The sequence below is a fragment of the Patagioenas fasciata genome, chromosome 9 (genome assembly GCF_037038585.1).
Source record: "Patagioenas fasciata isolate bPatFas1 chromosome 9, bPatFas1.hap1, whole genome shotgun sequence".
Lineage (NCBI taxonomy): Eukaryota > Metazoa > Chordata > Aves > Columbiformes > Columbidae > Patagioenas > Patagioenas fasciata.
Window position 1 is genome coordinate 11,657,820 of NC_092528.1, and position 288,358 is coordinate 11,946,177.

At 40.1% G+C, this 288,358-nt stretch overlaps 3 protein-coding genes and 2 long non-coding RNA genes across 6 annotated transcripts; 2 read left to right on the plus strand and 3 right to left on the minus strand.

Annotated features, from left to right (window-relative positions):
• Window positions 1-369: 369 nt before the first annotated feature.
• On the minus strand, window positions 370-48,881 carry LOC139828616 (uncharacterized). Its single transcript, XR_011740425.1, has 3 exons — window positions 48,801-48,881; window positions 24,719-24,854; window positions 370-466 (listed from the first exon to the last, which is right to left on the minus strand). It is a non-coding gene; the product is annotated as an uncharacterized lncRNA (long non-coding RNA).
• A 681-nt stretch (window positions 48,882-49,562) lies between these two features.
• On the minus strand, window positions 49,563-132,163 carry SPSB4 (splA/ryanodine receptor domain and SOCS box containing 4). The gene is made up of 3 exons (XM_065845136.2): window positions 131,653-132,163; window positions 108,903-109,758; window positions 49,563-50,875 (listed from the first exon to the last, which is right to left on the minus strand). Exons 2-3 carry the CDS (start codon window positions 109,594-109,596, stop codon window positions 50,748-50,750), a joined length of 822 nt encoding a protein of 273 aa, XP_065701208.1. The 5' UTR covers window positions 109,597-109,758; window positions 131,653-132,163; the 3' UTR covers window positions 49,563-50,747.
• Window positions 132,164-175,107: 42,944 nt separating this feature from the next.
• Window positions 175,108-179,942, plus strand: LOC136105145 (PHD finger protein 7-like). Its single transcript, XM_065844729.1, has 10 exons — window positions 175,108-175,118; window positions 176,644-176,680; window positions 177,549-177,644; window positions 177,735-177,836; window positions 178,115-178,239; window positions 178,322-178,484; window positions 178,570-178,676; window positions 178,894-179,004; window positions 179,157-179,275; window positions 179,452-179,942. The coding sequence occupies exons 1-10, from the start codon at window positions 175,108-175,110 to the stop codon at window positions 179,940-179,942; spliced, it is 1,362 nt and encodes a 453-aa protein (XP_065700801.1).
• Window positions 179,943-221,045: 41,103 nt separating this feature from the next.
• LOC139828624 (uncharacterized) lies at window positions 221,046-232,256 on the plus strand. The gene is made up of 2 exons (XR_011740471.1): window positions 221,046-229,993; window positions 231,267-232,256. It is a non-coding gene; the product is annotated as an uncharacterized lncRNA (long non-coding RNA).
• An 18,591-nt stretch (window positions 232,257-250,847) lies between these two features.
• SLC25A36 (solute carrier family 25 member 36) lies at window positions 250,848-282,739 on the minus strand. 2 transcript variants are annotated; one of them, XM_071812445.1, is made up of 8 exons: window positions 282,600-282,739; window positions 272,425-272,595; window positions 268,587-268,664; window positions 265,945-266,045; window positions 259,383-259,427; window positions 258,506-258,572; window positions 255,705-255,994; window positions 250,848-254,959 (listed from the first exon to the last, which is right to left on the minus strand). In XM_071812445.1, exons 1-8 carry the CDS (start codon window positions 282,638-282,640, stop codon window positions 254,766-254,768), a joined length of 987 nt encoding a protein of 328 aa, XP_071668546.1. In that variant the 5' UTR covers window positions 282,641-282,739; the 3' UTR covers window positions 250,848-254,765. The 2 variants fall into 2 exon arrangements, with proteins under 2 accessions (XP_071668546.1, XP_065700252.1); XM_065844180.2 differs by lacking the exon at window positions 259,383-259,427.
• Between the last annotated feature and the right edge of the window lie 5,619 nt (window positions 282,740-288,358).

Sequence of the window (288,358 nt, forward strand, 5' to 3'; positions counted from 1 at the left end):
GTACCCCCCCCCAAAAAACAAAACAAAACAAAACAAAACAAAACAAAAAAAAAAAAAAAAAAAAAAAAAACACCAAACCACACCAAAACAACTATGTGACTATGTGTGTATTAATACCTCTACTAATGACCTGTACAATAACATGGCTTTTCTAGCAACAACCTCTTTGAAATTACTTACATTTCACAATACTTTGTAAAAGTCATAGAATGACACAATAAAAGTTATACTGCTCCTTTTACTGAAATCATCTTGTTTAAAGGGAGCTCAGCTAGCTCTTTGTTGTGTGTAGAGATACCCTTGGGGCACTTAAAGGAACCGGAAAGATATAGATTTAAAGATGACTGACCACATTCTTCTTGATTCCACCATCTCTTCCATCCTTGTCTTAAGCAACCTCAGGCTATCAGCTAGGAGCCAGCAACTCAATCATGCTTTTCTCCTCATTCCAGTCACAATAAACAGCCTAGAGAAGAAAAATTAAATATTTCACACCAGTGAGATGGCAAGGTACATGGCAAGCCTTCTACTGTTTTATGCAGGCTGGTCCTAGTAGTTCTCCTTCATAATCCCTCTTCTTCACAAGAAGCTCATCTGTCCCTGTCTCTTCTGTGAGCTGCTACTAATTCTGACTTCATGTCTGCTGTGGTTTGCAGGTGAGATCAGGTTAATATTTTAGTCCAAATCCCAGAAGCAATTGAAATAAACTAGGTACGAATTATCAGATTAATTTAATTTTTAATCAGGTAAGTGTACAAGTAATGGGAATACAGGAAGGTAACTCAGTTTTCTTTCACATGCTAAAAGTCTGTAATTTAGGCTCAAATGAACTACCATCCCAGGGACTTGGAAAAAGGTATTGAAAGAATCTGCGTTTTATCACCATCATTATCTACAGTAATTTTGGAAAATTTTGCTGAAACAATGGTAAAATATTAGGAAATTGCAGGCATTATGTCAGAGGGACATAAGGCATTTTATTTCTTGAATATACTTTTATTTTAACACATTCGCAGAAATCCATGGCTCATTTGATATAGCCCAATTAACATACATTCAAGGTGTTCTAGCTATAAAATGAAATGGATTCAGTTCAGAACTATCATAATAAACCTCTAGCCAACAAGAACTTTGTAAAGAAAATATCTGAGCATTTCAAGTCAATGCCAATCTAGTCATTCATCTGTGGCAAACTTATCCCGTGATCTACAGTGAAATAGTATTCTTGCTGTGGGGATGAACAGTAAGAGTAACTCTGAAGTTAAACTTCAAATAATTTCTAATAGGATATTATTTCTATGGTGAGATGGAAATTGAAGGCAAATACAATCACTGAGGACAGTGTTTTTCACCCTTCCTGACAAACCATGTCAGTGGGCAAATATTACAATAAAAATTTCAAGTCATACCCAAAATCTTGTTTGTAGTATGCTAATGCCTTTGATCAGCCACTATAATCCTTGGTCAAATGTTATAAAATGTTGTGAGTTAAAGATTCTTAGCTTTCTAGTGTATTTTCTGCATCATTCTTTTTCAATCTCTAGCTGTGAAAAAAGTGTTACAAAGAGCAGAACACTGAGTTTGTTACAGCAGCTTATTTTATTACAGTATTATTTTATTAACCATTTAAAAACATAGAGGATTAAAAAAAGTTGGAATCAGTAGTAATTACTACTCTATGTACAGGAGAACTAGTCTTGGCACTTGACGGATTCCCTTTGTATTCCTTCCTTTGACTATGTCCCTGGAAGATTTCCACAACTGAACAATCCCTTCCCTTACAAGGTCCTGTAAAAGAAGCTGCATTAGAGACAGTGCTGCTGCTTTCAGGACTCAGGAAAGTTCTTTGTACTCTGCCTCACACAAGATGTTTACTGCACCTTGCACCTGCACTTGAGACTCCTGATGCTGCAGAACTCCTTATGGAAATAAACCTCTGGGTACTTTGTTTGCAACAATCTACCTGCCACAGAGACACCTGTGTTTAGAACTTTCCTGTGCTAAGACTGCATGGGCTAGAGCTGCAAATCTGGTGAAGCAATGGAGTTCTAGTATAACTCCTGTTTCTACACACTTTTTTCTCAGACAAGGGTTCAGTTCCTGCAGTGTTAAACAAAGAGTAGCACAGAAAATGTAAATATGGTGGTGATGCCCAGAGTAGATGAAAGTCCATAAAATTAGTCCCCTTGGCACTCATCCCAGATGGGAACAGCCACAGTGTCACAAACAGGAGAGTTTTACTTTATAACTAACACATCTATCAAAAATTACACTGCCCATCAAACCATTTGATCTACTCAGGATACATTTAACCATAATCAACTGTGATTCACTATCTTAAAACCAGGAATTGACAGAAAATGTACTTGATTCAGTGGGGAATTATCTGGTAAGGGGATATAGCACATCAAATGGACTTAGCAGTAATCCAGGAGAGGTGCACAGTGCATTAACTCAGCATATAACCCTCTTATCAACAACATCAACTATGTAAAATGCATTATACAACTAACTCCTTTCAATATGCCACATCCTTTGTGCCCAGTTTGTTTTGTTCATTCTTGTGAAAAGTGCCAGACTGGAGATATTGGAATCAAAGTCCCTCTGTTATGAGTAGAACAGCAAAGAGCAACAGCAGCTCCTGTGTACAGCTGTTCTTCAGTCCAGCTCTGGAGTGGCTGCTTCCAGGGGTGGGAATAGCTTTTTATCCACCATACCAATTCATATCTAATTAAATATGACACTCTCATTACCACCTTATTTCATATTAACTTGTTGCAATCACCTTGCTGCTAAAACAGTGGTTATGACTAATGACCAAGATTTTTGGATATTTACCACTGGAAACCATTTTATTCATACTGCAGAGACCAAGGAGCAGATATGAAAGAACTTCAGCTATTTCTAAATTGAGGCAAATTCAGGTCTGTAATCTATGTGGAATACCATTATCAGCATCTCGAGATGTCCAGGCCCTACAGGGGTGTAAGAACCATCATATGCTAGTAATTTTGTGAAATTATTTTAACACCACATTTAAAACAGATTCTTCTTACATGTCTGCCTCAACTGAGCAGTCCCAGTGACTACTAAGTATTATTCCTCTGAAAGAGCTGATAGATCTTCAGTCACACAGCTCAGTTACTGCAATGCTTATTCTTTGAGAATCCATTGGAGTGGTTTAAGGTAGAAGGTCTGCAAGTGTCTCTGACCTCAGGTGAGGAGAATGTCTCTTAAGCAAAACAAAATATATGGAAGATACGTAGAAGATGCAAAAATAGTGAATGTCAGGTATAAAGCTTGCCATGAAGTGATGCAAGGAGAAATGTTTTATTTAAAAGATGCCATTTGCTAGAGTGCTTCTTTCTTATTGGCAAGGCTGGTAAGAATTTTAACAAGAGCTTCTTGAAAGAAATGAAGATTAAACGGGACATTGTACAGCTATAATTCATAAAGCCATGTAAATGGAAGAAACTGCCATAGCCTCAGCTTCAAGTATTTCAAATCCTATAATGTGAGCTTCTCAGCCAAATTATGATCTCAGTGTGGTCCAGGCTACACACACTTCCTATGTGTGTACACAATAACATGCATGCAAATAGCAGAACAGTACTTGGACCTTCTTGTTTCAGTCTTTCAAGAAAGGAACAAAATTGGTTATGTTTAGTTCACACATGATTTTTTTAAGACCCAGCGTGTGTTTGATAGTTTAACAGTTTATTCGCAGGAGAAATAGAAGGCTGTAAAACAGCAATACCTACAAAACATAGGTGCCTGTTTCTTACAATTTATTCTCAAATAATGCTTGTGGTTGTGATCAGCATTTCAGTCACAGCAGTGATTTTTAAGCACTTCATTCCAGTTTCACTCCCAGTTTGCCATAACAGATCCATGGAGTCAGTGGAGCAGCACAGGGGTAACCAAGGGAAGCATTTACTCGTTAGCAGTTAAGGCCAGAGCCACAAGAGATTTTAAGTCCTACAGCATATCACAAATCATAATCATATTGCACTGCTCATAGCACCTTCTTCTCCATTTTAATTTCCAAGAATAAATGAAGCAGTAGCCATTCACAGTTCCCAGAGCACCTCCTTGAACACAGGCAGTTTTTCTAGCATACTTCTAAGGGTAAGAATTCTAGCTTCATCTGCCCATTTGTCAGCTTCTCATGTATGCATGCCTTCCTTTCAGCCAAGCTGCCACTTGCACAGACAACAACCTCTGCATTGACCGATTTTTCACAAGCCAGTCTATGGATTTCTTTCTGTTACAATGGCTTAGGAGAAAAAACAAACAAACTACCCCCCCACCCCCAAACAAACAAACAAACACACACACACATAAAAACAAACACCAAAAAAACCCAAATTCCAAAATTTAGTCTCTGACGAGCTGAGGGAAAAAGGTAGCATTTAGATATAAAAATTAATGTAAATATTAGCAAATACCATCCTTATTAGATTATGTTTTCTTGCTCTGCATAATGTGACTTGTCCCCAGGTATGAGCATGTGAGGTGACACTATCAGCCAGATTCTCATATGCAGTAAGGTTTTTTCATCCCAATCTGGCAGTGTAAAGAAACTTGAAGAATATTTATTTCAACTTTAAAACATCGAGGACTGAGGAAGCTTTGATGCAGGTGTGAATAAAGCCCTTTGCTTTTTATGTAACTGTGATAGTGTCACTGATTGCATTTACAGGTGAGCCAGCCCACGCATGTCTGTGTTATTCAACAAATGTGATTACAAAGGAAAACAAGAACTTTGCCTAGGAAGACACTGCATGCAAAAATCTCAGCACTTTGATCTTCTGCACATATCTCCCTAGCCATCAGGTACTCCACAGGACACAGATAACTCATCTAAAGGCTGCTGTCTTACCACTAGTGGTTCACCCATTCTTTGCCCTGTCTGCTCACCTTTCATATAATAGGAGAAATAAATGCCAGACCTTTTTTTTCATAACTCTGCTGTCTTTGCTCATTTTCCTGCTCTTTTCCTTGGAAGTGCAGAGTGAGCACGCTGAACTGAGCACATCCTGACAAAGAGATGGGATTATGTGCTTTTCCTTTACTTTGTCTGTGGATGAGACACTCTAGCACAATTCACCAGACACTTCAGATAAGAATAGGCTGAGAAGCGAGAGAAGAAGATAAATGAAATGAAGAATAGAAGCTGGAGTATTACATTTCTGCTAGCATTAACATACTCCCAGTCTGACCGGATTTCACAGGGTAAAACCCTTGATCCACAGCAGTTCAGGATTTGACATTTCTGAAGTATGTATCTATTTTCCTCTAACTAATATAGTTTTTCTTTTTTAAATGACTAGACTCATTCTCAAACATGCAAATGGTGTTGTTTACATTGAAAGTCAACCAGTACTTTACTGCATTAATTTGCCAGATAAATTCTGGCTCCATTTCAAAATTAATATTTTAGCAATAGCTGAGAATAACTGGTTCATCCAACTTTGAAGAAAAAATTAGACAAAAATACATTGTTTTGCTTATGTTGAAAAATTATTATAATTTTCCACCACAATAATTTAGGCTTTGAAAGAAGGATTCAAATTCGATATAGGAATATAACTTTTTATAAAGAAAATGCTTCTCATTTTTCTTCCAGAAAACTACTTCCGCCTGACTAGCATAAATTTTATCTAAAAAAAAAAAAATCTAAGAACTTGAACATAATAAAAAAACTGATATATAAATTCTTGGACAACTCAATTTTTATTCAGCAAGAATGGGCTTTGTCCACACACAAACTTAATTATACAGTGAAAGAAGCTAAAATAATAAATTACTTTTCCAGTTCTCTTATCTGGTGATAGAAAAGACCTGCAGCCTGCTCCTGGACACTGTGTCACCCTGGGAGACACAATGACATGGCAAGGAAAGGGCCAGGAGCCAGGGAAAGACATCAGGGCATATATTGGTAGTCATAAGATGAAATCCTAGTATTCTGAATATGTGACACCAGATACAAGAGAAGAACTGGGTACTCGACGCTGCAACTGAAGCCAAGGGAAGTTGTTCCCTACAATGCTAAGGAACAGGTATTTTCAGTTCTGTGTTCTTTTAATTGATGTTAAATATAATATGCACTTTTGATTGTAATGTTTCCAGACATCAATTTCCCATTTGCATAACTGGAGTAATAATGGAATCTCCTGTCTTTGGAAAGAAAATTCTACAGGGTTTGTATCAAATGCAGATGCTAGGGCAGCTCATATTGTCAAGATCATTTTCACCAGGGGCCACATCAACCTCGCAGTTGCCTTCAAAGGGCCAAATGTAATTTTCGGACTGTGTAAATGCAGGAGTACTTGATTTATGCAGTCCTAAAATTAACCATGAGGCCGATGTGGCCCCCCGGTGAAAATGAGTTTGACACTCCTGTGCTAGGGTAAAGAGTGCCACAAAAAATGATCAGGACTTGAACATCCTATGTTGAGAACAGATATTCTGCAGAAAAAACAGATACCATGTACTTTCAGCTAATGCAGGAGTGTTGTACCACTAGTTCTAATGGAATTTATTACTGCGTGAAGTACATTTAGTCAAAACGTGTCTGAAAGCAAAACCTAAATAGACCATGTTGGGAACCAGAAAAAGCCATTAGTCTTTGGCAGCCTTATTGTGGAAAATATTTTCCACACATAAAAATTATGGTTGGTTAATGTTTCACATTGATCTGATCTCAGAAGAGCTTCAATGACCATTTCAGTCCTACCATGATAAGACGGAAAGTATAATACCTGCACAACTGCAAAATCCAGGTAAGCTTAAAGAGATTTAGCCCTAGATTTATGACACAATTTGGGACATAAGGAAAAAAAAAAAAATTGTTATTCAAAATTTCTGATGAGTTGGCACCTGTTTAATGTAGAAAATGCCTTGGAGCTCACTGAAACCTTGGCGAACGTCTTCCTAGGAAAGTCATGTTTGCTCTTGTTCACTGCCTTCTTTCTGAAATCAATATTCCATCCCAGAAATTAAAAATCTTTCATGTTCTAAGAACTAAGCCACTGAGTAAAAGAGAACAACATAGCATCACATATCTTTAAGGAAAAGGCCTAAAACTCCCTTGGTTCATGAAGAAGCGAGAGTATTTGGAGCTGCGAAAATTAAATTAAGTGCAGGCGGCTCTGTCATACTGAACAAAGCACACAGAAATAAGAAGAAAGGTAATGGTAATATGTATGTGGCATTCCCTACTGGTTAGTTTAAATAGCTGCTTCTCTGTGTATATGTGACAAGAAGAGAGACAATAGAGACAAGAAGGAGTTTCCACAGAATGATGCTGCAAAGCAGAAAATGCATCTAGTGATGACAGAGATGATAATCCTCAACCACCTGAAGGCAAACCCACCCTGTCTGTGAGGATGTTAGTTTTAAATATTGTCTGTCCTTCATCTAGACATCTTACAGCTCTGTTACCCCCAAAGCAGAAGGCATGCAACTGCATCAGAGCTGTTGCAGTTTTGATCCCTCTCATAGCCCGAGCATTCCTCTTCACCCACATACACCCAGGTTCCTTCTTTGGAAACTGGGTCTTTTCTATCGTATGTACAAAAACTTGTCAGCTTGTGGCTTACAAATTCATCAGCCAGTTTCCTTGGAATCCAACCACATCACAGGAGTCTTAAAAATATTCCATGCTAGATGCCAGAGAACCCACACAAAAGAAAGCTCTTAATGTACATCTTTACTCTGGCGTAGACCTCAGTCAGGGCTTTTTTAACATTACGGGCAGTCAGCTACAATGCACAAATCCAGAAGAAATGAGGCTCCCTCAATCACAGCTCAAAAAAAGAAAAAATCCTCTTCAGCATTGATATGAATCTTCAGCTTTTGAACCTGCAGCAGAAGCTTCAGTAGGACTCGTAAGTTTGCAGGGATCTTGGTGGCTACAGCGATTGAAACCTGAGCTGTGCAAATCGTATGGATGGGCTGCTACTCACATGCAGGCTACTCCATCCTCAGAGCCAACGACACTGTTCACACCAACGACACCAGGATTGCACTGTCAGCCCCTAATTCTAACTGTTTGGGAAGCTAGCAAGTGCCTTTAATGGTTTTAAACTCAAGTAATAACTAATTATGAAATAATTCAATTTAAAAGAGAAGAGATTTCCACTTGAGGAAGAAATTCAAAATACGAATTCCCAGATGATGTTATCTGCATAATTTCAATGCATTCAACAGAACTACAGCATTCTAAAGTAACACAAATGCTAGATTCAAAATACAGCCCTTTACTTTGATTAACTACCTGGCAAGCACTTCATTCATGCTCGATTTATACAGGGTAAAAAATCCTTGCTGTTCTCCAGTATTAGCTGAAGCTTTACTCTCTTAATTATTTAAGGTAGTAAAATGAGGTGGTCACTGACCTGGTTGAATAATGAGAAAGGCAGTCACTGAGCTTTAGATTATACTTCAAGCAAGCTCAATTGACAATTTTTTGTGAAGATACAGCTCCAGTAATTTATTCAACACTGCCACCTGTATTTCTCAAAATGCATTTCTTCACACTAAAACATGAAACGGTAGTGAGAGATAAGTAAAGCCTAATCTTTTGCTTAAATTTGCATCAGGGAGCATAAAGCATAATATTTTACCAACAGTGTTAACTTTCCGATTGGAGATTCTTACCTTCTGCTTTGCAATACTGCAACTTCTTCACACTTCTGTCTTTTTGGAAGGATTGTCATTAGAAGCAATGACTATATTAAACAATTCACTTCAAAATCACTCCCAGAAGATAAAAGCAAAACCTCCAAGAGTAGTTGGATAGACAGAAACTGTAGTTGAAGTATGAAGGAACCATAGTTGAAGTATGTAAGCCTTACATACGACTCCTTTGGTGCACTTTACTATAGATTTTTATTACAGAAATGATTTTTTTCTCAGAATTCTTGTTCATAAAATAGGTAGAACAAATTAGGTTTCTAAAAAAGTTGTAAGTTCTACTGCATTTGTAACTCAACCGCATCTTGTTAATGCAAGCGTGACTTTTCACCAAGCGGATGAGGCTGTGTGCCATACAGACTGTCCGTGTGAAAAATATGAGTTTAGAGCTGTAGAAAATCATTATAGAGAAGGCAGCTGCTGTATAGGGCATTTCCTGTTATCCATATGAATTACCAGCCAAAACAAAACCCAACTGCCATTTATTCAAATATCTGACTCCTAAATGATGCAAGCAGAAAGTTACAGGTAAATCTACTTTCAATTATCAGCCAGAGATCCTAGCCAGAAAAATAACAGAATTTGTATGAGCTGCCACAGTAGTTCTTTCTCAATGACAGCACTAGTACGAGATACCAGTCTTAGGACCCTTTCCTTGAATCATAGCTGAAGACACATGGTTTGTATCTTGGCCTCAATTTTATCTTAAATAGTTTATGAATTCCAAACAAAATCTGGAAGCACAAGTATGCTCCATCATAACCCACAAACGTATGGTGTTCGTATCAGCCCTTAGAACTAACCAAAATGTTCTCATGTATAAATACAGATTTTTCTCAAAAGTAAAAATTCAGACACCATTCACACGCTTTTACTATGTTTTTCACCATATTATGCAGACTTCTTTAAATTCTTTAGAACCTGTTTGTCATCTAAACCCTAGTTAATAAATTGTTTTCATAAAACTGTAAAAGTATATTAAAATATTATGGAAAATGTTGATTAAAATGAGCTCGTTTGGGATAGGTGGGCGTTGTGTTGCCACTTCTAATTACACTGTATTTCCATTTCTCAATCAGCTTTGTTTTTAGGGAAAATCTGTCCCCTTCTTACAAAACCAAATAAACCCTTAAATCCAAGTCCAAGTAAATTGGCTCAATAGAAAACAAACAATCAAATTATTATTTGTGTCTCTAAATTTCTTTGTCAAAAGCAGTGATGTGACTCACTGAGCCATCCCTGTCTGTACTGTTAAAAGTTGTAGCTTTTATCTCTCCTTTCCAAGCATATTTTGGGCCACAGGCAAATTGAGAGTGGTTCTAGGGTTTGATGATTACTTCAGCTGGAAACACACTCGAAGAAATGTTTGATTTTTTACATAAACTCTTAACAAGATGATGGGGAAGGACTGAGAACTGAGATTATTTCCAGAACATTCTCTGCATCAGACATTAGAAAGGACATTGTCAGAAGAAGCTGCAGATCCACACTCAGTTCCTCACTCCAAAGTAGTGAAAGGCAGGACTGTTCCCATCTGTTTTCCAGATGTGCTCCTGTATATGAGGTGGGAATTGCACCACCTTTATGAAAAGCCTCTGGATATGGATACGAGGTTGCTGATAAATTCTGCCCTGTCTCAGCTATGGACTTTGGCAGTCGCAACAGGTAATTACACATCTATCCAGTAGAAGAAAATTTATAGGGGCTTCACCAGCAAAAACATCACTGCTGAGACAGCTGGTCAGTCAAGAGCTGAGTAGAGATTTCTGTGAATACTAGTGACATCTAAATACTGGCATCTACAAGATGATTTAGTGCCTATATGTTCCTGCAAATCAATCCTAAAGAGACTTTTCCCATCCTGAATATGGGAAAATTCCCATCTTAATATGAGTAAAAACTTTACTTTGAGGGTGCCAGAACACTGGAACAGGCTGCCCAGAACATTCGTGGAGTCTCCTCTGGAGACATTCAAAGCCTCCTGGACACGACCCTGTGCGATCTGCTCTGGTGAACCTACTTTAGCAGGTGGATTGGACTAGATGATCTCCAGAGGTCCCTTCCAACCCCAACCAGTCTGTGATTCTGTGATCCTAGGCTTTCAAAAAGAAAAGATTAATTGGTCATCAATAACGTTCTTTATCTTCCTGGCAAGCTCTTGCTGGATACAAAATGTACCTAATCATGTCGATCCATTTTCTTCTATTGTTGACATTAAATATCATATACCTCCAGGTTGGAAAAGTTTCCTCATTTTTGATATTGGGATAGTTTCAGGCAGCTGAAGTAACCTCCAGACAGTTGAGTGAAATTGCCAAGGGAAGGATGCAAGAGTACAAGTGCCATTTTGCACACAATTCATCATTACTCTTTGCTCTCCAGAAATTTTGCCCTTCTACAGTCTACCCTTGAATTTTATCTTTTGTTCCTTCAGAGAGAAATGAGTCAGAAAGTTTAATAGTTTGGCAGCAAATCTTTGAAAGACACTGACCTTAGGAAAAAAAAGAAACCCAAGGCACTATCAGAGAGAAAAAGTGAATAGACAATATTCTGCTTATTGCAAAACCACTCTTGAAAAGCTGCTGGAAGATAATCTAGAATTATGTCATTTAAAATACAGCCACTCTCTAATCATCCTCTTCAGTTTAAATCTTACAAGATCAGTACTCCTGAAAATGAACTGGTAAATCTGCATTTCTGCATCATTACTTCATTACTTCTGGTAGGCTTTATATGTATGTATATATATATATATACATATACATATAAAACAAAAAAACACAGAGACATTTATCTATAATTTTGCTGTCAAAGTTAGCAGGGTTTTGGTAATTGTGCAAAGCCATCTGACAAGAAATTCACCCGCCATAGTTCACAGATCACTGAAAGTACAATGGCTCTAAAGAGCATTCTCTGACTCGCAGACTGTTGTCAGGACCAACCAGCAAATAGGTCAGCACTGAGCTCCTGCTGTGGAACACCCAACTAGCTTCCCACCTGCCATTAGGAAAAGAATAGCAGGATTCTGTCAAAAAGGCATCAAGACAACTGTCACCTGAAGATAAAAAATTGGTATATTCCATCAAACACTGTCAAAAGTGTCCTATGGGGAAGGGCAGTCCCCAAATATTCTTACAGAGATTTAATCTTAGGTACAGGTGTTAAATAAATTGCTACCTTGCATTGGTACACCAAGCACCTCTATGTAACTTTCCTGAGAAGAAAGTAAAGGAGTTTCCTTACACATTGTTGGTTTTGGATTCTGTTGTCCCGCTCCTTCTTAGATTCTGGAAAGTGTCAAGTCTCAACCTGAGTATTTATTCATAACATAGCAACGACTTGACTACTTTGTCAGATACAGCATGCTCAAGTAGACTGGAAGCAGAAATAATATCAACTTATACTCAGCACGCTAACTTAAACCACCTTAAACAAACTTCTATTAGTACTCCCTCAAAGTCATTTTCCTGATGAATGCTGCTATAAAAAGTGTAATCCCATATGAAAAGCATAACTTTGTGCCCCTGATTTATTTATAGTTCAGTACAGAATGCTTTGATTTGAAAGTTACGTGAAATAACTCTTTGCAACACACTGATAAAAGAAGTATAAGAATGCCTTGGAATAGAAATCTGATCGCAGACAGTATAAAACACCCATTGAGGTTTCCCTGCCTTCTCATGGAAAACACTTTCCCTGACGTGGATATCCAGGTTTGGCACCTATAGTGCAGAAATACCACAGTAGTTGAAGGAAAGGTTTCTGCTAACAAATGTAGTCTAGGTAAGTTAAAAACTTGCCTTCTGTTCCTCCATCTATAGGATATCACACCAACACAGAAGAATGTGAGTCTCTACCTGTGCCAGATGCAATGTCATCAAGCATTCACTCACCTGTGCCACTCAGGCTCGGGAGGCACAGAGTGAGCGCAGGAGCTGGAGTAAGAGCTCCCACCCTCTCTGGTGACAGCACTAGAGAACCTCCGCGTGCCTACTGGGAGAGTGGCAAAGCACAGGCAGCATGGGAGGCAGGAATCCCACCTCTGGCCAGCGCTGCAGCAACATGCAGTAAAGTATTGGTCAAATGCACTGAAAAGGGTGTGTTGGGTTCTGTGCCAGACCAACCTTTTGAATCACACATCAACAGATATTCTACTCTGCAAACTAAGAATATGGATTGTGTTCTTTTTTCTTTTGCACATTACAAACTTCCAGAAGTTTGTCATTTAACTAATTTGATTTCAAAGAACACAGAAAGGGTGCGTCAGAACAGACAACTGGAGAGCACATGTTCATAAGAGCAGTATTTTGCTGCGGTGTTGCAAACTGCTTTCCTCCAAGGTGACCAGGAAACCCTTGCAGTTCTCTTTGAAACACTGCAGCCTCTTCCCAAGCCAGGCACTGCCCAGTTTTACAGTTTGCCCTTGAAGACAGGATCAAGTAATAAAGCTAAATGTGATCCCATTTCATAAAAACTCAAATAGCTGGCATAGAATTAATCTTCCAAAAATGAGGTAGGTGATAAGTCAGATAAGAGCCAACCCTCTTTACTCTTACTTAGGACACTCAAGCCTCAGCTGGAGAACTGGAAATCTCTGAAAGGGCTCCTTGCTTAGCTGCAATGGACTATATCTGAAAGAAGAAGATTAAGCCACAAGATAGGCAAACCTTGATGGATTTATTCCATTAGTCTGCAGAAAAGAGGGACATTAATGTGAAGAAATTCTAGCTTAAATCACTGAGCCAATTTTATTTTGGCTGTAACAAAGTTAGATGCCAATAGATCTACAAGTAGAATAAATTTGTCCTCTGGGATTGATATTTTGATTGTGTGGTTTAAATATTTTATTATTTACCTAATAAGTTAGTTTTCTATTACACTACCTTTCTGGTGTAAAGTAGACTAATCTCCATTCTTGTGGTCAAAACCATTATCTCCAAAGCATTTATTCAGATGGTACGTTTCACTTTAAATTTGATTCTAGCTTAAACTGTGTTGTTTTCTAATTACATTTCTGGTGGAGCTTTCACCCTTGTATCTGTATGAGCTGAGTTATTCACAGCTAGAATTTTATTGCACCTAAATTACCAAGTTTGGAACGTTGCTTCACATGTGATTAATTTGAGTAATTGTCAAGAGTCTGCCAAATAGCCCGTGTTCACTGAGATGAGGCTTTATAAATTAGACAGGCAGTGGGTCTACCAGGAGAGCTTGTGCAGTAGATAAAGACTCTGCAATAGCCAGTGGTGTTTTCATGTGTAATTAGAAAATGCATTGTTCTCCAATTAAGGAAATTAATTAAAATCAAGCAGATGGTAATAAAGGCATATTGCAATATAATTTTCTCTACCACATGCATTACTCTCAGGTGCTATCAATGTACAGTATTGGTTTAACACTGTAAATTTAGCTCCAGGATACATTATCCTGACTGTTTCTTAATATATTCTTCTCACTCATTTTTCAATGTGCTTTTCATCTAAGTGTACAATTAGTCCTGTGCCACACATAAAAGGCAGTGGCTACAAAGTACAGAATTTATTATGGGATATTTTTCCTCTTTTCCACAATAGTTCTGGCCAAAGAAAAAGCTAGATTAGCAAATATCTCATCAATGGAAACTCCAAATTAACTTCATTGTTCTGTGTGGTGTGGTGTCATTGATCATGTAATACAATGAGAATGATCCTCATATTATCACTTGGAAACTGAAAGTATCGCTCAGTTTATCGGACATTTAACATTCTCTGTAGAAATGCTTGACTCAGAAATTGCATCATTTGTTATTTCCTTTCTAAACAGCTCGGGGTTTCCAAGGGAAGGTAGATAATAGACCAGGAAGCCTCTGGAATGAAAAACACCTGACAAAAACTAAAAATCAAACACTCAAAACAACCTGGCCACATTTCCTTCATTTATCAACAAACGCTTAAGAAAAACAGAGACACTTGGAAAACTCAGGATCAGTTTCCCTAGTTGTAAGGGCTGAAATTTCAAAAAACACAAGTCACAACAGCTAGAGTAGCCCTTCCACCTTCAGTAATTCAAAAAGGTTTTCTTATGTTACACAGTAAAGGTATACATGCATGCTCCATGTGTTTCTACAATGGAGGTGATGCAGAATTCTCATGTCTTCAGACTTTAATGCAAACAGATGCTCTGTTTTTGATTTGCTATGTCTAAGAAATCAGTTGTAGCCTAAATTCATTCCTTTCATCACAATTCACCTTCCTCACCAACAACATCACCTTCTATTTTCTGTGTCACCTGACGCCAATACTCCTGCATATTATCTATATTCTTACAATACGCCCTCATGGGTCAATGCTCCTGCCTTAACCCAGATCAGTGGCTTAAAGAGCCTCAACAAGGTGGCAGTTTGAAGGAAATCTTACTCATATTTTTTCCCAACAAAGATACTACGTTGGTGTTGTATAAATAAGCACGTATGTATTTTGAGCATTACAACCCTGAATTGTTCTTAACTAACATATTCTAGTGCAAACAGAGGAATCGGTAAGAAACATATTGAGGAAAACCTGAAGTTTTTCAAAATGTCAAAAGGTTCATCTTCCTTCACCTATTTGTATGGTAAATTGTGCTGCTACAGAGGCAAGCAATTAGCATTGTCACACCTTATAGAAATCTGTCATTATCTACTTGGAACACTCAACATATGTGCTGTTAATATAATACGTTTACATCTTGGAAAACAATTTTTCATTTTAACTGGTTAAACTGTAATAATGCTCTCCTCAAGGAATAAAAAAAAAAAAATAAACAGGGTTTCCTTTTAGCTTTCTTTTTCATTGATGACTAATTCAAATATATCCTGTATGTTTTATATCCCTTTACAGATTTTTCTATAGATATTTAAATGGACAAGAGAAGATCATATTTATACACTTTTCAGTTAGAAATACTGCTGACCCTCACTCCACTTTTTGGTACCATTTTCTAATGGCTTTAAGGAAGCAAAATCCAGTGTATAAGCTGCAAGTGCCAGATGTACTTCACCTGCTAGAACAGTCTAGAAAAATTAACATCAGGAAGAAAATCAAGAACAATGAACATAGATCAGTTTCCATGCAAAACAATTAAGGAACAGTTGATTTTTAAAAATATAAGGGGCTATCCCCCTCTAGTTTGAGTATTCCTTATGCGCTAAAACTGACTGTTTAACACAGTGCAAAGGAAAGGCTCTCCAGAGATCAGAAGTTGGGTGCTTTCAGCCTCTGGGTAAACAGGATATTCAGTATAACAGAAAGGAAAGAAAAGGATTTCACTGTCTCACTATAGCAATGCAGTTAAGTAGCAGTACAGGTAGTAAAAGAGACATTCGAGTCCCTACAGTTTGCGGTTAGTCCAGAAAAAGAGCTTTGTGAAGAGTGGAGATTGTCACACATAAAATATACACCAAGTAGCTCAATACAGAGTTTGCCTTGTTATTTGCTGCTGAATATTATTGTTGTGGCATATTGAAAAATGTCTTCTCTATGGTACCCTAGGGAGTATATCACCTAGTCTTATTGCAATCAAATGAGCTTTCAGACCTCTACCAAGGTCTTCCAGATTATTAGAGGAAACAAAATGGGTTATAAGCATTTTAATTCAGTCTTAGTCTTTTACAGCTTTCTATCTGCCATCTGTTAACCAAACCACCGATCTTAAATGCTGCCATAGATTCAAGGTAACTTTCTACTGCACCCAGATGTCTCCTTTGAAAAGATGTTACCAATTAAGTTGCTACCAGTTCTACATTAACACATTATAGACTGAAGACTTTTTCACATTACTTACTACTGCATCATTACTGTCCACATAGAGATGTGTATGGGTGTGCTTAATTCTACACATACAAACACACACAGCAATGTATGACCACATCTGTCAAAAAATATTGTACTGATCCATGGTCAAAGTTCAGCATGATTAAAACCTTTATTATGCTCTTAGCTCATGTGCCTCTGAGCTACCTTGTTACTTTTTCAATATTAAACACAGTAACAGGCTAATCTTTATCCTGGCTGTGATTAAAACTTGCAGCTGCAACACATTTTGATACACAGAAAGACTTTACATTTCATGACTCTCAGTTTGAAATCCCCCACAGGTCTCTGCAGAGGAAAAATCATTTTAGCTGAGACAAAAATTAAATGAGGTTGTCAACCTCTTTTGCACTTCTTCAAGTAAAACAACAAGGAAGTATGCCTTGCAATCACAAATGAAAAGAACAATATTGAATGAGAAAATGGTTTTCAACTGGATGGTGAGAATAATTCAGCAAGTGTCACTTTGGTGTTTTCAGACTTTCACAGGCAGAAAAGATCTTGCTGACTGAAGATGAATCTAATTATTTCAGATGGCTGCTAGAGCCACCAGACTCCCCTAGCAGAAGCACACAAAAACATCTCATGAAGGAGCCAACGCAGTAGAGTTAACCTCCATTCTACTGGTTCAGAACAAAACAACAATTGGCACTTTTTAAAAATAGATTTTCTTTCGAAAACTAACCCCGAGGCTCTCCTGAGGAGAGGCTTCAACACGGCATGAAAACAGTTGCACTTGGAAGCCCACTTCCAGAACTGTATGCTCCTTGCTGGAGCCACCACCTCTCATCTTTGTGAACTTTATGCCACTTTGGATTCCAGACAGTAGGCCACATTCACTTAGAACTGCAGATTTAAACCAAATCTCAGTTACAAACTTGCCTTCTTACTGTGATTTTAATCTCTGTGGTCTTTAGCAAGCTCACACTTTCTACACAAGAAGCTTTTCTAGGTTACGATTGTGACTTGAGTAATGCTAGAGACGGGTATGCCTGTGCTCCTTGGATTGCAAGATTCTTTGCACAGCAGTTTTGCTTGAGCATCTCTGCAAAACATCATCAGTATCTTGGGCTGATGAGGCAACTCCTTTTCTTCATCACTGGGTACACCTACAGGACAACCAGAAACATACTAGTGAAACCAGTGGTGCTCCCAGCCTGCCATCTGTTGCCTCCACAACCCATCACGGGTCCCTTCACACACGGTGCCGCTTCCCTGCGCAGCCCAGGCAGCGCCAGCTGAGGCAGCTCCTCGCTGCACTCCCGTGAGCAGAGCGGACATGCTCGCCCTTCTTTCATGTTGTCCTGAGACCGGGCTGACAAGAAAGGGCTGGAGGCTTCCACTGGTATTAATACAGCTACTAATGTCTTACAAAGTTTATTTTTGCATCTTCAGAATTAAACAAACTGACATCTGAGGCAATTTCTAATTTATGTCTTCTTAAAACCTACTATCCATTAAATCCTGGGCCTTCCTCAATAGAAAATCATGTTTCATTGGGTAGAATATCTATTCCTACTAAGCAATATTTTCAGGAGAATCTCTGTTCCTACTAAGCAATATTTTGAAACAGGGTGAAAGCAGTTTTATTGTACTTCATTTTCTCATTACACTGAATTAAAAGCGGAATAGCACTGAAATGTTTCCAATGTCCTTCTATTGCCATCTGGTGCTCATATCATGGAACCACATGTATTTATTATTCGTTTAAACCTGCAGTTCTCAATCCAAGCTCCCACATGTCTGTAGAGCCATGGTCAGTTTCTCAGAGGACTGCAAAATATAACTACAAACTACATTCACTCTCAGCACACTAACATTTTCTATTCAGTGGTCCGCTCATCTGGGAAAACTTTACAGGTCAAAACATCAAAGAACACTGATAATCACTATATACATATCCATATGCATATATATAGTGACATACATACACAGTGTCAGTATATGTGTAGTAAGTTACTATATATCTAAGATTCACCTGCAACCTGAAGACAAAAAACAAGAATGCAACTTCTATGCAATCAGAAAACAAGGTGTAACACAGATTATTTCTTCTACTTCCCTCAGTACGCATCGCAACCTCCCCCCTGTATTCCAAGAACATTAATCCAGCAACAAAAATCATTAAATTGTCTTAAATACAATGAGATATTTTGGCATGTATTTCAGATATCTTCTGAGTTCTAAATATATGAAATACGTATTTTTAAAGGTCTTTCTACTACCCTGAAAACTTAATGTAAAATTAAAAAATACATTTATGATTCTGATTCAAGCTATTGATGTATGAAGTTGAAACATTGAGAAAGTTGGTTTGGGAGAGCTATTTTAAACTCATCAATTTTGTAAACAGTCATGTCGTATTTCTCAAGTGTAGTGTTTTAGGGATGGCTCCAAAATCAGAGGTATTTAATGAATCTTTCAACTTAAAAAAAACCTACGGATTAATGCAGACTATGTTCAATAAATTGAATGCTCTTATAATTAAGCTGCATCCCAAATTTCAACCAGTTTTGTCCCTGGCATTCAATCCATGCTTCACTTGTTCTTAAGAAGCATGCTAGAATAAGGACCAGGGAGTATTTTATTGCATTATCATTTACTCTGACATTTTTCCTTGTCACTACGTTAGCAGGAATAGAAGCGACAACAGAGGTCCTTGAATCACAACTCCGTCAGCTACCAGGTGATGAGATTCTGCCCATGCAGAAACAGCTCTGTCTGTGAACTCTCCCTTCATATTTGTTTGTTTGCAAATTCAGTCTGACTTGGGAATCCTTAACCTATGGCATCCAAGCTGTCTGTCCTTGGTAAGCAGTTCCTTTCAGTGTGCTAATACCCTCTCCACTTACTTTCAATGCCCTTATTTGGACAAATATCAAGACTTTCCTGAAAAAGAACATTATCACATTTTCACCTCTTCCCCAGAACATAACATTTCACTTAAGAAAACCCCAAATATTCTGAAACATTATGTTTTAATGATATGGTTCTGTTTTGGTCCGATCTAAAACAATACAAGTTGCTTTCACATGTTTTTTCAACCTTTTCTTTACATGCTTAATGTATCTGAAGATTTCCCCCAGATTTGCTCTAGAGTAGAAAATACATTATTCTAGAGCACTAGCTATCATAGTAAAGGTAACAATAGCACCTGATCTACCACTAGTGTCCCTAGAAAATTTGAATTTCACTGCTCCCATTAAATTCCAAACTTAAGTCGATGTATACTCTTCACTATTACTCAGATGACATCTATAGCATCTTTCCTGCATCCAGTTCTCAAAATGTTCTATTTCATTTCTTTCTAGCCCTTGTTTATTTTGTTGGAATTCTTTTAACGACCCATAGGACATCAGTCAGTTTGTTTCATCTGTTTGTCTCCAGAGCCAAATTCTTGCCACACATGAAAAAATGGTTCTCTAAAGCCTTAGAGCTTATTTCAACTTTAAAAGATGTTAGTTCACTGAGGAATTCTTCTAAGGCTGCCCTAGCTATTAGCCAGTTCTTTATTTATGAGCCTTTGATTTCTTCAGAACATGCTTTACTTTATTAACAAAACAGATTACTTCTGGACAGATCCAAAATTCTCAGCGGAGTTACTAAAAATGTTTCCTAGACTCCAGTGGGCTTTACATCAAATTATTGATAATTATTGTTATGCAGGTGTTTGGTCTCCAGAGACTGCAATTTAAAATTCTGCTACATATTAAACATTAAGATTCAAAAGACATTAGGCAGGCTAAATGCTGCTCCCTCCTTCTTCCAGGTGAACATCAAATTTAATTCTGTCATTTTCCCAGTGGGGATAACTGCATGTCACTTTCACTATACCATATCTAGGTAAGCTCCCTTAGAGCAGTCACCAGCACCTACTTGATACATAAGCAGAGAGATTTTACATCTAAAGTTTCTAGTAAGATAAGATGACTTTAAGTACCCTGCAACTCCCAGGATCATTCACACAACCTACTGGTCCTGTCAGCAGAACATTGCCTGCTTTCCATGATAACACGATAAATAGCTCTCACCCACATCAGTGAGGCTCTTTGAACCTCTGGGATAGAGGAAATCCAATGGCAAGTCTTTCTTAGTAATCTCTGCTGAAACTCTTAGACTCTGTACGAAGTGCTTTGTTGGAACATGTATAAAACACTCATTGCAGCAGCGGAGGGAGCTCAGGCATCCCTTTGTGCAGTCCTAACCACAGCACATGAGCTGTAAGGAAAGAAGCATCCCCTTTCTGTAGATAGTCCTGCTCATTTTCATCCCACCAAAACTTAGGCTTTCTTCTGAACTGCACAAGTTAGGGGGACTAATAATCTGCAGTTAGCTGTTGCCAAAGAAGCCAGGCTACCCTAGAGTCTTGGTATAAACAGTCACTCTGCTGAATGCTCCATGACGAGTGAATGGGTTTAGATTCAAGCCTAAACAATAAAATACACAAACCAGAAGAAACAAAATGGCTTTAACATTGCCCCAAGAAGAAGCATACTTAGGAAAAAAAAATTCCAGGCATCCTGCCTGCTGAATGAAGTCATTTCTCTCCTACATTCTATGTGAAGTATAGCCACTTTACAAGCATCTAGGCCACAAAGAAATCTTTCTGTCCTGTATGCCTGATTGGAATGCAAGAAGTCAAAAATACATGATGGTGAGAGATGATTCAAAGCATTCTGGAAGGACCCTAGAGTGAACTTCTTAATCAGAGTGCCAAGGAAATCTCTTTATTGTAGTAGTCATCATAGAAACATAGAACAGTTTGAGTAGGAATGGACCTTCAAAGGTCATCTAGTCCAACCCCCTGCCATGAGCAGGGACATCTTCAACCAGATCAGGTTGCTCAGAGCCCCGTCCAGCCTGGCCTTGAATATTTCCAAGGACAGGGCATCCACCACCTCTCTGGGCAAACTGTTCTAGTGCTTCACCACCCTCACTGTAAAAAAGTTCTTCCTTACATCTAATCTGAATCTCCCCTCTTTTAGTTTAAAACCACTGCCCCCTTGTTGTATTGTAACCTTGCCCAAATCCCTGTGGATGGTATCCTGTCCCTCAGGTGTGTCAGCTGCATCACTCAGCTCGGTGTCATCTGCAAACCTGCTGAGGGGGCGGTCGATCCCACCGTCTCTGTCACTGATGAAGATATTGAACAATACTGGTCCCATTACGGACCCCTGAGGGACACCACTTGTCACCGATCTCCATTTGGACCTTGAGCCATAGACCACTACCTTCTGGAAGTGAACATCCAGCCAATTCCTCATTCACTGAACAGCCCATCCATCAAATCCATATCTCTGCAATTTAGAGAGAAGGATGTTGCAGGAGATTGTGTCAAAGGATTTAGAGAAGTCCAGATTGAAGACATCCATCACTGTGACTTGGGCACCCAGCATCATTTCTCCTTTTGAGACTTTTTGCTTATTTTACTGTGAAGTCCTAAGTTCTTTCTTTGGTTGGTTGATTTTTTGTTTGTTTGGGGTTTTTTGTTTGCTTGTTAACTTCATTGTTCTTTACATTTTCAGCCAAACTTTTAAAAATTAACACTAGATGGTGCTTTCTGATGAGAAAACCCTAGGCTCCTTTTCCTTTAAGACATTCTCCTGCTACAGCACTGGAACAAAATACAAGTGAATATTTGCAATTATGTCAGTCTTTGAAGAACCATGACATCAGATTCCCAACACTTGCTTTTTTTCTGAGAAGAACAAACTCATTGCAGAGTCATCAAAGTGGAAACTGTAGAATAAAAATTAAGTTCCCTAATACTACTTTTTTCAATGTATGAAACTCCAGTGTTACAAAGTTAATACGTTTTTGCATATTAAGTGCATCAAAATACCAATTGTATGGTATGCGTTAAGATATTTTGTTTCTATAAATATTTAAGGGTTTTATTTAACTAAGTATAGATCTTCTGTTTATATATAAAGTACTCAATATTAGTAAATATAAATAAACTTTCTTAATGGCAAGTAACAGTAAATTCTGATACTACATGAGAAATAAGAGGGGAAAATGCTATTCTTCTAAATTAAAGGCTTATCTATCTTTAAATATATATTTAAAACAAAAACAAAACAAAACAACCAACCAACCAAACCCTAAACTAGTAGACTACAACAGAGATAGACTGCATGAGTATTCAGTAAAACACATATATACTGGATTTTTTGAACAAATAGCAAGCAAAGCATGACCAAACTGATTGCTGTGGCAGCCAAGATGTTTCAGCCAGTGCAGTACAACCTCAGGAGGCTGTGAGGAGTCCTTCCTAATGCAATAAATTCCAACCACAACTAGGTTGTCACTTCTGAGAAATCACACTTACAAGACAACAGCAAACACAGAACTGATGGAGAACAGCTAAGGGAACATTGCCGGGTAAAATGACATCTTTCCCTACCAGTTGAGATGGACTGGGGTCTTCGCAATTTAACTGCCCTGCCTTAAAATGAACAAGGTGTGCAAGAATATAAAATAATCCCTATTAAATGATATTCCCACTATTAACTATGCCAGTTGTGGTTTTATGCTAAGAATTTGTATCTGTAAAAGGTATCACATCTGAAAACACACACCAGCTTCAGGCTGAGAATTTGGGATTTTTTATGGAAGAGATTCATGGCGTTTGCTTCCTATGGCTTTAAGCCATACTTTCCCGCATTCATACTTTCCATGTTTATTAAACTTGAAAACTAATACAATATTAGCTGTACTATACATTAAGACAGTCCACTGTGTCCATCCCAGAAAAATAAAAAATGAGGGTTTGAGTGAGTCACTCTTTCCTTCTTTACTGCTCTGCTGAGGCAACAGTTCTAGCACTTTCATTCACTGTTCATTAGCCCTTCCCCCTTTTCACAGACATACATTGTGCTATCAGACCGCATATTGGACGAACTGATTATTTTGTACATTCAGTTTCTCAATTAAACTATTTTCCAGTTTATTGATTTCATTTCTGAGAAGGTGACCACATTTCTAGATGCCAAAGCTGTTCCCTGGGTTATGACAGACTAAATGAGGTAGGAGAAAACAACAGTTTCGTAAGGACAACAACAACTTGCTGCATAAATGTATTACAGGAAGAAAGGAGTCAGGAACTTACAAGTGCATTGAAAGGCACATTAAATGAGTACTACGAGTCTTAGTCACGTTTTTAGCTATTCACCAGGACTATCATGCAAAATAGTCTCATATGAAGAAAATTCACAACCCCTACCTTGAAGTAACTGAAAGAAAAAGATGGTACAAAATAAGATATTTCAGAAAAGCACATACCAATCATTTGTATAATGGCATAATATTTATTGTTCTCCTTCTTCCCTTTTTAATGCTGCACAGATACTACAATTTTTGTTAAAAACTTCATTTCTCTCCCCCAATGCCACTGCAGATGAGGGTGGTGAGATGAGGTTTGTCCTGAGTTCTTTATAGGTATTCCCACAATGCCTCTGTTGTGCACTTGAGTACATCCCTAGTGGTTCAAAAATCTTTGTTTTACTTTGAAACTAAATAATGTACTGAATAGCAGCTGCTATTTCATGCCTATTATGACTTATTGCAAAATGAAGCGCTATGTTTGTTGTCTGGAAAACCACAGGTAAGTCACACAGCTGTGAACTCATCTGTATCATAAAAGGGTAAAATAACAAATCAGACAGCAAGCAGTTCAGTCATCACGGACAACAGTTGTAAGCACAAGTGGGAATCTGTCACAGACAAACTCAGGAGAGAAAGTCTGGCTGCACAGGAGTTCATTACAAACAAGAACTCTTCACCTTCAGAAAGAGCTGAGCCTACACCATGTCCATGTGATCCAGAAATATTGAAATGCGCAGCATGTTAGCCTGACAGCAGCAAACACTGGCATGAGGAAAGAAGCAACGCTGGTGACAGAGCTGGTTGTCTAACACTGCCAACCAGCAATGTTCAGCAGTCAACACAGTAGTTTTTTACTTGTTCATATTTGATAGAAAAAGTATAATGCAGGAAAGAGAAGGTACAGAAATAATGTTTTAGCTAACCTGCCACTTTTATAAACAAAACCTCAGTGCAGCTAATGTTTTAGTCATTTCCTGCAAACAGGTCAGAGATCTCAGGCACTTAAATTAGAGTGCCTGACTTTTTGTTCTCCTGCAACCATATTACACTGACATGATTTATCTGTATGTTAAGACAAGTACCTGTAGCATTGGAACCTGGAGTCCAGTCCACAACTGTTTTACTTTCATGGCAAGAGTGCAAAATGTGACTGATGCAGCGTTGATTCATTTCCAACTTCCATTTTTGAAGTTCCTCCAGAGAACATCAGATCTAATTCTGTCACAGAAAAAGAAAAATGAAGCACATTACTATGGAAATTAACATATTGCCAAAACCCCATGAGCACGACTCTCAGATAACCTCAGATAGTTTTTACCACATTAGATGAAAATAGTAATGACAGGCAAATGGAAGTAATGAAGTGAATGAAAGAGAAAATTTTTAAACTTATCAATGTTTTCTACCTGCTTCAACTCCTGTTGATTTGCCCCTTGTTTTCTTACAACACTCTATCCCTTTGGATTATAATTATTAGGCCTGTAGGAGACAGTTATTTACTTGTGTTTAGCAAGTGTTTCCATGCTCAGCCTTCTAAAGGATGGGGCTTGTAACCGTTTTACTCATGACTGTAAATGGATAAAGCAGAACACAACAACCACGTTGATAACTGTAACTTTAATAGGGAAAGTTTTGCTTAATTCACTTCAGTATTCACTTCAAATTATCATTCATTTTCTTGTACCAGAAAACATTTGCAGTAAAGAGTGCCTATTTATTACTACTCTATTTTGTTCAGATGTATAGTGTTCTCAAAAGCTCCTGAATTTTTATACCTGGCTTGATTTACAACACTCTTTGACACAGAAGAGGCACTTGCTTGGGGTAACATTTGAACCATCATTGAAATTCATGAACTCAAGAACATGGTACAAAAACAAGCATGTACCCTTCTACTCAATAACAAATACCTGATACACCTGGCAGCTTGGGCAAAGGGTACCATTGTCTTGAATGCCACCTCTGCATCACCATGTTGAAACACAGTAAGCGAGATAGTGGCTTGTGTAGATTATGCACTAAATCCATCAGCAGGTGGGTAGATTGTTGCTAATAGCCAGTGTGCTTTTTTTGGATGTGAGGAAAATGGCATTTTGCTAATGTCAATAAGAGCTCGCATAGCTTGTGATGCTGCTACAGCTGAAGAATGTCCCTGAATTTTAAATAATGATGCAGAGTGCTCTGCATTACAGGAGCCTCCTTAGCTACGCACCGTGACACTGTAAGGTGGATTGTTGAGGACTGTGTGAAGGACTGTCTAGAAAGAAACTACAATTTCACTGTCTCAAGTACTCTTGTAATTCCCCTCACAGTAATATATCACAAAGCCTTCATTTTGTTTATTTATCTTCAGAACCTACTTGAAATAAATGGGAAAGACAGGGAAGTGAAGTAGAACATGACTGATCTTAATTTGCTCATGTGCCCACAAGTCCCTTTGGACATCTCAGATGTACTTCACTCAAGGCCACATTGAAGACCTTTGATAAAGTAAGAAATCTAAGCTGGGTATCCTGAATCCAACTTTGTCTTCTAGCAGTCACTCATCTCTCTGAAAGTAAAAGCTACCATAAACTGAGGATTCAAATAATAGCCCAGGTACAATAAGAGGGAAGAGTGGCAACAATGGATTTATACAGAAACATTGGATCACATAGGCTTTCTACCTCAACTTCTTCCACCAAATTGTGTTCATAAAGAATTGTAGGGATTGGAAGGAACCTCGAAAGATCATCCAGTCCAACCCCCCTGCCGGAGCAGGAACACCCAGATGAGGTTACACAGGAATGTGTCCAGGTGGGTTTTGAATATCTCCAGAGAAGGAGACTCCACAGCCCCCCTGGGCAGCCTGGTCCAGTGTCTGTCACCCTCACCGTGAAGAAGTTTCTTCTCAAATTTAAATAGAACCTCTTGTGTTCCAGTTTATACCCATTACCTCTTGTCCTATCATTGGTTGTCACCGAGAAGAGCCTGGCTCCATCCTCGTGACACTCACCCTTTACATACTTATAAACATTAATGAGGTCCCCCCTCAGTCTCCTCTAAGCTAAAGAGACCCAGCTCCTTCACCCTTTCCTCATAAGGGAGATGCTCCACTCCCTTAATCAAATGTATTTAGCTCTGAACACCAAAAATGTCAAAAAGCCTACCTTCGAGCCCATCAAATACAATGCCTCAGATTTTCCTTCACAGTCTATTAATATGGGTCAGACAATGCAAAATAATCTAACATTCATATGTGAAGATAGGTATCTAGGGTGTGTGAAGGAGGTCATCGTTTAGACTGTCTTTTTCCATTGGTTAAAGAGGAGTCTAGAGGACTGAAACTGAACAGATGACTATATTTTGGAGAGTCAAATTGACACTGTTGATCATACTGATGGGGACCTTCATATTTTCAGCTTTTTACAAACAGGCAGCACTCTCAAACTAACAAGGCAAAGAGCTTCAACAGTTTCACACACACAGAAAAAAAAAAGACAAAGAAAATAACACAGGTTTGTGAAGGAATGGAACAACATATAAATAGATGAATAAGGGCTGGTTTATACAGAGATATATATTCCACCTATGAAAGGATAACACAAAAATCTGCTACGTCATACTGCCACTGCTATTTCTCTGCTTGTATCAAACATTTATTCTATGGGCATAGTATGAACACTACAACTCATAATTTATTTGGATGTAAATAGATGTCTAGTAAGACAAGAAGGTTACTATATCTGCATCAAATATTGTATATATTTATATTCTGGTTTGCACAGCCATAAGCAAACACCAGTCTAAATTTTTTAAGGCAATCTCCTGAGTCATGAACATTCTAAACTTATTAATATGTACTAAAACTTTAAATTAATTCAAAGCTTGCCTATTTGCATAGCTTTTAAAAAATGTTTTCTTATGTGCTCTTTTATATGCAATTCACTTCAATTTTCTTCTGAGTGCAGTGCAGCTCTCACTCATTTTAAATGCCAAAGATTTTATGTGAATAAACGATAAGTGAGGAATGGAAATTAACTTAAACCTGCCTATCAACTACATTATGTTGGAGTTCTTTGTCTCTTCTTGTTTTACTGCTATGGCTATAAAATATTTTTTTAAAAGAACATGAATATGCTCAGTTGTTCATGAAACATCCCTTTCAGGCACAGAGATCTGTGCCCTGCGCAGCTATAAGGACAGCACGGAAACAGGTACCTACCAAGAGATTTTTGTTCTGTGTTGGCCCTGCTGCTGTGACCCTGGGGAAGCCAATTAGCCTCAGTATCCCCAACCACATTATATAAAGGTGACTACCCTGAAAAGTACTTCCAGTTCCACAGATGAAAAATTAGTACATCAGAAAGAGCACTAGTATTCATCACTCCTTCACATTAATCTACCTGTCTGAAAGATCAGTACTCTCTACTGGCAGCATTTTGATGGTGGGTTGCAGAGCATATAGTAATGGGATAATACTGCTCAAGTTTCAATCTACAAAGGAATTGATACTGGTAAGTAGAACAACATTCTTCATAAAACACAGGAGTAAATGATTTTAAAAGAACAACAATTACAGTGTATAATTTGTTCTCATTGATTTAAACAACTTCTTGTCGAAGCAAATTTCATGTAACAGCTCCCATGCATCTATCCCTTTTGCAGACGTAAGCCATGAGCACTGAGCACAGCTCATACACAGCACTAGGAGGGCTGAAAGAATCCTGCCCAATTCCTTGCAGGCAAGTTTTAATTCATCCTACGGAGTATTTGAGTAATAGTAGCAAAACATTTTAATAATGTATGTGTTTGCGTGTGGCTCCATGCAACCCTGTTTTAGCTCAGTTCCTTACTACTAAAAATATGCAATTATCTCCAGTTTAGTATTTGACTAATCCCCGAAATGATTATGTTTATTTTTGTCCTGAAAACTTAAGAGTGGGTTTTTTTGATGAATTCCTTTTAAACTTTGTTCTTTCAGAAACATAATCTAACAAGAGAGTTTTGTACATCTGTATCATGCTCATCTTTTATTTTTCCAGACTCATTGTTTGACAAGCTGGATCATTCTTATCCAGAGAAAGACTCTGAAAATGCAGACACTGTCTGGCGCCAGGTGCACTGCGGTTACCAAGTCCCAGAATCACTGGGATGGCACGTAGGACATGCAATTATTCTAATGTGATCTCTTGCTGTTCTTGGATTCCAGTTGGAGACATCTAGCAGGCTCGTTTGAGCAATGCTCACACACTGCTTTCTTACTTTAACATCTTCCATTTTCCTGGTCTTTGAAATAAGCTGGAAAAATTTATCATGTTCAATTATCAACAATTAAGAATATAACCAGGAACTGCAGGTTAATGGCCTGTATTAGAATAAAAAATGATGTTTCTAGTTTGAATATATTTAATGTCAATTACAGTACAGAACAATTTACCACATCGCCAGCACGTCATCAGGGTATTTTATTGTTCTTATCTCACTGGCACCTTAGCTATTTATTTACAGCAAACACCAAAATGTGTTTGTCTAGCAAGAGCCAACCAGTTCTTAATGGGAGACACTGTGCTTCCAAAATCACGAGATGATACTTAGAATTCAGCTTTCTGAAGAGAAACTGTGAGTAAAATATGTCCCACTGAATGCTTGCTCATTCTGTTCATCACCAACCCGCTAGCTCATATCTGTTGAAAATTCAGTCTACCTCAATAGATAGCCTTCGTGAATACATTCCAAAAAGTATATGCTTCCATGAAATAAACATCAGAATTCACACAGGTAGAAAGCTCAAATTTCAGAACAGTTGGATGTAGCTCTGCCATCTCTAGTCATGGGTGTACCACATCAATCAGCAGTTTCTCAGGAAAAAAAAAAAAAGCTGTTCATCTTTACTAATGTAGAATTCAGTAGAGTAGCCTGCCAAGTGGTGACCTCTGCATCTTCAGAGATCAGCTATCTGCAAAATTATAAATTGTTCCAGACCAAGTTAACTTTGGTACAAGAGGACTCGGGGTTCTCAGCCTGATCTCATACTGCTTAGTTCTGGAGTCATTCCCACAAAATGAGTGGCACTTGCAAGATCAGAATGAGGAGCTCACAGCAATAAAAATAATGAATTTTCCGTATTTTAAATGGAAACTAAAATTTATGTTAATACACAGGGAGAAATCACTGACCTGCTGGAAAATGCTTCCACAAAGCAAAGGCTGCTGCTCCATTCAAGACACCTTTCTTCACATGGTGGCCCTTGCCACTCAGACTTTAGTGTTCTATTGACTGACAGCGACACAGCTACAGGTAGGGGAAGAGGCAGAAGAAAAACCTCCTCCTGGAGCAAATTTGCTAAAGCCAGAGGCTAATTTGGACTACGGAATTTTTGCTAACAGATTATTTCCTTCTGTCATAAATAAACTCTTTATTTGCTTCCCTTTGCTTAAAGAAAACAAAAAACAAATGAAATAAAAATAAATTGCAATTTCTGTTATTTTTGGCATGTCTGTGAACTTAGAAAAGCTCAACTGGTAACCCAGGAGACAGACAGCAGACATCTGCTAAATGCATTCAGTTGATATAAGGTAAGCAGTGACAATGTATGCTTCTTACTGCTCCAGACCTCCTTAGGGACCCTTCAGTCCTCACACACTTCAGGCCTGGGGTTACTACCACGTACAACACAAAGAACCAGTCGTGTAGGGTTTGAGATGCCAACTGCCACACAAAGACCTGGTTTCACACAGGGACTGAACAGCCATCAGAAGGCACAGTGATGGGGCTGGAATTTAATGAAAGCCCCCACTCAAAAGGCTCATAGTTTCCTTGCTTGTGGTCAGGGATTTTTGCGAGCTGATTGCTTTGTCAGGAAGACAAATTTGTTACAAATAATTGTTGATTTGTTTGTTTCGGCTTTTTAATAGGAACAGGCTTTTCATTTGAGAAAGAGAGACTGTGAAGCGTATGCAAAGGTCTGGAAAAATCAGGTTTTACCCTGAGAGTGATTAATGCTATGCAGCTGTTCTCCTGGACTATTTTCAAATGTGTTCAATAAACCTTAAAGATTTGTTACAGAGTGGTGACAGAATTATTTTGCTTGACTAACTTCACATTTTCATGAACTGTGAAAGTCTAAAATTTGAGAGAAGATAGCTTGTACTGATTTGGATGATTAATAGGCAAGCAAGTTTTAAATGGAGAGCACCACCGGCATTGTAACACACTAAACATCACCCCTCTGTTACTCACTCATCTCTGTTAGTTATTCCTGCCTCAGGAGGCTTATTTTCCAATGACTGCTGTACAGTGCTCCCTGTCCTCAGGACTTGGGCATTTCCTGTCTCATAGGTGCAAAATCGGGGGGGGGGGGGGGGGGGGGGGGGGGGCGGTTTACAGCTATTTATGAGACATGAGAGAAGGTAACAAAAAAAGGTTGAATTAGCACGTTTTCTGGATATCACAATCTTTTTCAGCTTAGTTTAAACTCATCTTCTTGATTTTCAGTCATGTTTCACCCAAAACAATTTCTAGATGTTTTCAATTAATTTATCACACTTGCTTCAGCTGTTTCCTTCTGCTAAGTTAGGTTCTAATTCAAGAGACCATTTAATTGTCTTTAAATTTAAACATGTTCTTAAGCTTTGTCAAAATCTGTTTGTCATGGAAGCAACATTAACAGTCCTAATTCAGAAATGGACATAAACCCTTGTTTAAACTCTTTCCTCACTAGGGATGTCTTCCTGAATCAGTACTTCCATCTTATGGTGTGACATTTTCAAGAGCAGTCCAGTAATTTAGCAGACTAAGTGTTGTTCACTCGTAGGATGGCATTTTTGAAAAATTACGCTGTTGCTGAATAAGACTGGATTTCAAGACGGGTTTGAAAAGCTTTTGCTGAACTGCAGTCTTATTCAGTTAATTTATTTCAGCATATAAATACATAGTCCAAGCTTTTTATTTAATTCCGGCTCTCACGTTTCTATTGGTAACCACCATAAGCCACCTGCTTCCACCTGCTTCGTCCCCTCCTTCCAAAATATACAACTTCAGTTTATCCCTGAAGAATATTGCATAGTGGGGGATAAAAAAAGAAGCATTTATTTTAAACATTGTTTTAAATCAATGTCTTGGGACTGGTTTTCTTCCTACCTGTTGAACATCACAGCCTCTCGCTGATAATGTCCTCCCTGTTGGGAAGCAGCCAGCACTGCCCAGCAGCAGCCCCAGGCAGTTCTCAGCAGTGCTCACCCTGCCAAGTGCTGCCTCCTCTGCTCTGCACTCTGCATCTCTGCCAGCACAATTCAATGGCCCATCCTTTCTTCTTCCTTTCATTCCCTGTCTGCTGATGACCCTGTATATAAGGCTAACAACATCAAATTTTTCTGTATTCTCTTCCAGGTGAGAGTCAATGGTCGTTGTTCTTCATGTCTATTGCTTTTACTATGGTTTTCCAAACATGTCTCTCCTTTCAGAAGGGAGAGAAATTTACCTTAGTTTTGTGCTGCTTTCCTTGCTTCAGATGCTTGTAGATGTCAGGACACAGGCAGAAAGTTACCTTCTGATTTCACCCCAAGTATCTGTCTATTGAGTCTGATATCCCTACCCTGCAAACTCCATGAGGAAAATGCAGCTGGCAAAAGACATGTAGTGAGAAGGAAGCATTAAAACTGCCCCTTAAGCTCTGGAGAGAACAGTTTTGGCATTCCTGCACCTTTTATCATAAGAAGATTAAACTTTCACATTTCCAAGCACCTATAAACTTTCCTAATTGAAAAAATACTGGCAAAATGATGGTCCTGGCACAATTCACTGGTAGCTATGCATGCTGGATGCCTGTGCCCATCTGATGAGTCTCCTGCACTTACAAGTGCTTATTTTCAAAAGTATCCTTAATTGCAGGAACACATGATAACAACGTATCTTTGATCTCCAAGTTATCTACCTAATAATTTCTAAACTGGAAGATGTGCCCCCTATTATGCAGAGATTAGAAAATTATTTCATGAGATGTAGCTAACCAAAGAACAGGAATTCAAATGACAAGATGCAGCTCTTTCAATAAGCTTAGAGCTTGAAAAATAACCATAGAAAAGTACAAGAGAACACACAGGTATGTTCAGCTCAAAAACTGAGCACAGACAGGTCCTGCTAATCTCTTCACCCATCCCCAGAAAAGGATGAACAATGCCTCAGCTGGGATTTTTCCCTTAGAGCTGAATTGCTATGTCTGTTTTGCAGCACCCTGTGCAAAAGACCCCTACATACCAAATGCACACAGAAGATGAAATGGTTTGGAAAACAAAGAGAAGCAAAATCTTCCAGATGGTTACTTGATCAAAACCATTCACCATTTTGCAATGGAATTAATAAAAAAATTAAAACATTTTAAAAAGCATTACAATTGAAATAATTAGATTATCTGTAAAAAAAATTTCTAATTTAAATGCATTCAATTCTATAAATGTAATTAAAATACCTTTAAATTTTAAAATATCACAATCCTAAATTACATAACTATATTTTTGAACATGAAAAATGTTTTGTTGCCTTTGGAGTGATGAATCTTCTAAGTTAGACAAGATCTCAAGACACATATACAACATGAATAGGAAGAGAACTTAAAAAAAAAAAAAAATAAAGCAAAACTTTTCTCTAAATGGAAATGCAGTCTTTTTTGTGTATGGCCAAATAGCAAGTTCTTGGCAAAGGATCCAGCTGTATTGCTTGAAAACTTTGTGGTGAAACAACATTTCATCTGGTGATGTAGCAAGGCTCATTCTGAATGCTGAGATTTAGCTCTCCTGTGATCCCACCATGAAATAAGAACTCCAAAACCAAAGAGCGGAACGTTTGGGATAGCAACTTTTCAGCTATCAGAAGCTAGAGTCTCCAGACAACATGACTGACCGCTGAGTGGCAGTGTAAGGAAAACAAAGCCAAAAATAAACACTCAAAATCCATGTAGTCTTTCACTGAATCTACCTGGACATTCAAACAAAATATCCCCATTAGGAGAGAGATGCTTTGTCAGAGAACACTCACTAATGAGCAATACTGCATCCTGTCAGCTGTTTACAGTATTTAATGTATGAAGCATTTAGTAAGGATTCTGCATCTGTATCTCAAATACACACTATGTTTAAGAGAGGATTTGAAAATCCTTAGTCTCCTCTACAAAAATTCAGAGAAAGGTTGTGGTATTTTGTTAGATCATACAGGACTTTGCCACAAAAGCAGAAGGACTATAAATCAATGTCAGTAAGACAGATACTGTTCAAAAAAAAAACACACCAGTGCATTTAATATCAAGTGCATATTCACAAAATAATGAAAATAAACCTACCTAAGGAAGGTCCTGGAATTGAAGAAAATTAACAAAATGTATTGTGACCTACACAGCTCTAATAAGAATAATGCCTAACTGATAACCTTGAGTTGCTTCCCAATAACATCATAAAAAAAACCCACCAACAAACCAAACCAAACCAACCAACAACAAACCAAACCAAACAAATAAAGGCTTTCTAAAACAGAAAACTCTAGAAATACCTGAAACACAGAGCAAACTTCAAGGAAAAATAAAAGGTCAAAAGAAAACTTTGACCAAGCTAATAGCTAAGTAAGTACTTGCAGTAATATTGACTTATGAAAGCCCCGAAAGACATAATAGGCTACCAATCATAATCTAGTAACAGCTGTCTGCCTACCTTCTAAGATGAACTGGAGTCAGAAAGAAAACAAAACCACAGTGAGATGAAAAACTAGGATTTCATATACAACCTCCTGATTCCTCAGCTAGTGCACTTCCCTCTGCTCAGTAAATACTCTGCTGTTTTTAGGAATATGGGGTAAACAGCAAAAGAGGAAGCTTCAAAAATTGCACACGAAAACTGAGAAAGTGTTTCTTACTTGCAAATAATGAATTTGGAAAAAAAATAAAATGGAAGAGCGAGGAGGAGAACCTGCACTGCATTGCACTGCATGCAGAAAGGTGATAATGGATGGCTGGGTGCAACAGTCCATAGACTAGAAAGATGAAAGCAACACAGAAATCTCTTTCAAGACACAGTACATCTGCACGAAAGATAAATGCTTCCTCCCTTATGCTGCTTTTTAAGATGTGGTTTCATCTTCAACTTAAATCCATCTGAACCCACACTCACATCTGTATTCTCCTGCCCTTTTTCTTGTCACCACCAGCAATCACTGGTACATGGCAAGTCAGATCAACTTGCTGATACAGCTGAAAGTTAATTTGTTTTCTTCCTTTTCTGCTGCCTGTGGGGCCACACAACCATGAGTGCCAACACATGGAAGGCAGCGCACAATCATCTCTGAGAGAAAAAAGATTGCATTGCCCTTGTCAGCAGCAGCTACAGGCCTTTAGGGGGATTCACGCCAGTAAACCTGGGAAAGATCACAGAATAACCACATTTTTCTAATCTCTTCTATTACTTCAAATTGTAAGAAACCTGAAACACCTAGCTACAAGAGCTGTAATGAAGTACCCCACAAGCTGCCCAGCATCAGGAGGCAGTCTTCCAAGACAGGCAGCTCAATGCATTCACAAACTTTCTGTGCAAAAACGAATACATACTGTATTTCACTCTTTAGAGTTAATTAAGCAGCAGACATAACAGGACATGAATCATGATGTAATAATTTATGAATAGGGTGTGGTAAAACATGAACCTAAATAGAGAATATTAATGCAATTAGGCCAAAGTTAGTAACACACAATTACCACAGCATAACCTTTTAAGTGAAATTGGAAAAGGACACCATAAGAAAAAAAGGAAAAGAAGAAAAACTCAAATATTTGTCAGTCTGCCTGAATGGGCTGTGCTAGGTTATAAGAATCGCTGACAGCTGACACTGTGCATCAGCACCAGGTTGCTCCTCTCTAGTAGCTGATGAGCTCTTGGACTATTGCCACTTCGAATGATCTCTTCAGGTCTTATACTCTAAAATGGATCAATGTGAATAAGGTTTGAATTATTTAACACCAACTCATTATTTCACCCAGTAAAATAAAGCCTGAAGATGACATAACCAACCACAATCCAAGCTGGATTCTTGACTTTACATGTGTACATAAAGACACACCAGAATAAATACAGAAATAACATGAAGTATACCAAAACAATTGCCCCATTTCCCACCCCCCTACACTGTAGTTAGGGCCATAAGATGCTGGGCAGAGAAGTTAAATACAGCTGTGGAAAAGGACAGATGAAAATGGTGCCTGGCCTGAGCTGAGGGGTACAGAATGACTTTCCAATTTCCTCTTCGGTTTTGACTTACATCCAACAAGGATGACCAGAAAAGGGATGAATTACACCCAAAACTCTCAAGTGGCTTATGCTGCTCAAGCCATTGCTCAGCCAAATTGTCCCTCTGGTCCAGGTCAGACTGTCAAACCCAAACAGTTATCCAGGGAGGCCAAACATCACTAAGCACATCAGAGGGGCATCTGCATGCCCCCAACTCAGCCTTTTGGGTTTGAGGAGCGGCCTCTCACCCCACTGGCACCACGACCCCTGAGGAGAGGCCTGGCCCATTCCACCTCAGGAATATCTGGTGTGGTACTCCTCACTGGGAAAGCAGTCCGTTCTCTTCTTCACCTTAAAAGCTACATTTCCCTCCCTGGCACCTGTGTTACACTCATACTGCTCATCTGGTGTCATTTGTGGTGCATTTCATGGGAACTCCCCAAAATTCGGGGTTTGTGTTTTGTTGTTTTTAAGTCACTATCTGGGCTGCCTCCCTCTGGCCCCACACACACCTGAATCAAATCCCGCTCTTCCTTCTGCCCTGCCTTTCATATCCACCAGCTTTCCCTCCTCTGGAGAAAACAACAAAAACAAAACCAAAACCAAACCAAACCAAAACAAAAAAAAATACCCCACACTCTTCAAGGACAGACAAAATACATTTGACCTGGCCCGTGGCCCTGCGGCTCACAAACACATTTCCCCTCCCAGTCACTGCTGCCCTGCGGGCTGTGAGGGGAATGGCGGGTGTTCCCACAGCAGCTGGGGCCGTGCCGGCAGGTGGGAGCTGCTGGGCAGATGACCCATTAAGTCCTCTTCCTAAATCTGAGTATCTACACACTGAATCTATACTGCCTTGCTTTCACCTTGCTGCAGTGTTAAACTCTACTGCGATGTGGTCAGTACCACAGAGCCAGCCCCACACTAATACCTCTGAAGATGAGTTGCTGGGAAGTTTCCAGCATGGCTTTCCTCAGTCACAGCCACACCAGAGATGGCTCCAGTGGGCAGCGAACAACGCTGCTGCGGGTTTGGCTTCTCCAGGCCATGTTGCTCTGCACCACCATCCTGGCATCTTTGTCCCCCTGGCGCCTTCAGGGGCCCTGATCTCCTCATAATCTTTGACATTTTGAACCAAAAGACACACAAAGACATGGCTGCTGTGCAGTTTGACCTTGGCCAGTCTGTGTTGCTCCACCTTAGAGATACAGACTAGTCCTTGACTCTGTATTTTGTAGTCTAGAAATACACCCAAAGGGAAAGGGGCGCAAGGGACAGCTCGCATTTGTGATCATGAGTTGCCAACACAACAGCCCTGTGAATAGGGCGAGTACAATCTAAAAACAGACATAGATATGGAGTTGCACGGAGCCATCACAGGCCTACACCCGGAGCCCTGTCAACAGCTGTGGGGGGAACAGGGCCCTCATGCAGAGAGGACGCCTGGACAACATCGCCTGGGAGCAGGACTGCAGAGGGGCAAAGGGATGCTGGTGCTGTCTGTAACCACACCACGGGAAAACAATAACAGCAACCACTCTTCAGCCTAGAGACAAAGGGAGCGTAGACTGAATATGAATGCATTTTGTAAGCTTTAAACCAGGTATAGTTTTTAGTTTTTATAGATCAGCATTTTGCTCTATGACATGGAAGCAGGAACCAAAAATTCACCTGAGATGGTAAATTTATGGGGTTGGTGTCAAGATAGCTGTGGGCTTTACCTAGTGACCTGCCACACTTCAGCGATTTTTTGCTATTGTCAAGTGAAAGGAACAATATATAAAACGCAGAACTAAGCAGAAACTTAATGGCAGAAAAGACAGATGTCATTTTTAAGTTTATCCCCAAAGAGCCAAAGAACAGTTTCCTAAGAAGGAAGTAAGGATAATGATGACTTGTGTTTGGTTTTGCATTTCCTGATCTATTTTGGATAGTGGTTCTATCTGGCCGGAAAAAAAAATTCAATCATACCATGCAAGTGCTAATAGAGACCAGCAGGGAGCAACCAGGACCTTTCAGAGGCAAGCTTTCCTTGTGGAGAGGTGTTCCATCACCAGCCCACCTTGATCTCCTGCCTCCCACCGCAGTACGCAGCCATACCCAGAGCACTGCTCCTGAGCCCTCCCTCTGTCCGAGCATATTTTCAATTTGTGCTGCTAACAAAGCATTGGGTGACCCCGCCAATGTGCTAAAACATATAACCTTCCTTCCTGAACAGATATGTGAGGCTGCCAAGCTGTAAGAACAAGGCATCTCTTGAGAACTTGTGTGCACAGAAGTCAGTCACAGCATTCTACCATTAACTCATATAGTATCTTGATACAGTGTCATGACTGTAAATCCATTAGCATGGATCAGCCTCTGTAGGAACAAGAAACTGATGCTTAATGGAAGCCACCCCAGCAGTGCTCTGTAATCAAGCACCTCATTATCACGTTCACCAGCCATCCTTGTTTCTTTCAAAGTGTTTTTTGTGGCACCAAATGTTGCTACACCTTTAAGAAAAAGTACTTTCACCTATTAATTCCTTGGAAATAGTGACTGAGTATAAACACCTCCAAATGCAGGAGTGGTCAAGGTACAGGCTTGAGCGGGTACAAAAAGTCTGTGCCAAAACTAGAAAAAGAATTTGTCTCATCATATTTTTAGCAAGCCATTATGTTTTCTATATGAAATGTATTACAGCAACCATTTGTAAAGCGTTAACTCTTTACAATCATCCAACCTGCAACACCCTCTACAGATTTGAAAATATGAGAGACAAGAAAGATATGACACAACTAGAATACTAATATTAGCTTTCTGCTGTAGTGTTTGCAAATATATTCACAAAATATAATCAAATATAAGTGAATTGACAATGCCTCAACATCTGGGGCAGAAAACACACAAACAAATAGAAATAAATCAATGCAGTTGACAACTGGAGAGTGTACAGTAACAGCAAGATCATAATGGAAATAAAAACAAAATTTGTAAAAACCAAACTGTTAGGAAAACACTGGTTTAAATTTGCCATTTAGCCTTAGATAATCTGCATGATATTTTTCAGAGATTATCATAATGATTGCACTAAATCATTGGCCAGCAGGAGACTTTACTATGTTTCTAGTTAGTAAAAAAGCTCTTGTCTTTTCTCCCCCATTACTTTCTCTCTTTTGGTTCCCTTCCTCAACTATGTACTTTTGTCTCCTAGTCTTCTCCACCACTCCCTCACATAATTCTTTTGAACTTCGTTTCAAGCTGCAAAAGAGAAAGAACTATTTTTACTTGGGTGAATAATTTGACCTAGTATCCAATGCTTTACTTCAGAAAATGATGGCACCCTCAGCAAATCGCACGTTGAGTGTATAGCGCTGGCTGGTTGACAGCCCTCAAAGAGGTTATCCAGAGGCCATCATTACTGAAAATATTTCCACTTGAGTTCAGTGCTGTTTGAAGTTTACTTGGTGATTTGGTTGCAACTATCAAATCATGGTTTATCAAATTTACAGGCTACAGAAGAGCTGATGGGGTGATAGATAACGAGGAAAAACAAGGCAGTTGTACACAAAAATTGGGATCACTTGAAGAATTAGACCCATTCAAAAACAATGCTGATGGAAAGCCAAGCAAAGTTAGGTATCAAAGAATAAGGCATCAGGTTTTGATTATGAGAGGAGGGACTATGCCAGGAAGTAGTAGCTGAAAAACATAAGGGTCACAATAGACATGCAGCTAAAATATGAGTTTTCAAAGCAGTGCCATGGCAAATGAAACAAAGAAGGAACGAAAGCGAGAAGGATAATCTGTTCCTCCTCTCAGTAATTCAGTGGGGGATAGAGCCAGAAATTTTTTACCTGGCTATAGACCATTGATTGACAAATACAGTTTTAAGAGAAGGTAGAACCTGGCACATAGGAAGAAACATGTCTTTCGTCAACAGTTAGAAATGTTTCCTTACAATTTAAGATTTAACTGTACGGTTAGATTGCCAAAAGATGATCAAGTTGTGGTTCATTTACAATACTAATGTATCAGCCTGGGAAGACAATAGTGAGTGCTACATCCTTCCTTAATTTCATACAGAAAGAACCACCAGTGGCCAGCAGCTCAAAATAGATAATTTTAGGTCAAGGAAAAAGCCTTAATTCTCAGCAGTAATTGTTGTTGTCATACACAAATGGAACACGCTATATTAAATGGTGAATCAGAAACACATTTATTGTTATCTAGCTAAGCATCATAGTCCAACAGAAGGGTTTTGACTTGCTAAAGTGAGATGTTGTGACCTTTTTTATGAAACTATTAAATTAAATGAGGTAACAGTTTCTTCTGGACTTAAAAAGCTGTGAAAACATCTGATTTCTCTCCCTCTTCTATTCCCATGTGGGTGCTATGCAAAAAAACCTGTTCTCCAGAAAACCTTCCTTCATCATTTTCCCTCCTTTCACTAGCAAGGGCAAGCAGCACAACTTTTAACAGCTTGCCAAAGAAACACATATTTTCTTTGCATTGCTTAATACGTATTGCAGATAACGATGTTCTGGGACCTCCTTGCTCTGCTTGTGCAGCAGAGACAGAGCAAACATCTGGCATAGGGACCTTGGGAGAGCCACAGGTGGCCAAAAGCAGCTTCACTTGCCTAGAATTTCTTGAATTAGGAACCACTGACAGCTGAAAATCTGCTTTGAGTTTGACAGAGGAACTCAGAGACACGTGCTGGAGCCATGTTTCCCATGCATTGCTGAACAGTTCCTATTTAGAGTGAAATTGGACTTTGGATCCAACTTAGCCTGCCAAGACATGTAGGTTTTGTGATTTGAAGAACCCATCTCTGCGATTTATAAAATCTGGTTTATTTGCATTCTCCTTACCATTCCACATCTCTTCTGCTAACAGAAGGAGTAGCACTTCCAGGGAAGCCTGGAGGCAACACTTTTGTACTGATTTCTTGCAGAAGAGGATTAGAGCAAAGGAGAAACCCTAGTTTAACTCATGGAAAGGCTGCTTTCAGTATTGCATGGTCTAAAGAACAACCATAAAGCTAGAAGTACCTACCAGGTGAACTTCTAGAACAGGTTCTGGGGGCTCCAAGGGGTTAGGAATCACCTCTAGTCACAAGGACCTGTAGGCAGAGGGTTCCCATTCCCAGTGTAGATCAACAGAAAGAGCTTTCAGACAAGAAACACAGTCATAGGTTGATGGCGTTGGCTATGCACGCCAAGGGAAGCCAAGGCCTCAGGCTGTGACTGCTATGGAGAAAAGTGCCTCTAACTGACCGTGTTTGAATCTGTGCACAAACTGGGGAGCTGTGTGACACGTAAACTGAAGTCTTTGGATAAGATGGGTGACAGAACAGAAAATAAAACTGTTGCACTCAAATTGTAAGTTCACAATTAGCCTTCTAACTGGTAAAAACAGAAGGGGAGCAATTCTGCTTTGTCTGCTTTTTCCTCATCTATCCTGTATTCAAAAGTGAGTTTAAGAAGTCTCTTTTCTTTTTACTCCATTGTAGAAATTCATAACAAGCTCCTATCATGTTTTCCCATGAGAGCAGAGCATGTGTGGACCTAAGAAAACCTTCTAAAGGGAACTCTGTGCAAACAGCAGAGAACTGAAATTCTCAGAACTCATTTATCCTTGCTTTCTTTAAACAGGAAAATCATGAAAGGGAAAGATCTTGATTATATATATATATGACACCTGGTCTTTTTAGTTGCCTTCTCTGTAGAAGCGATGGTGTGAATATAAGCATGATTACTGTAGGATATAAACAGGAGTGAATTTACAAAGATAATATCTTTCATGAGAGTAATGCTAAACTCTAAAAACCCGGCTGGCTTTCAGGATATGCAGGCTGAAGCTTTGATCCTCAAAGCAAAATACATCTTGAAGTAGTGATACAATTTCAACCTACCAAGTCAATCAATTCGATCATCAAAGAAGTTTGTACCTGCAACTATGAAGTGGGCAGAATATTAAAAAGAAGAAACTCAGTAAGTCATTAGTTCCTCTTAGAAAGAAGAAACAGAGGAATTGCTGGTGGTTCAGGGATATGAAAAACTATAACAGGACACAGAACTTACACATTTATTGACACTAAAATTCCTGTGTAGCAGAATCAAGTTTAAGTAGTTCTTAATCTGAATTTAACTTCGAAAATTGGCATTTGTATTTCAGTGGAGAAGAAGAATTTATGTGCCTGACAGTGTCTCTTCCTTTGCATTTCCATCGATTGGTCTCATAAAAGACGTCATTTCTCCATCTGGATTCCTTCATTATAGCAAGACCACAAAAACATACAGGCTCAGTAAGGAAACTTACGAAAGAAGTAAGAGTTATTTTTATATTTATAAAAGCAAATTGCAAAACCAGAAAGCAAACAAAACTTTAAAACGTTAATTAAAAATCAAATAAATAATAAGAGGGCATGACCTAATGTGTCCTTCCTTTTTCCAAGTCAAAAAGTTCCCTGATCGAAAAGGCTAGTATTTCAAAATGCTGAGGAGCACCTTCTCATGCTCAATGAGGTGCGCACGTTTAGAAGATAAATGATCAGGAAATCTTTCTGGAGAGATAAAGTTTTTGAAAAAAAAAGAAAAAAAAATCATTTTATCTTCAATGCAGAAGACACAATAATATCCTAGGACAGCTTTCTATTACTGCTGCCCATTTATCAGCCGTTATTTGACAACTAAAAACCATTTTGTTCCCACTTCTGTGGGGGTAGGAACACCAAGTAATGAAAGAAAAGAGACTCTCCAGGTCTCTATTTTGTAACTCAGGTTCAGCAGGAAGCTGGGGGCCGTGGATCTCAGACAGAAGGAAGTTTCTGAATGACAACTACAGATTTATTTATTTAATTTTTATTTCAGAGGGATCATTGACAGTAAAGTTCTGTATAACATTCCTTAGTGAAGGTGGGTTAAAGATGTGAGAGAAACTGAAGAGTGGTGTTTTAAACCTCCACAATAAGCTGCGCTATTATTGAAAAATCATATCATTCCAGTCCTTGGCAATACTTCTGTGACAGCTTGAAGAACTTAGATCTAAAACAAATTCTTACTTGCAATACTGTTGATCTTTCTGAGAAGACAAATTAAACTAAGGTCACTTAAAGTTAAAGTACCCACAGTGGTTTTCCCATAGTGAGGTCCCAGCAGAAGGGCCAGGAGAAGTCATATGTAAAAACAAGATGCACAAGATGAAAGGAATGTTAGTTGCAAACTGTAAACTAGCAGCAGTCTCTTGTGTATTTGGGTATATATGCAGAATGAGGCCATTTGGGGGCACTGGACTTAGTAACTGGACAGTTACTAAATTAAAAACAAATGAGGTCGGTTCAACAGAAAGTCACTAACACGACGTGTGTTTCAACATGCTTTTGCTTAGGCTCTTGGGGTCATGAACAGTTACATTCAACAGTAAAGATGCTCTCCGCAATGTGAATGGTGAGGAATGAAATTACAACGTAGAGAGATCAAAACAAACAAAAAGAAACACTTTCCTTCAGACATGGCATGGCACACACTTCCACTGGATAATATCAAACATTTTACAAGAAATTGTATTTTCATGAAGCTTGCCTTGGGAAACAGTCTGATTCCCAAACACCAGTGAGGTAAAAAACACAGTAACATTAAAAACAATGAATAAATGAACTAGATGTATTTATTTGCATCATGAAAATTTAGTGATGAAGAAAAACTGGAAGAACTATGAAGCCATGTTTCAGGGCTTACATCAGTCTTTAATACAGACTAGGAGGCAGCTGGTGGATTAAATTGCACCTGTCTACAAGAGATCCAGCTCTTCTACCTAAAGGGCAACATACTGGCTGTTATCAGAGCTCCTGCATTAGACCCACAGTAACTAAACTGGGTCGTGGGCAACGTTTGTTTCTTGCAGACAAAGCCACTTACACTCTGGTGCAAGTTTTCTGAAAGAGCTAAGTATGATGTCCATAGTTCAGTTCTGCTACCCATGACTGGCAATGAGGCTGCTTCTATGCAACAACTGCCATGGAAGGAGAGTCCTTGTTCTGCTGCGCCAGCCACAAATAAACCAGCAAGTTCAGTGAATACGCAATGGGAGATGTTTGCCACAACATGTTTCTGTGGAAATAGAGCAGCACTGCAGAAGACTACAAAAGTAATTAGAGCACTAGTTATAAAACAATAGTCCTACAAAGGAACTGGAACCCAGAGAGACACTAGCTATAAAGACGGAAGAAAAATGACTGCTGGTTTGGATGTACACAAGGAAACGACTAAAAAACCAAATCAAAACAAAAAAACACACACACACACAAAAAACCCCAAACAAAACAAAAACCAAAACCAACCCAACCCACAAACAAACAAAACAAACAAAAAAACCTCCCCCAAACCAACCAGAAACCAAAACCAACCAAACAGCAAATCATCAAGGTGATTTAGTTTTCTGGTTGAACCTGGATTTCAACTTAGGTCTTCTGGAAGCCAGTTGAATACTCAAAACATCCTTTCTTTTTTTAGAAGGCTCTTTCCAATGGAGGTTGGTTTATACAATTAGATGGTTGAATTTGGGAAACATTTTAGTAGCAGCAGCACCTGATGCCAGGCTATGTTTACCCAGGTAGCTTAATCTGTGAGAGAATTTGATTTTGCTTTGTACCATCTCTAAACAAGCCCTGATATAATACTTTGCTCAGGAGGATCCATATCCTATTAATTGCCAAGAATGTTATGCAGTTAAAATTCATCTATAAATACGGTAAAACTCCAGTCCTCAAAATAATGCCACAGGCACCTTTACTATGTTTGAGAAGTCACTTCCAAATGTGTGTATTGAAATTCTGGCCTCGTGCCTTAAAGCTGTTCACATTTTGCTACATGAGAAGCAATGCACTTGCCAAACTGATTTTCTTTGTGAAGAGAGAGAGAAAAAAGCTGAAGTATTTTGCCATTAAAAACATTAGTTTCCCAGTTATGTGAGCCAAACTCAACTTTGTCTCTCTTAATAAAGTCTTAAGTGTAATATGAATATTTTATTTGTTAAAAGACTGCATTTTCAAGAGAAGCTTGCCATTTGAATAACCTTATTTAATACCACCTGCTTATAAAAAATAAATAAATGCAGAGGAAACTGATGCAGGTACACAGAACAGATAGCGACCTCAAGCACGTACCTCTGTAGCGATGGCTTAGGACTGGTATTTGAAACTGCCAGTAGAATTTGTTGTACAGAAGGGCTGTCAGAAGTATCAGTTCATTTCTGTGTTTTGTTTGCTTTTCCTTAGAAGTCTGAAGACACCTGTCTTTTGTGCTGCAGCTTTCACAAGCCAAAGAAACAATCTATTAAAATCCAAGAACACAGCTGTCTCAACTGTAAGTAACCCCTACTATACTGAAGTTATTACAAACATGAGCTCTACTTTTACATCTACAATCACCTGGAGAGATGAGAGGCTTTGAAATTTTCACAGCTACACAATTGAAACTAGAAATATCTGATCCTGACACCTCTTTTAAACAGGATTTGCAGAGACACCTCCAATTGAACTCTTTTAAGTTCAACCATTTATTAATGGCCTCAGAGACGCTGACACTGCTGTCTCACTGCTGCTTGGCACAGGAAACTACCCCATACTGAGCTCTGTTCTGCTAGTTCCTGGGCTCCTATTCGGCCGGTATTTAAGCTAGTTTGGGTACCCCTATATTACTACAGTCACAGCAGTAATGATAGAGCGGTTGCACTCTTTGCCTAGAAGTTAATTCATTAAGGTTCTAACAGGACAATATGTGGAACAGGATGATACTTGATAGGACAGCAGAGCGCGGAGGCTGTTGAAGCACGTGCAGCCAGCGGCAGCGCTTTGGGATATTAAGGCTGTGCAACAAGAGTTTAGTGGGGACAAAGATGCTGTTGCGTAAACTTTAAACATTAACACTACACACACGGTTGTGATGGAAGCAAGAACAACTTTTTTATTTCCTTCCTTATTTGTACTCTAGGGTGGGGCTAAAAAGCCCTTAAGGAAATGCTGTTCTCTAGAACTCATGTGTCCTTTGTTCTGGGCCCCCACCACATACATTCAAATTTGCTTCAGTGTACCCTCAGTAGGGTGTTCCTTTTCAAAACATTTTTGACACTGCCCGCAGAACACACTGCAGCTCTTCTCTAAAGGAAGAGTTGCCATCTCAAGAGAAATAAAAAAAATGGAGCGGGGGCAGGAATTCAGGCTGATGAATGTTGTATATTTCCCATGGCTCTGTGTCCAGAGACAGCATTTCCCAAGGAGGAAGGAGGTTTTTTGGTGTCTTTCTGAATCAAGCAAACAAAGGATTTCCACCTCATGATCACCATTCTTTTCTGAGATAAACAGGAATGAATGAAGATCCTACATTCCTTTAAGTATACAGAATAAAAAGCACCGTGAGATTTTAAAGGTTTATAAAGTAAAAAGCTTTTGAAAATCACCATCAAGGAGCCAAAAAGTCTAGCTTCCACTTTGAATATTGCTTTCAGCCTCAACTAGATGCATTTTTTCGTTCAACTTTCTCACATTTACCTAACTGCACTTGCCAGCATGTTTTGCCAAATTAGAAAAACTCCTGCAGAAACCATCTGCTTGACATTGCTTACATATAATAAAGTATCGCTCAATACAATGTATTGGAAATGTTTGGAGATCTTTACATGGGAACCAAGAGCAGCAGTGCTGACTCAGGCAGATCTCCCGCTGGTGTCAGTGGGAATTGTACCTGAGTGAGCACTGCTGGATCCCATACAAAGCTTGCTGTGCAGTGATCGCTGCTGACTGACATGAGAACATATGGTTATAGTTTAACAATACCAACTGTAATGGAGATGAGAAGGAAATTTTATAGCAGTTCTGGCTTGTTGCTCTTATAACCATCAGAAACACTCAAATGATTCGTACATATCTGCTGCTGTAACAGTTTTTCCCAGCTTCAAGTGAACACTGAGAAACTTGCAGTTAGATCCTGCTTCAACAGGAAGAGTTTGAGTCAATCTGTTGAGACAGAAACTTGAACACCAGAAGACTACATACAAAGCCTAAAATAGGACTTCACCATTTCTCTGCAGATAGTATTACGTTACCTCTGGATAAGAATGCAGATGTTTCAATACATTTCCCTTGGTCCAATGTGAAGCAGAATTAAAGCCTTCATAGTGCTGACTTTGTCAGCCTAGTGGCAGGGACACATGTGTGACAGCTGCTATACCAGAGGACAAGGGCTTCTCGAATTTGACTCCAAATTTAGGTGTTATAATATTACAGCTTTGGTAAGCCTAAAAGCTAAGAGTGGCCCAAAACATCACTGAGGTTACAGCACTCGTGAATTGTGGTCCCAAAAGGAGGACCTCTAGGTGGATAAATCAAGTCTCCTCCCTCTCAAAGGTTGCAGAAGAACCACAATACTGAGCCAACAATGAAGAAAAGGTATGATGCATGCTTCCACAAGTCTTAACCACAGTTTGAACAGAAGGGATTCTGCACCTTCAATACTTCCTAGGAAGGGGCCATATTAGAGATCCAAATCCTGAAGAGTAGGTGAAATAGTTCCTATGAGAACCCAGTAATTAGCACACACCCATCACAAAGGTTGAAATGTGGCTGCAGCTCCCATGCGCCCTTTTCCTTGAAATACAATAGAGACTCGTGTTTTGCTCTCAAGAGTTTCCACTTGCCTTAGTTTACCAGCCATGGGAACACGTCCAGATCGCGTCAAGAAAAGCTATACTCCTTTTGCTCAGACACACGGACACAAAAGCTAAAAACCGTCACATTTATTGTCTACATTTCTTTGTGTGTTGAAAGCCAAAAGTGGCTGGAAGATAAAAACAGAGATGCAAGAGAGATCTTACTGCAATCTCAGCATAGAACAGCTTTGTAGTAAGCAATTATCCTCTCTGTTAGACATGCCCAAGAGTGGACACTTGGGTAGGTATCTTGCTGCATTTAGGCCTCCAGGATAGAGTGCCTGAGAAGTTTCAACTTGGTTGGTTGAAGAATGATTGTAACTTAGTGTTTGACCTCTGTTTTGGGCAAAAGCCAATGCATTGCCACCCTATAAATTATTGCTCAAGTCACTCCTGAAGCAGACATTAAACAATGCATTCCAGTAAACTCAGCCTTGAGAATCAATGTGAGGAACGTACCACCCAGGCTGGAATTCAGCAACAGAGACTCCTTTTTTGATACATTCTATGAGGAGATACTCAGACTACTTGCTTAGCCTCAGTGCTTGACTCATTCCTAGCAATACAGATGGGCACTCTGCTTGCCCTATAAGGCCTCTTGGAAGCGAATCTGTTTGCAAAGGGATGGTTAACAGGAACACTGAAGTGTTGTTAATATTCTCCATGGTACATCCTCCTTACAAGACTTCCATAGACCAAGAAAACTGTATCAAAAAACTTTGATTCCTAAAACAGGCCGCTAATCCCACATGAAGGGGTGCATCTACCATCCACAGCATCAAAATACGTAATTAGTGAAGAGTAAAAGAATAAAACTATCCTTCCCGTAAAACAAGCGCTCCTGGAAGAAAGCTAAGTGTTAGAAAAAATGTCCAGAAGTTAACATATTTGGTTTAGAGGCATCATCACAGAAGGGGCACTAACTGAAATTCCAATCCAACTGTAAAATAATTAGATTAATTAACATACAGAAGCATAATTAATTTGTCTCATGATATCGGTTCCCACTTTACTGTCACATTAAAAAGCTGTCAACCTGAGTCAGGTGAAAGAACAGAGAAGACAACACTTAACAGTTGTCTTTCAATAACTATGGTTATTCAAAGGAACACGAAGTCTAGTTACACACAGTAAAACACTAATTTCAGGAAATGTTTCCCTAAAATGGACTTCAGCGGTGTAAAATAAGGTCTACCAGGATTACTGTGCCTTTCGTACAGCTGCTTACCTTGCTTATGAAAGATCACTTGACACAGCTATATTTCTCCTTTTGAGTGAGTTATTATACCTTTCTAGCTCCTTCTTCCTATGTACCTATTGAGACAAAAGATTGAAATTAGACAAAGCAAGTCGGAGAAGTAAGAAACACAGATCACAGCTGTAATTTCTTCCCCTTTGCAAGACTAAGGTAAGGAATACAGTGTGCAGCTCTTGCCTTAAGGGAAAGCAAGTCCAAAAGCAGGTTGATGCTGAAGCAAGCATCAACTTATGCAGTTAAGCCCAGAGAAGCAAACACTTGTTATTTAATTTTTGGCGTCCCCATGTCATGTTGCCCCTGTTGCTTCCACTATTACTTGTGCTGTTTTATCTTATGTTTCTCTTTTCCGACTGAAACTCTAATTCTGTTCCTTGGGGCATCTGAGAGAAGCACAACCATCCGCGGTTCGATGGTTTTGCCTGAATCATCGGTGCACCGTGGTTAAATTTCAACTACCTCAAAAGCACGGAGTTTTGAAGTGCAACTTCACATAAAACTGTTCAGAGGAATCTGGCCAGAATTGTGCTAAAAGCAAGAGCACAGCTATATTCAGAGTGAGTGGCCTAAATCAGGAACAGGACACAACACTGTCTGCAATGTCAGTCGCATGTGAAGACAAAGCAGCAATTTCAAAGGAGTGATGAACAGAAACATTTCCAAAGCTGGAAGAGGAACTGAACAACTCTGTACACACTGCTATGTTATTTAACACTTCATTGAATGAGACAGGAGTTTTACTTTGGACAGTAGACTTTATTAGAAATTTTCTCCTCATTCATCAGTAAATTCACATTAAAATACGCTGAAGGCAGCTCAGTCTAAACATTTGACAACCTGCCGTAACAACAACTTCCAGTTTAAAAACTAGATAACTGATCAGGCAGATAACTTGAAACATATAAGAAATGCAAATAGAAAGCAGCATCTTAAAAAATGGGATGAGCCTGAAAAATTCATACATTTCAGGTGGAGTTGGGGGAAAAACACCAAAATCAGTCACCCCAAGATGGGAAACAGATGAGAACTCCACAGACTCTAAACAGATAAATAAACATTATAACCACACATACATTAAAAAGAGAACCAAGTACTTAGAGTTCATACCACATAAAAATTATAAATTTGTTCAAATAAAAAAGTGACAAGCTCTCTAAAATACAAATAACCTAAATTCTTGGGAAAGTGAACACTTTGTTACAAACTGCAGAACTTTGGAGGGACTAGATTTGGTCTTGAAAACAATGGACTGCATCTCACTGTTACCACATCCAAAAATTGATCTTTCTGACACATAGACCAGTTTTCTAACTCTTGTGTTTTTAGATCACACACTTTTCTTCTAGACAATAATCTGATTTTTTTTATTATTAGAACTTTTAGATATTATAGGCCTGATTCTGTTGAGTGCTGAATACTGAAAGCTCTCAACAACTGCGGACACCAAAGGCAAGATTTAAATATTTTTCAAAAGCTACTGTCAAGATTATTCCTTTGCTAAATTATTTTCACCTATTGGGGTGAGGTGTAGGAGAGAAAAATGAAAAAAAAACATCATCACATTAGTGAAGAAAGCTCTGTCCTGCATGACAGTGGATCTTGCAGGTCAGATTTTCTATTGGTATTTACCAGAGGCAACAAAGATAAACCAGTATGTGAGAGATGAGATGAGATTAATGGCCTTCAGGACTGTAAACACAACAGGCAACAGATAATACACAAATCTTGATCAAATCAATGTTTTCACATTCTTTAGTAGTCCCCCACAGTGATCTGCTTTCACTGGTTCAGAAAAAAAATATATATTAAAAATTAAATAACACTTAAGTGTCCATCACGAAGATTTATATTTTGCTGTAAACAATTTTCTGCCATTTGCATTGATCTAGTCCAACGTGAGGCCAGAGGGTTCTAGACGACTTATTGGTACTGTAAATAATTTTTCAGAGACAGAGGCAAAGGTAGAACTTCTATGTCATGCAGGCGGTCTCTGCCAAGAGCAAAACGAATTGATCTTCGGCACAAGTCCATTAAAGGCAGGGGTTCCGCTGAAAAAACACAAGAAAATAAAGAGTTAATTTTTCAGCAGCTCCATTAACAGGCAATGTTTTATTTATTAACATAGATTCTGTATTGTATTAAACAGTCATAAAGATAGTAACGGTATTGTGAAAAACTGACAGCCATGAGGTAATTAAGATAATCAATAGAAGCAAGACAGAATTCTACACTTTTCACCCACAAGTGACTGCAAAGTTTCAGACTGAGCTTCCTTATCTGAAAGGCTTAAAATAATAATCCAAACCCCCTCATCAGGCTTGCCAAGTTGCAGCATAAGAAGTTCTTACATTTCCAGATTTCTAACAAGACAAAGAGCTTCTACTCTGTTTGTAACACAACATCTGTCATGTCATGTTAACGCGAACTACACTGGCAACTTCTGACCTTTACATACCAGTTCCTTCTGCGTCTTAGGAACTGGAAGGTACTTAGGGTAACCAAACTTCTCACCAAATACTGCTTTTCCTGCAACACTCTCTTAGTCTTTCTTTCTAGGAAGTTCACAGGAAGCAAAAAGCTAAACAAAACACCCTCAAAAATCTAGAGGAAACTTAACCTTTTCCTTCATCAATAAATTAGGGGAGGAGGATTCCGCTGACTAGAAGGCAGGGTGTGTGTTCTCATACATATATACACAAACGTCCCCCAAATATACAAACAACGTCTGTAGATGCTCTTAATTTAACTCTATTAATTTAAACTAAGTATCAGTCAGAAACACCTGGCTGACAGCACTTAAGACTGGACACACAAACACAGTGAGATCTGCAGCATCTCAAACCATTGCAGCCCCGTATCCCATCCTGGCCTGCAAGACTCACACAGAATTGCAGGAACATCATAAAATTTCCATCTAATAGTAACATGAATGACCTCTGTGACTGCAGAGTCTGTAACGGAAATCTTTTTGCAGCAGGAACTGGAATAAAGCTGTAGTTACAGGTATCTTCAACCAGATGGATTTGGTTGCACATGTTGGTTTAAAATGGTAAGAGCCTAAAAGACCACAGGAAACTCTTTCTCTCTCTGTGATAAAACAGTGGTAGCCTTTAAAACCTTACTAGTACTTCCGAATGGAGAAAAAAAACAGTCATATGCCTCTGTCATAGTGATAACCTTTAATAAACCTGACGGATTACTTACAAGTGCTGAACCTTGTACAGCATTCAGTGGTTTTATCAAGAGCTCTTTTATGTTCCACATGCAGCATTAGACAAACTACACTAATCTACCAATCCTTTAGCTAATAGTATTTTAAAACCTACCTGAAAAAAAAAATCATTACAAAGCACAAAATATTTGATTTAAGGATTGGTTTTATAGGCTATAATTGTCTGCTCTGGTGACACACCACTTACTTAATGGATTTTCCACCATTTATCCCGGCATCACATTTGATTTGTATAGACCACAGTTCACTATGGTGTTTCCCAAAAGTGCCTGGGGAAAAAGCTTAGAAAGCATTCTGTTGTATTCTGAAAGACTAAAAAGCTTATTTAACTTCATAACCACTTCAGTGAGTTGGATACGGAGCCTACTTCTGCTTAGAAATTCCACTTCATCTAAAATTTTGGCTATTAAAATATTAAAAAATAAGAGCCCTCACATTCCGGTAATAAAGTAACATTTTCTACAGATCAGTGATCTCAGTTTTTATTTTTATGCACCAGAATTATGAACATTGAATGAACATTATGAACATTATGAATCTTAAGGGATGAAGCTGTAAAATTCATTAACCAGGATTAATAAGTAGGAGCAAAAATAGCTGAGGAGTTCCAGGACACAGAATACAGCACATCTCACAAGCCTTACACCATAAACAACTTTCTAAGTATCTTCCCAGAATCTCTAAAGTCCCATTAAGAAGATGCAAAATAAAAACTAAGAGTGTTTAAAGCCATTAACTGACCATGTGGTCTCTTTTTTTTTCCTAGACAAAGGAATATGTAAAATGTAGCCATCTGTGCAGTCAAGCACAGAGCTAATCCTAAACTTCAAAACACAATTTAAGGAAAGGTTAAAATATTTTTCAAGCCTGAAATGCTAAATTGATGTCTCCTGTCTCACTTCTACAGGGAATTTTCAAATGCTACAGAAAATGCCCCCAGGTGTTTGCAACAGCTGCTAAATTACACATACTGAAGTGTGGGTTTGCAACTTAAAAATGTAACTATACCCTTTTTATTCTCCTTTGTATCCAACAGCAGTTCAAACCTACAACAAAATTAGAATAGGTTTGTCCTACAATACTAAATAAAAGTTACATTTTCTAGGGTGTCGGCTGTTAAGAACTTGAGGAAAAATTATAACAATTGCATTTGAAGTAAAAAATTTTTGCGGTTGTGAATAGCCCTAAATGATCTAAAATGAAATTCAGAAGAACAAATGATCTTACTTTTCAAAATAGTTGATAGTATAAATGTAAAGCTGCTTAAAATTACAGACCAACAATTTCTGGGCAGTCTAACTCAACAGAACCATTATTAAACATTTGGTATGTATTGCAGTGCAAGTACCCTCCCATCCATCACATCTCACATTTTTACTACGTATTTTACAAAGGAGGACCACTTCGCAAAGAGTGGTTTAACAACCACTAGTAAGTTTCTGAAAACTGTGCAAGTTCCAGCGGGAGGGAAGAGGCAGCAGAAGTCCTGTGTAAGTGCTGTGCGGGGCTCTGGTCCTGCGCAGGGCTCAGCTCTGTGCGGGTGCACCCCAGCACCCTGTCCTCTGGCTGAGAACACGGGCTCTGCCGGGCGCCCTTGCCGCCTCACCAGACAGATGTGACTGGTCATTTCAGAGATGCTTTAACATTCCCCAGATGCCAATATCTGGTGTCCAGCCTGGCTGCCAACACAGGTGCCCAGGCTGGGCGCCAAGCCCAGGTTCTGCAGTGCCCCCACAGCAGCTCCGGTGATCCAGCAGCTGTGGGGCTTTCCCTGTGCCAGGGGAGAGGGAGTTAGGTGATGGTAGCACAGCACTGCAGCAAGGAAATGGGCCTCTGCAAATGGGTTGCTCATCATCTGCTGTAACAGCTGAACTGTCTCTTTCACACACATGCAAACACCGAAGCTCCTTCAGGTTGTCAGGGAAACTCAGTGAGAAATAAAAGTATCGCAAGTAACACAGTCTTTTCAGAGAAAAGTTCAACCAACCTGAGAATATATTACTATTGCACCCCACCTAAAACACACACAGAGACTTAATGTATCCCAAACACTCAATGGCACATTCAAATGTTCAAAACAGTATTTCCAAAATGATATTTCTATTTGAGATCATACAAATAGTGCTGAGAAGAGAATATTCTAATAATGCAAGAGATGGAAAGATGAATATTGTGAAGCCACGTGGTTAGCTGTAAGTTTGGCTACTGGAAAAGTCTGTCTTTCACAACATTAAATGTTTGCCTTTGAAAAATATTTAAATTCATGTATATTAACTGATTGTCACAACATCTCACTACTTAATGTACCTAATATGCGTTACGAGTGGTGTATTTTTAGAATAACCCGCAACGGAATGGAACTGGAATATTTGAGCCCCCAGAAGAATATTGAGCCAGCCCCTTTGCTGAAGTTCTGTGAAATCCAGTAACGCTCTTGCCATTAGAAAAAGGAGGTATGAATTGCTGAGCTGGAATGCAAAATTCTAAAGAAAACATGACTCACAAGAATGGTTCTTTGTATTAAATTCCCAACCAGGCTAAGACATCCAAAGCGAGACGCTCCTGGGTGAGGGCACCAGCCCCGCACAGGAAACCAGCGCTTCCTCCCAGCTGCGGCAGAGCTTGGGACGTGCACCCGCGCCTGGCTGGGTAGCACACGTACTGGACCCGACACCTTCCCCAACGTACTTCAAGAAATTGCCTTCTTTAAAGTTTAGTATGAAACCTTGTCACAATACAGAAAACTATTTTTCAGGAGAGAGAAAAAAAAAAACACAAAACAAAAACAACAAACCCACAGTTAAAAAATAATACTGCTTAATTTACGTGTCAGAGTTTAATTCCCACATCTCCCAATTTTGTACCAGTAGTTTACAAGAAGGCTCATTACAAACAAACAAATCACAAACAGACTTTTGCTTTTTTGCTTCCACTGTTTCTCAGGAAGGCTCCCACGGGTCCCAGTACAGGGGCTGTGGCAAACCTGCCTTTCCCAGCACTCCAGTTCCACACACAACACCTGAGCAGCCGGGAGCTGGGGGTGAGGCCACCAGCAGCCGCTCCTCTCGCACAAAGCTGCGTTTCACCAAGTGTACGAAACAGCTTAAATAACTATTTAACATCAGAGCTAATAGCTTAAAAATAGCTTAAATAGCTATTCAATTAATTAAACAAAAACAGCTATTAGCAGCTATTAATAACACAAAATAGCTGTGTTTGTACATCTAGATATATTTGTTCTAATGGTATCACTGATGGTTTAAGGACAAAGGCAAAGAAATGTTTATAACCAGAAACAACTATGTTCTTGTGAGCTTTTGTCCAATAAATATGTATCTGTGATAGCAATTCGCACATCATTACCAGCTTAAAAGTTCATTTAGTTTTGGCAACCTGTAGTTATTTAACAGTCTGGCACTCCAACAAGACTGCCTCAGCTTTGTAAACAGCCTTTTATAGTTAAGATACTAAAGTCATTTAGCAGCCAATAACACTACATGTTATTAACTGCAATGTTACATAAGGCTCATACAAAAGAGCAGCTTTTAGCACACAACAGCTATTTGCCAAATGACAATACTCATTTATTAAAGAAATTTTTAAAGCTCTAACAGCACATAATGAGCACAGCTTTCACTAATCTATGAAGAACATATTTTCATCACATTTTATAAAATCAAGTGTTCCCTTGGGGAAAAAAAAAATCAAAGCAAGATTACAGCTGGTTGAGAAGCAAAGGAAGTTTTTGTAAGAATCATCATCACCATTTTTTTTCTAATTATTTTATAGGCCTACCTAAGACACCAAGTTACATTATATTTTTGGCCTTCGACTTACTAAAAAGCACTTATATTCGGTGATGCGTGTTACTCTTTCCAACTGCTGTAATGCAGCTTTAAACTCAGATTTAAAGAAAAAATAACAGTGTTACAAGACAGAGATGCAGTTGCACATCATTAAATAAGCAGATGACATTCCACAGTCAGAACTTTGCTGCACTGACAATGGCGCCAGCAGCAGCGGAACCCTCCTTGTGTCAGAGGAGCGAGGAGAAGCAGCATTGCCCCAGGAACGGCAGCGAAAGGAACCTCTTGCACAAGTAACACACGCCTGGCACAGAGAGGGGTCTGGGCAGCCAGGGCAATGCACGATGCCCCTGTTCTGTCCCTCTTGGGCATGTGGTTTCCTATACACATTAAATACTTGGTGCCTATTGCCTGGTTCCCCTCTCTACCCTCCCCTCCCTGCCACCAGTAAGTCAGCATCACACAGGTTCCTGCCCTGCACTTCTTTTCAGCACTCAATTTTCACCTCATACTTTGCCAACATCAGTGATGAAGACCGCCATTAGACGGCTGATGGTCCAAAAGGCCTTGGCAAGGGGATCCAATACAGACAAGAGATGATGTTTACACTGTCCCTGTTCTGGTGCGACATCCATAACTCAAGCAGGAAGGGAAAGCTCTCCCCAGACCTTGTCACCGCTCTGCTACCCAACCCTGGCTGTTCTGATGGACAGTCCTCTGCGTTCCCCATCAGTGGGGGACACCTGAGTGCCCACCACACTCCACACTGCAGCACTCTATTACTCCTTTGTCTTGAAATTTCCCTCTTCCTCCAGGTATTAAAACACCTGCTAAGGGTGGTCTAAGAGTTGCCATTAGGTTGATATAAGGTATACAGAAATTCGTAACTACCATTTAATTATGACATACAATAAACATACAAATATTTGTAAGCCAGGGGTTTTCCTTTCAACCTTTCTGCCAAAGATTAATTATTGTTTTAACTTTACACAGTACAGGCCAAACTCTTTCTCCCACATAATAAGGCACATAAATACACCCCCTGTGACATATTTATGGCTTCCCTGATGCAACTGATGGAAAATTTGAGTCGTGTTCCTTAAATGGCACAATCTAGGGAAAGGAAATTGCAAATAATATATTAAAGAACACAGGCTATGACCAGTAATAAAAAATGCTAATAAATCTCTTAACAGCAATGAAAATTCAGTCAAAGGATAACAAGACAAAAGAAACCACTTATCTTTTTTTCCCACAGATGTCTTTAAGCTCAGCAGCCTAGCCCAGCAAACCATACAGATGAAGCAACTTCGAACACCACATTTTAATTAAGGCTCAGGCAATCCAGAGGAATCACCACTCTCATAAATTCTGAAATTCAAAAGGGGAACGTGGTGGTTTCTCAGAAGAGCGTTGCCATTTTTCCTCGGACTCCCATGTTTATCTATCCAAGAGTGCCAGGCTCCGGCAGACTAGTACCTAGCTTAGGCCGAGGCTTTGCCGAAGTCTCGTGCTACAAAGCCCTGACCTTTGTAGGGGATGCTGTTAGGTAGGCACAGCACTGGCTCAGCCTCCCTCAGCCCCTCCGCCACCCCTCCCACCCAGGCAGCTTCTCCACGTGCAGCTGGAAGCCATCACGCTCACTGCTTCAAAAGCGGAGCGGGTGGCAGATGGTGGGATTTTTTTGTTATCGGTCAAGGCTGATAAACAGCCGCTGTCTCCAGCAGTTGTCTACTAGGACAAATAAAGCTTTATGCAGCATCACATCAGTACCTTGGTTTTAGCAGACAGGTTGAGGAAGAAAAAACACAAAAACAACAAAAGCACCCTCCTGTATCTGAGCTAATCCACATCCCACCAAAATCTGATACTTGAAATCAAGTATGTTAAAGGCAAAAGGAAGGCAAGGAAGCTGGGACAGAAGGAAGAACTCAGGGGCGAACCTCCCTCCTCCTTCTCTGATTGTCTTGTGCTGGGGTAGTGTGGGGCACGGGGATTGTTTTACCAATACCTTTGTTTTTACCTGTTAAATGCAGTTAAGCACAGTTTAAAACTTCAATCAGGCATCATTTAGCAGAATTCAGCTGAAAAAGCAGCAATGAACAAGCAGATATTCTGCAGTATCATTTGTTTTCAGTTAATGCTCTCCAGCTGTGCTTTCCTGAGAGGAGAAGAGTTGAAAAGCAAAACAGCATGAAAACAAACCAAAACCAATCCCAAAAGCCAGTGGCCTCCTGTTAGGGGTTTGATAAAGAATCTGTCATTTGAACACAAGTACATATCTCCTTGCAATTTCTTTTTTTGTATTTCAGTGTTTGCAGCCTCCTATGAAGAAGGCGCAAGACTTAGACAACTGGTCCTGACTCACGAGCACCAGAGCACATGCCTAAATCCAAATAATTCCAGGCAGGCTTAAAATTCATTCCTAAAGGTTTCAATTTAGTAGACTTAAGCATATACCTAAATGCTTTTTTGAGTCATACTGGTTATAGGACTGTTTTTCCTTGAAAAGTAATTTGTCTTTCTGTACATTTCCAGGCAGGCTGTATATATAGAGTCATATACATACGTATCTGTGGAAACCTTCTTTTGAGGGGCTGAAAGTGCCCTACAGTTCAGGGCTCTAGATCAAGTCCATTTAATATGTGGAACAGAAGCAATAGAAAGTCCAGCCCAGGCCAAAACTTGAAGTACACTTCACTGTAGCAACTTTCCTGAAAACCACCATTTTTTGAATTACAACAGCTATTTTAAATGCACATATGCATCATAACAATTTGATTTCCAGTAACAACAAACCCCCCCATATTTGAAAACATTTAAAATCACTGTTTTTCCCATCTACGGATTACTCAAATGTACTGCTCTAATGATTCACAAGTTGCAAAACAGAGACAGATAAAAGTGAATTTCACCACCAAACATGTGGCTTTTTAAAAAAGGCACAAAGCCACGTAGTAAGCGGGGTTTTGTTACAGCTTGATACATTTGCATGCTGCCAGAGAGTGAGAGGGGGAACGGCAGCCACTTCCCTTCTGAAAGAGGAAGCGCACGTAGGATTCCATGCCCTGTGTGCATCGGGAAATTGCAAACAGGAAGGATGAGCTGGAAAGATTTGCCTTCTGGTCTTGATTTGTTTGTTCATCTCCTCCTCTCAAATACTTCCACAAAACACCTCTTATCTTTGGTCTTGAACGCAGTGTGAAGGTAAATCGAGACATTTATTTCAGTGATGACCTAAATCTTCTTTAGTAGAAAAGACACATGAATACATACTGGTTTAAATTTTTCAAAGTGCTTTATGTTGGAAGATGAACCTAATCTACAACTATTGGCTCCTTAGCTCCTCCCAGCTCAAACCTCTCCAAATTTAACACGTTGGGAATGAGGACTTGGCTTAGATTAATCTCTTATGTACACTTTATAGCTTTTACTCTTAGAAACACATTTATCACCATTAAATTCAGCTTGTGTGCCAGGCCGTAAAGAGGGAAGTTAAAATATATCAAGGTGAGAGAAGATTAAAGTCTGGATGAGAATTTCACTGAGTAGATGCACTGGAGTTCAAAGACAATGTTGTTCTGGGGTATGTACAGATTTATAGGCAAAGTAATAACTGAGAAAGTTGAAGGCAAGTTCAGGTTTCAAGGGCAAACCACTGCAGACAATTATTGCAACAGAAGTTCACATGCTGTATGCAATATGCAACATGATGACTGAAATATGGTGAAACAGTTTCTTGTGTTTTATCACTTCATGTAATGTGCTTCAGAAACGGGCAAATAAACCATCCGTGCACAGGTACACACCTAATAACAACCTTTATGGCTGTGAACAAGCCTTTATTGTTCTAGGGTGGGAGGAATTGGAAGGAGATTTTAGGTTAATCTTTTCCTATCCCTCAGTTCACTGGCACACTTCTGCCTTAATAGTATTACAGCAGATGATGAGATTTCTTGGTGGGAAACCTAACTGTACTGATTAAAATATTCTAAAATTCAAAATCATTTAGTTTTCACAGCTGTTCTTAAGCACATTTTTTATTTTGGGTTAAGTTAATCAACTACACTTTTTTTTAGAGAGAGACCAAGAGAGAATGAATGAATAAATGAATGAGTGACTGAGAGACACATGTAAATAGCGAAAATGTTAGAGAACCGTGTGGGTACCTGGTTGCCTGGCTGCCCCATCTGCCCTTCTCTCACTGGCCTGTTTTATCTACCTGTTGTATTTTGTATGACATACTCATTGTGTGGGATGATCAACGCTCTGGCATCTTTTCTTGTACTATGCCCAGCATGCTGGAGCCTCACAAGAATTTCTAAATGCTACCATACGACAATAACCCACGCTCATGCAAGACTTCCATTGCTTACAATGGATGCATTCTCAGCTGGAACCTATCACAGTAGTTTTCTGTATGAGTGTTTATTATTATACTAAAGTTATTTACTCTAGTTAGCAATTAAATTGATTCAAAGCATCTTCTGCATCACATTGTGCCACATCGCAGCTTTCTCCAAAGTTTCACCATATTGACAGGGCAACAGAACTGATGACTTTCCCACTTAAATTAATACAAATTGTGCTGAGCTGTTTAAGACAATAAATACTTGACTAGATTCCTCATATCATTGTTAGATGACATTTTCTCAACTGCTTCAATTTCAATTACCCGGAGGCTGCAACATATGCAGATTTCCTCAAATCAAGCAAAAAAATGGCAGCAGCATGTCATTTAAATTTTAATGCAATTGTATACAAGCTAATGATCTCTAGGGGAGATCCACAGACAACAGACATGACTCATCACTTTGTAACTCAAGTTTTGATATTAATAGAATTACACTAGAATAAATCTGCAGCAACGCAGTTGCAAATAGGCTCAATATAATGCATTTGATCCCATTAGTTTAGTGCCATTTATATTTTCAATTTCTTGAAAGTGATTTTTTTCTTAAGCACTGTAATATTTATCAGCAGAAAATGGGTACTGGAGGCAATCGGAATTATTTTCATACTGAATTTTGGTTTCATTCCTGGTACACAAACACAGCAGATGCTCTCTGAAGACATTTCTAAAGCATTAACTTCAACACGAATGCACCCTTACATCACAGGTAGAACACATGAGGCTGCCTTTACTCACCATTGCTCGGGTCTTCACAGGCTCTTGTTACCATCTTTCAACTCTGGCAAAGCTCTGTCTGAAATTCCACATCGCTATGCCAATGCCTACAACCGGCACTCCTGGCACGTTGTCTCACAAATGGTCTGGTCATTTTGTGAGAAATAGAGTGTAGAAAGATGATTTCCATGTTATGCATTCCTAGAGCCATTGCATGCGATGTGCGATCGTAGCCTGAGCCTCTGAAGCGCCAGCATAAAACCCACTAAAGGTGGGAGGGCCAAGGAGAGTGGTTTGCCACCAAAAGTGACTTTTCCTGTTCCTGAGCATGTGAGTGGGATCCAGCATGACAACAAACACTAAAGCTCTCAAAGTTCTGGAATTTCACATAGGATTACTAGAATCTAATGGCTAACTCAAGTTTTGCTTGCATTTAATTTCTTCACTTCCAGGACAGCATCACTGGGCAAAACCTTTCTGTGCTTGGTCCTGCTGAATACCCGGACAGCTAGAGCCCTGCCTGAGCTGTCTTCTCTGGCCCAAACGGCAAAAGTGAGGGGTGGTAGTTGTGGTAGAACCTGGTGCCATGTGCCATCCATCATACTACTCCTCACCACACTGTTTAAAACACTCGGAGAACTCGGCCTGCAGCAGCGTATCACTCACGGCTTCTGCCCTTCCTCCTCCAGCTCACCAGACCTGGCTCACACATTTTCTCTGCACCTCCCAAACCACACACAATGACTCTTCCCCTCGATGGCACTCACTTGCTGTTCCAATGAATTCAGACACAAAGGGGAGGACAGCAAGAAGTGACAGGGGGTTTACCCCAGCCCTCTCCTCCTCACACACCTCCCAGCTTCACACTTGGTCCTTCTGTCCTCATGCTTCACGTTGTCCACTCGCAGGTGTGTGACCATCTGCATGGGACAGTGATGTGAAACAAGATGAGAACAACAAGGACAGCTGAACTACCGAGCAGTGTGGCTGTGCTCTGGGAGGAACTATAAAACACCACAAAGGGTCAGGGCTTATTGCTTCTCACTGATTCATTATCAAATACGTTTTGTCCATAAACAGCCTTTTGCTGCTTCCCCCCCCAGCTGCCAGCTGGCTCATGCAGTTGCACAGGTGTAAATGAAAGCATTATTTGGCCTGCAAAAAAGCTATTATGAACACAGATTTATCTAGATTTTCAGATCCTAAAGTCAATCTGTAAGGCTGGCAATTAAAAAATTGCCTCTGGGAACAACAAAGCAAAGCTGAGCAATTCGCTCACCTCTTTAACGTACTTACACACCTTATTTCTGTAGGAAAGGGAATCCCATTAACCCACCAATACATCTGATTTCAAATAAACTAGAATGAAAGAAACTGAATATGCACTAAAACCCCTATAACAATTTCTATGTGTTCATGTTCTCAGATTCCTGAGGAGATTCAGGTAGTAGCTTGAGGCATTCAGCACACTATATAAGTGTGTGTGTATACATGTATATTTATAAAACACATACACAGGCACAAGAACATAAAAAGATATGAATAAGAGGGAAACATTTGAACCACCCTCTCCCTGCATACATACATTACCTATTTAGTTTAGTGGCAGTAACACACTGTGGAGTTTGGTGACACAAACCAGCTTTTACTATTTGATTTTAGATTTCAACAAAGGGAAATAGACAAAAGAGATGAGGCTATGAGCTGGAATTAATATTATTCTGCTTATATTAAGAAAAATACTGTGTTTCAGGGAGCAGAAAAAAATCCTTCTAGAGTTCTATAATTTGGGCAGATGTACAGTAATTTCTTAGTACAAAATATAAACTAATTTCAACGTGGTTTTAGCTACAAGAGGATACATTTTCTTATGTGGGCATTGGTAAATACGCAGGTTAAGGTTTTCCAGAATAAGTGAGTTTATGCAAGCCCATATTTAGATACCACAATAAATGACTTGATTCATTACAGTGTCAAGCAGGCAGCAGAGCTTAGTGAAGACAATAAGGTCATTTCTAGCCCAAAAAAGGGGATGGCATTTTTTGTCAACTTTTTCTTTGATGTTTTATGGACAGTTTGGGATATGACAATTTCAAAATCACATACTCTCTTCTTTAATGGGAAGAATTGTGGGCCTTTTAAAAAAAAAAAAAAATAGTAGAATATCAGTTTGATGCTCAATTTCCATTATGTTTTAACAGATTCTGGACAGACGACTATCAGCGTCATATTTATAACTCTATCTTTTATCTTTTTCTTAATGTGATGACAAAAATGAAAACAAAAAAAGTGAAAGAGAAATATCAATCCCACTTTATGCTTGTGTGGCATGTATAAAAATATTTTTATTCTTACTTACATATATATATATATAAAACTCTACTGTGAGTGTTTTCAACCAAATCTTCTGACTTATTAAACCATGTAAGTCTGTCTTGTTTTCTCCTCTTATCAGTCACCTCCTTCCCTTTCTTCTGTGCTCCTGCTCTCAAAGCCAACGGTGTCCCTCAGCGACCTGCCATTTAAAATGAAAAGCCCTTCTACCTGTGGGTCTGTAAACAGCGGGCACAGTATATTTTGCCTTTTTTAAAACACAAAATCTAGGTGACATTGGTGCTCCAGACTAAATGCTAAATTTTCAAAACAAATTCTCTACCTCAGTACTTAAGCCAAAGTACAAAGCCCCAAAATATTAAAAGCACATTCAGAAATACAGCACAAAAGAATGCTTCCCACTGAATTCCTTCTGCTCCCTGTCGACTCAGCCTTTTGCACTCCACCAGCATTGTCAGCAAAGCCAAGGGGAATTTTGCCAGGGTAAATACCGCTAAATGGAGTCTCCCATCCACAGATATTTCACTTTTCCCCTGTTGCAAAGTCATTTCTGATGTCAACCTGACCTGTAAGATGAAATTGATTACTTTTTTTCCAAGCACTCATAGTTTCAAGATAAACACTGATTCCTGGGGCAGAAGAATATGCTCATGTCATTTTGATGTCTTGGATATTTCTTAACTAATTAAGTTAATCAGGTAAACAATGACCGAGTAAAAAGCTACACACAGCTTTCCAAAATCATCCTTTGCATGGGTGGGAAGAGCCACCCAGACCAGACTTCCAAGGGAATGTTCAATTTAACCCATCCTCTAAACCCACCACATTAGTCAGTTGCTTACTTTGGTTATGCTTTTACTCCCCTGTCCAAGAGGAAAGATCAAGACCTCCCTGCGGTTGTTTTAGATCTTATTCAGCCATTCATAGAACCAAAACCTCAACCCCAAAGCAGCACTGAAGTCAAGGACAAGCACTTGGGGCAAGAAAACTTATGAGTTTAGGGTGACCTGACCCACTCATGTATCCCATTTCCCAAAGTAGTGATCCTCGTTTTACATCTCTTGTCTTTTCAAAAAAATCAAACAAACTTCTTCAAAAAAGCAGAGTTAATAAATCAGGAAGATGCTTTCCTTCAGAGTTGTGAGCCAGAAGCAGTCAGACAACACCAAAGCAGAGACACAAACACCCAGGACATCGCAGCGAGAAGTGAAGTGGCTTTATCCTTTCAAAGCATCTCCCGGCTCAGGAGACAAGGAAGAGAGAGGGGCAGGGACCATCTGCAGCACTTCCCCGGGAGCTTGCAAGTGCAGCTCTTGGCTGTGCAGCTCACTCGTACATCCCTGCTGCTGGCGATGGAGCCCGGACCGGGAGCCTGTTCCAAAGCCGTCTGTTCCTATTCTGTGCTCAGTAGTTACAGCAGGGCTGAGTCCTTGCTTTCTAATATGTAACACTCAATTAATTTTACGTGCATTTTTCCTTATGGGCTTTTTGGCCAATTTTGATGAAAGATCCAGCTTGGTCTGTTCAAACATGGATGTCTTACAAAAACTTACTTCCTTTGAGGCTATTTAGAATATCTGAATTAAATCTCTCTTGCTTTTGGGAAGTACTTATGGACATCCTGGTTGCAGAATTTTCTTAACGGAAAACCATTTTCAGGGAGTCCTGAAATGAGAACAGGATCCCAAATAATAATACACAGATTAAAAAAACCCACAAATCTAGAAAGTTCAAAAGGTTGAGTTACCTGTTAATCATAAAACAAGAATATAGAACAGACCAAAGTTGTCTTCATGTACAACTGCCACCCTTTGGCAACTACCATATCTCTTTTAAAGGTCTGCTCTGAAATTTTCTCTCTGCAAATTGTTCCTAAAAGCTACGCACCTAACTTTAAAAAATAATTGCTTGCTTCATAATAGCAAGGTATTTCCAATTGTTCACACGAAGATACTAATATGCATGGACTTTTTCCTCTTTCCCAGTTTCACTGTGCTCTTGGTAGCAGTGACATAGCTCTTCCCAAGCCACTTCCCACCAGAATTTGGACCAAGCCTGAGACTCGCAGTTCTTCTTAGGACAAGTCACCAGAAGGGCAAAGAAGGACAGTAGGGGATTCATCAGTAGTAAAATACATTCAGAGAAAATGACTTTAGAGCAAGCCTGCATGCATTTCTATCTTTGTAAGTCCCTAGTGCCCAGTGACCCCTTGGCTACTGATGGCTCTCAACAGACTTCTGCATTTCAGTGATGTTCTTCCAAATAGCTGCTGCCTGTCTCGCTCCTGAAAACCCATTTCAGAGTCAAGAGTTTTGGTTTTCTGCATCTGTTTTCCACTGCCTATCCTGGCCAAAGCTGAGCTTCAGCAAAAATGGAGGCAAACATCATCACACAGAAAGTCCTTAGAGGGCAATGCCAAATTGCGTTTTGGTTGAAAGATAGCCATGCTGACATCTGCCATGGTTTTGGCTTTCCCATTTTTCCAAACACTCCTCTTGTGCAACATGGTACATAAAGTATACAATAATTACAACGAGAGCCACAAATACATGACTACTATACAGGTAAACCCACTGCCACACCTGTTAAACACAGCCACAATAAATTGACAATCCATCACTGAGAACTTGAGTATTGATGTCCAATCCAATTATATTTGCATGCACAAAGTAATTTAGAGCTGACAAAGCAGGGAAGTTGAAGGAACAGCACAATACAAAAAGCAGAGCAAACCAGATGCTCTCTGATGCCTCGACTCCTTTTGGGATCCCTGAAAGCTGCCCCCCACTCTGTGCAAGTTGCACTCTGCAGATGTAACGCAGTGTGTGACCCTAATCCTGTACAGCCTCAGTAAAGCTCTACCTGCCATAGCTTTAAAGCAGATCTTCGTGAAACTCTGCTCTAAACAAGGTAAAACCAAGAGCTGTTATCAGAAATTCAAATAATAATGATTCCCCCAAATGCCATAAACAATTTGTGATGCTGGAAATTCAATATATTTTGGAAAACATAACTATGATGCACCCTCTTCATCTACCATTTGCAAAAACTGAAAACACCTGAAGGTCATCTGATAAGAGCAAAACAGCACCGTTTGTGCCATGTCAGAACACTAAGTCTTACGCGAGTCTTTAATCTTGACTTTCAGGGAGCAGAACAGCAAGGTTCCAGTTGCACCTACATGATTGCATTCCCTCCAACAGAAAAAGGTTGTTTATCACTGCCCAACCAGGAGCATTGGGCAGCGCGGGCTGCCATTCGGGCTGCCATTCGGGCAGCGGTGCCAGCGCCGTGCTCAGGCAGCGGTGGCTCCGTTCCCAGGAGCAGCAGCCAAGCTCCGCAGGTTCAGAGCACAGGCTGCATTTTTCACTGGGATGTGCAATGCAAATGAGGTTGCTCCCTAAGCTTGCCTTCAGAAAGCACCCTCAGGAACCCACATCAGCTATTTCCTCCTCGAAATCTCCCACTCCCAGAAGGAAAGAGAAAAAAAACTAAGCTTCCCTAGCAGCAAGCATCTGCCAAGAAATTTTAAGTATTCTCATCCAAACCCTCCTCCCTTTTCTTAAGCTTTCCATTTCTTGCTGTATTATTAATCACTCTGGGGAAATACCGTGGGCTCTGAACATTTAAGTCACATTCTTAAGTGGTAAACTACCATGTTTTACTAGCCTCTTTAAAATAAAATAGTGTGGTCTATCTACAGAAGCAAGTTATATATTGCTTTTTCTATATCAATTTTATATTAGACGGATTAAGACAGCAGATACACTTTATCCACCAGAAGAGCTTGTCCTACACATACATCCTCCAGTTTTTGCCTGTGAATACTTTTATTAACAATCATCTCCTAAACAAATCTTTTGTTCCAGGAAGGTCACTGTAGGTTAAGAATAATGCATTAAAATGCTTTCAAAGTATTTACAGAAAGATGTTGTAGAAAGGAAGGAATAGCTTAAGTACAACTGAGACCGTGCATCACTAATGGAAGGTTCTGCAGACGTTGAGCGTTTTGATAGGACACGAGCTTGGGAGCAGAGTTCCAAACCAGCAGAGGCACCAAGAGAAGTACCTGCCAGCAGTGAATGCTTTCACCTGGCACCAACTGATGGACTGGTTTTCTTTAACACTAAACAATGATTTACCTGTCTAAGGAGCATTATGGTTTCCTGTAAGTGGTGACAGAAATTAGGAAAATAACAAGTAAGGCACAGTGCAGAGCGCACCATGTTCACTGAGGTCTAGTGATCGTTTTATTTGCACTTCAGTAAATTTTCAGGTGTCTAGCTTTGGATAGTAAATGCATAATGAAACAGTACTGAGAGGTTATTGCTTACATCTGTAGGGAGAATAAAATACAGTGTCATGAACGTAAAACTATACCAACATCAGAGAAAGAAATTACCATCTTGCCTCACTTTAAGATTGCGGGCATCTGGTATAAATGCACATAGAATAGTTTGGGTTGGAAGGGACCTTTAAAGCTCATCTAGTCCTACCCCCTGCTATGGGCAGGGACATCTTCACCCAGATAAGATTGCTCAGAACACCGTCCAGCTTGGCCTCGTCAGGGTTGGTCAGCCAGAGCCTATGAAACACTACAAAAACCATCATTTCAACACTGTCCAAAGAACCACAGTGTTGTTGAGGAATCTGGACACTTTGTGAATACTAAACCACCACACATGTGAAAACATGGCAGTCACAGAGGACTTACTCCTAGCTCTGACACATTTCCTACACTACTTTGGCCAAACCACTTCGGTTACTGTACCCAAGTTGTCCCTACTGCACGTTCGTATGAAGAAGAGCAGAGCAACATCGAGTCACTTCTGAGCTGACACGCTGGTGTTGCACTTGGACCTGACATGCCCCTGGGGACCTTCTGCTTTGGAATTTAGAGGAGTGCTACATCACTTTGCTGAGTCCTAAAAGCATTTTGTAAGAGAACATTTATGTGTAGGCTTCTGTCTATGTCCTTTATTTCAGACCCAGCTTGAGAGGCTGAGCTAGGTGCAATGTTGGTCTTGCCATGGCTCACATTTGGAATGCAATGGACAGGAGATGTACTAAAAACTGGCAGATGACCCTGCCAAATCCTGTGTGTACATAATGCAGGCCTCAGTAGCTGAGAAATCCCCGTGTGCCTGAAAGGTCACAAGTACATATTACCACAATAACCTCAGCTGGCATGAAATGGGTCCAGAGTCTTGTCCAGAGGCAAACACTCTCATGGAACCATGCAAGGACTTTGGTGGATCTTTCACCCAACACGTGCACCAGAGAAGCCACTCCAATCCAAAGGGAAAGGGGCATTTTGCCTTTAGCACTGGCAGCCTGTTTGGTCCAGGCCACCCAACAGCCACAAGCCCAGGAGGCAGAAGCCGGCGCTGCCCCAGGGCTCTGTGAGGCTCCTCTGGCTGAGAAATGGCAACAGAGATGAGATGGACACATGGAAACAGGTGAGCTGTACTAGTCTTTACACACCTGATTATTTTTTTAAACAAAAATTTTACTTCACAAAGCCACATTTTAATGAATGAAATCTTGTACTTTCGATTTTAGAGGTTTGTTGGTGGTTTTTTGTGGTTTTTTTTTTTTTTCCCCGAAAATTCACACTGCGGTACAGTAACATAGAATAACAGATTCTGGCAGGAGACAAGCACAGCTTGGAGTGGACCCCTGTCCTCTTAGCAACATTTGACAATGTATCGCCATTATCTGCCTTCCTCACTCCAAAAGAAAAAAAAATGCCTTTGCAAAGCACATTTGGTAATGACCAATATCCAAAGACTTTCAGGTTCTCCTACTACTGAGCAAGGAAAGTAAAAACCAAGTCATTTACAGGAGGTGACCTTTCTGCCAGACTGGCTTCCATTACAGCCATTTTCACACAGTGAGGAGAATCTCTAAAGATATTAACAGAACTGGCACTTGCAGCGCCTCCTCCATGAAATTAAGTTTGCTCAGCTAAAAACAATACCAAGGAAAGAAATTCTGAAAAGAAACCAGCTGGGCCACTTGGGAGAAACAAGGAGGGGGGCACTTAATGCATTAAGTTGCATGCTTGTTTCTTTCTGTTTACCAATTTAAATGAGTGATTGAGACCCAAATACTACTTTATTTTTCAAGAATACAGAAGAGATGCTATAATATCTAAGCTGGGCAAATGAACTGTAACATCTGATTGCCTCTTGAAGAGGTACCAAGTTTTGCATTTACTGTGTGCATAACGTGCCCACAGCGAGCAGCTGTGGAACCACTTTGTTCTGTACCGTGGGAGGGAGGGCTTCGGGGATGTCCAGGGGTGCAAACCCCAGAACATCCCACTCCCCATCTCCTTGGGTGACAGCAGTGCCCTGCCAGCCATCCTGCTGGGAGCCGTGTGGGACAGCAGGAACAGCCACTGCCAGCCACTCGGCTTGACTCACTGCACAGCCCTCTCTCATCTCAAATAAAGCTTTACCTTCACTTACACTCAATCACTGCTCATTAAAGGTAAAATATGAAGGCAGTGTTCAACAAACCAGTGGTAACTACAGTCTAAAATATTTACCAACAGCGCTTCATTGCTCCGTCAGCATCCCTGCCTTTGAAGCATAACCACCAAATTAAAAAGAAAAGAAGAGACTGCCTTTGGAGCATTATTCTGAAGTAGATTAAAAGAAAAGGGCTCACCTAAGTGCCAGTAGTTCCTGCAAATAAACCCAGAGACCGCCTTACTCACTTGGCAGCATCAAGAGCTAGCCTGACTACTGCTGGCAACGTTTTTAGTGCTAACTTAGTTGCAAAAATGCCTGTCAAATTAACTTTTGGTATAATGAATACTGTCATCTTAGTTTGGTTTATCGTGACAAGCTGGAAAGAATCACAGTGGCTCTTCGTGCAGGCAGGAGCAACATTGGAGCGCTCCTGTTTGGATGTGCCCAGCCTAATTCCGTTATTAAATAGTTCAGTCCTGAGCGAAGCTCAACATCACTCATTCCACTTAGTCAGAACTAAGTGCCTGAAAAAAAAATCTCTTCCTTCAGCAGCTTTCAGCATATTTGAATAAAAGTGGCTGTGAAACATACTGAGAGCTTAACAGATGGCTTGCTCTGAAAATGGACAGCAAAACTTGTCAAGGAGATGGACACAGAAAGCATCTTTCAGCAGTGAATTATGGAACATGAGTCAAAGGCAAAGCTCAGATCTACCTGTAGCTCCTTCCAGTTTATAACAAGAAGAAAAAATAGCCTTCAGTTTCTCAGATTTAGTGCAAAATGAAATCCTTAATCCAGTTTCCTAATGCAGAATCATTAAACTGTGGTATATGGCATAGGAATGGATTACATTAGTACACTTCTAACGCGCCAACATTTGTATGCAATAATTTAACATTTATGCCTGAATTACAGTTGACTAAATTAAGTTTGGAAGGAGAGATTAAAAGAACCCACACCACAGAATTTGTTAAAATGAAAGCAGAAATGAGGAGATGATGGGACAGACTAAAATGAAAAGTCACAGCTCTTAGCACGAAGAGCAACTACTGCCTAGGAAATCGTACCACTTTGGAAACAAAAGTGGTCTAAGACGAATAACAGAAATGAGCTGTAGAATAACCTCCCAAGCCAGAGAATGGGAGTTTCGTCATTTGATGCTTTTAGAATAGGAAGGGTGTGTGGGGGAAGATGCTAAAGCCATTCAGCCCAGAACAACTAAGTCCTCTGGCAGATGAACAGAAGCCATTTAAAACAAAACAAAAACCAACAAACAAAAAACTGGGTCACTGAGTTTACTACCTTGATACTGTAAATAATATAATATAGACTATTTCTTTTATTGCTTGAGCCTTATCTTAGAGCAGCCTATGTTTATTTCCCTTGTAACAAGTATTAGAAAGAATAGCAAACGGTCAACCTTAACATTTATAATCACATTGGGTAAACTGGAAAAGAGATAAGCAAAAGTTTTTATTTTCTATCCTCTTATCACTCAAACAGGCACCAGAAAATTAAACATCAAATATACAGCTATCATCTAAAGAGAAATACTGTCTGATGTACAGAAAGTTACACTGCATTTCTTAAGTAAACTTCTGACTGGCTTCTGTTCAAAGTCCATTTCAATTAACCTGTTTTTGAAAAGATTGCTGATGAACAGTGGAACCTAAGAAAATACACCTTCTTTTTTTTTTCCTTTCTTTTAAATTTAATCCCGCTGTGAAGTGTACCCACTTACACAGACCAATGCAAAATGTGCCTTTAAAACAGGTTTCTCATTTTTGTCCTCCTGCGAGGCTTTCACGCAGTAAGAAAGCAAGAGGAAAAAGCCCCTGTCCTCTATACACACACATGGGCATCCTTAGAGTCATCTCAAGGGCCCAAGTAACTGGTACTTATGATGTTTCAGAAACGGCTTGATTTCAGGTTGATAATATGCTTATAGCTATCAGCTTCTTCCATTACCAGATGGGCTGTATAATGTGGAGAAAAAAAATTACAAAACACTTCCCAGTATTGCTTAAATGGCTGATTTGTAGCTGCGGGCATCCAGCAAGTTGTGAATGACTATTGATGGAAAAGAGCAACTCTAGTGGGGACGACAGTAATTAGTCTTTTAAAAATTCAGTGCAACATCGTCAGGGAGAAGAACAAGAAACATGAGTAATTTATGCACCACAATTAAACAATTGGTAGGACTTGCGAAAATTTAACCCAGACAAATATGGAATATAACACGCGGCACCTGCAGATTTATAGCCTTGTCTAACAATACCACTTTTCTTCTGTAAGAAAATACCAATTAAGCACAGCAAATAACACAGAATTTTGTCAGCCTAGATTCTCTCTTCTACCACCATCAAATGTCTTTCTCCCACGTTTCTTCTGTGCTTTGAAATAATGTAAGTAGTCTCCCTTTCTCAATTTACCTATGACAATGCTTAATAAAGGGAGCCAGAAATCCAATGAATAAACCAGGTAGGAACTATTAAATTAGCTGGTGCCATGATTTCTTACCATTTACATCCTTTTAGCATGACAGTGATGAATATTACCATGTGACTGAATTATATGCCACATTTCAAAACTTAATTTGATAGCTATAAATGACATTCTTATATATGCATGTATATAAATGCACATATAGAAAAACAGACAAACGCCTGGATGATTCTCAGCTTCTGAGTGAGAAAGAGAGCAGTATTTTTGAAGCTCTGGAAGAAGTATGACTGTGTCCAATCTGAAAAACAATGAACCAAGGAATCCACCAGAGCAGCCCCATTTCAGCTGGTTATTTTTCCTGCTTTCTGCAGGGCAGTTCAGGCAGCACAGCACCCTCGATGCCAGTTCATCCCATCCAGTGCTCCTTATAAAAACTCCTGGGGCTGCGTGGCCTTTCTGCACGGAGTGATGTCTAAAACTTCTCAACTTAAGTGCAAACAGTGGAAATGAAGGATTTGATTTCGGAGGTAACAGAAATGCAGCAGTGGAAGGGAAGGTGGCAGCGATGCAGGCAGAACAATTTCTTAGGCAGAAAACTGTTCATACTGACTGGATGCAACCGAGAGGCTCTGACTGCATGGCACAAACTCCTTAGTTTTACTGCCTAAGCTTTTGCTGTAGCAATGGGATCAGGCCAGAGCCGGACTACTGCCCACCAGCAGAATCCAGTCCTCCACCTCCAGCCTGCCAATAACAGTAATAACAATAAATTGATGCAATACAGTATACAATGAATAAAAACTAAGATCCAACGTTGAGCTGTTAGCATGTTACACCAAGAAATCTCACCTATTCTTGACTGTTTCAGGACTGTATGTAAATGTCTCTAGATACTACAGAAGAATTTTAATGTTCCGGTCCAGCTACAGCTTTTCATGAATCAAAAATCATTTTGTTAGGGTTCAGTTACTCTTGATGGGGGTCAGCCAATCAAGTTAACTAGCTGAAAAATTGTTCAGTATAGCACCTTGAGAAAAAGCATAATGTGTCACAACCTGGATCTACCTCCTGCTATCCAGTTAGGCTTAGGCTTACTCAGTTACCATCACACACTATATAGCCTGCCAACCAAAGTATTTCCTTTTAAAATAAACATTTGAATTACAGATTATAAAGAGCAGCCTGTTTTAGCAGGTGCACTGTCAATCCTTGCCATTCTCAAGTTTTGACTTACCTACTCAACATCGAGAGAAAATGTTGCTAAAATTAACAGAGCATGCCAAAAATCTCTCCACAGCTGTGCTGGTTAAAACAGAGAAGAACAGATTTAAGCTTTTATTAAGACATTCAAAAAGATATTCCATCTAGATAAAGAAAGGCAAGTCTCTATTCCCTAGCCATCCTAGGAAGGGTGCATCAGTATTTCAACCGTCTTCTGACCTTCAGGAATTCTATAAAACATAATGCAAAATGCAAATACAAAAACTACTGCAAACACAACCCTGCCCATACCTCCGTGCCGTGCTAACTCACAGAGTCCGGCCCGAGTGGGAGCACATGTGGAATCACCTGCAGATGTTTCCCCAGATGCCAGCTGCCCCAAAGCTGCCCCTGCCAACTGCACCAGGCTCTCCCCTCCCTCATACAGCAATGCCAGAGGGTTTCACTGAGATCTAGTAAAGCTCTACAGACAAAATTATCTGAATATTGATATGCCAACAATGTCCATGGCACAAGAGACACATTTACTAAGGCTGAAGAGACCTCTGCTGAAGACCTTGAACACTGGAGCTGCTTTATCCATGTCATGTGATTGTCTCCTAAATTCACCAGCATTTGTAGACCTGTGGTTAATTCATTCCCTTCAAACAGGATGGCAGCTAAGTAATAACAGGAGGAGAAAAACCCTTAAAGGCCAAGAGAATTAACTGTGTCTTACTAAAGCTAGCAAGGTCATGCATTATTCATGCATGGAGGACAGGAGAACACTCATCAGCTTAGAGGGCTACAGGGAGCTCTGAATCTGAAGCTCTCATAATCTGTAGCCATTAACAAGGCCAGCTGCATTATTTTATCTGAAAGTAAGCGATAGTTAACTGCTGCATTTCTCAGAGAGCCACACGGAGCCCAGGGATCGCTTCCAGTTCGCACAGGCACTGCTGGAGCTCCTGCGGCAGAGCTGGATGGTTCTCCCCTGGACGCAGCAAGAGAACACCCAGCAGTATTTGAGCTAACTGATATCCCTAAACGCAAGAAAGAATTCTTGTGTTACTAGAAGATGTCAGAGCATGTGGCTATTATACAGCATACTTTCATGGGCCCTAATGAGACCATCAGCATTTAATGCCAGCCAATACACAATCTTTCAAATCAATAAAACCACAGAAAATAGCTACTTTGTACTAAAAGTAGCCCTTTTCACTTAAACTATTTACATCCACTATGGAGCACGAGTCCAAACTAATACTGCATGTTTGCAACTTTTCTAAAAATATACCTTTATAGTAGCTATTATTTCTCTACAGCATAATCATGGAAACTGCATGACTACATTACTTCTATCCCATATGTGTTAAATAAGTGAGCTCATTTTGTAGAAAATTTCACACTCAAGTCTGAATTCTGGCTGTTATAACACAGTATTTACTTTTCACTTGGGCTGTAAACTATTAAAACCACAACGCCTAATCTTGCAGACAAAACTCACATTCACTGAAATCCTAATTGAAAACTGCAGAATTTTAAGCAATGCTGTTATGCTGAAGACAATGTTGGTAAAAGGAGGGCTGGAGAACCTCAAAGAATTATTTCATATGTCAACAAGATCTCTTTAAGGGAGTACCTTCCCCTAAACTAGGCTTTGTGAGCTGACTACCCTTCATTTCTACTTCTCCTTTATTCTTTCACATATAATGATATCAACTGTTAGATGATATGCACTAGTTAAAACATGGAACATGAACAATGATTCCACTAAAGCATTATTGTGTTAACCAACCACATCTCACAAGCCAAGACTCCAGATTTGATGAACTATCGATCCTTTTTCTCCTTCTGCTGCTCTACAAATATAATGAACTATTGATTCTTTCCCCTCCCTCCATTTTCTGCTTTGGCTATGCATGCCCCTCCTCCACTGTCTAAATCTCCTTTTCTGTACAGCCTTAGGCAGGGCACAAGCTCACCCAGAATTTACAACATATAGCTTAAAATTTCAGCAAATTTAGCTTACTGATTAACTGGAAGCAGACACTATATTAAATATCACATGATCTTATCATTCCAATTGATTTATTCTATTTAATAGGCATTTACTTAAGCTAAGTGATTGTTTTCTTCATTTCAGCCATGCCTTTCTGCAGCTGAATGGCTGCTGGCCTGCCCCACCATGGGCATCTGACAGCAAAACCCCCAGCCAGAAATCCAGAATTGCACATTGAGCTGTGCTCAGCAGAAGAGCATTGCAAAGGAGCTGGTTCTCCACCCCACTGCCCGTTGTCCTCCTGTGCTCTGGAGCTGCTGCAGCATGTCCCTGTCACCTCCTGCGCTCCACAGGGCCCGATCCTGCAGCCATGAAGCCACCACACTGCCCTGGGGGCCAGTGAAGTGAGGGGGGAGAGAGACGCCTGCTCACTCCATCCTCCTCAACCCTTCCCCTCAGTTCAACAGGAGAGCACTCTCCCTGCTTTTGGAGGGGACTGGCACAACGCAGGTACCCCAGTGAAAAGCCCAGCTGCTGTCAATATTTCCGCCCAGGTCTTGATTGTTTTGTAAGTCAATAGTAGTATTTACTGCGCTCTGCAAATAAACTCCAAGTGATAACTCCAGCTCCTTAAAAAGGAAAATTATGAGCCCAAGGCCTTTTCCCATGAGGAAAATATTTAATGTTCCTTGAGACTGCCCTAACCTCTTTGCTTGTTCATCCTTCCATCTGTAACAGCTTCCTTCACCTTGGCTACAAAGGCTGCCCAGGTGCTATGAGTTCCCCCCGCACCGTCCTGCCCGAGCAGAACACGGCCACCCATGCCGGGTACAGCTCTAACCACCAGAACCTCAGGACAAAGACAGAGGTATTTGTAGTTTCACTGTTTACAAGAGATTTAGCTGTACTTTCCCCCACTGTTGACAGCTCCTCCCCAGGCAGGGCAAGTGAGGAGAGTGTCCCTGCAGCCCCATGGCGCTGAGGTGGGGCCAGAAGAGGGCAATGTCCCTGGTTGCTCCAGACAGAGCTGCCATCATGAAAGTTTAACCAAGACTATAAAAGTAAGGAGTTATTTTTCAGGTGAATTTTTCTATTATTCTCTAAATTTAGAGAAAGGCTGCCCTTCCCATCTGTCAAACATCACTTCAGCCAAGAGCTTCCCCACCCCCACCTCTTTGCTGGCCACCAGGCTGATGAATTAGTACCTCATTACAGCACCACCACAGCCTGTTTCATCACCCTGTGCAGCCAACTTTCTTTTCACAAATCCCTGCCCTCCGCTCTGGAGGATACAGACATTAAACCCCATGACAAAGCTCTGCTTTGAACTCATTAGTAAGTGTGACCTCAGTCAAATACCTTATTTGCAGCATCTTCTGTAATATTCACCATAAAGCAGCTGAAGCCAACTGCTTCATCATATACACACACCAGCTCTGCAGATCTCAAATATTTGGAGTATATCTCTTCTCTTTGGCTTGTTATTCTTTTTATGGAAATAATAGAGTTTAAAAATGAAACAAGAAGTTGCTAAGCTTGGTGATACTTACAAAAGCATTCTTTTCCCAATTGCATTCTAGTTTTTGAAAGAATACTTTTTAAGGAAGGAATATATTCCACACAACCTCTAAGGAATACCTATATGCCCAAATATTGGCAAGGAAGTATGAAAAAACCAACCTTTTCTTTTTGGAGGAATGAAAATACTAGCTGGGTCCTCACTAGAAGTTTTTCTTTAAAAAATCAAAACAAAACACTGTCAGAAGAACAGAAGTAGAAACACCAGTCATTCCTAAATTGTGTTTGTTACTTATTGTGAAATATTTTTAAAGTGTGTGTTTGATGTTTGCATTTTTTTGTTGTTGTTTTGTTTGTTTGTTTGTTTTAAGCTCTGCTTTTAACATATGATAAATACTATGTTCTACCATGATCCCACAGGAGTGGTAATGGAGCCCAAATGTAAAATGGAGTAAAATTAACCACAGGTACATTGCTGTCATCTTTACCTGCAGATAAAACTTAACACTCATACATTCTATAGACTGGAAGGCAGAATAACCTCATCCTTCCTTTATCACATCCTTTATCCTTTATTCAGTTTATCACAGGAAAAGGCACTTGCACTACTGAAGTACTTTACTGTGTAAGAATGCAGTAAAATATGCAGCATGTGAAAGACAAAAAAAGTCTTTTAATTAAAAAAGAAAAAAAAAAAAGAGGGCTAATTATAGTCCCAAAATAACTCTCACAGAGCTTAACAGTAGGAGAACTTTACCAGGCACTTTCCAGATAGAACCCAGAAGGTCCCCCTCCACTAGGAACATTAACATCAGAACTAAATGGACAAAACTCTTGGACAGGTACACCAGAATAGGTCTGGTCATCCACAGAAAAGGATGAGCAGGTCAGCAAATATTTTGGGAAAAATCTTCTCAAACCGGAAAGAATGAACTTGGCTTTCTAACACAGTTATGGGATACATTACTATCAATAATATAGAAATGTTAACAACAACAAGCAATAAACTTGACATGTAGAGTTTGTTTCCAAACCACCTCCCTTTTTCCAATTCTGAGAAATCTTTAAGATCTCATGTTATTATGAATCATCTATTCAATGTATTATTTCCCACCTGGAAGAGCATTTGATTTCTTTATTATTCTTGTAAATTTGTAGAGGAGTGCTTCAGACCTATTACTACGAAACAATTTAATCATCATGTGTTTCCAAACCTGACTGCAGTAGACCAAATGAGATAAGTGAATGCAAAAACCAGTAGTTGAATCATAAGCTACGAGAGATGAGAGGCAGGAAGAGTTTCACTTCATCAGCCCTGTTTCTATAGTTTGCCCAAGTCCAGACTCCCGCTCATTAAGGAGACCACAAGCAGCTCCAGAGAATTATTTCCTCTACACAGTTTAATTTCCATTGTGAAAAAGTCTCTCACATTTTCCTTACCAGGCAACGTATCGCTGCATCAGCAGCATCAACCAAAGGGTGACAGGAAACATGTTAACACTGATGAGCTAGTACCCAAAATTAACTTTCACACAGCCTCCTCCTCTCCCAAAATACTTGATGCAACAAAAGCCTCATTGTTGTGGCTCCAACCCAAAGAGCGCAGATGCTTACCAGATGCTGCCAGACTGAGAAGTGAAGTAGAAAAAGGAGCTTCAGCTGTTACGAATGTGACGGGGCTTGATCTGCTGCCATTGAAGTCAGCAGAAGGACCGCACTGCGTTTCGTGACAGTAGGCACTGACAAAGGCTTATCCTCTGCAGGCAAACATCCAGAATGCCCTAAAAAAAAAAGCTCTCTGAAAAGTGGCCTCCTCTTCTAATCCCTTCTCAGGCTCAGGAGATGCACCATCCACCAGCTTACCTTGCTCTGTCCAACAGGAGATGTCCTCTCTGTCAAGGCCAGGTGTTCTTGTACTGGGCAATATGAGACACAGATCACTCCTGAAAGGCCGTGTAATGGGTACTCCCTTTTCTGAACTACATGCCTTATTTTCTGCTGATAAAATCTGAGCATCACCTGCAATTATCCATCTGTGCACATTCCAAAGCCTATTGTTTCAGTCAGTGGGGATGATACTGTGATAAATGTTTTATCTTGGAAAAAACAACAAATACATTATATCCCAAGTTACAGAAACACCAGAATTTCTGAAAGGAGGGATAATGGAAAATTTAGACCGAAAAAACAGTGTATTTATTTCTAACAATATTTAGATACCTTCTGCTTATGCTTCAGGTAATAACTGACCTCGGACAAAAGAAAATCCCCCTGTAAAACACCTTTCTCCTCAAGACACATCAGTGGTAGAGATAATTCCAGAGTCTACGGCACTCAGCTGTGCTAGGACACGTCCCGTCCTATGGGATAGACCTGGGCAGGCAACAGCTTTCAGCTCATGTTTTACAAAAAGAGGAACCTTCCGAGTCAACATCACTGACGTGTTCCAGTGTGGAAGGAAACGCTGCCGGGCACTCTGCAGGAAAGCCACACACTGCTCTGGTTATTTTGAATGCTGATCCCTGTTCTTCCAGTGGAACAGTCACAATGTTCATTAAAAGCTGAGGACTAATAAGTGATCATCCTCTGATCCACACAAGGCCTGCATGTCAGAAGCTCATCACATGAAACATACCAAATGAAAACTGACATTTGAAACTACAAGTGATGTGTATTTATTTCTGGAACTGCTATGTATTCCTTAGATATCTAAATAGCACTTACACAGTTTTATTTATGGTGCCTGATGCTTACTAACCAAATCACTGAGCAGATTGTTGATCACTCAATTTCCAAAGCAATATAAGGAATTCAGACACACATCAATTTTAAATTGTGCCCTGAAAGCCCTATTTACACTGCTGTGCAACGTAGCACAATTTCTTCTGAGAGTTTGCAAATAAAACCCCAAACAAGTCAATGCAACATAATAAAATTAGTACAACTGGTAATGCATGCCTAGAAATACCATAATTACATGATCTACCATAAACATATTTAATGCTTTGGCAAATACAGAAAGCTGACCCGGTATCCACTGCGCTATCAAGATATATCAGTTGGTGGGGACTGGCCCCGTGCCCGGCCTGGTGCAGGACTCGGCCTCCAGGCACCACACAGCGGCCCAGGACCAACTCTGCCAGCGGATCCACCACGCTCCCTTCACCTTGACAAACGATACCTTCCCAATGACAACAGCAGCCAGAGCAAAAAGAATTAGAAAAAATGTCTTCTGTATTTTAACCAGAAAGAAGTTGAATAACTGTTTGGTCATTTTAAGAGCTAGTTGTGTGCCACAGGCTGTAACCAGCTAACAGGCAACTCTTGTTCCTCTTGTCTTGTCCTTCTCCCAGCTTTCAAGAAACACTGCAAAAAACATGACTTGTTTCAGAAGCATTCTCCCTATGATTACAAAAAAATAACTCCATGCTTTTATTAGATTTTATAAAAGCTTAAAATGTTGTGGGTTTGGTTTTTTCCTCATTTTGTTATCATTGCGCAAACAAAACAAGCCATTGTGTTGGCTTAAAGAGAAAGATGGGAAAAGATTCACCCCAAAAAGACTACAGCACTGGTCTTTCCTCAGTATTTCTAGCCTAAAAATAGGTTTTAAAGGGTTTATCAGTGTCACCAGGCTTACAAGCCCCTATTAAATCCGGACCTGCTGAAGTCCTCTCTTCCTGCCACTGCCAGTTCAGCCCACGGGAGAAGCAGCACAACCTGCAACATGAAGCCTTTCACAATTTGGCCATTTTCTATGCTGTGACATTTTAAAAATCAGATTCAAAAAATGGAAATGTACATATTTATTTACTTTAGAACACTGTGGGACTTTTTGTTCTCTGAAGAGGCTGGAAGGGACAGACAGAAGTAGGCAGCATTTAGGGCAGCAGGGGAGAGCTGCTGCACCCTGCAGCATCAAGGAAAAGCCAGCACGGACCCACGGCATCTGACACTTGTGGGTGACTAATGCTGCCTCTTGAAGTGGGCAAAGAAACATAAGCCAAGCTGCAACAAGGAGCTCTCTGTAACTTTCCATTTGTCAGTCCTCGCAGTCCAAGTACCGCCTGTGTTTATCATAAAGCAGATCAGTGAGTCCACACACGGGGTCTTAAACATGTTGTGCTAACAGCGGGGCCCAAGAGCTGATACTTCCAGTCCTAACCAGCAGCTGCTCCAGGATTATCACTTCCATGAAAAGCAACAGGTGCTTGTTCATAAAAAATAGATTTATTCTCTGAGATGGTCTTCCTGAGGACCATTGTACACAGACACACATGTGGCCTGGATCGGATTCATTCTCCTCATACTGTCATTCCCAGGATTTTAAGTAAAATATCTGATAATCTGCAACCACATGCCAATGGGCTTTCATCATCTTGGATCATGGGTATCCAGGGATGGACCCAGTATCACAGAACGCCACTGTTCCTGGAAACCAGCACTTCTCTGCACAGGCTGTCCCTGCTTCTTCATCTGTTGCATTTTCCTGACTTTCCTCAAACTTGCTGCAAAAGTATCCTGAATCATTATTAGACCATGCTGATGCAATAATAAGAAAAAGCACAACACAAATTGTGTGTCTATCATTCTGTATCACATTATCTATACAAAAGCATTTTGTAAGGCATAGAAGAATCACAGACCTGTTTTGGATGGAAAAGATCTTTAAGATCATCAAGTCCAAACATTAACCTGGCACTGTCAAGTCCACCACTAAACCGTGTCCCTAAGCACCGCATCTACACATCTTTTGAACATGTCTGGGGATGGTGACTCCATCACTTCCCGGGCAGCCTGTTCCAATGCCTGACAACCCTTTCTGTGAAGAAATTTTTCCTAATATCCAATCTAAACCTCCCCTGGCACAACTTTAAGCCATTTTGTCTTCTATCACTTGTTACCTGGGAAAAGAGACCCACACCACTGTTGAAGCAAACATTATTTTGCAATACTAAAAATCCAAACCCAGTACTAAATATATACCACCCATATTGCATGCACACAATTGCACATTGACACCAAACTGAACACTAGATTTTTTACTGCAAGAAGTCTAACCATAAATTTCAAAATGTACAACAACTAAATGCAAAGTTATCAATAAAAACCTTATGGTGATAACTTGGTTTTTAAGAAATAAGAAATAAAGCAGAAAGAAACATGTTTCAAAAAAATGCTTTAAATCCTAATCTGATAATTTATCTTTTTTTCCTTTTTTTTTTTTTTTTTAAATTGCAGTGTGATAGATTTCAAGTTTCAGAACTTGTTTCCTTGGTTATGAGAAGGATGAAAGTTATCCACAGCTAAGGCAACACAGCTGGAGAGCTAGAATACAACCACTACTCCAAATACATGGAGCTACAATACATCAGCTGAATCTTAAAGGTTGAGGGGTTGGAAACATTAAGAAAAAGGGCAATGTACGCTCGAGGAAGAGGAGATGCTAGGCCCAGAGCTGGGGAAATAACTAATGGAAGTAGCTTTCAAACAAGTCCACAGCACCTATTGCAAATCCCACTGACATCAAAGAGAGTAGAATTACCTCCCACATTACATCTCCAGGAATCAAAACCAGACAAGTTTTGCTGTGCTTTTGACTGAAACTCATATCCAGGTTTTTAAAACAATAAGTGGACCACAATACAGGAAAACAGTCATCTCAGCCCCAGAAAAGAAATAACTAAATGTTTCAAATTGCATGCAATTGTTTCCCATAACTTCTTGCATATTCTCCATTATATTCAATAAACTCAACACCAGTCAAGTCAAAGTTTTTTCCAAAATAAAATGAGACATCGATACAAGAATACTGATTCTATCTACAGCCCCAAGAGGCACATGCCACGACACCACCTGTTGATCTGACAGCTCAAGCTGATGTATGAATTACTGGAAAACACACACAAATACTAAGCTCTTAATCTCCACCCAGTTATGACCTTTCTTAGCATTAACACTCACCACACACCCTACTGAAATTTCCCAATTCTAAGTATATTAAATATATTTCTATTTTGTTTGATTGATTTTACATGAAAAGCGAGAGCACTGCTCTCTAACGAGTATTCCGCACGGGCTTCACAGACTCTGCCCTATAAACATTGCATTGATTCATTCAGACCAAAGACACAGCTATCTCCGCAGCAGAGTGAGAACACTATCAGCTTGTTCTGAATCAGCAGAGAAGCTGGCAGCCTTTCCAGCCATCTGAAAAAGATTAGGTGGATGCACAGAGAATAAACTTCAAAGTGCTCGTCCAGAATTCCCCCTGGAAAAGAGCATGCATTTTTCACATGCTAATTCCAGCAATTAACTGGTAGATGCTGCTTATTTATAAACTTCTAAATATTTTTTTTAAGAGAATAACAAAATTCATGTTAAATACTAAGCCCTTAGAGAAGGATACCATATCTACGCGACTGTGCACAGGAAAAGTACGTATACTTCTTTTCAGCCACATTAAAGTCCAAAGGATCCCCAGGAGGATGATTCAGCAGTTAATGCACATCGCTCAATATTAAACTGGTGAATCTCTTTCCTCAGACCACACACAGTCACCACCCTCCTCTTATTTTTAAATTTTTAATGCATGAAAAATATTCAGTCAGGAGTCAGAAGAGCAAACTTTTCATTATTAGTACTTTATGTAGGAGACAGGACTGACGCTCTGGCCAGTTCAAGTCCTGCTTTTCACTAACAGCATCGTGTTGGCTCCTGTCACCTGTACTTCTACCCCAGCAAGTACTGCAAGGCCCTGTCAGACCTGCTCTGCTGCAAGGAGGAATGCACACACTAAAGTATCCGAAATTATATTTTAGAATATTACATTCCAAAAGCTTGGAGAAAACTGCGGGAAAAAAAAAACAAAAACAAAAACAAAAAACAAAACGATAGTAGCACTCATTAGCTCACAGATGCTCCCATAGAGACCCTAATTATTTCCAGGACATTAAGCATCTTAAAACCCCAGATTAGGAGCTCACTTTCCTGTTTGTCTGGAACCACACACAGCACTTGAGGCGCAGGACTGGCAGTACTTGTACACTGACTTCAGGGGCTAGGGAAGGCACAGGAGCCTTGGGAGCCGCAAGCCAGGCAGGGTTTTCAGGCTGCCCAATGCCAGACCCACGAGTGTGGATCCTACTGCACATACATTCGATGTGAACATTTTAAACATTTGTTCAACAGAATTACAGACTTTATGTTAAATTGAGAAGTTTCTGACAGAAGCAACAACTCTTTGAACATGGACTACATACAGCTAGGTTGAAAGGAAAAAAGGATTTAATGGTTTTGTTATTTTAATGTCTAACACTTCATTCCTGCTTCCTGTAGCAGCACTAGCAAGACTATCAGAGACCCATACAAAACCAACATCTTTGTTTTGCAACCTATTTCCATTTCAAAGCAGCAAATCTAGACATCACTGTTTGAATGATTTCTTAAATCTCATTTCCATATGCCAAGCAGAGAAGTAACCTGCTTCTTCTGTACTGTGAAAGCTTCCAACCTACAGATCCATTTGATACAGGCATGAAAATAAGTCTACGTACGCTCCCTGAGGCTTTCTGCTACAGAGTTGATTTGCATGAGGCATTACAAATCACTCTTCTTAAAAGAATGCAAAATCCCTAATTTACTCTGTACACATATTTAACAGATTATGGAATTCCTAATATTGGATAAAAGAAAATATATCAATTGTAACAGGCTGTTTTGGACAGGGTTATTATGGAGTGATCCTAACCATACTAGTAGCTTCAGAAATAAAAAGGGGCTTTAACACTCATACTGGTAAACTACTATTCCTGAAGGAAAGCTACAGCTGGTCATAGGTACATTGCGAGAATGCAACCTCTTCCTCTCTCTCTCCCGGATATGTGTTGTCTGTATGGCTGTTGTGCAGCCAGACAGAAAATAACGTCAAACCTTCAGGCTATTCCTCACTTTTGACCATGTTTCTAATCTGCCTTTGGAAGCAGCTATAGTGCTTTAACGCCTCAGTAGATTTAAGCACTCCAAATAAACAAACGCAAGGTATGCAGGGGAAACTGGTTCACTTCACACACTTCCACTTATTGCAAAGTTCAAATGGAGACCTGTAATTCATAAGCCCTTAACCACAGAAATACAAAAGCCATGCTCATAAAAATTAAACACACATCCTATTTCAGCCACATCCTCAAACATTTCTGCAAGCTAAATTCAAGATTTCAACCCAAGTTGTCTACAATTAAGAAATGTAGCCATTCCCCATGCCACAAGCTTAGCCCTTGGCACAGAAACTTTTGTACCCTCATATTTAGATATTTATTATTTTTTAGAAGAAAGCCATATTAAGATACTGACCCAGAGCAACAGTCTACAAGTTGTTTCCATGTAGTTTGTGAAGGCAACAACCACCACAGGAACACATGCAGCCTACACAAGCAGGAATATTACCCTTTGCTATTTCAGCACCATTAATCCCTTCCCTCTCTTCCTCGCCTCTCCACCAGCTTCTTTCCAGCAGGCCGGGCTCAGAGTTACCCTGTGTGATGTCAACGGTTATTTTGTGCTGATTACTGGAATCAAATCTCCAGACAGGATATATTTACAGCTGTCTACACTGTCTTACAATAAGCTGATGGATGACTCATCCTTTTCCCCTTCAGTTGAAAGCACCAGAGGCAAGACAGAGGCAGAGTGACAGGCGGGGGGGGGGCGGGGAGGATCCATCCTGCCCGCCTGCCCCTGCTCGCTGGCCACAGGAGACTCCAGCATGAGGAGAGGTGAGCTGCAAAGACCTTGCTCTGTGTTTAAAATACATTAGAATGTCAGTCTTTACCCGTGTAAGCAATGACAAAAAATAATCCTGGAAAATATATTATTTTTAATAATTCAGTATACGTAAACCCACCAATAAGCAGGCATTTATTTTGAAGTTCCAGTACCTGTGCGCTTGCAAAGGCTAATATCCCAGCCTCACAAGCATGTATCCCCTTGTCATTCGCATTAAACAGAACACAAGAAATTAAAAATCAATAATCATAGATGCAAACACATCAAGGGATGATGAAGCACCAGTAGAAACAAAAACTGGACTTCTGCCATCAACTATGTAGTTGGTGCAGATTTGCCAGCAGAATAAAAATATGACCAGATGATGGGCTGATACCACAGAGTGAGCAACAGAGACTGTCAACTCAGCGAATGTGCAGGCCAAAAGCATGTCTGCTCTTTGTGTCAATGGGGAAGGATGTGAGTTTTCATTATCACAGACAAATTTAAAAGGGTAAGTGTATTCATAGCATGCTCACCTCTCATTTCTGTCAGCATCAGCAAAATCACACTTGATGTAAGACTGAAAAGAGTTCATGGATTTGGGTTTGTTTGGTTGGTTGGTTTTGTTGTTGTTTTAAACTGGGTAGGTCAGTTTATAATCACAGTTAATTATCTTAATATATGCTGTACCAACAGAAGAGTGTGTCTTTCATAAGCTTTGTGAGTACTAACAAATCAGCTGGCTCAGTAAGACATGAACGTAACCAAATTCTGCCACTGGCAGGTTGGCCTCTTCCTCCAGACTCGGGCCAGGCACCGGGAAGTCTTCAAGTAGAGTTAAGCGTGTGCCTACGTGCCGCTGACTTCGCGTGAATTTAGGCAAACAGTTGAAGAGATGATACCCTGGACTGGGGCGGGTGCTCAGCACAGAGCCAGGCACTAGTGCTGGCATTGGGTGAACAGCTTCTGGGTAAACACACCAAGAGTTTCTGTGCAAACTTCTTGAGCAACACAAGGAAGCTCTCGACTGGTTTGTAGCATAACACGGAACTACAAAAAGGGGTTAATCTTGAGTCTGAGAAAAAAAGTATTTAAATCAAAATTAATAAATTTAAGAGAACAGTTGTCCAAAGGGCTTCTCTTTAGCAGCTTTAGGTGAAGATCACATCTATAAATCCTTAACCTTTATGTCCAAATCACTATCCCATTTATGTTAGCAATATCAACATCCAGATTAATCTGTATTAGAACTACAGATTAACAGTAATGACAATAACACTTTGGAAGTATTTGCTACATAGGAATGCTTTCTCAAACAAAAAGCTTCTAATACCATAGAGATGAGCAAAAGCTTCACCTGAAATATTTTTCTCTTAAATTAAAAAAAAAAAAAAAGCAATTCTATGTTAAAAACTCCAGTTCTTGCACATCATCTCCCCAAATGCATGTTTGCTACAAATATTTGAATGTATATTTACAGTGCAAAAGAAAAACCCCTAAATTATAGAAATAAACACATCACTACTCGTTTTCAATGCTTAATGCTCAGGGTAAGCCAAACCAAGTAGGCATATGTTAACTCATGTATACAAAGTCCAGACTTCTGAAATTACTAATTCTGGATTAAATGCTTACTGTCAGCCTTCAAGGGAAGTTTTGTCAACCAAAACTGCAGCTTATAAAGTCCACTGCTTGCTTATCCACAAATGGCAAACATTCCCAGCACTTTCAACAGCACCACGGAATCGCCATCTCCCTTTGAATATCCTCCTGACTTGGCTCATTTCTGCTAAATCACAGCATTTCCTTGACATCTGAAAGGGCACAGGCAAACTAAAGTTATTCCTCCTTTCTGAAGGCAGCTTAGAGGACTTAACCAATACTCTCAATGGACACAGCAAACGTGGCACCAGCAAACACAAGTGCTGATTTTCTCTGACTGAAGGAGAACAGGTGTGGAAGTAGCACATAGAAGAATTAACAATTCTTCTCACAGGCTACCACATGGATAAATAAACAACAAACAAACACCACACACACCAACAACCTAGTTTCTAGACGCAATAAAATACTGATATTACAAGCTGTTTAGCATAGCAATACAAGCAGTGTAGTCCTAGGCACTAACCTGTTTGTGCAGTACAACTTGGTTTCCTCCAGGGGATATTGATTTTATTGTGTGACTATAATTTAAAGAGTCATCTAAAGTAATTACAAAATTTTACTAATTAGCCTCCCTGATTCTAGATGTGACTTCAAGGTCATAAGTAGAATCTACATCACACTGGAACTACTAAAAGAGATCTCTACTGCCAAGCGCTAAATTCTCTTTCTGCTTCCCTCCACAAACAAACAAACAAAAAAATCAATTCTTTATGTGGCTCATATTGCATTATTAATGTAGAGATGACATAAAATATCCATAATTCCATTAGCTGCTGTCTAAAAGAAATCTTAGTAAGTACATGATATTTAATGACAAAAGGACAAGAATGCTGCGGTGCCACCGTCGGGGACAAGCCCGCTCACAAGAGCCAACCCCTGTTCCTGACAAGGGCTCTATGAAACCAGCTGTCGGGCAGCCCCCGCCATGCATTATTCAAGGGTCTCAGAGGCTTTGCAGACTGAAAAACTGTCACATCTTTTGTGCCTTATCCAGCCAACCATGCCAAACACACCGTATTAAAGGTTACTCTGCAACATGTTCATGGAAACCTTTAACGTCCAGATCTCGTGTGGAAGGAATGACTCGTGGCTGCCTCACCGTGCCCAAGAGCCTGCACTGGTTTCCATTTCTCAACTGGAGAATGCAATGGCCACGTTACGTTACTTGCCACAGTTATAACCCTGCTCCGAGCAGCAACAGGCAAGTAAGCTTGGCTGCCATAGCTACACACTACACAAGTGACTACAGGTGACATTTTCAGGGGTTCTCAATTGTACTCCAGCAAAAAATCAGGAGCAGAGCTGCCCTGGCTGTGGCAGAACAAAGCCAAATCAGCACCTGCTGAGACTGAATGTGTCACAGCAGCTCCTGTTGAGACAGATCAAAATCACCCAACTTTAACCCAGCATAGTGACTGCCACAATCTCACCCTGTAACCCCCTCAGCAGATCCGATAAACGGAATACAGTTTTATCAAGCTACCTGAACTCACATTTAAAAAAACCCAGCAACTAGGGGAATTTACTGGACATCCCTTGATAAAGTGTTCCAAAGGACAATAAATTACCCTCGCTACTGAAATATGCAACTTACTTCCAGTTCATACTCCCGCTAACCAGCAGGTCTTACTGGGCCCTGCATATGTTAACTGAAAGAGCTCTTTTCTCATCATTTTTCTCCTTGAATATGAACTCCTAAATCACGATGCCGTTTCTGGCTGAAGGAGCATTCAGCAAGAAGTGAACCATGCAGGGAAGGCAGCTGACAGCTGCAGTGCAGAGGGCAACCTCGGCTCTGATGGACCAACACAGAAGATGGCTCTTCCAAGCTTTAAGAACATGTTTTGTTTGGTTTTGAGGGTTCTTTGTGTTGTTTCTTTTTTGTTGGGGGGTGGTGGGTGGGGTGTTTTGTTTGTTTTTGTGTTTGTTTTGGTGAATTTCTTTTACATTTATTTCTATCTATATAGATGAACAGAGGTGTGGAGAGAGAAAAAATGATACAGGAGTTGACATGGAGTTTTCTAAATAAGAAATGCTTCTGAACTTTTCTAAAGAAAAACAAACAAGGCCTGAGTGTAATTTTAGGTAAAATGAGCATTTCAATAATTGCAGTAAGTTTTAAAGAGGATTTACGGTTTGCTGGTTGGTCTACACATACTTCTAAAACCTAACACTGAAGGCAAAAGTTTAAACTGTAATGGAAAAATGTGTGGATTCACCCACACATTTTTCAACATTTCCCCTCACGGAAAACAGTAATCACTCACCTACAGGAACTGTTTCTCAAGGGAGATGCAGTAAAATTTCTCTCAAAAGAGTCAAAGAATAGAAATTTTATTTCTCCCCAGATGCACTCCATGTATTTGTTCTATACGGTAATGGGATCCATAGAGCCTGCAGGCAGAGCCTGAGCAACGGGACGAATCCCATGGAACCCCAACAGCTGAAGAGAGATACAAATCATAAACGCAGAGAGGTCCTGGTGTTTAGTTTGGCCTCATCCCAACACAAGCTTTTTAGCCAAAGAAGTGCCAAGCTTTTTTCCTCACCTTACAAACTTTCTAGCTGCACATGGCCATGTTAACTCTACCTAAAGCAAGACTGACAGAACCATTTTCCCCACAAAAAGTTTCTTTGTAATAAAGCAACATCAAGCAGGAAGTGAAAGAACAGAGGCTGTGTTTTTAGTGCAGTAGCGCTCTAGTCAAAACATTTCTGTCATAAAACTTTATAGCAAATAAAAATTTGCACTAAGAGCTTATGCTCTTATGTGAGCTTATGCTCACATTTAATAAGCTTATCTCCAAAATCATCCTACACCCAAAAGTGACCATACTATCAAATTAGGCACCTCTCTCTTCTGCCCAGGATTCATTACAGTTTCAATAAAATATTATATATTACACTACCGAGGTATTTCTGAACAACAGTTTTATAAATAAGGCAAAGAATTACGCTGTGCAATTTTACATGCTCTTCTTCCCCCTTGAAGAATAACCCGGTACGCCCAGCACAGCAGCGGTACCTAAACTTAGCTCCTACGCCCCGTAAGCAATGTAGTCAAGTATTAAATGTCATCGGACAATACTGACCCAGCAAGTCTCTTCTTATCTTACAACTGCAGTCAAAGTTTGCTTACTTTCAATATTTTCATTTTCCCAAGAGAAAGCAAATTCTGTGCTTGTGAAGGCTGAAAAACACAAACTATGGCTAGAACACCAAAACTGACCCCAAAGTACAAGCAGCACAGATGGGGCAAGGAAGGAAGAGGAAAAAAGAGGAAGATCACTTTTCTTCAAATGCACCCCTCCTGGCCTTAGCAACCGACACTACTGATGATGATTACTAAGACAACTGATAATAAACCCAAACCACAACATTAAAAGGAAAGCAACATTTTCCATGGCCAAGTCCTTTGTATGATGTGCACAATGTGTTATCAATTCCCTTCCTCGGTATTTTTGGCACTTTAATGGGACCTTACTGTCAGGAAAGAACATGAAGCGTTTCAAAGCCCTAACATCACAGCACTGTTAAGTTATAATTTTCAAAGAGGTCAATTTTTCTCAATAAAACAGCAGCAGGGAACATATACGGAGGACTCTACAGTCCATACTGTCAAGTTACATTCCATATTTAAAACAAATGCTCTTTTCTTCCAAGTGTTAAGAAACACAAAAATAATAGAATAGACAAGCTACAGGGTTCAAGTAACTCCTTTACAAGAACACACTTTTAGATCCAAAACAGATCTTAATCCTGGAATCACGCATTTAACCTAAGAGTGGAAAAGCCAGAAGGGTGAACCAGATATCAAGTAGAATTTGTCTTCATGTACTGGCCTGTACAATGCTCTGCAAAGCTCGGCAAATAGAGAAACTAGTCAGATAGGACAGATTCTCATCTAACACACAGGTTGGCCCAGCGCACTGGCTGCATCAGCACTGCACTGATTTCCAGCAGCTGAGAGGGTGGCCCACTGCAACTGCACCTCAGAAACTGAAAAACTCCTACAGGAAAGCAAAATCAGAGCACTGCATTAAAGAAAAAACAACAACAAAAACAAGACACACCACACACACAACCACCACCACGTTTCTAGTATGGTTTTAAACCATTGTGCAGAAACTACTACAAGTTTTGCTGCTCAATAAATGAAAAGCCATAGTTTTGTTGTTTTGTGGGGTTTTTTTAATAAAGAACTTATCACTAGGTGCCAACAACAAAACAGCTTTGGTTCACTCTCTCTCACACACAAAGTTAAAACTTTAAAAATGCACACCTCTTTCATATGTCACTTAAGGCATTTCATCTTCCTCCAAAATCAATTACTGACCTTCACAACGCTCTCCAGTGCAACTGCCCAACAGTAAAGAGGCCCGAGAGGTTTCCTGAAAACATGAGCTTGCCAGCCATCTGGTGCTACTGAAGTATAAACCAGAAGAAGCAGGGCAGAGGCATCATTCTGGGCTGGGCCAAGACTTGGTTACCTAATATAAGACCTTGGCAAAGTTGGGCAATTTGGGATCTTAAGCTCCAATTCAGGGAACAATGAGAAAGTGACCTTCTTTAATGGGCTGGATCAATGCATGTCAAACAGATTACGCTTGCTAGCAGCTAAGTCAATCTGCAAATGCACTACTCTAAGGCCGTTCAATGATTCAAGGTCCCCATAATTAATTTTTCTTAAAACTCAGTATCTTTTTAAATAAACTTCTCAGGGTTAAAAAAAGAGAGAAGTTTAAAATGAAAGCTTTTTTCTTCTTACATCCCAGTGTTTCTAATAGACAGCATTTCGGTGACATATTTGTTAGTGATGCTTTAGGGAGGTGAAGATTTGCAATAGAGAGTCACATCAACTTCACTGACTGCCAAAAGGTATCCTGGCACTTTACTCCCTGCCTTCGCATTCAGTACCAATTATGTTCCATAACCAGCCCACTGAGGCCAAACTTGCACCAACACTCATAGGAACAGCATGAAACAACATGAGGCAAGAAGCAGCTTTTGTCACACGCTGCATAACACCTTAAGGATATATTATAGAGCATCAGCTTCCAAATGTAAGCAGAAACAAGACCGAGATAAAATGAGTCAGGAGGCGGCATTTACTTCCCTTGCTATCCTGAAGCACTGGTGATGGGTTTGAACAACAGCCGGATTTTTTAGATCAGACATAGTAAGGTACACCATTCTAAATAGAACATTTTCCTTCTTCAAAGGTTGGGTGCCATCTACTTTCTATAGCGAGAGAGAAGGCAAAATAATTGCTGGTTTTCCTTGCAGAGAAGGTTTTACATTTACAATGTGCTAGTGATGACCAGTCCTGAATGAACCATCAGTGAGTGGCTCTGAGGATACCTGCAAACAACACGTACAGCTTCCGTTAGGTTTAAAGGTTACCTAAATATGAACAGATGCACATATTCAGCTCAAGAGAAAACATGGAATTAACTCCACTATCAAGCAACAACAGGAATTCTGCCACGGTCTAATCTTCATTGCGAGCAGTTTTTAGGCTTACCTGTAATAATCCATTTTAAACTGTTTCCATTTTAAGTTGTTAAAACTATTTTATAAATTGTGTCTGACAAAAACTTGTTTTAGTCTCCTGGAATGATTTTAAGCATTTAGTTGGTAATGGAAAACACATGCGAGAAATAGAATATCAAATAATTCTAACAGTAGTATTTCCGTAACTTATTTTAATCTTATTCATAGAGGCAAAGTGGAAATGAAATTCACCTTACATGACCAGACAAACCAGTCTGCAACTCATATAACACCTTCAGTGCTCTTCAAAATTACTTGACATTTTACTAAAAATCAAGTTATGCTCTCTCTGCTATCATAGATCTTTATATATAGAGCCACAAATTCACTTCTGCTACCTTCCGGCATTTTAGTTTTATTAAACGTATAGCTACATCTTTAATATACAAGGGAAGCATCATATGAAATTTCAACCTTTTCTATGAGCAGATAATTTTATTACAGTTTAGCAACACTATTTTCTTTTCCATTTTCTGAAATTTCCTGTGTTGAAGGATGTAACTGAACTGCCACATTCAACCAATATCAGTGGATCCTTTATGAAGATATTTAGTCCCTTTTCAAACCCATTCATACTTTTGATTTCCACATAATTTTACTGCAATGATTCATAGGACTGATTTTTTCAATGCACTTTTTTTTTAAACAAGGCACCTGATATTTCACTGGAACACCTCAGTCATCAGATTTTGACACAAGTCTTTCCACAGTCACTCTTTCTATGCCATTTATTAATGCACAGACATTTTTTTAATATTCTCTGCAGGTAATTCCTTTTCAGGCTGAAAAGTTACGCCAAAGCAAACCAAAGGAGGTGGTTTTCACATAACACATACATATGTAAGCTGCCACAATGTGCTCTGGGTGCAAAAGGCTTACACAGCTCCACAAAAGGAGACTGGAGAGTTTAGGAAACTAACTATGAAGGATTACTTAATGAAAACACATCTGGCTAAGTAAGTCACGGAAATGCAGATGATGAGAGGCTAAGGAATCACCCAAACAAAACAAGCTTCATAGGAATCAGAGAAAGAATAGGCATCACCCTGTAAGCTTTCCCAATTCCCAAACTCCTCCTTGGCCAGCTATTAATCCTCACTGAGGACTGCATCCCAAGTTAGGTGGACCATCAGTCAGATCCAGGTTTATTTATTCGTCCCTTGTACAGAACCCACACTTTCTTGATTCTCTGGCCTATGAAGTTTAGTATTTATTTACTTATTTTTACAGCTGGAGAGAAGGGGTAGAGGAGGACAGGTATGAACAACTATAGCACAAAGTACTAAAGATACAAGCTGGCCACAAAAACATAAGCAGGTTCCTGTTCTGTTCCAACTGACAACATCATATTCACCCTTTGGATCACTCATTTTTAGTGATATTTTCATAACATTATGCACATTGCCTCCAGGTTCTCTTTCCAGGTGGCAGCAGTTCATTGTGCACAGAACTCCTCGCTCACTATGCACAGGCAGATCTGCTCCCTTCAGCCCATCCTTCACTATGCATTACTGGGCCCATAACATCGCTGAATTTCACCTACCACTTTGTTATCCAGTTGTTATTGTAAGTACTGCAGGACTCTTCTATGGCTCTCCTTGGAGTCTAATTAAGATTTATCCACCTTGGAAAACTTTGCGTAAATTACTTCACCTTATTTTCCAGTTCATTGTTAACAAACTGAGTAGAGTAGAACCCAGCAGAAATCCTGCTAATGATCTCCTTCCAACTTCAAATCTGACCATTTGTTTCTAAAATTTGTTGCCTGTCTTTTATGAAAGTCCCGTAAAGAACTGTCCGACTCTAATAATGTACAAGTTTCTCAGACTGGATGCTTTTGTCAGGTTCTCTGAAGTATCAGGAATTTCAAAACCTAGTGGACTGCCCTTACTCCCACCTTCAGAGAACTCTGAACAGCATTAGACTAATGCCCTTCCACAAAACTATCACAATTATCTTCATATATATAGATATATGTATATTATATATATATATTCACCTACCTAATAATTCTATTCTTTATTACAATTTGTAACAGCAGAAGCCAAATCTCTTTTTAATTTTTTAATCTCCTCTTTATCTGAACACTAGGTCTCCAGCCTGGATCAATGAGAAGCAAAAACTCTATGACCTTCCCTCTGTAATAGAATCTATTGTACATAATGTTGATTAGATGATTCAAAATATACTTCTTTTCTCAAATGGAACATTTAGAGAAATTGAAAAGCACTGCAGAAATAGATCTGAGGCCTCAATGGGAGCAACATGAAAATGCTGGTAGTCTGAGCATAAAAATGGCTGTTAAAATGGTGTAGTCACCATTCCAGTGGTGGAAGCTCTAGTTTCATACAGTCATTATTAAAAAGGGACCGACCGCCAGAGATGGCAGTTCTGTGCAAGCTTGGGAAACGAGTGGAAAGAGACGCACATGTACCCTCAGAGCCTGCTCAATGGCAAATCCCTGGACACGCAAGTGTAAGGACATCCAGGAAATGCCTATAGGGAAACTACACTTAATGACTACACCTTCTAATGTACTTAGGACATGCATCTTTGTCAGCCTAATTAAAACCAGAAATCATTTACTGTTCACCGTTTTTCCTACGAGGCAGGAAACAACCAGAGACTGATGGCAGGAGAAGTGCCCCAGAGGGCACTGAATTCCCTGCTACAATTACCCAGCAAAAAGGGCAGTAACATCTTTGGAGACTCCTGTCTGCGCCAGACAATTATGTGCTTAATAAAGCAGTTGGTTTCATTTCTCCAATAATAGCTGAATGTATTTTATGGATATTTCAAGACAGGCCCTAAAATGGATAAGAATAAATATATGCATTCATTCATCCTGAATGGCCAATAGGGCACACGGATACTTTGCCTCTGCCCGCAGAAGCTTATTTGTCAAGTTATAGTGCAGCCAAATGTGCAAGTCATCACCTAAAAAACAGATAAAGATCTGGAGAAATTACAGGTCTAACCCTGCTTAATGCAGAACACTTCATTCTTTGAAAGTGTCGTGTAATACCGAACATCAGCCCTTACATGAAAAAGGCTCCCTTTGCTTACCAGTTTATTGCACTCTGGGTAAAATGGGAAAGCAAGCTCCACAGGCCCTGCCAAACCAGGTCAAACAGCCCTTCAGAAACCCTGAGACTGAGCAGAAACCCTGAGACTGAGACCAACGTTATCACAGAAACAGAAGCAAAAGGCGCTTTTCAGCATCAGCAGTAAGATCCAGAAGGTCCTTTAGCCAATACCTCCCCACCAACCAGTTGAAAATCCATCTCCTTCATGGGTTCTCATTCTACACGGTTGAAGAAGGATCTACAACTGCATCAGTTGTATTGGGATTTTCAATATTAAACAAAATTAACTTATTGACAATCAAAGAAATTTTCTTCTAAAAAAAAAAAAAACCAACAACAAACAAACGAAAACCAACCAACCAACAACTTTCCAGTTCATTCAGGGAATGAATTCCCATTTAGATGTGCTCAAGACACATATAGACAGCTTTGCACAACTACATTTTCATGTCTTGCTCACTTGGCTTACCTCAATTTCTTCAAAAGGCATGTCTCACTTTTTACCTCAAAACACTACTTTAAAATATTGTTTCTGCAAAACAACTGGCAGAATCAGCTTAACAGAGCCCATTTTTCAAATCTGTAGGAACACAGACAGTATCACTTACAGCAGATTAAAGAAAAAAGAACAAAGAATGAGTAGATGACTTGCAGAGCTCTACTCAGAAAAGGACAACGTAGCATTCTTCTTCTCTTCCTCCAGAAAAAAACAGTATTTTATAATATTCTCTGCAGATAAACTTGAGACCCAGCATTACCCATACCTGCTTGCTGGCAGGAGGCACTCCTCCATCCGCAGATAAACTAACAGAGAAGACTTCTTGCATGAGGAAATACCATTTACCAGCAGCCTGTGGATTTCAGGCAAGCACACAGCGTTACTGAGCTCCGCAGAGGATCAGGACATTATTGCCAGATCAGCATTGGGAAATGGATTTACCATCTGCCTTCTTGGCTCAAAATCTTAATCCTAAAAGCTTGAAAAACAAGCTTTTTTACACTTAGTGTGTGTTCTCATATTGGTTACATAAATGTGGTTTTCTTCATCAGCAGCTGCATAATTCAGTACCGAGCAACCTCCCAAGTAGAAAGAACATTTGATTACCATTTTCACCTGCTCTAAGAGCAGATTAGTTCCTATAAAACACCTACTTTCAGGTCTTACTTCAAATACAGACCATGTAAAGTCAGTCAAAAGCTGTAGTTTAAAAGCCCAACCTCTTTTGTAAAAATTAACACTGCAAAAGCAGTTGTGCACTGAGGAGAGAACATACCTAGAAGACATTAACATTAATGGGGTTTGCATCTACAGCTTATCTTTTGTATAAGGCTGACTAAACATACAGCGGGAAAAATAGCAAATAATGACATTTTTTATTGTGAGGAATTGTAAACAATGGAAAAACAAACAGTTGTACATAATGTTAATTAAGCTCTCTCCTGCCTAATTATTATTAGCATGCTTTTTTTATTTTTCATATAACAGTCTTCCTCAGCCTTGCAGGACTTAATCTTCACGACACTGTCAAAAATTCTTAAAGCCAAAACACTATCTGCGGCTTAGTTAGGATCTGTGACTATAAAATGCACATATGGAAATATCACTTAATGGGAGAACTCATGCTGACCTATGAACATTTGCATTTGCAAGTAAGTTGTTGTCTTCAGAGTGTACGAGGGAAAACTGACATTTTCACCAGCTACAGTATTTTGCTTTTTCCTATTTAATGTATCATGCTTCCTATAACTGTTTAATAAGACACCTCAATAAATTAATCAGGTACACTTAAAGTGAATTTCTGCTAAGCCAAAGTGACAATCGTTCAGAATAAAGGGGAATACGTGATTCTGTAGACTATGTTAAAAGTGATGTTTAGATGTTATGCTCACTCATGTTTCATACACAAAATGTTTCTTGACACTTGCATTTTAAGGAAGTTTCTATTAACACAGTCATCTGGGGAACAGAAAGCAGATGGTGGTTCCAGCCGACTAGTCAGATGAGAAGCTACTTGGAGCTCTGGGATTTGATGACCGGCGTGTTCAAGTGGTTGCTGAGAAACCCTCCACCACAACAGCGTAATGGGTTTTCTTGCTCTGAAAGTAGCGCTATACACAGAAAGAAAGGCCACTTCCACAGTCCTGTATTCCCCAACACATTTCAGGGGAGGTACCTCTAAGCATACAGACACCTCAAAAGGTGTTTTTTAGACATTTTTTGGAAATAGTCAATCTAGCCAATTTGTGCTGCAACTCTTTCTCGGCAGTGAATTTTCACCCACTAAATATGTATGCAGCATCTGACACCCCCCAACCAGGTAGGTTCTCACACCTTGCACCTCAACACCTCACCAGATCCTGTGTGTTTCTCTGGTTCTCTAGACAGTACGTGGACAAAAAGCAGAAATATAGAACTGCTGCTGCTCCACAGCCAGAGATGCTGCTGTACCGAAAGGGGTTCTGCCTTCAAAGTCCTCACCATCATTCCGTTTTGTTCCATCTCCATTCCGCTCTGAAGACAAACTTATTTTCATTAATAATTTACCATTATAGCATATATATGCATTATGTATTAAAGGTGTTTGGAAAAAATGGGCCAGAGAAAGCCTGGAAGTTCCTCTGTGCAAGTGATTTAAGAAAAAAAATATTGCATTCTCAGGAAGCTGTTGTTTGCATACAGATGCTAGCATTGTTCATGCTGCCAATTTATCAGAGTTTCATTGTGGAAATGGTGCCCAGGATGATGATAGAACGCTATAACTCCAGTATTTTAAGTACATGAAGTTATATGCTCATTTTTGAAAATGTTTGTATCGTCGATGTTTTAGCTTGTGCTTTATTCTCAGTCAATGAAATTATAAAATGCCTTAAACTTTAACTGGTGATCAGTTATACATGGAAGTTAATCTGCTACGTAGAGATAACGCACAATTTTTTAGTAAGTCTCAGAAAATTAGGAAGATGGATTTTAGAAACAGAAAAGTCCATCAGAAATTAATCAATAATATTTCAGAAAAATCTGCAGGGTTAATTCAGCCTCTTGGATCCCGAAATATTAATAGCTGACTCATCCCTAATCAAATTGACAAGTTCAGTTGTAAAGTCATTCATGACAAAAGACTCACCTGCGAGACATCAATGGCATCACAGTGATTCCTGAAATACTGAAAATACACAACAGATTTCTAAAGTTCTTTGACTTCCAGAGGCTCTTAGTTTGACTTACAAAATCAAGCAGTTAGCAGAGGTCAAGAAAGTCCAGCATGGCTGAGCTTAACCGGGAGGAACCAGGTGAATTTTCACTCCCTACCATACAGTTGGGGGCTGCAATCTGAGCTCCTCTGCTCCTGCCAGAAAAACCACTGATGAAAGAAAGTGAAGTAGGGAGGTTTGGTCATTCAGGAGCTTGGATAGTCCTGACCTTTCCTTTCCCTGTGTGCTACTTGATTTACTACATCAAGGTTTATTTGCTTCCATCAAAATCTCAGCATCTTTCCTTTTTTAACTCTCTTACCATACTTCCCTTCCTTCTCTTTTCCTTTTAAGCACTAGTGCTCTTTCACATTTCTCTTCCTAGATCTCACTGGTACTTCTCACTTTACCTCATAGTTTTCCTCCTCCTGTGACACACACACATTTCATTCCATTGCACGTGGGTCATCTGTCTCTCATGGTATCATCCAGTCTTTGTACACTATAGCCTTTTTTTTTCAACGGCTTGTCCAACCAACTTTAACATTTAAATCTCAATCTAAACGAAAAAGAAAGCATGTTAGCATTACTTCCCTTCTAGATGCTAGACAATACCATTGAAGCTGGTTTCTTAACGTAACATCAATGCAATTCTGTTCCCTGAAGCCTGCACGTACCAGGTGAAGCTTCTTATCCTCCTTTCCAAAGGCATCATGAACAAATTATTTGGAAGTACAAAAGGATTGGTTGTAACCAAATACTAACGTACACTTGATGGACTGCAGATTTTGCAGGATGTTTAAAGTTTACCCTCTGATCTCTCTGAACTTTGCCCTTCATTTGTTTATACAGGCAGAGGCCAGTAGGTCATACCACTAAAATAAGCAAATTGTTTACACATATGGCAAGCACGGATGGAGCAGAAGTGTAGTCATGGCTACAACCATCCACAGCATATTAAAGCAATTACTTCAGTTAAAATAACAAAGATACAGTGAGTCCACATACGTGGTGAGGAGACCTTCCAGTGCAATGAAACTCAGTATGAACCAAGAAATTCATTGGCATTTCTTCAGAAGCCAACACATATGTTCCAGTCCAGTCTAACCCAAGTCACTCACTGTAACAGTCCTTGTTCCATAAAAAGTGGCAGTCTTTGATACCATTAGAGCCAAATTTAAGTGCAACCTCAGCCCTGTGGCACTTAATACTGCGAAGACTGGAGAAGTTTACAGAGCGAGGCTGGAGCAGCAGCTGCCGCTGCAGTCACAGACCCAGCGAGCGCCCCTGGGCTGCCTCTGTTTGACCCCCAAACTCCAGCGCGGTGCCTGTGTCTGGATGATGCATTTCACCAGAGGCCAGAGAGAAGTTCTTTGCTCAGTGAAAATACATTATTTTCATAATATTTATGCTAGCTTTAAAACTAAAATTTGCTATTTAAAAAAATCATTACATGCTTAAAAAAACGTAATTCCTAAGCCTTTAAAAATTATTTTAACCTTTATAAAGACCTTTTAAAAAGCCTCTCCAAACAGCACATTTTACATAACATGAATGACCTGGAAACAAGGTTTTTTCAGAAGCAAAAAGCAATTCAATTTGGAAAGTGAGAATAGGGTACTAATATAACCCCACACTCTATTTTCTTTTGATTGACAGAGGAACGTATTTTTGAGAACAGTTACAGGCTCTCTGCTTAAGAGAATGCCAACAAATAAAAGGTAAATACTACAAGAAATGAGAAAAAAATCACCAGAATGTAAAATGCTTTTTCTTGGTTAAATATACTGCAGCTGTCAAGCTTGCTGAAACCATTTTTTTAGCTCCAAGATGCTGTATCAAGGCTCTGTGGCCAATTCAGTGCCATACTGAATAGGCATACAGATACGTGGCATACATGAGAAGAGTATAAAACATTCAGAGTTGCTTTTTATTGAAAAGGAGAAGCACATCTTTAAGGTTCATGTCCAAACAATCCATGTAGACATGAATTCCCATTTGCACTGCAGATGCAGCATGCTGCGGAAATAAAACTGTCTGTTGGGACAAAATGCAACTGTGAATCTCGAATAAAAATTATCTTTTTTTCATGTTACCTACTTTTTTGCTCAAAATCCATTTTGGTTTCATACAAATCACTTTTCTCGAATGAAATAACTTGTTTGGCCAACCAGTTCTAAGAAATTGCTGGAGACAGAACCAATAAATAATCTCTTAATAAAAACAAACAAACAACAAAAACCTCAGAGCCCAAAGGTATGCTAAGTCCGGAAGTTCATTACTTTCAGAAAAAAAACATTCACACAACAATATAAGAGTATCTTCCTGCCTTATTGATCATCTGAGTTTGACATACCTACGAAATTTGTGTTTTCTTAGGCACATCTACAGAAAGCAGAGGTAGAGCTTTGACCTGACCCCTACCTCACTCAGTGGCCACCTGCTCAGTCCACTCTGAACAAGCATTACCAAAAATATTCTTATCCAGTGCTCCTCGTGAATAATCTTCCCATTGCAGACACTCTTGCCACCAATGCTGAAGATATGCAGCTCCAACCCAGCCACGCAGAATCCCAGCCAACGTGCAGAGGGCTATACAAAATGCTCAGTTCTTTTCAAATTACGAACAGAAATCCTCTTAGAAGTGTCATCATTTTCTCTTCTGTATTTCACCACCAACTAACATTTAAAAATAATGTTTAAACAACTGAAATAATCCTCATAGTTCTTGCACATAGTTCTCATTCAGCTGTGTCAATAACTTCTAACATCTCTGTCTCCACCCTGAGTTTCAGTGCTGAACACTGAAATGCCCCATCTCACACTTCCAGTGTCGGAGGTTTTTCAGCAAAAATCAGGTTTGATAATAGGCCTGAAGACAGATGTGATCATCAGTCTCACCTCAAAACAGTTTAAAATTGAAGACTAAAGTTATTTAAATTCTCTGTATATTCACAAAGCAAACACGATGAGGGGGAGCTTTGATCCAGTCCTGTCCTTGCTAGCAGGACTTGTCATTTGTTATCTTCAAAGGGTAGCACGAAGCTGAACCTGAGAACACAGGGACTGTCATGCTCCGTCAGGTTTCCCCAGCGGCTATCCCAGGGAAACTACAAAATGCACCAGCTTTCAGCCACCCAGGACTGGAGAGAAAAGATTCAAGGAAAAAACGCAGGCAGAAAAGGAACACAAAAGGGTGACTTGCAGCAGAACTTCCCACCTTTTACCAGAGTGAAACATCCTCCGGGAGAAAGTGGGGCACAGCGCAGTTAAAGGCTGCTGAGCTCCCAATTACCGCTGCAAAAAGCAAAGCCCGTTCTGCCACTTGCCAGCTCCGCAGTGTATGTATGACCCCACAGCCTCAGCACTGCTGTACCAGGCATTACTGCTGGGCAGCTTTCCTGTCAGGCACACAGGGACACAGCACTGTCACTGCTTTCAGTGGAACCATCTGCTGAACATGGCAGCACTTCTAGCTGTACTCATTTTGTGGCACATTACCTGTAGATTTACCATAAAAATACGCATTTTGCTACAATCTGAAGACCGGTATAAAAATTGCCACTCACCACAATACACCCCAGAAAGATCACAGTCTTCTCATGTCCATCTTTTTAAAATGGAATTTGCTCTGAGCCCAAACTAGAAATTACGTTGCTATCTGGTCTTCCTAATAGAGGAGCTACTGTCTCTAAAGGAAGAAAAAGAGGCCATCTCCAGGGAGCTTGTGATTAGAGAAGAAACTGCAATGGCTAGACAGACAAAGTAATTATCTTAAGGAGAAATAACACTTATGAGGAAACTTTTATGAAAACATAGTCACGGACAAAGCACACACATTTTTTTGGCAAGAAGTATATCACTGGATAATCTATTGCAGAAGCATCATTATTTGCACTGAAGCTTGGATTTATGCTGTACAATGCCCAAGAGCAATATGGATAGAACAAATCTAAAAATAAATACCCTTTACAAATTTCTACCTCTAATACAAACCTGTAAGAATTTGTTCATATTGCTCAGCAATTCCAGCATTGTAGCTCAACCAAATTCATAAAAGGATTAAGCAAGGCTATCAATTTTCTAATTGCAATTTTAGAGTAATAAATACAATATTCAAAGTATAACTTCAGATTACAACTTTTACTTCCGTTTTGAGAACAGAGGTGTAGTCATTGCTCTTCAAGGTTTTTATTTCTTAAAAACAAGATGCATGAGAAATTAGTGGAAACATAATCAGAACACACTAACGTGAGTTAGTGTTAGCAGTTGCCATGGCACCGTTATGAACCAGAGAAGGAAGAAAAAGCACAGGTATGTCAGGATGCAAATAAACCATAACACAGCTGTGGACTACTGATGCTGCTTCTCAGCCTTAGGAGCTATTGACCTTAAAGTATGCCAGCACCTTCTTATATTTTAGGTCAATGATAACTGGATTCCCTGCTAAATAAACTAGACTAGGTTGTAAGAGAAAAAATGTTATCTGTAAAGCTAATGAGTGTCTTAGATTGTCTGAGGAGTCTATTGCTGGAGGTCTTAATAGGTCAAAGTTGTATAAAAAAAGACAAGGCTAATCTTAAAAGTGTAGGAGTTTGAGAAGCTCTTTCTAGCTCCGTACCTTCATAAGCAATCACTTGCTACCATCCTCAGGCAATCAGATAATTCTCTGCATGACTGCAATTAATTTATACAAATGAAAAACTCTGAATATTCAACATTCACCCCAAAAGACCATTACAAAGACCATTATGTAGTGATTTCAATGCAAGGAGGAAAAGCTGAGAATTAATTAGAAAGTGTCAACAAATTAGGATTAAAGGACACAAAATGCACTTAACCCAGGGAAGGGGAGGTGCACATGGGAGACAACCACAAAACCCCTAACTATCAGATTCCTGAAGTAGGAACTGAAAATGCTGCTTCCTGTTATCTCAAAAGCTAAGGATTGCTTCTTTATGGCATTAGCTGCTTCATTACTACCGCTTCATCCTCTGATTGCATGTCTGTAGATAAAAATTCTTCGTAAGGTTTAGCAATATTGGATTTTCAGAGTACATTACTTCCATTGTAACATCCAGAATAATGTATTATAGAAATATCATATAAAGCAAACTGCTTTAGATAAACAAAAATCATATCCATTTAAAAATTTTGATCTAAAACCATTTGGAGGAAAATCCACAGTCTGATGAGAGATTACATATTTGTCCTGGCAGTTAACCATTCTGCAATTTTATTTGTTATTCTCTCTGGAACTTAAAAAGGCAAAAGAAATTCTAAGAGTAAAACATGGCTGTGCTGGACAACAAACATTATTACCAAGAAGTTGGTTGGGCAACATTACCCCAAAATCTTGCCAAACTTACTAATATCTAAGAAATAACTTCAGGATTTATAACCAGAAACATAAAAATCAGTGGTAGTGGGGTGCGATTTCTTCATCTTCAGTTATTGTAGTCTACTTAACATGTCATAATACAGAATTCAAAGTTCTTTCCTCTCACATGCAATTTCAAGATTTTTAAAGCTCATTTAAACATTTAGTCATCCTTCCTTCAAGCAACTGCCCAAGAGTCAAGAGTTTAGGCAATTGTTTGGCAAGTTGTAGCTTTCATTAAAATTGTGATGGTCACATGGAGACAGTGTCTTCAATTGGGATGCATCCCACAACATATCCCAAGCAGATGTTCCACTCCAAGGCAGCAGCTGTAGCAGCCACTGCTACTCTTCCAGTGAGAGTACGCGTTACAGGACAAAGAAATGTGAAAGCACTACAGCAGGCATTTTTAGAGATGGCCAGAAGGCCTGTGCTGATGCAAACCTCCAAATGTTTCTTCAAGACCCTCATGAGAACCTGACGTGCTGACATACACACATGGGAGGGTTTCCAGGACCAGCAGAGCCCCTCCAACCCTTCTGTGAGCTCTCAGTATTTCATTTCAACAAATCTCTGCACTGTCACACAAGGATGGCTGGAAAAATCTTTCTGCAGCCTCATTCTGCCTTCTCCCTGCCTAGGAAGATATTAAAGGCTAAGTTTTGTACCTTTGAGTTGCATTATCCAATTCTATGTCTATGGATCACCTATTATATACAGAATACAGACCATCTGCTTTGATCTTTCATACCAATTCAGAACAGGACAGAGCTGGACCTGTAATGCACACTTATAAAATCATTTTGACTTCTGGAAGTCAAAATACTGACTGTTCTGTCAGGTATTTTCAAAGATCAAAATAAATCACTCTTGTTCAACTCACCTTCTCAATGACAAAGTTCTCCACCATGGCACTGTTATACTGTCCTCCCACCACTTTGTTTAAACACACAAGTACTAATGCATCAGTCATGATCCGCAATGTACATTTACACAAAAGTGTTTTCCTACTTTTCTGTTCCAGCCTATAAGTAGTCTTCAGGATTCCTCATCAGAAAACAGATATAAATAACCTAGCTTTTTTAAAACATGCACATACCTTGATGAAAAAAAGCATCTGAAAAATAACATATACTGCATTTATGTTATTTGGGTTTTCTTATTCTTGTGATAGGCAATGAGTAAGATGTAAAATTCCATAAAACTTAGGCACTGGGCAAACATCACTGTGGTAAATACTGATAGCGTTTGATCAAAGTTTGTCCTCGGAAGAACTCAACGTGCTTATGATGAGCACTCTCCACCCTGTGCCCCTGCCTTCCCTCCCAAACCCTGACAAATATTTGCAACTCTGAGTCTCTCAAATGTGAGTGAAAAACTGTTTTGTGAAAATCCCAACACATCATCATGTGATGCTCAAAGCAGCTTCTGAAAGCAGAATACTCTCTGGGTATCAGATGCAGCTGGCATCTCTTTTAACTACAGCATTATTCTAGAAGCAATACCCAGAGACCAGAGGGCACTCTGGTTCTCGATCTTTGACCTGCAGGCTTATCCTTCTATGACTCTGCCATCTATGCAGTAGTTAACATGCTTCAAAGTCTGCATCGTCTCTATACCACTACAACATATGTTTAAGTTCATTGCAGCTGCACAAGCCCATCATTTGATCCTTTCACTCTTCCATTCCTGCAAGCCTTTCACTCTTTGCCAGGCAACTGAAATACATGGACCTTTAAAGTATTCAGAGGTCTTCTATTTAAACAGCATGTATTGAAAATGCTAGAAATCCCCACAGTCGAGCTCTCCATTTGCTCTGCAAGACAGCACATAAACCATTGCAAGCTGTGGTATGCATTCTGAGCATTAACAATCAATCACTAAACAGCAAGTTACAAGTCTCTGTTTGACAGTAGTTTCAAGAACAGCTAAACTACTATTGCCAGATCTACTAAAAGCTGCAATCAGCAGTATGAGATACTTCCAGGAAAGAAAAAAAAAAAAAAAAAGATGAATTTGTAAGGTTAAAAAGCAAGCAAACAACCCCCCACACCCACAGACATACCTATGTTCAAATGTATTGAAATTTGTGAATGCAACACAAGCATCTCACTCTGATTTTCAAAGAACAATTATAAAAACTGTACTATTAAGTGCTATGAGAGTGAACATGAAGATTGCCACAAGCTTGCACGGGTTCACAAGGGCTGCCTGGATAGAACTGCTTTTAGCAGAGAAGAGAGGTGTTTGCTTTAAAGCACCAGCTAAACAAGCTACTTTGGTTTCTTGAATGCTGTTTTTGTTACAGGACAGTAATGGATCAGTGAACATGTGATAACAAATGATGTGATTCCAGGATGTCAAACTGCCCCATGGCAAAGTGGCTTTAAACTTCCTCTTCACATGATCAGATTAAAACTCAGGCCTAGTTTAGTTAACAAGTTTAATTTTAGCCATGGGTTCATGCTCAAAAAAAAAAAACAAGACTACTTTGACTTTCTCAGGGATAGTTTAGGAAGCCATCCTGCCTCTTCCAGCAAAACTATCCCATGAGAAACCGGATGGGAATTTTTCTCTCTGTCATCTCACAGACCACAGCTATCCTTCTCTACTTAGTGCCTTTTATTTTATAATTTTTACCAAACCCATTCACATCCTCTTCCTGGTGTTTTCATCTTTCTAGAGCTCCCGTGAGCAGCCCTGCAAAGGATACAAAAGGAATGCAGAACGATTCCTTGTGTAGACGTGGTGGACCAAGCTGAGCTGTACTTTGCTTAGTTTGGCAGATACTCTCAGTATTATAAAAACTGCTCTTGCACAGAAATTATCCAGTTTGCAAAAGTACCTCTCCCCCACCACCCTCCAAAAAAAACCCACCAGACCTGTCTGCACACCACTCTTTGCTATGACTAAGTAATCGCAAAATACTTAAGCTCCTCCGATATTCCCCTGAAAAGAGGGATATGAAAGGACTCAGGAAGCTGCCATTTAGCATCTGGCTGTAATAACCTGCAGAACTTCTGTGGATAAAGATTCTTTCCCCCAGTGATGGTTACAGATGTTTATGAAAAGGTAATTTTAAGGTCAAATTACTTAATTATGTTTCTACTTAGTATGTCAGACATAAGACTAATGAGCAGAGAATTACTTTTTGACAGGAAAAAAAAAAAAAAAAAAATCACACCACCCCAACCTAATTGAAAAGAATAGAAAGTTCCTCTAGAAATTACTAATTGAAAGGCAGGTGTTGTACACTTGCTATTACCCTCTTTTTACAAGACTAAGTTCCATTCATAGAGACCAAAAACCATGAACACTTTGTTCAGTCATCTCTTTTTTTTAAATCCATGTATTTATATTCATGTTTCCTCCTATGGCTCAGATAATACAGTGCTAAACAAGAACAACGTTCCACTTGCTACCTTGTTCAGCCTCCCGTTCCCCAATTCAGAGCAGCTGACAAGCTGACAGGAGATACCTGGGCATGACAGAACGTCTGCGGTGCCAGGCATGGACCTGGCAGAGCTGGCCGAGCAGCGAGAACTGGACAGGATCCAGTTCTGCAACTCATCTTTTGGTGGGCTACTGCTTCATGGTCACGGCAGCAACATGCTGCTCCTTACTACGCAACCATTTAATTTGATATTACCCCTCTGGATCAAAAATAGTCAATTCTTATCCAAAAATCTGTATTTGTGGAGAAAAAAATACCCTGAGTGAGCACCTTCTGAAACAAACAAAGGAACAGAGCTCTCTTTCATTGCTGAAAGCAATATTTGACCTGAGCTCCCAGATTTTCAGGGATCCACAGCTGCTTCTGAGGGTCCTGGAAAGGCAACTATGGAAAGAAGTCTACTGGCCTGAATTCAAGTATGTTTATGCACACCATGTAAGAGTTCCCACTACTACAGGAAATTTTTACAGGATCCACAAATCCTATTTGAAAACCACAGATTTAAAACATATCCTCCAGTAAACAAAAGTTTTACTGTTAAATATACCCAGAAGTTTCTCAAGATCTTTTTTCTCAGTCTGTTCACTTTCTTTGGACACAGATTCCTTGCTACTCTGCTTGCCAGAAGGGAAGACACTTTGATACAATCCATACCGTCATTACATGCCACAACTGACAGGTATTAATTGTGGGCAGTAACCATGGGATGCAATCTACTCACAGTGGACAGTCCCCACTCTGGCACACTCTGCTCACAATGAAAGGATAAATCAAAAAAAATCCTACATGAGAAAAGTCAAAAGATAGTGTAATGAAGAAACATGGTAACACTTACGGTCAAGTCCATTGACGTATCTCATTGTAATTTCACAGTGCCCCCAAACTGCACTGACTATGGGGTAAAGTTTTTTCCCTTTTAGTCCTCTGAAGGCCACTCCAAGATACTGTCCATCTACCATGAAGCTAAGCGTCCCTTCATCCATATCCAAAACCACCAGTAAGGAGTCTGGGAGTACAAAAGACTCATCCGGTTCCAAAAAGACAGGATACGTGACCCCAGGCTGGTTTTTACAATTGTGGTAGAGTTTGTTGCGTCCCAGATCCCAGCCCCACGATTCACTATTGCTACCAACCAACGACGTGTATCCCACCGAGTGCAGCGGAGCTTCGGCCGTGGAGACGCCCACCACAGCGTGAGTTCCCCGCTGCCTCGTGGGCCAGTGGATTTGCCAGACGTGCAGGCCTCTCGTGTAGCCGACTTTGCCCCGGATGCAATCTGTGCTTTGGGCAACTGGGTGTCTATGAAAAGTCAGTTTGTCATCTTCCTTTACAAATATATTTAAGGAGCGATCTTCATTGTTCCAAGCATGTTTATACTGGACCTCCAGCTTGGCAGGGGGCATATCCAACAGCATGTCCAGTCGTGCTGGCTTGCAAAAATCCGGGCCTCTCAGCTCTCGTTTAACAGGTCTATAAGGGGGCTCCCTCACATCCACAGACTTTATGCTCCCTGAGATTTTCTGGCCCATTGCTTGGCTGCAGATTTACAAAGGAGAAAGAAAAGTTGACTTTGGCCCAATGTTACCTCATGAAAGCACTTTTACACTGAGCCAGTGACCTGACAAGCTGACTGGATTTACTTCTCCTGTTTGGAGCTTTTTAGCAGCAGTGTTTTCAGAGAAAAAATGCTCCTGAAAGAAAGCAGAAAGTTTCCAGTTAGTTTAAGAAAGTCAACAGAAAACCCACAGCATATTTTTAAAGAACTTCTTCTCATCCCTAGTAGTTATTTAAAACACCAGAGCTGACAATTCCCCACTTTTTGTTCAGTATCCCACAGTGCTAAGCAGCCTGCCAGCAGGATGCTCTGAGCCCACCAGCGCACAGAGCGCAGACAGTCATTTCCTCCAATTCATAATAGGATGCAGACATTCCCCACCTTCTGCCCTTCCACCCATTCTGTCTGGCCAAGTTCACAGCAGCCCTGAAGAAGGCGTACGCTACTCCCCAGCAACAGCGATAAACTTTATGTTCAGCGGTAGCTTCACTTTCACTTGTGCCTTTGTTTCATAGCCTTAGAAATATGCGGGATGCAGAATCTCCTTTTATTTCCAGCTGTTCTCTTCCCTGGGCCCTGGCAACACAGGGCTTCAGGTTCTGAACTGTTATTAAGACAAATGCAGACAACAGCAAATGGCTGCAAATTTTACATGTTTAAATGTCCTTAAGTAAAACAAAAGAAAAAGAATCCAGCAAGCTTTAGTCTTTTTAGAAAGAGGCTAAAAAAAAAAAAAAAAAAAAAAGAGACATAACAAGGAAAGAGGAGGCATGGAAGGACAAATGACAAACGGTAATTTCAGTTCTTCAGCAGATTTTTCTGTATGGGCAGCCTATTACAACTTGGTATTTCTTTACGCTACTAAACAGCAGGCTAATTCACATTTTCTATATTGCAGTATTAGGCTGATGTGAGGGCGTGGAGCACAGTAAGACACATTACAGGGAAAACATGATTTTGAAATGTATTCTTTCTGTGCTTCCATGGACAAACACGGTAACGTAGCTGGAAGTGGTCAAAAGCACTCAGGAAAGATTCTTTGCAGCCCAGATAAGTTAGATTCATTCACTTCCTAGAGTTCAGGTAGGGTGCAAAGGGAAGCCAAGAACTTCCAAAAGTAGTAAAGGGATAAAATGAAAACAAAATCCTATAAACTCAAGCAGATGATTGACATAAAGTATCTCCACCAGCAGACATACTTCCGTCTTCTACCAAATAAGTGCCAAGTCTGGAAATGCTCAAATATATGATAGCTGAGGAGACCCACTCTGATTATTTACTGACAAAGTGACAGAAAGTTTCAAGAAGAAGCAAAAATCACCAGACTCTCAAAAGCCTGAAGAGCCCAGGTGACAGCAGGTTTTCATAAAACACCAAACAGAGGCATAGATTTATTGAAAAAAAAACCAAAACATCTTGTAAGATGTCACCATCCTTCCTTTTAAAGAACTTCTACCCCAAATACACTGTCCCATTGCAAGATCATTTCTGAAAGAATGGTAAGAAACATGCACTCCCAATGAAAGGAAGTAAAAAGAGAAGTCTACAAAAACAACACCTATAAAATTTACAATCCAGCCATGTTTTAGAAGTTAATGAATTCCTTATATTATTTGTAGTGGTCAATATCATGTAAAGTGTTTTCTGCTTGTATCAAATACAGAAATGAAACAACAGCTGTGTTAAGTCAATGTTTAAAAAAAAAAAAAAAGCCCACACTAAAAAGCGTATTTTCAAATTCATGTGACAGTTAAGTTACCGTATAAAAACATTATTTTCTGGTGGCTGATCCCACATAGTATACGTGCACACTTGAGCTTAAAATAACCACTTTTTTGCACATAATTTTAATCTTTAAAATAAAAATTAAACATAAACCGCCAAGCCCCTCATATTATGCTTCTAGGAGGATCCAGAACGATTCACAGGAGCTTCTTCCCACTGATACGGTACCCACAACCTGAAAATTAACCCACGTGAAATCAGCTGAAACAATCCCCCACTTACATCTTTTCAAACCATGTAAAAATAATCTGAAATTTTAAACAGTAATTACCTATAACTTGTCAGTTGCCATTTCCACTATTGCAAAAGCACTAATAGGTTGTTTCAAAGGTATAATGGGAAAATTTGCCCATCACAGAAAGTTCAATACCTGATTCTACGCTAATAATCCTGGGAGATAGGAAATGCTGACCTTAATAAACACACAGGGAAGCAACAGGGAGTAAATGTCATCAGGAGAGTAAGCTTTCCTAGGAGGACACATGCTCATGGATTGGGCAACTCCTTTAGAAAAGGTGTTTGATTATCTGAGCTGGAGAGGAGGATAGGAAAAGAGAAAGCGTGCAGATATTCAAAGGGAATCCCAGCGATTTCTGTATGAGATTTAGCTCTACATGCCTTTGAAAATTTCTTCTTTAAAACACAAGACAATTGCCCGTTCCTGTCAGGGTGCAGAGGGGACACGGCCGGGGAAGTCCTCAGTGCATCCTCCTGTATCACTTCCTGATCACATGAGAATCTAAACTTGGCACAGAGGCTGAGCTGGCAAATCACCAAGAGATTATAAACATCAGAGTGACTCACTTGGCAAGCCACAGACAAACATTCTTCCTAATGTGCCCCAAACTGTAAAATAAATAGACTGCTAATAGATAGATCAGTAATTCAGAGGAGTAAAATGCATCATTTTAAGTAGCTTGATATGCGCACAACTCTGCCTTTATTCTGGGATGCACTTAGTAAGTACTTTGGTTTGAAACTGTATTCTTACAATATTAGGCCTTTCTTCATAGATGAACATTACCACATAATTTAATTATATAATGTAACATTTTGCCAAGTAGCTTTGTACGGACATAGGACTGAACAGTAATGTAAGAGTCTTACAGTCACTGATGCATCCAAGATGCAGCAGTTCCTAAGCAGTGGCGCAGCTCAAAAGCGACCTTCCTCCCACCCATTGTTACATATTATATCCTCTTGCATACTAGTTCTGTGGGGCTGGTAGTTGTTCTCAACTTCTGTTAGAAGGCCAGCTATAGCCACACTTAATCTCATTCAAGTATCCATGGACTTGAACAAGTAAACGCAAAAAAAGTCAACATTTGGTCGTTTGTACCAGTACAGCAATAACAGTGTAACGCCGTGCTGGCTGTGATCTCACAGCTCTGATTGCTGGTGTTGAGTAGCAGCTGACATGAAAACTCCATACGAGGTGGCAGCGAGGGGCAGTACCGCATGCCTCCTGCTCACAACCCGTGCAACATTAGCGTCAGCTCTACAGGGAGCGACTCATGCAGAAAGTACTCCCAGCAGCTCGCAACAGTCCTGCTGGCTGCTGGCAGGAGCAACCTGTCTCAAAGCCAAGCCCATCTATTCCCTTGTCTTCTCTGCATCCTGTCCCTTTACACCAAGCAGACGGCAGAGACCCACACAGAGGCATCACCTTGTCCTTCGCCCCACCAGAAGCTGCTGTTGGAGGAGCACAGCTTACCAGGGCCCAGCCCATCTCCACCGGCAAACATCCCCTCCCGATTTCCAATGCAGAAGAATTGGAAGCATCAGACTCGCACCATTACTGTCAGGATCTCCACACAGCTTCTCCCAGAGCTGCGCGATTATCACACACCTGTCACTTTTTTGTAATCTGATACTACTCAGAGAACCTTAGATTTCCTTGCCTGTATCTTCTCACTAGAAACATGAATATTCTGAAATTTTAAAAAATGTGCGTTTTTCACTGTATAGTTTTGCTCTGAATATCTTCACAAAATTTGCTCTTGCAGTAATTGCAAAACACTACAGGAGATAGGAAATAAGAAAATATTTCAATCTGTCTTAATATACATATCACCTCTCTCTATCATACCTGTTTAGTGACTACCGCTGAAACACTAAATTTCCTCACTCACCCCTGTGATAAAAGGTATTTTGTGGAAAAGAAAGTAGTGTTTTCATGGGAAGAGAAGAACCACACATTACTCCACTCCTGTAGCAATCAGAAATCTCTGGTTGAGAACACTGTTAGTTTTTGTAAACTAAATTACTTCTGTCTCAGTTTCACATTCATGCCACGCTTTGTCAGGATATGATGATTAGATTAAACGTACTGTACAAGAACAAACCAACTCCAAACAGGAAAAGTGTGTCAACATTGCTTAGCAGTGTCCTCATGCAGATTGCCAAAATATTTAGGGAAATTATTCACAATAAAACCACAAATTATACTTACTCCTTACCAGAGAAAGGCTTGCTGGGACATCACTTTGCTGTAATTAAATAGGGTGCATTTTTAACAATCCGATTTGTTGGCATCAGTAGAACATGACCGTTGTTAAAAGAAACACGCTTTCTGCAAAGTCAGCTTTCAGCATTCATAGTTATATTTCCCTCTGGATTATGATGTACGAGATGTGCAGACAGCTTGAAAAACATGCATAAGAAATGACACTACATAAATGTAATTCAAAACTACAGTAAGAATGTGCTACGACTTAGGTTAATTCTGCTGAATGGATTCTTACCAAAAAAGTGAAAAGTTAGGCGAGTCCCAGCAAATGGTACTGATCAGCAAAATTGTCTATCAGAAGAAGCAGGGCAGGTGATCCCTCTGTCTACCAGCATCTCCAACTGTTACACAGCAGTTGCCACTCTTCTAGCTATTGACTCTTGTTGGGTTTTCTCCTTCCTGCAGCCAGACTTCACTGCCACCTCCCCTGCCAACCTGGGCTTGGTCACCAGCAAGCCAGGGGACTCCTGAATGCTGGGAGTTCAACAAGAGGCTCTGAACCAAGGCCCCTTCTCCATGGGCACCCAAATTGCCCAGATACCTGAACAGAACCGATACCTTAAGTGTTGGAGCACTCTGAACCTAACCCTGGTCCTAACAGCCCTACAGTAAGACAGAAAACACCAGCTATGCTTTGCTGAGCAAGTTGATCAAGAAGGGTTTGTAAGTTCAAGATCAAGGACTTTTACCTCCACCCAGACAACGTAGAGGCACAAGGCCCACTGTCTATCAACTATGTTCCCAGAGTACAAACAGCTACATAACCATGACAACACTGGTTTGAGGGTAACAATGAATTAAGCGCATTTTTGGCACCCTAAGAAGTTTGGCCAGCTTGGATTCAACTCTAGATCCTGGTATCCAACATTGTTGATTTATTGCCCATTTTGAACAATGTTGGCTTTCTCTGTCAAACTGGGAATATACAGTAACAATGAAACCAGCCAGAAATGCTTGGATACTCTAAACTATCCTTTGCTACAGATAAAATTTTATGCTGCGTGAACACTTAGCAAATGACATTTAACATGTGGGATGAACAATGCAGCAGTAAGTCATGACTTCTTCAATTCCTGAAAGGAATGCAAATCCTGAAAATCCAAGGACATTCCTCCCTAAAGGGTAACTTGTTTCGTACTGTTACAAATATGTAATTGTTTCAAAATTCAAGATAAGCTTGTGATTAAAATACACTGTGCATTTAGCCACTTGGAATTAGAATAATCTGAAATACCACACCATCTGTACCACCAGAGTTAGAAGCAGTGTAGTCATATGATGAAGAATTCAGAAAGAATCTTGAGTAGCTATGAATACAGCTGAATGTATATTTTTAAATACTTCCATCAACTGTACTTTGGAAGCGAGCTGGTTTGAGGTTTTGGGTTGTTTTTATGCCTTCTACCTCTCTGCATATGTTTCTGGAATTCACCTCTCTGCTACTGAAAGTTAGTTTTAAATGCAAACATATTCTGAAGAAACATGAAAGGTGACAAAAAAAACACTTCTGTAAACAAGTTTTTTTTGCATGCTGACTTCTCAGTTAGAATAAAGCAATGTAATTTGAAAAACAAATATAGTAACATAATATAATTACTTTTTGTTGTTGTTGTTTACTATGCAAGTACTTCTTACAACAGCAACATTCCAGTTCTGAAGTTACTGAAAGGAAACCTTTACTTTCTTTTCCAGGTATTTAACAGGAATACCCTTGTGATTCCACAATTAACACAAGCTTACAGATGTTCAAGCTGCTACATCCCTTCTACCACCCCTTCCTATTCATTCCTCCCTTTTGTCTTGCAGCCCCCTGCATTCTTATGGCCTGGAGATGGGTCTGCCTCAGAAAACTAAAGTGGGTAAAAACTAGTATTTTATTTTGCCAGGTTATTTTCAGGTGGATAAGCCCTCTCATCTGGCACATCAGACGATCATATAAACACTTGCTCTAGCATAAGGAAAGGGAGAAATAAAAAGCTGAAAGGCAGAACCATCTATTTAAAAAGCAGCCCAAAAATTGTGGAGCGAATTTCCAATCACTTTAAGCTGCCTTAAGGGGCAAAGCTGAACTTCATGTCTAAATTCAGTAAAGTCATGAGCTCTGCTTGCATCTTTCTCACCCTTCTGGCACAAAAAGATGCATCTTTCATCCTCCAGCCACCCCTCTGTTACAGTAAATACTTTCCTGTCTTTCCTGAATGCCTGACGTAGCCATTTTGAATATTCAAGTGTCAGGGTTATATTAAAAGAGCAAATTAGCACATGAGAAAGGCTTAACACTAAATTGAGAATTATGTTTTCAGCTCTGCTTTGCTTTATGCAGGATCATTTGCTATTTTACATTTCTAGTCAGCCATGCTTCACCAAATAAGTAGTATCAATAGGTGTCAGACCACATGAGATTTAAAGCCCAAAGAATAATTAAGTTTTAATACTGCGATTTCTCTCCAGTCACTACCAGTTGTCACCAGCTTAACACTTTTTAGACTATTTATTTTACTCTTACCTCTACAGCTTTGTAGAGGATCAATACCCCTACAGTCTCAATTTCAAAACCAGATCAGTCATTAAACAATGCCCACAATGGCGGAATATCTTCCGATCATCTTTCTTTTGCTATAATGTACAATGGAGCCAGTTGTATTTCAAAAGGAAAGTTAGGAAGTCAGAGATGAGAAAAAGACTCCTGGAAAGCATCATTCCTTATTCTAGCCAGCAGCAAATCCCAGGGCATGCACAAGAGCAGACTGACAGGAGGTCCAAAGGTATAAAAAAGTGACAATCAGACAGATGAGAGCTCCTCTAGCTTAACACCATTTTTCACCAGCACTTCATTGCAACTGCAGAAACTGTAGTAACATGCTCTGGTGAAAAAGTGTCCCATAAGCTCAAGTACTACATGTGTCAACATATTCCAAGCCTGATGAGTCTTCATAATTCAAGATGGAACCTAGATCTGCAAGTGGTTTTCTAGCGGCAAGATTACAATGAGGATGGGGGTAAGGAGGAGCAACCACTAATAGCAGCTCTTCTTTAATCACAAGGTTGCTGTAGACTTACTAGACTCTACAAGAGATGGCTCCACTCTCACAGTGGAGTCTATACTTTTTGCAGTTAATGGATGAGTCGAGTTCTCAGCCTCTCCACCCTTTCATCTACAAAAAGACATTCGCTAACAGTTTAAAATTTGGAATGCTCTTGGAATGGTTGAGGTAGTTTTGTCTTCTTTTGTTTTTAAGCCTTTATTTAATTCTCAGTTGAACAGAAGCAGCAGCATACAAACAATACCTGTCAGATGCTCTCATTGGTGAGCCAGAATCAAACCCACCCGACGCTTCAGCTGAAGTAGCCCATTAGAGGCAGTTCCCAGTCTGACCTGGATGGCTTTAATACTTCCAACAGTGCTGCCAAACTCCAGTGACAAAACAGTATTGTGCCTTTGGCCGAACAAAACAGACAAGAGTTGAAGATAGATATTCTCCTTCCTGCAGCAAATTGAACAGACTCAGAAGAAGATGATGCTCAAAAAGGCTGTTTCGGGCAAACCACAGGTGATCAGTTATAGGGGAGCCACAAACGCAGGCAGGGCTGGGGCCCATTCCCGCTGCTCAGGGTTGTGTGGGGCGAGGGGGAGGGCAGGGTTGGAGGGAACCCAGCCATTGTAGTTGCACAAACATGTAGAAGATGAATACACCAGAACAAGTTTGATCCTGAACAAAAGCGTATTCTTTTGTTTAATAGGAAAATAAGCTTACACAATCACACCATCTGCATCCCTCCTAACCCTTCCCCCCTAACCATTTCAGTCAATAGCCTCCATCAGCCAAATTTGACACTACAGCAGCAGGCTCAAAGATAGCCCTGTTCCTACAGAAGGGACAGCTGGAGAGAGGACAAGCGTCTTGGAAGTGACCTGATGGAAGGTCAGGCTGGGCTGCGAGTTTACATCTTGCCAAGGAACCCAAAAGAGAATGAGCTCACTTCAAAGCTGTAACCTAAAGAGTTCAAGTGAAGTCAGCTGCAAGACACAAATCCAGGAAGAAACGCTTCATCAGTCCTGCAGTTTCTAAAGTGGCTTCTTTTAAAGAACAGAAATTAAGTAAACGGACTATATATCTTAAGAAAGCAGCATCACAAATTCAGACTATGTGGCTGGCTTTGTATTTCCCAGGTGAGGTGACAAATGAAGTCACACACAGGTTTTGAGAGCTAACAACACCACAAACCAACTTCACGTTAAATAAGTGTTTTCTCAAAAAGAACTCAACCCATTTTTAAGCAACAGCAATGAATTTAATCTGTCTTAAACACACACTTCTGCTAAAACCAGCTGTCACTAGAGAACAATTGCACAGACAAATGAGGATGATGGAGAAAGTAATATCATAGAAACAAACTGCCTGAGCTCCAAGCAACAAAATCTATTTTCCTTGTGCACATAAAAACTTTCCCACTTTATAGAGCAGTATTTTCCTTTGTACTTGCTAGTAATTTAGGAAATAGGGCACTTGGTAATGCAGGAGAGGCTGGGAAAGGCCACAGGGATTTCAGCAGTTAAAGATTTACAGACAGGTATGTCCCATGTCAAGAGTCTGTTCCTCACCCTGAAGACACAGAGCACACCTTGGTGAGAACCCAGGCTGGGTCCCACAGTGGTGAAGGCTACGTGGAATGTTATTTTCCTTCTGGATCTTTCATTGTCCTAGAGAGCCTCCAACTAGGAAGAGCCATGGTGAAAGAAGTTGCTACTCCAAGTAGCATTTACATGTCTCTACTACTGACCTAACAGTGTATATCCTAGAACAATTTCATGCTACAAGTGCCAACAAGTCCAGGTATTTTTGACCACAGAAAAGAACTGAAAAACATCCACACTAGACGTCTAACAGACGTACAACAGCTTTGTGCCTGCCTACAGGAGTCTCAGCACACATTATGATCTGCAAGCTCAAACACAAGGTCTGTATTTCTCAAAATAACTTCATGCTTAAGTTCCCACTGCTAAGCAGTCTTCCACAAAGAATTTTCTTTCAAGAGATGTTTTATTTGTAGCAATTAATTAATAGCCATATTTCATTCTTTAATGCATTAGGAGGAAAAGGAAAAAAAGAAATACTGAAAATTATTTGGAAGAAAATTGTATCAGGATGCAAGTTTTGATGGGAATAAAAATATATTAGTACTCGATCTCTAGTTGTGCTGTCACCTAAAATGACTACCTGGAAGTCTTGCAAAAGCTATATAAAAATGAGCATGCTCCAATTGATCTTTGCACAACAACAACAACAAAATGTATTTGATATTATGGCAAAGAATCTTCAAGACACCCTCTCAATCTGCCAGACACCAATTCGCCAATAACTCAGGCAGGCCCTGCTTTGCCCTGAAGAAAAATATGCACAGTCTATATTTGGATCAGCAGCACTATACACAAAGAGAAAGCACATCAGTAAATACAAGCTGAGCTACATCAACATGTATAATACATAAACAAAAACAAGTCTATATATTATTATCACATCCTCAAGAACAGTACAAGCAGCAGGGAAGTGAGTTGATTAATATAAACATTCTTCCAGAATCGTTTGACGTTAAACCAAGATATTCACATCAGCATAAATGCAAATTTGCATTTATCAAGTAAACTATTATTTACTATTGCAAAAGACTTGGAAGTCACATATAAACCGCCCCACTTTTGAATGTAAAACCACGCTGGATACTGCACAATCACTGTAAATTGCTTCAGCAGAGGAAAGCAAGGCCTTTGGCCAATGGGTTACGACAAAAAACAGTATCTAAAGACACAAGAAATCTGAGGGTTTTAAGTTTCAACCAGTCTTTCAAAAGATGCACTGACATATACTTTTCCCAGAAGCATTGTGCAAACATGGAAATTGCTACTAGAATCATGGGATCAAGAGCAGTTGTGCATTTTTGGATTTACCATTAACTCTGTTACAGTTTACAGTAAAAACAGATCAAAATCAGAGTCAAGTTCAAAGACAGTAATTTACACAGTACAGAAGTTAAATGGAGTGTTAAAGTCCAGAAGTTTATGAATGCTTTGAACTACCTGAAGAATCTCTGTCACGAGCAGCCATCTTTCCCCACAGCAAGGGAAGGAATGAAAAACAGGTATTTTGAATTCCCCTGCACATCATCTTCATCACAGATTTACGGCAAAGGGCTTTCTCTTACAATCCTGGTCTTTCCAGTCTCACCCTTCTTTCCACCCCTTCCCCTGCACATCCCATCATCAGCTTCTTTAATACCAGGAAGCCACATGTGGCTTGCTTAATCATGCAGCTTTCCTGATGGACTCAGCTCTGCTCATATTAGGACTCAATTCTGGGACCAATATAGGACTCAATTATTCACAAAAATCTGAAGTATCCCCAAGATAATTACATTTAGGCAAGGCTGGTTTGTAAAAGCTAATTGGCTTGCATTAGTCATCAAGATACAAGATTCTACACCAAACTCATCTCCTTACAAAAGAGAAGGAAGACTTTGTGTGTCCCTGTTGGGTTTTCTCTTCATGAGAATTAAGGCTTTGACTCTCCCTCAACTTCAGAGCTCTTTTCCATGTGAGTCTTCCTGACCTCACGCCAGAGACTTCATCATCACAACTCATCACTAGTGGATGCTGATCCTTCTCCACAGCCACTGGCCCACTCCAATTCCTGAAAGACCACTGGTTTCCAAATCCTAAAAATCAGCTGCAAATATTAACCAGACCCCACAGGTGGGATTCACCTAACTAAATTTAGATTCTATGATGCGGATGAACTCACCACTGGGATGAAATTTTAGTACCTTTTAAGACATTTACCTCCAAATCCACAGCAAAGGTTCTTAAGGCTGGTAAAGCCCAGCTGGCACTGCTGGAAAAAGAAAGACCACACAAACACACCATTCAACCAACACCTTTCATTAGGTAGCAGATACCTGTTCAATCCCAATTTACAGACTTAACAGTAATTATCAAGATGTTTATGTCATTATTTTTATCAGTGCAGTATAATAAAGGGGAGGAAAAAAGGTTAAAGTGTCAGGGTCTTCTCTGAAACTCTTGCAAGGAAAAAAACAGTTACAAACACAGATCCCCATTTCCAAAGCTCTGCATGGATTTAAAGACAATCTGTGAGACACATCACTACTTGTAATACTGAAAAAAATACTTGTATTTGTTCAGAAAACTGGTCAAAATAGTCTGTAGCCATGTAAGAGTGGAGCTCAGGGCACATTCCTGCTGGAGGACAAGACAGAGCCAGATGGAGACTCCTATAATCTAGAAATCAAGAATTTGTTGGACCAGCAACTGAAAGCATAGATGAGCCACACAGAGCTCCAGGCTACCACAATACCCAAAAGTCAACCCTAAGTTTGTGCTGCAGTAGTTCCTAATGGGTAAGTTCTCTAGTACCACCAGACTTCATCTTTGGCCACTTTCCTGTGCTCTGGAAAAGAGAAGACACTATAACGTAACCACCATTCTTACCAGAAACAAAGAGAGATGGACAGGAACCCTGTGCTACAGCTGCAGCCAACACAGACACCCAAGAACAATGAGAAAATGCACATTCGAATGTTGTTAATTGGAACATGGTGCACAGTGTTCTTGAACAAAGAATCCCATGTATAAAATCTTCCCAGTCGCTGCTTTGGCCAAGCTCTGCCACAGACACACCCGGTATCCAGCTCAGGTACCGGAGGATGGTACTTAGAGCCAACCTTGCACCACAGAACAGCTCTGGAGTAAAGCTAAACACAAAAGGAAAAACGGGGACGTTCTTCTCTGTGTAGGAAGGATTCATAGTGATCTATGCAGGGGGGAGCTTTCAATACTAATAAAATATAAGGTAGCCAGTCTCCATTCAATTGCACTGTGCAGAAATCACTATGATCTATGACTTCTGCCTAGATCCAATTGCAGAGGGGAAAAAAACCCACCCTGTGCGTGCCTCTCGTACTAAGCATACACCATCTCATGTCTGTGCAAGATGCAGGAGCGACCAAGGCTGCCTGCTTTACACAGGCAAAATATCAAAGGAATTAATTCCTAAGGCAACAGGAAAATACTACATGGGACAACTTCCAAGTCACATATTCTGCTTATTTAAGCTAAGCTGCTTAATCAAGGTAATTGAAGGAATTAAGAAAGCATCTGGAGAACACATTCACCAACCAGTCTCCATCCACTCCTGCTCTGTGTTAGTGTTTCTGGGTGCAAGTTCCCCTGCTGGCACAGCACAATCTATCATCAGCCATTATGCTGATTACCATCCATTAGTTTTGCTAAGTACAGGCATGAAATTTAAACCTATTTTTGTTATTTATTTACAAGCTCTTCACGTACTGGATATGAAGCAACTATATAATGCTTCATGTTAACAAGAGAAGCACAGCTGAGTATTAGAGTTACACATTAAAAATGACCAATAGAAGTAATAACTCTCTTCTCAGAGAATTGTTTACTGAGTTTTTGTTTGGTAAGATAACCAAGACAGAACCTTACGCTCTTTAAAAATACGAGTGATTAATATACAGTGAGGGAACATATATGAACCCAAGACAACGGCAAGTTTTAAGTATCAGTCCCATAAATATAAAATTCAATTAAAATGTCATTCTAGAAAACACTGAGAATGGAGTTGGGTCTCTTACAAAACAATGATTTTTCTTTGCTGCTATTAAGGCAGAGTGATTAAAATGAAAGATAATCCCCTTTATTTCAAAAGCTATTTCTTGCATATAATAAAAATTTCTTTTTGCACCATAAAAGACCTAAATGCAACAACTGAATTCTACCAAGACCACCAACCCACACATCCTTGCTCCAACAGAGTAACTCCTTGAATTTTCCCTTACAATTATACAATAGTCTGTCACAGTCAGCTTTGATTTCAGCATACCCCATTTCTTACCACTTAGGAAACCAAACACAAAATAGTTGTGGAAGCAGAAACCACTGTATGCAAATATTCAGATTAAAAAAAAAAAAGTACAAGCAGAAAATCCATCGTGAAGACCACTTCAGTGGGAACTCTGACGGATGTTGTATTAAAGTGCCTGTGATGTCTTGGTGTAAGGATATCCAGAGGAAGCATCCCACACCCATTTTTCAGAAGGGGTGCAGAGATGCCTGCTTGGCACAGTGGAGATGCCTGAATGACTTATGTGCCCAAGCTGTCTATGCCACCAGCATCGCTGCGGAGGATCTGAGCTGTTCTCTACACTCACGTTTCCTGCACCGCTAATTCAGGCATCTAAATTTAGATGTCAGATTAAGGCAGTGATTTTCCCACTCTTTCCAACATTCAAAATTAAAAGAAAACACTTCTGCGTTAATTCACTATCTTCATTCATTTGCAGAAGCACACAGGATGTCAGGCCTTCACGCACTGGAACTACATTACACCAACAATCAATCAATCTCAGCAACCTGCAGCTACAGGGAAAGAGAAATAGTTTCCCCTCATCTCCCAAATGGATGCACACCAGGCAGCATTCACTACTAAGTCACACTTCTGCCCAACCTTGGGCATAGGTCCCCCAAGTTCTAATCTATTTTAACACAGGGAAAACAAGTCTAAAAATAAAGGGAGTAAAGAGAGAGTTGGCTTCTGTATTCATTAAGACGTTCTGCTTCAATATCCTCTATTAGCAGGCTGTGGATGGAGTACAGCAGTAAGAGCAAGCTCATCAGTCAGCCTCACGTCCCTGGAGCGCTGAAACACTTCAGCTTGAATTTCCCTTTGGTGTTTTCTTCCAGCAGTCAAACTGAGATGGCCTGACATGTATGGATTTTTTCTCCTCTTGCATTATCATTCAACACTGCTTGAAAGAGGTGCATATGAGTAAAAATAAACTGTTGATTCGTGTTACAGGGTCTAAGAGTAGGAAACACAAAGCAATTACCAAAGGTGAGGTATGTTTCCACGTCAGTGCTGAGTGCTCACAGGGGTCTGAGCATTACAGAAGCATCCTGCAACAACTCTGACAGGTTCATTTGTGCATCTTGCCTATGAAATCTATTTTCACTCCCCATTTAATTTTTAAATCCTGAGGAATACTTAAGCTTAGCCCCTTTGCCAAATTAAACACCTTTTCTCCAGGTGCACCTCCAAGAACCTGTGCTGTTGAATGTTCCTCTCCTCCCGCTGTGTCTGTGCTTCAGTACATGGCTGCTGGGAAGGTTATTGTACAGGCGAGCCTCTCTTCCCTTCCTCCTCTCCACCCACACATTTTGCTCCACATACCATTGATATGAACGTTAAGAAACTTAAGAACAACCAGTACATATTCCACATCTCATGCTCATGCTTGTTTAATATATCTTGTTATATTTAAACCTCAAAGGATCAGATACCATACATGTTGTAACAAATCCTTCCTGAGCACATTCTCACATCTTTGGTAAATTATCGTTGCACTTAAAACACTGCATCTTAGTCTAAACAAGCCATCAATGAACTACATGGAAGATTTTCTAGACTACTGGAAACTCTTACATCAGCACTGACCAAAGTACAAAGGAACGTCTTTATTTTATGTTTTAATAATTTTAAATAATCAGCAGCCTCAACACATTATGTGCCTTTGAATACCAAAGATGATGGAAAAAACATCCTTTTTATCTTGCAACATCAAAATGAAGGATTATATAAATATTTAGTGAATGATCTGTACACTCTAAATTAGAAAGGGGAATATCACAGTAAGTATTACCCAGATGTTAACGCCATCAGAGACTGACAATATCGAAAAGCAGGGACGCAGTCAACAGCTGGCACAAACCAGGTGTAGCAATAATACGCAGCAATGTGGTTAAAATGAGGTTGGGATGGCAGCGTTTGCTGTCTTTTATACACTCCAGTATGTCACCATCTTTAGTTCAAACAACTCCTGTCATCTCTGATGTGCTCAACAACAGTTTTCAACAACAGGGAAGACAGTATTTTGGTTTCTTTATGCTGCATTTTAATTTATTAAAGCAAGTTGACACAATGCATCTAAACCTCCTTGGTGGGGTCACACCCCCAAAATAACCACTGAGCTGCTGTGTTCCACAGACAGGGACTTTGTTAAATCACGGGATGAAACCACCAAAGCTCAGAATTTCATTTATCGACAGTCTCAGGTTTAACACATGCCCAAGGGCATCTGCTGCTTCTTTCCTATACAAAGGATAAAATAACGATGCTGCTCAAGTGAACTAGCTGGAGCCCCAAAATATTCCTAGGTCCTTGAAAAGTTCAGCACGTGCCAGTGTTGCACACCCAGGTCCTCAGTTTAAGTTCAAGTAGATCAGTGATAAACCAAGCAGAACAGCTACTCTAGTTCTCCATGCAAATATGTCACACAAATCTGAAAAAATATCTAAAAGTCAATCTTCTTACAGGTTAAATAAGGATAAACTTTGAAGATAACCAAACAAAAGGAGTAGTTAAATTTTAATTTTAATGAGCTTTTCTGAAGCTCAACTAAGTGTCTCTTTCAGCCAGAAAAGCAAATAACACAACACAAACAATGCCATAAAGACCAGATTTCAATTTTAACTCTTAAATCCCCAGATTCACTACACTGTATTATGGGATCACTTTTAAGTTGAGCCAATAATCCATGTAAATTAACTCAAATACAGGATACACTAGAAAATTATATGTAAGGACATCACTGAGGAAGGAATACTAGTATCAACAAATTAAGATTTGAACTTTATTTTGAAGCAACTATTACCTTCAAAATACTACAACAATTCTGCCGCCAAAAGCACATGACAACCTTTGGCAAGTAACACAGCTGAGCTTATTCTGGAAATGGAGTCCAAAATATTTAGCTTGGAAAACAAAGTTTCAAAAGTACCTGTGATTGGTCTATATGTCCAAGGTACCCTTAAAGTAATTCTCAAAACAAGAAACCTTTCATAATTTAGCTAGTAACGTACAAAATAATTTAAGCTCTGGATCAAAAATTCCCTTTAACCCACACTTAATCCAGCTATTTCCTTGGCTACACATAGGTTTGACTGTCACAGCGTTTTCTCACCTGTGAAGCAAGACAGTCATCACTGACAAATTTGTGCACTGCGTAGCTCCTATCAAAAATAGTTTAATTACGAAATAAGCTTGAGATTTTGGGGAATAAGTCAGTGTTCAAAGATAACAACAGCCAACTTTCTTGCAAGCCACTTCTGGCTCTCCCCAGTAAAACTATTTTTCAGAATATTTTTAAAGAAAAAAAAATATAAACTCACAGATCATGACCATCCCTATAATCACCACTTAAGGAGTTTTGTGGACAGTATATGCTCAGTATGAAATGTACCACTGACATAAATACTTTGTGCAACAAAGCTTTCTTTGAAAGTTATGGCCTCCAATATATAACGAAAAATGTAGGGTATTTATTTTTGCGTTCATTGAGGAAGAGGTGGATGAGAAACAGTAAAAATTAAATGACGACTGAGTACCTAAACCTTTTGGCAATTTTGAAAGATCCTGCCTTTATCCATGCCTAAAACTATACAAGTGCTCTCATATGATTAATGCCCCCTTGAGAGAGCAATTCTAAATATGGTAATTTTTTTAATATTCAAGAAACACCACTTTTAACAAAGGCTACTGAGTTTAAAAAGAAATGGACACAGCACTGCTCAGACTACCGAATACTGCAGTCTAATAATGAGAAAAACTCCAAATCAGGCGAGGTAGCTGCTGCTGCCAGGTGTAGAAGGAGCCTGAACGGTGCCTAGGTGCTGACCTCCCACTCCCCCCTCACATCAAGCCTTGCTCCCTTCGGGTACCGAGCACGAGAACTACTCGAGATACACAACAGCGAAGCGCAGGGCAGCGCAGTCCTCAGCGCAGCCCTCACTGGCAGCCCTGGGCAGGAGCTGCTGTAGAAGCCCAGCAGCCACCCCACCAAGGGCAGGCGTGGGGGAAGGGAGCTCCCACAGGTCAGACCCTGCTGAGGTGCCAGGGCATGGACCTGCTGGTGCAGGAAGCAAATAAATCCTCATTTTTCCAACAAGACAGCATCAACACAGGCAATCTTTTCTCTCTCTCAAAAAAGGCCTTTGCGAGATCTTCTTCGGGAGTTGTCAACATAGAAAGGAACAGCCCAGTCTAACAGAAGACACGTGTATGCCAGACCTTGGTGATAAGGTGAAACAAGAAAGGCAGTATTAGAACAAGTTTTGGGATATGTACGTATTTAAATCAAGAAAGCAAACTCAACTACAGTGTCTGCGGTATGGCTCTGAAAGAATTAGTTTGCAATCAGCTCAAAAAATGGATTTCACGCATTGCCATCTTTCGTGCCGCACACCAAAGCGCACCTGTCACTTCACCCTTTGACAAATCCTCAAAGATAAAGTTGCTAAGTCACCCGCACTCTGCAGTGCAACACAACAAAACCTGTCACCTGACAGCAGTCAGGAGCAGCATTACTCTATCACGTTCAACCCAAAGATACACAGATTAAGCAGAGAGAAGCGAAAGTTATATCAAATACTGCTTAGCATCCATCTAAGTTCAAGTGACTTCAGTATGAACAGACTTAGGTCACAGCTAAGCACCCACGTTTAAGCTGAGCACTTCACCTCTCACTAAGAAAGCAAACAGATACCAACTTTCCCTCATACGTTTCTTTGCCATGACCAAAACACAGCAAATTATATTAAAATTCTGCATTTCAATTGCTACACAGATTAGGAGCTGCACAGCATTAGCCTTTGAGGCAAAGACAACATTCATTTTAAAAAGATACCCTCAAAAAAAAATATAAATATATACACAGGTAAATTTAAATAAGCTAGTACTTTTCACTACTCCATTACTGGTCAAAAAGGAGCCAAAGGAAGGAAAGTAGTGAGTTCTACCCAGCACTCCTGATGTGCAGGCCCAGTCTCTAATAGAGCAGAGGTAGCCAAAATATAGCCATCGGGTTTTAACTAAATATTGCTAGTCAAATTGCAACTGCAGTTCTTAGCTCAGACCCGTGGCACCCCGCGAGCACTGCTCCCAAAACATAAACCCTGTTTTCTTGCTCTCCTCTTTGATACATTTTTCCATGCTGCCACCAAGGCTATTAGGGCACACTGCTTTCTTTAAGCCTTGCTTTAGAATGAAATCTCTTCAGGGCAAGAATTTTTCCTTGATCAGTCATGGATGCTATTGATTATACTGCCAGCTTTCCAAACACACACACACAAAAATATCATCATACAATCTAAAGGGCTGTGGGCTGTAAAGCACTGCAAACAGCCGAGGCAAGAGAAAGGCATTTCCTGACATCACACCGGACATCATCTTACAGTGGGATTCAGACAGCACCCACTACTTCAAATACTTATCCTCTGGAAAGAGCACACAGTACACAGCAATAGTCAAGCAACAGTAGCTTAGACAGTGTAACAAAATAACTCTCTCGGAGGACAACAGTTGATTTTTCATGATTCAGCCCTTTTGGAGTGGCGCACTACATTTATAGGATATGGTCTATCGACCGTGTGAGCAAGTCACACACACCTTTTCAAAGTAAAAAGTAAATAAGCAAGATGTCCCAAACACACACACACACACACACCCCCCCCAAATAACATAAACTACTCTTTCCAGAAGCACACGATGCATTAACATCTTATCCTACAGCACAACCATACATCAGCTACAGAGTTCTCAGCAGCCCAAATTGCATGTTACAGAGACAGCTTAAAGCCATCCCTAAAGGATGTGTGTGTTGCAGGGAGTGACACGGATTCACTAGCATGTACACAACCCCACAAAAAATACGTGTGGGCGAGGTAGCTATCTGGTCTGGCAAGTTGCAATCCGCAGCACATGTTTATTCTCAAACAGTAAGTTCAACAACACTAAATTCCAGAATTATTAGCAAATATTTGGATACACATCGCAACCTTACACTGCATTTTGACTTCAAAAAATTGGTTAACTGCTCAAGGGGCAGCCTTAAGCACTGCCTTCATCACAGAAAACTGATCTATAATGGGTTAATAAACACTGGAAGTCCCCAGGACAATATGTGTGGCTCACATCTCCATTAGCCTCAAGTTGTGTACTCTACTAACATAGCTCAGCCCATCTAAACAGTTTTGCCAGCGTGAAGCCCTTCACCGCTTGAGCCACGAGCCCAGGTTTGCTTCCTGGCTGGCGTCAGGAAGGCAGGCACCAGCCTCCGCTCCTCTCTACCATCAGTCTTGCCTTGGCCTTAAGCCAGGATTTATGAACTCCAGCAACATTTATGTCAAATCTCTATCCTAGGAAACCTGCTAAAACGAAAATACATCTACAATTCCTTTATGTGGATATTCTATTAAGAGGAGTGCATTTATTCTCACTAACTGAGGGAGGAAATGGGAGTGAGTATCAAGGACACTCTGTGTTATCATTACTCAAGCTGGCATTTACTGTGCACAGAAGCACTCTGAAAGCCTCCCCACCAAAGTGGTGTTGCCCCAGCACAAAAAGATGTGAGTCAAGGATGTCAGCACAGTAGCAGTGAGCAGTCAAGCAGGTTAAAGAGAGAAGACAGCTAAAATGCTGCGTGACTTACAGAACTTGAATCTGGTAAAGGCATCCCTCCTTCCACCCCCCTCTTCTTGGACAAGAGGAATCATGGGGATAGGCCAGCGGGGTCTCTAACATGATGTTGCTAAACACTTTAACAAAGCATTTTTAACAGCTAACATCTCAGAAAACCATGCTTTGCTTTCTTCCTCAATTGCTGTCACTGTGCCTCAAGTGTATAAGCAAAATAGCTCCTCAAAGGCAAAGTCTCCAGCTGTCCGAATTACAAAAGCCAACTCTAAGAAACCATCACGGAGTTCTGCGACACAGCATCGAGTTCCACTGTGAAAATTATTTTCCTTCCCCACAAAAGAGGGCTGTGACCTACAGGCAGAAGAGGAGCAAACAGTCATTGCGAAGGAAAACAAGACAAAAATAGCTTGCTTGATTTTTCTTGGTACATGGAAAATCCATTACAGAAGTTTACACAGCAACGAGGACTGACAAGTTAATGAGCTGCTACTTGCGGAGTGACAGGAAAGAAGGCTCAATCCTATGCTGCACAAAATTTGAGTAAATCTGACTGCAATTTGGTCAAATCAAAAACCAGAGGTTCTAGTTATTTCAGAAAACAAGATATTCAATTAGTACTTCAGTAGAGAAGGGTTGTGCCTCTATGAAAAAAAAAGCCAAAAAACTCACAACTCCTAATTACTCCCAAGCCCCAAAGCCTGTTGAACAGGAAGCCTGGTGCTTCAAAGCTGCCTGAAGTGACATTTGCAAAGACAAACCCAAGTGTAGAGAGCACACTGGTAGGAGGGGATCAGTGAGCACAGGGCTTTCCAAGCCCAACAGCACCAGCGTGTACTTCCAGAGCAACACCCACATGAGGGCCCCAGCAAGGCACGGAGCTGTGAAGTTTTATCATCCCTGTGACGCAGGGAAGTACCGGGTCTCCCTGCAGCCCTGGCATGGACACTGAGGCACAGAGAACGGTCATCCAAGGACATCCACAGTCAGCAGCAAGACAGAGGCATATTAGCTACCAAGAAAACCAGATTTCCATTACCAAGGCCAGTTATAAAACTTCCGCTTGTTGTTAAGAGAACTCAATGGATCTGGCATCACTCTGTCAGCAGCGCCAAACAGCCTAACGGCTATTTGATATTCACGTCCCTTACAGGCTGCTTTAGTTACAGAAACAACATTAAAAATGTAGCATCCTTTGAGATATGCTGCACGAGCCAGGCCAGTTTCAGCCACAAGCATCAGGAGTAACTCTTTGGGGCTGTTTCTTCCCCAGAGGACAAGTTCTTTAGCAACGTGGAGATATCAGGGATCGCTTCTGTCACCAAAGACAAGCACAGCACTGTGAAAATATCAGTTATGACTTCAGCACCAAAGGGCTGGAGCAAACATCAAACCAGCCACTGAAATAGCGGCTGGCCACCTCTCCGCACAGGATGCTTGCTCCCCTAGAGCAATCTACACTCCAAGTCCTAGACAAAAAGAAATAAAATTGAATTGCAGCCAGCACAGACGCTGCCACATCAGCTCCTTGGCTGCCCTCATGCCGAAGCCTCTTCAGGAGTGATCCCGGCAGGAGGGCAGCGATCGGTCCCCAGCCCTGGGCCCTGCTGCAGGGGCAGCACTTATCCGGGCTGGCAGCTCTGGGAGTAACGTGGGGGGAAATTCAGTCAGTACTTGTCTTTGTTGAAACCCAAGTGTTGCATACAAATTCGGACTTGACTTGACAAAGCTTCAGCTTGCCTCCTAGCCTTGCTGCGAGAATAGTTTAGGATTTCAGATCCGTCTAAACAGTTGAACTGAGGTCTGGCTTTTACTGCCGGAAAAAGCACCAAGTAACCACGGTAAAATATTGGCTTGTGGCAATCATCAGGCAAGAGGTTTTGCTTTCTTCAGCGCAAAGTCAAACAAACTCAGTTTATAAAAAACGTAAATCTTTAGCTGCCTAACACGTAGAAATAATTCTCTTTTATAGCTCGAGAAACTATTTTCTATTGTAAAATATTTCAGTGTAAATCAGAAAGCGTTTCAGAAGAGTATTTCTTTAAACACCAGCTTGAAAAACAGCACTGTTTAAAAAAAAAAAAAAAAAAAAAAAAAAATCTCGTTTCTACACAATGCAACAAAACACAGAATTCCCACGAACAGAAGAGCCCACCCATCGCAAACTTACCATAAACCCCCTCCGAGCACCTCTATCGATCCGTTATGTGAGCAGAGAAAGAATCCCGGGGAAGAGACGCCCGTCGCAAGTAAACAAACTCAAGCCCCAGCCGCTGTGACTCGCAGGAGTGCCCCCTGCACGGTGCTCTCTCCGGGAGAAGACCGATCCCAACTGCCTGCCAGCAACCGCCGCCGCGCCAGGGCGAGTCGCGGCCCCGGGGAGGCGGAGGGAGCCGGGAGGCGCCGCGCCCGGGGCGCTGCGGAGGGCTCCGGGGCTCGGGGCGGCGCAGCCCCGCTCGGCTGGGCTCCGCTCGGCTGGGCCGGGCCGCCCGGGAGCCCCGCCCGGTGCCCGGTGCCGGGGGCGGCGGCGAGGCGGGAGGCGGCCTGTGGCGGCTCCCGGGCTTTGTGCGCGCTGCCTCCCCGGGGCCGCCCGCCGCCGCCTCATGCGAGAGCCGGCGCAGCTGGGGAGCGCGGCGAGCGCCGAGCCCCCTGCGAAAGCCGATCCCGCTGATCTCATCCCCGGGGGCACTAATCCAATGACCGGCAATTCGCAGCAGATGGCGACGCCCCTTCCCCCCGCCCCGCGCGCGCGCAGCGCCGCGCACGAGCCCCCGCCCGCCGAGACGGGCAGCGCGCGCCCGGGGGTCCCCGCTGCCCACGCGTCCCCGCTGCCCACGCGCACCTGCAAACTTTTCCGGCAAGATGCGCCGTGACCCCGCTGCTGCCGCCGCCGCCCCTGCCCGTGCCGCTACCCCTGCCGGAGAGAGCGAGCGGCGCTGGGAAGCACCGCGCCGGGGTAGGAGCAACAGGACAAGGGCGAACCCAGCCCGTGATTCCTGCCCGCACCTCGTGGGCTGCGAGGGGAAGCCGGAGCTGGGGACGGGGCAGAGTTTGCACGTGGGATTACTGTAAACACTATTTAAACAAATTACCATCTTGGGGGAGGTGCTGGTTTTTTTCTGTTCTTCATTATTTGGACTCTCTAAGCCATATACCTGCAAGTGAAGCTCTCATTAAACTTTTGGATGCCAAAACCGAACACACACTTCTAGGTAAACTCCAACACTTCTACAAAGCTACAGACATGGCGAGTTACAGGCACAGGTTACAAAACAGTCAAAAGGCAAGCCCTTCCGTCACTACTCGTTAATATCAGTAAACGACCTGAAAATCAGTGTTTTCTAGTCTTAATCTCTGGCTCGAAGTCCCCCAGCACCTGGAACACCAGCATAGTTTTACACAGATGTTGCATTTTCTCTCTCACATCCACAGCACGTGGGTCAGAGCTCAAGCCAAAAAACATCAGATGCTGTCTATGCACTTCCCACCCCAAAACTAGATTAACCTCTCAGAGAGTTTAGAGCAGTCCATAAATGTGACTTATCTCTTGCAGGATAAAACCGTAAAAACTTGCAAAGGTGAAGAACTTACATTAGGAAGTACATTTCCTCAAATTTCCTACAAATCCTTTGTACTTCTGGAGATGGGGAGGGCAAGATTTTTTCCCCCTACTCTTTTATGGTGATATTTATTTCTACATTATTTTTACATCTTTTACTAAAATCCTCAGACAGGCTTTTAGCAAAGAACTGAGCCAGACAAGAGAAATACCCGTGCTTAGACCATTAAAAAAAATGGAGAGGAAATTCTGCAAATTCTTTTGAGAGTCTTCAGTCGAGAAATCCTTAGTACAAGCTGCAGTAAAACTGGCCGTGTGTTTCACACATGCCATGTGGGCAGAAAAAGTGCCAGATACAGGCAGCACCTCTGCTGTGGGGACCCAGAGGTGCCTCCAGAGCTCAGGCACTCCAGAACCCTACCAAAATATTTCAGAAAAGCACACTAAACTTAAGCTCTTCTCCAGGCCCTGCACACACACGCACACACGCACACACGCACACACACACACACACACACACACACACACACACACACACGTCTCCCCAGCCTTTCAGATAACTGGTAGAAGTACAGTAAATAGAAAACAGAGGATGAATGGGAGTTTTCTATATGCTCCACAGTTCTTTGAGCCTAGAAAAGGCTTTCTACTGCTTCCCATTCCCTCAGGCACTCTTTATCTGGTTTGTATATACACACGTGGAAGTCTTGAAATGAGTAGTTGACTGTGTTTTTTACTAGCAGACACATTACTGAATTTAAATCCTCCTCTTGGATGTGAGCACCAGCTAAGATCTGTTCCATGGCACTCCTTTGGGAGAGGAGCCCTAGAACACACAATGTTTAAACAGAGTAAGCAGGGCAAGCCTGTGCCTTGAAGAATGTTTTCCTTTCTTTTCCTCAGTTTTTAACAGACACATTTCTCTGACACACTTTCCAAAAGCAGCAATGTCGCCTAACGCTTTTTTTTGGCAGTAAGCACTGTGTTTTCCAGTGTAAGATGGGATGTGGTCCTTCCCGCGTGTGCCAAGCTTGATGCAAAAAGAGAGCCTGGAAAGACTTTCTACATGGTTTGTAATACTAATTCTGCAAATGAAGATTAAAGAAATTGCATTAGAAGTCAACTTTTGTATCTTTTCAGCCAGCTTTAGACACATAGGTCTGAAAATTGAACAATGCAGAGATCAGTCAGTCAGTACAGAGTTTTGGGAACACACTTCATGTGCAAATGTGAAAACACTTGAGGGTGTAGAAAGTGTCATTTTGATTAATGAGGTCTAGAACATGCTCTTTGTACATAGATGAGGATGTATATGCACCTCTCCACAGGACTCACTAAAAGAATAGGAAACAATCACATTTTAAAATATTAACATGATATTGAAATAGACTTTGAGCATGGTATAGATACAGCTGGCTCTCCTGAGCTGATCTCATACAATAGCTAGGGAGGTGAGGAAGAAGTAGATGTTTGCATAACATTAAGAGCCTTTCAGGATAAACTCTGTGACACCAAAGCAACAAAACCAACCATTTGGTACAGTTCCTGGAGCTGCTCACCACAAAGGGCAGAACCCAGGCTGTGCAGAACCCATAAAGCATTGTGCATTACTCAGATTCCCCAAGTCTTCCACTGGTTTGATTTACCTCATGAAAGAAAACTCACAGTCAGGAAGAAACTCTTAACGTGCATTTCTCTATGTGATTGTGAAACGCCACTGCTAGGTGCTGAGGAGCAGGTGAGAAATCTTTTGCCTTTCCTGTCTGCTTGGAATTGCTGGTTCAACAGTTGAGGGTGAAAGCTGCTCACTGCTGCCCATGAAAGAGTAAGCACAGTTAAGAAAAAAATATGAGGAAAGGGAAGTTGAATTAGATGAAGAGAGGGCAATAATCTGCTCTCTACTTGTATCACACATGAGAATCACAGTTCGAAGTTGTATCTTGACATCTGAGCTTGACAAACAGAGAAGAATTAAAGGCCCAATTTTTTTCTGCCCTTACACATTCACTTTCAAAGTAAGTTGCACGTTTACCTCATGGTGAACATTCATCCACCCTCAACTCTGCTTAAAAGTAATTAGGAAATATTTCCTACACACACGCAATAGGTACTGAGCCTTGACCCTACAATTCATCTAAATAACAAATAAATTACTATTATTTTATCCTCTTGGTTTCCGGGTACTGCTATATTCAGGGTGTCAACATCTAATTTTCAGTACCAGGCTGAGCTGCTCTGTGATAGTCCAGGCCACCTGGCTTTCCATGCAGAGCCACCTCATAGCACAGGCCAAAGGAGCTCGCAATGTGACACTATTGAGGTACCACTTCCACATCCTGTGGTTCTACATCCCTGGAATTCTTCCTGTTTGGATGCAAGTCTGAGTGCAGGTCTGAGTTTTGGGCAAGATCCAGATAAGAGCAGAGGAGAGAGTTGAGAGAGGCTGCAAACAAAAGGTTATCAGCAGAATGGACAGTGAGGACAAAGCCCACCTTGAAGTCCTCAAGACAGCACAAATACACAATTGAGATGTATAGACTGTAAAGAACTATGTTTCATTGCATCATATTTTCCATTTAAGGTGCTTAAGTAACCCACATTATTTCTAACAGCCCTCTTAGGTATAGCAATACTACTATGATCATCATTCTTACAGAGGAACCAAAGTTGAGAATTCTGACAAAAACTTGTTTTCATGCATTTTAGATATTCACACAAAAGGACATGATGTTAGCCGTAGCTGTCTAGAATTCACAAAACACCCACAAAAGATGTTTAAATCTTAAGAGTTGTCCACTCTCAAAGCTCTGCTATCATGCGTGCGGGACGTCTGTATCAAAGGATCCAGAGAAACACAGAAGCATACACCTCCCTCTGACCACGCAAAGCTCTGTCTCATGGTAGAGCTACTTGACATGGGGGTTCTCATTCTGACCTGGCCATGGACTTGTAACAGTGAAGTCAGACTCCACCACTGCTACTTGGAGTCTACCAAAACTATTAAGCAGGAAGCTAGGATATGTGTATCTTTTAATGAATTGACAAATTGCTGCTGAGACTGAGATCTGCTCCCATAGGCCATTGGGCAGAAGTTAGAATTTACCTTCTTAGAGTGTATCCCCCTACAAGCACAACGAGAAAAGTCCACAGAGATTAGGAAATAGTCACTTGCAAAACGTTTAATTAGTTCAAAGATTCTAAACAGAGGATAAAATTCTGCATGCCCCATTTGAGAAATAAGGATGGCATTGAGAAATACTTAACATTGCAAGAGTAGCTTATTTAAAATGTCAAAAGTCTGTCCAAAAAGCAGAGCTACCCACACTCTCAGATGTATTTCCAAAGCTTACTATATACTTCCTATCCTACATCATAGCCAAGTCTCTTCCCCAAACACATCCGATAAGGAAAAAAAGATACTCAGACTATACACACACAAAACTCTCAGGTTAGAAAAATGCAGCTCAAGTCCCCTTTTGTTTTGCTCGGGTATTATCTTCATCAGGCCTCACCGTCTCAAGGACTGTCTGAAGTAACTGACTGCTCTGTGGTAGTCAAGTCTTTCACTCATGCAAAATTTAGCTGGACATAGACAGACAGAAGTTTCCACCAACACAGAAACAAGACAGCCCATGGTTTCTAGGGAAGGGATTTTTTTCTTGAACATTGTAATGACTACTTGGCCTGTGCCAGCAGTAAACAAGGTAGGGACATGTCAGAGGATGCAACAGAATCAGTTTATAAACAATGGCAATAGTTATTACAGTACTGAAACCAATCCGAAATTCATTCTACTTCCTTATTTTGGGTTCAGCACAACCTGAAGGGCAAATTCCAGTGGTTAAATTCCAACACAGAAACCTCTGTCTGAGAGCGATCTCTGAGGATGTAGTTAATGTTTAGGAAGCCCAGCAAGCCCGTACCTCCCCTGGCTGCTGCAGCCCAGCACAAAGAGGGGTTTTCTTAGAACTTGCTTCAAAACATCATTAGACCCTTTTAAGTCATTACAATGCACAAACCTCATCAGAACCTGACTGGCAGCTAGTTCACATCACAAGACTCTGGCATTGTGGTCTTCTCTTGAAAATCAAATAATGCACATGATCATATTTTGCATTAACTTTAATTTTCAAGTGATATCACTATATAGCACTTCCAAGAGTATATTATAGCAATCAAATGCAACTATAGGAAGGTCCATTTTGGGAAGGAAACAGAACACAAAATTTTCAGTAGGAAGGGACGGATATAGAGTCTGGAGGACAGCGCTAAGAGGAACACCCCAAACCCAGTCTGTACCAGTCTGCAGTGCATCATGTGCTTGTTTTGCAAAAGGACAGTGACACTGATGAGTTTGGGGTGTAAGTGGGTCCTCATTAGCTCACTTGAGTCTCCTCATTGCATCAACATCATCCTAGCTTGACTTAGACTGAATCAAGACTGATCCAACCCCCAGGATCATTAGGTCACCGTGTATTCATTCTGTTGCATCAGCTACTACACACGTGAAGGAAGCTCAGATTAGATATTCTTGATGCTTCTGATAATATTGATAGTTGTCCATTGAGCCAGTCAAGTGAGATAAAAGGTCTGCACAGCCCCCCATGGGAAAAGCTTTTACTTTATTGTCAGCAAGAAGTGACTACGACGATCTTTCTCTCCTATCTTTTTCTTTTAATGTGAATACAACATGCCAAAATAATTACTTGAGGAAAGCCACAAGACGCATACTTTGGATCACGGGCAACTTGAGCAAGCAAAACCAGAGCACATTAGCTGTTCTTCCAAAACCTGTTGTGAGGAACTAATGTGGGTAGACCTGTCACACACATTTCCCCACAACGTATTTCTAGGCATATAAGCAATAAAGTATCTCTCATACACAGTGCCCAGAAATTTTTTAACTGAAACAGACTGGTTTTTGTTTCCAAACTGTTTTCCTAAACTACTTAGTGGATAATTTCCATGAGTTTTCAAAATATAACTATCAGAAAAATGAAGTAGGTCCAAAAAAGATCCTTCTCTTCAAAAAGGCAGAATTTACCCTGTATTCTGCCTTGCTTCTGGAAGAAAAATCCTGCATTTTCCAAAACCTGAGGAAACTGTGTCAAAGACAGATTTATTCACATCCTTCCTATAAAAATATACCACTGCTGTTACCCAGCATATTCCAGACATTCACCTTATTTTATAAATATATATGTGTATATACATATACATATATATATACACATATATATACATACATATATATGTATGTGTCTATATGTGTGTATATATATATGTGTGTGTATATATATATATATATAATATTCCAGGAATATTAGATATATCTAAGAGTTTTACTGTTTCATTGTCTTACCTCCTATGTTTGGAAAAAAAAAAAAAATCCAGTGCTAATTACTACTTTTTAAAAGACTGAAAAAAACCCTAATTTCTAGAAAAACACATTTTAGCAACGTGCCTCTAAGAGCTAAAAACCAATTTACATTAATACATTTTTCATCACATTAAAAAAAATAATAATAATAAAAAAAAAACCAACCCACAACTTTGTTTTCCCAGCCCTAGAATACTTACTCAAAGATCCCACTTAAGCCTGATTAATACCTGTGTGGACTCTTCTTTTGCTCAGACTGATTATCAACATCTGAAACTCCAGGCAACTCCATCTGAAACTCTCAGGATGCGTCACATTTTTCTGTTCCCAGATTTGAAGGTCAGAGAGGAGGGGACAGAGCCTCAAAGGTCTTCTGTTACTGTCATTGCAAATTTCTGGGAATATTCTAGCAACTGTAAAGTCTTCTTGAAAACATTTTGTTTTGGTAAAATTAGACTGCTAAATATGCCAGGTATCAAATATGGCCTGTGTGAATCCAGAACATACCAAAAAAAAAAATCTGTGTTAGTTGCTTAGCTGCAATAATCCAGGCAACGGGATTGAAGAGATATTCTACTAATTCTACCATATTTTCTGGATATTAATGTTCAGCTTCTGCAGCGCTTGTTTCCTCAGCAAACCCAACAAGTAGCTGTAATTTATTCAGCTTGCCCCAGCTCTTCAAGATTTACAATGATACGTATCTCCGGCAATTTTCCCCGAGAGATCTTTTGTTTCTTCAACTTGAAAACATCCATTCACATCAAAAGCCAAGTCAGTACAGTTTATTATCCATTAGACAATCTGAATATGATTCTTCTACTAAAGGCTGTGACTGCAGGCAACCATCTGGGGTCTGGACACACAAAGGGCTGTTCCTAAGGGTGCATGCACAAAAGCGCCATGGGGCTATGGAAGTGTGTGCCGTACAAAGACACACGATTGTCTTTGGTTTTCTGGGGCTTTTTTTGAGGGTGCCATAAGCACCTAATCAGAGAATTAAGCATCAGGGAGGCAGCCCTCGGATGGCAGCCGTCAGCTCCAGCACGGACAGATGGTGAACAAAGGTGAAAAGCACACAATACGCGTGGGCCAGCTTCTAAGAGAAAACAGTTCCAGCCCTCAATTAAGATGTGTTACAACTCTTGTGACAACCTATGTTGTGAAGTGAAAATGTATCATTTTCTTTATGGGACTCTGACACCCACAGGGCCACTTTCCAGCAACTTAGAGCATATGCAGGATCTCCGATAATATTTTCTCTGCAGTATGACCTGCCCTACCTGGGACAATGCACAGGGCTCACAAGGGAGATACAACCTCTAGGAAGGAAAACAATACAGATACTGGTCTCGCATAATTGTTTGTTAGGCAGAACGTGTCCCACTGACTGTCTTTGAGAATAGAAACTCAAAGTCTGAGGAGACAAAGAAAACAAATCTCGTTATTTAACTCATCCCCAAAAAATACACCTGAAAATCATTTTTCACTTATTTTTCAATCTGTTATGATTGATTTTAAAATAGGATTCATAAAGTAGCAAGTTGCCCCCAAACAGAGCTTTTTTCTAATGGTAATGTATCCACAGTTTGTGTGCTGTCAGATATACTATGGCACACATCCCCCTGCTAACTAAACTCTGGAAGACTAAATGTACTTCTAGCCCATCTTGTACTTTTTCAAAATTTCCAAAACCAGAAGATAAATAGTTTGACATCATATTTAAACAGCAAGGATGAAGTGACTCTCCAGGCAACAAAGCCCAAATATTTAAATAAAGAGCAAGATGCCAGTAGGAAAACTAAAAAAGTTTAAGAGATCATAGGTCAAAGGAGTATTAGTTTTTTGATATAACACAATCCTTGCTGAATTTGTAAAATACTTTAACTATTGCAGTTGCTGTTATCTGGGAGAAGAGAATAAGTCCTTCCCTTTTCCTTTTGTAATATCTTCTCTCTTTAAAAATAGAAAGAATTAAAAAGAAAATGCAGAGACACTTGCATAAGGGGGTGCTCAAAATAATCTTATAATTTAAAAATAATTACCATGGTCTGTCTTTCTTCCTATTTCTATACACAGAGGAACACATAAAAGTCCTGAAAGACTCTGCTTGTTTTGTGGAACATTGCCCAGGCATGGACATGTTCAGCATCTTTGGGAAGATTGTCATTTGTTCACTTTAGACTCTCTGAAAATTGATCCATGAACAAATAGTGGCTCTTTGTGGATTAGCCCATCTGCCTTCCAGATGGGGAAAAGGTAGTGTCATAGTAGCAGCTGCTCTGACAAGTATTGCAGATCACAGAAGAATAAGGATGAGGAGTAAAGCAAGGACAGCTAATATTCAGGAAGCATGTGAATTTTGAATGAGATCAAGATGAGAAAATATAGAAACATTTCATTGCCATATCAGCACAGAGAAAACACAATGCAAGTTTAAAGGTGTAAAAATTAAATTAAATCAGACAAGACTATGTTAATTTATTTAGGGAAAGAAGGAAAAGACATTCAGGAGTAACACACAGCCTTTGTTACCTGCAATTTTGATCTAAAAGCCTCTAAACCTTGAGAAGCAGGATTTCTTTGTTGTATTTATCAGAGCTCCAGCCATCAAAAGTGAAAATGAAAGTGTGTGTGCAGCTGGAGATGTGCTTTTTTGGATTTTCCACCTTTGGAGTTCTACATGAAGTCATAAACCAAACGGTACTGGTCAAACCGATGTAGCCGAGAGCTAGGCAGGATTTCCATCCTGTCAACCTATTTTTCATGGAAGTTAACACTACTGTGGATTTCATCTCTAAGGTGGAGTCTGCTGCTCAAATTCTAGCCTGCGTTTAGCTTGAGACAAACACCAACATGCTACAAACACCATCCTACAAGCCAGCTACCAGCCCAGGCTCCCCTGAATTCACTGGGAGGTAAGGACATTTAATGGAAACTGGCAAGCCAGAGGGGAAAAAACATTTTTCTCTGCTGGAAGTTAAACAAGGATTTCATAAACTCCAATTTTTTTCTTTTATTTTTTTTCTTCCCAGTTAATTGGATCAACACATGGTCTGCAACACCACATTCCTACCTCCAGGCTGTTCACCTCCGATTGATTTCTTCTTGGATGCTCTGACCCAAACACTTTGACAGGAGAACTGCTTGTTTGGAAAAAGTGTTGTCACCCACCTCGCTCGGTGACAGCAGGATGCGCAGCCAGTATGTCAAATTACATATGCCCAGAACTCCCTTCCTTTGAAGGAGTTATTGTTATATGTAAAATTATAATTGCACGGTATTATGTATTTCAGAGTGCTGAACTGCATGCACTTCAGCTGTTTTTCACTTTTTCGGAAAAAGCCACTTTTTTTTTTTAAATCAGAAATCCATCAAAATATATCTTTAATGGAAATTAATTAGTCATTGATTAACTCTGTTAATAAACTATATCCTCAGGATATACTCCAAAATATAAAATATCTTCTGTATTCTATATATACATCATAAGATGCAACGTTTAATATCTACATTTGCAGATAGTTCTGTCAAGAAAAATGGATATGTATGAACAGAAGCTTCCTTCCAATTCTGTCATATGACAGAAGAACAATTTGGCCAAGAAAGAAAAAGAAATTGTAACAGCAATTTTGTGTTGTTCATTGTCCAAGTTCAGAAAGTTAACTGACAATAATAGCATATTCAAGCAAGCAATTGCGAGAACAATAACTGGTCTTGAAGACATGCAGAATGCTAAAACTCATCACAATCACCTTCCAAAAAAACAAAATCCACTCCCTCTGCAACATTTGGGGATAATTGATACTACTTACAGCTCCCTTTCTGTTTTATTAGAAGCCTAAGAAATACCATGTAGGGAAAAAATAAAATCACCAACACCACTAATATGTTCCCATTCATTTGCTGAGTTTCAATCTAAACAGAGCAAGTTACAGTTCAGTGCCACTGAGGGATGCTGACATTCCTGGCTCTGCCCTGTCCCGCCAGCATCCCACACCCCCTTTCAGCTCCCACATTGCTACCCACCATGTCCTACACTTGCAGAACAAAACAGCAGACCTTTCACAGCATATGTATACATCACTGATGATGCCTAAACATATATATCTATATACAGGCATATAAAACCGCACTGTCCTGTTTTAAGCTCAATTTGTAGGACAATTTTGCCAGAAGAACATTTTCTTACCTCTTCCATAGAGTCAGTTGCATTCCTTATAAAACAGAAGACACAATCTATTTCAGATGTACAAAAAAAACCAGGACTGAACATTTGATGAGAGGAGATGTGGGTCCTAAAACATTTAGGATGAAACACATATGGAAAAATGATCTTCTCTGTTCAGAAACAGGGAAGGAAAGATTGTCATCTTGTCACCTCTCCTTGTTTTCACACAGAAGACAGACAGAGAACCATCAGCATGAGCCAAATCAAAATTATATATACTGTATGTTACTGGAGATCATATGCATAACTACTTTTGCCATAGATTTTTCATGAGGAGAGAGCATTAAAGATGACTATTTCAATCATGGGTTAGGAAACTAAAGTTTAGTATTAGACCCTCTGCAACAAGGCTTCAAATGAATTTTTTACCCCTCTCCTACCCTGTAGTAATCAGTCCAATCCCAAACACAAGATTCTAGAATTTCTGTGACTTCTGAATTCCAGGTGATGCTCAGAGGTCTACTACATAGGAACTTTATCACAAAATCAGCTCATGTTGAAATAATCATGTTCTGTAGCATAACATCAGACATCAGAGACAGTTTGAGAGATTGTCCTAGCAGCACATATTCAAAAATTTTGGTACTGGCTGAGCACAAGCTCCATGGAACATCTGGGGATTCAGGAGCAGCCACAACTGGACACTTGTTTCTGATGAGACATGAACTTCCAGCGGGCTTGGGCAAGTCAGTGCAGCTTCTCCAATCCACTAGCCCAGGGAAAGCAAACAAGGGAGGAAACCAGTCTCCTCATCCTCACTGCAAGTACCTCGTGGGGTGGCTAGTTTTAAACTTCGGTGTTCCCTGTTAAACCCTGATACAAAAGAGTAGGGGTGAGATATCTAATCCTTCCCTCCAGAAATAATTCAGGAACACAGACGTCTCTCCCCCTAATATTTTGCCGTGGGATGCTGAAGTGACCCATGAGCACAGTGTGAGTCAGGTGTGGGGCAGCCACCCAGGGCAGGCACTGGTAGCAGAGCTGGGGCATTGCCTGCTGCTTCCATGGGAAAGTCAGCAGCTCTGTCATTCGACTGTAATAATATTAGCACGATGCAGAAAGCTCAATTCAGAGACAGAGTTAAATAGGATGTTGCCAAACTATGTTCACATTGGCAAATAAATGAACTGTAGATCAAATTAAACTCCCATTAATCATACCGCAATATTATCACATGGTTAATTAGAGGCTTTTTTTAATTAAAAAAAAAGTTACTTAACAGACAAGATAGCAGGCTTTTATAAGTTATATACATGCAGCTAGCTATTTAGTATATGGCTCTGATCTCCCAGCCATATAAATTGCTGCTGCAGCTACTACACACTTCAAAAAGCTTTTAACTCGAGTTCTTTAGATCAACACAAAGAAACCAACTTTGACAAGTTCCTTTACAATTTTCTTAGGTTAAGAAAAAAGTCCCCCATACAAGATGCATAAAGCTTTTTTCTTTTCTTTTTTTACTTTTTTCTTTTTTAAAAATAAATCACACTTTGTCAAAAATGTATTCAAAATCTAGAAGATGAAAGGAAGAGGATGCTACAGAACAACTAAAACCAACAAAAAGCATGTTCAGTAAAGGAGGCCCTCACCAGAGAATGTTTATTTAAAGCGAGAGCTAAAAACATGACTATTGTTCAGCTGGTGAGCTTAGAATCATCTTTCACTTCAGCAAACTCCTAAGGCACTAAGTCTTTTTCTTCCAAAGAGTACGCTTGTGCGTTTGGGCTTTTGCAGGGGGGTGGATTTTCTTTGCTTTTGGCTTTTAAGGAGCAGGTGTTTGTTTTATTATTTAAATAATCGCTTTGGAAACATTTGAAATCTTGCTACTGAGACACGGTTCCGTGTGAATGAATTTCTGTCTCTGGACTGTTAGGTAGTCACACTTGACTTTGAATAAGGAACTTTTGCGAATGTTCTCAGTTTTTTTTCCTGAAAGTGGATCCAGACAGTTGATAAAATTAAATACAATTCAACCAACATTTCAAAATGTTAGTTCAACTGTATATATTTACAGATTTTCACTACAGAAAAAAGTTTGTTCACTACACAAAAGTGCTGATATTTTTCCTCATAAAAAAATTATCCTAAGAATAAAAAAATGACAACCTCCAAAATTCCAGCTAAGAAAAAGCCCAATTCAAATCTACAGACTTTTACCAACAAAATAACAAACATTTTTGATTCCTCAGTAGAATATTGTGTCTTTGTGAGACTATCAAAATCAAGATGCTAAACATAAAATTATTCAATTTTTAACATACAAGATCCCATTTATTTATAGATTTTATTTAATTATATAACTTTGAGACCATGATACATGTATTTTAAAATGTTGATGGAAAAAAAAAAAAAAATATATATATATATATATATTAGGTGTAGGACCCATTATAACCAATTTGAACCACAAGAAATAAAAAGATAGCCAAACCATAAATATAACAAAATCTCAACCATCACTTAGCCAAATAAGGCACCAACTTCATTTTCATTATAACATAGCAAAATGCAGGCCTTGGAAAATTAATATCTGGAGGAAGAAAGATTATTGATAACAATAATTGATGCTGCTGACAACTGAACTTGTAATTTCAAGTAGTGTTGCTTTGAAAAAGTGCAAATTTAAAAAGCAAAATTAAAAAAAAAAAAATCAATGTTTGGTACAAATACTTGAAATATGTTATGAAGCTGACTATAACACAAATGTATTTTTAAGACCCCTTAAGCCATTTCAAATCAAATTATAGACTTTTTGAACCTAGTAGAACTGCAGAGAGCTACATGTAGTGCCATCTTGCCATTAAGGTATAGTATAGCTCAGGAAAGATGCTTGCGAAAAGCAAGCTGGTTTGGAAATTCTATTATTGTTCATTTCTTAAAAAGCATAGACATTAATAACTGTTAATTGCATTAGTAAGCAGCACTAACACAATGACAGGATTAACTAATTTCCAAGACAATGTACTGAAGCCTTAATTAACATGAAACTCCAGTAGAATGACACTTGGTCAGTACTGAAGAGCAGCTGGAACAGTTGTGTGGTTCAGGTGGGGACCTGCCCTCTCCTATCCCTGTGTCAGCCAGCCCCACTGCAGCCCCAGCCAGCCCCGCTGCAGCCCCTGCCAGCCCCAGCCAGCCCCACTGCAGCCCCAGCCAGCCCCACTGCAGCCCCAGCCAGCCCCGCTGCAGCCCCTGCCAGCCCCGCTGCAGCCCCTGCCAGCCCCAGCCAGCCCCGCTGCAGCCCCTGCCAGCCCCGCTGCAGCCCCAGCCAGCCCCACTGCAGCCCCACTGCAGCCCCAGCCAGCCCCGCTGCAGCCCCTGCCAGCCCCGCTGCAGCCCCAGCCAGCCCCACTGCAGCCCCACTGCAGCCCCAGCCAGCCCCACTGCAGCCCCAGCCAGCCCCAGCCAGCCCCAGCCAGCCCCACTGCAGCCCCAGCCAGCCCCGCTGCAGCCCCTGCCAGCCCCAGCCAGCCCCACTGCAGCCCCAGCCAGCCCCACTGCAGCCCCTGCCAGCCCCAGCCAGCCCCGCTGCAGCCCCTGCCAGCCCCGCTGCAGCCCCAGCCAGCCCCACTGCAGCCCCACTGCAGCCCCAGCCAGCCCCGCTGCAGCCCCTGCCAGCCCCGCTGCAGACCCAGCCAGCCCCGCTGCAGCCCCACTGCAGCCCCAGCCAGCCCCACTGCAGCCCCAGCCAGCCCCACTGCAGCCCCACTGCAGCCCCAGCCAGCCCCCGCCAGCCCCACTGCAGCCCCAGCCAGCCCCGCTGCAGCCCCAGCCAGCCCCACTGCAGCCCCACTGCAGCCCCAGCCAGCCCCACAGCAGCCCCAGCCAGCCCCACAGCAGCCCCGCTGCAGCCCCAGCCAGCCCCACTGCAGCTCCGGCCACATACCCCCCAGCAAGGGACCTGCAAGGATCAGGAGTAAGAGAGGTGGTCTCCATCTTACGCACCATGGATCGAACGGAAAGTAACTTAGCTAAGGCTGAATGTTACTCCTCCAGACTCTTAAGGACAAAACCTTTTTAAAGGACTAGTTCCAAGGGCAACAGACAACAAGGACATTTCCAGAAGTGTGTTCTCATTATTGCTGTGCTTCCAGCCAGCCAGGAAAGTCACTGCTGACCCCGAGCCAACAGAGAGAATAAAGTCTTGTAAGGGAAAAGCCATCTTAACAAAACAACCCGGAGGAAGCTCTCCCCATTTCCTTTGTAGTCTGTCCCACCAGACTTCTTCTGCAAAAGTAAAGTTCTGCTCTAAATAAGGAAATTGTCCTGAAATTGGTTAAATACACAATTAGGTTCTCTGTAGAAGAAAGTAATACTCAATGTATTAGTTGACTACAATTCTTTAAGTAACTCATCATGTAGATTTTCTTACAGCAGAGCAAAAAGGATCAATCTACAAAAACTATTCAGTGTTCTAGTGAACCTACTCTGAAACAGATTAATTTAGTAATATGCAGGTAAACCTTCTTAGATTAGGATCTGTTCTTTTATTTCCTTTTTTTTTTTTTATTTTAATGAGATTAACATGCACTTTTGCACATCTAACACACTACTATACATCCGGATTAAATGCTCTACTGATGCCGTAATAGCTTACAGAACCATTAAGAATTGCCAGGATAGGTATTTTTAAAACTATTTTCTTAACTACACCTAGACTTGTTTTATAAGTAGGCACATTTTGAAATGAGTGGCAGATTTGCCATGAATATGAGGAACATCTGTTTGCACAAGTATTGTTCTTCAAATATTATTTAATGAAAATTCTGCTATGCAGAAGACAGATGTTAACCATAACTCACTACACAGGAGGCAACCAACAGCCACTGAATAAACAAAATCTACACTGAAGAGTGTAATTGAGATTAAAATCGTGTATGGAGCAACCTTTCCCCATCAACAGGCTCTCAGATCTTTGCGATTCAGAGGTGTGAACATGTTCCTTTGTAAAATGAGATCATCCAAAGCTCTGAAAGCCTGAAGAAGTGTAACTGTCCAGGTGTGGCTGAAAGGGCAGAGCCCCCAATGTTGAAGTGTGCCCAAAAGCAGGACAGTCAGCACTCCCCTCCTTTTCCAGAGCACCAGCCTGTGCAAGAGAGCACCTAACAGGCAACAGTGTGAATTTAGTGTGCGGCTCCATTTGTGTGCCATGGACAGTCATCCCCACTGCCACATGGGGGACAGTCACAGTGTTTGCCTCAGACATTTAACTTTATGGACTGCAGTCAGGAGTCCTCTCCTCACATCCCCACAGCGAGACACAATCACAGACTGGCTGGGGTTGGAAGGGACCTCTGGAGATCATCCAGTCCAACCCACCTGCTACAGCAGGTTCACCAGAGCAGATCGCACAGGAACATGTCCAGGTGGGTTTTGAATGTCTCCAGAGAAGGACACTCCACAGCCTCTCTGGGCAGCCTGTTCCATAGCGTGTTGCCTATATGGATATGAGCAGAGTCTTCCAGAGAACAATTACAGTTACAATTATAGTTATAAATCACCTGTTGGGGGTACCTATGTTTTACTTTTAGCTATATATGAATCTTCCGCACCTCAATGAGGAGTCTAAATGTAGCAGCTCTGTACAACAGCATGAATACGCTGTAATGTCACCCTCAACCTACAGGACACTCATTTCCCCAAATAAGTCAGAAAATGTCCCAAATTGCACTACCAACTTTGCAGATACTAAGGAACCAAAACACATAATGCAGAGAGCTTTTTGCTTTAGTAATTCTTACTGCTTTTCCCAGACACTGAGTAAACTGGAATATTCAAAAATAGAACTATATCCTGAGAGGTTGAAAAGATTGAAGTCACTACACAAAAGCCTTCAAATACTTACATAGTTTCCCAAAATATGGTAAAATCATCCAGCTACTGTATTACATGATATTGCACAACTGAGAAAAAGATGCCAAATGGCTGTACTCCATGCTCAACAATTTGGGAAGTTCTTGTCTGAATGGCTGCCAGTTTTAGATTATTTACACACGATCGGGAATGTGGTTTGATTTGTGCTCTCTCCTGGTTAAAAAAAAAAGGCTGCATTTCTCATTTTTGAAGTATCACTACAGCAGCTGCAAAGCTGTCACCTTATATTTTTTAACTAGCTACTAACAAGAACAGAAATTTGATAATCAAAAGGTGATTATGATAATGGTTCACAAAAAATGTTGATGTTTAAAAAAAGAAAGCAAAGATAAAGCAAGCTACATAAGTATAAAGCTAAGCTTTTTTAATCTTATTCTTGTAAAAATATCCAAATATAAAGACAGAAACCAGCCAAGAAAGATATATTGATCTCTAGCATAACTTGGTGGTAAACGGACATCTATGGTAAATACTTTAGGTTATGAACATGCTTTTCCAGAATTTCTGGATTTGTTTCACCTCATTTGAACTAGCAGAGCAATACTTACACGTATTTGCAGCCAAGAAAATGACACAATTCTGTCCTGGTCCTTGTTACTTCACACAGATTATGATCTTTATCACTCTTATCACTTCACCAGTAATTCTTAGAACTGCAAATTAGACTGAAACACTCCACTCATCCTACTGTCAAGATAACAAATTGCAACATCTGCCCTTGGCTTCATGCACAGGAGCATTGGAAGGACCAGCCATCTGCACAGGTCTTCAAACAATAAAGTATATGGAGGCATATTCTTTACAACAAGTTCAACATTAAAAAAATTTCGGTCTTGTTTTTGAAAAGTTCAGAACTTCATTTTACTATGTCAAGGATTATTCCAACAGCAAAAAGTGTTTCAATGACGCAGTAACGCATAACCTGCAAATTCAGTTCGAAGACTTATCTGAACATTTTACTGATAAAAAAGTTTTTACTGATCAAAGAAATGCTCTCTGACATCGTGGTGAAACCCTCAAGGTCCAGCAGGCCGGATTGTCTGCAGGTATCCCAGTCTACGCCAAATATTTCACTGGTATGAGGCAGTACCAGAGTGAGAGGCAGCGGGTTCATCGCTTGGAGCAGCTCAGCCCTGTCCTGCCGCTCAGTCCTAAGCACCAGTGTTCAGCACACACTGCACTCTGCTTCTCCATGTGCTCCACCACACATTTCTCAGAGCAAGAAAAACAAAACTTTTTGGTTTTCCTGGCAGCACACAGTATTCAACCTCTCTATGACGAAAACATAAGCTTTGTATCTACACCTTCTTGTTAGACCAAATTCTAGAGGTGAGTGAAATCAAAACTCTCCCATCACAATGAAAACAAAACAAAACAAGGAAAAACCCCAAAGTCTCTGCTGCCTGCTACCAATGCCTTTTCTCTCCATCACTGATCCCCTCAATACCTGGAGAAAAGCAAAACATATAGAAAACAGGTTTTAAAAGATTTGTCCCCTCCCTTGTTTTCTTAAAAAAAAGGTATATTACTGCCAAAAATATGACAAAAAGGTTTAGTTTGTCCATTACCACTCATAGAGGGGGAGGGGACAAAAAAAAAGTGCCTGACCTACAGTTTAATGGACTTTTCAAATGTTATGCCCTAGGAAGTTTCCAATTCTTCTAAGATCTTTCAGAAAATCAGATTAATATAATCTTGGAGCATATTTGAATGCCTTACTCATAAACATGTAGTTACAGCATGTCTGCTCTGCAGAAGAGCTGGAGATTTGTTGGGCAACTCGTTCATGTTTTACCACAGCACTCATGACAGTGCAACATCCTTTGACATTCCTTTACCTCTATGTTCACTACACTGAGCAAAGCAGATAGCTAATGTTAATGGTAACACGCCACCGCATAAACTAATGAAACACATGCCCTACTATGGTTTCACTGGGGAGACCGGGTGGAGGACATAAAAAAATCTGAAACAAGCATAGGAATTTGCATCCAAAATCTGTTTGATTTAACACAGCATCTCAAATCTGTGTTTCTTTTTTACTTCAAAAATAGTCTTCATATTTATTTATTTTAGGAGGAGCACTCAATTTTCTCAGAACAAAGACATCTGTGTTACTGTGCTTCTAAGACAAAGCTTGACTTATAAAATGTGATTAAAATTTCTGTAGTGGTAAGAACTACCCTTTGACTTTTAACTTTCTCCTTTTTTTTAAGACAGTCTAACACAAAGACTAGATTGTTATAACATTTCCTTTTGAAACCCGTTTATGTGCAAAGCACCGTGGAGATTTTTTTCTTTTCAGAGCGATGACATGAATTGAAATTGTAAACGAAATAATTTTAAGATAAAAAAGGCAAAAAAAAAAATCACAAAATTATTATTGGAGGTTTTGGGCGTTTTTTGTGGATTTTGGTTTGGGTTTGTATCAACTAAGTGAAAATGGAAGTCAGTTTCAGCAAGTCTATAGTTTTATCTGACATCCACTTCAACGGTCCTAATCACACAGATCTCCAGATCTAGACCAATTTAAGACCATCGTTATCTGGGGGGAAACCATTATCATGCTTCACAAGCATGAGGAAGGCCAAATCCAACCACCCTGCGCAGCAGCCTGTGCGAACATGCACACAAACAGGATTATCACCTCAGAGAAAAAGTTTAAAAACCCCACGATTCTGAAGTGACCTCCGAATATTTCCAATTGGAATTGCCTGGCAATTATACTGTTGTGCCACAGTATTTGCAGTGCAACACTGAAGAAATTCAGAGTTATCAGGTTTGGGTTTGGCTTTTCCCCCACTTCTGTCCTTTCTGCCTTCGCATGTGAAAGACTTTTTCTGTGCTTGAGAAAGCTTCAATGCCTGAATGTGATAGTTATGGTACAGGTCAAAAGAAGACCACATTCATAGTTATCCTTTTCGACTAACAAGATGACAGAAGGAATTACTAATTCTTACTTTTGGGCTTCCGCTTTCACTGGAAGACAAGACAGAGGACAATCAATATAATTAAAAAATTGAAATTAAATTTGCTATTAATTGCTCAGGCAAGTCCTGTTCTGCAGTGGTCATTTCTACTTTTATACTTTAGGATTCCATGTATACAGATTTCCCACCTCATATCCATACAGTGCCAGGTAATCTTTCCTACTTCTCTGCTTGTTGTTGGAAATCAGTTTTTGTATCAGTAAACTGCTGTAATCAAGAATCTCCCCCTATAGATCCCAGGAATGCCATGTAACTGGAGAAAAATAAACCCACTGAACTTTTAGCACCCTGTTGTTCCTTCTGCATTCTTTTTCACTCCAATTCTGCCCTCTTGATGGCTTTGTAAATCGACCAGTTTCCAAAGGTGTCTTCACAGAATGCATCTCAGATGTGTGAAGCTGTGAAGTGTTTGCCCATCCCATACAGTCTGAAATCAGTGAAAAGGTATAGCAGTGCAAGTTTTAACTCATATGCTCTAGACAGAATTCACCTTGGGAAAATATACGGTCAGCTGTGCTCAACATTCTCTGTTCCCCCTCTTCCCATGGTAAAAACAAAAAAACCATACTAACATATTCCTACCAAAGCCATCTGACACGTTAAGAGTTGCCCAATATCGAATACCTTACTGCTGTTCTTTTGAAGCCTCGGTTTTCATCTGCAAAAGTAATTCAAGAATGGAGAATTTCTCCCATGAACTTATCTCGGACCAGCAAGACCCATCTCTCCCCTTCCCCTTCTGAGAGAGGTGGCTCAATACAAGCCCCACCCTGGCAGCCAGACAATAAGGCTGCAAATAACTTATTCTGATCAAAGCCCCATCTGCTTGGCAGCAGCAATTCAACTGCACTTGTGGTTTTTGTAAGGCTGCAGCTTCTGAATTGAATGATCCTTTCATTTAGATGGAAGTTTAAACAAAATATGGTAATTAGCATCAACCACTGTGGCTTTCATGGCTACTGTCTACAAAGACATCTCTAATAAAAGGACTTCCCTGCTTTCCCATCTAATTACACAACATTGTTGAACAATACAATTTAAATTTAAATCAGGCAGCTCTTTTTCTTTAAGTCAGTTAACAGACTTCCTGCCTTACACTACCTCTCGGATGGCAGAGACTACGATTAAAAAGAATTGCACCTCAAAACCATGTCCCTGAATTTTGTTTTATCATCCCCTGAGGAACATGGCTGCGGTTGGTAACATTTAGCACTAACTTTGCCAGTACAAAGCTACCTGTCTACTTTTTGAAAGGAAAGTGGGATTTAGCTCTATGCCACGGTAGGGTGAAAAAATCAGACACTGTTCAGCATTGCAGTTTTATGACATAATAAAAGATGCCAGAGTGCAATGATGAATGTTTTTAATGAGGCATCCACAATGCTGTAGTCAATAAAAATCCTTATAGGCACAATCATCAGCGATATAAACAAGATGAAAATTAGTTTATTTTAACCACTGCCGGTTTTTGTTTAGGTATTATAATCCTTCATTGCAATAAAAATCAATAGTGGAAAATTCAATCTTAGCAAAAATATTTTTGGCAAGTGAGACACACAATTGGACGGGGTCTGGACGTACCTGATCTCCCAGCGAAGCCAACGTGGGCCTGAGCAGGGCTGGGCTTGAGAGGGAAACCCCTGGGGTGGAACAGCAGGTGCTGGACAAAATAGCCAGTGCTCAGTGTGAACCGCTTAGTAAACATTAGCCCACAGAAACTGATTGAATGGAAAGACTTAATCTGCCCCCATCGCTGCTGATGAGCTGATAGGCAGGAATAAAATACTGTTTTAAAGCCTCTGGCTGGGGCAGGGATTTGGACATCTGAGTTCCCTTAGGCTGCTCTGACAACTCCAATCTAAAGTTTTATCCCAGAGACTTTTCTTACCACCTTCTATCTGCCAAGTGAAACAAAAAGGGCAGGCAGACGAAATATATCTGAGGGAGCCACTTCTTTTAGTAGCATGAGTTATAATTTGAGGGAACAGCTTTACTGTGTGTATAGTAAGTCTGACATGTTTGTGAAACTCATTTTTAGAAATATAATTGGAAGGGAATGCTCCAGACAGGTAAGCTGCATCCTCCGTTAATTCCAAAACAGCGAGAGTAACACAAGCCACCAAAAGAAGAAACCTCTCTATTTAAATAACATCATCTACTGTACGTTCCCCAAACAGCTAAATCCTGAACAGATTGGGAACTGGAATACAGACAGCCAGCATTCCTCACTGACATCCTGCGAGAGAGCTGAGCAGTGAAACAGAGAAAGCTGAAATAGAAACTCTGTGTTACGTCCAGCTCAGCAGTCCCGGCTTTTAATAACCATTCCAAGGAAGCGGTCTCCCACCCAAACACCTTGGGCAGACCAACTTGGAAGCCTCTTGTCCCACCCTGCACTACAGCTGCTCTCACCAGGCAATTATTCCTTCACTTCTCACCTCAGCTACTGGTACCCCCAGCTCCCCAGAGCAGGAGGCTCCTCACCCACATTGGTCACCCAGGAACACGGTGTGTAGACTTCTCATCTGTCACGGAATATGCAACTCATCTACCAGCCCACCTAACCTAGCACTGAGACACAAGCATGCTCCTGCTTTCCATTGAAGGAAAAAACAAACATCAGAAAAAGACACACCAATCCCACACCATATTGATAAAAAGTGGCCAAAAGAACGGCAACTGAAAATGCTGGTCATCAGGAAACTGCCTGAGAGGCAACCAGCTGTCCCCTCAGCAAGGGGCGCTTCCAGCAGCCTTAAAACCTGCAGCAGGCAAAAATAGGAATTCTCTCCATACATTACTGTCTTTTTCAGAATTACTGTGCCTGTGTCTTCTTGGTAATAAATTAAAGGTACATTTAGAAATAGTCAATACAAGATTCATGAATGATTAATAAGCATTCATATTATGTGATACAGATGGTTATCTCCATGTTAGGGGAAAACATTTTAAATAAGATACAACACCCTTTACTCATAAGGCTCTAAAACAGAAGACACTTCTCAATTCCCCTTTAAACGTGTGAGAATTCTGTAACTTCTTTCTATCTACTTTCCTCACATACCAGAACCTCTTGCATGGCACCTTTGTGTTTCACAGGAAGAAACTAGAACTTTGTGTCTGGGTAGAGTTTCCAAAGGTATGTTATAAAGATACCATTTTTCTAACTTGTGATTCAAACACATCTTCGAATTAAAAAAAAAAAAATTTAAAGCAATCTTTTAATGTTGTATTTCGTAGCAGGAATGTTGCCAAATACTGCGCCTTTAATTGTTACACATAAAAAACTACATCAACTTGAAAATCGTGTGTCATGTGCACATTGCTGAAGAATGACCTTCTGCAGAGGAAAGTATTTGCTGGTTGCACAACTAGTGTTATGCCAGGATAAAGCACAGGGGATTTCATTATGATACAGCAGTTTTGTTTGGAATTTAACTTGAACCTTTCAGCAAAGAGTATCTGCTAAACTGAAAATATTACTTCTTTGCAAACTGAAATGTCACCAAAAACGGAAAAACGCTTCCAAGGCTACAGCCACACAGGCTCCGGCACTCCCAGAAATGCACACACATGCTATATAATGGCTGCCACACACACAGAGCCCAATGCATCCCCAGGGAGAGATGCCCGGGAGGGGCTGGTACCACAGGTGCGTTTCAGCACAAGCAACTCAAGCTGTGGCCGATCAGCAGGACCTGCCCATGCATCCCAGCTGCTGCTCCAGGTCATGAGCACCGATGCTCTGGCTGGACTGTGACGTTTGGGATACCAAGAACCAGTTCTTCACAGAGAGCTCTGGCATTATCAGAGACAGAGATTAAATTTAATATTAATTTGCTAGTCATGTTCCTGTATAACCTCTTTTTTTAGTTTTTCTTTATATCAGAACAAAATGCCAAGCAAGGAAAATATTAACCTTCTCAGAACTCAGCAGGCTGCTTCAACAAGCGCTGACAATAACTCCATAGGTATCTGTAGAAAATGCCAATGATGCAGCATGGAAGGGGGCAGCCAGTCTTCATCATACTAAAAGCACTATGATCAGATGCCTCCAGTTCCAGCAAGGACCACCTTAATCATAGAATGGTTTGGGTTGGAAGGGACCTTGAAGATCACCGAGTTCCAACCCTCTGCCACAGGCAGGGACACCTTCCACTAGACCAGGTTGCTAAAACCCCATCCAACCTGGCCTTGAAAAATTCCAGGGATGGGGCATCCACAACCTGTTCCTGTGCCTCACCTCATTAATAAATGTTGTTGGATGTTCCTATCATTTACAATGCAGAGAAATGATCTGTAGTTCTAATGGTAAAATTTTAAACACTAAAAAGGCATCAGATGAGGATTGAATGGCATCATGTTAAAAATTAAGTATATTTCTTCCGTTAAAAAAAAAAAAAATCCTTTTTGTACTTTAAAAGGCACTAAAAAAAATGAGATAGTAAAATGAAGGCATGGAATGCTCTTTTTCTAATGGAAAGTGAGCCACAAGTCCGAGATAAATATTGAGCCCAAAAGCTCACATTAACAGGCCTGGGACCACACGACGAGTCTTGAAAACCTACAGGTAATGATTTTGTACTATTGATCCTCTTGAAATAAGCTTCTGAAAGCTATCATCTGGGAAAAAGCTTCTGATCCTTAGGAGATTCTCATGAAATCAAGTTTCTGCTGACAAGCAGCCAGGCGTATGTACCTATTCAAGGTTCCTTCAGACAGAGGAAGCTTTACTTAACCATTACTATTTTTGAAATGTTTCCCCCCTTCCCAGATTAAGGCGGGAAATCTAATCTAATCTATCTAATGCCATACTCCTACTGACAGAGCAACTACTACCAGCTATTAATACACTCCCATCTACAACAGTCTCTGAGAGGAGTCAACAGAAATGATAAGCAACAGTTCTCAAGGGAAAGGATGAATACACACACTGTAATAAGACTGCACAGAAGATATTTGTCTAGGGCACCATGTTTCCATGAAATGTACTTGCAATTATGCAAAGCCACTATTATGATTATTTTGTTCCAAATAAATGACATTACTTGACAGAACTGTATATCTTACTGCGGTATATACAGGGAGTATCTGGTTTTTAAAGCGCAGAAACCCTTCAATAGAATGTGAATTTAATTTTCTAACATGGCAGTTAACTTTTGTTTGTTTGGTTTGTTTTTTACAGTGGAGAGTAGGAAAAGGCCTGCGTTTCCCTCCTCTTATCCAACGGTGCCATTCATTTATCAGCGTACCTACTGATCAAGCTGTCCCTCAAAGGACTTGTCAAAACTCACCATTACTTGTCAATACATAGACAACTACTTCCACCTGCTCGTACGCAACGACTAGACCTATTTGGACCTAGATGAGAATTGTACACTTTTTGTATTGATATTGATTATTCCATCCTTGCCTCCTGTTTGTCTCGTTACATTTTGTCTTGGGAAACTACAGCAGATGACCTGCAGAAGTTCCTTCTAACAGAAATTATTGTATGATTCCATGAACTTTTGTACTGCAGGTTCTCTGGGGAAAAAGCACTTTGTACAGAGACCAAACAAAAAACTATTTCACACTATAAAAATAATAATTCTGGGTATGGTTATGAATATGTACAATTATTAGTGGAAATATTAATAGTTTTCTGAATATGTAGCTACACAAAAAGCCAGCTGTCACTTTCTGTGCAGAAGGGCACTCTCAGACTCAGTTTGCCTTCGTTTGCATTGGTGTGTTACTGGTTATAGTCCACCAGGTCCCCTATGTTTGTTCTAAAGTTTGTATTAAGCTCAGTAGGCCAAGATGGATCAGCACAGGTAGCAGGAATAGGCAGCACTTCCAGTTGATCAATGGATAATAAATTTGTTTCTTGTAAAATATCATTAAAACATCTCACAGGAAGATCTATAATCTATCCTAAAACATAAACATTCACATTCACAGCCATGTCCAGCTCTAGCCAATGCCAGTGTCACATCATCTCATCTGAAAGTGCATTATTGTGTGGTCTTCTCACCTTTGAAATGTCTACTGGCAGAAAGATATTCCAGCAGTGAATTTAAAGGATTACTACAGTTTTTCCACAACTGAAGTCAGTTGCCTTTGGCCTGATGCCTTATGACACAGCATAGGCATACAATAATCCTGCAGAAAAGCACTGCCTGTCTTGTCTTATTATTTAAATATTGAAAGGCAGACGAGTATCCCACTTAAAAGAGACAGGGCATAATCTGTAAACACTTCAAAGGGATCTCTAATGACTTGGCTTTAACTCATCTTTCTTCATTTTAACTGCAGCTTTGATGTTCTCCCTAATCTTCATCTAACCCTCCGCTCAAGAACACATCATCACACAAGAGTTTTTGAGAATATAACATGTCTAACTGACATATTGAATAGAAGTCACAAGTAGGTTAGATCTGGCAATCTAGTTTACTTGAGAAGTGAATGAGGCCTCTGTGTGCCACACTAACTGCCGACAGATACTCCTCAGACAGGGGGCCGATACAGATCACCACCACAAGAGGAGTAAACAAAGAAGTTTCACACTTTTTGGCCACACCTGGTGATGGTAACAACCTGCAGGCGGGGAAGCATTTGCAGATACTATTGACTTGCAGATACTATTGACGAAGGTTTCACCTTCACCTTTGTGACCTTGTGAAATTGTCCCATACTGTTATTTGTGTTTCAAGAATCCATCCATGTTGCTCCACTGAGATATTTTAAATCAATAATGTATGTAAATAATAACCATTTCTAGTGGAGAAAAGTTGTTGCCTTTTTTTTAAATGCAAAGCAAACCCCAAGTAAGCTAATTTTTGTAATATTGAGACAGACATAGAAAAAGAATTACTTTTACTCAAAAGATATTCCTTATAACCTGATACTACTGCAGTTCTACGTGGAATGGAAAATTAGTGACTGTTTTTGCTCTCCACAGATGCTAAACACTACTGTAAATACATTTCATAAATGTTGTTTCTGGATCATATATTAAATATCCACACTAAAAAAACCAGCACGAATACACTAAGACTACATGCTAAGTAGTAGTACTAACTATTAACTGCCAAAAACTAAGACTCCACATAACAGTATAATATTCTAAAACATTACCATGAAGTTTCTTCTTAAGGAAATAACTCTCAGATTTATAAGCAAGTGTGAGTTTCAGAGGTGAGGGATTCCATGGCTGCCCTGTCCAAAGAGACGAGTCTCAAGGGCAGAAGAGCAGCAGAATAACAGAGATCAGGCTTTGCCGGCGACAGTGATCTGCCAGTGAATCATATATGTAATTTAACATCCGTGCCAGTGCTGACAATCCTCATTTCTCCAGTGTTTAGAAAGTGCAGGACTCTTTGCAGAGGCACTACCCAGTTTATTTTTATGTGGCTTAGTCTTAAGCACTTTTTTCAGTCCTCAGAAATGTAAACATTTTCATATTTTGCATGCAAACTCTGCTACCAGTTACAGCCCAGATAAGAGTGTGAAGCCTAGAGTAGCTACGCAGGAGAAGATACCAAGCAAGATACTGCTGGTTAGTTAAGGAAGGCAAACATGGAATTTACCTCTGTGACAGCTCAGGCAGTCAAACAAATAGCACGCCGGCTCTGCACAGCATACACAGAGTATAATTAAAATCAAGTTCCGCAACCGCCTACACACTGAAAACATGCTGTCAGCAAAATGCTCTATAGTGGCAGCTCCGAGTATAGCATGGAAAAGTCTAAAATAGTTTCAAAGCAGTGAGACATCCAAGTCATTGCAAGACTCCTGTATAACCGAGCAGCCCTATGTCAAGTCCCCCGGCAGTGTAACACTGGTGTTTTCCTACCGTCTCCAGTGGGTGGGTTATAATGCCTGTACTGACTTAAGAGACTTTGTTTAAACACTGAAGTGAGGTCACTGTTTTATTCTCTGGGAATTCAGATGGCTTTTGAAAGCGGTGGCAATAAGGTGGCAAAAACCTTCAACAAAATACCGCAACGCAGTATTTAAGTAGAATTTTCTATCTGGAAATTGAAGGAAAGAAACTCCTCTGCTTCAGGCAAGCAGAATGCAAATCAAAACATAAAATACAAACTCCTGAAAGAGGTAAAGACCATCGATCATGTGCCCTGTCTGCTATAGAAAAAAAAAATCTATTGATTATAAGTAGGGTACCAAACATAGACTTGTAATGCTTATTAAGGCTTCATCCTGTTGTACAAAGTCTTTCCTTCTCCCTCCAAATCCCTGAATGTGCAGCAGGAACTATACATTGTGTGCATTATGTTACAGCACCTGTGGTACCAACTGCCCCATGCATTGCCAACACACTAAGAAAAATCCATGCCACAGCAATGTAAAAGATTCCCCTGCTATTTCTAAATAGAAAATCATCAGAAGAGAGATGGGTGACAAGACTTCTGCATTTGCTCTTGTATAGGTTATTTCTGCAGTTAAAAAATAACCTATGATTCCACAGTAGTTCAGACTATAAGTGAATAAAAATAAGACATAGAAAAATTTATTGCATCCTTTCTGTTTCTCTAACAATTTCTGTCTCTGATTTTGTACAGGTGACATGAACTACCATTCTTCCAAAGAGATGCAAGTTATATGAGATCCCTGTAACATGTTAAAATAGACTTTGATTCTGACAGTTTGAGAAGGTAATTTCTGATTCTACTCTCACCTGACCACATGAGTCTTCCTAAATTTTCACATAAGAGCATCATACTAAAGAAGACCCTATGTGTGTGAAACATGTTGTGGAACAGAATTCCAAGCAGTCATAAAATTAATAGCAAATTTTCACAGCAACGGGCTCAAATGATTTGCCTGCCAGAAATGACTTGGTGAAATAACTTGTGAATATCAAACAAACAACACCCAAACCAAACCAAGTTCTCCACAATCTGCTTGAGAACAATGGGTAAATAAGATAAAAAGCCACAACTCATTCACTAATTCACAACTAGTAATTTATTCACTAAGTTACAATGGCATCTTACTCTGAAAAGCAAATACTGGTGTTTCCATCACAGAAATTTCAAGTGTAGTATTCCAAGCTGTATGAGTTTCAATCATTTTCTTATTCTACTTGCTTGTTTTTAAATTTGGACCAATTCCTACCCAAGCACAAAAGTGCAACTAGATAAGTTTCGGTTTCGGTTGTGTGTTTGCAGTCTATGCTGATAAGAGTGCATATATTTGTGCCATCTAGTAATTGCCATAAGCTTCCAAAATAAAATTAGAAGTTGGGTTGTGTTTGTTTGTGGTTTTGTTTTGGTTTGAGTTGGGGTTTTTTTGCTTGTTTGGTCATTTTTTTCAAGTTACGTTTACTCTATGTTATACCCAGCATTTCTTTGAATTGCAAGTTTCTGTAAAATCAAAAAAAAATGGGGGAAAAAAACTCAATCAATCAATCTTGGAAATGAGTTAGTGCCTTGACAGACAGTTAATAAGATGGTCTAAGCACAGAGCTAAACCGGTGGCGAAATCTTAGAATTAACATAAAATTAGGAACCAGCTTAAGGTAGTTATTTTGGATAAAAGCAGAGAGAGCCAAGGGCAAATTGGGTTCAACTGAGACTAAGCAAAATGTGCTTGGCTTTGTTTAGATTCATTTTGTGTCTCAATAAGAGAAGAGACCCTATTTTATGGACTCTGAACCATGGCACAGACAGAGCTTTAGATTGCAAACCTCAGAGAACTTAATTTCTACATGTTTGACTACCTATGAATATCTACAAACTGTGAGTGAAAAAAGCATTTCTTTTAAATTATAATTTAAGACTCTGCTTGGAGATTTTTAATTCATGCATTTTTTATATGACTGAATGTGGCTGCGGATATCAGAGTCACCTTGTGGAAATTCTGAAGGTGGAAAAACCACGAAGGGAAGAAAAACAGTTTTGTCAGCATCAGGGTACAATCAATAGCATCCCAGATTAGACAATCAGTGCCACAGTAGATCATACACATATTAAAAAAAAATTAAATTGAATTCTTAAATAATTTAAAGATATCTGCTTCATAAAAAAGGAGGCCATTAAGAAAGTGATTTACAAGAGCCACACAACTTTCATCACCTTCAGCTGAACTGAGTTGAATCGAGACTAAACTTTCAACATTTGTGTAAACAAATTAAAATGTCCATAGCATAAAAACAAAGATTTACAAGATTCCTTTAAAAATATATTAAAATAAATAAATGATGTCATGTGACTATATACCCACAATTATTACATTTCCCACGCACTGTTAAAAAAAGAGCTGTTGGCACAATTGCTGACTGGAGTTCGTTTGTTCTCCCCTCCCACTGAATTTTTCATACAGTAACATTACCTAAGAAATTCTACACAAATTAATTTCTAGTGGGACTCAAGTGCATAGATATTCACAGAATCCTTCCTTTCTGTTAATATTAAAATTAAGGCTAAAGCAACATGCTCTTGTACTGTTCCTTTCACTAGAAGGTAGGAAAATCATCAGATATTAAATTGTATTCAAAAGACAAGCAGACCATCAATCACACATGTGGCTAATTCTGAGTTTTCTTAATTTTTCAGTGGAAAACCTGAGAGGGTTGTATGCTATCAAATCTTAATTAAAATAGTACAATCAAAATAGAGTAGTGTTTATGCATTACTTCAAAACTATCCTATAGAATGGAATAGGATTCTATTGCATGAATGTATTTGTTTCAGAAAAGTTTACAACTGCTAGGACAGAACAACACTTCTAAATGCATAACACATTCCTACTAATTGTCAACCCCATTATAATGATTTAATTAAAAAAAACCAACTTCTATAAGACTTTTCTGAAAGAATCCTGTGTTAAGAATTAGTTTCCTATAACACAACTCGTAATCAACCTGTGAAGATAAAGGAATTTAGAGAGAAACTGAGAACATGCTTAACACTTAAGTACAAACAGCAGGAGTATAAAAATTTGTATTGAAGGACACACACATTAGTAGTTCTAATATTTCAAACATTACTTGTGGTATTTCATGTTAACAGTTACTAGAAAAATTCATAGTAGCATCATATGTTTAACATAAAATATATTCTCAAGTCCTCTCAGAAAGCAAACCCAGTGTCTGCACTAACTGTTGATAATTATACACCTCTTTTACATGCATAAAGAAGTGCAAGTGGCCATTACCAGTTTTAGAGTCCCTGTAAGTGCACTGTCAATCAGCTGCGGATTGCACAGCCAGTTGTGATGATGCATTCACAGCAATTCAATTTCTTAAGTAATTTAACATGAAGAGTTAAAACTCTTTCAGAGAACTGGTATTCATTGTTGATTTCTTCAAAAGTGCTATTGAAAACAACCTTAGATTTGTCCCTAGCATTTATTTCCAAGTTAATGTGTGGTTCCTAAGCATAAAAGGCTATTAAGAGAGGTGTTAGGAAAAAAAAAAAAGAAGAAAAAAACTCCACAGAAGTATTGCTTCCTTTGAGTTCCTTCTGCGTGGAAAATTCTGCCAGCAGTCCAATGCTGAGTAAACCAGGGGTGCAGCTGAAACCAGTCCGCGCTCTGCTTTAGTAACAGGAAAAATACTAAAGTGTCACCCTTTTTTTCAGATAAACATCTGGACAAACTGGCCAGTGAGATTACTTTGGAAGCCCTTCTTCACTGCTACAAACACTACTTTGATGGAGAAAAGCATTATACAGAAGCACCCAGCTATGTGGCACATCCAGCCTGATCGCAAGGCTGGTGTCAACAGCCACCAAACATCCACCCACCGGGCCCAGGAGAAGCGTCTGAACAGTGACTCGCAGCTCCCTTTTCACTTGGCCAGCGAGGTCCCAGCCCCAGGGCTGCGCTCTGCTTTGTTTCTCACTAATACCGATTCCTACAGCACAACTTGTCTCTGCGGAGCTTTTCATAAAACTGCCTGTCACAAAAACTCCTAGCCATAAAACAAAATAGTTTGTACACAAAAAGGAACATTTTTTTCCCTTTCTTTAAGAATTCCTACCTTTCCCTCATCTATTTCTGTATTTTCTTTCCTTGGTTTGTTTATGTCATGATTTGAACTGCAACTAAAACTTTCCAGGAAGAAACAGTCACAAACCCTGTGAGAGATTCAAAATCTCCTTACATATCATTAAGGCAAAATTCTGCAACTCTGAAAACTTCCAATTAAACATCTGTATTTTCCTATGGCACATCAGCAGTGCATTGCACATGGTAGGATCCATTCCGTGACCAGCACACAGCCAAATGTAACAGCATACGAACAGCCAATTTGCATACTAATTACACAGCAGCTATCACTTGCAGGAACGTTCAGGTGTGTCATGCTGAAACAGGCATGAGTAATTAACATGATTTGCTTTAACTCAGATGGTTACATTTTTGCTACTTTACTTTATCACCTTGCAATATTAGAACCATTAAAAGACAGCATATAGAAATACCAACAAGCTCTGCCTCAGTACATCCAAACAAATCATCTTATTCTGCTTCACAGGGCTTAATCTAAGCCTAGTCTCAGCTGCTGCTTGAACTCCCTCCAGCTTGCCCAGCCTAGGTCTGCAGGTTGTCCCTCCTCTGTCTTTTGGCTGGGGTGTCCCAGGCACCTCTGAAGCCTGTCACCAGGAGCTGGGAGGATTTGGTCTCACGGGGCAGGAGGCTGACACCTTGCCCTGGCTCTCCACTATCTGGCCCAGCCTGACAGGGAGGTGTGAATGCTACAGCTTGTGTGTGGCCTGCTTAAAACTCATTCCTTAACCTCTTCCTCCCCTGCTGCACTTGCCAGTTCAGAGAGCAGACCCTTCACTCTGCTAAATATATAGATTAAAAATATATATATAGAGAGAGAGAAAACAAAGGCAGAGGTGCTGCTGCTGCAGCTGCTGAGGAGCATTGTGATTGTTTCCAGCCACAGGATAAAATGACTTCTCATCGAAGGTGAAGATGTACATGGATGTAACTGTCTGTAGGATAAGGCTGCTTGCAATTCCTTAGGGGTTCTCAATCTAGAGCAAGCAGTAAGAATTAATCTGTTGTTTACAGGAATTTGTTCCTCTTGATTGTATCTCAGTCCACTGAAAGTTCACACAAAGTGTAGCTAATGTGGGTTAACCCATAGTAAACTGCACATCAAGATGTTTAGGGTAGAAATCTGTGGGAAGAAAAGTCTCTATATTTGTTTTCCTTTCAGAAAAAAAAAAAGTAAGTGAAAGAATGTCAGAAGTTGTACAGGAAAAACAGTACATGAAAAAGAACAGCACATGGAAAAAAAATTGTAAAAATTCCAACCACTAACACATTTCCTTCTAGAAAAGGAAGCTCATCCCTTATTAAACTCTTTCCTAATCTGAATATTGCTGGAGGATTTCCAGGGAGAAGCAATACACACTCCGATAATAAACGTTGCAAGGGAAGCGAGAACACCACTCACAGGCTAAAACTGCTGCCACTGGTTTTAGCGTTTTCTGGAATCAATGTATGTTACAAAGAGAGAGTAGTTCTTTTTTTACCATGACTCACTGTGCTCTCAAGAGTTTCCTGATCGCTTTCTTTGCCTCTACAAAAGTGAATTTTAAAATTTCAACATGGAGTGCAAAATAAATGAACAGTTTATGGGGCTTTGTTTCCTTGTCCTTTGATTCGCTGACAAGTTCTGGATGAGGCAGCACTACTAAATCCAAGTACTCAAATGAATCAGACCACAAATTCCATGAGACCTTATAGAGAAACAGCAAAGTTGGACTTTTTATTTTACTTTTATTTTCCATATCTGTTTTAAAATTAATGTTAAGATCTAGACACTCTTATTAGCCTGGAGGAGTTTTTAGTTTGTTTGTTTTCCAGACAACTATGTAAATTCTTGACACTTGCAAGCAAATGAGATATTAATTGCCAAGACTGAGTTAAGAGGATATTTAAGAAATATTGTAAGCATAGAAAAAAGTAAACCTTTGTCTATTATAAACTAGTCTTGAAGTTTCACTCATTAATTAAAAACAAAGCAAAACCAGGTTTAATATTGTACATCTCATTCAGACACATGGAGAGCTAGGATTTGCACAGTGCTCTCTACAGGTTTCCCTACTTTATTCTGGTTAGTTTAAATCCCAAAAGGTAATGAAAACCAGTAGGAATTCTTTGATTTCAAGTTTCAAGATTTGCTTTTGGTGTATAGCTAAAAAATGAAAGTGCTACTATCATTCCAGTTTTTAGGCATTAAAAAAACCCAGTCATTTACTAATGGACTTTTAAGGCCTGTTTAAAAAGGATGAAAGGAGAAAAGACACAAGAACCTAGCTAAATTCAACTGGAGAGAAAAGATTTGGCACTCGTGAGTAACACAAAGAGTTTCTGTAGTGACTAGGCTGGCAAGCTCTGATATCATTAGAATGAGGAATAACTGCAGAGAACTGCTGGCATATGCTGAATTTACTGGTATCCATATTGCTTAATGGGCTGTCACCAACACTGGTGAAGTTTTTCTGTTTAAGACTGACAAGAAGGCTGGAAAATGAAAAACCTCTAAAGGACGAACATTACGTAAGCATGAAACAGAAGAGGAGCTCTTCCATGAGGGTACCCTGACTTAAGAAGAGAGGATAAAGAACAACACAGGCAGATTTCTAGACGAATGGTGACACTAAGCTGACCATCTGCCAGAACCCATGACAGCTGATTAAGAAGAAAAGGGAAAAACGTGATTAAGCCATAATATAGGTAACAGTTTCATGCTGTACCATCATCTTTGAAAGACTCTCAAAGGAGCTTTTTATAGAGTCTGACATAGCAGATATATAAACACACTTTAACAGCAAGAAACTAAAACTAGTGAATACAGGACAAATAAAATGTATTCATTAAAAGTAACTTGAATTAGTGCAGAAGAGCCTCAGATTCAGGTCAAACTGAGCAGACTTCAATAAAAGGAGTCAAAGGTACTGAGTAGTTTAAGCACCCTGGTCGATAGTTCAATACCGTTTTAGTTTCTCTGCTGAAAAAGCAACATAAAGCAGCTAAACCAGGCTAGTATGTGAAGAGAATTCAAACCAAAACAAACCACCCAAATCTCAAACACAGCTCTTCACACTTATCCTTAGAAATGCAAATGAGCATTGTCCTTGTTAACAGGTGCTAACTAGCAAGGCACCATGCTGCCTTCAGATGCGTTATGGATGAGCAGATGCCTTTATGTATTTCTGGTGACAGCCTTAGGAAAAGTGTCAGGCATTGAAAAAACAAAGACCAAACGTTCCTCAAAGCTGACTGTGAGATTTCAAAACGTAGAACAAGTGATGGGGTTGAGAAGTAACACCACCATCACTGAAACAGGACACTGCCGTTGTGCATAATTTGTATTGCTACGCCCGTGATTTAACTGTCTGAGAGTTTGTGTACATACGCTAATTTTCAAGACTCTCCTTTCAGCAATGCTAGATTCACCTGTTATTTTCAGTCAAGAATTGCTTATTCTACCATGTTGATATAAATTGGAAATAACTTCATAGAAGCAAAGGGGAAAGTGACCCAAGAGACTTCTAATACCGGTATAGATTTTTCCAACTTTGATCTGCTGTGGGTATTTTACATTCCTGTTACCACGTGTCTCACAATCACCATGGTGAGACAAGACAAAGCTATTTTTTGCTTCACAGCTGGGACACCTATTGGCATAAAATACAAAAACCCAGCAGATCAGGTCCGAACGCTCTGGTAAATGTGTACATTCAGGCAGACAGGGACACACCTAACACACGTAAGCATCTGTAGGCTTTAGGCATCTACAAGATGATTAAGTAGCTGTGCATGTAGGTGCCTATATGTATAAGTTGAGCTAAGATCCCTTATAAACCATGTCCTACTGAGTTTCCCAACAGCACATAGAACTAAAGTGTCCTAAAGAAGAGCAAAAAGACACTAAAGGTACAAGTAAGTGTAAAACAAAGTAACACAGTCACAGTAGAGCTGAGTAAGTCACCTATCTTGCCATTGAGGCGATCATGTCTTTCAAAGGATGAAAGCCAGGATCTTTGTATGGCCCCATTGATCTGTGTGGGCCTAAGGGCTGCTCAAAGCTAGCTCAGTCCTTTGTGTCATCCTGCATGCAGTACAATAGAGAAAGAATGACCAAAAGTATTTGATGGATCACAGAATTAAGTTTGCTCAATTCCAGACTAGAACTCTGAGCAGAGGTTCCTCCATTCCTTCAGGCTATATTTACCAGCTCGTTTGGCAATCTGGGCAAAGGGAGATGTAAATGAAGGTTTTTGTATACCATTTTGTTTGAAAATCCACAAATTAATCCTGCCCTGGGGCAGGGAAGTAGATTAGATGGCCTGGCAAATCCTGTACAGCCCTGTTTCCCATTATTCTACTCTTGCTGTCTACTCTGTTCCCAGCTTACCCCAGTGCCCTCATCTTTGTGCAAAAACCACCTTTAAACATTTTAAGTGGTTCATTTTTTTTTTTTTCCCCCTAAAACAGTCAGTTACCAATATGGAATATACCAATTATTGACATTGTGAGAAAATACCCATGTTCATGTAAAAAAAAGTTTTAACTTAATTTCATCCACACTATCACTTGCAAAATCTTCTGGAGAGGAAATACACTTAAGTTGAACCCTTGTCCCAGGTTCGTCTGCAATCTTTCCCCATCTCAGTTTAGTTAAGAGGGCCTAGCTCACAAAATCTGCTTGCATTACGGTAAACAGCCTCAACTGGATGGTGCTTGGCAGAGAAACAGATGTTTTTAAATGACATTAAAATAGAAGCCCAAGCCAGACATCTCTGACTCAGATTTGAGAGACTGGGCCTTACAGCAAATCTTTCTTATTTGTTTTGCTCTCTGTCCTATATCAGCCATTGGAAAGTATAGAGTCATTCTCTGCTCTGGAAATTCATTATCTGCAACTTGGTTCTAACAGGGCTCATAGATAATTCATCTCTTGACAGTGAAATAGATATTGCAAGAGAAGGAAAGATACCCCAAGGTCAAATATTGCTTGGTGTTCATCATTCACACAGCTCCATGCGATGCTGCTGCTTTCTGCTTTCCTTGATTAGATTCAAGAGAGATGACTAAGTCAAGGGAAAAATTTTCGAATTAATGTGACAACAATATAGCTTCTAAATGATCTAAGAACTGTGCAGCTGGGGAATTGACATTTTAAAAGGTTATTGATTGTGTAATTAACATAGATAATCAATAAAATGTAGTTAACATTTATGTAGACGTTAAATAGAGTATGGAAGCTGACTGAACATGTGACAAATATTTCCACTAGGAATCTAGTGACACATTTGAAGAGAGATGCTTTCCTACAATCTGAAAATGTGTAATAAAATTGAAGAAAAACCTCTGCTAGACCCATTTAGTAAACTGATCTTTCTGCAAACTGTTTTTACCCACTAGTAAATTCCTTAGACACTACCCAAAGCAAGTACCAAGTCGGCATCACAGCATGGATTTGTCATTAATCAAGTTCGTAAGTCGCTGCCTTTTCTCTAGAAAGGCCAGGTCCCACCTTGCTCAGAGCATGTTACTTCACTTCTCGTCAGTGTAGCAAAACCAGCATAAAAAGCACTCGGCAGGCACTAGTTACAGGTGTCAGAGATATTAAAAAAAAGTCTTTTAGTCAGAATATGTTCATTTGAAGAGAGAGGGGAAGAGAAAGGGGAAAAATAACCTTTTTCTTGGAACTTACCCATCCCAAAGAGGTTTTGTGGGAGAGATTTGTCATGACTGGGCTCTATTTTCCCGTCATAGTAGCCAACAGGCAAGTGGTTGCAGATTGCAGACGTGAATCGAGCAGAAAATCCAACCAGTGGTTATGGACTATTTTGGACTCTGTCATTTCTTCGCTGGTAAGTTTGTTTTTAAGTGCTTGAAAGGTCTGTTTCACTTCCATGGCAGAAAAGGAAACTTAACGTTTGGCAGAAGAGAATCTGGATTTCTAATTAGGCAGTAATTGCATTCTTTCCTTTCCTACCTCACCCCGGCTCTAGGTGGGCTGTTTCGCAGACCACCCAACTGTGGAACCTTGCAGGCTCCAGTCCTTCCAACACCTCTCCAGAGGCTTTCTGTGAAATAGCTGAGTTAATGCCCAAAGCATCAAAGTGCTCATACCCTCAGCTTCCTCTCCTTTTCAAGAAAGGTAAATGTGTTCAGCTCTTCCCTGTAATGAATGAGCTGAGCCACAAGCTGAAAGGCAGAAAATGAGTTTGGGTAAAACAGCAATAGGCAACCCAAACATTCTGTGAGCGCTAAAGAACCACAAGCTAATCAAAAAGAGATTCATTTTTATATATGTTATCTGTAGATCTAATTCAACTTAAGCAACAGTGGAAACACCACATGAATGCTAGCAGGGAAGTTACAAGGTAATTTTTTCTTTCAGTATAACCCCAAATTTTTCCCCAAACAAATCAGAAACTGCAAACTTCCTCTGTGTAATTTATAAATCATCCATTCAAATAAGGCAATCTCAGCAAAACCAAAATAGCCACACCAAGGAGCGGGGTTGATTTTCAGTGAGAAGTAGATGGATAGAGAACATGCCCTGCCAAGGTATCAGGAAAAGTGAGCATATTTATTATTTTTTTTTTTCAGTGACACAGTGTTTCTTTAATAAAACCAAAACTTTGAAGATGCAAAACCTATTTCAGCCATAACAAACATATATGTAAATGTATACATACACAGAAGTACAACACAAAGAAATCACTAACCTTCAGGTAGTTACTTTGCCACAACATGTCTAAACTGCCCAAAATTACTTTAAACACCTGTCATAAACACTAGTGATTTAAAAAACAACCAACCTATATGAATTCTCCATATAAATATTACATTTTTGCTTTGAGCAAAGCAGTTTGTGCAGGGTTTACTGCTATCACAGTAATGAACTATCCAAGCACGATGATTCTGAGGAAGTTTAAAAAGATCTCATCCGCACCGTAAAAAATGAGTTATGACGCTGAGATAAATGAAGGCAGGAAGATGAAAAAGAACTTGTCAGCAGTGAAGTGATTCTTCAGTTACTAATGCTCCTTCGCTCCTCTGGCAGTTCCACCCCTGGCACCTGACTGCTAAAGGGGAAAAGGGACACCCAGGACTTCAGGGCAGCATTTACCCAAATCAATACAACAAGAGTTTGAAAAAAGCTTCCCAAAAGCTACCAATACTAATAATAAATAAAATTTTGTTAACAAGTACTAATAACATGGATCATGCCAAAGAGGTAAATGCCTTCTTAAGCTAACACTCCAACCAAATCACTCTTAATAATTTGCCCACTTTCAGTGACTGTGTTTGTGATGAAAATGGTAATTTTATCACAGAAAGCAAAAATGTGGAAAGATCTGCAATAGAGACATTAAGATCAATTGGAATGAAGCATGGAAACATCTGCGTGTAAAAGCACCAGAAGAAACAAAATGACTTGGAACATGTGCTGATGGCCTGACTGGCAGCAACCAAACTGGTAAGCACCAGAGCATGCTGTTTCCATCAAGATCAGGTAGATTATATAATTTCTCTTCTTTTTAGCCCAACAGAAGGTCATATTGCAGCCATGAAGTTACCACAAACCAGAGAAACAAAGCAAATGGGCAGCATAAGATGCATGCAGGATAAATAAGCAAGATTGAGGCAAATGTCATGCCATAACTGCTGTCACCTAAAGGACATGAAAGACCTGTCCAAAACTCAGCTCCTCACCACAATCCAAGTGAAACCCAAAAGATACAGTGAGGATTCAACACCCAGCAACCTTGTCCTGTGGGCTGCATACAAGGATCCTGGCCCGAGCCCTTGGGCACACGTGGTTTGGTGTGGTGTTCTCTCAGTACTCTAAGAGGCTGAAAACAGACCTGTTTTCCCACGCATCATGAGATATATTGTGTGGTTATTTCCAGAGCTCATGAGCTAGCTTTTCTCTGGGCATATGTCATCACATGAGCTGAATTTCCTTTGCTTCCATCCTCCTTACAAAGTCCTCGTAAAAGTATCAGCAGATCATCACAAAGAAGTATTTGGTTCCTGAGGTGTGTTACCTTCTCTTGGTTCAAGCCCTGTGGCTGATGATCAGCACACACCAGTGGGTTGTATGAAGGAAGTGAACGCAGCTTAGTTTATCTGTAGTTGCACTTCTGCTTGCTTTCCAACTAGGAGTTTTTTATGTCCTAGGAATTCAGATCACAAGTGCAAACTAATGTGAGTCATACATATAATTTTGATATTTCCATGTCAGCAGTTCAAAACCAAATAAAACAAACAAAAATCCTTTCCCTGTAGAGGAAGAAAACAGGAAAATACAAGAAATAACAGTAATGCCATAAAATAAAAATGCAGCTTAATAGTTCTGTAGTCTTCTGACACATTCAGTCCTAGTTACTGGGTCACCATTCTCACTAAAGAGAATCAATAATATAAGCTACAATCTGATGCAAGTAAAAGATGACACAGTCTTCACTCATCTGGAGCCAATGCAAAAACATTTTTCTCCTCTCTGTTAATACCAGGCTTTATGCTATACCAGTTAAAGATTGGGGACAATTTCTCTAATTATTCACCCAAAGTGGTCCCTTATATTTCAACCAGGATTATCCAGAGAATAATACACTTTTATCCCTTTCCTCAAAACACACTGGTGGCCCAGGAAATTTAACTGCCTCTATATAATCCCATGAAAGTCCTTTCTGAATCACTTGGGGATTGACCTCATGAATTTTTCATTGTTATTTCTTGGTGGGACTGTCAATCAGAGATGAAAAAGAGGAAAACAAAACACAGAGTGAGGTGGTTTGCTAGAAACATCACCTCAGCCAGCACCAAAATGACATCAGATGGCATAAAGAAGAATCACTTTGAAGAGGAGGCATGGAAAAAAAGAAGTGTTTATTTTGTGTCCTTTTCTCACTGTTTTTTAGGATTAATAGCTTATTTCCTTTTTGTGGTGGTTCTACCACCACCCCCAGCACACTCAGTGTTGTATTCTGTTTCCCAAAAAACATCGTGGGCACTTCACAGAAGTTTACAACAAAAGCCCAGCATCAGTTGTGTTTTAATCAGTTTTCATCAAGTCATCCTTAAATCAAACATCCCAAGGATTTTTTTCTTCACACTTCTATTCACAGTAGTGACAGGAATATGGAAGCGTGGCTCGGATCCCACAAGATGTCTGATCACGACTGACAAGTTAAACGTGGGCACAAAGAACGTTCTCCCACAAGCAGTCAAAGCACAAACACTCTACATCCATCCCCACCCCACTAGGCACAGAAGCTTGGTCTAAGCAGCCCAGACCTGGCAGTATTTAGGAGCGGAAGCCACATATTAAGACCCCACAGGTGCCTTGCAAATGCAGACTGGCAGGGCTGATCTTCACTGAAGGCCAACTAGTAACCATGTTTAAAGAAACAGAGGTGATGCAGCAGTCACATGACTTTTGTGGACATTTTCACCTGGCCTTAAGATTACTTCTTCTCTATGAAGTATGTTCTTTCAAGCTAAAGGCTTTTAAAAAAATCTTTTACCATAAGAAAGCCAAAAGAGAAGGGTCATGGAATTAAAAAATCAAGAGGAGCACTCACAACTGAGAAATAAGAAAAAGTCAGAACACGATGCTCACCCGTGAAAACTACAACTAAGCACAAGACACAGCATCTGACATACTCAGGTAAACACAGGTAACAACTTTAGTTTGAAACACTGGATCTATTCTCCCCAGACACAGGAAGACAATTTAGATACAGCTCCTTTCCATATTTCTATTAATACAATTCTATACCAGTAAGACCTTCACATGTTTGCAATGTAAGAATCGATCCCATCTAAGCTCAAAGATGCAAAGATGTCGAATATGGCTATGTATGAGTTAACAGCTTGTGTATTTTTAGAAATGTGGGAATCTGAACTCTGTCTCATTTGAGGTATACATTCCCTTTCCATACTATTGATATTGTATTATTTTAAATTCATTTCTAGTTTGGTATGGTTACTGTTTTCAATAGAGCTCCAAGACCTTTGAACACCTTTCTTCAAAGCTGGTCCCTCACCTCACAAGTTGGAGCTCTTCATGTACAGCATTATCAGTCTCCTGCAGCTGCATGGACTCGCGGGCTGCTACAGAACCAGGCTATACAAAGGACCTATATATGCTGGAGATTGTCTATTCCAATACGGTTCAGAAATCAGGAGACAGCCTCCCTGCCCCAGCTGTCCATGTGAGCACCTTGTTTTGGGAAAAGTCATTCTTCTGGGAAAAGAGAAGTAAATTTTCATTTGAGAATAATTACTCTGCTGTGAGTCCAGAATAAAGGCTCAGCATGGGAATGAGCCAAAACAATTTGTGTCACAACAGTTGTGCCAGTCAGTCTCTGTGAGAGAATTAAAACAACCAACCGAACAAAAAACCCACCTCCAAACCAAAAAACTCCCATGCAACTGCATGTACAGGTTTGAGATTTCTTTTTGCTGGTTAAAGATTATTTTCTATACTGGATTTGAACAACACGACTGACCCTGAGCCATGTGGGTCTGAGTCTGCTCAGCCATTACAGAGAATTCAGAATATCCTTACACACGTGCATGAGAAGAGGGGCAGGATTTTCCTAAATCAATATAAATCAAAGGCTTACTTCACGGAAGAATAAATAACTCAAAGCACATATAGCTCACACAAGGGGCTCTACCTGGGAATCCCAACACTGTGGGGGTATTAATGGAGCAACACGAGACTAGATTTTTTGGGATGGGGATGAACTTTAAGATTATACCTATCTAAATAAGTACCTCCAATGTATTCTAAGATGGAAAGGACAGGTTTCCTCCACTGTTACTCCCTGTGCAACATAACATTTGTGCAAGGCAGAGGGCAAGCCTCACGGAGCCTTCCCATTACCACTGCAGGTGCTCAGGGTCAAACAAGTGCTAAGAAATGTGGATTTGTTTTCAACTGGTCATTTTTTGTTTGAATCCTTGGTTTTGTGTTAGCTGCTTGAAAATTCATTCTTTGAAGGCTTTTTTGTTTGTTTTTAGTGGAGGAGTAAGTTGTCAAGCATGCACTAAAACCAACCAAACTCAGGAGCTGTGCTCTGCTCATCACAAACACCTCTCCCACTTTTCTACTACCAAATGCACTGGTTTTCCCTATAGGAAAGTTTAAAATGGGATTTATCAACTCTCCTTAGATTAACTCTCCCAGTAGTCGCAGAATCAGGACAGCTAAACAAAGGGCTGGTAGGAACTTGATCTTAAATAATGATCAGAGCCATGCAATGCCTAAGATAACATCAGCCACCTGAAGCCCGTTAAACAAATGTTACTGATAAGTAAACTGCAATTTGTTTTAAGTTTTTGCTTTGGTAAATAAAAGCAGTAACAATAAGCTAGGTAAGGAAAAATCTGTTTACAACATGAATTTCATTCAGAAAAATAATTTTTTTAAAAGAGTATATATATAAAAAAATATATATATATATAGAGGTATGTTTTCATTAACTAAAGACTCCATATCCCTGTACCCAAGAGTGACAGCTGAGAAAACTGCAGATTACATTTAGTCGGTTTTAACATTATCACACTTTTCCAAAAGGTCCTAGGGCAAAATGGGGAATAGGTAGGTTTGGGGTTTATTTAAAGGAAATTTTAAAAAGAAGGTAAGAATCAATTTATTTAAAACTCCATATTACTTCATTACATCATGAGGGAAGAATCTTTCTCTTGCCAGTTAAAATTTAAAGCTCAGTGAAATCTTCCTGAACTTTCTTGTGCAACTTAAATCACAAGCCAGACTTCAAAAAGAAATAATACAGCAATTACACTGAAAAGCCAAATAATTTGGGAAAGAGAAAGTCATCAGACCAACAGACAAAGGATTGAACAGAGCTCTAGTTAAGAAGGGAAAAAAGTCTGTATGAATAGAGCAGGATTCTTTTCCAAGCAAGCCAAGAAGTGCTAAGCTTTGAGAGTTAGAAAGAAACCTTTTTACATTAGTAAGACCACATCCTTCCTAGTAAAGAGGTACTCTTTCTTCATTTGCACTTTTCTTCCCTTCATGTTGTGTAATCAACCGATCAGGTAATTATATCTTTCATCTTTCTTTTAGAGTTTGGTAATTCTTTCCTTTCTGGTTGCACAGTTCACTAATGGAGGCAAACAGGGTACTGATTTGCTATCAGCTGGCCTGTGTAGAAAGTAAAACATGTCTGAAGTATAAAAATTTGAAATACTGTCTCCGTCTGCATTTATAATGCTGAGGGATTATGTGCAGCTACGAAAGTAATATGACATTCTACCAGGAACAGTTCTCCTTTCCTCTTCCTCTTTTAACATTTTGGTGTCTGCTCAAAGCCCCAATAACACATGCAATTTGTTAGCTTTCACACATTGAGACTCATTCTTTTGGTTCCCATTTCACACTCCCACGTGTTGGCGTCCACACCACATGTACCCGCAGCACGACACTGCTGCCTGTCTCGTTGTAGACCTCCTCATGCCAGAAGCAGCAGGTCAGCAGATCTGCCAGAGACCTGGGGAAGGACAGAAGAAATGAGAATGCAAAGGGAGAAACACGCTGCTTGAAGACAGCAGCAGTTCTGCCCTGCAGGATACCGTTCAACATATGAGATTACTCTTGGTTGTACTTCTGCTATTGCCTTCTACCAATTCACAATAACAGAAACCCCAAGGCGTTTAATGGTTATATGTATGATACAGCCATTGTATGGCAAGATAAGTGGTCTGTGCAGACTTAAATCCATCCCTCATTCAGCACGTTTAACCCTAAATGAGACTAAAGGACATTCTTTAAGATGCACATAAACACAGGCCTCAGTAGGTCCTATATCAATAAATGTTGCAGTGTGTTCTACAAACCCCTGTCAAACCTCCCTTCTGTTAAATTTCTGCATTCTTTTGCCTGAAACGAGCCTTTACAGACATTCACAGAAAAAAAAAAGAAATAGCTTCAATGTGTAAGTGTAGTTTCTCAAGCATGTCACAGCATATATACTTTAACATATTCATACAACGAAAAAGGAGCCTTAAGTTGTGATGTTTGCTCAAGTAGCAACCAATTCTGAGACAGGTACTTCCACATCTGATCAAGCAAGCAAGCAAGGATGAAGACAACTGGTCTTCAGGGCAGGAAAAAGCAGAAAAGCTCCCAAGAACGGAGAGCAGCAGAGGGACAAAAGTGCCTGCTAGACGGATTTTTAAGATATGTAACATTTTAACTGCTCCTTCCACAGAAGTGGCTCAAGCACAGATCCCAGTGGCTGCCCCAGGGACCTGGCATTTAGCTCTGCAAGAGCAGCTGCCCTGGTTATATGGGTGCCAATGGCTCAGGCCCCACGTTGGCCCTTCACACCCATGCTGTGAGGTGGTGGCCATCACAGAGGGGTGGCAGGGGTGCCTCTGCTCACACCTGGGGCCCACACCGCCCAGTGGTGCTGTTGCCATGGTGACAACTGCAACATGTGTTGCCAAGCCCACGGGAAGGAACGCTGGGCACAGCCATGTCAGTGCGAGGTGCTGGCTGAGGAGAGGGTAGGGGAGGGACAGGGCTCGTGGGAGGGTGCCGAGGGGGGACAGGGACCCCACACCTCAGGGTCTGGGACTGTGCTGTGAGCTCACCTGCACCTCACCTCTCCCTCAGAGTCAGTAGAGGAGAATTCAGAGGAGACAGGGACTCCAAACACTTGCTGTCGACGTGTACAACGTCCACAAGGAAGGAGAAAGCCCCTGATGCAATGGAGAAGGGTGAGAGCAAAGCCTCCCTCCCACATCCTGGCAGAGCAGCTGTCAGGGCAGTCAGCGTGGCGCTGGGGGCGGTGGCAGGGCGAGGCAGGAGCTCCCCAGCCGCCTTAGCAAGTGGGGCCCGGGCTGGGACCCCTGTGCCTGCAATGGCCCCTTCGTCCCCATGGCCTCCAGCCCTGCCCACCAGCCAGGCAGGCAGGGACAGAGCAGGTCCCTGGGGATAACCCCTCAGGGACGCTTCCCTGGCCCTGCAGAGGCGCTCACTCCCATGGCATTTGCTCTCTCCCCTCCAGCCTGCATGCTGTGTCACCAGGCTGCAGCCAACCCAGACGTCTGTGGGCACAAACTGGAGGCAGACGGGCTTTGTGCCCATGAGTTCTGCCTGGTGAGTTCCCCCAGGGCTCCCTCCAGCTTTCTGCCAGGCAGTCCCTGACACATTCTCCTCATCAGCTCCTTGTTTTTTTCTTTTTCACAGTTTTTTGCCAACAAGCTTTCTCAGCAAGGTGTCGAGGAAGTCGGACTCAGGGGATTTCTTCCTGAGGATATTCGACATACAATCAACTGGGCAGCACAACAGGTGAGGACCTGACAAGAACAGGGAGATTTATTCCAGGAGAGGTTTATGGGAGCTTAGCCCAGACCTCGAGAAAGAAATCCCAGCCCTTCCAGCCAGCTCTGGGACAAAAGTCTTGCTTCCAGAAGCTCCACAGAGGGTCCAACACAGGAGCCTCATCCACCAGCAGATCTGCAGGGTGTGACCCAGCAGCAGCCACATCCAGCGCCCTGCCCAGCGCTGTGGGGATGCTCTGGGGGCCCTGAGGCTGCTGCTGATGGGGGCTGCTGTGCTCTTTCCAGCACTGCTTCATCTGTGGGGAGAGCGGGGCTGCCATCACCTGCTGGGAAACAGGCTGTGACCGCAGTTTTCATCTGCCCTGTGCCACGGACGGTGAATGTGTCACTCAGTTCCTTTTTCAGTACAGGTACCTACTCCCCCCTCCTCGCCACCACCAGGGAAAGACCCAGCACTTCTCATGTCACCCATCCCTCTCCTCTTCCCCCCAGGTCCTTCTGCTGGGAACACAGCCCCAAGCAGACCGTGGAGGCCGCTCCAGAGGATGATACCACCTGCCTCATTTGTCTGGACCTTGTGGGGGACAGAAGGTCCTACAGCGTCATGGTGTGTCCAGCATGCAAACACGCCTGGTTTCACAGGGGCTGTATTCAGGTAGGAGCCATTCCCTTGCCTCAAGACACAGCAGGCGCTTAGCAGCAGCAGGGTCTCACTCCTGTTCCTTGTGCTTCTCCTGCAGGGACAGGCTGTGCGTGATGGCATCTCTCGTTTCCAGTGCCCACTTTGCAGAGACAGGGATGCATTTCTCTCAGAAATGCTTACCATGGGAATCCGAATCCCCTTCAGGTTGGTGTCCTCCTGCCCAGCTCCCAAGACAGGAGGGTGCAAGTGCTGTGCCACACCAGGGACTGTCCCTGCAGTCCTGGCCCTCCGCTGTCCCACGAGTCTGGGCTTCAGCTTCCTGTGGGAGGTGGAAACAAGGCAGGGGGCAAGGGCAGGGATGAGCTGCATCTACCTTATTGCTGGGACAGCAGGGACTCATCCATTTCCCTTTCTCCATCAGATTGCCATCATGGGACAGCCTGGCATATGGAGCACTAAGCGAGAGGCACAGCCGGTGTGATGCCAGTGAATGCCTTTGTCCTGGAGGCAGGGGGCAGGTAGATGAAGAGGGGTAAGTCACCAAAGTTGTACCCTGGAGCTCTGCACAGCATCTCTGTCTTGCCAAGTGCTCAAAGCAGAAGGACTGAGAACAAGAGCTCTTCCAGACAATCACATGCTGTGGTTACTTTGTCCTCAAAGTCATGAACCTGTTTGCTTCCCCAGGCCTTGGCAACTGCTCCTGTGTTGCTCTTGTGCTTCTGAAGGTACCCACAGAGGCTGCTCCTATTTGTGGAACAACACGTCCAGCTGGGAGTGCGACAGCTGTGCTGGCCTGGGCACTGGTGAGGGGCAAAGCACCCAGTGCCCCTGGCCTGGGGCCAGGCAAGGCCTGGCAGCAGGTGCTGTGGGTGGGCTTGGCAGAGCCTCTGTACTCCAGGAGGGCAGGGGACACTGCCCTGGCCTCTCCTGCCCCAGGCCTGGGGGGCCGTGCCCTTGACCTTCCTGCTTCCCCTTACAGCCTCCAGTACCAGCCCAGAGCTCGCTGGCCCCACAACTCCCAGCCAGGCAGAACCGGGGTCCCCCTGCAGCTCTCCATCACACCAGGCCAGCAGCCGCTCAAGCCTCCCTGGGCCCATGCGGGCGCGAGACTGCTCCCGCTGGCCACGTCAGGCCAGCAATCCATACCACCATCCCAGAAGACACCACAGGAGCAGCCGCACTCCAGCACGAAGAGCTAGGAGCAGCACCCGCAGCCTGGGTGTGCCAGGGCCTTCCCACGGCTCACAGCCACCAGAGACCAGCAGCCACAGCCAGCTGCCATCACTGGCCTGCAGCAGCTCTCCACCACTTGACAACAACAGCTGCTCCAGCCCTCCTGGGCCCATGCGAGCCCGTTACCACCTGCGACATCAGGCCACAAACCCTTACAGCCAGACTGGACGACGATGCAGGACCATCCATGCACCATCCTCGAGTGCTGGCCCTGAGCCCCCCCGACCAGCACAATAAAGTTGGTTGTTAATCTCTGCACTATCCCCTCCTTGCCACCACTGGAGAAGGACCTGGCACTTCTCATCTCACTCATCCCTCTCCTCTTCCCCCCAGGTCCTTCTGCTGGGCGTAGAGGCAGCTCCAGACGTCGACACCACCTGCCCCACCTGCCTCATTTGCCTGGACCTTGTTGGGGACAGAAGGTCCTACACCGCACTAAGCGAGAGGCACAGCCGGTATGCCAGTGAGTGCATTTGTCCTGGAGGCAGGGGGCAGGTAGAAGGAATGGGTGAGTTGCTAAAGCTGCACCCTGGGGCTCTACATGGGATCATTGTCTCACCAGGATCTCTTACAGCCTCTGGTGCCCACTCAGAGCTCACTGGGGCCCCAGCCACACCAGCCAGGCAGAATCTGGGTATTTCACAGCTCCCTGGCATCCAGCACCAGCAGCCCATGCACCGGCAGCCAGCCAGCATCAAGGCCCTTCCACAGTTCCCCACCACTTCAGGGTGGCAGCCTCTCCAGCCCCCCTGGACCCATACAGATGCAAGGCTGCTCCCACTTGCAATACTGAGATCAAAATTAAGCAGCTTAGCTGCTTGGTTGTGACATAAACCACAATTTTCCAATCACTGCCTAAGGCAAAAATGTCAGAGCTGAACTAAATTGCCTAGATTAGGTTGTTTAACTTGACATGTTTATTCCAACTGAAAGCCAAACAAATTTTCCAACTTTCTAGAGTTTTCTTCATCCATCTTCCTCTTAAAAAAACAGCTAATCAACTATTTTTCTACCAATTCTAAAATAAGGAAGCAAAATCACAAATGTACACATGCAAATATATATACACAAACATCCACAAAATACAATTATTATGTATTACCTGTTTTATATATATATAAACAATCATATTTCTCACTATTTGCAACAGTGGGTTTAGGTGGCAAAAGATCTAACATTTACAGATAATTTGTCATGATCACCTTTAATAGCCATAGGTATATGTACTTTGGATAATCAGAGATTATTCTAAATTCTTCACATGGCTTAGCAAAAGTCAATCCACTGATGGAAATATCAATGAACTTCATTTCTGAGGATGAGCAGCCCTCTGAGCTGCTGGCACCGCTAGGAAAGGATCAGACAAGAGGGGGAAGAAACCAGGAAGAAACGGGCTTCCAGAAAGCTGGAGCTGGCACAGTGAACAAATGCTAAGTATTTCATCCTTTCAACACCAGGACATGCAGCTGCAGTACAGTTTAGAAACACCATTGGTATCCTACCTTGTACTCAGGGCAGAAGAAACTGCTTTTTGGCTTGACAAATTGTCTAATCTCCACATCAGAATAGAGTCAGCAGGTACCTGGAAGGAAACTGAAAAAAAGCCATTATAAAATATCCCATATGCATTAGTAGTTGTGCTTACACAGCACATGACGCATTCTAATACATATACACTGGTGAAATTAAGGTGAGGTGGCTTCTGAGAGAAAAGATACTTAAGTATTTTCAGGTGAAGCAACTCAGGCACTACTGAAAACTGCAGTTCGGTCATGGAGGGTGTGCAGCTCACATGAGGCTCAATCTTTGTGGCTGTCTAGCAGTAAAAAGCTGCATCCAGGACATGAGAATGCACCTCTGTGAGGAGGACACAAGAGGGATAGAATGAAAAGAGCTGTCCTCATGCGTGAATGAGCAAAACGACAAGCATTCTCCGTCTCTTCTCACATGTTTGATTGATAGAGAGCAACCAGATCCAGGCACTATGTTCTCTACTGTTTTCTCTACAAAGATATCCCTTAAGTATAGGTAGGCAGCCACTGCAGAGAAAACAGCTCAGAATGGAGCGAAGTGGCCAAAATCTGACGAAGGCCTAGAGGAGTCACACATAGATGCTTTACTTTAGAAGCACATGACCCACCATACTACTAGGATTTACAGTTTGGGGATTAGAAAATGTTTTGGTGAAAACTGCAATCAGGATTCTGCTTCCCTGATCTTGTCCTTAGGACATTTTTACTGAAAGAGACAATCTATTCCCACCTATATATAGAGAGAGATACAGATATATATTCTTTTTTAATGTTTAGCAAGTAGAGCTTCACATTATTTAGCCTCTATATCAAACTGTATCCTTTACATTAAACAATGAATTCTGTTACTAAACACCTCTTTCCAATTTAAAATACTATCCACTGAAAGTCCATTGCAAAATGTCCTAGATCTGCTAGAGTAAGACAGACTAAGTGCATCAAATTGGACTGTAAATTATGCGAGTTCTATTTTGAGCTTGCCATCATTCATCCTGTTGTTTCAATTTAATTATATTTAGCCTTCAATCCATCCCCAGCAGCCCTAATATTTCACATTTTGTTAGTATGTCTGCTTTACTCTGACTAGTGACTTACAAAAATAACTACACTTCAAAACATCACTTCAGAAAATTAACCCTAAAGCAGTGTTCACAACCCATCAACGCTTCTGTGCAAAAGGAAAAATATCATGAGCACCCAGTTGACAACAGTAGTTGCTGAAAGCAATAGGGAAAAAATAAGTGTAAACTCGGAAAAACACACATACAGATTTCAGTTCTTAACTGGTTTATAGCCTAGAATACTAATTTGACAGTAAATACTTCAGTTATTTTATTATAACCCAGATTCATATGAATAAAGCTTTCTATAAAACAAAATATACAATGCTTCAACATTTCTTCCTGGAATGCAGCATTTATCTAGCAAATAGGGATCCTGCAGCTTAGGAAAAAGTCTAAATATGCAATTCTTTCCTGAATTCAAATGGTCAGCTCAAATATAAAAGTGCAACACCCCAACTAGCAAAAATTAAGGCTGCTTTTTTGTTGTTGATTTTAAACAAACCAGAAGTTTCTTTTTCTTTCCAGAGAGTACCAACAAATACAAAAGGACACCTCTATTAACTGCGAAGGACTCAACACTACACTAGTGGAAGTGACACTTCTGTTTTGTTTGTTCAGTCTAACATGGAAATCCTTTTCATCTACTCCCGGTAAGACAATGCTTAGCACCGTTAAGGCTCACAGGACACTGAAGTTTCACTTCAAGTCCTACTTTCACATATGACCTAATGTCTTATGGTACAAATTTTTCTTTTGTTCATTGTTTCTTTAAACTCTTTACTTGAAAGTGACAAAGTTGTCTTGGATGTAGCGCAGGAAGATGACTTATCAGAATCATCTTTCACACCAAAGCTAATCCAGCTCAAAGCACTAGCAGAAATGACTTTGTGTAAATAAACATATTTAGAAGGCAACCGGTGGGAAATAGCATCTGATGATTATGTTTTGGATGTGTAACAACTGGAGATTAACAAATTGAGAGTGCAGCCGAGATCTAACCTGCTATATTTCCCTCAAATCCAGATTTATCATTGCCTCCTGTTGCTGAGTTCAGCTCAGCATCTTGCCCCAGGGTGTTGAATGACACCCTCAAGGTCCTGCTGGAAAAGAGTAAAAGCTTTTTCTCTCAGCTAACCAATAAAGAGCAAGTCAACAGCACTCCAGGAACACCTATTAAAGCCTAACAGAGTCTAATAAAAACAGTTACTTAAATATTAAAGCCATTTCATTGCTAGTGCCTGGAACATGAGAAAGCAGGCATTTCAACTGGTTCAACCCTTTATCAAGATTTAAAAAGAAAATTTATACTACTTATAGGCATAAGCATAGAGTAACTGAGCTCACCAGCCTGTTTTATTGCTAACTTCAAAGAAAATTCATCTTTAAACCAATTATTTCTTAAACCCTGCAACTGAAACTGATATGTCAGCCCCCTACATCAGTGCTACTGTAACCAGGCACTCCAAGGACAGCCAGCCCAAACCAAACCCTGGGCAGTCAGTACCATTAGTATCAACTATGGGGTCAGAGTTTATAAATTCTTTCAGGGTGCTAAAAACATCAGAAACACCATTTGTGTTTAGACAGATGTAAAGGCAGAACAGATTATGGGCTTACAAGACTTAACAGAAACAAAGGGTGCAAAGGGAAACAAAAGGAAATCACTACAAATAGGGACTGTAAACTTCTCACCGCTGAATTCAAGATAAAAATAAAACCATTCCTAAAATAAACTTGTCCTAAATTCATAATTACATCAAAAGTTGAAGATGTGTACTTTCCTTTAAATTGAATTCTAACATCGATCAGTAAAGTCAAGGTTCATTTCATCCTTTCCTCCTCTCCTGTTGCACACCATTTCCATCCTGAAAACAAGCTCCCTGTGTTGCATCAGTTCAGAGAGAGTTTTTGTTGTGAAAGGTTCAGCTTTGCTGTAACAGCTGTGGGTTGAAGAGGGAAAAATGGGAATTTTGGCAGCCCCCAGGGAGAAAACTGCTGCGTAGGACTTCATTTTGAATGGCCTGTGGGTGCCCTCACTGCCTGCTCCCTTCCTTTTTTCCACTCACCTGCCTCAGAAATATTCTGCACTCCAACAAGGTTTGCAAGTTGATCTTCACATTTCCATTATTCATATGAATGTGTAGTCAAAAGCATTCAAATCAAAGTTCTACTTTATTTCATTCCAATCTAGGAGATTTTTTATTTTTATTTCAAAGATGATTACACTTTTTTATATTTATACTTGTTCATCTAGTTCTTTAAGCCATTTAGGATGTGCTTAAATATATCCTTGTTCAGCAAGTCACTTAAACGTGGTCTGTTGACTGGGGAAGCAGTGCTAATGAACAGCCTAGTATCTCCTTTGATCAAATCACATTAACACCATGAACATACATCTGGGTTATTTTTCATAAGTAACTTAACAGGTCTAAAATATGTGTATGTATGATCTAAGTATCATAAACCAATCGTGCAGTAATCCCCGTTTTTCCTCTACTTACATTCTCCTACAGCCACATCAGCAATTTTTACCTCATCTAACATTTAGGTTCAATACATTTCCATAGCAGATTCATCTTTTTCTGTTTAATACACAGTGGATGTTTACAGTAACTTTGGCTGTAAACAACACGCTTTTTACATGAAAAGATTACAGGCAGATAAGTGCATGTTTTAATCGCATGCAGGATAGCATTGGACTGGCATTACAATTATCCATAGCAGCCTAAGAGAGCACATGCCCCCAACAGCATTAACTCTGTGAGAGTCTACAGGACAAGTTCATGGGTAGCATGGGAGTTACACACAATGTAAAGGGGCAGATGCTGGTCTTGACATTACTCAGAGACATTCACGCCATCCAGTGTGAACAGGCCTGAGGAGTTTGTTCACACAGATGGGAACGCTCCACCCTCTTTCCAATAACCAGGTTACGGCACACACCACTGAGAAACAAGGGTGACTGGAATGCTGTGCCTGGTAAAAGAGAGGGTCCAAGAACAATCCCAGTATGCAGCACAGTGGCTAACCTCACCAAAAAAACAGCTAGGTGTTGATCACACGGTAAAAATTCTAAGTGTGTCTTTAAAATTGTTTGCTATGTAACAAATCATTGAAACTTTCACATAATTTAAGAATCTTCCTCTGAAAATACAGAGATGGAAGATACATGCAAAGGGAAGGCCAAGTGTATGACAGCAATGCCCATCTGCCCAAGGCACAGCACCCATCAGGGATCACCCAGTTCCCTTCTGCAGGTAAGCCGTAATTAGGTGTCCAAAGAAAGAGAACAGAACAAAACGAGCTATGACACAGCACCCAGAAACAACAGCTTTGCCCTTTGAGCATCCTGAGCAGCAACTTACTGCAGCTCAACTAAGGAATCATAGAGACACCTATCTCGTTTAGTCTCTTACACCAAACTAAGATCAACTATATCATGCAATTCTTTGTACATTTTCCTCTTCATGATTTTTATAAATACTACTGAAATACTGCTGTAAACTAAGACACTGTAGAGTTTTACTATTAAACAAAAGATGATAGATAATTTCTTCTAAACAGCCTAAAGGTCACCTGGGAGCATAACTGGATTCCAGCAAGAGTTTAAGTCTCATCATTTAGTTTGTCTTTCTCCTTAAAGTCTCCTCTCTGGTAAATTTCTTTTAAATAATTAATTTTAAAGTGTATGGCAATCCAAAACTCAATAAATGTAGCCTTACTGCTACTTACAAACTGGTTTAGCCTCTCTGGTTTCCTAATTGGTACCAGACAGAAGTAATTATAACTAAAATAAACACTCTTGTTTGACTTTGCCACCCCTGAAGTGGTCCCTAAAGCTGTAAGATAAAGTAGTGTATTTCACTGAGGAATAAAAACAATAATTGAAATTCGGCCCATTGTTTCATGATATTACACAAGTATAGTGATTTTGGGAATAAAATTACCAAGCTCATCATCTTGAACTAGTCCTTTTGCTGGAGGAAGAAGGAGGCAGCTTATTTCTAGAGCAGTAAGAATTTTTTCTGAGACTGCTTCACATTGCATCACCATGGATGTAGAGCACATCTCCCATCAGCACCTTGTGCCAACAGACACCCAGCACAGTGCCTTGACAACAGGACCCATCTGCCTCCCCACCATGCCTGGCTTTGGTTGTACAGCAGGCACAGGTGCTTCTTTCCTGACCATGAAAGAGTTAGCTCCCGGCATTGTGCAGATAAGGAAATTATTCTTCAGCTTGTGGGGTACAGTCTTTAAAACTAAGAGTTCAAAGAAGCCATTAGTTTCTTCTGTTTCTGAACAGGTACCAACCTGTTTGCACAATCAGAAAGTTTAGCCCAGTGTAAGTACACTGTTCCTCCCCACCTGGGTAGAAACCAAAGTCTTGCCAGCTCCCAGTAACCGTAGGGGTCTCACAGGATTAAGCGCCTTTCTTGAAGGGAATGCTGCAGAGCAAAGCATTCCCATGACAATCCCAGCTTTTAAAGCAGGGCCTCTAGCTCTTATGACTGCCAAGATGTGCCTTAAAAGCTGCAGTGGTTCACAAAATAGAGGGCAACCAAAAATAGCAATTTCTCATCTAATGATTTTTAAGTGTGCTTCATGTTCTTTGGGTACTCGGTGATTTCAGTAGTGACAGTCACAAGTTTAACAGGTTGCAAGTGTGCAAGTCTCCTTCCTCTGCATATCTATAAATGTTTTAAGATGCTTCCGATATTTTTTTTATCAGTAGGATACACATAGCACGAAGAATTACTTCAGTACTACTTCAAAAATCAGTACTTAAAACTTTTTCTCCACTTAGCAGCAGAGCTGGAAGAAAAATAAATCTGAGCATGCTGTCCACTCAAAATATGCCCTTCCAGCTCAGCCTGCCAGCTGCTTTCTCCTGAGTCAGCAGGGAACTGAAGGAGACAAGACAGCTTCCCCCTAATAGCTTCAAAAGGTTAACTTGCCTAATTTGATATCCTATCAGTTCACAAGAATTGAGCAAAGAAAGTAGAGGGTTGGCAGGAGACCAACACTTTCTAATTTAAATGCTAACATTTCCAGGCTTTTTAACCCTCATTTTAGCAAGCTGATGGATTCGTTTGTTCCTTTTTACTCTGTCAGTGGATCTTTTTAGAACAACCCCATTTGACATTGGGATAAAGGTGAGCATATGCATGGGGCAGTTTGAACGTGTTGCCAAAGGAACAGAAAGACAAATGCAAAACAACTCAAGAAAGACCCAGAATTTGAAAGAAAGTATGGGGTATATATAAAGATAATTTTTATGAACTGTCATGCTGTTCTGATCACGTAGAAAGTTACATGTAAACAAGGCTACTCATTAGCATAATCTTAGAAGTGATCTAAATGTGATAAACAATTAGATTTGTTTACAAATTATAAGGCGACATCACCTAATAATTGCACGCAAAGTATTCACAGGAACATTTCATTCTGTTCTTAAGATATCAATGGCAAAGGACAATCCAAATACAAAGCATATAGCCTTACATTTTCAAAATTTTTCAAAAAAATGCACCATATCACAGCTTTCCCCCGCGTTGGAACAGTGTTGATGATCTGGAAACAGAGAGCACCCAAAACCAGTTAACTACTGCATTTAGACATTTAATATACTTTTTATTACATTACCAATTATTTTGCCATTTGTTTCCTAATAGCCATTCTTTAAATCCACCCAAAGTGACTGGAAGTTTCAATCAGCAAAGAAAGAGGAATGGGGACTCAAGAATTTGGATCATAGCCAGAAAAAGCAAAGCTGGTGCCATATGTTAAATGTATAGGTATGTGTCATTGCAGAACTGAATTCAAACTTCCCCAGGATCTGCAATTCCACTTTAAAAAGTGTGGGATGACACAAGATGACATTTTAATACCAATTTCAGTAATTCTGTAATATTATCTGAACAATTACTTCACTGCAAACAAATGACTCCACTCATAAGTGATGTGTATGAATTTATTTATGCTTATATAACAAAAGTAAGATCAATAGAAGCTCATCAATATAAGTTCAGAAATAAAACCATGTTCTGTCATGGGGTAAAAAAGGAGGGCAGGAAAAGTTAGGAGAACAAACACGGGAAAAGAAAAACAGAAATTAAAAACCATTGTGGAAGTCAGCAAAATACACTAAGTCTCCGGAAGTGGGAAAAAAGGCAGAAGTGTCAGAAGCTTCATATAATATTCTAAAAGTCTTTGATACTCATTTACTTAAGGAACTTTGAAGGTAGTGACAAAATCATAGGTTATCAATGGGAACCAGGGGTGTGGGAGTGCGCTGCACTGAGAACTGATCAAAAAAGATCCCTGGCTCTGCCAAGGCTGTTTGGACAGTGTATAATCGAGCAACTTTCCATCAATTTGGAAGAGGAAAAAAAAGCCACTTCACAAATGTATGCTTGCTAGCTACCATGGTCAACTCCAAATAATGCCACTGTGCAACCCTTTCACTAAAAGTAGATTAATAAGTCTGGTAGGCACTTTGTTACTTAAGAAGGACAATTCTAATTTTGGTAACTGTTGAATAAGAACTGAGTTCTTTCCACTCAAAGAAAAGTCCAATTAAAAAGAAATACTGAAGATTTAATGAGGACAGACATTATTGTTCATCTCCTGTTCCACTGCCATACAAATTCTCTACAAAATCTCAAATCATGAACAAATAGGAATAGCAAATTACAAGAAGTTCACCCCAGGTCAGCTGCCTGCACCCAGACAAAGATGCAGAGCCAGGAAGAAAGTCTTTGATGGAACCATATTCTGTGAAAGGATGCTGACTCAGCACAGCCACAGCACTTTGGGAATAAAACACCAATTTTGCCAAAAAAAATTTGTCAGGTACAAAACCCAAAAGACTAAACTTCTTGAGAACATCAAAATCTTGCAGCATTCCATGAAGGAAATGTGGCAACATTTCATTTTAAGTAACATAGTATTAATTTTGTATTTCATTACGATAGCACAATTATGAAAATACTTTAATCAAGAACATTTTTGTCCCTTCGTTCATGAAGAATTTGCAAATGAATCGACAGGGATCTTAACTAAAAAGGAGGGAAATATTGAATGCTTCAACTCTTCACAAAATACATCAGAACACGTGAACTGCAAATAGCATGTCTGATCATCCCACAGAAGTAAAACTGCTCTAGAAACACAGTATACTGCTACCATTACTGTTTCTTCGTAGATCAGGTTTTTGTTAAGGGCAAGTGAACTTCACAAATATTTTAAGTCCACAGTGTATTTCCAGCTATTTAGGATAAAACTGGCCCACACTAACCCACATTACTTCTCCCATGAAAACATGATATTGATCAGGTAAGCCCTTGCTACAGCTACATAGATTTCATTAAAATGTATCAAATATACTTTAGATTTTGCATGCTAAGTGATTCCTAGTGACCTAATTAATTAAAAATAAAGATATCCAAAGTTTTCTATTCCAAAACAATATTACCTGAAGTACCTATGGAATGAACAGGGAGTAACAAGTTCAGTTGCTGTTTCAGTATATCATCTGCATTGACTTAGCTGTAATGGCAGGAGATGAGGAGATAGCAGGAAGAAATGCAAAAACTAGTTCACCTGAAATGCATTTCTTCACCTAGCATTTGAAAAGAATGAGTAATAATTTTCAATAAAATGGGTATCACTTATATTGTGTGATATGTTTCTCATATAAATTTAATAGTCTTGTACAGACATACCTGAATAATTTGATACATGTTGTTCATATTTTTAAGGACCAGACAATGGAGATATGGTGGTTTCTCTTAGAACAGATCAACTGTTGGAATTTGGTTGCAGTGAAAGGGTGAACACATCTTGGCTGGTTTTCAGGTTGTGACAGGCAGCAATCAAACCTTGAGAGAAGAGAGTTCAGCATGGATTTACTTTGTCAGGCCAACAAGGACTCGTATGCCTTGTAGATGACCGTATTTTAGAATGTGGATGTGCTTTATGATGAAATAACTCTTTGACAAGATCTCACTTCTCCCCAGCAAGGCACTCAGATCTGAATGTTTCTTACTTCAGCCATGCTTCTCCAGCCCTTCTTCCTCTCCATTCAACTTACTTGTCCTAGCAGCCTTCTCCAACCCTTACTCATCTCCCTCTATCACATGCTGTTTTTAAATACTCAACTTATTTCACACAGGCCCAGAGAGGAAAACGTTCCGTATGAAGTGCAGACTTCAGACAACCAATGGAGAAAGCAGATGGGAAATGAACTGAATGAACATCCTTTTCAGAGAACCTCAAGAGGAGCAGCATTTCTAGGAAGAACAGTGCGTCCATGCTGTCCAAGTGACTTCCCAGTACATCAAAATTCCCTGTCCTTGATGAAGAAGAAGGATCCCACCTCTGTTTGACATCATTTCCCATAACAAACTATCACAGCCCTTCTCTTGATCAGCGAATACCACATAGTGCTTTGCAACTATGTGCATCAGCCCTTCCTTGGCACAGACTTTCCACTGCAAAAGTAAAGTGGAAAACCATACACAGGTACTTAAGGTAATGGTCGTGTCAACCTGAGAAAAACGCAGTTTTCAAATTCTCTTTTCTTTCACTATAGCCTCTTACCATATCTCTACTCAGCTGCTAAAACCAAAATCTTATTTAGTCAGTAATGGTATAACCAGGTGTTTACATCGCAGCGTGAAAATATGAAACAACCTGGAATGTCATATTTTGTAATATCTACAGAATGAGATTTTACTTTAAAGACTACATTCTACTGTCGGAGCCATTTTCTGCATTCTAACACTCCCAGAGTGGTACCGCACCATTATGTATAATGAATTCAACAGCAAAGATTACTAAGGCAGAAGTTGCACAACAGATAACATGCCAGCCCTTGCAGCCATCACTGTAATTTTTCATCTTGTTACCTAGCAGAACATACTTGGCATGAATAAGAGCAATGTATTGCCATTGCAAATATTTCTGTATCAGCTCCTACTAGTGACAAAACACTGGCTTTCTGTGCAGTTTGCAAATGGAAAAAAGAACATTTATGTTCTCTGGGATTTTCTGCTACCTGGAAGTATAAAGATTCATCTGTAAGGAAAAATAAGACAAAGGAAACCATAAATGATGCATCAAATACACAAGTTCTGTTACTGGTGATCAGTAGTTAGAATCACAAAACATAATTTCACATAGCATTGGAGCACCTTGCATCAAGAAAAACAACATGAAACTCAACTGACTGGGACATGGCTTTTTTGTTCCATACCAAACCCAGAAGGATGACAGGGCATTGGTGCCTGAACCATCTTTTTTATGCATGAAGACTAGAACCGAAAGTTATTTTCAGTTAATTTTGTACAGCTGTTTGTAGACAAGTGCAGGAATTCTGGAAAAAAAAACCCTGAGTAGCTGCTTTGTGCCTCTGGTGAGAGAGCTACGACGTGACTCAAGACTGAAAACAGGAGGAAATGGTATTTTGTTTCCCTAGAATCAATCACCATGGATTGCCTGACAAAATTCTCTGGCACTGGAACTGAAGACAATAAAACAGAACTATTAACAAGCCTGGAAAGCGCAGCTGGAGTATACCGTTTTCCTCATGAAGAGAAGGTTCTCTGAATCCTTTTCATATAAGGTGTGAGAGGTTCACAGCAAAAAGTGAAAAAAAGGAAAGGAGGAAAAAAAAAAGGAAAGGAGGAAAAAAAAAAGACAGCAAAAATGGTTAACAGAAAGAAAGACAACTTTACACTCCTAACATTGGTAGGAAGGGAAAAATGGAGATGTCACATACATGCTAAGCTGCCAACGGAAACAGACAAAACACAACACATTTCAAAGTGACATTGTCTCTTTTTTGGGAACTTAAAAAGATTTTATTTCATCTAGGTAGCATGTCAGTAATATAGAGAGTTAAAATTGTAACAAAAACTGCTGAGAAGATGCACGTGGACCTGCCAGAGGACAGCAGCATGTCCAGTTGTGTTGGTGGGGCTGGTGGAGCTTTCCCTGTGTGGCCTCTACCCCACACCTGCCAGGGATGAACGGGCTTTGCAAAGCCAGCTACATGAGACAGGAATCAAAAGGAGACAGAAATTAAAGCTACCTTTCCCAGAGAAAATTTAGGTGGAAATTAAAGTGCCATTATCCAAACTAAATGTTCAGCAAGTAACAAAATTCAGCTACATAAATTCCCGCTGAAAAAGTTGCTTCATGGTGATTTAGCTACAAGACAGAATCTGGCACTGAAGAGATAGAAAAGGGAGTCTCCTGGGCATAATTATGACCATTTTCTCAAAAGAAGATGGGTGAAACACCTTCAAGAAACAGATAAATCTGGGCATAAAGGAAAGTTTGCTGTTACTTCCATGCCAAGAGGACTGGAAAAGTCACAGAAAATGATTTGCTAGGTCCACAGCCAAGATAGATATAAGAAATTGTATTAAACCCAGCCAAAATTGTAAGCAGGTGACCCATTTTCTATTCCTTAACAAGTTATCAAACGCCACCAGATCTGAGGAATTGACTGCACAAACATTCTTAGCTCATGGGAAACATAAAATAAAAAGACATTGGCTTTGATATCAGGAGAAAAGCATTGCCTCATGTTTTCCTCTTTCAGCTCTGGTTCTTCCCAGATGACTACAGCCTTCCATCATCAAACTCTTAACCAAAAGGCCTTCTGGCCAATTTGGCCTTGCAGGCCATTTGCCATGGCCATGCAGGTACTAGCAGGCTGCAGACCAGAGTTTCATGGCTCTGGGTCTTGAAGCAGAATGGAATAGCTCTTTTCATCAGCGAAAGTACTTTTAAAAAGCCACACTGTGAAAAAACAGCATCAAAACATTAAATCCTTTCTAGCTGATGCCTAAGAGCAATTTCTTAAAAAAAAGTGAAAAGTAGAAACACAGCATCATCTAGGAACGGTTGATATTTCTTAGGATCTACTGCTTTGGAACACTTCCTTGAAAAACACAAAACTAGACCAAGGAGAGATACCCAAGTAAGCAAAAGAGTAAAAGGAGTTACCGATAAAAGAATCCTTACTAACACAAATTGACAACATCCAAAGATAGCAGCAGACCTGGGCTGTTAAGCCAGCTTCTTTTCCTAGGATGTTTTGAAGACTTATGAACGAGAGGTATGTGCGATGGTACAGACATGTAAAGTGTTGTATAAAGGCATAAAATTGTTGTTAAGCAGCTAAGAATGTGTGCATTACATTAAACTTTCATCATCCTGTATGTATCCACTATGTTTCCATTATCCTGTATGCACTGAAATGTACAATTAATCTTGATGGTGTAATTACTCCTAGTTGTAATTAGTAACAGCTGTGACATTCAGACTGGAGTTGTACAAGCAATAAACTTTTCCCAGAGTTCAATAAGCGGAGTCTTTTTGTAGTTTTATGTTGTGCTCATGAAACTCTCTTCAGGAAACTTCATGTGCTGGAACACAATCCCTCCTCCATCTTTCTTCTACAAAATAAAAGCTCCAGTACCTTCATGTACAGAATGTTTTACGATTGTTTTGTGTGCAGCCCCAGTGTTCTCCCAAAATCAAGACAAATTAAATTAAACAGTATTCCCTGAAAATAAAACAAACAGTTTCAGAACAAATATGAGGCCTTGGTACTAATTTTTAAAACGTGTGTGTGGGTGCAGTGAGCAGCCTGTGAGCTGTAACCCGCAGAACCCAGGCTGCTCTCAGCGCCCTCCTGACTGCGCCCAACAGCTGGCAATGCAGCTTCCACTGACCCTGCACACGGCCTGGAACTAAAATACTCCTGAAGAAACCATCTACCTAAATCCAAGTGTTGATTTGGGAGCTCAGATGACAACTGCTTGAATGTAGCACGGGTAATTTCATAATTACGTAGTCTAAGCAAAAACATTCAATTAACAAGACTGTTGCAGAGTTCCAGCTATTCCATGTGACAATACATCTACTGAATTTTATTCTACTACAAAAACACCTTTTATTTCCTCTTACAGTTTCTGGAAGAAGCCCGTATACTTTCAGTGTACTTAAAAAAAAAGTACAGCATACACTTGTTTACTTTCCGATTCAAAATAATTATTTTGATTATATTTATTTCATTTTCCATTTGAGGAAGAAAATAAATAGCAATTTAAAAAAATAATTACCTGAAGCTGCTGGGAAAAACTGAAATAAATTACAAAGTACATCAAAATGCTGTGTTTGATTGTCAGAATCTACATCGACAGCTACAGAATGTAGTTGAGCTTTATGGTCGAATATACAAGCCTATATAAATATTATATCTATATTTAAAAATAGGTCAAAAAGTGTTTGTCGAGAATAGCCTGACAACAGAATAATGGAAATTCACATCAGCTGTAATAACTGTCACAAAAATACACAACATAATTCTGTGTGTTTCCTACCAGCTAACTAACCTAATTCAAAATATAATTAATATACTGGGGTGGGAGATGAGGGGAGGGGGAAGACAGTGAAATTCAGACATATCAGTGCCTTTGTTGACTTCTTTTTTAACTAGGAAGTCTTGAGATTAAAAAAAAAAAAAAAGAAAGTTTAAGGTTTTTTTTGTTTAGAAAGCAGGAAGACTTAATTCACTAAACCACTAATCTGGAAAAAGAAAAAAATACTAAGATACATACTAATAAAATCATAGATCACTAAGCATCTCTCTTTCTTAAATAATTCTTTTAAAACAACAAAAAAACCCAGCAACCAACTAAAAACCTCAAACATAAATTATCAAACATCCCTCATCAAGAGCTGCCGCAGAGGACAGAAGTCTGGAGCTCCCGCATTTCACCTCCTCAGGCATCCACACAACACAAGCGGGCAGCAGCACTGCATGCATATTCATAGCAATCCTCTTGCTTTGCACTAGACAACTTCATTCCAATTCATTATAGTGAAATCAAAGCCAAATTCCCAGATTTTACGCTCATTTAGAGAATTTTAAAAAGTCTTTAGGAGGCATTATAAGAAGTTCACAGATGCTATTCTGATGAGGATTATGAAATAATTCAGATTCGTCATCGTAGATTATATCCCATGGAAACATGGATGAAGATGTAAAAGGCCAGAACCTCTCCCCTGATCTTGCCAGGATTTTCCCAGGTCGCCTGTCTTCTCCCCACAACCTGTCATACCCTGGGACTGTGCCCAAGCCCAGACACAAACACTGAGGACATCACTGCCCAGCTATCATCTTGGAAAAACTACTCATTCATTAAATCAATTTTCTAGTTAGCTTGCTTCTATATCCAATACCTTAAATAATCTCTGCAAATACTGTGACACCACTACCAAAAATTTGAGAGTCACGCAGGAGCTGTTCTTGAACATCTTCTGATCCATGTGGTGCTCACAGTCATGGCCAAGCCACCCCTTCAGTGCTTCAGCTACAAGACAAAACTCCTCTGCAACACTGGATCTATTCAGCCACTTTCTATTCTCAAACATCCTTTCCACAGGAAAGGGTAGGGAAGGCAGCTGGAGAGCCACCAGCCCAACTCCTACACCCACCGCGGTCAGGCTGCTGACCAGGCCTCGAAACTGTGCCCAGCAGAGTGGCTGGGGATGCTCTGTGTCCGCTCACCACTGATGGTGAGAGAGCAGGGGCAGCTGTGTGGATAAACTGTCTCAGAGGGACACTGGTGATGAGGAGATGCTGTTGGGATACCAGAGATCACAGTAATGCACTACAGGTCACTCGTCTGCAGTCCAGTGACAGCATTTCCCTTCTCCTTACTTTTCAGTATCTGGATGCAGTCAATTCTTGAACTGAAGTGCCAATAATAAGCAGCTAATGCTGCTTAGACTTCATGGTATGTTCACCTGCCAATCAGCATCTATTGATAAAAAACCCCATACATACTGAGTTCTAATGGTGGTTAAGGAAGCGGGGTGGGGGGGGGTTGGGGGGGGAAGCAAAGCATGAGCTTGAGGCACATAAGTATTAAAAAAAGAGGAATGTCAAAACGCTTTATTTAAGACCTTGTGATTTTCAGGCTAATATTGTGATAGTTAAAACACTTGTTTTTGAAGCTACTGATGCTGAAAAAACATTGACTTTACATACAATAAGCAGCAAAACAGAAATTATGTATTATTGATGAGATGGCTTCACACGACATAACAGAACACCATGTTCCTGTGGTTCAGAGTTTTCTTTTTATTTAATATATTTTCCATGTTTGCACAGCCAAATAGCTTGTTGAAAACGGCTTTAATAAAATTACCCAAATACAGATTCATCCTCTATTGCACACCCCAGAAAACAGGAACTAATAATGGAAACTCTGGCAGAAACTGAACTAGCTGTCATAAACAGCAGTGTAATTCCTCTGTGTAGATACCAGAAATGCATTTTCAGACTCACATGCTGCAGATCCACAAAATAGCTGTTAACACCTCAGGATACACATTTCACATCCCAGTGCCGTTTGCCCTCCACGGCTTTCCCCATCTTTTTTCTTTATCTCCCCAAAAAACCAAAACCTGTAACAAAAACAATCAGCACCAACCAGCAAATAAACTCAGCACAGCACTCAGGCCATGGATCTGTCCTTCATTTGCAAGGATGTATTTATCCATCAAAAAGCAGATCCAAACCAGAGACACACAATTTACATGACCGACTCAGAGCTCAGATAAACTAAACATCCAGATGTCAGACAAAGGAGCCACGTTCTTTGAAAAACAGCTCAGATTGGATTTAGAAGACTAAACAGAGAGATTTAATTATTGAAATGTGGGCATGGATCTAATTGGCTGCAGATAGAAGAGAGTGCAAACGCTACTAAAAGTTGTCCACAAAAATTAAGCTCTCTGCCAAAAGTCTCATTTCCCCAGTGCTGAGTCTTACTGTTGTGAGACACCTTCAGTTTTGTTCACCTTGCACTAGTTAAGCAAACATTAACTTCTCAGAGAAGGAAACCCCTAGAAACACAAAATGTGGGCCTGAACTGAAACCTGAATACCATTGCAACTCAGCCGCATGCTGAAACTCAGTAAGAAAGAGCCTGGAGTCCAGAGCTTATTCTAATCACCTTGGTTAGACTGAGTACCTATGCAAAGCATCTCTTTTGATACTCCATGGACACGTTTTTTTCCATCATTCACTTAAAAAAAAAAATCAGAGATGACACTGAGAATTGCCTTTATATCATATCCTATCAAGGTAATTCAATTGTTGATGCATTGAACGTAATTAAAAACAAACAAGCAAAAAATCCACAATACACTTTTGAGTTTCTCTTCCATGTTAAACTGTCATCTTCTCTCTAAAGAGGACTGATGAATAGTCATTCTCAAATTCCAAATTCCATAAAATCTTCAACACAATTTATAGAATTAATCCATTGACTACCTAAGGTTTATTTTAAACTTTGTTTTTACAAAATGTGCCTTCCAGATTTACAGAAATAGAGCAGAGGAAAAAAAATGTTTCTCCTGTAAATTTACAGGAGATTGCAAAAAAGCAAGATCATAATTTTATCCTGCATGACAATGAACATCTGAAGGTCTGCAAATAGGTCCACCTCTCTTGACATTACCAGCACACAGCTGAGGTATAGGATGCACATTTATGATGTATGCTTGATTGCAAATAGGGAGACGCAGAGGCAAAAAACCCCTTCTGAGCAGCCAGACAGCAGGATACCAGTGGTCTTCTGGTAATAAGCCAAATGAAGATGATCTGCAAAAGACTGCCCAGTTGAATCCATCCACAGTAATTGTGCTGTCAGATCCTCAATCCATTTCTTGAAGGAAACATGTTCATTCAACTGGGAGTCTTTGAGCTCTAGTCCTCCTGAAGTCACAGGATCTACATGAAGTCTAAAAGGGCAAGGATTTTACCACTGATCCTCTCAAATACAGTATTTGATAGATTTCACTGCACAAAAACCTCTAAATTGAAGTATAATTACTAGACAGATAAAATACAGTAGCAAACTTTTTTTTTTTTTTTTTTTTTTCCAGAAAAACCACAACTAATAGAAGCTATACTGGCTGCATAGATTTTTTAAATATTACTAAATTGAGTTAAAGCAGAGCCTAATGCTCTGGTCACCCTTGGTCTTCCCCAAGCCACTCAACACAGGCACAGAATTCAGAGTGTGGCCAGGGGTGTAGAGAGAATTAAAACCTTATGTCAATCATATACACACAGAAAAGTCAAAATCATCTTCGATCTCCTAGAGCCAATGATAAAGAAAGGGGAAAGATGCTCCTCAATAACTTACCTTGCTTTAAATATCTTCATTCTTCCATGCTAAAATCTTGGTTTTTCATATTTTGATATTTTTCATATATTTGATATTTTGCCTGAAAAGGCACTACAAAATCTGACATAATCCAATTAATATAATACTTTTCCTAAGACTAATACTAAAAACTAATACCAACAAGTTTGGGCTAACTTGGTAGTATTCCCAGCAGCTGAAGCACATGGAAAAGAAAGGTTAATTACAAACAGGATGTTAAGAATTCATCAAAATCCATACAGATCAAAAATCTAAATGACAAGCCACTGAGTATAGTCAAGATTAAGATTTTCATGACAGATTATGATAGGAAAAACCATCAGGCTAGTAGCTTAGCTTTCGAAGCAATTCTCTTTACCCTAAACGTAACTCCTCTTCTTTAATATCACTTATTTCTATGTTGCATTATTTCTGTTTTCTCCAAAACTAGGTTATTAGATTGCCAGTTGGCCAACAGCTCATTCACAGACACCAATATTGATGCCTTTTTCAGCAGCTACCTTCTAAGAATGAAAATAATTGGATTATTTTTTCTAGCCTCTGATTTGGCAAAAAAAGTTCACTTGGTATAACTAAATAAAATGTTTAGTCAAGATAAAAGGTACTTAGTAATGAAGCTGTAAAAGGTGAAGAGATGAAGAAAAGCTTCAGCAAACTGAAATTTTTCTCCATCAAAGAACTATATTAACCGTTCCCAGTGAGGTGTGGTGGTGTGTTTTTTTTTTTTTTGGTCACTACATCAAGACAAACAAACAAAACTAATTGAGGCGAAATAGGGCCCAAGGTTTATTGATTACCTTTACTTTAATTTGCTCTCCCATCTGCTGGTGGCAATTAGCTCTCCATCACAAAGTGGACTTTTCCCAATCCTCAGTAGAATGCAAATATCTTCCTCCCAGCAAAGGCCTGCCGTATTCTAAAGCAACATGCTGCAATACAAACAAAGCACATCAATTACCATTTGTAGACTCTTGCCACTACATCTTTCAGTGTTTTTCTACTAAAAAAAAAAGCTTTGATACTTCTTCGGCTTTATACAACATCATTAAGCTGCCTCACCTAACACAAGGGCTTCATCTAATAGCTTTTAACACACCCAGAGGTATATGGGAGAATACATCTGGTGATGGAAAAATTAGATGTGGTTTACTCTGGCGTTTCTAGGCCTCAGGGTTAGAGACCTCCACCAGTATGAGCACTGACCAAGCCACCTTTCAGTCTTGCTGTTGCAGAGTCTGGACAGAGTTCAAGTCTATCTTGTGTATCTATCCCACAGCATATTTACTAGACTACTAAGATGTAGGCAATCACTTTGGTTAGGAATTTCAGCTCAACATAAAAAGTTTTATGGAACCCCTTCACCTCAAGAATTGAGTTTAATGAGAAACCAAGGCTATTTCCCAGCTCATACATTGATCTTATACCTACCCTGTATAAACAAAAATAACCATAAACAGGTCTTCCTAAAGCAGAAGTTTAAGCTTTGATCCTAAATAAAGAGGCATATGCCTCAATTTACATACTGTAATTTGGTCCATTAACAGTGACTAATACAATACATAGCAGAAAAAATAAGCATGCCCATACATCTTTTGTAATGTTACAGCATGAACGCTTCAAAACTTTACAAAACTGACTAAAGCATATCCAGTAGGCAGGCAAAAATCCAGCTTGTCATAGCAGACACTTTTTAGATCTAATGTCTAACAAAAGAGAGCACAAATTAAACAGAATAAACATAAGAAACACAAAACGTGAAAATACTGTTAATGTGCTCATTTGAAGTACTAAATGAGAAATGTTGAAAATAAAGTAGTAAAAATCATTAGCGACACTTAAAGTTATGCAATTATTTTAGAAATATTTACTTCATTAACATTAACAAGTAGTAAGTATGGCTATATAATTGAATTACTGTGAAATTAAGTTCCTTTGAAGAATGACAGATAAGTAAAACTATTGTTTTCTAAAATTAGTTTTCTTATTGGAAAATGAATTCATTATAAGACACAACCATATCTAGGCATCAAAGCAATGTAGTTATTTATACCGCTGCAATTTTGTTATTCATGGGAGGAAGTATTTAAGGCATTAGCTGTTAACACTAATAAACTCAAACAAAATCTATTGTTCTATTAGGAACAGCTGAATCAAAGCAGATGAAAAAGCAAAACTGTATATATGCATGATTCAAAATTGTCTTGCTATTAAAGCACAGCTTTTAAATAAGCTACTACTACTCCAGAAAATGAGCCAGCCTATCATGGATTGAGAACCTTGTCCTGGTACATGATGAGTGTGACACATTAACAAACAAGTTTCTGAACAGCCCAGTCTTTCAATACCAGCAAGATCCAATCATTGAATTTTGACATCAAGTGACACGTCTTGAACTCTGCATTGGGGGCACCACAGGGGTAACACCACCCATCGCTAACCCCTGTGTTTCAGAAGACAATAGCTGCCAGAATTATACTGAAATTAGTATATAAGGAAAAATTACACCAAGTAGTACACTGTTTAATATACACCACTACAAAATAAGAATCCCAGGCAGAGAGTTATGCTGTTTAATTTAACACCTGACAGTTTACTAGTTTTGCACATTAAACTTATTATTGCCTTATTTTATGCTGCCATTGAAACTGAACAGTTTAACTCCTTTCCTAATTATTACCACCAAATTATACTTGGTATAAGGAGTCACACAGCACCATTAATTATCTGATAATGCAGAACAGAAAGATTTTGATGGAAACCACTACATCTGAACTGCTATAGCCGCCTCCTTTGTCTCTTGCCCAGGAATAAATGCAGCATTTTCTGGACCACACACCCAGATAATCTTCATTCTGTTTCAAACAAATGTCAGCTTAAAGTTATTACTTTTCTGAAATGTTTTTTGTAGAACACATGGTACCTTTCAGTGAGACAAAACCTGCATTTGCATATTTACTTTTCAGCAGAGGTACAGCCAGGAACATACTAACAAAGAGAGCTGCAAAAATGCGCAGAGTACCAGGCTCACTGGGGTGGCTGCTGCTCCAGGTTCACTTGCTTGAAGGTGCTGCAAATACTCACCACAGCTGGGCAGCTTTTAGTTTTCAAAATAATGTGTTTGGCCTCATGAAAAGAGGGCCCTGAGCATATTGGGAGCACGACAGACCGGATACTGCCAAGAAATCGGAAAGATCTTGGACACTCTACAACATAGCTCTGCCTTGAGGTCCTTAATATTTTTATCTTTATAAAAAAATCTATGTTTAAACAAAGAAATGCTTTGGACAAGTCAGTATTTCCATCTTAAATACCTTAAAGGTTTTTGCTTTTGAAGAAATTAAGTTAAGGTACTGATTAAGCAGCAATTTATTCTATTTCCTTTTATTAGAGTCAGCTACGGAGATCTTAAGTATCCTTTAAAATGGATACATATGGCCATGAAAATTACCACTACGGCAATTGTGGCTTTTAGAGAATTTTCTACAAGCATTATTTACAATTTGTTTTAATCAGCAGAGGCAGTGTTAGCATCTAACCATAGCAATCTTCAGCAGAAAATGCAACACTTAATTCTGCCAGTAATCAGTGTTTAGGTATCTTGGTACTGTAATTAATCACGTTGTGATGTAAGAAAAATAGACGGATGTTTCATTTCAAAGTGTTCAAACAGTAAGTATATACTTATCAAAGGAATCAAAATCTGCCTAGAAATGTTTACAGACCCCACTTAACTTACTGACATTTTAAAATGCCACATGTCCTGCAAATTTACATTGGTGCAGGCAATGAACTTGCTTGTGCACAAAAGACCACCAAGCCATGCTGCTCCGACAGCCCAGTACCTGTCGCAACAACAGCAACCCCACTGAACTGTACTTGCTCATTTAGAAAACGTATTTGCCAAGACTCCAGATGGTTAAAAGTGTTAGAAATATGGGCACTAGGTTTGAAAATAAGAATAAACTCAACAAGGTGTTAGTTTATCATCCCACATTTTTACGGTTTCAGCCAGTCCTGCTTCCCTGGCCCCAGCAGCAGCTGCCAGGCACACACACACAGACAGTGCAGCAGCATGTTCGCTACTGAGAGAACACCTGCCAACCAAAATGAACCTCATTCACATCTTGGCCTTAAAAAAAGGGATATTTACTGTCACAGTACCTAACTTTAAGCTCCTAACTAAAGTGCCTGAACATAATTAGAAAGACATATGCCTGCTGAGCAACCCAGAACCATCAAAATGCTGAACCAGCTTCTGAAAGCATCTCTCACTTCAGAGCCCCACACAGCCAAGATTTTAATCTAGGGACCACAGTTCATTATGTAAAATTAGTTACAAATAGTAGTGATTCAAACCACCTAAAATTCACTTTCTAAACCAACCAAGGCGAGCTCTGTGCAGAATCATTTCGCCAATAGGACAGTACTAGTGCTTTTTGTTTGTTCGTTTAATTCTGCCTACGTAATCACAGCCATGAAATGTTTTTACCACAACACCATAGCCAGCAGAGTGCATATCCTTCCTCTCTCCAGTAAAATAAGCTATACTGGCAAAAGGCAGAGTTTGGCTAATGTAGTTACCACTATATCCAATGCTTCTGCATGCAGAGATTGTCAGGGTTGAAAACTCTGCCTCCCTTGACCACCACAGCTGTGCAAGAAAAAGTCCTGCAGCAAAGAATTCACATTCAGTATCTAAAAGATTAAATCCTTCTTTCTGTTGCTGGCAGTTTGTTCCTGCCAGTGAAGTTGACAGTTCTTGGTCTATTACATATAATTTTAAAAATTGAGATGAATAGAGGATTTCTAGCCCCCACAGGCAATGTTTTATGTGTTTTGTGAGCCTTTGTTATAATTTGTCCATATTCTAGCCCCTTCTATGGCTTGACTCCCAATTTAACGTCTTCTACAAGTTTTACTGGCATGCCATTTCCTCCCTTCTAGGTAAGTCACAAAACAGTTTATCAGTCCGGACTAACAGTGATCCCCAGGGCATCATTCCTGCTTCCCTACAGGTCAGTACTTTCTTGCTATTATTACTTTTTTTCCTGGTCAAACTACTGGTACAGCCAATTAGCAGCAACACGGCCCCATTACCCTTGAAGGGTAGGAGCAAACAGCCCTCAGAGGACACAGACCTTCAAGGAAAGTATAACACACATCTCCAAGTTTTTCTTAAGTGTCTCTAGTTCTGATGTCTCACTTTCCCGGCCCAGTTCTGACCAGAATTTTACTCAGAAATTGTGTAAAACCAAGGTAAAGAAATGATGAGTTAAGTCTTTGGTGAAGTAAGCAGAACTTAATACAACAAAAAAGCATTTTCATTAGGATATACAACACAAATTCTTCTTGGTGATCAAAACCCACTAGTGCCGCTGTTCCAGTTATGCCAAACACACTCATGTAAGTCAGTAAATGCCATTGTAAAGGTAAAGCAACCAGTGATCATTTTCTTCTGGAAGTATGAGCAAATGCAGAACCACACTTTTCCTAAAACAGGCTAAGTCTGATGTAAGGTGACACTACACACATCTAGAAGGGAAAAAGAAAAAAGGTAATTAAAATTTTGGCCATCAGCCCAGTTAGCATTTACTCCAGGGAAGAAGAAAAAGAAAAATGGTGCACGAGATTACACCTGGCCTGAAAAGCAGAAACATCTGCTGAGCTCATAAATTATTGGATTAGTTCTGCCCCAGGAAACCAGCCTTGCATACGTATCCTCTACAGACCAGTTTAACTGTGCACAGTAAGAAGCAGAAAAAGTTGTGCTGAATTAATTTCCCATTAAAAGAAAAAAAACAACAAACCACACATGCATAATTGCTGAACATGGGGTCCTTTCACAAACTACAGCACAGCTTGCATTTGACACCACACTTCTCTCAAACAGTGAAAAGAACAAGTTATAAGGACAGCTTGCAGAGAAAGTTCAGTTTATCGGTTCAAATGGTTCATCCATTCTGTGTTTGTTTTAACCAAACTGGCTGATATACTACTACTAATTTTTCCAAATGTGTGGGGGAAAAAACCAACAACAACCAAAAAAACCAGCACAAACAAAACAAACAAAATCACAACACCCACACAACACACCAGCACCATCAACAGCCTACCCCAAGTCACTGAATTCTTGCTCTGAACTGTACTGTAATTGGGACTGCTTAATTGGGCCGTTTACATTTTTGCAGCCAAATTTGAGAAAATACACTTGGGAACCAAAGAGTTAAAAGGGCCCAGAGTAATCACCTGAGCTTACATCTCTGGTCCCTTGTATATGGAAAAGCTTACACTAGAACTTGGTAACACAGCTCCTCACTGTGCCTTTTCCTACCCTGCCCTGTGTGAACATATGCAAAGCTGGGAGGGGAAAAACAAAACACGCCCCTCCCCCCCCCAACACACGAAAGAGGCAGCAATGCAGCTCCGCTCCCTACGCTCCCAGACAAGGGGAGTCCAGACAGCACTGAATTACATGATGTGACGGATCTTGGCTCTACATCTGCACAACATTGCAGGTTCCCTTTGCTCCCCTTCATCGGGCTCATGGGATTTGGGAGTCAGAACCTGGAACAGAGAATTTGGAAATTGCAAATGCCTGAGGTCACGAAGGACACAAGGCTGAGCTAACACACAATTTGCTACTGCGGCGCTGTGCTGCCACCGCAGCACGGGAATCGGGTTGGGTAGGGAGCACTAAGCACACAGGCTTGTCCCCGAGAACCTCAGGATGAGCACAGATCTGAGAGTGTGCATCTACGCAGGCATGAAGTGCAACTACCTTTACTTGAACAGATTTCAGTCCCTCCTGAGCAGAGTACAGTGCTCACTCCCCATTTACACACACCTTCAAGGATTTATTCTCCCTCATCACACTGAGCTCCCCTACTCTCTCACACTCTGTCTCTTCCTTAAACCCTTTTGCTCCATCCCAAAGACAGACAAGGGTCATCTACTCCATTGCTGTAAAGTACTAATGTACTACTTAAATTTCTCAGGAATCTGAATACATGCTGGTTTCATCCATGAATGGAACCCCAAAATTATTCCTAGCAGTGGCATGTAGAAGAGACAGTCTAAAATGTCTCTGTTCAGTTTTCTTGAACTATTAAGTAATCTCACAGGATTTTCCTCTTTCAGGTGACCATTTTTTTCCAAATGTGGTGGGAGATAACAGAGTTGACTACACTGAAAGCATTTCAGGCAAACATGGTGTCAGTATTTTGCCATGCTGTATTTGAAGATGAAATCGCCACAGCATTTTGGTTTGAAATGTTGCTGCTTAATCGCATTTCACTCTGAAAAGTGCATTATTTCAATATTTTTTCTGGCAAACTCTGTCAAATTCCCTGACTGAGCTAAAGCTGGTTGTCACAGGGCAGGCTTTTCAATCCAACAGGGTTGTCCTCGCTTCCTTCTTTTGCAAGTTAGAGAAGAAACCATCATTAACTGATTTCTCCTCAATTAATCAAGTTTAAATAGATTGGCATTGCTACCTAGCTTATTTTGAAGAGTGATGTTTCCAGACAAATAGTAATAATTAAAAAATTATACATTCATCCCACTAATTACCACAGCTAAAGGCAGCTCAAATTTTAATTGATTCTTTGAAAACTGAGACAGGAGAAGTCATAGACCAAATGCTCTATAGGTATTAACTTCTTCACCTACATGTTCTGGGTGAGAACCACATCGTGTCATTATGTAAACAACCACTGGACCACTTCCAAGGTGATATCCTTCCCAGCTGTGAACAGGCAAAGAGCAATGCGGGGGAAAAACAGAAAAAGAAAACCCACATGGCAAAGCAGAATTGGATTTGCATCAACCAAGCTACATACGGACCCTATCTTGAGGCTTGACAGTAATAATTACAAATCAGCTTATAGACACCAAGTATGATGAAAGTCATTCCTGTTAAATGCTCATGGACACTGAGCACTTGCAAAGAAAAGAAATCTTCAGAACGTCATAACACTGACAGACTTATTTATTCTCTGTATAAGAAGGTGGTCCTGCTTTTCTTACGTGGTTGGAATTAATGCAGAGAAGCAACAGTTCAAAGAAAACTTCAGGTATTTATGCTTTTTAGAACATTTTAAGGTCTTTTCCCTAACTTGCAATATGATTTTTTTTTTAAATAAGCCATTCATAGCCCATCCTAGAGAATCAACATTTCACTATTAATTCCTCCTGAACTGTAAAGGTCATAAAGGTGGATTCCGTACACTCAAAAGCATCAGTCCTAATGCTACAGTCCTAACGCTGCCTTCCAGCTGCAGGGCCACTGGTATCATAAGGAAAAGGTAGATATGTCTAAAGATAATTCTTTCCACTCCAGCATGTAGGAGAAATCAAATCATTTATCTCTCGCACTGATACAGCGTTCTTTGTTTAAAGGTCACCTATCAGTCTCAATGTTTCAAAACCGGTAGATATTTCTAAATAAAGTTCTACTTGAGAATAAAGAGATATTTCAAATATTTTCTAGAGTATGACTTCAAGTTGCCAGTCAGTTTCCAGTTCAGCTGAGGTAAACAATCTATTGGAAATACACTGGATTTTTCTCTTGCAAACATTCAAATCAGTACATTGAGGCTTTGCTTTCGTTTTTGCAAACATTTGGTGTCTGCCAGCCAACCCTACCACCAACATCGGGACAGTTCCATGACTGAATTAGTGGGGAGAGGGTTGAAAGAACAAAGCCTCCCTTGTTTCTGTTACAAGCAGGTGGCATTTCTGCCTTACACCTTTGGTCACACCTGACTAGTTACACTGCTATTTGCTACAGAGAATCAAATGCTTTGTGGCTTGAGAAGTGTGTGAACAAAAAAGCCAGGCAAGCCCTGGATGACACTCTCATCTGTCCTAAACCAGCAGTTTCTCTCTGATGAAGGTCTTTGTGGCTCATCACAGCAGGAACAAAGGAGTAAAACTCCTCTCAAGTCTAGAGAGAGCTTTCTTTTCAAGGAGGCAGCTATACATCATGTCCTTGCCATCTGATAGTGCCTGAAAATCACTGTGGTTCGGATAGACCCAGAGGACAAGGGAGAAAACACTGCCAGTTAAAGAATTTCCTTTCAAAAACCTCACAAGGAGAAGTTAGCCTAGTTTTGAGATAGTGCCTCAGTTTCTGCAGATGTGATGTTTTGCCACAATTATTTGCAAGTGTAAATTATGGGTCCAATCCAATACTTACTGAAGTCAACAGAAAAAGGTCTTGTTGATTTCAGCAGGGTCAAGGATGTCACCTATCAAGGTGTAGCTACAAAAAAAAAAAATCCTGAATAAGTGCTATTTGGACCTGCAAATAATTGCGGATTCTAAAGTCCTCAAATTCCAAGTCCTCAAAATAAGAGGTAAAATGGAATTATATTTAAGAGTCAGGATCAGTAAGTGTCAGCCCAATGGGATGACAGCACTTTATTACTGTTGTGTAAGTAACTGATTTTGAATTACTCATATAATTATTTATAATCATTTTGCAATCTGTCCTGTGTCTTTATGATCACATATAAGTAACTCCAACAAAAGGAGAAAAGGGAAGAGAAGATGGATATTTCATGCCTTAATGATGTGTGGAGTGGACGCCTTGGTAAGTTTTCACAGGACCTAGAAAGAAAAACGGGAAATCTGATGGACAAGTCTACAAAACAAAACTCTTAAAAATGTTTGCTAACACATACGTAATTTTATAAAGCCTGTAATATTTGAGGCCAGATTGTCCCATGGGGTAAGTAGCCCTTCCACCCCCAACTGAGTATCCACCTCCACATGTGCCCCCCAAGTACTTGGGACAACCTCAAACTCCCAATGAAGTTTTTGAAACTGACAAAAAGAGGCCAACAAAAACAAACCAAGAAGGTGTCACTTGTGCCCTAAAAAAGGAAAGACCAAAACTCAGTAGTTATTTTCTAAAACTCTGAGCAAGGCCCCCTCATCTCCTATTCTTCAAAGTCAGTGGTCAACAGATGAACAGGAACGGCAGAAAACAAAGTAGCAAGGAGCATACAGAACACAATTTGCGGAAAAAGTGGTTGAACCAAGGAGTATTTGAAAGTAACTGTAATCTGAGGCAGGTAACCAAGGAGGAGGAACTAATACAACATACTATGAACCTATTTTCTGCCCCAACACACACAGCAATTCACCATGACTGTTGCTGTCTTACTACCACCACATTCACAGCAAAGCATTAACAGCACATCTGTTTCATTAAAAACAAATGATCAGATATAGGAATTATAAAACTTTATACTTCCATGAAAATAGCCATTATTTTAAAAATGCACCTCAAGGTAATGGGAACTCACCATATGTACTGCTTTCCTCTCTACCACAGGGAGAAAAACTTTGCTAGACTAACAACTCTAAACAGAGCTAGCTTTGGTTTCACATACAGACTAATTTCCAATAAACACACACTCGTTTTGCTAAGAACATTTTTTGTTTATCTGAAAAAATACAAGTTTTATATTTATTTTAAAAACAAATAATGAAGTATTTTTTCAGTGCTGGGCCACAGACCGCTCAGAATTATTTTATATTTGATTCCCTAATGTCTGTTGAATGAACTTAACTGAATGAACAGCCTGAACTCAGCATGAACTTCCACAGCAGTACTAGAGTCAGCAGACCAGATTACTTCTGTCTTTCAGACTGCTTAAAGGAACCAGGCTCACCAGCAGCCCTAGGAACGTCTAGCACCCCAGGCTCACTCAGTTCATTAGGAATGTTGGGTTTAAGATGCTTATCAGAAGACATGAAGAGAAGGAAGCTTAGTGAGGAACAAAAGAACATGACAAGAAAAACCCCACAGACTCCCTTCTCTTTCCCTTCTGCCACAAAAACCCACAGTTCACTGAACTCTGGTATTTCTGAATGCATCCACGATCCAATCCCAGACAGCTCTGAAACAAAGGCAGGCATAAAGACGAGAGAGTGTACATTCTACGCATTTTTCTAAGTATGTCCAAATGATTTTAGCGTCCACAGTTGGAGAAGTTAATTTTGGTTTTACAACTGTGCCAAAACCTTTTTGAAAGTTATACAAGCATGCTCAGAATTCCGTGTTCCAGATGTTGCAGGTTCCTAAATAGCATTTTCACAAGGAACTTGGGTACTTTATTCCCCGTCATTTTCAGAAGCCCACTAAGGTGTTTTTCGGAAGTGTTTAAAATTAACCACAGACAGTCATTGTCGCAATGACTGCCTCTTCGCTTTTCTTTCTTGTTCAAAAGAACACCTTGAACAAGGACTTGGCTCTTAGACGAGCTTGTGAGATCAACACTACAAGATTTAAAGGTAAGGACTTCAAAACATATTCATTTGCAAAGTAGCTGTACTGTAGTTTCCTTTAGAGTAGCAAAATAAAGGCATTCTTGGAACATTCGTATCAGTATTGTTTGTTGTCAGTCCAGAAGAAAATGACATCAGTAAACAACCACACAATATACAGAAGGTGTGATTAAACATCTTATTTCCCCACTTGAAGTGACAAAATATTCTAACATACAGTGAACACAATTTGAAAGAAGTGAGTATAAGACATTGCTGATACAGATCAACCTCTTCTCTAAAACCAAGTGGGTTTGTGCGGCGGCAAGCAGAGGTCAGGAACTCTGCTGAGAGCAGGTGCTAACATGTCCCTCTATTCCGCTCCACTGACAAGAGCTTATTCTTTGGCGCTGACAACCTGTAATTGAGCTGACAAGCAGAGAAAAGAAGTCAGGTAAGACTAATGGCTCTATTTAACAGTAGTCTAAAGTAGCAGTTGCATCTGTAGTTGGGCACTCTTTCCAGAAATAAACAAACAAACAAACAAACAAACAAATAAATAATTCCTTAAACATGAGAATTAATCTTAATGAAAATCATTTTAATGAGTGGCAGTAAGAAAGAGAGTCAAAACCAGGGTAGAATAGTGAGTGTATTCATATTCAGAGTATTTAAATCACGATGAAAATATCTGCAAAAGTAATGAAATGGGAATGCACTTTGCCAACTCTCATCCTCAGCCACCAGCAGAGACCCCACAGAATGCTGGCAGGACATCCTCATCTTTATGAAATAACCTTTTCAGTCAGAATCATACTATCTGCTATCCCAAAGTATTTTGTTATCTGATTACATCAAATAATTACATTCCAATGTTAATCAGCAGACATCAAACTGCAAAGTCTGCAACAGAATGTTTTATTCCTCTCAACAAACTATATCCTATCTGTAGAAAAGCTATGAATATTTCATGATGTACAGTTTTCAGAAGTGAATGTTTTATTTTCATTAACTTTTTCTATATTCTGGTTTCCAAAACTCTTTTAAATCTGAATGCTCAGATATTTCTGGAGTAAATAAATGCATTGTAATCATCTAAATGCACCAGGAGGTAATCTGTTTGAACCCCAAAACCTTCACATCTTTTTATCTGTATATATTAACTCATAATTCTTACATCTCTTGCACTTAACAGGCAATATTTTAGTAGCTTTATTCATGCAAACTAATAACCTGGTGCACAAATAACTTATTGTGCAGGAAAACCCCCTGACATAAATGGATACATTATATCACTACTGCCTTCATTACTGCAAAATTTATACCTGCTTAACTCCACATCCTCATGCTCTAAGCAATCACTTGTGGATAAAGGCACGAGAGCAAATAAAGCCATCTTAGAGCACACAATTGCAAGCACACATAGTTTTTGAAGAATCAAACTCTTAATAGGAGTAAGGGTATTGGAATGGCTCAAGAAATTGCACTATTTCACAGAAGCACATGCTTTGCAGACGTATCCTAGAAGAGACATGTTTTGAAAGCTTCTCTATTAAACATGACATACATGCTCTGTGTGCATACACATCAAACACATTTGTATCTAAATAAAGGATACATGGATCCATACTTCCACATCTAATTAAAATGTCCATTCAAAGAACACTTTAGCAACAAAGTACAGAAAGAAATTACAGGTTTATAGTTGCACACGCATCCACTGACAGCACAGTTAGCTGGGGGGCAAACTGCATTTTCTCACGCAGTCATAAATAGTCAGCACTGTGTTGAAGAAAAGTGTGGGAACAGCAGTTCCAGCTAAAGGGCCTTGGACAGATTATACAGAAGTATGGTTTTTAGGAGTGTAAGAAATGGTAGCCCAGGCCAGTGAGAATGATATCTCAGGTCAGAAAACTGCCCCCATATGTATGATGTGTGAATGTCCTTGGGCCTGGCCTGTTAATGAGTGGGAATGTAACTGAAACAGAGACAACATCAGTGTGGTGTGTTTTTAATAACAATTATTGGAAAAACATCTTATGCAACATCTTAGTCCAGGTCCGTATCTGTAAATCCTATAAATTATCACTGACTAATAAAGAAAGCCTCAGCCTGGCTCAGCTCTCTGCTCTGCCCGGCTCTGAGCTCCTTCCTGATCTCTGTCTGTGCGTGAATCTTTGTTTGCGTCCCGGTGTCCGTCCTTTCTAATCGCCACAGAAAAGCACCTGAAACTTGACAATTCAGAGGCAGTTTGTTTTCTTCCAGTTATCATCTAAACAGAGAAGTGTGGACTAAGCAATTTCTTATTTTAAAAAACAAACAAACGAAACCAACAAACCCACACCACACATACTTGCATAATAAGTCAGAGGAAGGAAAAAACTACTATGGTATTTCTCTGCAATGACAGTGGACACAGCTAATTTTCTTCTGCAAACATAACTTCTGCTTTACAACAGAACATATGACCAGATGAAGTGTCAAACCTGTTTTAGCTGCCCAGGTGAGATACAGGAAAGGAAAAAGAAACTATGAAATTACCCAGGTAGTGTCAATAACCTGTTATTTGACTTTACAGACAGACATAAACACCATTCAAGCTGTAACTGAATTAATGAAGCATTTTGGATAAACCCAATTTGCATAGGATTTGCTGTCACAGGAACCTCAACCCTGCAATGTTAAATCCAGTCTCCCTTGACCTATTTTTGCACTGCTAATCAGGCTCCCTGGATGAACAGACACCAGTCCCACTCCTCATCTCACCAACTTTCACTCAGTCGCTGTGTTCTCATCAAGCACACAGTATACATATACCAAAAATATCATAATCATTCTTAAAGGAAGGACAAACTTACCTATGCTATTTATGCAAAGGGGAGAAGAAATAAGCACTGATTAAACTAGGCTACTTAACTAGCAGAAAGACTCATTACCAGGATTGACATAGGATTGTCTTACTTGTTAATAAAAAAATTTTAAAAAGGAACAGCAAGAAAAATCTGAAAAGAAAGCTAACGCTCTCAAGCACACGTAATGAACTGGGAAATGAATGACAAGCAGATGAAAATATATTAAAAATCATAGCTACTTCCTATCTGTAGCTTCTTGGATTAGTCATCACTTATGTAAAAATGTGACTAGATGAAAAGGGCAGCATTTCACTTGGAGTACATTTGTCCACTAAATGCCCTGCAACAGACCTGAGAGTCCTCCTGCAGACATCCCCATTGCTCCTTTCTGCCTGCTGCTCTCCCAGAGCCGACATGGAAGATGAGCTGACACCTCGAAGCACAGGAACAGCCTCCTGCGAGTGGCCGGGGCACCCACCAGCTCACCCTGCTCCAGTCTTCTCCAAAGCAGCCTGACTGCAAACTGGAGCTGAGAGAGGTGGCTGACTCCAGAACAACAGACGTGCACAGTAAAGAACAGGTGCGTGCCAGGCAGAACCCTACGGGGAAACAGGGGAATAAACAGCGCTTCATTCCAACTGCATCCCACACTAACTTTTACTCTGCTCTCATATACATCAACTTTATGATAACAGCTTCACAGAACTACTATCAATTAGCCTTGTCCTGAAAAGTTGCATTCAGGTAGGCTTAGTATTATCTACCATGAAATTTGGTAGTTGTTAGTGCAACAGAATTACTGATATGGTTTTCATTAAAGAAAAAACAAAACAAAACAAAATACCTTCGAACTCAGGGTTGACAACAAAGACTAGCTAGTAAAACAGTTATGGTAAGTTACAAATAAAAAAATCACCTTAATTCCACCTGATTACTGCTTTTTATTCAGCAGGGACTTTGCTTGGTAAGAGCAATTTATACAGATTTCAGATAATCAGGACTTAAGAAGCCTCTCTGGAAATCTTCCATCTTTTCCCAGCTTTCATTCTTCCAAGAGAAGCAATTATGTACAAAGAAGCAACCTATGATGAATTAACCAACTTTTAAAAATGCATTCTCTACTTACCAGGAAGCACTCAGCTCTTTCTAAAGTGGATATTATCCTCAGCCAACAAAATGAAAATGAAGGGTACTGGTTAAGTACTGCTGTACCCCACCTTCAGATTGCAGGTTATCATCTTTCCTTCTGCAGGGACTTGATCCCTTTACAATGCAGTACAGCCCCTGGCTATCCAGGGATCATCACTTCAACATCTACTTATCATTGTGAGCAGCCACTGTAAACACCAGCAAACTTCAACAGAGCTTCCAAAGCAACACAGCACTGTCAGTTTATATTAAGGTTGATTGGGCTTTTAGGAACTCAGAATATTTGCTAAAATAAAATGCAACTGTAGTCCACTAAAGTGATTTTGTTTCTTTGTCTAAGAGCTGATAGACTAAAAAAGCTGGCTTCCTTCAAGGGCAAAAGTGAAGCATCTGAGGCATATTTGGCCATAACTGATAAGTTCCACACTTACTTTGTTCAACAGATGTTTAAAATGCCTTTGCAGAATATGAAGTTGATTATTCACTAGTACTTTGCAACCAGATCATTTCTCAGAAGAGTTTTAAAGAGCAGTTTTATAAAAAGACAATAGAAGATTCTTTCCAAGAAATTGCACTTTTGGGTTTAAGAGGTATATAAAGAGAATTTGTCAAAAAAGTCAAAAGACATTCAACTAACACTACAAGATCACTGGAATGCACTAGAACGTGTGTCTAGAATAATTTATGAAATGTCTCCTGTAATCTTTGTTTTGTGCTATAGCTTAACACCATAGCTACACCCAAGCTTTGAACGTGAAAGGTCAAAAAATGAAATGAAGGCTTACCAACTCGACAGCATTACAGTGGAAAAGGTCCCATTTTTCCTATAAGCCCACATAACGAAAAGGCGCCTTAACATATATAATTGGGGTGGCTCTGAAGTCATCTCTCCTTTGCTGCAGTGATGAAGATGGCAAGCCCAAAGATGAACAACATACTTAACTTCCTTGTCCAGCACCCAAAATAAGCTAAGGAGACGACGGATTGAAGAAAATTATTAATTGAATTGTACATCTCTTCAGTACATGAAAGGAAGCACTGAGCTGTACTCTGTGACAGCAGCAGTACGTATAATGCTATGTGAAAAATGGGGTGGCAAAAATACCATTTTGCCACAAGCGTGAATGAACATTAAAACACCGTCCCAGAGAGACACTATCGCTGACAGCCATTTGAAAGGAGGTCACCCGTGATATGATGAGTCAATGCTACGCAGCCTCCTCATTAGCGTTATTTAAATAATTCCCTTCAGCACTCATTACCTCCCCGGGCAGCGCTGCGCTGGCTGATGGATTCTACCAGGCTGCTCCAGGACATAAAACTGCTGACCCTTCTCGGCCACTTTGGATATTGTAGACATTGTTATTTAATATGTGAAAGATAACAAATGCCACCAATAAAAGCAAAAGAGGAAGAAAATAAATCAGACAATGTTGATAAAGTGCAGTTTTAAAAAAGGGAGTTAAATAAGCAGTATCAAATGTCGTCGTTCCAGGTTTTTGAAGGCACTTAGCACACAACTGTCAACACTTCAGAACAGAAAAAACTGATTTTTATTTTATTTATTTTTTCCCCAGTGACAAAAAGAGAGAAACTGCAGCCCCAGCCTGAGGAACGAGTATCACCGGGGCACCACCTGCGGCAGCCGGGCAGCTGCTTTCGGCGCCGGTAGCAAAGCAGCCGGCGATACCCGGGCACGACCTGACGCGGCCAGCGATGCTGCAGGAGCCCGTTCTGCCGCGGGCCGCCCTGCTGACCGGCCGGCCCCGCGGGCACAGCGGAGCCGGGCCCAAAGCTCCGGGCGTGGGGGCGCCACCCGCCTCGCCGGGGAAGCTGCGGGCGTGGGAACACCGCCCAGGCCGCCGCTGGCCCGGGGCGCCGCGGGGATCCCGCCCCCGCTCTCGACGCGCTGAGGGGCCGCGACAGAGGAAGCGGCGAATCGCCGGGTGAGTAAGAGCCGCTGGCTACCGGTCGGGCCGCCCCTGAGGGGCGGCGGTGCCTGAGAGGGCCGGGGGGCGGCGGGAAACACCCAGGGGGGCGGCGGTAATCCTTCCTCTTCAGCGAGGCGCAGCCGGGCAGGCGGGCTGGGCTGCCTCCCCATCTCGCCCGGGGCAGAGCCGGGCTGCCGCGGTGGCCGCCGCGAAGTCGCCTGGAGCGAAAAGACGCGGAGCCCCACCAGCTCCCGCCGCGGAGTCGCGGGAAGGGTCCCCGGCGGCCGCCGCGGCTTCGCGCCTTTTCCAGTTAGGCAGCGGTTACTCACCCGCCGCCGCCGTCGCCTCACACCGACGGCCACCGGGCACGGCCGGGCCCGGCTGTCTCCCTTCGGCGGGCTCAGGGCCGCGGTGGAGCGCGCTCCAGCGGGTCCTCGCAGCTCCGCAGCCCAGGCGGTGGCCGCGGGAGAAGAGGCGCCTTTTGCCGCCGGCAGTGCCCCCCGCCCGGCCGCAGGTGCTGTGCGTTACCCGGCGTGCGGCGCTTCCCGCGGCCCGGGCCCTGCAGCGCCGGGCGGAGCTGCCCGGGGCCGGCGGCGGGGACACGGGGACACGGCCCGTCAGAAACACACGGTACCGAATTCATTGGACGCTGTTCGGTGACCGGGATGGGGAGCGGAGATTACAGCCCGAGGGTGAAGCAATGTTAATGCTACTGCTCCCCGTCTTCCTTTAGAGCTGTCACGGCTCAACACGTCGAGACAGGCACTATTTAATCCCAAGTAAGCATTTTCCTCTCAGTTCATGCACAAATTCTTCAGCTTGTCTACATTTCCCTTTCTTATTAAAGAGTCCCTTCTTATGAAATGAGGAGTAGCATAAGGCAACACTTTAAACTTCAAAAAACTTTTAAAAATAGTTTATAAAATTTTAAAGTACGAACCATAGAGAGTTTTACTGAATCATTTGTTGTAGATCAATGTGAAAAGGCATTCCTCCCATACACAGAAGCGGCACAGGCATTTAAATAGATACCTAGGAGCATAGAATAGGCTTGGCATTCTGTAGAAAACTTTTAATCTTGTAAATTTGAGTTATCAACACCTGTCCACCTCAGTTTATCCCAAGAAAAAGAATCAAGTAATATACAAATCAAAGAAAAATTTACCCAACTATTGTTAAAGAAATGCAATGCACACTGAAGGGAAGTTAATGTGGATTATGTCCTTCTTACATAGTGCTATTATCAACCTGTATAAGTTATTCCTGATTTTTGAATACACACTTGGAGCTTACATTCTGAACCGGTGTAAAACTGTTCTTTTTTCAGAAGTGCAAGGAGTCCAGGCACAGGCATGTGCATCCACACAGGCCTTGCCCACAGCCACCTGGCCAGAGCTGCTGGCTGCAGCATGACAGACCCGCCGTGCAGGGCTGTGGGGCCACCCAGCCCTCATGCCACCACCATAGGGGGAACAGGGACCTTCAGAGGGTGATTCGCCCACCTGCGCAGACACTGCACGTCTCTGCTTGGCCCGCACGGGAAAGCTGGGCAACCAGCCTACATGAGGTAGGTGTCTCTTCAGTAGTTAATGCTTGGTGAAATTAATCCGTTGTTTATGTGCTGAAGCATGGAGATACATAGGTAAAGTATCAAAACGGCTTCACCCCAGCTCTGTAGTGATATGTGATGCTTGAAGTTTAGGGTTTGATTTCAGTTCTGGATAATGAATAGCATGAGGATAGAAGTGGGGTGTTTGTATTCCAAATTAGGTGCAATAAAACTACTGCATATTACTGTGGAAATTATATCTTTTACATATAAACTGTTGATTTACAATTTTTGTCACAAATGTTGCCACATTTGCTCCAACTTTTACAGTTACTCAATGTCTTTATAAGAGCAAATTCACATTCTTTGTTCTTCAGTGAAGATTTGCAGATCAGTGATTCACAGAGGAGGCTCATCTGCAGGAAAGTCTTGTTGCTGATGGGGCTTGTTGCCTGTTAATCTAATGCTAACTATGACACTGTTCATCAACAAAAACAAAAGTTTATAAAAAGTAACCATGTATACCTGCATTAGAAAACAGAAGCCTTCAAATATCATGAATGAATAAATGCATGCATAATTTTGCCTGCTATTCAAAGAATAATTAGGCATACCAGCATACAAGTAATCATCAAAAATATTATAGTTATCACATCAAAAAGTTATAAAGGCTCTGTATGATTAAAAGCATAACTTATATACTTTGTAAGAACATTTATTTTGAGAATAAGAAGAGATCTAGGTATTTTCTACATAGGCAGAATGCATTTGGCCCGTCATTAACCAGAGCTTTACAGGAGACAAGACAGATTTGTGGCTGGGGAAGGAAGAGTAACAAAATCTTGCAAAACCAATTTGTTGCACTGAAAATGAATAGAGATAACAGCCTTGCAATCACAATAATCATTTTATTCAAAAAGGGAATAATAACCTGTTTAATTTCCCAGTTCTAGAAAATACTCGTCACTATAGTTTCTGCACATAACAATTGTGAATTTAGCACAACATTCCATTGCCGCATTAAAAATACAATAGACTTTCTTGAACCTGAGCAAAGTCTCCTTAGCAACAATCTTTAGTTTTTAAACTACTGATAAGCCTTCTTGCAAATCATACCACTGTTTCTTACTGATTTTGCATGATAAATCTATTACAACTTCTGTTACTCAGTAAATAGAAAGGTATTAGGAGACCAGATCATCCTCAGTAGCACACACTTTTGGTCCAAGTTATTAAAAGCTGAAGAGAGCCTTCTGAAGGCAACTTTGTTACTGATCCATTTGTCTTGATTTATATTTCATGATCATAACTAAAAATCAAGTTTATGCATATGACTAATGGAAGAGATAAGAACCTGAAATCTCTAACATTATTGAGGATGACTTTGCAATATTTTAACGTATGATTCTCAGAAAAGTTAAATATTTGTTGTCCAACATTAGAAACTACTTCCTGCAATGTTTCTTTAAAGTGTTTTAACAAAATTAGATATATGCCAAAGAAGCAGGAAAAAAAGCATCCTATAAAATGTTTTTTAAAAATCTCTGACAGCTTAAGTTTTTGCACATTTTAACTGAGGTAGGAAATAATTCACATTCCTACCATTTTCATCAGTGCTTTCCAGCATAGCCATATATATTGACAGTCAGTAAATCCCACTGAAAAAAGCTATGTGCAACTTCTCACAATAACCTTGTCTTATGCATATGACTTATAAACCTACATTAACATATTTCTTCTACTACCATCTATTTTATTACTATTATTAAAAGCAGAGCAGATAGAGCTGTCTTTCATTAAGGTTTTCAAATACTTCTATTATAACGTACTATTTTTTCACTTGAGTATAACTTACCACATTTCTGAGAGGAGGCAAGAGTTGCAAGAGTTGTAAATTTTTAAGGGACTGGGAAACCTAGATAATAATCAACCCCCCAGTAAATTTAAAGGAATGGCTTTTTAATTTTCGGCTGCATGACTCCAACCTCATTTACCATGTCACATCTAAACTTGAAGAGGTAAGTTTTGTTTGGTGCCAAGTTTCCGGTTTAGTGCTAAACAAATTTGAATTTACTGATAATCATATAGACTATCTTGTCACAAGCAGTTAGCTTTCCACAAAACGTGTATTGAGCTGAAATGAAAAAATAAACATTAGTCAATGAGTATCTGTGTGAACTAATTAAGTTCCATTGCTATGCTATTATTTTTTTGATTTAGCAACTACTTTGTGATTACAGGCATCTCACCTTGCAGTTCTTGACTTACACAAAATCAGTGTGTATTTCTACATAGCATCCAAGAAGAGGCAGTCTTCCACATAGTTTACCAGAACAAATACATTACTAGTGTTAGTTCCATAGTGGGGAAGACTTCACACTTGGTTGTTTGAATGGATTCATTTTCCAGCTATCACAGATAACCTTAAAAATCCACGATTGTATAATATAATTCAGTGTATTCAACAGGGATATCTTCTAAAATATGTTGACTTCAGCAGAGGGGCTCAGTTCTGATTTTGAAATGACAGTTAATCCACCAGTTTATGTTCTTCCTATTATATGACTTTATTTTATGCTGATTTCCTATTAATGCTGACTTTGAATATAAATATGAAATAAACCTTAATGTCAAAACTATGAATACAAATCAGGATATGAAATGCCAGGACCTCTAAGCATTCTTATTATGCCTGCATGCTAGTGTAGATAATTTTGGTGCTTCTGAACAGGCAAATATTTTAAAGGAATTTGGAAAAGATGGGACCACAGTTTGCAATGATAAACGGCCCATTAAAAGTTTGGCCTCTCTCTGACACTGCTGCATTTCACTGATGGGTGAGAGTGATGGCGTCCTTTGAAGTCACCTGCCGTACAGCTCTGCCAACTTAGATTGCCAGGAGATACCACCATCCCAAGCTGTCAGTGAGCAATCACTGAAAACGTGAAATAACTTAATGAAATGTTTAATGAATATGCAAATATCAGACAGGAAGATAACTCAATTTCATTTGCTAGTTTAAGATAGATAATAAATTACTGAAAATAGAGGTAGGAGACAGCCACCTGTAAATTCATTTAGAAAGGAGACAGCAGGAACTGGAAGTGTTCTGTTCACTACGTCATTAGAAGACATAATGCCCAGGGCACCTTCCCTGCAACCAATTCTATTCCTTTGTCTGCGAGTTAAGACAAGCTATGTGTCCTGGCTGTGTATGGGGGACCGTTCAGCTCCTCCTGTGTTCTTCCACAGAGATGATGTTATGGGTTCAGAGATCTCTCCGCAATTAAGCTGCAAGATGCGTAGGCTGGGGTGGGGGGTGCTGAGGGCTTGACAGAGACATGTCTTACCAATGCGCTCATTCTGGAGGACAATTTCAGGCTTGGCTGCATTTCTATCAGAAGAGACTTAAAAAAAATTTTAAAAAATCACACTGATCTAGCACAAACTACAGACCTATGCACACCTTGTAATGCATCTACAGACGCCAGTACACTGAAACCTGGGCAGCTGTTGGCCAAGTTAATTAAACCCTTCATTGTTGTTTTGTTTGTTTGTTTGTTTTTCCAAATGGATTTTCTCTTCATCCATATGGGGCCTGAGCTGACCTTGGGACTGTTTATGGAGACACGACCAACAAGTTCATCCTCTCCAATCCTCTGACAAATTAAGAGAATGCAAGATAAGTAGTTTGCTCCTTCTGATATTACATGGTCTCATTTGTTAAGAATATGATGAAGTGGCTTAGCAGCCAAAATTACTTTTTTTTTTTTTTTTTTTTTGGTGAGGAAATGCTAAAGGCAAAGTTGGACTCTGCCTGCATGGTGTAACACGCCAGGCAGAGGGCTCATGTTGAGATGTTTCACCAGGAAATCTGAAACAGATCCTGTCATGATGAGTAATTTAATTATCTTGATGCCATTATATAACACAATCATGAATGAAGCCAAATCTGAAAGTAGCAAAGTAATATTGTTCAGATATGGAGCAATCAGGTACAAACTGAAGATGAGTTTCCAAACAGCTTGTAAACTAAATTATCTGAATGGAAAGTCAAGTCTGTGTGGTAACAATCACTGGATTATAACAAAATGGCCTAAACCCTGACAATTTTGTTAATTGCTTTTACCACAAGGTGGTTCCTGTCTAGTTGGAGTAAACTGGACATTAATATTGATGGATCGCAATTAGGCAACTATGTAACACCTCAGCTTTTCAATTTATATCAGAAACAACTGAACCTTCTAATTCAACAGGTATATTTTTTTCTTTATCACCCTTCTTGACCTATACTTTTATTCCCCCCCCCCAAATCCCAGTGCTTACCATATAAAGACTCAAGAGCAAATGTGACAACATGAATTTTAGAGCAGTCTGAATTGGATAATAGCTGTAATTGGCATTAGATATGCTTCAGTTGCTGAGGAAAAGATGGATTATAGCCATGAATAAAGAGCAACCAAACTCCAATGCAACATCCCAGTGTTAACGTAATAAGCAGAAATTCAGCTTGTCACACTAATATTTGCTATAGTATTGGTTTCCATGTACCATAGGAGTAAGCCGAGCTTTCAAAGCAAAAGCAAGCCCAGCTGAATGTACGTAAATATATTAGCTGTCTTTTGTACAACTAAGAAAAGCACAACTACTAATTAAAGTTGAAACATGTAACCTTGAAATGACTTTGTCATGAAATAATACTGGCAATCAGAATTTACAAATAAGATATTGATATAATGTTCTGTCAAATGATGAAAATATATTGTTTACACAGGATGGAAGTTATGGGAAGAGAAATATATAGTGTAATTAGAAAAAACAGTGGAGCAGAACAGAATAATCTACTGACAAACCTGTAAGATGGGAAATATACACCAGAGAAACCTTTGGATAATGGAGCAGTAATACAACAGGATCTCTGCAGCACAATTGCCTATCCTCAAGAAATGAGATTGAGAAAATTAATCTGCCCAAAGGCATAGCTAACAAAGTACCTGATGCCTCCAGTAAAATCTTCCTGGGAGATTCTTCACAGAGTAACAGAATCAGCTAACTTCTATTTTTCTCTGGTAAGGAGAATCATTCATATAGTAAAACTTAAAGATAAAATAACAGTGTACATTTTGAATAGTTTGTAAATGACTCAATACTTAACATTAGCATTTAAAATAGAATGCTTAACAATTAATTATGCTTTCTCTACCATACTACAACATTTTATCCATGTGGTTTCAGCAGCTTGGACCAGTACAGGCAGGTCTGTGCAACAGAGTATCTACATTCAGTGCTTCATGCTGAGGTGTCATGCTCAAATTATGTTAATTCTTAGAAAAATCAGCTCTAAGTATAAAATTTCATCTGAAGCTGAAGCTTGACTGGTAAAGCCTTGTAACATAGGTGCAATATTTTAATAGATCTAAAAAACACCTCCGGTGAAAAGTGATGAATATTAAACACAATGGACGGAATTTACTGGACTCCAATGACTTCTGAAGCTTTTCACTTCAGGTATTTCAAAACACAGTTTAAATATCTACATTTACTTTTCAAGTGAAATCCACTCCTGGATCATTCAAAATATAGCAAGATTTGCCCACAAAAAAAGACTATGTGAGAAATATTTTAACTTTTAACTAAACTCGTATGTTACAAATTTACTAGTTTGTAGCAAACTTCTGGAAAACACAATTGCTCTTCATAGCAGAGGGACAGGCAGTCCAAGCATATTGATGAGTAAGTGTACATCTCACCCTCTTTTCAGACCTGAAAAGAATTGTTCCATTATTTTCTTCCTCTTGTAAGTCAACGGAGAGAATTGAAAAGCTCAAAATTAATTCTTTCCTACTGTGTAAGTGCTAAGTTAGGAAGTACATGTCATCCTGAGAAGCAGAGTAACGTAATTTAATGATGGTTCTTTGAAGAGAAGTTCCTTAATGAGGAAGTGAGCTCAGAAACTGAGCTGCTGCTCAAATTGTCAGCGCAATACTGGATTTCATTTTGTTGTATACCGTCTTTATTGATAGCTATCCACAAGCAGGTGCTGACTTAAAACTTTTTCTAATCTTGTCACAGCAGGAGAAAATAATCATAACCCAGCCATAACTTCTTTTTTTTACTCAGCACTCAGTCATGGAAAAATGCCTGTCACTCATTTTTTTTCAGTGAAGCTAATAAAATAGAGATTTTTTCCACTCTCAGGCAGTACAGATGATCAGAAGGAGACCAACAACAGAGAAAATACTCCCAGCAAAATGGAGCTGGAGAAATTCTATTCCAAATTGCTGACAAACTACATAATATATTTGTCATTTAACTCCAAACTCCTCCAGTTGTACTTTTCAGTACTTTATTTGAAAGACGTTAATAAAATAAAAAGTTCAATGAACTATGGAATGATATAAAACTCATGCTGATTTTTAAATAAGGTTCCATTAATTTGATAGTTTTCAGTGAATTACTGGGTTCTGTCCTGGTCTGGGCTTTGTTTGTTTTTTTGTCCCCAAGGTGATCTTTTCTTTGCAAACAAGTAGGTGTGAAAAGTTGCTCTGACTGGCGCTCGGTTGCTGTGGTGTTGAGTTCGGTGCTGATTCCCTGCTGGCTTCCACAGTTCTGGATGTTCCAACAGTTCTCCTCTTGCACATCTCACTCTTTGCATTTTGGGGCAATCCAGGCTGAACTGCTCAACAAGCACAGGCCACAAAGCAACTGACTTAACTCATGAAATTACACAATATCGTAATACTGAATTATGTCTGTCTAGAAAAGTAGGAGAAGCTAGCTGTGAAAGCAGATTGCTACATTTATATACCATTTTTATGGTTCTGCAGCCTAATAAGCACCTGTTGGGACCAGATCCTTCAGGAGCAATTTTAAAATGTATTACATTGGATATTAACAAGCACTCAATACACATAATTATTTCTGCTCCTCTTTCAGAACTTAACTATAGGTTCTGTAGCAGCGCTTTCCCAGGTTATTAATATAAGCAAGATAAAGATGATTACATAGACATCTCTCATGCTGAACTCCCCGTTTCCTCTCTGTTTTGTTGAATACAGCCTTTGATTACATAGAAAAGTAATTATTAAAAGTGTCACAGGCATGCTAAAAATAATTTCTCAGCACACAATAGCTGAGTAGGTAGGTTAATTTGCCTAGTCAAGATCTCACCTGCTTTCTCAGGGCTTTTTCATCTTGAGTGCAGAGCTACTTCATTTGAAATGCATGTTTCCTTCCCTTCCATTGTAGGTTTTGCCTGAAATATTGTGTCATGGTTGCATTTATAATAAAGATAGACACAAAGCTTTGTACATCTTTAATTAGCTCTCCTATATTCAGTTAGAAAGCATGAGGAAAATCTGAATGTGCCCTGGCTAGACAGCATCATTGCCTTCAGAGGCACAGAAGTTTCAGCCCCGGGCGAGTGGCAGCTCAGCTGAGCTCGTGTTCACGCTTCACACATCGATAGTGATTCCTGTTGATATTCTGCAAAGCAGCCAGATCAAGCACAGCATTCATGTTACTCTTTTCCAGTACAAACACTCCCTGCTAACTTCATGGTCCACGCCAGACATACACCAACCAGGGAAATGACATACGCGTATTAAATTCCTACATTAATGTGGCTGCATGATGTTTTTGCTTGGATTCCCAATAAACCAACTTAAGGCATGTCCAACTACAACTGCTGGCAAAAGGGTCTGGGATAAAGGGATATAATGCTGTTAATTCAGTTGAGAGACAAGGACATGACATGATTGTGCTGGGCTGGAAAACTGGAATCAAAGACTTCTCTTTCTGGTTTTGTTTCAGAGAGGTTAAAAAGATGTATTTGCTCTACTAGATTGCCTAGGTAATTGCCCTTGTCCAATCCCATGTTAAAAGTTTATGCAGAAATATAAGAGTTACTAATTATAAACCCAGAAATAATTAGATTCAAGAAAATGAACCAACCAATGCTTAAATATGTTTAACAGGTAGAGTGGACATTCCAAATAATTTGGCTGATTAAGAATGCATCTGAATAAGAATAAATCCCAGTTAAAAACATTCAATCACCTTCAAACTATTGCCTGGCAGAGATCCAGCAACACTATGCATGGGATGGCTAATGAGTACATTTTTTAACGTGCATATGAGCAAAGAACATCTAATTGTCAGTTGCTGATGAAATATTTATTCACTCTTTAAAACCCTACATAACAATGGGAGTTGTGCAGCAGACACTGTCAAATTCAGTTATTTCCCTATTCCTTTCTTCCCTTCACTATGTACCTCCAAAAGATTTAAGAAATAAATTAAGGTGTTATGTATTTTAGGTTATATATTTACTAAATAAGCATAATTTAAAAAGAACGTGTAATCATGAAAAAAGGTGACTTCAACTAGACTTAGGCATGCTTCCTCTGAGGCAACATGCAAGGGTTACTCAGTAGATCTCACTTCTCCAGAGATGGGGGACGCATTAAATGCATTTGATTATCAAGTACCATTTCAAATAATTGGGCAGTGCTTTGAGGGTATCATAAAGAAAGCTCCAACACTGTAGTAGCTGTTGCCAAACAGCTTTCAGAACAAGAAAAATTTGCTGCTTCTGTTTCTTGGATTCTCAGAGCACAGTGTGCTGCTTTAGTTCTTGAATGTCAACAAAAGAAAAACCAAAAACATTATATAAAGGCCTGGAGAGTGGATACACATGATCATTAAAGTGTTTAGTTTTTCAAAGTGGTCTTTTTAAAGATGCCAATTTAAGAAACTGAATTCTGCAACCTGTTATTGCACAGAGCACTGAAATGGAACAGGGAGAAACAAAGCGTGACCAGGGAAGCAGCTGAAGCTGACCTTCAGGAAAACTGGAAAGGACAGAATTGGAATCTCTAGGCTGGGAACCTCATCACTGGTGCAAGTCCTTATGCTGGACCATGAACATTTTCAACAGACTACTGAACAAGACCACCACAGGTCAATTATGGCAGAGAAACACACAACTACCTGGTAAACAACTGCATTTTCTAAGTAATCACTTGCTGGTGGCAAGAGCATGAACACAGCTGGCTCTTCTCAGCCTTTTGCAAGGAACCAACCTGTTTATTTCTTAAAAGGGAATAGGAGATATAGCACTTCAGTTTGCTGCAAAGTCACTTTCCAAGACAAGGGAAAAAACAAAAAGGACATTATGTAACAACATTCTTTTCTATGTTTATTTCCTGCTTTTCTGTAGTATCATCTGACAGCACAAGTTGTTTGACAGCATTTGAGCAAAGCAGAATTCTAGAAAAAGAAATGCAGAAATTCTGCAGTGCAGCAGACTAGCCAGTCTACGGATGTCACACTGGGTGACAAAGCACCTCTCAGATACCTGCAGTGGTGCCCAGATTTCATCTCCTAATTTATTCCATCACCGACACTGGAACTTTCAAAGGAGGAAGCGCTTCTCCTGTTGTACACTTTCAGTTTTTCTCTACTTAGGGTTTTCACATGCAATAGGGATACTTTACAGGGCCATTAAGATGTCTTTGAGTTGAAAATTACATATTACACCATTTAAATTTTCCCTTTACATAATTAAAAAGGAATAATGTTAGCCAGCATTAATATTTCCCCCATTAAAAACATGTTTCCTCTATTAGACAAATACTCTCATAATTCGACAAATTTTAAAAGTCATTTAAGGAGGAGAGGGGGAGACAGTCACAATTTGCAGAACTGGGCTTTTCAGGAGACAGGCTTGCTGCTTATTTTTTTTGTGACCAACTGAATGGGACCTCAGTCGTTTACACAGTACAAATTATAACACCAATTTCGGAAAGATAAAGTAGTACTTATTCCCTGGTTTGAGTCCTGTCTTACTATATATTGTTAGAAATGCCTCTTTCAATAGGGACATTTTAATGCTTACTTTTTTTCCCCTATTATCGCTACATAAAAGTAGATAACTGCGCCCACATCTCATATTCCTAGTCTATATGAACTTACAGACTATGATTTGTAGCTGGATGGAATACATTCTTACCTTCATTTTAACATAAATCCAGTGAGGTTATGAGAACATACACATAAACTGCATGGAGAATCAGAAGAGAGAAATCAGGACCCCTCTCATGACAACAGCCATTATGAACACTATTCAACACTATTTGCATGTTCATGATGTGCTACTGATCTCTATTCACATGCACCTTTCTGTGGTGTGAAGGGACTAACAGGAGATGTACATTGACAGTCTGCCTAATGCTTTGAAACCAGCTGGAAACCTTGATAGCTTTCAAGGCATCCCCAATGTGCTACCCCTGAGGAGATCAGGGAGCAAACTTGGGTCTCCCTCATGCAATTGACAGGCAGATTCTTGGAGATAAGCTAGTTAGACTAGTAAAATGGACCCAAAAGAACTACATGTATGTATTGCTTTAAGAAGGACTGCTGTGGTACTGTTTCTGTTCAGTCTGAATTTCTTAATAGCAAACTTGATTCTAGAATATTCTTCAAATGCATAAAAACATGCAAACTAATGTGTTTTAACTCATCCTCTCAAATGATACAGAATAGCTGCCTTTTGGACAGTAGGGCAGATTATTGCTGATGGAACATTAGCTCATCTGTGAGCCTTAGGGAAAGAGGTGTGAAAGCACTAAATTCCCAGTTCAAGACTGATACATGACAGACTCAGCCATTCACAGGCATCAGGCTGCTTCTTTTCTCCTCTTTTCTCCTTGAAAACATATGCAGGGCTGCTGTTTTCAGATTAGCACAGCTATTTTGTTTCCATGACTTTGCAAAAGCACAATTTTCAACTGTGGGAACTGAAGCAGAGCTGTACTTGTCATTTGTTTGCAGTTTTTTGCATAACAAGCACTTTCTGCATTTTTTCAGCTGTTACTCAAGATTAATCATTGTTAAAACAGATGAACACTTAGGGCAATTTCCCCTAGCCTAATGCAATGAAGATGGGCAGAAATTCGGGGGAAAGAGAGGAGGTGAAAAAAAAAGCACAGCAGCTCCTTGATAATCTCAAGAAACTGCTTTTCTGCCTAAGTGCTCAAAAAGCAGTTAAGGAATCAAGTTATCATTAAAGCAAATAAACTACAAACTTGGAAAACAAAGTTTTTTTGGTGAAACACATTTGCAATTATCATGCCAACGGCAGCATCTTATGCATTTAATTATTGTAACATTCAAGTCCATGAATGGAATACTTATGGAGCCTTACAGCCCTAAGTAACCTATAGAGACATCTAAAACATCCAGTGTTAGCCAGTCACAATTCACAGCAATACAAGTTTTCTTTGTGAGCAGCAGAGCTAATGAGCTTTCCCACAATTGACTGAGAGCTGTAACTGAAGCTTTGGCTGAGATCTCGCTCCCTGGTGGCATCTTTGATGCCACCTAATGTGCAAACTCAAGCTCTGGTGTTCCCCTCTATTAGGGCACTTCATTGAGATTCTTTCCCCAAGCACCATCTATTTTGAAGAAACATGTTTGCCCATAATTGTTGCTGTTGCCTCAGACAAATTTGACTGAAATTAGCCAACAGGGAGAGAAACAGATTGGTAGAGGTAATTTGAGAGACACAGGACAGACACTGTCAAGGATAATGGGAATTCATTAGTCTGTTTTTTCTTCAGAAGCCAGGATAAAAACAGCAGAAAGCAGGACAATTCCTCTAGCATAATGGACAACAACATGCAACATGCACTATTTCATTTTCTCTTGATTTGCTCTCAGTAAAATACTGACAGCTTGATTGCATCAGGCAGTTCTACAACAAAATGAGCACCAGCATCTGGACTTCAGTCAGTGGCTCTATACAACAAAGTCCCATCCTTTCCAACATACCACTTGTAACATTAATTACCATTAACACACACTCTTTTCCAATTTTTGTCAGATTATGACTGTCCACTTCTGTTTAGACACAAATATTGGTGGTTTTATCATCACTTCCTTGACATAACTGTTACTCAGGCACATGAAATGTATATTTATGCAGTTTACTATTTGTGTTGCTGAAACCAGTGCCTCTGTACATACCTAAAACTAAGGATACTGCTTGAAGAGAAATGCCTTTTTTTAGTCCAGCTGCTCAAGTGAGCCTTATGCTTTGATTGCACAGACATTTCCCTCTCTACCAATGAACGAGGAAGACTTACGGAGGGGCACCTGGAACTGGAGTGTCCCAGGAGGGATGTTGCCGGCTGTCTAACATATCAGCTGTCAAGTCCTGAAGGCAAGAAAATGAAACCCTTTAATGGCTGGATTTTTCTCCTTTCTAAGGTCATGAGGTGCTTGCCAGTAGTCAGCTGAAATGAATAAAAAAAAAAGTAAAAACATCCTATGGAGAGAGCATAAAGTTCATGGGCTACAGAGAAGCATTGCTCTACCACTCCCCACTTACCTTGTAAACTGGGCCTACTGACAAAGTGGCTGCTTTCCAAAACTGCTTAAACTCAATGCTAGTCATCAACCAATGGAGAGCAGAGATCTCATCCTAGCCTGCAAAGATCATGTGAAATAAAGCAGTATCTTAATCCTTATGGACACTTCTGCCTTTAAATTCCTAACCCTTCTGCAGACCTGACATCAGCCACTGATAAAGCCATGTCACCAGCACTGAAAACAAGGACCGGGACCTCAATGACTCCAGCTGTTGCTCTTCATCTCTGAACCAAATAGAACTGAGTAAGAAGTTTTCAGTCCTTTTCTCAAACTAACTTTTAATCAACCTTAGCTGGAAATAAAGGCACATAGCCACTCCTTCCAAAGTGCTGACACCAGCCCTCATTCTGGGTCTCCAAGCCCACCTAAGCTTGGGATAAGTGTTCCTTCACTTTTAAAAGCCAAACTCTACCCAAACCCTACTATCCACATTCTCAAGTGATCAATATCTACAGTGAAACTATGACATAAGGCATAGGCTTAATACCCTGGGCTTATTCTACACTAGAAGAAGAGATTCAACTGCAACCTAGGAGATTCTACCCTTTTTTCCCTAAATCCTAATCCTCACAGTAGCCCTAGGAACTACCCAGACAACCAATATCTCCCTGAGTAGTGTAGACTTGGCACCATCCCCTAAATTTAGATAAGAGCATAATCCAGTAAAACTGAAGTTCTTAAAAATGCCAGAAGAAAAACCCATCCCTGACCAAACTCCAGACCTAAATCTACATGTAAGGTAGGACCTATCATGATATTATCTACTCATCCCAGTACAGAACTCTACACGATCCTGTGCTGTGTATCTCTGTGCTCTGAAACTGCAACCACTGCTACAAAAAGCCAGCTAATACCAGAAGTCTAAGTTATGGGTGCATGCTGGTGCAGACAAGTTAAAAGTCTGAGACACAGAGAATGCAACACAGACTGCAGATTTTAATTTTCTGAAAGCTGATTTTAAGTTCCAGCTTTACACTCAAGCAAAGACATTTTCCAGGATACATTTTCAAGAAAGAATGCACGCAGAAATGAAACATTCTGACATCTTCCCTGCAAAATGCTCCCTGTGTGATGCACAGTCATTTTCCTTGGCTAAGACAATGCACAAGCTTTGTAAGTAAAAATGAATGTGGATAATTCTAAGGAGTAAAATAGCTACAGTTAATTTAACATAGAAAGAAAATTGTGTCAAACTTCTCAATCACTGGAAATCCTGGAGTAAAAAAAAAAATGTTAATTAGATAATATATGCCCTTAGTTTTAGCATGATCCTCTTTCATCACTATCCATCAGTATTGACAAACAGAATAGTTTTAAAGTAGCACCATCTGTGTTATCAGCAGGGAAAATGCCATTTGCAAATTTTCACAGCCCCTTAATGGACCCACTCTGCTCTTGACCATGACACTTCAGTTGATAACATGATTCTAAACTTGGCTCATGTCAGTTTTGTATTATGCTTCAAACTGCATTCGGTTAACTAAAACCTAAAGTGTGTTATCTTTTCATTTTAAAGTGATTGTGCTTCAGCGCATCAAGACATACCAGATCTTCTGTAAAAATCTCCGCTTGGCACAAGCAACTCCCAGAAAGCCAGGCTGCCTAAAGAAAGGCCTGATGAAGAAAGCAGGGAACAAGCTGTCCATACAGCTCTCCTTCGAAGGAGCACTGCGTCTTTACACGTCTTTGCATAGGAGACTAAGCTATGCTGGATACCTTCACAAGACTGAACACCTATACACATACATTAAACAGGCTACAACAGAAAGATCTGTACCTGCACCAACTTGTTATGTTGCCGTAACAACTTGAGCAGAGGTTCCCATTTTGAGATCACGTGCCTGCAGAGAATGGGTGGTCCATGACACTGACTCTATGTGGTATCTCCCTGTTAGTGTACACCAAGCGAGAGCTGAAAACCAGGCTCAGCACTCCTCCATGTAAGAACTGCAGAGGAGTAGATTCACTGGGAGCTCTCAAGGGACAATTTCTTACAACGCAAGCCGCACTATTAAACAGTTGGAAACTGCCTGCACTGGCACCATTGGAGGTCTTCTTGCCAACTTGCCATCAATGACACAGACAACAGTTAAATTTACCTTTACGTACAACATGCATTATTATGTTACCTGGAGGTAGACTCATCTCTGGCACATACTACAGCATAGATTTTCAACAAAAGGTGTCAAGGGTATAGCAGGGTTTGGTACAAAGCCTGCAGCTATTTCTGCCTTACATTGTCTTCCAAGGCTGCACTAGGGACACACTTGGCAAAACAGAGCCAAGAGAATGGAATAGACAAGTCTAATGTATTGCATATGGGGCATTTTGTGAACCAACAGGAAAATGCCTTCCCCCTCCCTAAAACATTAGTTGTTAAATTTATCTGATAGCGTACCTATTAATATCCCGTCCCTGACTTCAGTTCTACTGTCCTCTGGATTTTAGGACCATAATCAATACTTGGCTGCATTTTACAATAAAACATGCAGTTTACAAAATACAATTCTTGTATTTATCACTGCAATGATTTCTGAACTTCTTTTTAAAGCGTATTTTATTTTCTGCATTTTCAAACTGGCTTCTTCGAAACAGATGGCATTTGCAGACAAAAAGACTAGCAATAAGCAATAACTTCCATAAGCCTATTAATGAGCTACAGCAAACAAATGCAAGACTTGAATTGATTAACCAAATGTTTTCACCCACTTATTATATTTGGTTCTCAACTGAAACAGAAGATTTCCAAGTGCCACAACTGTCTGAGCCTGACCTGGAAAATTGCTTTGTGCATGTCCAAATTTTATGTTAGCTGTCTTTAACAGTGTGAATTTCTGCCCTTAAGAATTAGCATGCATGGAAACAACCTAAGGATTGTGCTGATTTTGCAGTCGGGAGGCAAGCAGACAGATGGGACACAGTTACATAGTAAAATGAATGGAAGATAGATTGTCATTCTTCATTACAAATTTAGATGCTTTTGTCAGTTTAAATCACAACTCAGTATGGGCAGTGTGTTCACAGCAGCTTATCAGGGATACAGATACGCAAATATTACTCACACTAATAGGAAATGCCGTGTTATATTCATAGCTACCTTTGAACAGTTACTGCACCAGATGATGGGTTCTAGCACAAAGACAGCATTGCCGAGGCAGATGGTGGGGCTGCTCACAGTGTTATTTCACCAGTCACCACCCAGGAAGGAGCACCAGCTCAGGGAAACAGATGCTGTGAGATGGAATACCAGTGAGAACACAATGCCAGGCACTGCGTAGGTCAACAGAAGTGACACCATCTCATAGGCACATTTCTGTAACTTTATCTTGGCTTCTTGACCGTCCTCTTATTTCTTCCTGGAGCAAGCAGAGTATCTGAGCTGCAGCAGGAGAACCTTGGGACAGCAACTAAGACAGCTCTGACTTGAGAATTACTTTACTGCAGCTCCTCTCAAAGTTATTTTTAGTTTTAGTCCTTCAGAAATGTGGTTAAACGGACACCTACTGCACAGTGCAGGCTGCATAATATCCCCTGCACAGAGACTTTTTGATTCATTCACCAGCTTGTTAGATATTGCCATGACCACTGCAATAGAAAGGTTGTCATGGACACTAAGAGGAAGAAGATGGCAGTTAAGCTCTGACAAGTGACCTGAAAGGACCCAAAGGGAATTTACCTCATCTTTTGCATATACTGTACTCACATGCTGTCCTCTCTTCTCAGGTTACACTTTTGGTGTTTTTAGTGAGTACACCCACACATCCATGGCAATACAAGTGTAGATGAGGATGCAGCTGTTTTACTGAGGCATTTCCCATTTGCTTAGCACTACAAGTCACATCAACTTGCACAAGCTTCATTAAGATCAGAACTTGCACAGAACCTCATAATGTCAGGAACCCAAGTAGAAGCAGGTCTATATGCAGGCGCTGATGATTCCCTCCCAACCAGATACCTGGACGACCATAGTTAAAGATGGCAACTATGCACATGGAAGCTCAGCTGTCTCTGAAAGCAGCTAAATATTTTTACCACTTCCAGTATTTTCTATTGCTTTTCTCTGTTGAATAACATGTGCAGTTCCAGCTGAGATGGCAGCTCAGGATGTTGGATATGGAAACTTGAGAACAAGAGATCAAGACCCCAAGTCTGTGCCTCACTGCCAGGAGGCTTTTATGATGATTTAGGACTGTATTCAGGCTACTCAACACAAGTTCCTCTCCCAAGTGCTGTGATTGCTTTTGTAATGCCCCTAAAGAGCCAGAATTCAACAGGCGTGGGCAAAGGCCATCTGAGTCACCATCATGACACCATAGCCTTGAGGCCTGAGTAAGGCACAAAGCAGGTGATGTGAATATGGCCTTCAAGGTTGCCTAAGATATACAGTGAAAGTTATATAAAGTTAACTTACCATTTAAACATCTGTAAATGTTTCCTTCCTTTTGTACAACAATGAAACCCAACAAAGCACCCACATTGGAGGATGAGGAATCTTAGGAACATGATTTACAAATTCTGCATAGTGTGAGGTCAAACAGATTGTGCACAAATTGTTCAGGAGCCACAAAAACAGGGGTAATCCCAATATCAAGTGCAACCAACAACAACAAAAAATAACACAACCCAAAAAACAACTTACTCTTGCCTTCTTTAGGACTGGGATTTAGTAGCTCAGAATCTGATATTCCCTGCCACACTTTAGACTGCTATTGGATCACTACAATGTGTGAAGTCAACTGAGACCTAGAGGCATCTCCCTGTCTACAAAAATTACAGTAGTCTCTTTTCTTCCCTATCCCTAATGAAATTCTAGCATTTAGAGGACTGTTCACACATCCACTTGCTGAAATATATCTGCTAAAACCAAGCCTCTAAAGCAGCTATGCCAGCTTCTGTTTTCAAATTCTTTAACCAACACAAAACCCCCTAACTCTCCCTTAGTTCCTTTTTCCAGTAAGGCTTTAAAAAACATTTATTTCCTTAGCCTGTTTTCTGCTTCATTCAGTTTAGCCAATAAGGATGCAGCGATGAGAGATCTCAGATATCTTGGGGTACAATAGTTGAATGCCTCAATTACTTCTCTGACTGACCAGTTCCATGCACTAAAATTGTCAGGATCCCTATGGAGATACAGCAAAACCTCTGCCAAAAATCTGACAGACCGATTATTTACACATTTTCAGAAATGCATTGTCACGAGGCCTCAGTCTGAAGATCCCAAGCCTTGACTCTAAGCCCAAAGCAACCTCCTGCTGGCTTTACTTCTCAACAAAACAAATAGAAATGGTTCATATTTATGGAAACAGCTCTATTTTGATAAATTCAGGTTTGCTTTAGCCAAACTCTGGTATTACTTTCAAACGGTAATTACAGGCTCTCTCTGCACTAAGCATATGTGAGAGCTCACTAGCTGTTTTGATGAAAACTGAAATTTCTCCTACCTTCCCCCTGGGTCATGTGCCCTGTTGCCACTGAAATGCCGCACAAGAAGCCTGTAAACACACACGCCTTACAGCTGCCTTCTCATCTGTGATCTCCAGAAAGGCCAGAAGCTCAACACAGGGGCTGGTCCCTGTCTGGATGCAAGACTTGGAAGACAAATCCAGCATGTGGTGCTAATTAAAGCTGGGCATCTGGTCAGCAAGGGCTTCTTGAACCTTCTCACAGAATGCCTGGGCAGGCAAGCTGCAGCACGGTGCCTCGAGGGGACCTGATGGTCACAGATCTCATCAAGATCCCAACATAACAAGTGATTGCATGGGAGTGCATACTGTCAGGAAACCCAGTCTCTAATGATATTTCACCCAACAAATACTCTGTCAATTTGGAAGGAAGCACAATATAGCACTGAAATAGCTGAAACAGAAGGATGGCACTGTTTACTACATCAGAACCCTAACATCCCGAGTTTTCCTTCTCAGCCCCTGAACAAGACTGGAATATGCTTTGTTTGCAAGAGCTGATAAAATCATCGCTCCAGATGGGATAGCTGTGAGCTGCTCACAGAAACTTGTACTAAAAAATGCTTATTTTCAGATATTGCAACAAGGAGACAGATATTTTGTCTGAATTTACGTTATAATCAAACTGCAGAGTTGCCCAGGGGATCCTGCCTGCTCTGACATCAACAGCAAGTTTCTCACTGACTTAGAGTGCCAGTCTTCATTTAGTGATGGTACACAGAAAAACCACACTGGGCTGGTTGGAATAGCATGGTGATAGGTTTTTAAACTACCTGCTTTACCCTGATACCCAAACACCTCTGAACCACACCTGAATTCTAGTGTGTTTGTCCTCTTGACACTTGTTTATGAAAAGCCCTTTTACAGATGTCCAAAGATAAAACTACTTGCTAGCAATCTTACAGGACCTGTTTACAACAGGTTTACAACAGGAGTGAACTGAAGGCAAATTTCTCAACTCTTTAGCAAGCAACTTAACAACCATGTTGTTTTGTATCACTATATCTAAAGCCTGGCAGAGACAAGAAGTTACACACTCATTTTGGTTTCTAGTTTCTCATATATGAATTAAATTTTTGTCCTTTGTTTGCAAAGCGTGATAAAACACAGTTAAAAAGTACTTCTAGATTCAGCAGCAAAGTGATGATATGCCAATTATTCCAAATTTGCTGATGAAGAGAAGGAACAGGCAGTTAGTTTCACAAAAGAAAATTTAGTGCAAATCAAACACAACTCAAGCAGAAAAACAATTTATCAGCTTATCCTCCTAATGAGAAAAGAAACAGAGATGGAAGCACACGTTTTTGGCACTATAACAAGATTAGCTAGAAAACATTAAATAATTAGTTGGCGGGGGTGAGCCTTTGATTCAACTTCTTTGCTATGAATGAGTTTTGCATTGCAAAGTAGGTTTGTAGAATTTAATGGTGTTTTCACACCATAACTTTTCTTCTTATATTAAGTATCTCAAAATTAGCTGGGATTGCTGGACTTCAATGCTGTTGCACAGTGGCAAAATAAAAGGAGAGATTTTCAACGACACAAATGGAAGTTAAATGTCCCAGCTCCTGACTTTCAGGATGAATTTCAACGGAAACTGAGTGTTTAACTGCTATTTATGTAGGAGAAAGAAAATGTAGCATGTAAAGCACAGCTCAAAGAGCCCCTGCTGCAGGTGTGGTAGCTCTGGCCATACACCTCAGGAGATGCTCAGACTTACTGTTCTGTCTGGACCACTGAAACACATCATTACTCCAAATCCCTTCTCAGCTGCTCGCCCCATCCCTTCCTTTTCCTGCAGCCTGACACCACATCTAATCACACTCTAGTGTTTTCCTGACAAAATGATCCATTGAAAAAATCCACTACACTAAAAACATAACGTAGATTATTCTCAATGATTTGTGTTTGAACGCAGCTTCACTCAGATGCATGGGCCAGCACATCTAAGAGGGAAATTGTCTCCACCAGGTAATGGTAAGCAGCAGATGAGCCACGCTGGAAAATAATCTCTTCAGGCTGGCCCAGGCAGAAGCACAGCCAAAGCCAGCTTTGTTTCTGCAGAGCCGCTTCCAGGGCAGGGGCAGCTCCAGGAACATCCATTCCAGAGCAGTCAGAGCTGTGTGCACAGTGGTCAAACTCAGCCTTCAAGAACAAAAACAAGAGAGCTGAAAAACTTGAGATGCTCATGCAAGGAAAAGAAATCCCTATTCTCTTCAGTATACAGTCTAAGCCCCTTCATTGTTGTGAAGAACACAACAAATCCTACAAGACAATCAAAGCTGAAATCACAAATCTCCTTCAGAACAGATGCTTCATGCAGCTCACTTTTTTTTTTTTGTACTTGTTATCTGGGTCTACTTATATTTTCATTTCAGGACCATTTGATTTTTATGAGGTGATTTTTAAAAAGTTTGCTTTTCATTTTCCATTGTGGTGACAGCTCTTAACATTACAACAGAAGAAACCAAAAATCTTTCCAAAAGTTCTATTAATAAAAATCCTTACAGGTAAAACAGCTGATCAGATAGCTTCACTAAGATTTTTCTAAGAAAGCCAGCCTTCCAACTAAAATTTGGAATTAAATCATAAGTGGGCTAAATACCAATAGATGCAGCTGTTCCCCCTGTCCCTGGAAGTCCATCCCACGAAGCTGTCAAACTGTACTATGTCAAGACCAGGCATGATGCCTTTCAAAGCTCAGACTGCTTCTCACTCTCAGATACCTCAAGCACATACCAGTTCATCTTCCTGCACAGCACGTGTCCTTAAAATAGCATCCGACCTAGAGAAACTAACAGGGAAGTGTGCTCAGAGCTGCTGACATGTATTGCTTGAGACAAAAGCCAGCCCTATTCTGAAACGTACTACTTCGAAAAGACAAAGATTATGATACATTTCCATTGTACTCACTTATCGCAGACCCTGGAGCAATTCTTGGTTGTATCAAAAATATCCCTCTGTCTAAGAATAGGGGTAAAAATGAAAAAGGTTTTCATCTGCAAAATCTCTACTGAATTACAAAAAAGGAAAACCCTGATAGTAGTCCAGCACTAGAATAACAGAACCTGTCATTTATGTGTTTTTGTACTCTTTTAATAATAAACCAACTTCATATCATGAACATAAAAATAAGCTCAAAGCATGAGTGTGGCAATTAGATTTCAAAGTGAAAATGTTAATAAACTGTTAAACATCAAATCATTCACCTCAGTTTTATAGGATTCCCCTAAATCCCAAAGATAATTCAAACAAACCTATAATAAAAGGAAAATTAACTGTGAATTGGCACATTTAAGTCTGTCATTGGACTGCAACGCATCTGTAATATTTTTCCCATTGAGTCATATTAGTTTAATGATTTAACTTACGCAAGATAGAAGAGATGCAAGTTATTTTGAGTGCATCACTTGGAGATTTTGGAGATAATAACCGGATTTTTTCATCCTTTAAGCCTATTCTACCAGTACTTTATCAAAGGCAGCATGTTCTCCCTAATAAAATGTTAAAAACTAGCAAGAAAAATAAGAGAATAAGCAGCTTATATTGAGTGGGCTGAGTGTCTACAACCATTCCAGAAAGTCAGTTGTGTGATGAAAGGAGAGCAAGAGCAAGGTTTGGCCAAGCTCGACCCTCCCAGCTCCAGCGAATTGTTCCAAGTGTCTGTGGTAGAGCCCCAGCTGCCCCCCCGAGCACCACAGCGCACTTGCTGTGCTGCAGTGAGGAGAAAGCCCAGCACAACGTGTGGCCATCAGGAGTGTCAGAGGATGCAGCTTCAACCAGGAGCTCCAGGCCAGCTACGTGCAGTGCCTTCTCACTTGCTTCCTTTGTCATATCAGTGGTAGGACTTATGGTTGGGCAAAAGTATCCCACGTCACAAGAAAATTGCCTCAGAGGAAACTGGCATAAATTAATTCATACTTAGGCAGCTCTAATTTAAAGGTATTTTCAGCGCAAGATGTATAATCCTTTTTGCATATGACAAATTATCATCTAGGTGAGTCCAGAAAACCAGTCTAAAGTTTAGAAACCGAAGTAGAGTGCCCACAGAAGGCCCTTCTGAAATTAGCAGGAAGCTATTCCTGTCAAAGGGAAAAGAGGCAGCTTTTTACAGTTTACTAAAATATCTGTAAATCTATTTCTTTTCAGCATGACGAGTAGTACAAATAAAAACAGATTGTGTACCTCTTAAAAAAAAGAATTCATAATTTAACTCTCTACAGGAAAGGCTTTCTTCCACCCCAAAAAGAGTCTTTTTCTATTGGTATTAACCTCAATCAACACAGTGCAGTCACCCATTTTATGAATGACATAGCTCCCAGCAGCAACTAATGGAAAAGGGAAATCTTTATTAGTAAAAATAGACAGCTAAAAGCCAGCTTTTTCAGTAACAGTGATGAAATTTGTAATAAAGGTTGGCTGCCACTGAATTATTTTATTAGCAGACATATGAGTTGAATCCACCTTAGGTTATACATATATTGTTATTTATATCTGCTGCCTGTCAGTATATGGCTAATTTCTACAGAGATGGCAACATGATTTACTAGGGATGCTGATGTATGTGGCACAGCTGCACAGCCAGGAATGGAAGTGCTGACTCTCTTGTGACTTATAAACAACAAAACCACTCGAGTATTTTATAGTCTTGAAGGTCAGACAGACATTCTGCAATAACGTTAGCACAACAGTTTTCCCAGCGTCACAGGAGCAGCTGTAAGCACACAGCAAGGAGGAAGAGCAGCTAAAAACCACGGGCATGTGTGGCACTCGCTTCAGGACAGCTTTGTGCTCTATCACTGGAAAAAACCCAAAGATGCTGCTGTGCAATGGTGGGCTGGCATGAGCACCTCAGCCAGTGGTGTTCATCCATCAAATGAATAAAATTTACTTGTGCAAGTTTGGGTAGCAGAATCAGGCCTCCAGGATGCAAGTAAAATTACTACGAGTTTATATTTCAATGGTATTATAATTCCATGTATAACCAAAAGGAAATTTAGTGTCTATACAGTAATAGAAATGCTTCTACAAAATTTATGCGTCACTGTTGCAAACCAGCAATTGAGACAGAAGATACTGTAAAAGCAATCCAAGAGATTCAGTGTGAACTGAGTGCTATGGATTCATACAAGCTGAGCCAGCTGTGCTATTCATTAACTACAAGATGAAATAGATCACTGATGAGTCAGATTGTTTGTAGAAATATGATAAACTATTTTAATATAATAACAAAAGAGACAGCATTATTACTATGCAAAGCAACCTAAGTCACATTTCCATACATAAGATACTTCCCCATGCTACTCAAAAGCAAAGGAAACTGGTAAAAAAAAAGGGAAATCAAGGAAACTGCTTGTCTCAAATCTAAAAAGCACATGACAAAAGTGACTCTTTAGAGGGCTGCCTGCACTTACTGTTACTCGTTATATCAATTTACATGAACTGTTGCTAGAACAGTAAATTAGAACAGTTCCAACATAAAGTCAGGTTTTGAGAAAACCTCCCTGTAGAACAAGTAACCTAATTAGTTTAAAGATGAAGCCTGGTAGACATATGAATGGTATAGGCCACAAGTTCCCCTAACAAGGACCTGGATTTAATCACACAATAATCCCCCTTTTGGTCCTGCAAGGCAAAGCAAGTGGGGACTAGAAACTACTAGGTTTACCAACTACAAAAATTCTCCTTAATATATATCAACATATAGCAAAATATCAACAGTGGTACTTCACTGAAGTGTTACCAAAAAAAAGGAAATTCTTCTCTTCTGCACCTGTATTGAAGTTCCTACAAGGGATTTTCTCTTTCAACTCACGCATCTACTTCCAAATGTTTATCAGTCACATTAAAAAGTGCTAACACCCTTATACACTGACATATTCAAGCTCTATCCAGGCTGTTAAAGCCAATGTATAATTCCATGCTATTTTGATACCCCAGCTTCACTTAGACCTGGGTCTTGGCTTTGTTGCCTTTTGTTAGAATTCCCAGCCTGAATCATGCTTGTATATTGAATAATTACATTAAACAACTTCATCTCTTTCTAGAGTCTTATGCCCTCAGCTCTGGAGAGCAGGGACATTTCAGGCAGACAGCTCCACAAGTTGATTCACAGGGAAGTAGACGGTTCACCTGATTTGTTCATTCTAAAACTTGCTGTTTAGTGCCAAATACCTAAAATGCCTTTATTTCTTAAGTAGTGTGGGCCAAGTTTTTTTGATTATGTCAGCCTCATCAGCACTCAGAAATTACAAATACAGAATGAACCCTCCATCATAAACAGTCAGTAAAAAGTTAAAATTCGACCCTAAGAATTTGAATTTACTAATTTATATGTACATCTCTTTATACTCAGTCATCCTAAAAGAGAAATAATTCCTTTAACATTTCATATACTGAGGGAAAAGATGAGAAAGCTCAAACATACTTCATGCAGTTCTGCAGGACAGAGAAGATGTTACAAATGTGAATTTGTGATACTTTGGTTCTGGGAGTGTTACGACACATTCATGATTTACTGTTTGGACACCCTACCTGTGCTGCATGTGACTGTAACTGCAAGACGATATTACCATTGTGTTTCACCTTCAAAGTACTATTTTAGACAATCTTGGGCTTTCCATGCTGTTATATGCATTGTACTAATGTTAGGAGATACTTGATTGCCTATAAACAAGGGAATAATCAGAGTAGATTAATCTTTTAGGTATTCATGTAATTCTCTTCTATAAATTCCATATTACTGGCTTCCTACTAACGTGCAGAAGTTTAAGTGGGGGTGCGTGAAGGAGCGGAAATACCACTTAGAAAACAATGACTGGAATTGCTTTAGCTGGTATGCAATTCCCATCAGACCATATCACTGTTTCTGCACAGAAATTCTTATGACTAGAAAAACAGTGGGAAAACCATGTTTCTGTATAAAAAGCTGCTTTTGATAGAAAGGGGATAAAATTTCATCATGAAAAGACATATTTGTGCCTGAACAAATTCACCATTTTGCCCTGAGGGAGAAGTTCAGTCATTTACACCACAAATAGGGGCGTTGGCTGGCACAAAGAGCAAACTGGACACCGGATCAGGTTTTCACATACTTGCAAAACTATCTGTTTTCATACCAAGTGAAAATTGGTAGTTTTCTATAGCTCTGTTTTCAATATTCTAGATCACCATCAGTGCAGGGACCAAAAATCCCAAGGTCAAGAACAAGCTCCCCCACTTTCAGAGTCAAAAGTTCAGAATGGCCTTGTACAAAAATAAGCATCTTTTCACCAGTCCCTCTAGGTCTCCTGGAGTTAATACTGCTTTTTCACAATGAACCACTTTGTAACACTTCCAATTAACAGGCTAAATAACAGCTCTGTTAAATAACATCAGATATTACAGGTGGAAATGCTTTTCTTCCCACTAAGACTCCTAAATCTTTGAAAACAAAACCAAGAGGAAGCTAAAATAAGAATTAGTTTGACTACGCCATTTACCTGAGTTTGCAGAAAATTTGCATCCATCAGTAGTAACCTCAATTATTCTGCGTTAATTGGGCCTGCTTATAAGGCAGCTGACATTTCTCTCAAAAGGTGCGTGTTTACACAAGGAATCCCAATCTATGACTAACACTCCTCGGTGTTACAGTAATAATATTCATCATAATCCAAATTCCCTCAACACAAATCAGTAATGGACTTTAGCTGACTTAGTGAGTTTTTAAATAATTTTGTACCATGGTCACCTTTTTGTAGAAACTGAATAGATAATAATAAGCTGAACCACCAGCATTCACTCCAGTGGGGCTCTCAGGGTTGTATAAATGCCTCCGTGTGTTGGATTTTTTTTTTAAATTTGATTTGTGCTCACCTGAAGTCGTTAGCTATTGCATTGACAGTTCTGTTCTTGAACAACAGCAATATCTTAATGTTTTTTTGACCAGTGGCAGTTTGAGGCTTTTCAATTTGAGCACAGCAAGTAATTATTTTTCTTCGTGGATGCTGTCAGAGATGCAGCTGCACCCCTGCATGCTGCACCAATTCCCAACTACAAAAAAAATAAAATAAATCAGTCGATAATGTGAGGAAGAGAGTAAATGAAGGCTTGCATAATGTAAAAACACATGTAGCGTTCTTACGCTATCCCCTGCCTGTCTCCTCCTGTGGTGTACTAGCAGCTTTAAGCACTTCAACACAGGTTTGATATTGGCTGGCAGAGCTGAGCTGCAGCAGGTGTTGCTGTTTCCCCTGCAATACAGTTATTTTCTCTATGTAGAGTTCCCTGGAGTTTGTGTTTTCACATACACTAGTTGAAGTTTATCACATCCTATACCTGCAGAAGTAGTTAAGACCACAGAATAATGAACCAGACAAAATGTAGCAGTATCAAGATCTCAAACCCTGCTTGGCAGAACATTACCATTGACCAAATCTATCACAAGGACAAACTATCAGACATAGTAAAGGGCATCAGTGCTCATAAGATCATTTGGTGCTTTGCTGGTTTCCTGTCCCGAGAAAGGACTGGGAATGAAAAGTGAAGCTCCTGAGAGCCCATGCTGTCAGCATACAGATATGGACAGTACAAGATTTCATAATCCTAACGTAGCCTAAAACCATCAAAATCCTAAATATTCACAGGTATCTGTATAGAGCAAAGGAAGAGGAAATACTGAGGCAAGGCCTTCATCTCCAAACCCGAGGTGACCATTGATACAGTGAGCACTTTCTATCCAGTCAAGATAACCACCAAGAATTCACCAAGGAGATTGGATGCACTTTCTTTCAAAGAACCCCAAGCAAGGCAGACTGCTTTCTGCCATGGGAAGTGGCACAGCAAATCAAAGTCTCTCCTTCACTAGAGGAAATTCAAATGCATAGAAACTCATTTATCTTGGAGGAGACAGTCTCAACTTCCAGTGCTAGGGTGCAGTTGCTGTGCAGAAAACACAAAGTCATTGGAGAAGGGAAGTCAAAAAGCGTGCATAAGAAGGTAAATAAACTTCATGGCAAAAGACAAATCACTCTTTGGGACCAAAGCCATGATTTTGTTCTTTTTTCTTCCTTTTTTTCAGTGACTTGAGAAAAGAGGCCAGAACCAGCCAGCACAACACCTGTCGCTCCCTCCTTTCTTTTCTGCAGGTTTCCTGAATTCTTTACAGCTAGGATGCAAGCAGAAAAGAGAAGCAGGAAAGGTTCCTCTAAGCCAGGAATAGCCTCTCACATGCTTTTGAAAGGCAACAATCTTCTAGGCAAAGAAGGAATTTGAATCTGGGTCTCTTCTGTTTTCTCTAAACACTCTTACCTTCATTATATTTTTGTAAAGAGAAAACACTCCCAAAAAAACCAAACAAACCCATCACAAAAAAAAAACCCACACTCGAGTAGAATGACACCACCCATATCAGTAAGAAAAGCAGCAGTCATTCTTTGCATTTTATTTCATACCTATTTCCAGGCCAAGATCATTAAGGAAACTGAAAAAGGAATGCTAAGTTTCAGGATCTCAGCTTAGGGCTGAGCTGCATGTTCCTGTCCCACTGAGGCATTTGTGGATATGAGCAGAGAATAATTTCCAGATGTTTGGCAAAATAAAATACTTGGGGATTTCTGCAGCTCGTCTACCATCAAGACAAAGCAGCAAGGGGTCTTTGGCAAAACATAAGTGCCTAAGTCTCACTTTATACACCCAAGTCCTCTTTAGTCTATAGCATCAAGTGTCCAGATAAGTCCTCTTCAATCCCTAAATTTTAAGTAGAAGGGTTAACTGCAGATTTTACCTGTGCTGTGTCAGAAGGTGATATCTCTGGTTTTGCACAACTACACTGTTGTGGTGCTTCCTATTCATGTTGAAGGATGTGCTGATAGCAACACCTTGTAGAGCACATAAATAAGGTTTTTTACAAGTTGTTTGTCAGTAAAGTTTCAGCTTTGGTTACAGCAGTTGGCATTTAGCCATCTCAAATCCATCAACTACAAAGGCTGACGCTTTTGCATGACTATCTTCTCTCTGGTCTGTAATGCCTGGAAATACCTCACCTTCCATGCTTACTGCACAAAGGAAGCTCCCCAGTTCCCAAGTTACTTAAGGCTGACATGCTCCTTGGAGAAACCAGCTCTTTCCAAGGGGATCAGAACAGCATCTTGTTCCATCAAGGTTCCCAAGAGGAACCTGGGCATGGAAATTACATAAAGCTAAGTTGAGCAAACTCTTTATTTTTATCTAAAATATAAAAATAAGGGATTCTTCTTAAATCAGCCCTCAGAAGCTGCATTTTAACATATCATTTTGATGTAGTACAGGCAACTTCAGACATGGGGAGAAGAGTGAGAGTAAAACAGGGCCTGTTACAATAGGACAAGAGGTATTGGCTTTAAACTAAGAGAGGGTAGATTTAGATGAGATACAAGTAAGAATGTTTTTACAATGAGGGTGGTGAAACACTGGCACAGGTTGCCCAGAGAGGTGGTGGATGCCCCATCCCTGGAAATATTCACAGCCAGGCTGGACGGGGATCTGAGCAACCTGATTGAATTGAAGACGTCCCTGCTCATCACAGGGGGCTTGGACTAGATGAGCTTTGAAGGTCCCTTCCAACCCAAACTATTGTATGATTCTGAAGTTTCTCCTTTGCAGTCTTTCAGGAAAGAAACACTACACCATGAGGACTCAATGCTGTATTATCAGGTAATCATGCATCACCAGGTCAGTAACAAAATGCTGCAAGTTTGGTACATGCTGAAGCCTGACTGCAATCATCCATTACATCAAGAAAACCTTCAACATTAATCACACTATTCAGTGATGCCTTCATCCAAACACTCCAATAAACAGCTAATATTGACATAGTGCACATGAAAAAGCTCATGTCTACATGGTGGAGTCTACTGCATACAGCAATATTCTCATTTCAGTGCAAATTTGTTCTTTGACTGCCCAATAAACAGCACACAACTTCATCCCTAAACACACTCAGGCATAATAAGCCATTTGAGAACACCAGTGTTAGACTGTTGCCTGCTCTGGAGGAAGCTGATAGTTCATTTTTCCTTATGCAAAGCTTCACTAACCAGTACCTCTTTTTCCCCTCACCTCTTTTGCCTTAGCCTTCGTTTTATGTAAGTGAATTAGCCAGGTTCAGTATGAAAATCATTCAACCTTCTCTCACAGCCCACATCTTTTTTTTCAGGGTGACTCTGCTGACATTCCACTCTTACCCGGCCTTGAGCAGAGACTACCAGGCTTCTTGCTCAGTCACAAGAATGCTGTTTAGTCTGCCAGCTCAGGATGTTTGTAGATGTCACTCTTATAGAAGCTTTTTTTTGCAAAGATGACTTCAGCTGTCTTGTAGAAAAACTGATATACTTAGATTATCTTGCTTTTTCCATCCATTACCCTTTAAACACCAGAAGCCTGCAACAAACAGAACAAAAAAAAAAAAAAACAAACAATAAAACCACACACAAGGAAATAAATATTAAGTAAATAGTTACAAAGTCAAATCAAAAAGAGAGCTAGGCAGTTTGTTTGTTCCTTGTTAACAGTTTAAACTCACACCCTTCTCCAACTTACTTTTATATCTGGCTTTAGCAAAGAGGGGCAACACCGAGTCCACAAACAGCCCCAGGAATTGCTGCAGCTTTATTCTGTCTCCCTTCAGAGTTGCATTGGGACACAAGGCTGAGGAGAAAACATATTAGGAAGGTTCCTCTACTCATTTCCCAAAACATTCAAACTAGACAGACTGGGTATAATTGAGTAACATGCATATAGGGTGTAACCCTGAATACAGATTTCAGTTCAGAGCCTCTTTCACCCCAGGGACTCAAACACACAGTTCAAAGCCATAGCAACTCCCTGTTTTCTCCATGTACTGTCTCTTTGCCTTTTTCCTTCTTTAGAAAGGCATTTACAGCACTGAATCCCAACGTTATTTCAACTTCAGGAACAAACAGGAAGCTTGGCAGGTACTGGCACCACATGTTGCCAACTCTCCATTTGAATAATGTGAGGTGTCTTTCAGAGCTAGGGAGGAATAAAGCTCCAAGTTTCTCACAGATTTGTCTTTCTTGAGGTACTTGGGAAAGGAGTGTGGTTGTGTCTTTTGGTCTTTTCCAGTAAGCCAAAATCCTCATACTTACTTTCTTTCAGTGTCTTGTCATGTCTGTCATCTCTAAAAATCCCATTCCTCCTAAATTAATTCTGCACACCTTTCCAGGGAGAGGGGAAAAGGGTGAGGCAAGTGACAGCTCAAGGAAAAAGTTCCAAACTTGAGAATTACCAAAATGCTGCCCCACAGAAATATCCCATCATGTCTGAGGACCCCTCGTGTCCCTGCCCTGCCATATGGAAACAATTTCTTACCCTGGGAAAGGGGATGGGAAGGAAGCACAGTTCTGGCTGAACTGAGCTATGGGAACTGCAAGCTCAAACTGGTTGAGGCCTGTGTGGTTAAGGCATTGCAGTGTGTGTGGTTTTAACAGCTCTGAGCTGCTGTTGCTCGAGAGGTAATATTCCATTTACATTCAAGCTATAAAGTTTTAGCAATAGCCTCCTTGGTCTGTAACAGTTAAGGACCAGGGCAGATATTCTTCTGTCTCATGGGAAAAGGTCAATATTTTTATACTGGTTTTGTGATTTTTTTAATATTGCAAAGAAAGTATTTTAAATCTTTGTCTATTACCTGAATGAATTAGGGAATAATATTGGACCACCCTACAAGCATAGCTGGATGGCTGTCATTTTTCAGTATTTTCCCTCAACTAGTCTCTTAGGAAAATGTGTGCATGATAATAGATCATTCTTGTTTCTAGTAATTCAAACCATATTCCCAAGTCTTTAAATGTATCCAGCACAAATCCAGCTGGAGCTCCCCAAAGCAACTTGCAAGTCATTCAATCACTGCCAAAGGCCAGGAAACATTGGTAGTGGCAGAGCAAGACAATATAAACTCTGTAAACTTTTACTGATAGCTACATGTCAGAAAAGACAGAAGGGAAACAAATACCTCAAGGAATGACAGAATGCAAGCACCCAACAACTATCACAAAAACTTACCAGCTTAGAATCAAATTCTGCTTGCCTGCCTTTAGCAGCCAGAGGAAGAAATTGCACATCAGTAAGAATTTTCTGCAGACAACAGTATTCATGGACAGCAAAAAGAGTAACAACAGGATACATGTCTTTAGCTATTTCTAGATGATGAGGAAGGAAATCCCAACTTTTTGCCCAGAAGACCTTGCTCCAAAACTAGGTAATGCCTAGGGAGATCCACTGAGACTTCCCACAGAATTCCTTGCAGAATGTCCCACCTCTGGGAGGAGATTCACACTTACCAGGCTTTCTCAGTAAGGACAGAGGTGGTGGGTTTTTTTTCCGGCACTCACTACCTTTTTCTATCCAAAGGGTAAACTAGAGAAACTGGAGAGGATTTTCTCTCAAGAGCTGTGTTCTCCCTTCAGTATCTTGTCCACAAGGCTCTCACTGATACTTGTTTTAGCCAAAGTCTTTCCTGAGGGAAAACTGAACAGTCCTACAAGAACTTGTCTCTTTAGAGGAGCACAATCTGAGTCCACAGAGATGCTTCTGTTGAACAGAGATGTGGAGGAGCCAGAGATGGCACAAAGCCAGGTGTGGCCCTGAAAGTATTCATGCTATTACCTTCTTCATCGAAGAATGTGACACAGGTAAACTGGGAGAGAAATCCTGCAAAGCTGTACTTGGAAAGTTTTATTCCCTTAGGTGGGAACTGCTGGCAAAGGGGACTTTCTCCATGTAAGCTTGTGGTTTCCCCATTTAACTGTTTTGCTTTTTAATACTCCTTCTACATTATCTAAACTCTAATTATATAGTGAGAGTCCTAAATTAACAGAAACCTTAAATTATTTTCTGCCACAGTTGCACATTGCATACCTATTTTCAGAATTTCAGATGAATGATCAAGTCTCAGAACAGACTGCTTTGAATTTTGTTTACGCCCCAGACAATTCAATATTTACATCCTCAGTCCTATTCCAAGTGTCTGCTACAGAAGCGGGATTAGGAAAAGCTACCAACTTCTAAGCAGCCAGAGTTAAGTGAGGAAACACTCCCTTGGGTAAAAGTCTACCCAGATTCAGACAAGCTCCAGATGGTGAAACCTACTGCTTTGAAAGCTTCTTGTTAGCTTCACACAATTCTATCATTATCAAGGATCTCTGCATCAGTGAAACCATTCTTAAGAGCATCCCCTGAAATATTCCATCTACAAAAACAGACGCTCCTCCTCTCCAGTGTATCTTCCACAGCTCAACACTTTTTAAAAAAAATTTTTTTTGCATCAATTTGCTCATGAGAATTAGATTCCTGCCCTTTTCCTGCATTCAACAGAAGCTGTGCAAGAAGATAATTGTGCACTGAGTCAGCACAAAGCACACTGGCTGGCAACAACACATAGGTGAGCAGAGTACTTGTCTTCAGAAGTACCTTTTTATTGTAGTGTTAAGGGCATTATCAAATTTAAGGGCTTTATTTTGTAAGAGGTCAATGGTAAACCTCACATGTTTAATGTTGCATCTATGTCAGACTACACTACAGCATTAATGCCATGCCATAACCCAATTAGGACTTAAAATACACCTTTATTTTATGCAAAATGCATGTGTAATCTCCAGCAGAAGGGATTATAAAGCAGCATGACTGTCAAAACATCTCCAAACACTTCACCTGAGCTCTGCCCTGCCAATGTGCCTCTTTCAGAGAGTTAAAGTGAGAGATGAGTTCCAGACAATTATGTCAGTTACAGGCATAATTTCAGTTGTGGCAGGAATAAACACACTGTTTGCCTGCACTGATTCCAGAAGACTGGTCATCTGTAAGCCTGGCTGGCCTCAAAGTTAGAAAGTCTCAGAAGCAGAGCGAGGTAGTTCAGTTCACATTAACACCTACTGAAAACAAGCAATCAAAAACCAAAAACCCAGAGATGTGCTGTTTTAATGCAAGTTTTGAAATAGCTCTGAATAGCTTAAAAAAATTAAAAAAATAAAAAAAAAAAAATCAAATTGGAGACATCAAGCCTGGCCCCATATCAAAGGCTGCAAAGCATTTGGTTCCAGAACACAGAGAGGGGAAAAATGCAGCACACAATCACCAAACAAAACCTACATACACATTTGCAGAATATCTTCAGACTTCAGATCAAACACCTACTGTTAGGAGAAAAAGTATCTAATGTTTCAGATTCAAGGATTTGGTTATAACTGCACATGCAATTAGGTCTGAACGTTTTAAGGAATTACTGCCCTTCATGTTGTCAGCAGTGGTTTGTGCTAGCTGGCACTTTAAATGGACACAAGTTCTCTGATCACTAGTTACTGGTTTCTCAGTTGACACTGAGTTCTCAGTAACACTCAGTTCTGCAGCACTAACAGCATACAAATCCAACTGCAAGAACATACCCAACTAGTTTAAGTCAGCTATGAACTCCTCCAAAAGGAACATATTACAGGTACAACACAGATACATTATTTTCAGCTTGACACAAGGTAAAATGATTCACTGGCATCTCCTAGTGAATTGCTCATTTTTAATCACAATTGTCCAGGCACTGGTATATACGAATAACAGAAAAATTAAAAGGTTAAAAGTAGTGTAGTTTAGCACAGAAGGCAGCATTTGAATAGAAGCACGTCATTTTAATTTGCTTTGAAGTTTAAAGCAATCCAAACAAAAAACAATATAAATACAGAGTAAATGCACATAGTTTACTACATGTATGCAAGAATAATAGCAAACCTCACGCGAGCACTGAAGTATTCTCCAGCTGTCACTTGTGAGCGTTTAGCTATGACTCTGAGGGCATCATTATGTTCACATATGCAGGGTAGGCAGACTCGCTTAAATAGAACTGAAAACTTACATAACTGAGTCTCAACAGACAAAGTTGAACAAAGCAGTACATTTACCTAGGCACACTTCAGTGGTCAGCTTGTTTTCCAAATTTAAACAGTTCAAACAGGAAGCAACATTTATCAAGGCTCTCCAATGTTTTGTCTCTGGAAGCATTCTTTTAAAATGCTACAGTCTGAGGAATGTTACAAATGTCATTATAAGAACAAAAACAGAATAGCAGAAACTCATTAACAAACACCTCAATCTGAAAAGAAATATATGGAGTGCATTAAGTAAACAGGGAACTAGACAGGAGCAATATCAATATACAAGTGGACAGGTTGATGTTTCAGTTACAGTTAAAAAACCCGCAAAAAACTCCATAAATCCCTAGCATAAACCTACTTAAAACAACATAGGCCAGCAGATCAGCAATTCAGACAGAAACAGATCTATCGGCCTGAGGGCTCAGCCCTCGGCAAAACACAACTCCTGTTTTCACACTGCTCTACAGGGACCAGAAGGGTAATAGAGGGGCTGAGAAGTGTGACTGCATTCAGCAAATTTTTTTTAATGGCTTTCAAAACTCGGGCCACCTTGCCGTGTCCCCCCAGCAGCCACAGCCACTGCTGACACCCGCAGCCCGCCTGCTCCCCTGGGCTCCAGTGCCACCTCCTGACTGCTCGGGAACCTGCAGCCTCACAGCAGCTCCCGAAGCAAATTAACAGCTTCTGTAACACTGGAATTTCATGTAGGCAAGGGAAATATGAGAAAACTAATTAACAACTGAGACATGCGACTCCTTTGCCTCTAGCACACAAAGGTGTGACAAGTACACTACATTCAAACAGACTTCAAGATGACCATCTAAGTTACAACAAAGTTCAAATGCACTCCTTTCAGTTCTGTAGTTGAAGATATTACTCAATGTAGCATCTTATTCCCTTTGAGTTTTTACAATAAATATCAAGAAAACTACATAAATAACAAAGATCTTTGGGAAATATTTCAGAGGTAACTTTGTGTGTACTGTCAGATTAAAAACAACAGAAAAATCCCCCAAAATTTTGGGTTTATGTTTTGTTATGTAAAGCAAGCCAAAAAGATCACCCCTGAAGTTTAAAACATTGCTTAAACACCCATTAGAAAGTCAGAATAATAAGACGATTGTCTATTTTTAGGTGTTGTCTCCCATATTCAACTGTCCTTGTTAACATTCCCTACTTGTCAACTCCCAACCAAGGCGCACGCACACACACAGTACCAGTGAATTAATGGAAGATGAACACATAACGAAGGGAGAATGTAGGCAATAAACAGAGGAGGGCAACTCACATGAAGCCTGGGCTAATACAAATGTTAGTTTTATTCAAAGCTGAATACCATCATTGCCAATTTAAATTTTGGTCATGACTGAGTAGTCTGGGTAGCCTGAAGAGTAATCCACTTTCTACAGAACAGAAATTGCACCCTGTTATCTGAACAATGGCATCACAGCAGGACTTGGGTCAGAACCATTCATATACCAGACTTTTCCTAGAGATATCACTAGAAAAAACCCACTTGAGAACACACATTTAAGCACTCCTCTCGTTTCTTTAAAACGATCAAGTTGACCTTTGGTCCTATCACAGACCATGCCTCTCTGTCTTTAAAAAACTATGATAGGGTTGTCCAAGGCAAAGGAAGCCAACAGAGCTAAGCCTCCACTGCAAGGTTGCTCTAGACATTATAGGCAGCTTTTCAAAGGATGAGCAATTAGTACAATTACACAAAACACTCAAATACTCTGACACTGCATGGAGAACATGACAAGGGTCAAAATAAACAAAAGCAAATGAGAAAAACCCAGACATTGTTCTGTAAGTTTCAAGCTTTCACAGCCAGCCTACAGAACTACTGCAACAGAGATGTTACAGATCTACAGCATAAAATGTTTTATCCTGCACAGCTTACACAGAAATCAAACCACATGCTTTGTTTAAAACCAAACTGCATGTTCTGAACACAGTTCGACTACAGATAACCAGTAAGTGGAAGAAAAGTCATAGGCCAGAAGGCAGCCACAAAGTGCATAAGGAGCCATTCATAAAGTCAAGTCATTGCACACAATGCCCAGTTTGAGTGGACTGAAGTACCAGATGGGAAGAGTTGATGGCACAGTTCTGTCCGCACCAGCGCGGCACCATTTATCTGTAGAAAGCTACTGCCCCCAATTTATAATTATCTTCCTCAGAAGGATCATGGATGCAGACTGAAAAGTACTTCAGGTACAGATAAAAGATGTGTTTGGAAAGCTGTACCACCTCTTGAAACATTAAGCTTTTTATTTTGATGCTCCAGCTGTATTTTTTTTTGAAAACTCTGTCAATTATTGCAGAAAAAACTAGCTAAGCCTCACTGCTGAATGCAATGCATTGCTTTGCAATTGGCTTATACAACAACAAAACAATGCCTGAATATTCAGACGCTATGGAGGACAAGGTTTTACACTATCAGCTGCAGTTCAGTACACAGGCTCAAACTGGGAGAAGTGACACACCAATTACAAAGGGAATGCTTACGAGAAAATCTCAATCACAATTTCCTCCATCGTTCTGTGCAGAGGCTGTCTGCACTGGAAACATCTATCTCAACTTCAACTGCTTTCTGCTTGCCTTAGCCATGGTGATGTGTTCTCCCCCTGCACTCCCACATAGATACTGATAATCCAAGTCAGGATTTGCCTGACATTTTAGGGTAATACAGCTTGGTCTTAGGTAGCATGAAAGTATTTGAGTGAATCCTGTCTTCACGAATTATAGGCTGGACTAGTTGAGATTTCTCATCACATTAAAAATCCTTTAAAAAGTTTTGAAATTGCATTCAGCAAGTTTCTACTTAGCTATGTGAGGGATCTGACAGATTGGCAAGAAAATCAATGATATAGGGAGCATATTTAATAGGTCTCTCTTACTTATGGAAGGAAAGTTCCAGAAAATAAAAAGGTCGATGCAGCAGAACTAGAAATCCACATACACCAATATTAACAGATTGATAACCTGAAGAGTTCAACAATCATATCCTCTCACTAACCTAACACCACTGCTCAAACTTCAAAACACACCCCAAACCAAGTATCTTTTGTAGCAAAGAAATAACTGTGTTCTGGGTCCTGCACCACATTTTGTCTTGAGGTAAAACATGGAAAACTTTACACACTGACTGCTACCTCAGTTTCTCTACAAATCTTGAGAACAACTGAATTGAAGTTTCAGGTATGGAAAGGTATGAGAGCACTGTCTTCTTCATTCTTCCAACAGGTTACTGGGCAGTACAACAAAAAGGATGTAGTTGAGAGCAATCACTAACAAGTGAATAAGGCTGCCCAAGAATATATTTTACCCCCCAACCTCACCTATCAGGTCTCTGAAGATGACTGAATGACCTTGTCTAGATTGACAAAAACAAAGTAACAATTTTGAATTAAGAGATGTATAAAGGCATTCTGTACAGGGCAGTTCCCATGTGTCACATTGCCAAGAGACCATACAATAAGGCATAAAATTATTCATAGTTGCCCACAATCAACCTTCTGTTTTGTCCATAGCTGCATGTTCCTGATACAACTTTCCTTTCTCCCACCACATTGGCATTGACATTCAGTGGTCCACTCCAGTCTTTCAGTCTTCTACTTTCTTCTAGGAAGCCTTGTCACGCTGCTATCCATCAAGCAAGTAGACTACTGCTTCATATGTTGACATCATGATAGCCGTGTTTGGAATCTGTCTGACCAGATGTGTAGTTAAACCTCGGTAGAGGGATCCATACCCTTCTTCTCGCACAAGCAAAGACAATGTCTGGAAGAAAGATCTGTATTTTGTTCCCTCTTCTCTTAGTCTTGTTCGTACAACCTCTGTACAAAGAAAAACCACAGTGGTTATGTTCACCACTTTTCATTATTGTTTCCAGGAACCAGTTAGTGATTTCACATTAAAATGCCACCTTTCCCCCTCTCCAAGGTCTCAGTCTCAGAAAAACTCTTTTAAAAAAGGAGGAAGATGGAAAACAGAGAAGCAAACCAAGTTTGTGTAAGAGGAAAACATGTTAAATTTTTGGCAGTATTGCCTATCTAGCTAAGCAAGGCAAGTTCACTTGCTTAGTTAAAATCCAGAAGAGGACTCTTTGGACTTATTTTTAGCTTGGAAGTTACCACTAATGAAGTACTCGATCCATTAAGAAACTTGACGTATAGACAACTACTTTGCAGGAAAATTGAGCGCAACTGAAAATCAAACTAGACAGCCTGTTTTCCTAGAAGGGGGACAAGAACTTCCTAGCAAATTATGTGCAATGGCCGAGTATACAGAGATTCCAAGTGAAAAAGGACCTTTTCCTTACATATTTTGGGCCATACCCTGGCAAATCCTTTGGAAAAAAATAAACATTGCCTAAGAAGGGCCTGTGCTAGCTATACTCTTAAAAATGCTTTCATTTCTGAATATTATGCTCATGTTGACTGGATGAATCTGATGTAAGAAACTTTAGACAAAGAAATAGTTCCTGAGGAGCAAGTGAGCCAAAGCCTGCTACAAATATCACTGAAAAGACTCCCTTTGATCAACTGTATTCAGGCTCTCAGCTGTACACGCCCCACTTACCATGGGGATATGCTATTGATGTTGCACAAGTTTTGGAAGTGGCAGCAGCCATCATCATTCCAACAAAGTCCGAAGCTTCTTTTGCCGCTTCATCCTCATTGTCCATGGCAGAAGCAGTCTTATACTCCAGGAGTTTTCTCTTAATACTCTCATAAATAACAAAATGAATAACAGTCTCGGATATGCCTGCGTAAGATGCCGACATTCCTCTGTAAAAGCCTTTAATACCATCTGATCGATAAACTTTTCGGACACATTCAAATGCACTCATTCGCCTTTCTCCACGATTTCTAAAAAGAAGAGAACAAGACAGACATCAATCTGGTGCAACCTGCAACTAGAAAATAATAATAGTAACAGTTCTGCTTGAGTGACAGAAGCACTTAGGAAACATCTCACTCTGATGCAGAGGGGCTCCAATTCAGAATCATATAAGAACACACAGAACTTGAAAGTCTCAAAGGCCTTCAGCACTAACCACAGGTAAAGCATTACACTGAATCTAAGCCAAATGTCACATATTGCATAGACAAGTTGGACAGCACTAGGCCTCCCCAAGTTGTACAGAATAAAGGACTACATTGCTTGAAAACAGACGCTCAAATGAACTGTCAGCGTGAGCGTCTCATACAAAAAAAATGACCATTTTCTTCTGCATAATAAGACTATTTTCTCTATTTTTTTGCCTCAAACAGCTGCATAGCACCGTAATTTCAGTGGCTAAGTTCAAACAGCAGGCCTTGCAGCATCACAGCTATCAGCAAACAACTGACATATCCAAAGGGATCATACCAACCAATACAACAGACTTCGATGATTTGATTCAACTAAGTCACTGAAGATGTTAAGGAAAGTGGTCATTAGACATGACTGTATCAAGCAATATTTGGTAAATAAAGTCTTATTCCTCTTTTTAGCTTGCTTACTGAATTGACATGTGCATATTGAAATACTTAGCACACTATACGCAGCTATGCAAAATCATTACAACACTGCATAAAATCTGCCTCACTGCAGCAATGAGCGCAGGCACTTGAAGCACACACATTCTGCCAGCAGAGGTCTCCCAAGGGAACAAGTCACAGAATAAAACAGCAGATAACCTTTTAAGAAGTTATAGTAATTCATACAGATACTGTGTCAAAGACAGTAAGTAGTATGATGAGACACTCGATGGCAGAATTTAAGTCCCAATGGTTTGAACCTGCAGTACCAGACAGAAATGAAACAAGGTACCAAGCACAATTAAGAGAGAGTGGGCACACACGGCTGCGGATCAGATCTTCAGTACACTAGGTGGCAGAGAACTCAGGCACTGGCATTGATTTGCTGGCAGGCAAGAGAAAAGAGGCAAAGAACAACTGGTGAGAAGAGCAGGTGGACCTACAGCTGCAGCTCCAGGGGGACCCCAGTCCCCTGGACAGGGGCACAGACACATTCTGCTTTAAGACCTTGTTCTTCTGATGCTCAAGGTGCATCTAGTAGGTGCATCTTGAAGGCCAAAGCAATTTCACTTTGGAAAAAAACTACATGCCTTCTGCAGCCCTTACTGGGATTAGAAGAATTTTTGAGAACTCCAAAAGCTCAGGTCAGAATAATCCTGCAGGCCAAGCGGTTTTATGCCTCTAATCACAACTGAATTAGAAGAACTAAGGCTGCAGTATGTGCTAGACTAGCCCACGTAATTGCCATGTCCTACCCCAAATGAGAAGATCCTTCTTCAGGTCTCCAACATGAACAATGTGTTTGATAGAATGTATAGAAATAATGTGCACAAGTAATCCATCATTCTCCTTAATTTCCTTAAAGCCCTATAGTTTAGGCAATTTAACTGATTAATCAGTGATAAACAAGCAGAGGCAGAAGATGCCATCAGGTTGCACATAAGCACTAAAACCCCCTGGAATCAGTTACGGAATTATTACCCCAATCTCGCAGTAAAACTAGCTCTGGGATATACTTACTATGGTCACCTTGCAGCTGCTAATATGCCTGCTAAGAGGAAAAATGTTAATATGCACTTAATACAGAAAGTCCAATAAATCTCCAAAGTAGGAATACATGGCTTGCTAACATATTTAGAATGGCTGAAGAAAGAATTTTATATTGCATGCTAAGTTTTTAGTAAGAAAGTCTATAAAATGAACAAGACAGTTGCATTGAGACACTTGCATCATAGCAGCCTCTCTCTATGGTTTTAAATAGATGGGAATAGAAAAGTCTTTCTTCCTCGCTACTTGCATAAAACTCTATCTGATTACAAGTTTCGTAATATTACTGAATCTATTACAGAAACTACTTATTACATCCAAACAACTTCTGTTGCCTATCTGGCTTTCAGACAATTCCTGTGTTCTGATCCACGAAAGCAGTCTTCCCCTCTTTACAAGCTGCAGTTCTGATATAAAAATGAAATGCAGGATGTTTCAGGCATTTTTCAAAACTTTTGCTAAAAACTTAAATCCTTATTTCAGGAATTTTTAGCTCAACAACTAAAAACAAAGATAATGCATTACTGAAAGAAAATGCAAACATATGGATGGTAGAACATAATTTTAATGAGACTGTTAACCTTGTAGTTCATTCAAAATGTGATGGTCAGTCTAATCCAGTGCCTCAAGCATCCCTCAGAACACAAACTAAACAGAGAAAAACGAGTAACTTGGAGATAGATCAGCATCAACTTTCTAATTCGAAGTGTTTGATATTTAAAGAATCATTCCATTTTGTGATGCAGAACAGACTCTCAACTTTCAAGCAAAATCTTACTACAGCAGTTAGATTTCCCATGGTTACTGTACCTTGCATCAAGCTGTAATCGTGTCTTGACTAGCCAAATGGGATTAGTTGTTGTGATCGCAGTAAAACCTAAAATATTTAAAAAGAAAAGTTAGATGTGATAGTATCAGAAGAGCAACCACATCTAAGTTGAAACCCATAAAGGAACAGTGGATGCAAAAACTCGGACTATACTGATTTTTAGGAAGTACCCATTGTAGCCCTTCACTGATATTTCACAAATCCATAAAGCCAATAAACATTTAGCTTATTTTTTTAAATTTTGCATCAATACTGACTAAGTTTCATTCTTAGCAAGAGACATCACATGTAAAGTAAGCCCAATTGTGTACATTTCCCTACCTATCTAATCATACCAACACCACAGAATAGCAAAGCTAGCTACACTAATATTAGCCAATTTGGCAAACATGTCAATAAGAATGCATTGCAGATACAGCTGTAGCAATTTGAGATGCTATAAAACATTGTGTCAATTTAATATGCCACCTGAAATACAATCCGAGTTTAAAAGCATGCAGTCTGAATAAGTACTACTTTTGGTGCAGTTAAAAGGCATGTATTACTGTAAGTTAAGAGACCTTTTAATACTGAACTATAAAGAGCAGTTAAATTTGAGTGCTAATGTTTTATTTAGTATTCAAAGCAGAGATTGTTGGTTGGCCTAGGAATACTTCTACAAACATATGAGGTTTTAAATTGTTAAAGTAAATAGTATGACTTCTAACTATCCAGACATTCAGCAAGTAGTCAGGCTTGCATAAGGGCAAAGGGTCATAGCTTTAGGATTTTCAGTCCACTAAAGAAAAAGAAAAAGAAGAAAAAGAGAGAAGGAAACAAATTAAAAAAATAAAGACAAGTATTAAGAATCATTCTTACTTCCACACAACTGTGGAGAGAAGAAGAGCAGAGTGAAAGGCAGCTCTGGAAAAAGAAAAAAAGGAAAAAAAAAGAGGCAAAATAAAAACCATCTAGAGTTGTAATACCACACATGCACCATTAATGAGGTGTCATGTCTGCGTGAGAGAAAAGGAAAAGGGAAGAGCTGGAACATGGCCAGGCAAGAGATGACAAATTTAGACACTTGCTAAGTGACACACATCACTTTATATCACTACAAACACATGCTGCCCTCCTGCAAGGGAATGGACCAGGGGGTGGGAAAGCAACACAGAGTTACCTTGTTCAGTGCATTCTGGTGCACAAAACTGATACAACAAACAGGCTATTGATAAGCTTGTTTATGGAGATCATTAACAGCTTATATCTATTTAGCAGAACTGCTTGCATACATGTTACTTCTGTTTAATCACAATCTACATTTACATTGCACACAAATGACTGCAATACTCAGAGAAATGCCAGGGGATCTTAACTGTTTTAAGGTTTGTTCTACCCCCACCCCCAAATCTTAAATAACTCATTATGATTTTCAATTACAGTTCTAAAGACAAACTACAAGGTTGAGCAGCTACTAAGATTTAGCTATATTTCTGTGCCAAAATAGTAAAAACACATTAGAGATTTCAGCTTAATTGTTAGATTAAATAGAATTTAAAATTGACTTAAACCTCTTAACTAAATAAGTTCCTGTGGTAGATTATAAAGGTTTGGGGTTGGCTTTTTTTTGATACACTACTAATTTTTTAATATACCTAGGTACATATATAGCCCTCCATATGCTGGCATGAAATCCTAACAAGCCAGAAGTGTTTCATATCTGCATTTCATGTAGGTAAATAATTATGTAAAAACCCAAAGCATCAGTAAACTACTCTGCCATAACAAGGCAAGGGATGTTTTTAAAACAGATTGCATCTGCGAAAAAGGTTCTGCAGTTCAACTAGCCTGAGCCCTTCTGACCTGTCACTTCATGTCACAGAAACGCCGCTGATTCCAATGGCACTTGATCCTGGGTTGAACTAATCTGAAAGGAAGCCTTGTTCTTGCATTTTTTCATTTCTTTATACTAGCACTAAGAAACCTTTAACTTTCTTTTACTTCAAAACGTTTCCAAACCTTTAGTGCAGTGGAAGGCACTAGAAATGCACAGGACTGCAACAAAGGCTTTGAGATAAGGGGTGGGAAAGTCACTGACTTCCCCTAACCAACACATTTTCAAGGAAGGACTTGCCTCTAAAACCCAGAATTAGTTCTTAAGTGTATCCTAATTATTAATTACAAGTGAACAAGACAAAAAAACCCCTTGCATTCCTATTTTAGCTGCATGCTTTGCCATTTTGTTAGTGCTAGGCTGCATGCTACGGCACTATCTGTTCAACCTTTTCTCCCTCCTAGTAAACCCCCCAAGAGGTCTCTATCTCCTAAATCTGGCCCAGCAGCAGAGCCCCAGGGGCAGCAGGGACTGTGGTCACCCTGGGAGGAGGAGACCCTGGAGGCTGCCAGGGCAGCCCCTTCTACCTCAACTTCAACTCCCTGGGTCGCTCTACACATGATTTACCACTGTAGGATCAGACACTTAGCAACAGAGCCAATTTTTTTTTCCCCTAGGGCTGTCAAAAGTGCTAAATTTTGTGACAAGTTCCAACCAAAGCTTTCAAATCAAAGAGTCTTCAATAATTCAGGTTTCAAGATGAAACGACTACAGCTCAATTCTTACAGGTAATGTAGTAAATATAGTTAGCGGAAGAAGAAAAATTAAGAGTTGTGTAATTCTGACACCAAGGAAAGCACTCCAAAAAAAGAAACATCCCATTTGGGATCTTTGATAAGCTTTTCTTTTTAAAGGCAGAAAATCTGTAGCAAAAGTACTTGTTAAAAAGTAAAGGTGGGAGACTTTCAACAACTGCTATAAAGCTCTACCAATTATTTCCTTTCACCTTTTTTCTTTTTAGAAGCCTCAGTGAACTTCATAATGCTTTAAAATGCTTATCAACGTGTTGTATCCTCAATAATAATTATGGATTCATTAGAAGTGTAGATCGATCTGGCATCTCCAGAAACTCCTGTACTTTTCTATGTCTTATTTTCTTCTACAAAATTGCATCCCAGTTTCAGATGGAAAGAATTACCTCAATCTATTTTTTCAGCTATACCAGCTAGTGACAGGTAAGATCCCAGGTATTCCTATTATGCATCATATTTCAAAGGTTAGGATTTTTTTTATCTATAAGCCAATATAATTGATACAGACGCATGTGAATATGGAATGCTGAATTAAAAATCCAAAGTAGTAAAATAAAAACAAATCAAAAGAGAAAACAGAAAAAGACAGAAAGGAGATTATAAACATATTTAAAAAGAAAAAGAAAAGAGGCCTTTGAAATAATGTGACAATACAGACTATCAGCTGCAGCATTTTAAAGGCAGCTCTGGGACACAAAAAACCCCAAAAGGTTTTGTTTAATGCAGTAGGAACTTCCAATTAGCCAGAGCTAAGTAAAGCAGCAGCTATCAGTGAAAGGTATTTTTCACCTTTCCCTGAACTGCCCAGAAAAAAAACCCAAACAAACTCTGTTAACAGAGTTAAGGAGAAATGATGTCTTTGCACAATGCACATCATCCGAGTTCAAGATCATGAAAGTTAATTCCCCTTACGTTGTTTATTTAATAGATATTACAAACCCAATGTGTGGTTCTTACACTAGAGGCTGCAAGAGACGCTCAGTTCAGTACTCACGAGGTTTAAGTTAGTCCATATTTCTGCAGGAAGTGACCTGCGGATGGGGAGCATGAGATGACACGATCTCACTCTTTTCACAGGAGAAATGTACAGTAAATGCCTAAAATAGACACAGGCTTTTCTGTATCATAACAACAAGCAGTGACCTCATCAGACACATGTGTACAAATCGAATCCCATTGGAAGGATCTGTGAATTAGTTATTGTGAGATCTAACTCTTTTCAGGTAAAAGTTTAGGAAAAAAGAAAGAAAAATCATCAGAACAGGCCACAGATATTAAAATAGTTGTGTAAAATGCACTGAGTACTGAAATTTCTGCTCATTTGCAGCAGTTCAATTTTATATCTCCAAATACTTACCCATATGTCAAATATACAAGTGAACCCTCCTTCCCTACTGCCTCTCAAAACATCATTCAAAGAAGCTAGCCTTGTCTTAAGGCTGAAAAAGCAAAATAGATGCCTTATGAAATCAAACTTTCTAATATCAGTCAGTGAACTAAATATTAATTTTATTTGATACTACTAAAAAGGTACAAAAGTATGGAATCTCTAAGCAATAATGTAGTCCCATTTTTTTAATAAACAAAAAATAAAAATCTACATTTGTGTTGGTTTGCCAGCAGAGTTCTAGAAAGAACAGCAATAGCATGCAAGGCAGTTTTGCAGCAGATCTGCAACCATGTTGTCTGAACGAGGCTGTGAATCATTCAAAAGACAAATCAGAAAGCCAGACTGGAATCAAGCATCTCATTCTGTTCTCCACAGGTTTTATTACTCTGTGGCAGAAGAGGTTGAGTAAGTGCAATAAGAAGGCAGAGTTTATAGTGAATCTGAGAATTTAGCCCACGTTTGAAATGTACACAGCTAAACTATTTTCACACAAGCAAATGCTCTCATTCTTCTAGTATGCTTCAGATGCAGTCACTGTCCAAGTCTGCAAAAATAGAACCATGTAATATGCCAAGTAGTGAGCAAAAAAGATTGCCCAGTACTTCTTCATGTCAATACACAGGTATTTTAGGTATGAAGGTGACATGAATTATATGCTGGAAGCTAGCACACAGCAAGAGAACATTAAACTCTAATTGCATAAGGCATCAGTTACTATTATGTAGCAAAAGTCATCCTCCTTGGGGTAAAACAAACTTACTAAAATTATCTTAAGATAAAACGCTTTGTTTTATTGAGAAGGAAGAATCAGGCCTGAACCCAAAAATGCTTAAAATACTATACCTCAGCTTCTCACTCCCAAGAATGCCATGTGCATAGAATAACCCTTGTTTAACATCATCAGCCTAGCCTGAGATACTTACGTATTAACATGATACAAGTCAACAGTATTTAAAGTTGACTAAAATTCACTATTTACAGTACTTTCATAAAATAGTAAGTTACAGATTTTTTAATCGTATTCTGGCATCATTATTGTATTTTGAAACCTACAGGAGAAGCTTTTTAAGTGCAAACACCATCTCAGGCTCATTACATTCATGTAACAGAAAGGCCATATCCAAACTAAAACAACTCCCCTCATTTAAGACTGAGTTACTCAAATCCTTACTGAAACCAATGGCAGCTGCAAAAGAAAAAAACACCAATACTGATTATTTTTTGCTAAATGTTAGAAGGGTTTATCCACCTTGCCCATTTTGAAATCTTAAGCTCCAAAACAAGTATTAAAGTGATCTTCTGTGTTAACCTGTTTAAGCCAGCCAATTAAGAGCTCATGTTTGATCCTGTTCCTGTTATTTGGCCATTTTCTTAAGGTGATTTGCATCATACCTGCAAGGTTTGTATTGCTGTAAAACTGTTAATAGCTGGTTTAAGTGCATTTTTCTGAAATATATTAGAATTACAAAAACAAAGTTAGCATGTTGCAAGAAAGTACTGTTAATTTTAACTACCATCTTTTTTTGTATCAATCAGAATACCACCAGGACTAAGTAGTGAGAAATTGTTTGTCAAAGAACCCTCTTTTAAAGGCCTTCCAGAGAACATCTGTAGGATACATTGCCAAGACGTTTCAAGAGAAAATAAGTTCTGACCCACATTGAGCATTCTGTTTCACCGGCTGCATGTGGTTTAGAAATACAACTGCAGAGCTAGGTAAGTGTGGAAAAGAGCCACAAAAGTTGTTCAATATTAAAACTTGCATACAAATGTAAAAAGAGGCCAACAGTAATTAAGGCTCAAATACATTTACCCCAGTCTCATGCAGATGTAAGTACAAATGCACGATTCCAGCCTTCTGGAAGGGAAGCAGGTTAAGAAGCAGATACAGAACTCCCTGACCAACCACAGTCTGTCTGCAAGCATTTGGGAAAACTCACTACAGCACATCACCATAAATGTGCTTTTCATTACAGAATGAGGGCAGTCCCTACAAAAGATAAGGAACCTTTGTTTGCCTGCAGCACTGCATCAGTTACCCAGATTGTCTTCACCTGAGGACAGAACTGCTTCTACTGCCCATACTTCCCCCCCCCAAATTTAAAGACAGTTTATCCCCCTGACAAAGAGCTGAAGACAATTCATTTATCTTGGAGCAATTAACTGATTAGGATGAACTTTTCATGAAATCCCCTTCTGTTCCATTCCCCATGCTGTTCACCTACAAACAAAACACACATTTCCAGGTGATAAAAATACTGCATCATCAGAGCCCCTTATTCTACCCATTTAAGATAAAGCAGCTCTCCTTACATTTCTAAGATTTAAAACTGCCATCACATTTCTCATGTGCTACAGAAGAGCATTAGAGTGTTATTTAAATATAAAGCTAATGTTGCTTAAGTTTTCTACGCTGTATAACAATTTACTTGTATCAGATCATTAGCAAGTATTAAATAGAAAACTAATCCTACCCATTATTCTGACATCACCTTTGACAGTCCATTGAGATTGCTCATACTCACATTATATACACTGGTTGTAAAATTTGACAGGAATTAAACTCTTCAACAGCCTACCATATATATGTCAGAATTCATCTGGGAAGTGTCCACAGTCCATACAGAAAAAAACTGTTTAAAATTGTTTTTGTGTAGGAAAGACACAGGCAACAACAGGTACAGTGCTGCCAGCCCAAGTTTTGATTTCTCCAGCACAGGTCATGGCCATAGCTCAGCTCAGCTGCCTTTAACTCCCTATGTTAGTGATCCCAAAGCACAAACACATATCAAGCAACGAATATTGGTAGCTGCTAAAATATACCAAAGTTACACTGCAGATATAAAACAGAAAATCAGTTCCAGAGATGAAAATAAGAAAACTTCAGAAGTCTGCTCTTCTACATCACTTTAGTGGCAGAGCAAGCTTCACACAGAATTGTATTTGAACAAAGGAGGAGGGAGTGTTACATATAATTTATACAAATATCAGTAGGCATATTTCAGAAAGACAAAACTACATCAGATACATAAATTGATGGTAAAAAAACCAAAGAAGCATTAAACCAGAGTCCAGTGCAAACAACATAGTTTATAGCTTGCAGAGCAAAAAGTTACTATTTTGAGAGTTTTCATTTTACATTTCACAAATCATCAATTGAAAAAGCAGGCATGCAAGTTTTCCTAGAAAAGACTGTGCACACACACAAAGATCTTCATTAATGCTAAGTGTAAAGTTTCATGCACATATTCTCTAGATAGGTTGTTTAATGAGAGGCCAAAGAAGGTAACCACTACAAAAAGATCATTCAATCACTGAACATTTTCTGGGTTTTTTTCCACATTTATTGCCACCTCTCATTTGTAGATGAAGCCAGAATGAGGCAAAAAAGTTACAGATCCTTACCTGCCACACCAGCTGAAACCATGTGTACCTGGGTAGAATCTGGATTGAAAATACTGTTCAACTTCTCCTTGCAGTTTGAGTACGCAGCAAAGTATATAGCTCTAAAATTAGAACCAAATCCAAGCCATGTTACATTTTATGTGTTGATATCCCTATAAGCAGTGCCAGTAACTTGACTAACTCAAAATGTTCTTGGTTCAAGTCTTACCTCCTCAGTAAAAAACTACTAGTGAAACATGGTATTTCTTTAATAACATATCAAACTTGTTCTAAAGGATCTAAACTCATTTCAGTTATAACAATTTCACAAGAACTAGCAAGTATGTAGCTTTTCTTTAAGCCAAACAGCACACTTAATATTTATAATATTCTAGCACTTAAGATGTAAATACAAATAACTAGTAGTCATAAATAAAAGTTTTAAATGCTAGAACAGCTGTGAACCTGGGATTTGCATTTTGGTTTAGTTCTGTATTTAGAATAAACACAGATCTTCTCTGAATACACTACCAACATGTGTACACTTGTACTATATTCAAGTCTGTGGGCTAGTATCAACACAAAGCAAGACATAAAAGCTAGTGTTCCAACGCAATATATTAAGAAAATTGCTTGTTTTCACTCATTAAAGCTAAAACCCCTTACTTTTAACACAGATTACATTCACAAATTTAAGGTTATAACTCAGTTGTTTGGGGTTTTTTGTTTTTTTAACTTACAGACACCCCTCTACAAGAGAAAAAATGAACATGCAAGTTTTCATGAAAAGATTATTAACCTCATTAGCTGTGAAAACATGTTTTTCTTTATTATAAAAAAAGATAAAGTGCTTGCTTCATGGGTGTCACTTCTAAAATGGAACCTGAAATCAGTTAAGTATACTGGATGTGTTATGAAACGTGCTTCTCTACAGCTTATTTAAACAAACAGCTGCTGTTAAACCCACTTAGCTAATGCTTAATTGAAATGAAGCACTGGATGAAGACAGAGCCAGCCAGAGGGGAATGAGGATCTGCTTATTTATAACACTTCACATATTATATCAAATTGACATTTTTAGTATGGGGGAGAAGAAGGAAACAAGTATTTCACCCATGGGAGGAAGGGAATTTTAAGATTTACCATAAAATTTACTGAAATGGAGTTTTGCAATTGAAGATATTTTTCTTTGAGGATAGTAACTTATAAAATGGAATCCATTGCTATATAAAAATTGCTGTTAAATTAACATCAATGTTGAACATTCAGCCCTGACTGGACTATCAAACAAAAGGCTCTTCAGGTAAGTGCTGATAACTCACAGGTGTCAAAAACAACGAAAGCTACTGGCATTCCTTCGGCTTCTCCAAACAATATTAAATTAACGATCACAAAATACCTCAGGTATTCCCAATTCCCTAAAAAAAAAATCTGCTAAAATAAAACTATTCCAATTCCTGGATTATGTTTTCTTCTTATTTATGTAGAGGATCTACAGAACACCACCTCACCAGTCAGATCTAAGTAGAAGACAGATCAGTGCTGAATGGGAAGTCCAGTTTAATACAATTTTCCAGAAGAACCCAAAGACCTTAAACCAGAATAGTTCAGATACTTTCCTACTGGGTGTGCAGGAAACACGAACGTCTTTTCTTCAGACCAAAAAATAATAAACAAATGCGGGGCACTAAGTCAAAGGAAGAATAAAACCTTTGTGGAATATAAGAGTCTGCATAAAGACTCTTCTCTTAAACAGAATAGAAGGGAACAAAACTGGGCGAGAAAACAAATACAGCCTCACCCACGATTAAGTGGCAATATTAACTTTACGCAACTGTGTTTCCATACTCTCCCTTAGGTGTTCTCCTATTTTTTTGACTGAACTTAGGCTAACACTTGTACGTAAGAATCAATTCCAAGTCTGGAATAACCTCCCCATCGCTCTGACCAGCAGCACCAGCCGAGCAGCTGGAGAATCTGTGCTGGTGTGAAGCAGCTGACAGCAGCAACACTGCCGAGCACAGCGATTTACATCCTCGCGGCAGCAACACCACCGAGCACAGCGATTTACATCCTTGGCCACTGCACTTTCTGACACTGCCCCAGAAGCCTCTGAAGCACACCCGCTGCTGGCTCTGCTTCCCCTGAGACAGCTGGCAGTGCGTAACCCTACCCAGCCTTGCCATTTTTGAAGTTTCAGAACAGGCTTCCTACAGCAGGGGACAGGGTCTGTGCTTTACTGCAATTCAAGACCCACTATTTTGAGTCACACAATTGCTTCCTGAAGACAAAAGATTAACCAAGAGCTAAATCTACCTGCATATTCTCAAAGGTACAAACTTGTTTACATGTGCAATTCCTTAAGTGTTTTCCTTCTTAAATGGACAAGACTGCATAAAGGATAGTGCACAATAGTAAATTCTATTATAGTAGTATATAGGATATGCTGGAACAGTTGGTGCAGGGATGTGGGACTGGAGCTGTGGAGTATATGAGTAGATCAGTTTTTCAGACAACAAAATTACCCCAGGAACAAAAGGTTATTTGAAATATTTACAACTCCAGATGTAAAATTAACTTCATGTAAACCTTAAATCCCTTAAATAATGTACAACAACTTATATTTCAAAATTATTTCATTTACTGGACATGTTTGTATTTACCTGGAAGGAGCAACACCTACTAAATTAGGACCCAGGCCTCTGAACAGAGAACGAGGACCTTCCTTTTGCAAGATCATCCTAGGAAACAAAAAAGTGGTAATATTGTAACATTCACATAAAAAATAAGGAATACACTGAGCACCGTAAGTACATGATTTTAAGCTTTACTCTGTGTAAAACTTCCATAATAACTGAAAAGCAGTATTTACCACAAAAAAATCAGTCATTTCCTAGCATCAGCACACAATGGAATTCCATTATTGCTTGACATACCATACAAATCCAGGAATTAAATACAGAAGTAAAGCCATATGATGTCATCACAGACTTACTTCAAATCTAGGGACACATACATACACGGAGCTATGCATCATCAGAAAGTTGAAGTGTCCTTTTATTGGGGAGAAAATACTAAGCATGGAAATGTTTACACTCCTCTAGGTTGTAGATTGTTCAGGAGACAAAAATATTTGTTTCTACATTCCTTTCCTCACCTTTTAGTTCCCAATGTTTGGGAACTTTTGCATGGGAAAGACAGGGTGAAGGGCAAGAGAGGAGAAGGCGAGGGACTGATGAAGGTTCAGTTACAGAAAGTCCTCTGCCTTCAGAGAGCAGCTCGGGCAGATGTCAGCTCTTGTCAAGCCCAGGTTGAAAACCATTATGCAGCAAGATGCACTGGCACAGTAAGAGGATATCTGTTAATATTCAGTTTTAGAGAAATAAATCCATCCAACAATATAGATGCTAATAAGATACAGTTTTTAAACAAGTATTGTAGGACATGGGAGGAGAAACAAGGCCTATGTGCATCCCATCACTGCAAATTGCTCTAGCAATTGCTTTAGAACCAGATTATAGTTCTTAACTACTTCACTAGATCTTGCAAAACAGAACTCTGTGCTTACTGAATTACAAACACTGGCCAATACACACATAGTTCTGTATATTTCTTCCTCAAAGAGAGATTCAGGTTAATGGCAAGTCAATTTCTCAAAAGCAAACTACCCTTGTATAAATGTCTATTTTGTTTAGCATTTACTATCAGAAGAAACAGGTGAAAGCCATCTGTAGCACTGAAAGATATTCCAAACCTATTCAGGTTCCCATCACTACAGTTCTGCTGCTAAATCAAACGGAAAGTTTACATTTGTTTTCAGTAAGCAAAAATAAAATGGCAGTTCTGCACCACTATTTACAAATGCTGGTACATAATGTGTCCAGCAACACCCTACCCTCATGTCCATAACAACTACACAGGATTTCACTGTGTGGGTAGCATTGCTCCACAGCAATAATTGGAGTATTGATCACATACTCAAAAGCACTCTGGAAATACAAGTTACTTAGACTGTCATCCTGAAAGCATTTCTAATGCTTATGGAATGTTCAAAAAAATCTAACCATGTTCCAGAGCTCAGCATGTGCACAGCATCAGATTACAGCAAAGCTGAACCCAATTAACATGAGCTGTGTCCACTTAAAACACTACTTAAAATTCACTACCACCACAACCACATGCATTACACACATGTATATGCACATATAACATAAACATGTATACAAAGCAGCAGAAACCTCAGTATCTGAAGAGAAACTTAAGAGTGAAGTGTACCAGGTCCATTTGTTTCCTCTGGATCTATAGTGTTGCAAGACTTGACAGAACAGAGAGGCTGCAGCAGACAGGACTGTAATGACTGACACTCACCTGCATCCACAGACACCAGCTGGAGGAGCCCCAGAGCCTACACTGAAAATATGACTCAACCTTTTTGCATTAAATACCAGATCTCAGAGCCTGCACTGTTTATCAAAAGGAGTAAATGGCAAATCCATGGTTGGAAGAGCAGCAGAAATGTCCCATATGGCCTCAGCTGACCTGCTTCTGTCACATGGGGAAGTTCACATTGGGAAGCCAGTCAGATTTCCATTATCAAGACCTCAGGTTCAAACTCAGCAAGGTTAGTTATGAGAGGCATCCGCAATATGATACACACCACTGATATTTAAGAATAAGGGAATTCACTTTTGTTGCCAGAGAATGCAGTCACCTGTACCCATTCTTTTGAGCTTGTTTCCTGACAGAGATGCCTTTGAAGTCACCTCTGTAGTGCTTAGAATGCAGAAGTGATTCCACAGCAATCAGTTAACTGAAATTCTGACGTAATTTGCCTGCCTCACCCTACTTTTAGACTGAGCACTGTGAGTCTTGGAGCACTGCATTGAATTTGGTGTGAGGAGAGACAACCAAACCCTGATACCAGAGTCAGAAAAATGTCAAGTGACAGTAAAGGCATTGAGAATAACAGAGGGATAAAGTGTGACTTCTTCACTAACAGCCTTGTTCCCTTAACCAAGTATTATTATGTCCTGCACCTACATATTTTATAGTTAGTCTATTGCCACGTCATTTGGGATTTTTTCATATTTACTGTATTTAAAGAACCTTAAACCCAGAAAAGTTACTTGGTATCTCCATTGTTTGATACTGACCTGGAAGAAAACACATCTAAGCAAAGAACAAAAGCAGCAGAAGATACACATTCTTGTAAATACAAGCAACCAACATGTCTAAGAAGCAGAATTTAAAAAAAAGAAAAACACACCCATGAAGTTCATCACAGACTACATCTGTCTGCACCTGCTTCCTGGGAAGACAGTTATTTTAGGTTTTCTTTAGGTCTCAGGGATGGGTTTAAAGCATAGCAGGCTTCTAGCAGAGGGGCACATGAAACAAGTCTCTGTTCCTCCTATTTATTCAGGTACATTTCTAATCAGAAGATAAATTCATAACTAAAGTGTTTTGGATGAAGCTCTCTTTCCTTGTCATAATCCTTCTTTCCCCCATACCTGTTCCCAACACATTCACCCACCAGATTCTTACACATAAAAAGGCTCTGAATCAAACCTTCCACGATAGGAACTATCTTCTATTCAAGAAGTTATTTGGGTAAAACCTCCATTTAAGTAAATCGTAACTAGATTAAGCCTAAATCCTACACTGCAACTGCCAGAAGGGGCTCTCCACAAAGCTACTCAGTGATTAATGAGGGAAAGAAGAGAGCTGGTCTGAGTCTTATCAAATTCTTTCTAATGCAAGCAGAAGTAGCAGGTGCTTTCTAGAGGAAAACTCCATCACCAAATACTGAAGGCACCTCCCCATAACTGGTCTGAGGCCCCCAAAGCAAAGTGAACCCTGCCTGTGGTCTGTACTAGCAGTTTAACTGTGCTTGTACAACTTTTCTGCTGGCTACTGGGCATCACAAGCACTGGTGGCAAGGAGAGGAAACGCAGTCTCCGTTCAGCAAGGTGCTGTGCAAGCAAAACATCCCAGATCACAGCAAAATCTGGCCTTACTTGTCACACATCCACCAGAAGACACCAAAAGGCAGGAAGGGTACTGGGTAATAAAAGTTGAGAGAGAGACTAAGCAGCCGAGTTAATTTTCATAGGGCTTCTTGCCTCCATGTTCAGCAACACCTATGATTTGGACACAAAACAGTTTAAAAGTCTTAAATTAATGCTTTTTCAGGATGAAAATGGAGTCTGGCACTTAAGTGTTACACTGCTCTCAGTGAGTTCTGGGGATGTAGTTTGGAGCTGTGAATTGTACAGGGTATATATGCTCTGGCTAATTCAAGGTACAAACTCGAGGATGAAGAACATTTGGAAAAGTGGAATGTGAAACTTAATTACAATTAAAAGGCAAAATATGGAAAGTCACCTCACAGTAGACTGATAACAGACATAAGAGTCTGAATCTTTCATATGGATTTGTCCAACACACCTCTCCTCCTCCGTCCCCATAATGAATCAAAATCCCAGTAACAACCACACTCACTTCAAACAATGGAGGGGTCCAGGAGAAACTCTAGTGACTCGATTGACAGTAGCACCATTCACAGTGTTGAGATGAACTTCAGATATATAGAAAGTCACAGAGGAGGACTGCAATCGTGTTTTCACAACTTCCAGTGGACATGTCAGAATTGCACCAACAGTACCTCCGCATCTGCAAAAAGAAACAGGATCATCATATTCTTAACTGCAGTGAAACTGAAAGATATATTCAAATCTAATTAACATTATAGTGAACACAGTCAAATTGCAAAAGGTGAAGAAATAACTGGAACATGCATGACAATGCTACAGTTATTTGCTCTTGAAGGCAAGCAAACTTAAGTCAGTTTGTTAACCCCACAACTTGGAGTGCTAATGTCAATAGACAAAAATATTGTTTCCTAAAGTAGTGAAGGTGCACAGTCTTCAGTACATGTTGTTCAAATCAGTTCTAGAAAATAGCTCACTATGTGAAATGTTTAACTGCTGATAAATTTTAACTTTCTCTGAATGTTTAGTGTGCTCCTGACCATGAACATGGTGCCAAAAATCCTTTGTGGCAGAAACGTTTTATGTACTGTGCACACAGGGCTACATGTAAGAACCATGGCGTGGCAATTGAGTAAAATTAAAATATTGATGAAGACATCTTCAAAACTGCATTTGTATTTTGGGCATTGTACCAAGAAAGCAATGATTCTCCAAGTGTTTCCTAAGTTCTGTCTATTATAACAAGACAGACTAGCTACTGCGGAGTACAACCTGGGAAGACAAAAGAGCACTCAGTGGCTAACCAGATGAAGACTTGCAGATTTTGCTTCAGGCTGCCACTTGTTTCTGTGAGCAAGCCAAGGCAAATTGTGCACGACTTGTGCTGACAGTGGAGTTACTCTCATTCTGCTAGAGCAGAAGATATCCAAGAATGTGCTGCCTTTCAGCAGCTCTACTCAGAGGATTCTTCTCATGCTTGATCATAACCAATTTATTAAGATCTACACTATCTGTTTAACTACGATCGCATACAGCCTCCAAGGGAAAAGTATCAAATCCACAAATTCCAAGGACATCCCTAAATTCCTTGGCAAGTGCTTCCCTTGAACCTTTTCTGAAATCAGTATCCTTAGCTTTGTAAGACGTCCATCTTAAAACTATGACCAGGACACTATATGCACCCTTTCAAAAACAAACACTCACCACAACCACCACCCCGAACCCAGATTTAAATTAGGATATTTATTATGCTACTAACAACTCAGTCTGATCCACTAATAAATGCAATTCATACTAAATTATTAGGGCCCAGCATTCCCTTCTCCGATGCAATAACTGGAGTTGTTGTTTGATTGTAACAAGATAATTATCAGCTATTTAATTGTGGCATGAGAGGCTCAAACACCCCCAAAACCTTTAAAGAGCTATAAGACTTGTTCGACTGAATTTTTTACATAACATCATCCAAAATGCAAAGAAGAGTTCAGTACAAATTAGAAGTAACAAGACTCAAGATCTCTTATAAACTTTCAGAAGAATGTAGCTTTTAGGCTGTTGTCTCTGACTGAAGAGTATACCAGAAATAATGGTAGTTGTTAGCAGAGCACTGCATACTAAAAACCTAATGTTTATGTGAATTGAACTGACAATACCAAGCAGCTGCAAAGTAGGATAATGTTTGATGACGTTTACTTAATGCTCCATTTAAACCTAGTGGCCTAGAGGTATCCTATTACTAAGCCTAAAGGCATCTTGTCCCACTCTAACTCCAAGATTAGACTGAAGTCTACTCTTTTCCAAGTTTTAATTAAGAAAATGAGTTTCATTGTCAGTCTGGAAAGAAGTGTTCTCACAAGAAGACTGCACAGTCTTCCAGTGTGTGCTGTACACATACAGGAACAGACTGATACAGCTTCCAGAGAAGCACATTTAAAACATCTCTGAATGAGCAACTCACTCTTTAATAGCAAGCTATGAATAGAATTTTTAAAGTAAGAGTTGCAGGAGGAGACAGACTAGATGTGCTAATATTTATTTTAGCCAGTGTTGGAAGCAGTAGGAGCCTGTAACACGTTATAGTTCATGATATGGATACTACATGAGAACCATGGGCAGCCAGCCCTGAAAACAGCTTGACATGGAGCTTTAGAGACTGAGCATCAAGACCAAAAGCAAGTTGCTGCATTTCCTGCAGTTCAAGGGCAGACACTGCTATATGGCACCATGCCTGTGCAGGCACTGTAGGCAGTTGGCTTCAGAGCTTATTTCCCTTCTTGCAACCCCTCTGTTTCTGATTCCCTCCACCCTACTCTAAGTTCTTTTCACATTTGATTTTTGGACAGGTTCCACAAGCACTTGCTTTCAAGCAACAGAAACAGCAAGAGAAAGCACATGGTATTGTTTATATTAATGAGATAAATACTATGGAAGGGGGAAGAACAGAAGAGGAAAAAACTTGGCCTGCATTCTTCATCGGGGCTTGGAATCTACAGCCTTTAATGCTACTGGCTCCACAGCTCCATTGCACTGGAAAAATTTTCCAAAGTTGAAAATTAACACCAAGCTGGTGCTGTGTCTTGCGTGCTCCCCTGCACCACATCCAATCACCACAAGGGCCACTTGTCTGCAACAGCACTTCTGTCAGACATCCACTGTGGAGCGGTTAGAAACACTCCACAACAGTTGAGGAGATCACTAGGGAAGACACATAGCTACTCAAAAGTCTCCCTACAACAAGTGCTGTTCAGTGATCACCAGCTGATATAGCAGCAGCCGGCACTATTTCTACATGCACCATAAGGAAGCAGCAGATGAACCACCTCCCTTGAAGAACAGAGCATCCTCTGCCTGCACCACATTCTGCCATTCAAGTAATTTCAAATAATCAACACTCTTGGCAGTTTCTTACTGTTGTGTTGTTGGGTGCTTGGTTTGTTTGCTTTTCTTTAAACAGTTTAAGATGTCTCAACTGCACCTGAGAATATTTTGAACCTTTTCCACCATCTGTTGACAGTTTCAATTACAATTCTCCTCTGTCACCCATCTTTGAGATCTGAAATTGCTACTTACAAATGAAGAAAGCAGGGAAGTGCTACGTGGTCCTGTATTGCTCACAAACAAGTCTTTGCAAAATCCCCAATTTTCACTTCTGTCAAAATGTAATACCACGCTCTCCCAGCCCTCAAATAGAGAAAGCATCCAGAATCAAAGGAGTGAAAGAAAAAGTCCTCAAATGCTGAGGAACCAGACCTTGCTCGGCAGTCTCAAGATCCGAGTTTGAACTGAACTGCTGAACAAAAGCATAATCCAAGGAACTACACTGATCTATTTAGTTCACTTAAACTTCAAGATAAACACTGCAAGGCTTGACAAAAATCTTTTTATGAGAAACTGTCAGTAAACATAGCTCCCAGGTAAACAAAGAAGAGAGATAATTCAATAACTACACATCCTGTACAAATAAACAACTTCAAGCAGCACACCAGCTGTTCTGTCACCACCATCAATGACAGTGTATTTTACTTAGAAATGTATTTCCGGCCTTGCTTATTTAACACATTACTGGAAGCACTGTGAAAGGGACAGCTACTTCTTTGTGCTCCAAGTCCTGGCAGGCCGCTAACAGGCAGCCAGAAGCTCCAGCTTAGCCCCAGTGTTCCATAAATTGCCAGCAGATTGCCACCACCTCTCCTGCTGCCCTCTGCACCAGCTCAAATTAAGGTGTTTTGGTGGGTTTTTTGTTTGTTTGTTTTAATTTTGTGGCTTAACACAAATCAGGGAGTAGCAGAGTTTGGTAAAAAAGTTTAAGAGTTAGAAAATTATTAGATTTCTTCTCCTCAATAACACAGGTGGGATTTTGTAGGCTACTTAAGAAATTTCTGCTCTGTAAATGTACTCTGGGCTTCAGCATCTCCAGTCACATACTAGCCCCTGTGACTTGTGAGAACACTTAAGTACTGTGTAACATTTTGTCCAGGGTTAGATGGGTTTCACCTGGTGGAATGAGTAGGTGAGCAAATACACTCCTGCTGACAGACTATACACTGGAAGTGAAGAACCAAAACCTGAGACACTCCTGTGTCTGAATGTTCACAGCAGTGTGTAAGGAACGCTATTCAGAAGACCACTTGCTTATTTTACCTATCCTAAATTTGATGTTTGCCTCTAACTTTTGTCTACTACAAGCCTTTCTCAGCTTTGCCAATTGAGTATGAGAAAACCTTGCAAAGCTGACTTTCACCATCTGGGAAGACGGCAATGCTCTCCTAAACTGCAGCTTATTCCAGAGAACACACAGAAAACCCACACCAAACAAAGAAGCCCCAACAAAACCCAAACATTTAATTTGATCCCTAATGCGCATTTAGAAGTCCATCACCTCACCAGGTTAACAGAAGCAAACCTGGAACTATTTGGGTTTTAAACTCTGCTAGAAATTTAACACAGATACAGTATTGACAACCGCTCTCCCCAGATAAACCTGTATTGTTTGTAAGACACTGCAAGGAAAGAAATATGCACATACTTCAAAAACCTAATCCTGTGTGGCATTCAAATCCCAGATTCTATTTCCAGAGATGGCTGCACAAGAAGACTTTCTTTTATCATCTGCCATTACCTTACATCCCTGCAAGTAAAAGCAGAGACAGCTCCAGCATAGATGAGGGTCTCAGCTTCAGCCACTGGACTGTCTATAAATGCCCCAAAGCAGATTAATGCAGTGTCAGCTGACCTAGAATTGAAACTGTCAGTGCAATATTTTTCTTTATTCCTTCAAATAATTACATATTTTATACAAATAAGAGATGAGGCTGCATAGTGCTAGCCTCAGATTCACCTTTCACAGTATTTGTAACCACAGCCTCAAAGACTCAAAGATAAACCTTGACCCTGTTATCTTGGGTCTACGTTCATTCATGTATTTTACCAGCTGTTTCTCTTTCCTGTATGAAAATGAAAGTTCCATGCAAATACTAGCTGCCTAGAGAAACAGCAAGAAAACAGAGCTCAAAACTCTTAAAAGAAACAAAACTCAAGCCACTTGCAAATGAAACTCCTTCTAACCTCCCCACCTCTTCTTGCAAACTCAGGTCCCAAATCTCTCAGCAACTGCACAGAGCAACATTAGAACACTTTCACATCAACAGATAAAGTTGCAGGTTTGGATATTAAACTTACACTTTCCCTCTTTTCAAGTAATTAAGGGCTTTAGCAAGTACAGCTTTCAGGAACAGCAAGAATGTATCTCATTAATCCAGAATTTTCAGGCTTTTCCTGTTATACTGCTAAACCTGTATACTGCACAACTTCCCATCTTTGGTACTAACATGACTACTAGAAGTACTGGCAGCCAGAAACCCTTAACCCCCTTATTCACCAATTATGTTTCTTTGTTGAAACTCAGAACACAAGTTAAGCTAACATCCTTAAACTAAAAATAGTAATCAAACTTGCTACTTCTATTTAAGAGCATAAAAATAAAATTCCCCTGATGTGCTGACATATAGAAGCCTACAAGCAAAAACAGGAAAAACACAAGGGGAACAAGCATTACTGGGTTCCATTATCCAAAACAAACATGAACATGTACAGTGTAGCTTCTGTTAAGAACCAGGGTAAATAAATATTTATAAGGACATTTGTATTAAGTAAAAACAGCTGAACATATCCGTCATCTAAAACGAAACATGAGAAACACACCAGCTCCACAGTTTTTTCAAGTACCAACGGCAATTTTCATGCAATTTGGTAATCTCATGGAGCAAAACCCAAGCTACTCAGCACTTTAAACAAACACTGCCTTATTCCCCACAGCAGAGTCTCTGAACACAAAAATAACCTAAAGTTTGGACAGGAAGGTACTAACCCTCTCCTGTGCCTTACAACAGGAAGAACTTGGTTCTGAAAGACATCCAGGGTTATGCCAGGAATGTACTTTGGGGTAGAGGAGAGTCCAAGAGCTTGGCTACTCAGTTGTGGCTCAAGTGGCTATTTCTGAGGAGGAATAAAAAAGCCCTTATCACACTACCTGCTACATGATTAACTGATCTCTTCTTAAACAAGAAATGCCCCAAGGGTCTTTCACCTTTACTTCACACATTTCAACAGTGCCTGATCTTTCCAAATAATTCAAACACTTGTCTTAAATATACTTTCTGAGCCTCAACTATTTCAGCCATTGCAGGGATTTGCTAAGAACCTCTGTCAAAGACCGGTATAAATCACAGATCAATTTGAGACAGCTCCATAATCATGACAAATAGAGACTCTTCCCTATACTTCCTCACAAATTAAAAAAACTACCAACTTTCTTCAAAAAACACTGAGAGTAAAGAAAAAATTAAGAAGTAAATCAGAGTATCCAAACCTCAAACTCAGAAAAGCAGCTGCCCACACCCTAACACAAAACAGTCCCTCCTTTTGCTGGGGAGACAAAGCCCAGGCAAGTTCCCACACCCTGATGGAAGTCTGAATGATACAGAATTACTGTCATAAGCTTTCTGGAAATGAAGAATAAATCATTAAAACCTGGAAACTATTTTTGTAGCCTACATCTGAATTTTCATTCGATGTACCAATTATGATTGCAAGCAGATTATGTGCAAAACCTATTAATCTTCCCTATAAAACAAAACATTAAGGTCTTTATACTACTTTTCGGTTGGCTTATGTAGTCTAATAACTACATCTAACTATGTAATTTATATACTTGAACTAAAATGTTCATCTAAAGCCTACATTTCAATCACAAGACTTCATAACATAAAGATACAGAATGTTTAACTGATGATTATTCTTGGTTTGGAATAAAAACACCTGAGTTTTTACTCAGGTAACATGCTGTCTACAGCATGGAAACAGCTGCTATTTGACTAGGAGATGGAAAACCAGAAGATATGCGAAAAAAATCTAAACCAGAAGAGTTCTGACCAATGCAACTGAGTAGCTCAGAACAAAAATTATATATCAAGAGTTTCACCTGAAGCACAATTTTGTATCATGATCCAGCACTACAGGTGTCCAGCTAGCTCCTGCTGCCACAAGGACAAGATACTATGAACAAATGGAGGTGCAGTGACCACACAGTTTACAGAATCAGAACCTGACAATTAGGGGCATCATGAAAACATATGAGCTAAGTAGGTGATTTCAAAACTGTCACAGCATGGAACTGAGCACCAGGTACACTATTGATCCACTCAGATATGCTCCCCGCAATTACACTTCAGTATTGAATGCACAATGGCAGTTTTGAACATAGCCTAGAAAATTATGTTTAAGTGTCTTTAGGTGACAGCCAAGTTATTGCATGGAAACAAATGCTTACAAATTCTATCAGCTAAAACTGCTTTTCTTTAAGGAATGTGTTCCTAAAAGTTAGTAATCTTATTTTTTTATTAAAATTGAGTTCTTCATTTCTCTACCTTGCCCTCTTTCCTGGAAATGTGATGCTCTTCTCATGCTATGTATTTTCTACTTCTAAATGTGATTATTTTTATTCTTATGTATAGAACTTCAGATAATATTCTGTTTAAAAGAAGTCAAGAAGGTCATAGCAGGGGGAGTTGTCTAGACATGAAGTACTACTTCGTTGATGTATTGTCTAATAAATGAACTTAATCTGGTAAAATCATTTAGATGAGGTTTGTTTTCTAGGAAAAAAAATTACTAACAAAAAAAACCACAAACAAGACCACTTCAGTTCAATGATGGCGTTTGAAACTACATTAAAAGCCTTTCCAGAATGAGTACTAAATTACTTACTTTTAGACTTCAAATCAATATTTCCATCACAAAATACTGGTTGTATTTACAAGTAAACCTGTAGCTGTGAAACACAGACGATTCTTAAAAATGAAACTACTTAAGTAAAAACTATTTTAGAAAACAAAGCAAGTAGTAATTGCTGAGTAATTTTCTCATCATCACTGCCCCAGTGGCCAGTACTGCTAAAAGAGTATATTAAACCTGTTGGAAAGGGATAAGGATGTAAAGACGGGAAGAAATGAAACGCGTGGGGGAGACCTACTATAAATATGAAACTGACTCTCAACATAAACTTGTAATGGCCCACAAGTACTGCAGTTTGACAGCTCTTGTTGAATTGGTCATGCAACAAACCAGGCAGCTACAGAAAAATTCCAGGATGGCCCCGCCTACATTACTAAAACAGCAATGTCACCACAGCTATAGTTTCATTACAGAAAGCAGGAATTGAAGACTGAACTTATGTTAACACATTACAAAGGCCAAGAAATTGAGATAATCATGTTGTTTCTGTGCAGTCTCCAGCAAAACCTAAAGGAAAACAAAGCTCCCTTCCTTTATAAGTTTCACTGAAGACTAAACATCACTCAAGAGTTGCAGCCCACCATGCTCATAAATAAGTCGTGAGAAGACACCGAACAACCTTCTTACTGCTAAATGTGGCCAAATATACAGTTAGCCTTGCTGAGCTAAGATTACAGGAAATGTGTGGAAACATCATTTGGCCTTTTCCTTACAGTATAACCCTTGACCCAACTTGCCAGCAGCTAAATGTAGACCAGAGTTCTCTGCAAAGAATAGGAATGAAAGAGTTGAGCTGAGCAATCTTCATCCTGTCTTAAGTTTCAGGTTTATAAACCTGTCCCTACCATTATGCATTATTCTGCCTAGTAAACTCTCCTTTGCAGATCTAAGTTAAAGTGCTACAATAAGGCAATGCTCCTTCTACTGCTTTTCTGAACATTTACAAGGATGTGAATTCTGAAGGAAAAAAGTGCACACTACCACATCCTGGGCCCTTCGCTGCATAATCGCTTTCCTCTTAAAGACAAGTTCCAGAAAACAGGGGGGTGAAAACACACCCACAGAAGCACTGAATCAGGCATGTAACAGTGAAAGCCTGCAAAGTGGGCTGGAAGCAGAGAATGTGCTCATGTGTATCCAACTCACCCAGACCTGCCAGAGTAAACACCAAGTTCTTCTTCCTCCTCTATCACCCCAGTCCAGAGTCAATGAGTACAAATGGAAATCCGAGCTTCAAGCTTAGTCTTTGGATGAAAAGTATATTCTTAGTCTGTCACTTTTCCTATTCTGTACAGCCATGCTCACTACTCAAATACACTTTAATTATTAAGCCAAACAGGATTTCTCTTTTCAGATAGGTGCTGCTCCTGCTTTATCCCCAGAGACCACAGACTGTGCAACTGCAAACATCCCAAGCATTACAAAGCTTTAAAAAGATGCACAAAGACCTGGAAAAATGCAAGAGTCACATCAAAACCTAACCAAGGCTACAAGAGCCCCAGTTCTACTTCTAGCTGTATTCTTCCCTCTAATTATTCTGTCTTTGTGTGCAGAAAACTGCAGGATCATGTCAAACCCCACACCTACAAGCAGTACACAGCAGTGTTGAAATGCACTCAAGTAACACGGTGGCCCTTTGACACTGGCGGGCATGTTCGGGCAGCCTCTCCAACCCAGCAGGGGAGATCGTGCACCGAGACTTGTGTTCCTCCACGGAAACGTCTGATATGAGACAAACTCCTGGAAGGGCAATCAGAGGGAAGGGACAGTTTTAAAGGTAAACCTTCACCCGTTTCGCCCAAGGGCCCACGTATCACTCACGCTGCCCACGGCAAAACGCAACCCCCAGGGCCGGGCTCGGCAGGCGCCACACGGACACGGCGTGCCCAGGCTCCCGCCGAGGCCAGGGCCGCCCGTCCGGGCAGCCAGGGCTCCCTGCAGGGCTGGGTACAGAGGCTGCAACCGCAGGACAGGCCCCTCATCCCAGCAATGATCCCCCTCCCTCGTACCCCGTCCGGCACGGAGAAGAGGCGGCGACCCCTCGCAGCGCTTCGAGACCACCTGTGCAGCTCTCCCGCCGCAGCAGAGCCCCTGCGCCGCCACCGGGTGACCATTCCAGGCCGAGTTCCCAGCCAGGCCGCGGCGGGCAAGCTCAGAGGCGGGGCAGGATCCCCGCTGGAAATCACCGCAGAAGCCATTGCCAGGGTTACAGAGACAAGTGCGGAGAAAACTGCAGGGCTGCACCCACCACACATCGCCCCACTCCACTAAGGCGGCGGAGCCCGCGGGGAAGGAACACAGGCGGGTGGGCGGACGACCCCACACGGCCGCCCGCGCGGATGAGCCAGGGCGGGTACCGTGCCCGCTCCCCCGCCGGGCGACGACTGTACATACCCGCCTGCGAAAAGGTGCACCAGGGTGTCTCTCTGGCTCATCCTCGTCGACAGCACCCGGGTTGCCAGAGGAGCTCCCGGGCGCTTCCGCCCTGCGCACGGTTCCGCATAAATACGCAGCACGGCCGCGCGGCTTCCTGCGGGCGGGGCGGGGCGCGCGGCCTGGCTCCGCCCCCCACCCGGAGCCGCTGCGGCAACGACCGGGCGCGAGAGCCTCCGGCGTGAATATGTATGAGCCTTCCCCGGAGTAAACAGAGCTCGCTATTGGCTGGAGCTCCGTGACGTCACCGGAGCGCTCCGCCTCTTAAGCTGGGCTGGGAGCCCTTTATCGGCTGTTCTGAGGCGGGAGTTGCGCTGAGTGAAGCTGCTGGAGCGGGCTCGGCGTTGTGGTGTGTGAGGGGTGTTCCTGGGTCCCTGCTGTAAATATCTCCCTTCGGAGCCTTCCCTTCTTTTCCCTTGCTTCCTGGAGGGGACCTTATGTGCAGCTCTCTGAGGCCTATAGCCCGCTGCAGCTGCTGGTTATTCTTCTGAGGCGTGTGCTGGCCCTAAGGGCAGATCGTGCATCGGGCACAGAAAACACGGGGAAGAGAGACATGAAAAGTGACTCTCGTGCCCTCAGCGTCCAAAAACAGTAGTGTTAGCAAGGCATGTACTAGTTATTGTTTCTTCTCATTTTTGCATTATAGGTTATGTCCTCAGCTACTGGCCAATGCATCTTCCCAAAGAGACACCCAAGCACAGGCTTGTTGGAAGCTGTTCTTAAGTGAGTATCAGGACTCACTGGGTGACTTTTGTCTTGTTTTTCTTCAAAAATACATAGGTAAAGGAAAATAAATAATGCTATGTTGGGGAAGTCTTGGCTTTATATATATGAATTCATTGTTCAAGTCAATACTATGACAATCCAAGCACTGGAAGGTGAATAAGTGACTAGCTAAAATCTTCACGAATGTCCACACAATAAATACAGAATTCTTCTGAAATATAAAGAGCTGTCTTACAATAGCACAACAATTTTGAATCTCTGTACTAACAAAACAAGCATGCCTTTTGAAGCAGTCACTTCTTAAAAGAAAAAAAAAACTCTGAGAAGGTGAGCTGATGTGGAACACAAACTAGAAATGTAAGGTGGAATGTTGTAAGGCTCATCAGAATTGAGGAGGCAGTTTGGTGGGAGAAGACTTGGAGAAACCTGTGAGATGTGGAGATGCTGGGGTAAAATGTAGTTACAGTGAACTGGGACAAGCAAAAGTAGAACAATGATTTTGCAGTATTCTTTATTGCTACTCCACCACTGTGTGTAGGTGAAACTAGTGAACAAATGAGTGAAAATTCCAAAACAGACAGGCAGGCAAGACTTTGGAAGCCTGTAGTATTTTTAACATAAGACTTGCTAAACTTAACATTTGAAAAGTGAGAAAGGATCACGTGTAGCTTGTCACAAGATGTCACACAGGAAAGAGTAGATATATTCAGGTTAATTAAAACGGATAAATTATCTGGAGAGTGCTGGAAAACTTTGCCCGAGATTTCATTAAATGATGCATGGAAGATGAAGAATCATATGCCAAATACTTAGTTTTTGGTCATAAGTCCAAATTTTTTCCGGTTCCCTCAGTAGCTTAAGAGGGAACAGATGATGAGTTTTCTGCAGGCCATGTTATGCCATTCAGAGAGCACATGTCCCAATAAACTCAAAAGAGGATTAAACACCAGACAAAGACTCTGCTTTATTCAGTCTCTGTGTAGGTGAATTCATAATCTGGGAGCTATAACCTTCATGTGATGCTTATGGCTTGCACTGTGACAAATAAAAAAACTGCCTTTAAACAAACTTTTGTTATCTTTTGCCAGTGCCAAGGTTAACCCTCATAAAACAATAGAAAACAATTTCTCTGAAGTGATATTTGTACTAAACAACCTATTTTAAAATATTTAACATTCTTAGATGCTGTGTTTATCTAAGTGATACATTAGTCCCTTTCCTGAGTAAGCTCACAGAAATATATTTTCTCCCTGCAAGAAATGTGAAGACAAAGTTAATTCACTTGGGAATTTTGATTCTGAACCATTTTAATCCACTTTCTCCTTCTATGAAATTCTTTTGCTGTGGGATACAATTATTTCTTGATATGCTATAATGATGTATGTATTACATCCTTATGTGGAGAGAAGGAAATGTGTCCTGAGGGAATCAAAAAATAGGTAGGAACCTTCAGTCTTGGAGAAAAAAAGAACTGATGATGAGGAAGAATAGACAGGGGCACAGAGCTCACCAAGGGCCTTGGCTCAGCGGTCCTCTCTTGACCAAGGCAATCTACAGAAGTTTCTCAAAACACAGCAAGAGGCACACTTGTGGTATGCTGCTCTTCTTTTTCCTAGGAACTACTGTTTCCCAATCTCTTTTATGCCTTCTTCAAATGACGATCCTGGCCAGTGTGCTCTGTTTCTCTCTAGTCACCATGAAGGTCCAGAGATGTCTTAAGGTGTTTCATTTAAATGTACATATTCAGGAATGATAAGATGTGTAGAATTAAAAATTATGAATACTCAGAATTCAAGCCTAGGAAGTTGTGTTTTTTTCAGTTCCTTTAGTCTTCCTATCACTTCAAACGCATATAAAATAATGAATTTAGGCTATTAAAAAAATTGTGGCCACTAACTTAATGTTCTCCTTTTAAAGTATTTTTTTTATTTCTGGCAACTCACCTCTCATGGTTTGAGAAATTATCAGATCACTTTTAATTTGGTAGAATGTAGCATATTTTCTTAAAACTTCACAAAGTAATACTTTGTGTAATCGCAGTTGGTGTGGGTTATTCTGAGGATATATGCAGTTCTCCTTTATTTCTTTCAGAAAGAATAAGATTGAGTGTATCATGCAGTGCATGGGGAGCAGGGTGGGAGTGGAGGTGGCACATGCCTGCTGAAAGGTGCAGATTACTAGGGCTTGCACCTGTAGCTGCTCTGTTACAGAGCCAGAGTTACTACAGAGTTACAAAGTGTCTGTCACTGAAGTGCTACCACAGATATCGGGCTTGAAGTTTCCCTATGAAAGTATGCACCAGTGAAAACCAAAATGGGCTGAAGGTTTAGATACATTCAAATCTATTTTCACTGTCTGGATGGTGAAAAAAACAGCTTGTTTTCTTGCCCAGCCTGTGTGTGCAAGTTAGGAATGGATTTTTCTCTCCAGGCAGTTTTCAGTGGTCCCTTGAGCTGATGAGGTCTCTTTGTGTTTGTCACCTGCATATTTAACAGCTGCCTTCCTGCTTTAGCGCCAATGTGTTTTAAGTGAATAGTAGTCAGCTGTAAAGTGAAGAATTGCAAAGCACAAGGTAAGGATTACAAGCTTGATTAATTATGAGAAGATGAAAGACAAGAATTGTGTTCAAGATTTTTCCATCAAGGTCTGTTTGAGTAGTAGGCCTGGTTTCATCAACATCTACAAAGAATTTATCACTTCTGTATCAGAACTTAAAAACTGAGTTGTTCCTTTGTAGGGGGGGGAAGGGTCCACCCTAAGTTAGGGGGAAAGAGAGCTGTGAAGAACACTTTGCATAACTTAGGCTGTCAGTTTTCAGGACAAGTGTATTCAAACTAAATCACGTGTACAGAACAGCCATTGAGATTATCTGGAAAATGGATGGCTTATCATATCAGAGAACACTTAAAAGATTTGGTTTGTTTGGGCTGAGTAAATAAAGGCTAAAACAAGATATGATTGCCTATAAAGACACCAAAGGAGTAAACTACAGGGACCAGAAAAGTAAAATACTACATAAGCTGAAGGTCAATATTAGCAGAGTTACCAGAGGACATGAATAAGTTCAGGTTGAGAAAAAGTGATAGTCCATGATGTGGTTTCCTGCAGCACCTGGGGTCTAGAATGGAAGGTTGAAAGTATTGTGTGCACCCCGTGCTCAGATGAGTCTCAAATTGAGAAGCTGGGTAGGTTATGCTGTCAAGGTATCCCTCTTCTGAAAGATGTGGATCCATCATCCAATTCTGTTTTAGCAGAACCTCTGCGGTTTTTCTTCAGAAGTCTTAAGGAAGAGCAACTCATTTAGAAAAGGTGAATGTGTGACTCCATAGATTTTTGCACAGCTGGAGTAATAAAACCAGGGAGGTTAGTAATGGTGTGGTGAATAACAGCTCCTGACCGTTGTTTGTTGGAAGAGGCTGGATGCAAGTGGAGTGGAAGGATCACAGCTGCACCTGTTGATCTCTGTGGTGTGTTGGCCTTTAATGTAAGCAGCCTAATCTGGACAACTGAGCAAATCCAACCATCTTAGGTGTGCACCAAGATTACAGAGGTGTTTTCAGGACACTAACAGTTGCCTAGGGAGTCAGCCACCTTGCTGCTCTCATTTGATAAATGTGGCTTAATAATTAATTTCTAACTGGAGGAGATATTACTTCTCTAGCTTGTTGAAGCATGGACAAGGAATTTGCTGACTCAGGTGTACATTAGGGAGCTAAGCTGCTAAGCTTCCTTATTGCGAATGAATCAGTTGAGGAAGTATTGCAAGGAGGCTTTGCTTTTTTTTTTTTTTCCAAGAGATAATGCATTTGAAGTTTTGGTACGTAGATCTACAGTATAGTTTTTGTTTCCTGGGTTGTACCCTGGATGTTATGCATATGACGCAAAGCTCAGAGCCTCAATTTTGAAGCGTAGCAACCATAGTGAAAATGAAAACTGTTAGATGAGCTGAAGCTACAAATGGAGGATGTTGAGCATTGTTAATAAGTTGTTTATCCTAATGAGGCAAATATTTTTTTCAAATTTAATTTTAAATATATGAAGCCTTCATTATTTTCTGTGGGCTATGGAAATGGCTTGTCATGTTCCAGATTCTTCTGATTGTCTATTAATTTACTTCCAGAAATGGGGGCAGGAAACAAAGAAACAAAGTTTGTTGTTTATGGTTTTGTTTTTTGTTTGTTTGTTGAATTTTAAAAGGCTGATAGGCTGTCAGATTGTAGTTCATTTCTGTTCCTGAACAACCTGTGGGAATTACTCCTCTGCCTAGGAAAACTCATAAGAAATGGAGAGAACCTGTTTACAGCGTAACCAATGCCAGTATAAAGCATGTTGAAGAGTGCGCAAAAAAAAAAAAAAAAAAAAAAAAAAAAAGAAACTTTCAAGTTGACCTATTTTATTCAAGACTTCATGGGATACTCATTTACTTGACCTTGAGAACATCTGAGTGAGATTATGATGAGTAATTAGTGGTAGGTCTGGAACAGGGCATCAGGTCAAACAGATGAAACCCTCACTTGTTCTGGAGTTTATATAGCACACATAGGCTCATGTAAATTCTGGGGATACAACACAGTCCCAGACACAAAGTCCCAGCTATTCTTTCTTTCTCAGAGATGTTATTTCCTCTTATATGGAACGCAAACTTAATTTTTCTTTAACCTCTTGCTTTCTATTGAAACACAATCCAATCAAATTACTTATATTCCCCTATTTTATGAGAATACTCTGGAAAAATCTTTTGCACATTTTTTGTAAAGTTAGACACAATGAACCTCAAGTAGTTGCATTCATACCATACTATAAGTCTCTTAGCCTTTGTGAAAGTGTGGCTTGCATGACTATGGTCTTACCAGCCCTGTGAAAACAGAGGTGTTTTTTTGTGATGTGATACCAGTGAGACCTGATGGAGGGGGTTTTGACAAATTCTGCTTTTGACAAATTTCAAGTCTGGATTTGGAATTAGGTTGTTTTAACTGTGGTAGAATGAGCTATAT

Excerpts from the sequence above, each read along its gene's own strand:
- SPSB4 (XM_065845136.2), bottom strand. The coding sequence starts at position 109,596 with ATGGGCCAGAAAATCTCAGGGAGCATAAAGTCTGTGGATGTGAGGGAG. Across the intron at positions 50,876-108,902 it reads ATACGTCAATGGACTTGACC|CGGAACCCCTGCCTTTAATG; the intron begins GTAAGTGTTACC and ends GTGTTTTTTCAG.
- LOC136105145 (XM_065844729.1), top strand. Across the intron at positions 178,485-178,569 it reads TTCACAGGGGCTGTATTCAG|GGACAGGCTGTGCGTGATGG; the intron begins GTAGGAGCCATT and ends CTTCTCCTGCAG. Across the intron at positions 178,677-178,893 it reads GGAATCCGAATCCCCTTCAG|ATTGCCATCATGGGACAGCC; the intron begins GTTGGTGTCCTC and ends TTTCTCCATCAG.
- SLC25A36 (XM_071812445.1), bottom strand. The coding sequence starts at position 282,640 with ATGAGCCAGAGAGACACCCTGGTGCACCTTTTCGCAGGCGG. Across the intron at positions 268,665-272,424 it reads GGACCCCTCCATTGTTTGAA|GATGATCTTGCAAAAGGAAG; the intron begins GTGAGTGTGGTT and ends TTTGTTTCCTAG. Across the intron at positions 259,428-265,944 it reads GGTTTCAGCTGGTGTGGCAG|AGCTGCCTTTCACTCTGCTC; the intron begins GTAAGGATCTGT and ends TTCTTTTTCCAG.